Below are 243,793 nucleotides of genomic sequence, written 5' to 3' on the forward strand. Positions count from 1 at the left end.
ACCAAGGTTTTGAAGCAGGGTTCGCATTGTTACTTTAGGTCATAAAATACAAGGGACACAATTGAGCCCACCAGTGGCGAGGGGTGGAGCTAGGCTGTTAAGATTCGTCATACCTATATAATGCACACTAAAGTTTGTCAGTTACCTATACTTATTTGTTTTCATTGAACTAAGAATACAATTTGCAGATGTGAGGTAAGCTGCTGTGCTCTCTGATTATGCTATACAAACTAATGACGTTATTTAAGTAATTGTTTTATTTAAATTTAATCTTCGATGAATTCGATGACCTTTTTCTTAATTTAAATATTATTTTATTAATTACACTCGCTTGTCAGTAAAACATAATATCATACATTTTGATGGCTAGTTTTATATTAATTAACAATACGTCCTACAATGTTATCATATTATGATAAGATCTCCTTCATAATTTTTAATTGTACATGTGTAAATGCATTATATAGATATATAATTAATTAATCTAGATTCCGTTGATCTCCTGCAGCCTAAATTTCACTATTTTTTGGAAAAAATGATTAAAATAAATCCGACGTGACAGATATCATTATTATCGACATTGTGTTGCTATCATAATGGGTCTTATCGTGATCGACCTATGCATATTGTACATATTAATTATATTTATCACTACATACGGACAAAATATAATCAATTGTTTTAGGGAAGAATGTTTTGATTATGGAAATAGTTATCCAACGACTTTTATGTTTATATTTTTCATTAAAGTGGATCTCCAAATATTAAAAAAAAACAGTGGTGGGTAGAGTACCCTCCGCTTAACTTTGCAATAGTACACAGTGACAAGATTTGTGTGTAATACGCACTGCGTATTAGTGTATTAGTAAATGCCAGACGCCTATTTGGCTGATTTCATCAAATAATTCAAAAAAATCTCTTCCAAATTGCAAGGTTACGTGGAGGGTAGTATACTAGTGCGACTTATAATATATCAAGTCTTCTACGTCACCGCGGTCGTTTCTTGAACTAAAACCGTCCCCGGCATTTACTTTCACCGCTACCACATGCCACGTTTTTAATTCAGTGCCTGCTGCTATCGTGTGGAGTGTTATTAACATTAAAAATCCTAAACCGTTGAGGAAGCAGATGAAGAGCATTATTTAAAAAGTATTGCGAGAAGGAGAAACTCTCAATAATGCCAGAGTAAGAGTATCTGCTATAACAAGTCAACACGCAAAAGCCACGTGACGTAATGCGTCAATGACATTGAGCTACTTTACAAGCTGTTTGTTGGCAAATTTAAAAGCGGACGATTCAGCTACTGCGATTGTGATGATGACACACAAAACTTTAAATTCGCTGAGAAGCCAACAAGCTATCGACTATTTTGACAGAACGTAGTTCGTTTTTTTACCGGGAGGTCGCTACTACGCTCTACTGCGCAGACGCAGTAGGCCCACACGCCGGCGTGTAGCGTGTAAAGTTGACTGGCTTTCAACTTTTCTCGGTAGATTGTTTACAATCTGCTTGTTAGCTTGTTCGATGATGACACTGGGCGACTTTACAGGCAGATTGTAAATTCGCCAACAAGCAGCTCGTAAAGTAGATCAATGTCATTGACGCTTAACAGTGTTAGTGCATGTGGTGTGACGTGAGACTTGATAATATAGAAGTCAGTCTTTTGACAGGCAACCAGGCCGCGTCTTGCCAATCCCTACGACCTACGTCTTATCATAAAGCAAGGCAGAGGCAATTTTCGCGCCTACGTCAATGTAACTTTCGGCGACCGTGTGTGTGATGTAGTCGATATGTCAATATATTGGTTGTATTTATTTATTTTTAAATTCACCAAAACACGTATCTTCTAAGGATTATGCTAAAAATGTATTAAACGAATCTACATCAATATGTAGTCGCGAATAGGGTAGGGAGTAGGAAGTAGGGCTTGTCATGATTGTGACCTCGCGCTGAAAGAATGAATAGATTATTGAGAAAATTCACATCTTAACATGTCGGTATATAATAAAAAAATTCAGGATGACTACTTCAGAAATACCTTGGAAGATACGATATTTTTATGCAGAAAGAAGATAGATGTCCTTTACAGGTGTATTTTCCTGACACTTTTATTGTATATTAGGTAACAACCACTAGTAACAAATATCGGTATTAATGAACAAGAAATAGCACTGTAAAAACAGTATATGAAAAAAAATTCACTGTGTGCAGAAAGAAGAACTTTGAATATTGGGATTAAACATAAATAATATCTGGGATCAAGATTGTGATAAGGGGAGAGGAAATGATATAGATATTAAAGCTTTTACAAAACAACCTTAGTGCACATTACGTGTTTGCCAGACTGAATGTGTAGCGATATCAATGTATCAAGTTGATTCAATTCATAATTCTATGATAGGTTTTTAATTTTTAATCGGCACATTGGTGAGGAGCAGTTTGCAGCTAACGGTGGTTTATGTCGCTACCTTGCTGATGAAAACTATTTTGTCCATGCACTCCCTAGAGATATAGACATTTTTAGCGATGCAATATGTATTTTGTTTTTAAAATTCTGCTGTATTGTTAAATTTGTATTTTTCTTGAATTATTGTTGTTTTTTATTTTATTTCTTTTGCTATGAAATTATTTTTGGTTTGTTTTTTGCTCTACTAATTTGATTTACTTGTACTTTTTATTCTAAATGTCATGTCGTGAACATCTTGAATTAAAAAATAAAAACTGAAAGTGGCATCTATGTGATATCACTGTTTGTGTGGCCATCTCTATCAGAACAGTGAAAAAAATCAAACCTCTTTGGTTATATACCTACTATTTTGAAATCAAACTAAAATTAATACAAAAATAATTAGGGAAAATTTTGAGCGTGTTTGAGGGCGGTATCTTTCTTAGGGTCGCCACTGGATGGAGGGAATCTGAAAGAAGAACGCCGACATGACATGATGATTTGACTAAATGCTATGCGCACGATGGCGTTCTACGATAAATGGGGGGGCACACTTCGGAAAAGTTACCTTCAGCCGTGAGGAAACAGTAAAAAAGTGTAGATAAGTATTTTTTTAGGACGATAACCTTGATCATCTTCGGGTGGAGAATATGGGTAAATGCTTACGACGTTATCCATTAGGATTATTTAGTCTGTCCAGGTGGGTGGGAATAAGAACAGGGCGGTTGTTAACAACATGGCAGAAACGAGAAACGAGTGCCTTCTGAATTTTGCATGGTAAAACTAATAGGCATGGCCCCCACATCCTGAAGCGAGCCCCAGGCCACGATGTTTGGAGGGGCCCCAACATATCGCTAAGGTTAAGGGAAGTGTAATGTACTCCAGGGTTCCGTGTAAAATAAAAGGTATCCCGCGTAGTTTTAGCGATGTTTGGTATTTTTAAATAAATCCACCTGAATTGTCGGCTTTCGGCGTCATATTATTTTGAAGCACTGATCGCGATCCCCTCTAAAACACTCTAAAATATTTATAAATCAACATTCCACTCGTGAAATAGCGCCACATGTAAATTTTTTACTATTGGATTAAATGTGTGGTCTGTGTATATTATATTCTCACTTAACTAGTCGACCCACCACGCCGGGCCCCTAGGCTAGAGCCTTGTTAGCCTTCACTCCTTGTGGAGGCTATGCAAATAGGTAAGTATGTACTACGAAACTTTAGCTCAAAACTGGTTCATGTTACGTTATCTGAAAATGTCTGAACTCTACGTTATCTACTACAAATAGGTCAAACTTAATAATAGTTAATTACTAAATTACGCCAACGTATTTATAATACAAAGTTTGGGAAATATTAGACTACGGTTGTAAGGCGGTTAAACGTATTGATTATTTACGTGAAAGGCTGTCAGAAAGGGGCTGAGGAAGAGATCCGCTTTAGTTTGGATTAACACGCGTAGGATTAAAGTCGTCACACGGCCGTATTGTTGTTCCGACAAAATCGCCATAAATAATACGATCGATAGTGACGTGATGATAGCACTTTAATTTATTTTATGACGTCACAACGATATGCCTATTAATAATAACACGAATTGATTGGTCGCCTAATAACACAGCGGTGATGTCGTGAATTTATTGAAAGTGACAATAGAACAGAAATAAAAATATTTATGACGCGGAATGTATTATTTTTGTATCTATTCGATTTTTGAATTCGGCGGCAAAATTTAAGCGCCGATATCTATGGTAAAAATGAGAGAGATAAATCGACATAAACTTACATATTATTACCTAACTATATAAGAAAGCCATCTATTGTCTTAAGTTTGAATTTTTTCTTTTTAAATTGTCATATTAGTTTATTGATAAAATATAAATTAGTATCAGATATACTTACCATGTGTCAAAAAAAATCATTCATTTTTAATATGTTAATATTACCGTGAAGAATTAATAATTATTATTACTTATATTTTGTATATTATTTAAATTATTATTGAATACGTACATATTTATTTATTATATTAATATAACGAATAGGACAACTAATAGACGCCGGCCATTATTGGTTAGGTTGCTATAGTTATGTTTATTTTTCAAAAAACAGTAAAACAAACACTAATTGAAATGAGTTTTTTTTAATAAAACATTAAAAAATGAATTTTCATATAAACTACGCATATAACAATTAATTGTTTTGTAAAATTGTGTTTATTGTAATATTGTTTATTTATACCGACTCATTGTTCTGATTAAACCGTAATCTTTTATGCAATTAACTTAATTATTATTGTTAGTATTGCATTGTTTCTAAGAAATAACTGTAATTTAAAAGTCCTTATTCATTGCGTTTGCTTGTTGTTATGAAATACTGCAGATACTTTCGGATAGTTAGTCATCTGGAGATTTTTTCATTGTCTGAGAAACGTTTAGTAATCTAAACATGGGTGATATCGGAAGACCAGTAGTGGCGAAGATTGGAGAGAAGAGAAAGTGTCCAGCGAGTGAGGATTGTGGTCCAAGAGAAGAAGTCCAACCGAAGCGGAAACCGGCAGCTCTGGGCCTGATCCTCGAGGCTTGCTACAATGATACATCCAACGATAATACCGATTGTAAGTGTATATTATATTTTAAATTTATATTTGATGTTTTATCGACTTGAATGCACTTAACTATACCAATGTATGTTTAATAATGCTGTTGTCTTGACAACAATATACAACTCCCTAGTATATCTACTCAGTAGTATCCTAAAATGTATAAGTAAGTACATATTTCAAAAATACATACATTCGCTACTTTTGTCGTTTCTCCACTGGTGTTACAAGAATTATTCTGATATTGTATTGCAATCAGTGACGTCCCGTTGGGGTGGGCAGATCATGCGTTGCATAGGAGTGGCACATTATGAAGGTCGGGTAATGAAGGAACGGATGCAAATATGACAACTTTTGAGAGCAGTACCTAGCGGTTTTCCATGAAGTAGTAGCGGTTTCCAAACTGGGAGGCGCGGAGTGTTGCAAAGGGAGGCGCGAAAAGTTTACCACAATAATTAATGTAGCCACAGGTTTCAGTTTCCAAATTACATAGATTATAAAATGGCCGCTAGTTATAAACTACATACAGTTATATAAAAGGTTGTTTGCAAACCTGCCTGAAAATATGGAGACTAATTTTATAATACCTCACTTATATAATATTGTGAAGCGCACTGGCTATTTCGTGAAAAAATTAAATAAAAGGGTCAAATCATAATGTTCAAATTTGAGGCAAATTTGTTTATGAACGATAATTTTGTTGTTAAACTTGTCTATTTGGTTGAAATTTAAAAAAAAAATGAGTGAATAAATCAATGCAAGGAGCACTAATGCATTCAGTGATTTAAAAAGACAACGTGAAGGCATAAAAAATGGAGCTTTGTCAATCAAAATTACAAAAAATTCGCCATGTTTCCACTTTTAAATGATTTCTGCGGCAGATATATTGAAACAAACAAAAATCTATTTACTGAGTTCTTGGTTAGTTTGCACATTATTTTATTATTAGTAAAAAATGTCACCTGCGGCAATGCTTTCTTTCGGGGCTATTAAAAATTTTAAATATGTGGTTATGCGTTGCAATTTGATGTGATACCTAAATGATGATTTATATACTTAAGTGATAACTCCCATGTATAATTTAGGAAACCATTCCATGTATAATTAGAGCACCACACTGCCCTTAACCTCAGCGATAGGTAGGTAGGCCCGCCAAAGTTCCTGGCCTGGGGGCCCGCTTCAGGATGTGGTGCCCATGATAGAATCCATTAATTGCCAATGAACGATGATGAATTTGGATTGACTACTATTGAAATTGATTGTTCTAATAAACAAGCACATTCATCGCAAGAAAAACAAATTATTAATTTTAAAATGAATATAAGTAATAAAACCTTGTTTATTTAATGAATTAAAGGGGGTGAGGCGCCAGGATAAGATTTTGTAAAAGGGAGGCGTGGTAACATAAAGTTTGTAAACCACTGAAGTAGACGATGCTGTCACTTCATGGGTAAGTATCGGCATCTTAGTTAAAAAAATAGTCAATGCATAAAAAAATCTGACAACATAACTATTTTCGTAACGTAACATACTGTAGGTAATGGCGGTTCATCGCACAGGCAAAATTTTAACAAGGGTAGAATAATTTATTAATTATTGAATTATTCAACCTACGCTTTTCTCTATTACCTACCCAAAATGTTACAATCATTTGTATTTTTTTCGTAAGCTTTTGGGAATACTCGCGAACCCCTGACACGAATTACCGAACCCTGACTCAGAATCATTGAACAATCATTCACCACACTGGATCTCAGCAAGATTAGCGGGGTACATGGTAGTAAAGAACTAGGAACTTGGATCCAAAAAGAGTAGAAGGAGCTAGGGAAAGCTTTCATGGTGGATCGAACCCGGCATATCATTTAAGTCATAGTGACTGTGCTCGAAATGGAAAGATGTTACGAACCGGAGCGCTCAATATTTTTCCGAAAATATTTTAAGTTTTTGTTATATGGATAGTTATTTTTTGATTGATAGATAATTTTGGGTATTTCATGAACCGGAACGGTGCTCCGGTGCGCTCCGTTCTATTGTGAGCCCTGCACAGTGATAGCGAATAAATAATATATTAGTTAGCTCAAACAAGTTGGATTTTAACTGAGAGAAGCTGTTCTTCAATGGCTTTGGTGTATATACTAGTTAGTTCGGAGACAGTGTAATAATTCTACTAGTGACACTAGATTCGGTACAAATGAAAATACGTATGTGAACATTTATGTATTTTATATAAAACCATTATGATAATAAAAAAATACATTCAAACAAGGATTTATTCAAACTTATTTTCTACAGTTTTGAGAAAACTTAATAAACTACACTTTAATGATAAAACACAATGGTGCTACAGACTATTTAGGTCTATGGTGACTGTACAATCATCTCTCAGAAATCTGTACCCTTAATATATTATATTGTTGAAGCGCACAGTGTTTGTACAGATGCACCACCTTTGGTTATCTTTAACAGGTCTTCTTCGCAAAATATTATTTAAGAACTAGTGACAGCCCGCGACTTCGGCTGCGTGAAAAATAAAGAAAGATACTGATATATTTGTGAGAATAATGTATTCAGTTAGCTGTCCAAGCTTCAGCAATAGGGGACCCCACGTCAGGAATATCAGAAGAAGATAACTACTAAGCGGATACCAAAAACTTATTCTAAAAATTGTGCAATTTTCATAAATACTGACAGAGCAGTCTGTGTTATAACCATGGCCACCACAATGGGGGGGCTGACAGGGCTCTAGCCTGTGGGATCAGGCTTTGGGGGGGGGGGCCGGCGTGGCGGGTCGACCTGATAAGTGGGATAAACACACGTAACAAATTTGCCCTATTGATGAAAAAGTCGCCTGCGGCGCTATTTTGTTTATAGTCTTAACATTTGAAAATGTTTAGTTTTGTGATGCAATTTTTGATTACATACTGTATGTCGATATTCGACAACTCCATAATTTAAGTGGATGTATTCAACAATATAAAAAATCTCAAAAAATACACCCTATTACCTGAGACAACATTTAGAAAAGGATTCTGTAAAAAGTCCCACTGCCTTTAACCTTAGCGATGTGTAGGGGGGCCCGCTTCAAGATGTGGGGGGCCATGGTTATGAACGAATAATTGGAAACGGGCAGACAAACACTTTAATAAAATTGTATTAATTATTGTTATTAGTAGGTAGTATTAGGACGTACAGCGCATCTATTCTATACAGAAGACTGCTATCAGCAGCTATCGAGGGTAATTTTTCTAAACAGTCCAATCTTTCTAAAGTTTCGTCTAAACTAAACGGTCAAAACTGTTCTCGCTCTAAAATTTAGCACACCCAAGAGAGGTGCTCTTAAAACATACCTAGCACTTATTGTAACAATTACAACTAATTTATTGTAATTGTTAATACTTTGATACAAAATTACCCTCGATAGCTGCCGATAGCGGCCGTTGGCAGTCTTGTGTGAAGAATAGATGTGCAGATATAGAATACCAACCACTAATATTCGAGATAACTTACTGTAGAATAGAAAACAGCTCGATTTAAATATACTTATGTATATTTAAAGTACACATACGTATGTGCCAAAGAATCTAGCCTATATTCAAACCTTAAAATCAGTCAGAAGATTTCTGCTTCGGGTATTTAAAAAACTTAAATTTGATATTTAATTTCAATTATGCTAAAACGTACCTACAGCATAAAATAAAATAATTTATGTTCGCGTAACAAGTACGGTTTAAATGTTTGAACCCTGAAACCTATTACTGAAACGAAAAAAAAACTTTTTCTTCGAAAGTAGAAAATAGCTGTGTTATTATTATTTGGTTTCATTGTTCCTGATGTACCTACCTATGTATGGCTTGACGTTTTTTTATCGAGCGCCTATAGGTAGGCCAATGTAGTTGCATGTTCGTGACGGATGAGTCATCGTTAACCCGTAAATGACTGCTTCTCTATATTATTATAACATTAGTACTTTTTGTGTTGAATACAAAAATAACACTGATACGATTAAATAATTTTCATAAACAGTAATGAACAATAAATCCCTTTTTACTCCATTATATTAAAACTTATTAAGTAAGTAAGTACTAACAAATCGCTTTTCGACTCTGGACGAATACGGGAAGGAATCGCAGGAGAAAGTTGGAATATTTTTTATTTGTGGAGGGGGTGGCTTCAGGATGAACACTGCCTTAGTGAATTCATTTATTTATTTATTTACACAGTAGAAATTACAAAGATGGTATACAATATTGTGTTTGCATAACGCGTGTGCGCGGGTTTCGAAGTACATATTATGTAGAACGCGTCTAACTGATTATTATTATTTATCTTATTATACAGCGCGTGTACATGAGAGGAGTATAATCAAAAGTGCGTCTTGATCTGACGGATACTAAATACTAAAACACTCTCAAAGTTCAAATGAGTGTGAATAGACTCTATGAATCCGAGGTAAATTCAACCAAATGTTTAGCGAATGTGGTTTTACAGCGCGCACGCAGGGGGGGGGGGGTTAACAGATGGGAGCTGTCATAAAAAGGTGGTGTTAGTATGTATTATTACAAGTCACAATGAAGTTATAATATTAATTCGATTTACGTAAAATTAAACCTCGTATGGAAAAATGCTCTAAGTATTTCAATTTTGTACAGGATATTTGGGTTATTACCGTGAATTATTTTTTTCTGTTTCCTCGATGTTTCGGGTTTCGTTGAAGAGGGCATTCTTAAGAGAAGCATCGGATTCATACATGCTGAGGATATAAGGAGAACGAAAAAGACACACTGAGTGCCCAAAAACTAAATAATTAACCATGAATTTATATACCTACTATTTCTTCGTTAGTGCATTATTCATGCATAAAAATTATGTACCTACTTCGTTTAATTGGCTGTAAACTAGAAGTATGCATAGCTAATTCTAAATGATAGGTGACTGATAACTATTGATGCAGACATGATAGGTATATACCTACTTCACTTTACGAGAGATATACGTTCCTGGAAAGCTAACCATAAAAGAAAATGTCGTACCTAAATCATTTATTTACATATTAGAATAAGAATAAGAATTGAAAATTTCAAAATTTTTCCGTTGATTTTGTATCTTATTTATCGAAGAAACTATTTTTTTACGAATAATTCAAAATATTTAAGAATGTAACATTATTTTATTCAACATACGTTATTTGAAAATACTTCTGAGAAAAAAAATATAACTACTAGAAAACAATCTTTTTTTTTAATACGACACGCAGCTGGTTCGAACCTGCACCCGTCGGGAATCGCGCCCATGTGCACTGACCACTATGCTATAGGTATCTTATCAGATAATTGCGACGAATTTGAACCAATGGTTTTTACAATACTCGCTGAAGTGCTTTCTATATTGCGTTACTAATTGGCAATCGATTTTTGTATTTTAAATCAAAGTATTAAATTATCTTAATTACTAACATGTGCGTCAAGATTTCTTCAATTTTTGTTATAACGTACTTGCACTTGCCAATAATTGAATATACTTACTATTTTTTAAGATTTACGAATGTAACATTATTTTATTAAACATACATAATTTGAAAAGACAAGATTTCCTATGTGCGCAGGTTCGAATCCTGCTAGGTGACGTATTTTTTTTGAAAAAAGGTTTTTTCCAGTGGTTATAATATATTTATCAGAAGTATTTTCAAATTTTGTATGTTTTATTTATTTATTTCCATTTCAAAAATAAATGCGTTCTTAATCGAAATCATTTTAACTCGATAATTTTAACTGGCGGCCGGGTAGCGGACGAGATAAAAGATAAGATAAGAAATCGGCAAAATTATCGCTCCGTCTCGTGGAAAAAATAATTTGACCGTCTGAGCTAGATAGGCCATATAATAGAAAATCTAACACACTTGTTTTCATGAAATACACATAAAATTTGGTAACTATGTCTTCTAACTATGATAACTATGTATTGTTCTTCAGAAAACTGTCGAGCGCTCCGGTTCGTAAACTATTCCATTTCGAGCGCTGCTTTGGCCATATGTTCTGCAATGACAAATCTGATTTACTCAAAGTCACAATGCAGGGTAAGGTAGAGGGCAGCAGAAGCTAGAAAGAGATTCTCTTTGGCTACACAACCTCCGTAAGTGTTTCAATGTCCAAGGCGTTGGGGATCTGATCCGGCTAGACGATGATAGGCAGGTGAAGTTTAAGTTTGTCACCAACCTTCGATAGAAGACGGCATCAAAAGAGAAACAGAGAATTATATTGCGTGACCATTTTCCGATATGTACATATTTTCAGTTAAAAAATGAATGGTTTGACAACCACACATATCTATTTTTGTACATCATAGATTTCTAAATTCATTTAGCCTATCGCCTCATTCAGGTACAAAAAATATCTTATCAGGGGGATTTCCAGGGGGGGGGGAGCTGGAAATCTAATTTCCTTAAAGAAACACACAAAAAGATGCAATGACCAATTTAGTTTTTTATGCATCAATCTACCTATATTTCTATCTATAGTAAAGAAAAGTGTTGTGAATAAGATGCCCCGATGCTTAAATTATAAATTAATCTTATAAAACTAACCAGAAAATTAAGTCAGCGAAACATTAACTAATTATAAAAATTACGATATACATTACAATAATGTAATCTCCGGCGTTGCTATTTATTAGAGTTTGTGAATATTTGTTTTATCTAGAGGTCAAGATTGGTTTATGATTTCTCGAGATTTTCGAGAGATCATCATTAGGTAGGTATTATGAAATTGCCACTTATTGCCTTTTTTATTTTTTTATCTTTTTCGGTCTAATAATTTGATTTAGCTCTTCTACAAAAAAAATCCTCGACAAATTTAAGAGAGTCAAAGTAGAGAGCTTTGTGATTCTAGCTCTTACAGCCAAATTACAGTCGAGGGTTTTTTATTATGCCAAAATCTTTTCTACCTGAAATCAATTTCTCGATTTCTCAATAATCTAGTTGTTGATTTCTCGAGAAATGAGCCTTTCTGATTATTTCTCGAGCACAATATTTAACTACCACCAACCACTGTCAATTATGTCCTCCGCAAAGATTTCTTAACAAGTTACGTCAGGTGCTTTCTTTACTATAATATAATAGGATTGTTTTGTCCTCTTTAGGACTCTTTCTCAACTAGTATAACGATCTACATCCATTATAGATTATAGTTACATATTTTAAATATGTCGGATGAGATGTGTTTGTATTTGATCGTCGCATCGTCTCAAAGGGATTAATTACCATATGCAATCTAGACAGATGAAACCTGTAATTATTGGACAATGGTTCGAATTGGTTGGCAGGTGTTGTAGTCGATCGAGAAAACGGCGGCGGATTTTCCCGACGCAGTCTGACAACGACGCTCGCGCGGGCTGCGTCGATTACTGCGTTGCGTTTCTGTGCGCCTGCACATATGAAAAATTACTTACACGTGGTACTGCAACAGCTGACGTCAAATCTATCGCAGCGTCTTGTTCTGTTTGTGAAAATTGAAACTGATAAATATCTATGTATTTTATTAAATTAACTGTAGCAATATATTATATTGAATTTAATAGGAAGATTCGGATTATTTGCAATAAGCATATACACTAGCTAATTAACAATATAATTCTTGTTATTATGGTTCTATGTATTTGAATCGACGAATTAATTCTAAAAAGATACGAAGGAGGCTGAGATTTAAACTGTTTCGGCTGTGTAAATATTGGCTTCAATTAATTTTACTATAATTGAAGTTAATTTCTAAAGCCTTCTCCAGACCGACATTATATCTACATACCTGCCCGTAAACAAAATAAAAATAACGCTGATAAAAACATTTAAGCCACGGTACGAAAACATTTGTAAATACATTGACAAACAAGTGCGGCCATGTTTGGGGAAAAGTTTTACTGTTTTATCGGAAGTAACAATGCGTGGTTTCGTGGAATGGTATTTTGATTAAAGCGCATAATTTTGGACAATTTCGACAGCCCAAACTAGATATAATTTAAATTGACCATACCGAAGCTCAATTTGACATACGTACATAAAAAAAATCGGTGTGTGTACTTATGTACGCGCGTTAGAAGTTATACTTATTTGGCGTAACAAAACAAAACAACACTTGTGAAAACTAGATTCTTTGACTAGCTCTTAATTATCTTGTTAAATTACACATTCAAGAAAAAGGACCACTTATTGGAACGCCGTTGGCTTATTTCTATACACTTTAACTTATATTACTAAATTATATAATGGTTTCTCGTTGTTTTTATTTTTAAAGTACCTACCAAGTGTCACTCTGGCGTTTAATAGTTTGTTTACGTAAAGAATTGCAAATGGCCAACAATAATAAATTCGCTGCCTAGGCAGCGGAACAATTCTAAACTATAATATTATACTGTATAATCGTCACGATTGCAGTATCATACTGTGGCGTATAGTTAGTGCGTTCGGCTGATAACCGAACAATCGGTGGTTCGAATCCAATCGAGCGCATTTTTTTGTGTGACAAAATAAATTATGACTACATGTCACACGCCGAAAATACACTCTGCTCTGATTTCCCAAACGCGCCAAAAGAAGTATAACTTCAAAAAAGATTTCAAATTATAACCATTTTATGAATATTTTATGATTTTTTTTTATTAAATATAAAATCGAATTATTTTCTTGTATACTACATTTTAATATATTTTTTTATAAAATTATATATTCTCTTTATAGATACCGCTGGTAGCATTGTGCTACCCCTTAACTTAACGTTAGCAATGTGAGTTGTATTTTGAATAATTAAACACCTAATTTAAATTTTGTGAGTACAGTAAGTCAATAAATAAATATTCATGTATGATTCTTATTTTATTTTCAACGGTTTATAGAAAATAAAATATGCCTAATATAATTATTAACAAGTGTTTTTTTCCGTCTATCGAACACAACATGATAATATTATATTATTTAATGAATAAAAGCATTTCAATTGTAATACATATTATATTGATAGTAGCTAACATAGATAAGGAACATAGCACTGATAACAAAGATAATGTCATATTATTTTAGTAAGGTGAGATAATTAGTGAAAATGTGATACATATAAATTCCTAACATGTTGGACTCTATGCCTACGTAAAAATCAACGGAAAATGTCAATAAAAAGCGCTTATTTAGGCTTATTAAAAAAGAGTAAATCCGGCTTACATGATAAAGCGGGGAAATGTGTGTTGAACAATTATTATCTTTATATTGATTATTCCAACTTAGATTTGACTAGAAAAAAAAGTACTTACGCCTAAATAAACCGGAATATTGGTGATAGATTTATCAATATATTCACAATTAACTTCCAAAATGGATTAACTTCTTCAAAAATCCAGTTTCAAAATAAATGAATGCTGTATTTCGAAAACGTTACATGTCACATTTTAAAAAAGAGTGACAAAAGTTGCAAAAATCTTCATATTATCTAACTACTCAAATGTAAGGCAACTTTTTTTGTAGTTTTATGAAGACAACAGTTAACACTTACTATAAAATAATATATTTTACATAAAAAAACTATTTATTTTTATATAGATTAGGATAGAGATTATTTTGACTCGAACATAATTAATTGTGACTTGTAACGTTTTCGAAATACAGCATTCATTAATATTTTTTAATTTATAAAGGAAGAAAAATGATCAATAGACGCACTTCCCCAGCTGACAACCTTACTCCCACTTACTTAGAAGATGTTCTTTTTTTCTTCCATCACATTTAGCGTTTTAATCATCAACCTGTTAATATCATAGCCAGGGTCATGTGACGTTGAAGATGAGCAAAGTTTGTTTGTCACTGTAATCCTTGTCAATCTGTCTTTCTCAAACAAGAGTTGGTATTTTTATCTTTCTCTTCAGCAGCGACGAGTTGTATGCGAAACGGCAAGTCTACTATAAACGCCGGTGACGGCTGTTTCTCGGCTTACGTCACCGTTTTGTAAATAAACACACAACCGTGTTCCTATCTTTTCTTAATGTAATTATAGTACATTTTACAAAAATAATATATTATTTTAGTGAAAAGTATATTACCTATGCGTTGTTTGCGTTCCATTTCGATGTTTTCCAAAGACGGTTCCGGAAGTGGGATACCTAAAATAAATTTAGTACATATTGAAAATAATTTAGGATTACTGTGGTCCTTCCGGAATAGTGAATGTTTCATGCATATGCATACCTTGCTATAATACAACTACGGCAGAGCCTTAAGACAAACAGCGAAACGTCCTCCCGGAAGACTGATCAATACCTCGAATAGTCCGTCACGCGAATTAAATATTTCGGTACCTACTTAATATCAATTAATTAATAATTACGCAAAACATCGTGAAATATATAATTATATAGGTTATGTAAATAAAGCAACAGACCTCAAACCAGAATGCAAGCCGACATTTTATTTTTGGGGCTATCGATAGAGAAAAAAAATAAAGAACTTACTACCAACATGTACAATCGTTCGATTTGAAAATCAAACTGTCTTCAAAATTCCTAATACAGAATGTATATTATTATAAGACCCTTTATACCTATCTAGCGAGAGTCCAACTGCTTTGCATATTGTGCAAAATTCAAGGATTGATTGAAAAAAGGCATGTTTTAAAATTTAGCATTTCTGTTTACAAAAAAAAACACTTCATCTGAGTATTTACGTTCTATATATACGGCGAATTTTTTTATGTTCATGGCGTACTATATCAGTCGTTCATAATACGCGTGGTCAAAGTTATAGTACAAATACTATAATTATAATACGATCGACAACATTGCACTACACAAGCGTTGCTATACCTACAGGCCTGCAACGAGTATTATATTTTATAATAATAAATTACTCGCTGCCATATTGCAACGACTGGAAATCCTAACCTCAAAGTTTATATCAACAAAGTAAATAAAGGCGGTAAAAACTCAACCGTATTGTTAATATTAAAAGTGTTCTAATAATATTAATTGATTTTATTTAAATATAATAAAGTCAGAATCCTAACTCGAAAAGTGCAGTGCAGTCAACCTGTGATATATTTTTATTAAAGCAATAAATGATTTTACTATCGTTTATTTTAAATATTTTCTGCTTTTGTTGTTTGTGTTCATTGCAGTGGCGTTCTGTGTGAGAGAAGTAAGTGCTAATAATTATTAATGATACCTACTTAATATTGATTTAATTGGAAAGTAGGCACTCGAATAATATACCTATGGATTAATAATAAAATAACATATTAAAATAAATAGACGAAGATACAATAGCATTATAAAATAATATCAATTGAACGGGCTTTTGTATGAATTAGGTAGGTACTTAAATAATTGTGGAATGGTTAATTATTTTAAAATAGATTATTTTTTGTAAATAAAATCATTAACAATTTATTTAATAAATATACCTATTATGATGTATAACAAATCTAATATTTAATGGAGTCTTACGTGTGAACATAAATAATAATGATATACTTATATTATAATAAACATCTACTTTTAAATACAATTTGTAATAGTATTATCAACGTTTTATACTCTTCACTATTTTCAAAAAATACTATGTACCTATTCCGATTAGAATCTGGCACAAAATTTAAAACAGCATATTGGTGACGTATTAAAACAATAATTAAGCACAGGTCGAATGAGTGAGAAACGTCAATAGAATTGGCCATTACAATGATTTAAAAAAAATCTTAATTTTTTTATACTTAAGTACTTATTTATTAAAAAAAAATGCTTCTTTAGATTTTGACAGTATCACTTTCCTATTAGATTCAACTTGGTTATGTTAGGTTCATTCATTCCAAACTGCCTATACAGATATTAGAAATTTAAAACCATTATATTATAATATATTTTAAGATTATGTTTACGAGTTTAATTAGTATTATATAAAGTTCGACCAAATATCGGGTAGATTCCAGATTTATGAATTTATTCTGACTGAAAAATTATATATTTTCGCTAGCGAATTCCATCACTGCGAATGCTATAAATACATCGATGGTGAGCAACCAGTATGCACACATTGGATTGGTTCCTATTTACGTTTACCCATATGACGTGACAGCATTTTAGGTCTGTTTGGAAATCTTCCAAATCTTAAACAAACATTGGAAAAGATCAGCCGAAGTGCAGATACCAGCTTCTGGCAGATTGGTCATAACGTAACAGTTAATTATTAATATCCTGCATAATATTATTATATCTAATAATAGATACTATTTAATGTGAACATATTATTATGATTGTGTCAAAATTAAAATGACAGCAAAATTTCTTATCGAAACAATAAATGATATTTTTGGCAAGTATAATAATTATATCTTACGAGGAAATAATACTATGTTAAGAGATGATACCACGAGATATAATTATTTGAAAAACCCGTATAACGTAGTACCTATTAATCCATTTACGTCAAATCGAAGATAATTTTTAAACAGTGTATTATAATTATTTAAAATTTATTTGTAGGAATCAAGATAAATTATTGAAAGAGTCAGTTCAAATAGTGTTAAGTAAATTAAATAAGTCACAATATTTATGTAATGAAAGCCGTTAGATTGGATATAGTTAATCTTTAAAATTAAGTGAAGTCGAATGATTTATTATCCGTGTGTTCTGTGTTTTTAAAAGTGCTTCAATTGTGAATGGATAATAAAAAATCGCTAGATGATTGTGAACGAAGAACTTTTCAATCAATTTTCTCAGCCGTGGATATCCAGAAAACACTATTGGGTATGTATCAGACTAAAAATTCTTATGCATATAACAAAAAGATTACTAATTAAGATATAATATAGTAACCTAAATGCAGAGACCGTACATTGAAAATGTAAATAATTAATAAATAACCCACGATGTTTTCATGTAACTTTCATTTTATTGTCCGCCGTCGAGCGAGACAAAAATGATGTCTTCTTGAAAACAATGCAAAAAATATTTCGTGTCGTGTCGAATAATTTTCCTAATCTCGCTCCAATTTGGATTGTTGTTTACATTGTATGTATATTTAAAATGATGATTAAGAGGGCTAGGGAGTGTAGTGTATTCAGGATCGATTGCCAAAATATATTTGCCTGCCAAGAATTTACTACTAAAATAAATTGCATTGTTTAACTGTTAATCACCTCTGTAAAAGATTGTTCAGAAACAAAGACACATTTGTAATGCAAAGGAGTCAGTAAAGTCAATTAAGTGATTTTTTTTTAAATTTAGGAAACAAACAGTTACATTTTGATTACAAAAATATGTTTAAATAATTACAAGATAAAAAGATTTTTTTATATACTTACCACGTTTTGAAATTTTCTGTTGAATCATATAAACTTGACAATTCTATGTATTAATAAATATTTTTTTGTACTTGATAGAAATACTGAATAAATATATAATACTGAAATGTCATTTTGACATTTCATATTGATTTCCATAGTAACGCACGAATATATTAATAATTTAGTTGCTAGGACTGGACACACAAGAAAAAATATGTACTGGACAAACAAGAATACGAGCTAATAAAAACGTGGTAAAATACAATAGTGAAAAGTTATTGCAACCAACAAAGTTTCCATATAAATATAAATTATGATTTAGTTGAGCCTAACAAGATAGAAAGTAAGAAGAACATAAAAATAAAGAAATTACATAAGAAAAATAAGTAATGAATTATTATTATAGAAAAAAGGTACTTAACATTTCTTTTAATATATAAATAAGTATAGATATTATATTATATCTATATTATATGTGTGTTAAGAATTATTGAAATTTATTCATAATATGGGTGATCTAAGATAGAACAGAAAAAGAGAATAATAAAAAATGGAAAAGACACATAACATTTAAAAAATTCGATCAATGTCCATTATACAAAATTTTGGAGATAGCGCGTTTAAACGAAACAGGTGAATTATTGAAAGGATCAACAGTTGAAACCCGCCGTTTCGAGTAGGTTTGGAGAGTCAACAGAACCATTGATAATTTTGAAAAGAAAATATTGATCAGATAGAGAACGTTGACTTTCGTCGAAAGTTGCAGTGGTCGAAATAGAATTATTAGCTATGTCGTTTCTGTCACTATATAAACCATACCAGTAAGCTTTAAAATTGACGTGCTTACGAAATCGGTTTTATTTATCGGTATTATCACTCTTATTATCAAGTTGTCTTAATATTTTTCAGATACCTACCTACCATTAAAAAAACAATTTTTCAAAAAAAAAACTAATCTTGATTATAAGACTAAAGATTTTAACGTTTCTACTATTCTTTGTTTTAATTCGACAGCTACCATTGATTCCCCGTGGGGTGGAGGTAGGCCGTTAAGATCCGCCATAAATAGTGCACATTAATCTTTGTTAATCATTCGTATTTGTTTTTATTGAACTAAGACTACAATTATTTACAGATGGTATTGGTTAGTTTTTAAAAATCAACTAAACCCTGCCTAAACCAAACCATAATAGTTGTGGTATATTTTGGGCGATACGACAAAATTGTGCACACTTTTTCATTCATACTAATTATTTGTTTTCGTAGGATTAAGAATACATATTACACATATTGTTAGCTCATTTTTTTTTTAAATTCTAAGCCCTGCCTAAACCAAACAATAATAGATAAAAATATTGTAAAAACAAAGTTATGTATGATTTAATTGCATAATTTTAGATATTTTATACCTAGATAGATGAGTATTTTTCGACTATTTTCTATTGTGGCTTGGTTTCGCAGTCTTTAATTGAACCAACACCATCCGTAAATTCTAGTCTTATTTGAATGAAAACAAATACGTCTGACTGATAAAGTTTAGTGTGCACTCTTTATGGCGGATCTTAACAGCCTACCTCCAGTACCTCCACCCTTCGCCACTGCCCGTGAGGGTAGGCATAGCGTGCGTTGGCTCGGGAAGGCACATTATAAATGACGACAAATGAACGAACGAATACGAATATTACAGCTTTTGAGACCAATGACGGTTTTTTTATGAAATAGACGACGCGGTCGCTTCGTAAGAAAGTGCCAGCGTCCTACCTAAAAATTAACGGAAGCATAAAAAATTCTGACAAAAATATCCCATTCTTGTATTATATACCCTATGGTGGTTTATCGCACAGGGAACATTTTCACAAGGAGGCCTCCAAACCTGTCAGTGCCTTAGACCTCCGCGTACCTGAAAACGACGCTGTTTATGATCGATTCAATGGAATCAAAATTTAATATAAGTATTGACGTACCCACCTCATTTTATATTGGTTTTTAAAAAATTGCGGCGTCTTACTAATTGCGGACGTGAAGATCTCTCCACATAGTTTTTTTATGTCCATATTGTTTTAGCTTTGTGTTCTGTACTGTATATTTATTAATTATATACAATTATTTGTTTTTGTTAGTTCACTATGCTCATCTCTCTCGTGGGCACGTTTATTATGAAGCCTCTGTAAATTCAGTCAAAGCACACTTAAGTGCGTGGCGACCTTAGTCTTGGGCATCTACTCCTGAGACATTCCCAAGCGTAAAAAACTGCTGATGCTTCACATGAAACGTAGTGTCTAGTGATAAGCTCAATCAGTGACGCCCCGTGGGGGTAGGCAGATTGAGCGTCGCTTGGGGGCGGCAGTTACTCGAAGGGCGGCAAATCGAGGAGAATCATTTGTCATATTATATAGAAATAGCTAAGTACCTAAACTTAGTAATAACGAAAATATCTTTCTATTAAAAAAATCAGCTCACTGGTTGGAAACAAAATGTATTAATTAATATAAAAGATTTAACAGTACTTTAATTTTATTATTTTGTCGGGTTCGCGATGTCTAGTTTACTTCCGTTGCCCTTCGACGTCCTTGGTGACCAGAAATGACACGCTCACGGACGATAAAAAATCAGTATAAACAATGGGGCGGCATTTTGTCTGGGGACGTCACTGAGCTCGATTAAGACCGAGTGTGGTGCGGGGCTATTGGTTGTTTGGAGGCAGTAGGTACCTCTTTAGATAGGAAATTCAGGCATACATACATACATTCGTCGGCCCATCAAGTGCTACGAAGTATTAAAGTTGAAAATTGGTTTCAAACTGATTCAATTAACGGCTGTCAGGCATTAGTTAATCAAATATGTAGGTACCTACTACCCGATGTTATTGTTAGTAGAACTAGTTATAATTTTTCTATTTAATACAACGAGGTTTAAGATGATAATGATTAGTAATGTATTTTTGTTTTAACCTAAAACGAAACAATGTACCTAAATCATGTTCATAATAATATTATAATGTCTATAAATTTTATAATAATATTAAACAAATACTATGTCAGATTAGGTCATGCTGACACGTTGTGCTAAGTGACACGAAGATGTCATCTGTGCAAATAATTACTTCGCGCTTTCAAGGAGATACTAGTGTCAAAATGCGTATGAATTCACACATAAAAAATTCAAGACTCTGTTTCGAGAAAATTCTAATCCGTGCTCATTTATATTGTTTATTACAACGTTTTTATTAGGTCGTATTCTTATTTGTCCGGTGGTTGTTTGTCCGGTACAAATCTTGAAACTTTTAGAATATATCAGAACACGATGCCAATGCATTTTTTAATACTTTTAGCCATCTTTAGGTAGAATTAAATTCATTTTCAGTTAATTCTGTTTTGTATGAAAAGTTATTTCGGAAGAAATCCGTAATCCAATCCACTATTATTGGTTGTTAGGAAATTATTAATATATCTTTAGGAGAGAGCGAGACAGGTATAAGACGTACTAAAGGGGTAAGATGGTAGAAAACACGCAAACGCAAATTCTAAATTTTATAAATAAACTGTCACGCAAACAAAGTAATCGCTTATTTTAATCGGGTCGTGAGAGAAAACAAATATAGAATACTGTCATAATATTTTGACAGATGTTTACACTGCACTACCTACTGGAGTATGTCTATAATGCTGACAGGTGACACTACCACCTGTTTTTTCTAGTTTTCAATAAGTATTCAATGACGTCTTTGAGCAAAGTGCCGCACTTCATTCATAATTTCAGCCTCTATCATATTTTTAGTCTTAAAATTATATAAAAATTCATTAACAATCTTACCTACAATGTTTTATTAAAAATACAGTGTAAAATTAAAATTTTTCCAACGTGTAATTTATAAAATTTGCATTAATTACCAAGAAACGTACTATATACCGAAGTTTGTAATTAATACCTATCAACATATTTTTATAATTTTCCGCCCCTAAGTAGTGCATGGCCTGCACACCCCCACGAAATATCGCTGTGTATACAAAGTAAATATTAATATAAAAAGATGTCTGGCTGTCTCACCCGACGATGCAAGGTTCGATTTCACCATTCACGGGCCTTCACGCAGTACCAATTCGGTCCCCACAGAAAAGTACAAATTCAAAATGAATTTAGCGAAAACTCGCATAAGGGGGGACATGCTCGTCGTAGGTCAAAATTGAGTTTTTATTGTATTTTCAAACCATGATCCTGGACACTCCTTGTAAAATTATGTAAACGCGTGTGTTTGAACATGTACCTAACCGAATTTTTTTTAATTTTTTTTAAACGGTACATGTTCAAACATGCGCGTCAATATCATTTTACTCCTTACTTCAATTATAGTTTGTCGATTTATGGCTACGGCCGTATGATGTAGCTTAACCACTGGGGAATGACAAAAGAAATGGCGTATTTCAAAAAAACACTACCTTATTCTTAGGTCAATAATTATTATAAAGCAATCATTATTCATAAGATGTTTATCACACTTGAATGGTCAAAGACATAGCTTATAATAAGTATCTTTGGAATCATCTTCAAGTGTGTTAATCTTGCCGATTTTTTGAATAATAAAATGCCTAATTCTTGTCAAATTTGGGATCACAGAGATTATCAATATAATTTTTTATCGTAAATATTTTACTAAAATTATCTCGTCATAAATTATACTTATGGTTTTATAAATGCGATTAAAAATTAATACTAAATGTAAAAAAATCTTAACACCACTGCACATTCATGTACCGAAATATGACTATATTCTAAAACATTAGAGCAGCCTGTTTTCAGGGTCTAGGACGATTTGGCACCGGACAAATGGGGGTGGAGAATCCAATAATCAAACTTGGTTGAAGAACGGGTTATATTTTACAGATCAAGACAGACAGAGTACAGTTTACAATATTTTTCTTTAAATTATCATTGTTAATTTTCTACGAATCAATTGACTTTCCCCAGTAAGAGACGAGGTCTGAGTGTTGTTGTCTGCGCACAGCGTTTCTTGAGCCTAGGCTTCTCGGAATATGGGACTAGGTAAAATGTTTGTTACACCCATTATAGCTAATTTTGGATAGCATTATTTAAAAAAAAATACTTACTAGTATTCTTGTTGGTTCCGGCCAACTCCTTGTTATAAGACCGTCAGAAGCCAGTGTCGGTGCCGGGTCTAGGACGATTTGGCACCGGACAACTGGACGCCACGGAATTCGAAAATAAATAGACGTTAGGTACTTATAGGTACTTTAAAAAAAATATGTAATATTATTATTTATATTTAAATGATTATATTATTATGATGTAATAAGTTGGTGAGAATGTAAATATGCAGACGTAAATATTGATTTAATCGTGCATATTTTAGGGTTCCAACGAAAAAAGAGTTTTTTTATTTTATATAAAGCCTTAGGCATGGTAATTCTCAATCCGCAATAAAGAATTCATTATGTTAAGAGTAAAATGAGTTAAAACTACTAAGTAGTAGATAGAAACTGATTAAAATACCTCGTCTACGTTCTGTATAAGTGTCTACGACAGTGCGGCGTCCAATTGTCCGGAGTCCAGTCGTCCCATTCCCTGTTTTCATGTAATGCATAGATACATAGTAAAACTATGCGACTTCTGATTACAAGTTGGGAAATTTGTTGTATTATTATTTTTACCAACATCTGTAGCGACACAATAATAAATGTAGCCAAGAGCCAAGCATTACGTTTATTTAACATTTATAACAATTTATAACTACTAAATGATGATTGATCCAACAAGAAGCTAAAATATGTGAACAAAATATACTATTTTTTTTACAGCCAATAAATAAACACTTCTTGTACATTTGTTTGGAATAGTTATCAAAACACTATAACAGTAGGTACGTTTGTTCCATTTCAATGAAAAAGGTTAACTTAATGTGTTATATATTATTTCATCCTATTGTATTTTTGTATCTAACGTCTGAAGGTGAAATTTATTGGAAAAGTTCTTGCGAAGGTTGACTGCACAATCTAAAATAATTTAGTTAGAACCATTTTTAAAGCTCCAATTTTCAGTGGTTGTTCAAAGTTTTATTTAAATAATAAGTCAAATCACGATACTACCGACAATTTATAAAACTACAAACTTCATAAAAGATGTAAAAATACTTTACAATCGTAAACGTGTGTATATGTTATAATATTATAATGAATTGCAACTTTAATTGAACTACCTATTTAATTATAATTTTAAATAATATGATAATTCAAGATGCATGTAGAAACGATACTAGCGTATCTATTCTAAACACGAGATTGCTAACGGCAGCTATCGATGGTAGTTTTTCATATTTTTGTATCGAAGTATTAACACTTATTGTAATAATTACAATAAGTTAGTTGTAATTTTTACAATAAGCACCTCTGTTGGCTGTGCTAAATTTTAGGGCGAGATAGACAGTTTTGACTGTTAGTTCAGACGGCTAACTTATTGTAGCAATTATAATACTTAGATAAAACATATGAAAAACTACCCTCGATGGCTGCAGATAATAGTCTCGTGTATATAATAGATGCGCAGGTGTTACTTATCTTCTATCTGTTTACCTTTATTTAGAATATTACCTACTCATCTCCTTTTAATTTCGATCAATGAAAATTATCTTCGCCACTGTGTAGTCCATGCAACTGAATATCTGCAGCTCGGCCGTAAGGTATTGGTAAGAGTTACTGCATCTAATCATTGTCACAGTCATGATTGAGGATTGTGATGAATATGGAATATTTTCGAAATCTGGACCACCCTTCTCCATCTCTCCATATCCATTACCAGCGTTCTGACGGATGCTCAGTCATCAGTGAATTCATTCGCATGGTCAAATTTCCCTCTTTCCTTTTAACACACTGGTGAAAACAGTTAACTTTTAGAGGTTTTCTGAGCCTCGGCAAATTTTTTTAAGAATCATATAATATACTACGCAGGTAGACTAGTTTCTCACTGATGCTCATCTTCTACATTATTAAGGTGATGGTAATGTACTATATCTTAAATATCTTCAACAGGCAACGATGTTATTTCCATTGTCTCGTAATTTCCAGAATTCGACACACTACAGGAAAATATAAAACAATAGAGTCTGCGCTAGAAATATATTTGTATTACTTGATATATTACGATATCTATATAGGTGTGTGTACTCGTATGCCTTAGTTTGCGTCAGATATATTATAGCAACCATTTTTCATTGATGGAATACAGTTAACCGCTCAATGTATCAGTATGAAGTCGGTCCTCGACGCAGAGCCGATTTATATCTAGCAGCTGGATAAAATAATATGTAATCGTGACACCATGCTGGACCGCAAAAATGCATTCAGTTTACAGGAACTTTGTGATCGGTCCAAGGAATCGTTATGTTTGCTGGTTAGCGATTGCAAATTATTCATTTCCAAACAATACGATCCTGCATAGATATGGCATTGCAGCTGCTGTATGAACAGCCGCGTCATTCAGATGGTCACATTCTAGACATATGTATCAGATGGCATATTTTCTTAGAGATTTGTATTGTATAGAAATATCAGCCCATCAGCGGAAACAGAAAACGATCGCGGGAGGGACATTCAATTTGAAAAAATAATTCACAAAAATACTTTACTAAGTATATATATATATATATTATTGTTAGTACTACATAGTCCGTGGCAAGCATGACAGTGGTGTATTTAGTAATATAAGAGAAACAATCACAAACACCCAGGCTTTGATAAAATCACAAAAATATATTGTGACCTCACCGAGAATGAACTCGGGGCCCCCGGATGAAAGGCCAGCGTTTTACGAGATGGCGCAGCAGACGACTTTGTTTGTGTAAAATGTTAAGCTTGTGAAAAAGGTGAGCAAAAATATGACATGAATGATATGACCGTCTTCATAAAATTGTAAATAATTAAAAGAAAACGGTTTAAGTACTAAATTATTGCTTCAACATATTGACAAAACTTTACGGATGTTTAATTTCAAACTTAAAAATCGATTACCTAAAACCTACAAAGTAGATATGGGGTGACGAATTATGTAAACTGTCATAGATATGTAAAATATAATAATATATTATGTTAAGGTAATGTCGAATTATGTAAACTGTTATATATAAGTAAGATATGATAATATCTTATGTTTAGGTAATATTAGTCAATGATGAAATATTAATATGTTTGTATTAATTACATTCATTCAAGGATTCGCCTATAAATTAACCTGATGAGTATATACATTACGGTAATATTATTTGAGTCTTGATGATCTTCACTTTGATTTGATTGAGAACCATTAAATTGCCTTAAGAACAGCGCCAAAGAATCTTTGTTTTAATATTTATCGAAAGCTCCCGCGAGGAATCTGCCCCAAAAAATGGTCTGGCATGAACGGGGCTCGCGGTTCGCGAAACAAAACAAACTCAAAACGAGAATGTAAATAATGGACATAACGGTGAAATCTAAAAGTCAATGAATTTAAAAAGAAAAACTAAACGAAACCTTCTCACAATGGACCACAAACAACGCAGATACAAAAAATACGTAGAGGACTAGAATACTAATCAAGGGACGACCCAAAAATGCGCAAAGTAGAATCTCTTTAAACAAATCATTAGCAACTGTAAATACAGGGGCCCAAAAATTATTAATAATTCCTCTCACCTTTTGAAGTAATCGGAAGAAGTGTGATGTTTATTCATGAAATGTAAAAACATCGCGGTTTTAATGTATTTGCGTTGGCATTGAGGTATGTGTCATTTTATGTGTTTTTAAGCGCCTAAATCATTTGCTTATACATAGTAACACGACACCCCGTTTACACGTGCATGAATATACTGCGGACAGTACGTATTATGGCGACCATAACAACAAAATACACGTGTAAACACGTATTATTGTGCTAATTGCAAAATTGCATGCATGGATCAGAAAAGTTCGGAAGCTTCTGAATTTCACGCAATAATTGGTACTTAATTGCATGCGCATAATATGCAGTGGAACGATAGTGGCGAACCTGCCGGAAAAAATGGAAAATACACCGCACAGAACATTTTGACGTTTACCGATTATTTACGAACCTGTCGTAACCTATCTGGATCTGTCAAATAGCACCATAAAATGATAACATCGCGTCTCGCTTACGCTTGAAGAATGAGATTGGAGAGACAGTCAGCATTTTTACGTCTAAACAGTTATTATCGCGATAGTTTAAAATAAGTATGCAATATTGATGCAAGTAAATCTATGCACGTGTGCAAGCGATATATTAATAATTACACATTGAATTTAAATGTTTTTTCTCCAGTAGGTTCTCATGTATAAGAAGCTTGTATAAGAAGATAATCGCGTTGTAAATAGTTTTTATTTCAATGTATCATTTTGAATTTACGGTGATTGGCGCTGATTGTATAATACATTTTTTTAAAGTTTGTAAAGCTTTGGTCTACACGGAGAACTGTAAGTATACATAGATGATGCACTTAACTTAATAACAAGAATTAATGTTTTGATGGTGGTCTCGTCTGTCAACTATAGAATTAACGACTAAAGCCTAAACCTGTATACTTAATTGAGAAAAAAACCTTGTTTTTAACTTTTTTATATAAATCTACAAGTTCAGCTTTTTCTCTTGACATCATCGACTTTACATAATTCAAGTTATTTATTATGATGACGATATTGCAATTTTATAAAGTAGTTTGTTTTCACCTTATCAAAAAATAAATATGCGGTCGGATACCTACCTACCTACTAAATAAATAAATGTATTTAAGATATCCTTAGGACGAGTCCCGGGTCTGGCAAATATGGCCCAAAATATGGACACGATAGGTTTAGCAAGTGACTAACATCCATTTCTCGTAAAAACAAAAATCTGATTATACTCCTTTTAGGATCTAAAATGGTGATGTATTCTATAATATCTGGTGTTATATGATGATAAACAATATTAATTGATATCTAAATTTAAAACGTAGCGATAGACATATTCTTTTAAAACATAACTGAGCATATATTCTATAAACATGGCTGCTATCGGCAGCTATCGAGGGTAGTTTATCATTTTGATGTATTGAGGCGGTTAATTGTTACAATAAGCTAGCCGTCTGAGTTATAAAAAAGTGCTATGTTTTAACAGCACATCTATTGGCTTGTTAACTTTTAGAGCGAAATAGACAGTTTTGACAGTCTGGACGGCTAGCTTATTGTAACAATTGTAATACTCAATACATAAATATGATAAACTACCCTCAATAGCCGCCGATAGCGGCCTTGTGTATAGAATAGATGCACTGTATTTAAAAAAAATGCCGAGCGCCATGTCCAGCGCGTTGCCAATTATTCTTATATGTAGCAACCTATATAACATCACGTCTTCTTATTTGCACCCTTATCCTTTAGTTTCTTTTGCGGTTTATCTGCGTTATCCCTATGCACGTTAGGTACCATGCCACCAAATTTTGAATTTCTCTTTCATTAAAATGTGAGGTGTACGTGAGCACTGGTAGCACACAGTGGTTGAACACGTTAGGTTTAGGACATAATGGGAGGTCACTTTTGAAGAAACTATTAAGGTGCCCAAATGCGCTATATGCCAGTTTGGTTCTAAGAGTAATCTCGCAATTATTTAGATATCAATAATATTATAATAAGTACACCCAACATAGTGTTACACAATTTTTTTGATGTTAAATATTGTTTCTATCAAAAATATTTAAACATGCAAAGTACCTATATGTAAATCTGACAGTTTTAACCAGTTAACCGTTAACCGGTTAGTTAATCGTATAAAATCGCTAACCGTGTAATATTTTCCTCCGGTTAAAATTGGATGTCCTACTACCAAGGTTGTGTACATGCCCTGTTTTTAATTTGGGAATCCATTAATATTTTTGTATATTGGATACAGTATTGATAGGCCATAAAACATTGCAAATATTGAGAAAACCATTATTTTATTTGATATTTTTGACGATATGTAAAATTCTATATAACACATTGAAATTATATTATTTTATGATAATTATAGCAATGGGATTATGAACATTTTTTTAAGAATTCCCTTACTGGGTTTTGAAATTTGACAGCCGCATTTTAAAATTCGTTGCTGGTATCCAGAGATGTCAGCGGTATTGTGTTTATAAATTATAATTTATATTAAATTTATTTGAAATAAAATTCTCTCACTCCTAAAAGTAAAATGCTAACCATGATTTCTAACAAAAAAAATGCATTGTAACAGAAGACCATTCGTCAAATTTTATTATAAAATAATAACATGTGCTGTATAAAAATAATGTGCTTATTATTTGAAGCGAGCGCGAAATATATACTAAGACCAAAATGGAATGGATAACGGTAAGCAGATATTGAAACGAAACCGTGGCACCTCGGATGGACTCTATGTAGTGTCCCAAACCAATAACAAGTTCCAGAAAGCTAAAGAACCAAGTGCATAAATATAGATAAAATAAAATATTATGTTGAAACAATAGAGTAAACATAAAACTAAAGAATCAAGTAAAAAAAGAAAAGTTTATGACAAAGAAAGCTGTGAAGAAGAAAAATATTGTACATTTCTATCATTCTGCTCCACGTAGAGGGATGTGGGATTGAATTAAAACACTAATAATACAAATAAATATAATAATAAACTAGTTACACCGTTCTACTGCGGTCTGACTAACTTAATTACTTGTAGTTAAAGTATATGTATAATATTATAATGGTATCTACCTTAGACTTAGAGAAAACTTTCTTTCCACCATGTCCGATCCAAATAGGATAATATGGGCCTCCACAGAGTAGAGGTTTGTATTGACAGATTTTGTTTTTTACGAGAAATGGATGTCAGCCACTTGCTCAACCAATTAGGTCCATACCCTGACACACACAAATTGAAAAACAATATGTGTACTTGACAGACCCAGGATTCGAACTTGGGACCCACAGCGTTATAGTCTAACGCTTAAGCCGCGCGGCCACCGTGGGTGTACTTAATTAATACTACATTATAATATACTAGTATATATAATCTGAATGATCCGATTGTAGCTAAATATGTGAATATATTTTCATAATATTATTTTGTTAGTTACGTAGGATAAGCAGGTGATCAAAAGTAATCTTTAAAAAGAATTTATTTGGACCTAAAATAATATTGCATGACCTGGAATAAAACCTGGATGGCCGAAACTAATATACTGCAGCATGAGTAATTTGAAGATGCTAGGCAAAACCAATTGTATGAACAAATTGTAACAGTATGGGATAAAAAAAAATCTACAGGAAGCCAACACCCACCAAGTGTAATAGTACCAAATATTATAACTAAAAAAATATTAATTACAACACGGGTTCAATAATTACTAAGATAAGTAGATTAGTATAAAGAAACTTTGGTGAGATTTTCATGCATTATGAGATGTCAAAATTAAACATTTGGGGTGTCAAAATATTTTTCTATAAAGTCATTTTTTCTGTAAATATAGAGAATATAGTAATTAAAATAAAATTTAAGCATTGCAAGACTGAAAAATACTCACACTTATTTTCGGTCACACCACTTGATACAGAGTCATTCGTCAAATTTTATTGCAACTGGTTCATAACATAATATAACAAAAATAATTGACGAGATTATAAAAAAAACTTTGAAGAATAAAGAAAGCACGTGAAACAATGGTGAATAAAATATATATTTTGAAATATATAATATAATAATATGTAATTTGCTACAGAGTGGTGAATACCAAGTCACACATAAATATTTATAAAATATCATGATTTACTACCAAGGCATAAGCTCTGGATTCCATGAAAATAATGTTTTTAAGCGCCACGTTTTATGAAACAATCGACATACAACAAATGAATAAATACATTCTTCATTGTTCTTGTAGTACCTACCTAAGTATTTGTAAATTGCCATGTTACACGTAAAGTGGGACGACTTCGTTGGGCAGGCCATGTCTCAATGATAGATTTCTAGATTACAACTAACAGTCCAAGGAATAGGGGAAGACAAGGTTCGGAAAAAATAGACTGCGATTCATCTGGCAGTGGATGGAGATTGCCTTCCTGCCCACCCTTCTCTTTCTGGACCATTAAACGTATGGCGCTCTGTCGTGATTGTTCATTTATACATGTCACGAGGCCTATCCAACAATGATGTTGGATTTTAATTGTCTGACGACGTCAGGCTTCTCAGTGGAATGGAAGAGCAGATGATCCTCGCAGATTATGCCAAAGTTTTTGTGCTCAAACACCTGTGGCTTAAGGGAACCACCGAGTGTTAATGTCCATGTTATGATCTGCAACATAATACTGGTCTCAGCAGTGTATATGCAGACATTTGTGTTTCTAGTCTGGAGGATTTAACTCGCCTATAGATACAATTATAGCACCTGTTGGCGCTTACGATCTATCTCCCTTTTATGTCTAATATATTGACATACCTACAGTTTTAAACACACGTATATATTATATCAAATTACTGTTTTATAAATTGAACGCTATTAGGTGTTAAAAATATAGTAAATGTCTGGGATTCTTTTTTCTTTGATTATTTTTTCATTCATACTGAGAAAAATATGTACTTACATTATTTTCAAGAATTTTGTGCTTTCTAACGAACCCACTGCCTAAACACATTGACATTTCCGTTATTCGACAAAGAAAACCATCAATTTTCCTTCCATGCAAGTATTTTCGAATCTAATCTATTGTCCGTCTATAATTCTTAAACCACGTTTTAACTGCGGAAGTTTGGTGTAGTTTATAGGCGAAAGCACTCTTCAAGTCACCGGGTTCGAGTCCCACTTTTGCGATCCGACTTTTTTTTAGAATTTTTAAAAATATGTTTTAGAAGTTTTTTTTTTAAATTGATGTTATGTTTATTTATATTTAACAATAATTATCAGCACCTAAGTGGATTTATATAATATGTATGTACTATAATCATTTTCAATCGCTTGAATTCGGTTTGTATGTGACACAGACGCCCGAAATGGTGACATCCTTCGTTTAAATTGTGACTATAGTTTGTTTAATGATTGACGAAGTGGACGAATGTCACACCACGGTGATTGTCAAATGTTAGAATTCCATTTTATCGAAGAAAAAAAAATCTTATATATCGGGGCGATTTCGTCTTGGTAAACAAGCCAAAGTTCTTAATCCCTATCCAATGTTTTTTTTAGATACGTAGCTACTTGTTTTTTTTATATCTAAGGAGACCTGCTAATCTTATACTTGTGGACTTCCCCCGAGAAGGTGCGCCCCATAGTTTTAAAATCTGCTGCAGTATGCTATGTGCGCGAATCAGTGCAATGCAGTTAATGATTAGTTAAAGTGCAGCTCAATTATTATTAGTGCATCTACTCATATAATACTCGTATAATGGCTTACCGTCATTCTTAACAAGTGTGACGTAATACGAGAGGAAATCAAACCGTTTTTTCAATTCCCTTTCACCTCATTTCATTCACTCGTATGGTGGTAGGGTGTAGAAGACAACGCAGTTGCGAAGGGTGGCTTTTGGAAAGAGGTAGGCTATGGAGATCAGAGAAATAGAGCACACGTGTTAGGTATACAGGTATACGGGAAATAATCACATACTAAATCGATGACAATAATATGTCAATAGCTCACTGACGATATAAAATTTAGAGATGAGTTTAAATTATTATGTATTTCCTGAACATGTATACACATCAAAAATCGTTAGATAAAATTATTTTTAATTTTTAAAAACTATAGTTAGGTAGGTATTTGTGATTGAATGCCATAGATTTTTTTTTTTAATTATCTTATTTTTAATTATTTTGGACAAATCTACAGTCATAGATAATAATATTATGCGCTAAGGTTTGTCTCCGCCTTTCGAGCAGTGGCGGCCGGTGACAAGAATATGAGGGAGTGCAAAAAAGACTCACCTATTTATGCAAGATGTCCATCCTCCGATCCTTGGATTTTGAAAACACGTCAATAACACGAATATTAAAGTCCGGTATTGACGATATCAATTGTTTTTCTATACTTAGCATCGCAAGAGCATTTAGCCTGCCTTGAGACATGGTATTTCTCAAAAATGACTTAACTCTCTTTAAAGTTGAGAAACAACGCTCACTTTCCACTGAAGTCATCGGAATTGTACAAATTATTTTTAATAGGGTAACACTTTCACTAAATACTTCCAGTAAATTATTATTAGTGAAAAGTTGAAGTATCGACAATGCTCCATCAGTAACGTAGAAATCTTCTCTACTGTATAAGACTATTAGTTCATTTTTAAGTTTAAATTTGTCAATAATGTCGTATAATGATGTTACCGTATTAAAATCTGTAGTTGGAAAATTTGTATGATAATCCCGGAACTTTTCACTAAAAAACAATTTGGCTATTACTAAATGACCTTTATATTCGAAACGATCTTTCGCTTGGTTCACTATAATGTCGCATACTTCATTGCATATCACAGAATGAGGTAAATCATTGGGACGACGTTTTTTCGATGGTTGAATTTGTGACATATGATTATTTTGACGAATACATTGTATAGCACGCGTAAAGTGTTCAATGTCCATATTTATCTCCAACACGTCCTTTGACCTCGATTGAAGTTGTTTAAAAAGTATATCACAGTTTGGCATAATTTTGGCAAAGAAATCTAACCAATAGTTAAAATTGTCTTCGTTTAAATACCGTAACAACATTCCAGCTTGATTAATGGTATCGGCGTCTAAATTTTCAGATTCTAAAATGTGTTCCATGCACTCTTTTAACTGATCTCGATAAGTATGGACAACAGTAACTGTTCTTATATTAAAATTCCTCCTCGTTGTTGGTGCTGCTGGTATTTTTCTATGAACTATTTCTTTCAAGATATCAGTTCGCTTCGCAGACCTCGAAAAAAAAATTGGAAACGCTCGTAAATTAGCAAAAAAGTTTCGGACTATGGTGTTAGCTGAAACACTTCTTTCCATTATCAAATTCAATTGATGTGCATAACAATGTATGAAGTGTGCGTGTGGATACGAAGCTTTTATCAAAGCCTGTACACCACCTAATCGGCCACTCATCACGGATGCGCGTCATAACTCTGGCCAATTAGTTGTGCTTGTTTAATGTCGAGAAGTTCTAGTTCTTTCAAAATTTCAGATGCAATACCTGCCGCAGTGTGGTTTTTCGGCGTCATAAATTTCCAGAATCGTTCATGGATCTGTCCGCGTAGTTCATACCTTATGACCAAAACAAGTTGTTCTGTAGTAGATACGTCCGTTGTTTCATCTGCTTGTATAGCTACAAACTTGCTTTGTGATATTTCATTTTTAATTTCGTTACGGCACACCTCTAGAATCGAATCTAAAATGTCATTTTGAATCGTTTTTGATGTACCCTTAAAAACACTATTGCTCTCCAAATGCTGTTTCATGGCTATGTCAATTTCCGAGACAAAGTCAATAAGCCCTCGGTAAACACCTGGATTATTTGAATCTGCAGATTCATCATGTCTTCTAAGAGCTAATTCAAATGCACCACAGAACTTCACACAGTCAATCAATCTGGATAAAATATAACGATTTTTGTCGACACGTTCGTTAAATTGTTTCACAGATAAACGGTACCCTGCATCCAATTGTGAACGTATATCTATTTCTCCCAAGACTGCAAGTTGCATTTCATTTAAAATGTGTTTTTCTGAACCACTGTGTTTTTTGATTTTTACTGACAGGTGGACCAAGTCTTGAATCCCATGGACCGTCCAGTTAACATCTCCGCCGAACAACAGACACGGAAAACAAAATAGGGTATTAAGAATATTACATCCGCAAAGCCATTGTGTTTTTGAGTACATTTGCACATTAAATTTCCGATTAACAATCTTCGTTTTCACTGTACACTTTTGAATTAAATTTATAGATGGCAAAGGACGGCCTGCCACTTTAATATCAATTCGTTTGGAAAAATCGTGACGATTGTCTTTAATATATGCAACTGAATACACGGTACTCATTGTAAATACTATTAAATCTATATTATAAACCCAACTGTCGAACGATCAACCCATAGACTATATCAACCAAACTAACAGTCGTGAATATGATTATATTTTTGACACAATATGCATCGACATGAAGTTCGTCATTTCATTATAATAATTAGGCTTCCAACTGTACCTCGACGCGTCGCCTGAGTTATATGTAGGAATATTCATATTGGTTTGTGAGGTTTGTGTATAAAAGTCCACATGACTAGTTTATGTGTGTGTGCTTTCGACCGGTACACTGTACTTGAAATGAAAAAAAGATGAAAAACATCGTTTCCAACGAAGACTCATGTAGTCTTATATAACTTTGGTGATTTTGATTCTACAAGCTTCATTTCTTTTGTCGTTGTGGTTGTCCGCTATAAATGTGTGCGTGTAAAATGTGCGTAAATTCAAGGAACACTTCGAATAATGCTCCTGGCGTGTCACATCGATGGAATTATTACGTGTGTATTGGTCGCGTCTCATCGACATTGTTTTTTCGACATTTGTGTGTATGGGTGACTGAGGCGAAGTGTTGAAGCGCTTGCGTTACCATTGTTCGAAAACGCGCGGAATTTAAAATGAGTGATTTCGCATAAGTTTTCGATATCGCATTTTTCTGAATACATGGGGGTTTTATATTATATATTTGTATTTAATCTATGATGGGAGTGCACTGCACACTTTGCTCCTTTACTAGAGCCGTCCCTGCTTTCGAGCCTACCGTATTGTATACATTTCTATGAACTAGGACAGTGGTTAGCAACCTTTTTTTGATATATGGACCATATTCAAATTTTAATTTTAATAATAGAGCAGCAAGTATTTTAAGAGACGATAGGTAGGCTATCATTTCAATCTTGAAAAAATGCAGAAATGAAAGAAACTACTACAAGATATGATATATGATTTATTAAACCGAACAAGTGACGTCCCGTGGGGGTAGGCAAATCGAGCGTCGCTTAGGGGCGGCAGTTACTCGAAGGGCGGCAAATCGAGGAGAATAATTAGGTATACCTATCTAAAAATAGCTACCTAAACTTAGTACCTAATAACGGAAATATCTTTCCATTCAAAAATCAGCTCACTGATTGGAAACAAAATGTATTAATTAACATACAAGGTTTAACATGACTGTATTTATTTGGTTGGGTTCGCGATGTCTACTTGACTACCGTTGCTGTTGGAGGTCACGTTCTTGATGACCAGCAATGACACGTGTAGATTTTAGAATTATAGGTTGGTTCATACTTACCTAATTTTAAATTTATCGAAATATTTTTTCCAGTCACTCGCGACTTTTGGAAGTTGTCAAGTGTATTTTTAAATGTATCTGAAATCGTGGACTCACAATATTGTCTATTGAAGCAGAGATGACATTCAAATTAGATTTAGTGGTATATATTTTGTTAGTAATGTATATAAACTTACAACACATTTTTTAGATATTTTGGTCATGAAAGGATGATAAAAAATACTGTATAAAAAATAGGGCGGCGTTTGGCGCTGCCTAGAGGCGGCATTTTGTCTAGGAACGTCACTGAACCGAACCCTAATGAATTAAATGAAATTTTTTCAACAGTTCTTTAGATTTATAATTTGTGATATTTAATATTCTACTATGTACTATTAAACCTATATTATCATCTTTTAATAATAGTATTAATATATTTTAATTGTCTGACGGCCATGTCATTGTCCGCTTATTGGTTTCTATAAACCTTTAATGGAACAAGGGTAGTGCAACAAAATAATATATTATTTTACCAAATTTTAGAGGGAGGACGAGTCATTCAAATTATCACGTCCTGGTAACAGTCATATCAACAAAATATAAGCAAATTATTCTACAGTTGTAGGTACATTGATGTGGCAAAAGCGATTGGCAGTTATATTGGAAATGACACTAATACACTTGCGAATCGCCCATTGTGCCACTGTAGAATGATTTACCTATAACTATGTGGCTAAAAATATGATATCAATAATATTAAAAACAACGATATTATTATGTACCTACATACAGTATATCAGCGCTCGAAATGGAAAAGTGTGCGAACCGGAGCGCTCGAAAATTTTCTGAGGATATTAACAAGGTTATCAAATTTTATGTGTATTTTATAAACACAAGGGTGCTAGATTTTTTATTATATCTATGGCATATCTATCTCAGACGGTCAAATTATTTTATCCGTGAGACGGAGCGATAACTTTACAAATTTCACGAACAGGAACGGCGCTCCGGTGTGTTCCGGTCCATTTCGAGCCCTGCAGTATATACATACGTATTTACAATGATAACGTAATATTATGTAGGGACAGAAATACATGAATAATTATTATTTCGCTATCCAAAAGCAAGAATGTGATAAGTCAAAAATACTACTTGTGGGATAATATTATATTGAACGTAAATGTATGTGTCGTACAAATGAAATAGTTAAATGTATGTTTATTTTGTTTTTTCTGTGGTTTATAATATTATAATATATGATAGTATGATTTTATATGAACGATTATTGACAGTGGATTGTTTCAGTTGTACCTACCAATATTGCTTTGAAATTACAGGAAAATTTTAATAAATGCAATAGTTGCATTTTTTCATTTAAATTGAGTCATGGGCCCCACATCGTGAAGCGGGCCCCCAGGCTAGGATCTTTGGCAGCCCCCCCTACCTATCGCTAAGGATAAAGGCAGTGTGACGCTCTACAGTAGCGTTTTCCAAATGGTGTACGCTGTAAAATTAATGTGTATATTTAGTGTTTAGTTTATTGTATATTTTAATACATCCATTTGAATTATTAGATGTCGAGTGACACACAATTAAAAATTGTATCGTATAACCACATAACTTTAAATAATAATACTACTGAATGAAAATAGCGCGCGACTTTTTTTTTTACTATTAAAGCAGATTTTTGATGTGTGTTTATCTCACTTATCTGGTCGTCTCGCCTCGCCGGGCCCCTCCTGAGCCCAGGCCCCCAGGCTAGAGCCCTGTCAGCCCCCCCCCCCCATTGTGGGGACAATGAATTGAGTAAGTATTACATTTTTTTTAAAACTTCGTGATTATGCTGCTTTCAGCAATAGATTGGCATACTTACGAGTATCTCAAAATTTACCTTTTTCCCTTTATCTCAGTACTGCTTTCGGGCAGCAATTTGTATAACGGTCAAAAATGATGTGTGGAAAATCAGATAAATTACCTCTTATCTTATGTTATTTAACAAATACTACGGGTATTGTCAAATATATAAGATAAAGTTTTTTATAGTTTTGAAACAAAAATTACTTTTTTCAAAACCATTACATAATATTATACCAAGTAAACGCCGGTTCAGTTAATAGATTTTTAACGTGTCGATCAACATCCTTCTTTGTTTCTCGATTAATAGGTATGTCATCAATAGTATATAATATATTATATTATATAAATGATATTAAATTCCATACATTTTGTGTTTTAGTCGTTGGCTATTTTATGTCATTGGTTATACCATTAAACTATCGCTAATTTACATGTAATATAGGTAGGTAGATACAAGTAACTTGCTTGTAAGGATGCTGTCGAAAATCATACAATACGTCTTATATATTATACCACATAGTATAGGTAAATCATTCTACAGTGGCACCATGGGTACGGAAAAAGCGACTTGCAGTTGTAGTGGTATTTGTTAGCATTGAATCAGGCATTGGAGCGGACAATTCCAATACACAGGCGAAACGCCTATGGTGCCACTGTAGAATGATTTACCTATATCAGTTTAGAGTTTTGCAACTAATTGAATATTTACAGACAACAGATGAAGTATTTTAATATTGTGTGATATTGCCGTATGGTAACTTAGAAATATTCAAACAATATTTACGAAATATACGTACCTAGTGAAGGCCTCCGACTTCCTGACTAGCTCAGGCACTTGGAAGTGGAGGTTCATTAATGTGGAAGAACAGGCAGGAACCTCATGGACGTGGAGTAACCAAGAAGTCACGGGGCACAAAGTCAATTAAACACCAGATGAAATCTTCAGAACTCGTATTTTATTGTTATTAGAATATGTTTGGCCTTATGGCATTCCTTCATCAAGGATTATAGTCCAAAAGTATCATTCACATTGGTAACGAAAGTCCCAAAGTTTATAATAATTAAAAGAAACTCGATTTATTGTTATTATCCATACACCACAATTAGTAAGAAACAAGAAAAGTCAAATCAATTAATATTCGAAGTTCACAATTCGAAGTCTCAATAAACAAGAGTCAACTAATATCCGAAGTCACAAAAATAACCACATTTATTACTGATTAATTAAAAATTAATTCGAATATTATTATTTAATTATTTTAAAATCTAACTTAATTAACCCCTTTATCCAATATATATTTAATTCAAATTTAATCCTATAACCTTATTACCTTATTACCTATATTTACATGGTCTGCGACCGACTTATTCATCCACAGTTCACCCTGAGAAGTCGTGGGACCTGCCAGAGCAAACTGCGGGACTTGTACATATCTAACATATCGTTTGTTTTTGTTCGGCCTTGTCGAGGGTCATCATCATTCCACCGGTGGCACATTGACTACCAGGGTCAGACCGAGCGGCTGGGGGCACTACTCCTTATGGGAGCGCCCCCCACAGGGGCGGAAAAATCAGTGCGTGACACTAGGTATCTACATAAATAAAAAATGTACGCAATGTACGTACGTATGTACACAAACCACTGATAGCAGCTGCCTACCTACCTAGTTTTGTAGAATAGAATTTTACCACGTACATTTTACCATTTCTCAATTAGTAGATCGTTACATAGTAATATTTATGTTTTATTATTATTTTCTTCAAAAACAATATGGGGCCCGAATATAAAACTTTGCACATGGCCCATTTAAATCCAGTTACGGCCCTGAATGAAGGTATATCATTAAACAGTGACACTATGTAGGTATTGAGTACCTATCTACCGCAAACTGAAATAGAGTCCAATAATACAATTGCCATCTCAAATAACCACAAGTATCAAAGTTCGTCTGCTAGCAATAAGTATTTCGTATATCAAGGATTTATACCAGTGGTTCTTGAACTTTTCTTAGTTCGGTCCCCTAAATCTAAAAACACAATTAAAAGTTCTTCAAATTTATTTAGTTTTTAGTATTCGTCAGTAGTACATTTCATTCGGCATTAATAACATTATATGTGATTTTTTCCTTAAACAATAATGAACACTATCATACACATCATATTATTGCTTATGGCGAAATAGTGAATTTTTAAAATAAATGATACTTAATAGGTATACCAGAAAAACAGCACTATCGATAAACAATCGTCAAAAATATGTAGCGTACCTACGTAAAATTTTGAAAAATACAAAATTAAATTATGTCATAAGTGATTTTTTTACTATAATAGGTACAGCTATAGTAATAATAATATAGTAGTATAGCAATAATGTATAGTAGTGATATTGTTTACAATAATAGTACTTTTTTAAGTAGGAATAATAATTTACAAATGTTAAAAAAGAAAAATTAAATTAATGATCTTGATTTATTTTCCAATAATTTGGTCAGTTGAGGGTTAAATTTTCCATTTTCCACGATCTTAGTACACTGCACTGATGGTGGGTGAGAGGATAATAGACTAAAATGAATGGTAACCTGACGAATTATCATCCTTTATTTACGTTATTAAAAATGAAGGAATGTAACAATATTTTTCTGAAGAAAAAAACCTTAAACTATAACTAGTGCCAAGGCCATACAACAAGTTATAGTTTCCCCACTTTCTCCCTGGAAAAATATTGATACTCCCAGTTTGAGAAGCACTGTTGTATACTATACGTTTTGTATAGTTAGATAGTAAATAGTTCTTACCCTCACTATTATTGCGTATGACTCATGTAAGCAAACTGCGGCTTGCATCTTGAAGCACAGTGCTGCGAATTCTTTTTGTTCCCTGGCATGCTGCATTTTGGCTCGCACTACCAGCTGAACATCTGCAGTTTCACCAAAACAATTAACTGGTGCTGTACCTGATGCTTATTTTAATCAACGCACCATCACCTGCTGCGATGATTCAACCGCGAACTGAATACGTTCTCAATGTGTGATTCTCATTTATTCACCAAGTGTCTTAAGTATATACAAAATATGAAAACATGTCTTCAAAAACCAACTTCATATGGGGAACAGGAGAAGTCAGAGAGTTCATAGTTCCTAAGCTAATAAATTACTTTCCTACATAATTTAAAAATACTTCAGAAACATAAGTGTCTATTAGAAAAAAATGCATGCATTGAGTGATTAAATTTATTAAATTAATTTCAATTCCAGCATAATGGAAGATCGACACTGTAACAAATTTCCTCGAACTTCAAGTTAATATTGCAAACTGCAACCTGTAATGTATGACAGTGCTACATTCTTACATCGCGTCCGTGTGAGAGATGCGCCTAAACCTTTCCCAACCATGCTATGGCCACCGCGATGGCAACGTCATTGGCTTCAAACACATCATCGATGGTGCAGTTCATCGGAACAAGCGGACATAACATCACTGTTCAGCAGTTTCCTCTGCGCCACATTTGTAGTTTGAAGGATCATCGAAGTGATCATTATGAGTGGCATAATATTAGGTTCGTAAACCTTAGGCACTATGCCTTATGGATAAGGCGGCCCTAAACGTGAGTGTAAAAGTAAAACCATAGTAATTTTAATGTGAAACAACTTAGATAGGTACCTAATTAACAAAATAAAATGGCATAATGTAATTATATACCAAACATTGTCGTGTTATTTTAGAAACTCTATGTCTTCTTACTAAATGAAATTTTTAAACCCTAACATCTCCAAATTATGACATTGCTCTTACTATGGTTTTATACTCATGGCGAGTTATATTCAGTCACGTCCCGTGGGGTTAGGCAGATTGAGCGTCGCTTGGGGGCGGCAGTTACTCGAAGGGCGGCAAATCGAGATTTGGTATACTTATAGAAATAGCTAAAATATTTTGTTTACATGTTGTACCTACCTGTCAGAAATATCAACTAAATACATCAGACTTTGATGATTTGTGTAAGTGTCTAACTTAATTATATTTATTCGCTTTTTATATCTAAATTTAATTTTGTATGCTTTATTGGTGTATATTTTTTAGTAATGTATCAATACAACACATTTCTTAAATACTGAAAGGTCATGAAAGGGTGATAAAAATACTGTATAAAAAATGGGGCGGCTTTTTGACGCTGCCTAGGGGCGGCATTTTGCCTAGGGACGTCACTGGTTATATTCAACGTTAAATACATACCTACATATTACATTATTTTTTGAAAAACGACATTTTATTTATGTAATTATCTAATTAAATTTATACTGTATAGTGTATAAGAATATAATTGAAACTATAAGAATGTTTATAAAAGTAGTTCAGGCGTGTTTGAAGAGAGGTCGCCCTGTTCAACTTGTTGATATTTTGAAATTAACTCAGTCTGATTTTGGCACAGCGACATTAGCATGGACACATAATTTTATTTATGTTATTGTTATATTCAGTAGGTACATATTAATATTATTTTAATATAGTACATAAACATTAAATGTCATTGTTATATTGTGTGCGCAGCGTGTTGAGGACACAATACTCGGTACTCCCTTGCGGTCCTAGTAGAACTGAAGGAAGATGCCATGTTGTCATAAAGATCAATCTATTATATTTAGTGGCAAATTTAATATTCTATAATAATTGTCAGCCTTCGTTACTTACTCTACATTTCATTATTTACATTTATTTATTATATGATACGTTTATTTTCATGGCTATCGAATGTCTGGCATCGGCTTTGGCGTAACATGACATCGCATTGAGTCACATCTAAATGTAACACTAATGTCAGCGTATGTAAACAATGAAACCATTGCGTATCCATTTGATACGATTAATGAACAATACATATGGGACTAAATCGATCAAATACTCGTAAACACAAGAGAATGTGTTCAGTATTATATAGATAAATGCAGTGTTGCCATATTTTTGTCACCGAATTATAGTACGCAGGTAAAAAAAATATAGTATTTCGGCAAATGATCAATGATGACCAATAGTTTTCTGCATTTTCAAGAAAAATCCACCGAAAATGGAAGACGAGAGCTTTTTTTCTTTTTTTACGTCGTCCGACCAAAATTCTTGGCGGCCAAATAATTCCATTTAGGATGAGAGTCGAGAATTTTTTTAGGAGGTTTTCCAGTCAAAATGTGTGACTTTTAGCGAATTCGAAAAATTCTGTTTGAACTCAGGGGTCGAGGGCTTTGTTTTAGCTTTCCCAACCAGCTTTTCTCCGGTGCTTCTTCTATTGCCAACTTTTTTTCCGAAATTTCAAAATTATAGTGTCAGTTTTCACTCAGTGTTGCCGCCAATAAATTGTCATTCACAAAAATATGTCATATAGGGTAAGAAAATAAGCCAGATTGAAAAAGTGTCTACAAACTACAATTTCAAAAAAATGTGTCACAAATAAACATAGTTTTTAGAAAAACAAAAATTGATAAAGAATTTAGTATTTAACAAATAAAATAGGTCATAAAATTTTAAATTAATGCAGGTAAGAAATTCAGTCGTCAATTATTATTATATTTGTCGTGATTTATCTACTTCAACGCAGCGCAACACACACATAACCACACGTCATAAATAATTATTATTTATATATATCTACCTAATATCTGTCTGCGTATTGAACACACTGAACGAATAGCATATCATTTTTTAATATATGTGTGTTTCTGAGGTGTCTCCGTATTGCGTAAGTTCATTAAAAAAAGGTTAAATTCTTTATTCTTGTTAATTATTTGATGAATAAAAAAAATATTTAATTTATGCTGTTGTCATGAACGACATGAATATTATGTAATTTTTCATGTTCGTGTAAAATAAATTTGAATTTAAGTAATTTGGGGTTTGAATCCACAATCGATCGGTAAAATATTACATCAGCTGCTCCTCAACGCAGTGGAGTTAATGTTGTTAAAATGATTATATACATAATAGGTATATTATTATGATTTGATTTCTACTAATGAGAACGATTTTCCCAAGACTGCCCCCCGTTGCTTACAAACTTATGCTATTATAGAACTTGTGTCGGTTGGAGAAGCCAACGGGACATCACTGCTACTAATAGATTTTCTCGTGATGAATGGGTGTAGTCCAAACTAATACGATTAATTAGTTTTCGTCATTAAGCAGCTGATTACCAAAAAACATGGGCGTAATATATATTAAGTATATAACTTCCAATAATTATTATTCGATAGCATCTTGCAAATTAAAAATCAATAACAATATAAGTAACATACATAATGATTTAATGTACAACCAATTGTTGTTTATGACTGATCATTGATAATCCTAATCTCATGGGAAATAACCCCCTGTTTAAAAAACCCCCCGTGCAACAAGCCCTCGAAGATTAACCCCTCCCACCCGCATGGAATTTAAAAAAAACCATTGACAAAACAAACAATAATTGTAAAAAATAATTCTCAGTAGATTTAAATATTATAAATGAAAATTTTTCTATATGTCATTAGGTTTAAGTACAAACTAAATAATAATATTATTAAATTACATTTTCTGTTAGATTTCCATATTGTATCTTTCTCTGTCTCTATCTCTAAACTTGCTTTTACATTTGTATGTATATTTCGCTAAAAAAACATATTATTTTTTACTTATATCAGTGTTATATCCATTGTTGTGCCAAGAAAATGTATTTGAAGAGTATTTATTTCTATACGGTGGGATTAATCTCCGCGGGGTTTTTCAAATAGGAGATTTGACGTTGTCTAGAAAATTTTGATCCGAAAGGTAATTGTCCTAGAACCTAGATAATTTTAGTTATGTGAGATTAGCGACTCCTGCGGGGTGTGCGATAAACCGCATTTCTTTAAACGTTTCTTATTTATTTAACCTTGCGCAAATTTCGCTTATTGCATTTAAAAAAAAATGAATTTCAAAATTACACTGAATATATTATATTGTCATGTCGGTAGAGCATGCTCGACGTAATGCTTTCTCTGATCTCATCGTCAGGGTCGGGTCATTTCTTTACCGGTTAATTATTAGATATTTTTTTTAGACAATGATGATGACATTATTATATTCGTCATCGCTAAAGCCATTTACGTACGGTGTTTGCATTAAAAATAATTTTACAGTATGAAAATTACACAATTTTATTAAAATTATACTGACACACATCCATTTTCCGTGTCGTAATCCTTTAATACTTTTGCGAATTCATCATACAAAATAACACATAATGACGCAACTGATTTGCTTACGCGGTGTAATTTTTTCAATGGCCGATTTTTTACTTCAGTATCAGCTCCAACCCTACCCGACAGATATAGCATGTCGGTTTTGACGATGTCCATCGTCTCGCCGTTTCCATGGAAACTCAATACAAACTAATCTGTGGAATTCTGAAACTCTTTTTACGTTTCGTTCTGGAGGGAATCGTTACACTCACAGGTCTTTAAAGAACACTTAAAAGCGGTGGTTTCATTTTTATTGGTTCGTGTCGCTCGAATATTTTCACAAAACATTGCGTATTGTTTTACAAATTTGCATTTTTGCGGTGTAAAACTGGAATAACACACGGCGAAAGGTACACCAATCGACGTCTCAATCAGTAATTAGTGTTTACAATATAAAATAACTTCAAGTTATGCAACTCAAACATTATTGAACACGTCATAATCCAGTGAAAATCTCGACATAATCCACATTTTGTGTTATTGTTTTTATAACAGTGAATTAAAAATAAAATCAGTTAATTTGAACGAACATACTGAAAGCCGATAAAGGTGGTAAAGTTTGGTGGCGCCACTGTGGCTTTGAAAGCATTATTAATACTGGGTAAGTGATCCTTGATATACCTACCAAATAACTGAATTATTTTCCTGTTGGTTAATTTTATTATTATCAGATGTTGGGGGCGCCACCTTCTATGACGTAGCCTATCAAAAGTTTCATAAACATCACGTAGTTAAGAATTTTACCACCGATAGAATAATGTTATGTAGATAATTATAGCGTTTCCAAACATGTTGAACAACCTTTTTCTCTGTCAGATAGAATCTTCTGTCATTTCAATATCGAAATCGCTGAGGAAAATACCAGTTGAAGTGCCCATTCCCATGCAAGAAGAACTGCTTCACTGTCTCTTCACAGTAGATATGAAAATTAGTAGCCATACAGATCTTTTTTGCTTCATTTTCATATGTTGCATTTCTATATACGGTTTTATTCCATTTTCAAATAATTATAATATGTACAGACTATAGGCATACTTAGACAATCTTGGACTGGTATTTAATCGAAAGAATTGGGTATGTACCTAATAGGCAAATAATATCAAATAAATAGATAGCTACTTATATTAATTTAACTGGCGTTTACGTAGTAGGTAGGAAGAACTCCATTTGTATGATTTCGAAACTAAGTGTTCGTTAATTTCATAAAATTGTATCTATAAAAATATAAACCCAACTCCAGAAAGATATTGAAAAATTGTTTTGAAGGTGTCTTTGAAGCTGGAAAGAATGATCAAATAAATCTGCACCTACCTACTGTAGATTAATTTTGTGGTGTCTAGGAAAAAGGAAATTAATGTGAAATTGAGGTGTGCATGCTAACTACCACTTAATGTTTATTGATAAGTAACAGGTTAATTGGTCGGAACCCGTAGTACTCTTCTGTTTTCTTAATACATGTCGTGAAAAGGATTACTGTTAATATTTATCACCTTATTAATTGTATACATATTATATGGACATATCGATCGTCCAGTTCATTAGTCAGACATCTCCAAATAACTAGTTTTGAGATAATAGCAAAAGCAATATTCTAATAGTCACCAAAAAATCAAATATTATTGATTTTTGCCCGAATTTTATATATTTTATCAACAGGTGTTTAAAGATTATGTACCTACCTATGTATTTAATGTAGTTTGGGAATGTTCGTGTTGGTATTTTAATATTCTTAAGTTGTAAAAAAGTAGCCTATTTACCAAAAAGCAATGCAAATAATAGTAAATTACAATACAGATAAAACGTATTATTTGGAATTTATGATTTTTATTTTACTTTTTATTGTGGGGGTCTCAAAATCAGTCAGTCCGTCGCGTGTCCACCACCCTGTAACTCAGAATACACCAGAAACATACCTTACATTTAATTCATTAGGAAAAGCACAATAAATTAACCTAGGTAGTAGGTATATTAGTTAATTTTTTTATTATAAACTTTTTCAAAATATAATTTCGTCCTACGACATTATCACAGTTTTAGATATTTTATTTAAAAAAATATATTAGTAATGAAGGATACTATTATCTCAATATATTTTTCTCCCTTTTCCTTGAGACCACAAAATTAATTTTTATTTGTCTTCGTATGTAGGTACATAATTTGTGAAGATTTTTTACTTTTCATAATTAAATATAAGTAGGTACAATTTTATTTATTTAGTTTCACATAAACAGGTACATTTTACTTAATATATATTTTTGGTGTATCCAGGGAACGCAAACACTTTTTTTGGTTCTGAGAATTTAACACATAATCTAATAAAATTTGAATTAAATCGAAATTGTTCGGTATCTTATAAATAAACCATATTTTACTCACATATATATGTCATATATAAATGTCATATATATATGTAAAAATATAATATTATATATATAATAATATAATCTAAGAACAATGTATTCCCCTTTATGACGAAATATTTAATTATTGGTTTTTAATACACCAATGCCTTCAAATAAAGTGACGCTTTCAAAATAATATTATCATGGTCTGCGAAAATATTATTAAATATTACAAAATAGTTTCAACGTTTATTTTCTACTAGGTACTACGAATCGTATCGTCCCAAGCCCAAGCACTTGTGAAAATTAGTACACTTGGCCACTGCTGTGTAAATATAGACATTGTGACGTAGGTATACAAAACATGTGTTTATAACTACTTGCTTTATACAACTTGTAAAGAAACATTGTATTTATATTTTAAGTTTAACATTATTAGCGTAGAGGTTTTCAAACCGTGTGCCGCGATTAATAATTATTCCAAGCAATGTCAATGCAATGGGCTGATTGGTGAGCGGTCAAGATTGTAGGTTTTTATGGTTCGGTGGTTATTTTCTTTGATACAATTTTAATGCAGCACACTGCTCCTCTTTTAACGCAGAGATGTCGAACGGAGTCGAAATCGGTGGAGATTTTCAGCGGCAGCTGAGGTAAATCGCAGGTCCCAGTCACATCTTCTGGCGTGCCAAGGCAGTGGTTCTCACGTGAAATTTAACTGTGGCCGCACAATTGACATTGACAGTTCTATGTTCACTACTTATGTTATGATTGAAAAAATTAAAGCTAAACTTTATTTACTAAAAAAATAGATCAATTTTATTTATTTATGGACAAGTCCATTTAATAAAAGACATTTGAACATTTCAGTAGGTACCTACATATCTATTTATTATTAAAAATAATTCAAATGGAAATTTCTCAATACTCCTTTTTTCCAATGCGAGCCGCATGGTTGTTTCTAGGTTTACATTTCGATATTTGTTTTGTATGAAGTAAATGATCTTTCACATTATACAGTAGTAAGAAAAATCGACAATATTAATAAAGCAATTGTTGTCAATTCTTTGAATTTACTTGATTTTTGGTCAATGTATAACTTCGACCAAATTTTTTCAACCGTGGTATTATTAAAAGGTTTTTAAGTACTTGGTCATGACTCATTTCCAATAACGCATTTAAATATGCGTTAGACCAGTTAATTAAATTAAATTCTGAAAATGATGCTGGTAGCCGCTGCAAAATCATGGGAACCACTGCTCTAAGGCCTTATCCAGATGGCGCGATTTGACTCGTTACATCTACATACTATTCGGTACATGTGAACTTATTGAGCCGTCCACATGTAATCGCCGCGTGTCACTTCTAGCGCGCGGTCGAGGTACAGGTGACCTCATTGCGCTGTCCACATGTACTCGCAGCGAGACACGTGTCATCTAGATAAACTGTTGGTCAGACAGACGGGCGAGAGAGACAGTCTCCTCTCTACTAGATAATAGACATCAAAATAGGAACCATGCACACTCAAGAGGTTGGATCGTGCTTCGAAGGGTACTTCTCGTTCATTATGCCATAATATAATCCGAAATACTGTGAAGAAGTTACGCTTTATGAATAGAAAGCATGTGTAGCATGTAGGTATCTTTGATAATAAAAAAATATATTTCAGGATTTAATTTTTGCCGCGGGAAAATTTTAAAACTGTGTCTAGTTTCATTATAATATGATTCAAAGACTGTGTTGTAACTGTGAACAATAGGCTCACCTACCCTTTAATTGGTATTTTTAAGTGTGAAATAGTATTTATAAATTTATAGCCGATATGAAACAAAAAAGTTTGGAAACAACTCTATTAATGCATTATGTTGACATCATGACACGTGACGTAGTGATTCTTTGTTGTTAAAAAACCATAGTCTTAAGTCATAACTTAAGTAACGATTATCCTTAAGATATTATCAATCATTTGTTGTATTATTTGACATTTGGGTAATCATCGTGTGTGATTTTAGATTTAAAATTACAAGATAAAAATAACTTTTTATATACAACGTTTTTAAATTTTCTGTTGAATCATAATATAAACTTGACAATTCTAGGTATTTATAAATACTTTTTTGTACTTGATAGAAATACTGAATAAATATAGAATACTGAAATGTCATTTTGACATTTCATATTGATTTCCACTATATAGGTATATATTAATAATTTAGTTGCTAGGACTGAATATACAAGAAAAATGTGTACTGGATAAACAAGAATACGAGCTAATAAAAACGTGGTAAAATAGAATAGTGAAAAGTTATTGCAACCAACAAAGTTTCCATATAAATATAAATTATGATATAGTTGCACTTGATAGAAATACTACTGAAATGTTATATTGATTTCCATAGTAACGCACGTATATATTAATATTAATAATTTAGTTGCTAGGAATAATAGTAGTTTTACTTTTAACGGATTTCTTCCGAAATAACTTTTCATACAAAACAGAATTAACTGAAAATGAATTCAATTCTACTTAAAGATGGCTAAAAGTATTAAAAGAATGCATTGGCATCGTGTTCTGATATATTCTAAAAGTTTCAAATGTCTAGCTAGTCGGGAAGTTAGTTAAAAATCGATTGCAAGATTTGTACCGGACAAACAACCACCGGACAAATAAGAATACGAGCTAATAAAAGCGTTGTAAAAAATTACATACACCGGGTGTTAAGGTGCAAGTACGACAATATAAAAGTAATAAGAGTTCGGAGTCAACCGAATGGGTCATAAAACGACGTCCAACGTTTTCACCTCACGTAAGTGAAATATGTCGATATAATAAGCTATTTTTGTTGATTGACTACAGATATTACCCTTCGAATTATTCACCAAAGCCAGGGGTGGCCAATTTATTTGTTGTTGTGGTCTACTCACCAAACTCACATAATAAATTAGCAAAGAACGCGTTTTTATGGTTTTATATCAGTGAGAAAAAAGTGAATTACCATGTTCGATTCTAAGCAGAGCATAAATGGCCCTCCACATAGTGGAGGTGGTATTAACAGATTTTTGTGTTGTTTTATATTATACTTAATATCTATCTCTTAAAACATCTTCATCAATTTTCATATTTTTCGTCTTTCGTGATAACCAAGCCGCAAACATGCTAATTAACAAAGATTGTAGGCACCTACCTATATGTCATTTAATGTGTTTTGAGATTATATTGACGTAATACGTTTATTTAATTCGCCTATCTAATATAAATAATATTGCAATTACGGTCTGCAATCCAGGGATTTGGATATTCGTTTTTATTTTGTGAAAAATAGCCTATCTTCGTGAACTAATAACTACTATATTATGTCATTTAACGTGTTTTGAGATTAAATTGACGTAGGTATATTTACATAAGGAAATATCGCATTTATGTAGAGTTTCACTAATAGGTATGTGTTTTGATATGGGACATTTACGTGTTTTATATGTTTTTTTTTTCTTCAAAGTATCGCAAAAATTTAAACAAATACGCATAGCATTTACAATAAGGTTTTTCATCAGACTGTTGAATTTATGAAAAAAATATCACGTCTGACAGTTAACTTCCCGAGATAATTAACTGTCTGAATACTGTTATATCTAATAGACTATTTTTTGTTTTATATTGTTAATTTCTTTCCTTGTTCCAGGGGGCGGTGGCGGCGTTCCATCACCACCGCCGGCTCGATTAGGCCTTCACTTAAGGCTTTCACGGAGCTTAAGCGAACCGATGCCTCGTCAGCCGGACCTCTCCACCAAGGTTGCTCCCTTGCACCCTGACGCGCTGCGCCAGAAACTGGAAAGATACTCCTCCACAACAACCCCGTTCCTCCTGGTCGATTGCAGACCATTCCTAGCGTACAACGTCAACCATATAAAGGGGGCCATCAATGTGAATTGTTCCGATCGGTTCAACCGAAGAAGACTTCAGCAGGGAAAGGCTGGCTTGGCGGACCTGGCCACCAGCAGGGAAGGCAAAGAACTCTTGCAGGAGAAGGTGTATAAAGAAGTTGTGGTGTATGATGAATCATTTGAGGATATTGACAGACTTCCGGTGACGCATCCTCTGTTCCTTGTGCTAACGAGCCTCATTGATGATGACCGGGAGCCAGCGTTACTCTTGGGTAAGTTTAATTAATTACTTAATTTGCGTATGTATCTAATATAATAATATTGCAATTACTGTGCAGACAGGGATTTGGGGGATCGTTTTTATATTGTGAAAAATAGCGTATTTTCGTCAACTAAGAACTTCAAGAAAGCGATTCATGTATGTATATTGCGATTTAAGTTTTTCTTCAAACTTCAAACTATAATTATGTTCAAGTTTATATTGTTTATTTTTTGTTTGTGTGTAGCTTAAGATATTATTTGACAAAGATATGAAAATAAAAATAAATCGATTCTCGAGAATTGGTTTATTGATTTCTCGAGATTCCCGAGAAATTTTAATTGTAGTAATCTTACGTGAGGAAAATAATAAAATATTAAGTTTTTCAGTTGGGGTGGTTTTTTCCCAACATAATTTTATTCCGTCCAGAATCAAAGTCGAGAGCTTCTTATAGCTTTCCTTCAAACAAAATAAATCGAAATAGCACACATTTTTTTCTGTCCGCCTCTAGAATCCTAGTCGAGAACGTTTTTTTCTTGGACACCTGGATTGAATTTATTTATGGTAAGAAAATCTCAAATTGTAGAGAATCTTACTAGGTACCTACTTAACAATAATTGTCGTGATATGAGAATTTCGAAATTTCTAAAAAAGAATCTCGAGAAACGAAAATCAAATTTTCTCATTACTTATCCAAAATTCTCGATCAGAACCTTTAGAATTTTTGACTGATTGGCTGAATCTAAAATTGTGCTTAAAATAGCTTGCTATATTTAACAAATGCGGGCGAAAACATCGTAATGTTTGCTACACATGATAGTCCAATATAAAATGACCTGTTTCCGTCCACACTTTCATAATATTATAATTAATGCTCCCCTTTATATAGAGAAGGTATATTATAATGTTTACGTCAGCGTCTCTGAGTTCAACGTCGGTGTCTTTAGTTTTCGTTAACTTTTCTTGATAGTATTACAAAAACCGCATCATTTTAAATATTGTGAAGCACTTCATAAATGACAGCTGAATTTAAAATAGATACCGTTTTATGCTACCGAGTCCAAAATACATTTCAAACGATTAACCTACGCGAAAATCATTCAAACTCAATTTACCATTCAACATACATGTAAATAATACCTAGCTCTATTACATTGTGTATTGTTTTCAGGGGCAATTTACCTAATATTAGTCTGATTCATTCATTATAATGAATGGTTTTATTGCTCTCGGGTTTAATGCTCTTAGAATAATTAAGTCGCCAGTGCTCTATGCAGAATATAAATCAAACGTTTTATTACATTTGAATTGTATTACATAATAATGTTGGTTATCTTGTTATTCCCAAATGTTGTTAGAATTTCAAATGATCTTAGGTATAATGTATTCATTGTATACTAAAATATATAATGATTGAACTAATATTAGTAATCGGCCTACGTATAGAACATAGATTTATTGAGTAAGCTTCAACATCAAGGAAAAATGGTTAATTTAATTGTTAATATTATAAAATGGTTTGTCACAAGAGATTGGACATTAACCTAACCTAACCATCATTCTTTTTTCGTTCTGAATCTATGATATTATTATGACTCAAATGGCTAATTTTATTTTGTTGTTTTTATAGAATAATATATTGTACACTATACATTTTAATTATGTATTGATGTAAAAACATTTACCACTTTACTCTAAACAAAATTACTCTTGGCCACCTCACGGATGTTAGAAACTTGCGTAATTAATAACGAAGTCGTACAGGCTCTGAGTACAAACACACGTTGAAAAATAACATGGGAATTTTCCAGACATAGATTCGAACCCGAAACCCATTGCATCTACGACTACTACATAAAATTCTTCAGACAGAATTTAAAATTTTCATTTTAATAATTTTGTGTAAAATGTTTGTGTATTCATGTCAATTGAAAATCAGGCTCGGCTTAAAATGAAAACTTATAATAGTATAGTTATAATTATTAATAAAGGTTCATCTAACAATATATTATACATACTTAACAAAAACAGTTATTTAGCGGTGGAAAAGATAATCATTATCTACTCTTCAACAGATAGTGTGACAGTAAATAAACAAGAGACCGTGAGTACTCGTATGTAAAGTGTAAGCAGGCTCCAGAGTAGTGTTGTCAACCGTACTATAATAATATTGTAGTGAGATTTGTACTATAATTTTGGTCTGAGTACTATGTATAATATTAAAAAGACATGACACGCCCAAAAAACTATTACATATTTTGAATATAGGAAAACCGAATTAAATTTGTATCTTAACGATTTCTTAATTTCATTTCGACATTACAAAATATGCCAAAAGTACTAAAATGTCGATATTTCCTTACTACAAATTAATACAAAGTAATTATTATAATTTCGAAATAGAAGAAAATTTGACGAGCCGAGAAAAAAAGTTGCTCGAATGAGGTAAAAAAAGCCCTTAATTTTAATTTAAAATTGTTGAATTCAATTTATCGGGAGGACCTAAAAAGACGTCGGAACTTCCCAAATTCTCCGTTATTTTTTTTGTGAGAATCAAAAAACCTACTATACATCAGCCAATCAATGAAATACTATAATTTCTTGAACCGCGTACTATAAATTCGGTGACAAAAAGATGGCATTATCAACTATGGAACAGCGTGCAGTCCAGAGTAATGTTTGCTAATTTAAAAGAAAAAAGGAAATAGGTACTTATAGTGCGAAATGGTGTAATGTTTAGCAGTAAATCGGGCCAGTAATATTTGTCTTCAATCAAATTACTTCGTTTATTGATACTCTCATTCCACTTTCGTGAGAATGAGTTTGTATATTATATATTTTTTAAACAGAGTCTACTTAGCTGATTTAGTGTACTTCCATGTACTTGTATACTCTTCTTATAACCTTGTTTTCTGTTTAAATATGGTTAACAATTGTTTCCTTTGTTTTTATGTCATGTTGTGAACCATCTAAATTTATAATTTGCTGTGTACACCATATTTAAAATAAGTAAATTTGAATTTGACTAATTCCTAAATGCGCACATAATAAAAAATACGCTAGGAATCCATTAATGTCTTTATAAAAAAAACATTTATCGTCTATCAAAATATTTATCCAAATAATTTGTTTATGAAATATTATTTTACAAACAAATAACGGATATTTCCTATACTTACATACTTAATTTTCCATTATTTGCCTATATAGATTGATACCACTAAATTACGTCAGCATTATAAATCAGCGACACCTATATGTTTAGAGCAAAATAAAGAACGAAGATATAATTTAATATTCCGTAATTATTTTTATTTATCGGCTTACTTTTTGTAATAATTATGTACAGGTGAGTGTGTGTATTCCGTACAGTAGTGTTGAGTAAAGTTTATGTTGATTTGATTGTGTTGGTGCACGATTATTCTCAGAGGTGACTCAGAGTGACTTTCACAAATCCTCAGTCCTTCTCTAAATGGGGGTCAATATACATTTGTAATTACTCCATCATCATCAGTTGAGGTATATCCACTGCTTGGCGAAAACACTACACTCAGTCCGTAGCCTATTCGGATATTTACGACTTTTACACAATACAATTTTTTTGTCAGATTTAGCCATGTAATAAAGTGAGATTTCGTCTTTTTCTGTAAGTAGCATAATATAATAAAGGACACACCTTTATTCGTACAGTCTTGAAAACGGTGTTACAACTCAGAGCGCAGGAGCACATAGCAGTGGGGTTTTACCCGGAGTAGGAGCAGGCCAGACCACCGAAAATTTGTATATTCATGCAATTCTTCTCCGGATGTTTTTTTTTTAATTTTCGTTCTAAAATCCAATGAAAATATTATATTTGACAGTTTACAACACTGGAATTATTTGAAATACGGCAACACTGCCGAGTGATAAATAACCTCACTTTTGTTGATAAAAGAGGCAAATAATGAAAGACTATTTGCTGTCGTTTTGTTATTTAATAATGAAAATGACGATTATTTTAAAACTACTTACTAATTTTTTAATTTTTTTAATATTTGTATACATTAAAACTTTTAACCCGGAGCGGAGCAGACCGTGGAGCGGAGCTGGAACAAGTATTAGGTCCCGGAGTGGAGCTAATATAAATACATATCTATCATTCAATATTGGTTTATTTTTTTAAATACCGCCTCGGCCCCAAGATTGCTAATCGCTGGCCAATCGACCAGCTATAAAAAGAAACATAAATTCATATTGATTCACGATTATGCATCTTGTGCATAATACGCGAGACATCTAAATTCGCGTGCTTCGATCGTGCGCGATAAAATGATCATAAAATTTGACATTGGTGAAGGATTTTATTCCTTATTTATAGTTACGATAATGGGTGTTTTTCATTTTGTGTATCAAAGGCTGTTATCGTATTTTTTGCCTAAACTACGTCATGGAAGACTACCAGATGCAAGTCGAGAAACACACTTGCTGTGTTTATTTTGCATTAGAGAAGATAGGTTATAGGTATAGGTTGCAGGTTGCAGGTGTTGACATTGCGTTGTTGAAGCGACAAGAATTATGCACATAAACAATAATAATATAATAATGATAGCCCGCGATTACATTCGCGTGAAGTGTGAAAACAAAATATACAGAAATATGCTGATTCGATCGGATTTTCAAAAAATCAATCAATATGCTTAAATAATATTGTCATTAGCTCCAACAACGGTTGGATGTAAGCGCGCGTATCTCTACTCGCACCCCACCTCAACACTCTACTACTGATTATTTCTACCGATTCACGATTAATTGTTGCAAGTGCGTTATTTTCGAGATGTTTTATCACATAACATCAGAACCTTTCTGTTTAAAGTTATCGAGATGTTTTTGTGTGTCTATCTGGAAACCGATCATGAGAAATCTACCGGTGAATGTTTTGTATTGGTTAATAGAATCTATTAATAAAAAATTGTTTTTTTTTTTAAAGATTGTATGGGTAGTCCATGTGTTATTGCACCGGAAGAATATGAAACTCTATAATGTTGGTAATGTATTTTAATCAATATTGGTCTAGTACAGTGATGCACAAACCGCGCCCCAAAATAACAAGTACCTACTTCATCACCAATTTTTTCATTGAATACAATGGTCATTTATTGAATACGACTAAATTCTAATCTCCTATAAAATACAAGATTCTATCGTGCAAATACATAATATTATGCACGTCATGCAGATTGGAGAGTGATTGGAGTAGCTGATATTATGTGACAACTAAATTAAAATAATAAAATGTATGTCTCGTCTAGTATAATATTATATCATTATTTGTCAACACTTTTACCCACTGAAGCCCATGAAAAATTAGGAAATGGATAAATTGCCCCCTTTTTCAAATAGGTTGTTGACCGCTGGTCTAGTAGTTTTGGAGTAAATTTGGTTATAACTTATAACTAAATAAATGGACAGACAGACTTTCGAAAGAATATTTCGAAACCTCAAAAATAATCAATAATAAAATATCACAATACACTTCGATTATTATATAGATATTGATTTATATGCACTTTCAAATGGTTATGAGAATTGAAATCAGAAAGGAATACATATCTCAAAATTAAACGACTTCTTAGCAACAGAAAACTTCATTTTTTAATAATATTAATGACTTTTAGGTTATTTTACATAGCTACTACTACGTACTACATATTTGCTTTTTATAATTATTTACTAATGTGTTTGCAAAAAGAAAATTTGCTATTTGCAATAAATTATAAATGTGTTTACGGTATTTCAAAATATGGAGACACAGAACATATGTATGGAGACAACTAGCTTTGAAACTGATAGTATCATTTGTCGGCTTAAGATAGCCGAAAAGAAATAATAAAATTGGTACGTCATGTAGTAGATATATTTACATATATGTAGTTAAATTTGCATATGGTTAAACATAGAAGTGGCGGCATTCTGAGTCTGCCTTAGGGCGGCACTTTGCATAGGGACATCACCGCTAAAATCTTACCTTTGCAGGGTTCGAGATGTGGCTATTTAAATATATGTAAATTCAAATACCCTTGGACTGACAGGGTGATTCTTAAGCAAATGAAAAGGGCGAAGAAATCCTGCGAAATATTATTACTAGGGCCCGGATTTATATGCTAGTGCATGTTTTGTTAGGGTGTATGCACAGCTATGAGAGTTGCACAGAAATCCATTTTGAAACACACAGAATCTAAAAATAAAATTTTATTGTGCATATAGATGCATATTTCGGAGATTAGTGCATATTTTAGGGCTTTTGCATTTATATTTTTAGTTTTTAGTATTTAAGAATTAGTTAAGTGTGTCGTTTCTGTTTTTTTTTTTAAATTGTATTTAGTTTATATTGCATTTCTAATTCAATTGTAAGTAGGTACTTGTAAAAAAAACTAGTTTGAAAATAAAATTGTAAGTACGTAACTTTATATTGATTATTTGTGTTTTTTTTGTTATTGTATATTATTTATTAAAATGTTATTCAATTTTTAACTGCATATTTTTTAGTTTTTAGTACATATTTCAATGATTTTAAGCGCATATGTGCATGCATATATTCATGTTTTTTGGTGCATACAAATCCGGGCCCTAATTATTACAACTAGAAAACGGCAGTACCTCGGTCACATGCGCATTATCTAATAAGACAAGCGATATACGTTGCAGAGAAAGACGCTGCATTGTCTGGCTTTACAATCTCCGAGATTGCTATAAATGCAGTTCCACCGAACGATTTCAGACAACAGTCAATAAAGTAAAGATTGCAATAAGAGTGACTGATAGAAAAAGGGATGCCACAATACGAAGAGGTTGAATTGTTGTTAAAAACATCGAGGAACGGTCAGTTATCACACGATAGAATGTTTTATCCCATATCTTGCCGTAAGCCGGAAATATTTTGTTAAATTATCCGCGTGTAGTTTGGCGTATCTACAATGAAGCAGTGGCGAGTTAAGGGATTTGGAGGTCCAAGGCACTGACTTATTTTGTGGCCCTGCACAATAAAAAAAATAAATGAAAATCTGAAATTTCAACTACCATTGCACCTAGTAAAAACAGCAATGTACCTATTTCCTTCCTAGAATTACGACCTGTAACAAAAACAGTAAAGACACATGGTAGTGGTTTATTTCTTTGCACTAGTTTTATTTCTAGTAGTAGTAGTATTTCTAGTAGGTTTATTTCTTACTGCTAAAGTCTCCCTTTTAGGGGAATTATTTCCAGGTAAAACATATTACGATGGGACTATTATGCGAATTTGCCAAACGCGGCTTTAGAACGCGGGACTCTAAATTACAACACTGTTATAAATAATTACAAGATAAAAAGAACTTTTTATATACTTACAACGTTTTTAAATTTTCTGTTGAATCATATAAACTTGACTTGACTGGCTTAAACGATCAAAAAAAATTGTACTTGATAGAAACAATACTGAAATGTCATTTTGACATTCATATTGATTTCCATAGTAACACACGTATATATTAATAATTTAGTCGCTAGGACCCCTAGCAATCAATAATAGAGGATTGGAATACGGATTTCTTCCGAAATAACTTTTCATACAAAACAGAATTAACTGAAAATGAATTCAATTCTACTTAAAGATGGCTAAAAGTATTTAAAAATGCATTGGCATCGTGTTCTGATATATTCTAAAAGTTTCAAATGTCTAGCTAGTCTGGAAGTTAGTTAAAAATCGATTGCAAGATTTGTACCGGACAAATAAGAATACGACCTAATAAAAACGTTGTAATATACGATGATCTGTGATTTTTTTCCTCTCAAATATCCCATATGCGAATTCGAGTGGAAAATTAATTGTATAGATATATTTTGCCCTTGCTTCGTTACGCATTCATTGGTTCTGGCATTTCGCGCAGTGGGCCATCGAGTTCAAACCAACTCACATGACCGCCGACTTGGAATTATTTCCGTGCGTTGACTCACTCGTTCGGGTCTACTACGACTGAAAAAAATTGGGCAATCGCTCACAGTGGCGTGGTTGAATCTTTTTCGTAATTAATCAATCGAATCACCAAAATCCACCAAAACTTTGCTCATTATTGTAATAAATGGAGAGCAGTACTGGGTGAAAATTGATTTAGAATATTAACATCTATATAAAAATTATAGATGGTATTTTTCACCACACACCATGTCAAAATACTTCCCGGTTGTTTATTTCTCTATAAACCATGTCATTAATTCTTTCCTTGTCTTTCCACTGCTACGTACATTCACAATAATATAATAGATAGGGCCCTAGGGTATATATACGTAATACCGTTGGATTTTTAATAAAGAAATTGAATGTCTGACAGAAATACATTTCTTATATACTCTATAATCATGGCTTACCGTGTGTTTCATTGAAATAGTGTCAGGTCACAGGTGGCCTATGACCCATATGACGACTTGAATCCAAGATGGTGGCCGCTTTAAACACCGATAATAAAAATCGATCACAACAATCGGAATCGTTCTATGACAATTTTATACAAAAAAGGTAATATATATAATATATTCTAATACCGTCTGACATCAAGGGGTTGTAACAAGTCAAACCTTTGTTGAAAACGTATAATGGATTGTAAAACGTTGTTTACGCTCATGATTGACAATGAAAAATTTTAAGTATGTTTTGATGCTAAGTCTAAAACTCTGTATACTTTGTAGAACAAAAAAATATAGATGTAATTAGGATGTCCTGTCTTTTCTCAACCTTGCATGATCACAATAAAATGTTTTAATATAATATAACAGTATTATTGTAAACTTGAGAATAAAACTATATTTAGTAGATCACATGTCCGTAGTTATATTCCGGATACATTTGGTAAACTTTCATTTTGAGCTTGTAATTGAGTCGTATGTTTTAACGGCCCACATGCTTGTCGTAGGTCAAAATTGAGTTTTTATTGTATTTTCAAACAATGATCCTGGACACTCCTTAAACGTTGTAGATAATCTATTTATATAATTTTGAAGCCTTATTATTCTTTATAGTTATTTTAAACATTTTATGACTGCATAAAGTATTTTTGTTACGTAAAATAGTATTCTTTTAAACCTCTCGCTCTAATGTTTTAGAATATAGTCATATTTCGGTACATAACTGTGCAGTGGTGTTAAGATTTTTTACATTTATCAATTTTTAAACGCATTTATAAAACCATTAGTATAATTTATGATGAGATAATTTATGTAAAATATTCACGATAAAAAATTATATTGATAATCTCTGTGATCCCAAATTTGACAAGAATTAGGCATTTTATTATTCAAAAAATCGGCAAGATTAACACATTTGAAGATGATTCTAAAGATATTTATTATAAGCTATGTTTTTGACCATTCAAGTTTGATAAACATCCTACGAATATTAATTGCTTTATAATAATTATTGACCTAAGAATAAGGTAGTGTTTTTTTGAAATACGCCATTTCTTTTGTCATTCCCCAGTGGTTAAGCTACAACATACGGCCGTAGCCATAAATTGACAAACTATAATTGAAGTAGGGAGTAAAATTATGTTAACGCGCGTGTTTGAACATGTTTCTAACCTTTCGAAACACGCGCGTCAATATGCCTATTTCTTGTCAAATTTGGGATCACAGAGATTATCAATATAATTTTTTATCGTGAATATTTTACAAAAATTATCTCGTCATAAATTATATTAATAGTTTTGCGTTTAAAAATTAATAAATGTAAAAAATCTTAACACCACTGCACAGTTATGTACCGAAATATGACTATATTCTAAAATATTAGAGCGAGAGGTTTAAAAGAATACTATTTTATGTAACAAAAATACTTTATGCAGTCATCAAATGTTTATAATAAATATGAGGGATAATAAGGCTTTAAAATTATATAAATAGATTATCTACAACGTTTAAGGAGTGTCCAGGATCATGGTTTGAAAATACAATAAAAACTCAATTTTGACCTACGACGAGCATGTCCCCCCTTAAGGAATTGCAACATTTTATATTCTATATGTTCACGATAATAACAATAGATTTAGTTTAGATTGACAGTTCAAAATTATGATGACAGCAATACGGTGTTACACGACGGTACATGACCATTATTTTAGGAAAATACATAAATGTTAATAGTGACTACTTCCAATTGCATTGTATTGATGTGATTAAATTCATGATTCGAAGTTCAATATTCTGAAGAAAACAAAAGATATCTGACACATTAATTATTAGTCTTTGATCATTTTTTACAGCAAACTATGAAAGATACTACTGCAGTGTTATTATATAAATTCCTACCTAGTGATGAATCGGTAAATACCTACGCATTTTAAAGGTAAACTTTACTCGTGCCCTTCTATGGTCTTCACACATTTGATTATACAACCGGAATTGTATGAATATGTTTCTTACGTCTTGAAAGGTACAGTTTTATTTATTTGATGTTATTTATTTCGACAGGAAATTAGTAAAAAGTATGGATATGTATAGAAAAGGCGATATTTTTCAAGATGGGAATAGAGTAACAAAGAACACTTTACGCCAGGCGACGAATCACCACGTGTGTAGAGTGATATCATATAGGTCCTTACCTTAGACATTTTCTAATCAGTATTATGGAAGATAAACATAATACTATCACCCGACACCATGTCGCATCTGCTCCATAATACCATAATACACAATAGAAAATGGTAAGATAATAATAAATGATGTCACTCCACACGCATCCGTGTTCCCAATCTGTCACCACATTTTTACATGATATACCTATCTTGGAAAGATTTTAATAAGCTCTTGTTAAACGAAAAATCTTTTGGGACAGTATAAATCGAAGCGATCGTCTAAATTAATCCACACAAGCAACGTCTAGGGGAGAAGTTAATGGTTTTCAATCAATGACATTATTAATGAACAATGCACTCAATACAGTAGCTAGCAAGCAAATTCGCATAGCGACGTTCGCACATGTATAGGTAGACGTCACGCAATTTCCATTATGCGATATCACGCATCGGGAATTTATAGCAATATCACCTTTATTGTAATGGCGTTAGAACAGTGTTTCTAGTATCAATGTTCATTTGAGCGAACCCGTTCGAACCGAACCATTCGGCAGACCTGACAAAAAGCATCGGGAATTTATAGCAATATCACCTTTATTGTAATGGCGTTAGAAAAGATTATGCCATTCGGCTGACCCGACAAAAAAAGTGAGTGTCATTTTTTTTCTAGATGCTTCGTCCATATTAATGTCATTGTTTTCAATATCTATTACGATACTAATTCACTATATTATATTATATGTAGGTATATGATGCTACGCCACTGGCAACGTCCGTTCATAGTAGTATGCCTAACCAAGTTTAGATTGACGCCCGCACTGCGAGCCAAGGAAAAGTCACTGTCTCTAAATTTGGAAATGGGCTCTTTCTCCGTGAACCAAATAAGGCCGTGAGTTTTTAAAGGCACGCGATTGGTAGCTTCTGGCTTATGACAGATAGTAATATGAGTAATTTGACCGATATTGTGAGATAATATCGAGAGGTAAATCATGGCAACTCCAAAAGACTAACTCAACAGGTATTGAGCGATTGACATGTTTATAGTTAATAATAGTCATCAGGTGATCTACCGCTCTATAAAGGCATCACCATAGATTCTGTTAAACATCCTAGTCCTTAACATTGAGTATATTATTTATTATTAGGTATAGTATCTATACAAAATGGGTATCATTATTAATTATAGTGATTTTCGGTCACGTATATACCGGCTTGGCAGACAGATAAATTCTCCGGTGTAGGTAATCAATGCACCTAGTAATATTATTTACTACAGCCTTCCAAGTTCCAGCTTCGGATCATACGGAAAGCACAAGGGCACGTCATTTCCCTCGATATACCAATATCAATGTCCCGCGTTTCTGTAGTAAATGGTTTATGTAGCATCGCCACAAGGTGATGTAGGATCAGCCACGACGACAGAATTCGTACGGTTGTGCCACAACAATATTATCCTAATAAAACACTATTTATAATAAGTACCTACCTCTTTATTATTTACTTATTCCATATAATTTAAAAAATCCCAGTGGGTATATTCTATTCTATACACAAGGCCACTATCGGCGGCTATTGACGGTAGTTTGGCATATTTATGTATTGAGGGGGTGAATTGTTACAATAAGCTAACCGTATAAACTGTCAAAAGGTGCTATGTTGTAACAGCCCATCTCTTGGATGTGTTAACTTTTAGAGTAAGATAGACAGTTTAGACGGTTAACTTATTGTAACAATTATAATACCTCAATACATAAATATGATAAACTACCGTCGATAGCCGCCGATAGCTGCCTTGTGTATAGAATAGACCCACATGATCGGTTTCGTACGCTTACCAAGGATACCATTTTGCTATAATGAAAAACAAATACATACAATATTGCAAGATAACTCACTGTTAAAAAAATAATTTGATTACAGTTAGTTTCACGAATTTTAATTTACCTGTACCTCAGAGACAGTTTAAGTCCGATTTTGTCAAAAATTAAGTCAATATTTTGTATTTAAATTATTATAATACATTCCAAACCTAATTTACATTATATGTGTAATAAAGGCATCTGAAAAGTCTTCAGTCCAGTTACATTGAGAGTCAGATTTATTTAAGTCCGATAAAGTAATAAAGTTAAAAAAAAATACAGAAATGAGTTTACATATTATAGCTTGTGCAGGTATATTATCTTCTGTATAAGTCAAAAGTACATCTTTTAAAATTTTATTATGAATATTATACATATAGACTTTAAAAGTTTTTCTCTCAAGATTTTTATCACTGTATTAAGTTAATTTCTTTCCCCGGTGCACTCTTGCACTACCGGATGTTATCAATAATTGACCTTAACAAGGTTTAATTCCCTTTGTTTATTTTTTTATTAATTCCGTAATAATTTCAGGCGAAAGAGAATCAAACAATAGTATCTTGTCACTCCCTTAATTCAATTTATGCTCTGGTTGAATTTCAGGGGTTCAAATGGATACGAAATATGAAAACGCATCCACTAAAAATGGAACACTGTTTTAAAAGGCTACACAGAATTACGATAATCGAAGACCTGAAGATTAGAACGATCCTAGTTGAGTAATCGAATGATTGTAAATTGTATATAAATATTTTCAAAATTTCGTAAATGAAATCTTATCAAACAATTCATTATTTTATTATTACAGGAAAATATATTGATATTTCTTTAAGTTGATTAGTGTTTTAAATAGTTGAGCAGATACAAATCAGGTATAAATAGTGACGTCCCTAGATAAAATGCCGCTTCTAGGCTACTGTAGGCCTCCGAATCCTCGGCTAGCTCCGGGCCTGGAGTGGAGGTACATTCGAAATCGGAAGAACGGGTAGGCACTCTAATATAGTCGAAGTAAAACAATATTCACTATATTAACGTCAATTTATTAGGTTTCACAATCTCAAAAGTTATAAAGTTCACATTACGAAAGTTCGAAACCACAAAAAATATTATATAGTCTAATTTATTATATGATAGTTAATTATATAAACGCACACACTTATTATTTAATTATTCAAGAATTAATTATTTATTTTATTTGTAGCCGAGATTGCGCGACCACGGGGCACGGTGTTGAAAAGGTTGGGAACCCGGTCCAATAAAAAAAATAAAATTCGAGAGAAAACAGCTAAGTCGCTGTTTGACACTTCGCGTCTCGCGCTGTCAGTCTGACGGTAGGTATTTTTCGGGTAGGTATCAACCAGTAGGTATTTCGAACCACGGTGAGTACCTCCTCACAAGTTTCGACAAACTTGTATGGAAATTGCGAAGAAATCACGCCGCCGACCGTCGCAGGTTCGGGGTCGTGAGGGCGGAAAAAGACTGATCTCGAATTCAAAAATCACGGGTTTTTATACAAATCTGACCGATTTCATCCCCTTGTCCAACGTTTTAGGGGGTGCGAAAATCTGTAACGGTTTCACTATGAAGATTGGCGGAAATCGTACCGTGACCGATTATCCGCAACATCCACGTGAAAACTGGTTACGCCAAATTATAGGTCTTAGGCGGTACCTCCTGATGGGCGGAACCGCCCTCGCGTCACTTACGTTTTTCTGGTACTCGCTAGTACTGAGAGTACGTACCTTCAGAAGCAGTAGCGCCTTGTTTCCAGCCCAGCCAAGCGAAAAATGTACGTACGAAGGAGTGCTTGGTATCAACGGATTCTTCGTCGAATTGCCTATCGATACAGCACACCCCCCGCGTGGTGACATTCCTCATGGCTGAGGGAGGGCCGTCACAGAGGCGGCCGGCCCCGTGGGCTCTAGCGGTGTGACGGTGCCTCTCACTCAGAAACAAGGGTACTCCTGAGTCAGCCTGGATGGTAAGGCTTCATATCCCAGTGGTTAAATTGGTATATTCGTGGCACCAGGCCTACGATAGCGCATACCAATCCTTCGGCCAACTACCGTTGGAGGGCCAATCTTTGAGGCACTCCGACGGCCTGAATACCTCCTCGACGTTGGTCTCAGAATATGAAATCGGTGGGTCATTAATTTATTTATAATATGAAAGTTTAATAATAAATGATATCTAGAGCAGTGGTCTCCAACCTTTATGTTACTACGCCTCCCTTTAAAAAAAATCTAATCTTGGCGCCTCCCCCCCTTTATTTCATTAAATAATACAGACACTTTTTTAACACACAAGTTTTTACTACTTACTTATATTAAATTCATTTTTTAATTAATTTTTTTTTCATGCGACGAATGAGCTTGTTTATTACCACAATCAATTTTAATAGAAGTCAACCAAATTCATCATCGTTCATTGACAAAAATTAATGGATTCTATCATGGGCTCCACATACTGAATAGGGCCCACACGCCAGGATCTTTCACCCATATATTTAAAATATTTAATAGCCCTGAAACAAAGCAGCGCCGCAGGCGACTTTTTTACTATTAATAAAATAATATGAAAAATGCATTAGCAAACTAACCAAGAACTCAGGAAATAGATTTTTGTTTGCTTCAATATATCTGGCGTAGAAATCATTTAAAAGTGAAGACATGTATTATTGTTATATTATATTAAATAAATCACGTCAAAAACAATTTAAAAAAACAATATCACACCCTGCCTACACGCTTCAGTTGACACTTTAGCTACGAGTGACATTTAAATTTGAGGTTATTGTTTTCATGCAACCAGCTGTCGTTTTGTGCATTACCGAAACAGAGCGTTTGCAAAAGCGCCATTTTTAAATTTCTCCGCTCCAAATATTTTATTTGTAGATATTATGGTATAAAAATTAATTTATTAAAAAATTTTGGCGCCTCCCCTGGCAATAGATCGCGCCTCCCAGGTTGGAAACCGCTGATCTAGAGGGAACGTTACTTAAATTGAATCTATCTGCGTGCCTGTCGCGCAATCTTTCCTACCTTAACATCTAATACAGCTCGGTGTCGCCACAGGCACATACTTACGACTAGTTGACGGATGTTATTCCGTCAACCAAACATATAGGCAGTAATAATTGTTTAGTACATACTCATACTTCGCCGATCAAAGATTTCCCGCGCCTTATTCCAGTACGCGGTCTCCTTGATCGACCAAAATCATTGACCCGATTCTCCCGTCGCGCGTGAACGTGACGCCGTCATACACGCGAGCGAAAGGGGCTCTGTCACTGCAAAGCGGGCAAATCGGATCGCGAAATCGGTTTCAAACACGTACGACAGAGACGCCGTCGTACGTCAGAGCGGGAAAGCTGCCGGAATACCGATTCGGAAACGCCGCGCGCGGAACAGCCGTAGCTATTAGATATCGGATTTGTATGAAAATTAATTCCGCGGGGTCGTGATTAAAATCGGATCGATGGTTGCCCTATGTGTTGCTATACTTTGTGATTGCACATATGTACAAATGGAAGTTTTCGCAACAGGACCTATGAGCATATGTTAACAATTATTGCGCCGTGTACGCGCGATGCGTAGCGACATCGATCTATTACAATACAACTTAATTACCTTATTTACTATGTACTATAACGCCCATCCATAAGTCCCCCTTTATTATTCTCATTAATCCTTGCATGTTTTTACATTATTTTATCTATTATATCGCAATTTATATTACATATTTACACTTACAATTCAAATCATATTTTACATCCTATTTAATTTAATTATCCCCTTATCTAAACATATTTAATTCAAATTTTAATCCTATACTTTATTACCTATTACCTATACTCATGGTCCGTGACCGACTTATTCATCCGCAGTTCACCCTGAGAAGTCGTGGGACCTGTCAGAGCAAACTGCGGGACTTATACACATGAATTATATCGCATGTTTTTGTTCGGCCTTGCCGGGGTCGTCATCATTACGCCGGTGGCATATTGACTACCAGGGTCAGACCGAGCGGCTGGGGAGCACTACTCCTTATGGGAGCGCCCCCCACAGGGGCGGAAAAATCAGTGCGTGACACTACGCCAAAATGCCGCCTCATTTTTTATCATCCTTGCATCAGTCCAATATCTAAGAAATGTGTTGTAAGGACTAAGGATACATTACTAACAAAATATCAGAGTAATTATTCGCAAATCTGCACGTGTCGTTCCTGGTCACCAAGGACGTCGAAGGGCAACGGAAATAAACTAGATATCGCGAACCCGACAAAACCAGTGAGCTAATTTTTTTAATGGAAAGATATTTTCGTTATTACTAAGTTTAGGCAGCTATTTTTATATATTCCAAATGATTTTCTTCGATTTGCCGCCCTTCGAATAACTGCCGCCCCCAAGCTACGCTCAATCTGCCTACCCCCACGGGACGTCACTGGGTATAAACATTTCATTTAGAACATGCCTACATAATTTGGAACAGCATAAGAAAATATATATAGGTATAGGTACCAGTGGCGAAGGGTGGAGGTAGGCTGTTAAGATCCGCCATAAATAGTGCACACTAACATTCGTCAGTCATACGTATTTGTTTTCATTGAAAATAAGACAACAATTTACAGATGGTGTTGGTTAGTTTTTAAAATTCAATTAAACCCTGCGAAAACCAAGGCACAGTAGATAATAGTCAAAAAAACTCGTCTATCTATAAAATATCTAAAACTATGCAATTAAATCATACATAACTTTGGATATTTTAGAGATTGAATAATATTTTGTCTATTATAGTTTGGTTTAGATAGGGCTTAATTAATTTAAAAAATATATGAACCAACAATATGTGTAATATGTATTCTTAATCCAACGAAAACAAAATAAGTATGGATGAAAAAGTGTGCACAATTTTGTCGAATCGCTCAAAATATACCAAAACTATTACGGTTTGGTTTAGGCAGGGTTTAACTTGTTTTTAGAAACTAACCAACACCATCTGTAAATTGTAGTCTTAGTTCAATAAAAACAAATATGTGTGACTAACAAAATTTATGGCGGATCTTAAGAGCCTACCTCCACCCTTCGCTACTGATAGGTACTTACATAATATTATTATATAATAAAAAAAATGTGCACAGAATGAGACATCAATGCACATACGTCGCAATCCGGACGGCTAGTTTTATTGATTAAGCTATAGGTAGATGCAATTGTTAATCATACGATTTACTTCAAATTCTTCAAATCTTTTGTAAATTTTAAATCTACTACTAGTTATTACTACTATAACTATTTAACCATGAATATGTGCAGATGATATTGTCTAGTGAGTAGTAATTAGACAGGGCAGGGCTAATGCAATTATTGTGATGGTTTTAATTATCGACTTTACTTACATCAAACCCATTGCATCGCTTTCTTTAGCTCTATTGTTGATAGTTGACAAATTAATTCTACTTACATTGAATTAAATGTGCATCGGTAATGTAAATTCGCAGACATTTATTTGACCTTTTATCGAAGGCGCATACGGCTTTGGCTCTTATTCTATAATAAACATCATAGGTGGCCCAACAACTCAGAGCGGGTTCTAGCCTCTTCCAAAAACTTCCTGCAATCTTGGGCCAGTGCCCTCCAGGTGTCTTGCTACATGTCCCGTGCATCGGAGCCTGTCAATTTTAAAAAATCTGGAGATATATTCTACGTAGCACCTTCCTCTCGAGTATATCGAGTACACGTTCATCGGGCTTGGTAAAAATCCAACACTCCGACCCGTATGTCAGTATCGGTCAGATCAGCGTCTTGTATATCTGAATTTTTGTACGACAGGAGAGGATACAAGACTTTAGGTGATTGTGTACACCAAAGTGCCATCCGTTCGCTGCTATGACTCCATTTTATTTAATCCAGAGCGTTGGAGCGGAGCTCGGAGTAAGAGCACGGAGCAGTGGATTAATGGGGATTCGCCCGGAGTAGGAGCGATGCCTGAGCACCGAAAATTTGTAGTTCTCCACTGCTCCTGATGTTTTTATTTTTATTACATTTTATTACTAAAATTCAATGAAAATATTGTAAGTATTTGATACTTTGCAACACTGGAATTATTTAAAATACGGCAACACTGCCAGTGCTAGTGATAAATAACCTCATTTTTTTGTCAGAAGAGGCAAATAATGAAAGACGATTTGCTGTCGGTTTTATTTAACAGAATTAATAATGAAAATGACGATTATTTTTAAACTACTTATTTTTTAATATTTGTATACCTACTTACATAATATAATACGTCATATTAACACTTTTTACCTGGGGCGGAGCTGGAGCGGGGCAACTCAAAAAAAGGTACGCTGCAACCCTCTGATTTAATCTCTATAACAAGTCTACCTTAATAATGATATTTTCTGTGTAAGGCTGTATGATGTATGTATACTGTATAAGTATAACCCAATAAACAATGATATATACCTACCTAATCACTAATCAGTAATTAGGGAATTTATTACCATGATTATAATAGTTTAACGTACCTACATTAGTTTGTCCCTTTTAAAGCAATATTTTGTAAAAAGGTTGAATGCATTACATTTAGGTCGTTTTATACAAAACCATTTTCCTCACACCATTCGTTAATTTCTTTATTCTTCCAGCAATGAGAGTCAACAACAATCATTACAATCCCTACATCCATTTGAAGCCCTATACTCTGCTCGAAACAAAGAAGACCTTTACATTAACTAGTTTAAGGAGGAAGTTACAAATTATGACATTCATGATGATTCACGACGAAGGGTAAATAAACGGATCGAGAGAAAAAATGGATACCTACCTACATATTATAATAACACGTAAATGTTTCTTGCTTTTCTTAGAATTTCGTTGTTTTGTTAACTTTTAAATACGTTGCAATTTCTATGACGTTTGATTCTTAGGACGAATGATGAACACAATGAAAATATACCGTTGATACTAACATATAAATATTATTATACTCTAAAAATGAAAGACAGTCACATACTCACCTACTGACATCAATCTTATTCGATTTCGATATGCTATAAGTATGAAATATCTAAATGCATAATCAATCACACATTAAGTACTTACAATAATGTCTTATTATTTCATAAACAACAGTAAAATATGAACGACAATAGACAATAATGTATTCATCCCATTTCATATACACGCGTAAGATGGGTAGGTAGTCGGAAAACTTGTTCACAATTTTCCTTTGGTGAATGACAATCAGAGCCATCTAGTGGTGGTCCGCTAAATTACAAACATTACAGTGGCGATTATTTTTTTTGGCGGTCGCGAATCTACAATGCTGCCAGATGTGTTTAAATAAATCAGTATGAGGATTATTATGGGATAATGGTAGCTATTTAATTTATGATATTATTACTCCTCATTTCAACATGGTTATTATTTATTAATATTAAGTCATGATTAAAAGATAAAATTACTCTAAAGATTAAGACATAAGTACGTATACTCAAACTATTAGTAATTTTTCTGCGAATACATAATATTAAAATTAGTAGGTAGTTATGTAAGTCAACGATAGTTTAATTATTTATGTTGACAACTGCTTCGGGTTATAAACCCGTCTTCAAATCGACGTTTTAAGATAAGTAATTTTCAAAAGCTCAAACTGAACGTGTGCAACTTTTGAGCCACGACGGAGGAGAGAGTGTGTATTGTTATCATAGATGTACTAAATAATATAATTGTTACTTACAATAATCATCCTTTTTCGTTCGATATTTTTATTTATTTTTAAATCTAAGGGTGGGGAAATATCATTATACAATCACTGCTGAACTTTTAATTACCAAGTTTAAATAACACGTTAATTATATCTAACGGCCAAGTACGCCAAACGTGCCAGTCGCGGTGTTAACATTAAATGAGTTAATAATATCTCAAACGGTATTTTAAGATGTGTTGATTAGGTACTATATTTCTTGTTTTATTTTATGAATGTACCTATTCATAACACCTTTCCACCAAAAATTGCAATTGACACTATTAATGGACAGTGTTAAAGTAATAAATTCTACCGTATCTCATCCCAAATTCTTTAGGTACCCGTAGACATATGTATCATCCTTCTTATAGTGATTAAAAATTTATTATCCAGCAATTTAGCAAGTTTAAGCCCATTCAGTTTGTTTCTAAGAAAGTCGCAAGAGAAAATAATTGGGTAGGTTGCCAATATTATTTGTGTAATGATTATGCACTCGAATGATAGAGATTTATAGTTTAACGATTCTTCTTTTCTTTCTTTCGACCATGTTCGATCCTAATATGATCATATGGGCTTCCACAGAGTATAGATTTGTATTAACATATTCTGTCTTTACGAGAAATGGATGTGAGCCACTTGCATAACCTATTAGGTACATACTCTGACTCATACACAAATTGAAAAACAATATGTGTACTTGACAGACTCAAGTTTCAAACCTGGGACCCACGACGCTATAGGCCGACGCTTGCCGCTCAGCAGCAGTTTAACGATTAGGTATGTACTAATGATTCAATTACATATATTGTTATCCCATAACAATTATTTAAAATGCAAATAGTATTGTGAATGATGGCAACACTCACTCGCTCATTTGCATGCATGAGGTGGCGCCGTGAGGAAGTGCGCAAACATGTTTGAAAATTTGAAATTACGCTAAATAATATCCTCTGACACGATGACGTTTCGTACGTGTCCTGTTTTTTTTATATCAATCTGACTTCTGATTCTCTGTGTACAGACGATTGAGCAACGTAATTGTTTCGATTTGAATACATTCCTAACCAATGACTTTTATTATCGGCTACTGTTTGCTTCCTGTATCTGCTGCTACTTTATTTCAATGGCACAAAATGCTTTTGACACGACGTTGATGAGTGAGATTGTATGGCAAACATATTGATTGTATTTTGACAATAGAAAAAACCGAAATATTTAGATTTTTTTTAAATGATTTAATTCATATTTTCTTTCATTAGTAGATACAGGGCACTCTTATGTGCAATACGTGCATCTTATACGGGCGTCCGAATTAAGTAGTGGCCGATGGCTCAATAATCTCACATCTACATAGGTACATACCTACAATAATTATGTGTACACAAATTAAAAAAAAAAACTCTTTAATTAATGGTTTTATAATATGTATTATGATGTCAGTCAGAATATAAATAAAATTTGAATTACTTAATGATTGTTAGTACCATTAGTAATTTACTAATTATTTTTTTTATCGAATCAGCTAATGCAGGGTTTCCTTAACCTTTTCTGCAATGGAACACTTCGCGAACCCGGAAATTTTAGCCGAACGCTTAGCTTATTTTTTAGATTGATTCCTACTAGTTGAAATTTAAAAAAAAATGTTATTAAAACACAAAATTAACAAATGTTAATAGTCATGCAGTATAATAGTGCCACAGGTGACTTTTTTAAACTATTAAAGCAAATTTGTGATGTGTATTTATCATACTTATCTGATCAACCCGCCACGCCAGACCCACCCAGAGCCCGTGCCTCCAGGCTAAAGCCCTGTCAGCCCCCCCTTGTGGGGGCCATGAAAACAATAATAGCTTATTTTGGAAAATTGGGGTACTCTTCTGACAAACTCACCCAGACATCACTCAAAGGCTGATCTTCAAATCAGAGTCACTAATTAATCACTAAGATTTTCATAGTCATTTGCGCTTAAGCCGACTGGTTTAGCTGTCATGGAAAATGGATTCCGAACACAGGAATCGTCCTTACTAGGTTTCAGAAAATGTCGCAAATGTGTATAAAACCTTTCCAAATTGTCGCGGAACACCTATTCAGGTTCGGTGGAACACTGGTGTTCCGCGGAACATAGTTTGGGAAACCCTGAGCTAATGGATGATAAACTGCATATTATGTTAGGGTTACACTTCAAGTATTTTACTGATACTGAAGTTGCACATCTGGTCTGTATTAATGAATGTGTTCAATTATTAGCTATTAGCCGATTTGCTACGGCTTTTCATGCAATTTCAGTCTCCACTGACGTACCGAAGTAAAATGTCTGAGAAAATAAAGCTGGCTACACATATTGTGTTGATGATAAATGAATAAGTTTCTTATATTATAGTTATATTATAGTTAAATTAAAAAATTAAAAAGAGTGACGTTTGCCAATACATAACTGAATAATAATTACTAAATATCAGATACCGTATCACCACTGTCCCGTCAGCACGTTGCATATTATTTATCATAATAAATAATTATTATTCATAAGATTCGTGAGCTTATAAATTGTTTCCAACAACTTAATTAATGCAAATCTTCTTGTATCGCTGATTCATCACAGCTGAATACAATTTTTCAAGGACATTTTTAGCATCAGCATATTTTATAGTACACGTACCTACCTACGTTATGCTCAGGTGTTTACAATATTATAATAAGACGTACAAAATATATTGATTGTTTGAATTTGAAAATACTATGTACTTACCTAAATTAGCAGTCCCGCTCCTAGGAGCTCGACCACCCCTGTGCGAAATTCAAAAAGTTGGCCTCACTTCATCTCACCTATAAATAATATATACACGCACATTTTTAAGAGAAACAATTTTTTAAATGTCTGTCCGTCCAGGTAGTTATAGTGCAATTTCTATATCTTGGACCCAGATTGTTGTAAGTGCAATGTTACCGAAAATAATTTAAGTACAGATTCCCTATCTCAATTAACATATCTGTTAGATTAAGTCTATTGATAACAGAAGCCCGAAATTCTTAAAATAATAAAGCCTTAATTACTTAAGTTAAAATTAAGGGTATGAAAAAACCTAATTGCCTTTCCCCATTTTCGGAGATGGAGATAATATGGTTTTTGGTGACAGATGTTTGATTTTATTAGTTTAAATCATTATCTAGTAAGTAGTTAATTTATATTCTATAATAATTATCAGGGCCGGTCTCGATCGGAGAGAAAGATAGTGGCTACATTTAGGTACTTATAGGTTTTATAAATAAAAAAAATGGTTAACAGTATTTTAAACCATAATAAAATTTAATTTTTACAAAAATTCTATTCTAATGTTATTGCCAGGGAACTCAGAAATAATGGGAACTGAAATACACAACGGGTAAGGCGATAGCAGGTAACCGACTCGAGTATGGAAGAATCCGGGTTAAACTTACACACGTGTCTAGAATACGTTTTACGTCGAATACTGAAAACTGCTCTCGGTTTATGCATTTACGCTCATTTAATGTTGGTGTATTACACACACTATTGCACGTGCATAGTGCGTGCTTCATTTTCGTAGGACACTCACACATTCAAAAGCCTGCTTCACCATGCGGCGTATTGAATATAGCCTATCGGTATTATGTTTATTATCTGTTCTGTGGTTATTGCTATTCATTTTATGAGAGTAGAATAATTGGTTATTGATGAGACGAAGCCCCCCCCCCCCCGTCCAGCGTAGGCGCGTTTGGCGGAGCGTTGAGCGGTGCGCGCAACTCAAACGTATAACCGTGTGTGAAAATGTTCGTAGACAATGTCTTTTATTGGTTATACGTTTATACGAGGCCTTAGCTCATGAAATCTGTAATGTCGAGTGTTTTTTTTTTTTTTTTGATAAATTCGTAATCAAAATATATTAGGTAATTAATTATTATTTAGATAACGCGATACATGTATTAGTATTAAATTATTGTGCGATAGTATTTGACCTCCTCTGCGTTTGAGGCTAGTCCGGTTTGGTTCAGGTGTGACCGTCCAGATGACCTCACACTTCTTCGGAATTTTATGAGAACGCCTTTTTATCGAGAAAGGACGACTATTTTTTATGTGCTGAGAAATTTTGTTATGTCCATTTGGAAAATTTATACCAGTCACATACCTTTAATTAGTTACCTGCGGCTTAATGTTAAAAGTTAGTAAAGCCTGTATTTTTTTAAGAAAATTATTACCGAAGAATTTTTACAATACATTGACATTACGACCTTCCTATCGGTAGTATTACCGACATGAGAATGAATGTGTATTAATTACCAGAGATAATATTATGAAAGAAAGTTATGATGGTGAATTCTGTGCGCGAAAAGAAAAAAGGATAAGACGTCTAAAATCATGCGCACACACAGAAAATGGTATAAGGGAGTTCAATTCGAAAAATTACGTATAATATTTTATTTTATTTATTTTTAAGGCGGCGGGGTTAACAAAATATAGCATATGCCACTGAATCGCACTTTTCCGGATACATACCTCATAAACCCGGGTACTCCTCACATTGAGCTAGCGATTAACACCTGACCTACAGTTATTACTACTGGTGCTCACTTACGAGTTTCCGACACTGAAGTCCGTTTGTATCGTTCGTGCTGTCTTGTATTTTAAACATGCCGCTTCAGAATATTAAAGCACACATTATATACACCTGGTGATTGCACCAAGTCATGAGTACCACGGGTCTTCCACTGACAGGGGTTTTGCTTGGCGAAGAATGCCGTGAGGAGTGGAGCCAAACCTCCGGGCCACGATCCGTTAGTTTAACCATAGTTGCAAACGCTGAAAATAGTCCTTTCATTGGAACTAAGACGGTGTCATTTATTATCTGGATAACATGATTTGTTATTGTAATAATTGATCTATTATTTACCTACCTACACCCGCCATTTTTTGTGAGCACATAACTGCATTACATACATTTTCCTGTAATATTATCCTCTAAATAATATGTATCTTATATTCTAATAATGTCTTATAACGTTAAATGTAAATTGTATGTTTTTTAACTTTAAAAACCGTCTACGTGGAAGTTTTTGTTTTCAATAAATACATCAACCCCCTAAGTTGAAATCCTCGTCTGGTGGAACGTAACCAAACATTCCCAATTACATATCGATGCCAAAATAACGTAAGAATATTTTGGTAGTAATTACAAGATAAAAATAACTTTTTATATACGTTTTTAAATTTTCTGTTGAACCATATAAACTTGACTTGACTAGCTTAAACGATCAAAAAATTTGTACTTGACATGTCATATTGATTTCCATAGTAACGCACGTATATATTAATAATTTAGTTGCTAGGACCCCAGACCCCTAGCAACCAATAATGGTGTCGAAATAACTTTTCACTCAAAACAGAATTAACTGAAAATGAATTCAATTCTACTTAAAGATAGCTAAAAGTATTAAAAAATCGCATTGGCATCGTGTTCTGATATATTCTAAAAGTTTAAAATGTCTAGATAGTCGGGAAGTTAGTTAAAAATCGATTGCAAGATTTGTACCGGACAAAGAACCAAAAGTCAAATAAGAATACGAGCTAAGAAAAACGTTGTAATAAAAATGAGAATTGTCTTTACTTACCAATTATTTTTCACAATTTGGTAGGGAGGTAAGAAAGTGATGGATAATACAAATTTAAAGCTCTGGGATCAAAATATTCTATATTAATCAGCGGATTAACTTCGGGGTTTCCCAGTCAGCTGTAGGTATTCTAACCCGGATACATCAATCGAAAGCGCGCTGGCTAAGGACTGCTCAGCGGTGAGTAAAAAAATATATATTTTAAATGCAATTAAATATATTATGTAGTTCTAAATCACAGGTTAGTTAGAATGATTTATAATAATATTGTCTAAAATCATCATTGTTTCACTTCAACTCAAATCGTGCTCTACTGCAAGTCTTTGTTTAAATGGCAAGGTAGTTGAACTCTTGTTTTTTTACTATTGCGAAAACTATCAGTACCAACATAGCAATAATAATTTATTAATGCAGTGACGCCCCGTGGGGGTAGGCAGATTGAGCGTCGCTTGGGGGCGGCAGTTACTCGAAGGGCGGCAAATCGAGGAGAATCATTTGTCATATTATATAGAAATAGCTGAGTACCTAAACTTAGTAATAACGAAAATATCTTTCTATTAAAAAAATAAGCTCACTGGTTGGAAACAAAATGTATTAAATAATATAAAAGATTTAACAGTACTTTAATTTTATTATTTTGTCGGGTTCGCGATGTCTAGCTTACTTCCGTTGCCCTTCGACGTCCTTGGTGACCAGAAATGACACGCTCACGGACGATAAAAAATCAGTATAAACAATGGGGCGGCATTTTGTCTGGGGACGTCACTGAGCTCGATTAAGACCGAGTGTGGTGCGGGGCTATTGGTTGTTTGGAGGTAGTAGGTACCTCTTTAGATAGGAAATTCAGGCATACATACATACATTCGTCGTCCCCTCAAGTGCTACGAAGTATTAAAGTTGAAAATTGGTTTCAAACTGATTCAATTAACGGCTGTCAGGCATTAGTTAATCAAATATGTAGGTACCTACTACCCGATGTTATTGTTAGTAGAAATAGTTATAATTTTTCTATTTAATACAACGAGGTATAAGATGATAATGATTAGTAATGTATTTTTGTTTTAACCTAAAACGAAACAATGTACCTAAATCATGTTCATAATAATATTATAATGTCTATAAATTTTATAATAATATTAAACAAATACTATGTCAGATTAGGTCATGCTGACACGTTGTGCTAAGTGACACGAAGATGTCATCTGTGCAAATAATTACTTCGCGCTTTATTTATTTAACAAGGAGATACTAGTGTCAAAATGCGTATGAATTCACACATAAAAAATTCAAGACTCTGTTTCGAGAAAATTCTAATCCGTGCTCATTTATATTGTTTATTACAACGTTTTTATTAGGTCGTATTCTTATTTGTCCGGTGGTTGTCCGGTACAAATCTTGAAACTTTTGGAATATATCAGAACCCGATGCCAATGCATTTTTTAATACTTTTAGCCATCTTTAAGTAGAATTAAATTCATTTTCAGTTAATTCTGTTCTGTATGAAAAGTTATTTCGGAAGAAATCCGTAATCCAATCCACTATTATTGGTTGCTAGGAAATTATTAATATATCTTTAGGAGAGAGCGAGACAGGTATAAGACGTACTAAAGGGGTAAGATGGTAGAAAACACGCAAACGCAAATTCTAAATTTTATAAATAAACTGTCACGCAAACAAAGTAATCGCTTATTTTAATCGGGTCGTGAGAGAAAACAAATATAGAATACTGTCATAATAGTTTGACAGATGTTTACACTGCACTACCTACTGGAGTATGTCTATAATGCTGACAGGTGACACTACCACCTGTTTTTTCTAGTTTTCAATAAGTATTCAATGACGTCTTTGAGCAAAGTGCCGCACTTCATTCATAATTTCAGCCTCTATCATATTTTTAGTCTTAAAATTATATAAAAATTCATTAACAATCTTACCTACGATGTTTTATTAAAAATACAGTGTAAAATTAAAATTTTTCCAACGTGTAATTTATAAAATTTGAATTAATTACCAAGAAACGTACTATATACCGAAGTTTGTAATTAATACCTATCAACATATTTTTATAATTTTCCGCCCCTAAGTAGTGCATGGCTTGCACACCCCCACGAAATATCGCTGTGTGTACAAAGTAAAACAGAAGAATATTAATAATTATAGTTAGGTACGTTACAACCACATATTTGTCTCACCCGACGATGCAAGGTTCGATTTCACCATTCACGGGCCATCACGCAGTACCAATTCGGTCCCCACAGAAAAATACAAATTCAAAATGATTTTAGCGAAAACTCGCATAAGGGGGGACATGCTCGTCGTAGGTCAAAATTGAGTTTTTATTGTATTTTCAAACCATGATCCTGGACTCCAATAGAGAATCCAATAATCAAACTTGGTTGAAGAACGGTTTATATTTTACAGATCAAGACAGACAGAGTACAGTTTACAATATTTTTCTATACATTATCATTGTTAATTTTCTGCGAATCAAGTGACTTTCCCCAGTAAGAGACGAGGTCTGAGTGTTGTCGTCTGCGCACAGCGTTTCTTGAGCCTAGGCTTCTTGGAATATGGGACTAGGTAAAATGTTTGTTACACCCATTATAGCTAATTTTGGATAGCATTATTTAAAAAAAATACTTACTAGTATTCTTGTTGGTTCCGGCCAACAACTTGTTATAAGACCGTCAGAAGCCAGTGTCGGTGCCGGGTCTAGGACGATTTGGCACCGGACAACTGGACGCCACGGAATTCGAAAATAAATAGACGTTAGGTACTTATAGGTACTTTAAAAAAAATATGTAATATTATTATTTATATTTAAATGATTATATTATTATGATTTAATAAGTTGGTGAGAATGTAAATATGCAGACGTAAATATTGATTTAATCGTGCATATTTTAGGGTTCCAACGAAAAAAGAGTTTTTTATTTTATATAAAGCCTTAGGCATGTTAATTCTCAATCCGCAATAAAGAATTCATTATGTTAAGAGTAAAATGAGTTAAAACTACTAAGTAGGAGATAGAAACTGATTAAAATACCTCGTCTACGTTCTGTATAAGTGTCTACGACAGTGCGGCGTCCAATTGTCCGGAGTCCAGTCGTCCCATTCCCTGTTTTCATGTAATGCATAGGTACATAGTAAAACTATGCGACTTCTGATTACAAGTTGGGAAATTTGTTGTATTATTATTTTTACCAACTTCTGTAGCGACACAATAATAAATGTAGCCAAGAGCCAAGCATTACGTTTATTTAACATTTATAACAATTTATAACTACTAAATGATTGATTGATCCAACAAGAAGCTAAAATATGTGAACAAAATATACTATTTTTTTACAGCCAATAAATAAACACTTCTTGTACATTTGTTTGGAATAGTTATCAAAACACTATAACAGTAGGTACGTTTATTCCATTTCAATGAAAAAGGTTAACTTAATGTGTTATATATTATTTCATCCTATTGTATTTTGTATCTAACGTCTGAAGGTGAAATTTATTGGAAAAGTTCTTGCGAAGGTTGACTGCACAATCTAAAATAATTTAGTTAGAACCATTTTTAAAGCTCCAATTTTCAGTGGTTGTTCAAAGTTTTATTTAAATAATAAGTCAAATCACGATACTACCGACAATTTATAAAACTACAAACTTCATAAAAGATGTAAAAATACTTTACAATCGTAAACGTGTGTATGTGTTATAATATTATAATGAATTGCAACTTTAATTGAACTACATATTTAATTATAATTTGAAATAATATGATAATTCAAGATGCATGTAGAAACGATACTAGCGTATCTATTCTAAACACAAGATTGCAAGCGGCAGCTATCGATGGTAGTTTTTCATATTTTTGTATCGAAGTATTAAGGTGACACATCAGTGAAACGGCAAATAATTTTCAATTGTAGGCGCGACGAAATTTTGGACTCGCTCGCATTCAGTGAGAGAACGTCGAGCTAGAAACACGTCACTTTGCTTCGTGATGGCGACGGGCCAATTAATTCTTAAATCGTGTAAAGATGACTAAAAACGTTACCCATTTACTTTTAAAAGAAAACATATCAATGAATATATTATTATTGTTACTAATAGAACAATAAACAGAACATAAAATGGACGTATGTTGGATTTATATGACAAATAATATTTCGTTTGACAGGCGTCATTTGCACCCGCGACCCGCAATCCGCGCATCGCCTAGCAACGATCTTTTTAGACCGTGCCTCAACTGATGTACGGCCTTAACACTTATTGTAATAATTACAATAAGTTAGTTGTAATTTTTACAATAAGCACCTCTGTTGGCTGTGCTAAATTTTAGAGCGAGATAGACAGTTTTGACTGTTTAGTTCAGACTGCTAACTTATTGTAGCAATTATAATACTTAGATACAAACATATGAAAAACCACCCTCGATGGCTGCCGATAATAGTCTCGTGTATATAATAGATGCGCAGGTGTTACTTATCTTCTATCTGTTTACCTTTATTTAGAATATTACCTACTCATCTCCTTTTAATTTCGATCAATGAAAATTATCTTCGCCACTGTGTAGTCCATGCAACTGAATATCTGCAGCTCGGCCGTAAGGTATTGGTAAGAGTTACTGCATCTAATCATTGTCAGAGTCATGATTGAGGATTGTGATGAATATGGAATATTTTCGAAATCTGGACCACCCTTCTCCATCTCTCCATATCCATTACCAGCGTTCTGACGGATGCTCAGTCATCAGTGAATTCATTCGCATGGTCAAATTTCCCTCTTTCCTTTTAACACACTGGTGAAAACAGTTAACTTTTAGAGGTTTTCTGAGCCTCGGCAAATTTTTTGAAGAATCATATAATATACTACGCAGGTAGACTGGTTTCTCACTGATGCTCATCTTCTACATTATTAAGGTGATGGTAATGTATTATATCTTAAATATCTTCAACAGACAACGATGTTATTTCCATTGTCTCGTAATTTCCAGAATTCGACACACTACAGGAAAATATAAAACAATAGGGTCTGCGCTAGAAATATATTTGCATTACTTGATATATTACGATATCTATATAGGTGTGTGTACTCGTATGCCTTAGTTTGCGTCAGATATTATAGCAACCATTTTTCATTGATGGAATAAAGTTAACCGCTCAATGTATCAGTATGAAGTTGGTCCTCGACGCAGAGCCGATTTATATCTAGCAGCTGGATAAAATAATATGTAATCGTGAAACGACACTATGCTGGACCGCAAAAATGCATTCAGTTTACAGGAGCTTTGTGATCGGTCCATGGAATCATTATGTTTGCTGGTTAGCGATTGCAAATTATTCGTTTCCAAACAATACGATCCTGCATAGATATGGCATTGCAGCTGCTGTATGAACAGCCGCGTCATTCAGATGGTCACATTCTAGACATATGTATCAGATGGCATATTTTCTTAGAGATTTGTATTGTATAGAAATATCAGCCCATCAGCGGAAACAGAAAACGATCGCGGGAGGGACATTCAATTTGAAAAAATAATTCACAAAAAAACTGTACTAAGTATATATATATATATATATATATATATATATTATTGTTAGTACTACATAGTCCGTGGCAAGCATGACAGTGGTGTATTTAGTAATATAAGAGAAACAATCACAAACACCCAGGCTTTGATAAAATCACAAAAATATATTGTGACCTCACCGAGAATGAACTCGGGGCCCCCGGATGAAAGGCCAGCGTTTTACGAGATGGCGCAGCAGACGACTTTGTTTGTGTAAAATGTTAAGCTTGTGAAAAAGGTGAGCAAAAATATGACATGAATGATATGACCGTCTTCATAAAATTGTAAATAATTAAAAGAAAACGGTTTAAGTACTAAATTATTGCTTCAACATATTGACAAAACTTTACGGATGTTTAATTTCAAACTTAAAAATCGATTACCTAAAACCTACAAAGTAGATATGGGGTGACGAATTATGTAAACTGTCATAGATATGTAAAATATAATAATATATTATGTTAAGGTAATGTCGAATTATGTAAACTGTTATATATAAGTAAGATATGATAATATCTTATGTTTAGGTAATATTAGTCAATGATGAAATATTAATATGTTTGTATTAATTACATTCATTCAAGGATTCGCCTATAAATTAACCTGATGAGTATATACATTACGGTAATATTATTTGAGTCTTGATGATCTTCACTTTGATTTGATTGAGAACCATTAAATTGCCTTAAGAACAGCGCCAAAGAATCTTTGTTTTAATATTTATCGAAAGCTCCCGCGAGGAATCTGCCCCAAAAAATGGTCTGGCATGAACGGGGCTCGCGGTTCGCGAAACAAAACAAACTCAAAACGAGAATGTAAATAATGGACATAACGGTGAAATCTAAAAGTCAATGAATTTAAAAAGAAAAACTAAACGAAACCTTCTCACAATGGACCACAAACAACGCAGATACAAAAAATACGTAGAGGACTAGAATACTAATCAAGGGACGACCCAAAAATGCGCAAAGTAGAATCTCTTTAAACAAATCATTAGCAACTGTAAATACAGGGGCCCAAAAATTATTAATAATTCCTCTCACCTTTTGAAGTAATCGGAAGAAGTGTGATGTTTATTCATGAAATGTAAAAACATCGCGGTTTTAATGTATTTGCGTTGGCATTGAGGTATGTGTCATTTTATGTGTTTTTAAGCGCCTAAATCATTTGCTTATACATAGTAACACGACACCCCGTTTACACGTGCATGAATATACTGCGGACAGTACGTATTATGGCGACCATAACAACAAAATACACGTGTAAACACGTATTATTGTGCTAATTGCAAAATTGCATGCATGGATCAGAAAAGTTCGGAAGCTTCTGAATTTCACGCAATAATTGGTACTTAATTGCATGCGCATAATATGCAGTGGAACGATAGTGGCGAACCTGCCGGAAAAAATGGAAAATACACCGCACAGAACATTTTGACGTTTACCGATTATTTACGAACCTGTCGTAACCTATCTGGATCTGTCAAATAGCACCATAAAATGATAACATCGCGTCTCGCTTACGCTTGAAGAATGAGATTGGAGAGACAGTCAGCATTTTTACGTCTAAACAGTTATTATCGCGATAGTTTAAAATAAGTGTGCAATATTGATGCAAGTAAATCCATGCACGTGTGCAAGCGATATATTAATAATTACACATTGAATTTAAATGTTTTTTCTCCAGTAGGTTCTCATGTATAAGAAGCTTGTATAAGAAGATAATCGCGTTGTAAATAGTTTTTATTTCAATGTATCATTTTGAATTTACGGTGATTGGCGCTGATTGTATAATACATTTTTTTAAAGTTTGTAAAGCTTTGGTCTACACGGAGAACTGTAAGTATACATAGATGATGCACTTAACTTAATAACAAGAATTAATGTTTTGATGGTGGTCTCGTCTGTCAACTATAGAATTAACGACCAAAGCCTAAACCTGTATACTTAATTGAGAAAAAACCTTGTTTTTAACTTTTTTATATAAATCTACAAGTTCAGCTTTTTCTCTTGACATCATCGACTTTACATAATTCAAGTTATTTATTATGATGACGATATTCCAATTTTATAAAGTAGTTTGTTTTCACCTTATCAAAAAATAAATATGCGGTCGGATACCTACCTACCTACTAAATAAATAAATGTATTTAAGATATCCTTAGGACGAGTCCCGGGTCTGGCAAATATGGCCCAAAATATGGACACGATAGGTTTAGCAAGTGACTAACATCCATTTCTCGTAAAAACAAAAATCTGATTATACTCCTTTTAGGATCTAAAATGGTGATGTATTCTATAATATCTGGTGTTATATGATGATAAACAATATTAATTGATATCTAAATTTAAAACGTAGCGATAGACATATTCTTTTAAAACATAACTGAGCATATATTCTATAAACATGGCTGCTATCGGCAGCTATCGAGGGTAGTTTATCATTTTGATGTATTGAGGCGGTTAATTGTTACAATAAGCTAGCCGTCTGAGTTATAAAAAAGTGCTATGTTTTAACAGCACATCTATTGGCTTGTTAACTTTTAGAGCGAAATAGACAGTTTTGACAGTCTGGACGGCTAGCTTATTGTAACAATTGTAATACTCAATACATAAATATGATAAACTACCCTCAATAGCCGCCGATAGCGGCCTTGTGTATAGAATAGATGCACTGTATTTAAAAAAAATGCCGAGTGCCATGTCCAGCGCGTTGCCAATTATTCTTATATGTAGCAACCTATATAACATCACGTCTTCTTATATGCACCCTTATCCTTTAGTTTCTTTTGCGGTTTATCTGCGTTATCCCTATGCACGTTAGGTACCATGCCACCAAATTTTGAATTTCTCTTTCATTAAAATGTGAGGTGTACGTGAGCACTGGTAGCACACAGTGGTTGAACACGTTAGGTTTAGGACATAATGGGAGGTCACTTTTGAAGAAACTATTAAGGTGCCCAAATGCGCTATATGCCAGTTTGGTTCTAAGAGTAATCTCGCAATTATTTAGATATCAATAATATTATAATAAGTACATCCAACATAGTGTTACACAATTTTTTTGATGTTAAATATTGTTTCTATCAAAAATATTTAAACATGCAAAGTACCTATATGTAAATCTGACAGTTTTAACCAGTTAACCGTTAACCGGTTAGTTAATCGTATAAAATCGCTAACCGTGTAATATTTTCCTCCGGTTAAAATTGGATGTCCTACTACCAAGGTTGTGTACATGCCCTGTTTTTAATTTGGGAATCCATTAATATTCTTGTATATTGGATACAATATTGATAGACCATAAAACATTGCAAATATTGAGAAAACCATTATTTTATTTGATATTTTTGACGATATGTAAAATTCTATATAACACATTGAAATTATATTATTTTATGATAATTATAGCAATGGGATTATGAACATTTTTTTAAGAATTCCCTTACTGGGTTTTGAAATTTGACAGCCGCATTTTAAAATTCGTTGCTGGTATCCAGAGATGTCAGCGGTATTGTGTTTATAAATTATAATTTATATTAAATTTATTTGAAATAAAATTCTCTCACTCCTAAAAGTAAAATGCTAACCATGATTTCTAACAAAAAAAATGCATTGTAACAGAAGACCATTCGTCAAATTTTATTATAAAATAATAACATGTGCTGTATAAAAATAATGTGCTCATTATTTGAAGCGAGCGCGAAATATATACTAAGACCAAAATGGAATGGATAACGGTAAGCAGATATTGAAACGAAACCGTGGCACCTGGGATGGACTCTATGTAGTGTCCCAAACCAATAACAAGTTCCAGAAAGCTAAAGAACCAAGTGCATAAATATAGATAAAATAAAATATTATGTTGAAACAATAGAGTAAAAATAAAACTAAAGAATCAAGTAAAAAAGGAAAAGTTTATGACAAAGAAAGCTGTGAAGAAGAAAAATATTGTACATTTCTATCATTCTGCTCCACGTAGAGGGATGTGGGATTGAATTAAAACACTAATAATACAAATAAATATAATAATAAACTAGTTACACCGTTCTACTGCGGTCTGACTAACTTAATTACTTGTAGTTAAAGTATATGTATAATATTATAATGGTATCTACCTTAGACTTAGAGAAAACTTTCTTTCCACCATGTCCGATCCAAATAGGATAATATGGGCCTCCACAGAGTAGAGGTTTGTATTGACAGATTTTGTTTTTTACGAGAAATGGATGTCAGCCACTTGCTCAACCAATTAGGTCCATACCCTGACACACACAAATTGAAAAACAATATGTGTACTTGACAGACCCAGGATTCGAACTTGGGACCCACAGCGTTATAGTCTAACGCTTAAGCCGCGCGGCCACCGTGGGTGTACTTAATTAATACTACATTATAATATACTAGTATATATAATCTGAATGATCCGATTGTAGCTAAATATGTGAATATATTTTCATAATATTATTTTGTTAGTTACGTAGGATAAGCAGGTGATCAAAAGTAATCTTTAAAAAGAATTTATTTGGACCTAAAATAATATTGCATGACCTGGAATAAAACCTGGATGGCCGAAACTAATATACTGCAGCATGAGTAATTTGAAGATGCTAGGCAAAACCAATTGTATGAACAAATTGTAACAGTATGGGATAAAAAAAAATCTACAGGAAGCCAACACCCACCAAGTGTAATAGTACCAAAAATTATAACTAAAAAAATATTAATTACAACACGGGTTCAATAATTACTAAGATAAGTAGATTAGTATAAAGAAACTTTGGTGAGATTTTCATGCATTATGAGATGTCAAAATTAAACATTTGGGGTGTCAAAATATTTTTCTATAAAGTCATTTTTTCTGTAAATATAGAGAATATAGTAATTAAAATAAAATTTAAGCATTGCAAGACTGAAAAATACTCACACTTATTTTCGGTCACACCACTTGATACAGAGTCATTCGTCAAATTTTATTGCAACTGGTTCATAACATAATATAACAAAAATAATTGACGAGATTATAAAAAAAACTTTGAAGAATAAAGAAAGCACGTGAAACAATGGTGAATAAAATATATATTTTGAAATATATAATATAATAATATGTAATTTGCTACAGAGTGGTGAATACCAAGTCATACATAAATATTTATAAAATATCATGATTTACTACCAAGGCATAAGCTCTGGATTCCATGAAAATAATGTTTTTAAGCGCCACGTTTTATGAAACAATCGACATACAACAAATGAATAAATGCATTCTTCATTGTTCTTGTAGTACCTACCTAAGTATTTGTAAATTGCCATGTTACACGTAAAGTGGGACGACTTCGTTGGGCAGGCCATGTCTCAATGATAGATTTCTAGATTACAACTAACAGTCCAAGGAATAGGGGAAGACAAGGTTCGGAAAAATTAGACTGCGATTCATCTGGCAGTGGATGGAGATTGCCTTCCTGCCCACCCTTCTCTTTCTGGACCATTAAACGTATGGCGCTCTGTCGTGATTGTTCATTTATACATGTCACGAGGCCTATCCAACAATGATGTTGGATTTTAATTGTCTGACGACGTCAGGCTTCTCAGTGGAATGGAAGAGCAGATGATCCTCGCAGATTATGCCAAAGTTTTTGTGCTCAAACACCTGTGGCTTAAGGGAACCACCGAGTGTTAATGTCCATGTTATGATCTGCAACATAATACTGGTCTCAGCAGTGTATATGCAGACATTTGTGTTTCTAGTCTGGAGGATTTAACTCGCCCATAGATACAATTATAGCACCTGTTGGCGCTTATGATCTATCTCCCTTTTATGTCTAATATATTGACATACCTACAGTTTTAAACACACGTATATATTATATCAAATTACTGTTTTATAAATTGAACGCTATTAGGTGTTAAAAATATAGTAAATGTCTGGGATTCTTTTTTCTTTGATTATTTTTTCATTCATACTGAGAAAAATATGTACTTACATTATTTTCAAGAATTTTGTGCTTTCTAACGAACCCACTGCCTAAACACATTGACATTTCCGTTATTCGACAAAGAAAACCATCAATGTTCCTTCCATGCAAGTATTTTCGAATCTAATCTATTGTCCGTCTATAATTCTTAAACCACGTTTTAACTGCGGAAGTTTGGTGTAGTTTATAGGCGAAAGCACTCTTCAAGTCACCGGGTTCGAGTCCCACTTTTGCGATCCGACTTTTTTTTAGAATTTTTAAAAATATGTTTTAGAAGTTTTTTTTTTAAATTGATGTTATGTTTATTTATATTTAACAATAATTATCAGCACCTAAGTGGATTTATATAATATGTATGTACTATAATCATTTTCAATCGCTTGAATTCGGTTTGTATGTGACACAGACGCCCGAAATGGTGACATCCTTCGTTTAAATTGTGACTATAGTTTGTTTAATGATTGACGAAGTGGACGAATGTCACACCACGGTGATTGTCAAATGTTAGAATTCCATTTTATCGAAGAAAAAAAAATCTTATATATCGGGGCGATTTCGTCTTGGTAAACAAGCCAAAGTTCTTAATCCCTATCCAATGTTTTTTTTAGATACGTAGCTACTTGTTTTTTTTATATCTAAGGAGACCTGCTAATCTTATACTTGTGGACTTCCCCCGAGAAGGTGCGCCCCATAGTTTTAAAATATGCTGCAGTATGCTATGTGCGCGAATCAGTGCAATGCAGTTAATGATTAGTTAAAGTGCAGCTCAATTATTATTAGTGCATCTACTCATATAATACTCGTATAATGGCTTACCGTCATTCTTAACAAGTGTGACGTAATACGAGAGGAAATCAAACCGTTTTTTCAATTCCCTTTCACCTCATTTCATTCACTCGTATGGTGGTAGGGCGTAGAAGACAACGCAGTTGCGAAGGGTGGCTTTTGGAAAGAGGTAGGCTATGGAGATCAGAGAAATAGAGCACACGTGTCAGGTATACAGGTATACGGGAAATAATCACATACTAAATCGATGACAATAATATGTCAATAGCTCACTGACGATATAAAATTTAGAGATGAGTTTAAATTATTATGTATTTACTGAACATGTATACACATCAAAAATCGTTAGATAAAATTATTTTTAATTTTTAAAAACTATAGTTAGGTAGGTATATGTGATTGAATGCCATAGATTTTTTTTTTTAATTATCTTATTTTTAATTATTTTGGACAAATCTACAGTCATAGATAATAATATTATGCGCTAAGGTTTGTCTCCGCCTTTCGAGCCTACCGTATTGTATACATTTCTATGAACTAGGACAGTGGTTAGCAACCTTTTTTTGATATATGGACCATATTCAAATTTTAATTTTAATAATAGAGCAGCAAGTATTTTAAGAGACGATAGGTAGGCTATCATTTCAATCTTGAAAAAATGCAGAAATGAAAGAAACTACTACAAGATATGATATATGATTTATTAAACCGAACCAGTGACGTCCCGTGGGGGTAGGCAAATCGAGCGTCGCTTAGGGGCGGCAGTTACTCGAAGGGCGGCAAATCGAGGAGAATAATTAGGTATACCTATCTAAAAATAGCTACCTAAACTTAGTACCTAATAACGGAAATATCTTTCCATTCAAAAATCAGCTCACTGATTGGAAACAAAATGTATTAATTAACATACAAGGTTTAACATGACTGTATTTATTTGGTTGGGTTCGCGATGTCTACTTGACTACCGTTGCTGTTGGAGGTCACGTTCTTGATGACCAGCAATGACACGTGTAGATTTTAGAATTATAGGTAGGTTCATACTTACCTAATTTTAAATTTATCGAAATATTTTTTCCAGTCACTCGCGACTTTTGGAAGTTGTCAAGTGTATTTTTAAATGTATCTGAAATCGTGGACTCACAATATTGTCTATTGAAGCAGAGATGACATTCAAATTAGATTTAGTGGTATATATTTTGTTAGTAATGTATATAAACTTACAACACATTTTTTAGATATTTTGGTCATGAAAGGATGATAAAAAATACTGTATAAAAAATAGGGCGGCGTTTGGCGCTGCCTAGAGGCGGCATTTTGTCTAGGAACGTCACTGAACCGAACCCTAATGAATTAAATGAAATTTTTTCAACAGTTCTTTAGATTTATAATTTGTGATATTTAATATTCTACTATGTACTATTAAACCTATATTATCATCTTTTAATAATAGTATTAATATATTTTAATTGTCTGACGGCCATGTCATTGTCCGCTTATTGGTTTCTATAAACCTTTAATGGAACAAGGGTAGTGCAACAAAATAATATATTATTTTACCAAATTTTAGAGGGAGGACGAGTCATTCAAATTATCACGTCCTGGTAACAGTCATATCAACAAAATATAAGCAAATTATTCTACAGTGGTAGGTACATTGATGTGGCAAAAGCGATTGGCAGTTATATTGGAAATGACACTAATACACTTGCGAATCGCCCAGTGTGCCACTGTAGAATGATTTACCTATAACTATGTGGCTAAAAATATGATATCAATAATATTAAAAACAACGATATTATTATGTACCTACATACAGTATATCAGCGCTCGAAATGGAAAAGTGTGCGAACCGGAGCGCTCGAAAATTTTCTGAGGATATTAACAAGGTTATCAAATTTTATGTGTATTTTATAAACACAAGGGTGCTAGATTTTTTATTATATCTATGGCATATCTATCTCAGACGGTCAAATTATTTTATCCGTGAGACGGAGCGATAACTTTACAAATTTCACGAACAGGAACGGCGCTCCGGTGTGTTCCGGTCCATTTCGAGCCCTGCAGTATATACATACGTATTTACAATGATAACGTAATATTATGTAGGGACAGAAATACATGAATAATTATTATTTCGCTATCCAAAAGCAAGAATGTGATAAGTCAAAAATACTACTTGTGGGATAATATTATATTGAACGTAAATGTATGTGTCGTACAAATGAAATAGTTAAATGTATGTTTATTTTGTTTTTTCTGTGGTTTATAATATTATAATATATGATAGTATGATTTTATATGAACGATTATTGACAGTGGATTGTTTCAGTTGTACCTACCAATATTGCTTTGAAATTACAGGAAAATTTTAATAAATGCAATAGTTGCATTTTTTCATTTAAATTGAGTCATGGGCCCCACATCGTGAAGCGGGCCCCCAGGCTAGGATCTTTGGCAGCCCCCCCATACCTATCGCTAAGGATAAAGGCAGTGTGACGCTCTACAGTAGCGTTTTCCAAATGGTGTACGCTGTAAAATTAATGTGTATATTTAGTGTTTAGTTTATTGTATATTTTAATACATCCATTTGAATTATTAGATGTCGAGTGACACACAATTAAAAATTGTATCGTATAACCACATAACTTTAAATAATAATTCTACTGAATGAAAATAGCGCGCGACTTTTTTTTTTACTATTAAAGCAAATTTTTGATGTGTGTTTATCTCACTTATCTGGTCGTCTCGCCTCGCCGGGCCCCTCCTGAGCCCAGGCCCCCAGGCTAGAGCCCTGTCAGCCCCCCCCCCATTGTGGGGACAATGAATTGAGTAAGTATTACATTTTTTTTAAAACTTCGTGATTATGCTGCTTTCAGCAATAGATTGGGATACTTATCTCAAAATTTACCTTTTTCCCTTTATCTCAGTACTGCTTTCGGGCAGCAATTTGTATAACGGTCAAAAATGATGTGTGGAAAATCAGATAAATTACCTCTTATCTTATGTTATTTAACAAATACTACGGGTATTGTCAAAAATATAAGATAAAGTTTTTTATAGTTTTGAAACAAAAATTACTTTTTTCAAAACCATTACATAATATTATAATATTATACCAAGTAAACGCCGGTTCAGTTAATAGATTTTTAACGTGTCGATCAACATCCTTCTTTGTTTCTCGATTAATAGGTATGTCATCAATAGTATATAATATATTATATTATATAAATGATATTAAATTCCATACATTTTGTGTTTTAGTCGTTGGCTATTTTATGTCATTGGTTATACCATTAAACTATCGCTAATTTACATGTAATATAGGTAGGTAGATACAAGTAACTTGCTTGTAAGGATGCTGTCGAAAATCATACAATACGTCTTATATATTATACCACATAGTATAGGTAAATCATTCTACAGTGGCACCATGGGTACGGAAAAAGCGACTTGCAGTTGTAGTGGTATTTGTTAGCATTGAATCAGGCATTGCAGCGGACAATTCTAATACACAGGCGAAACGCCTATGGTGCCACTGTAGAATGATTTACCTATATCAGTTTAGAGTTTTGCAACTAATTGAATATTTACAGACAACAGATGAAGTATTTTAATATTGTGTGATATTGCCGTATGGTAACTTAGAAATATTCAAACAATATTTACGAAATATACGTACCTAGTGAAGGCCTCCGACTTCCTGACTAGCTCAGGCACTTGGAAGTGGAGGTTCATTAATGTGGAAGAACAGGCAGGAACCTCATGGACGTGGAGTAACCAAGAAGTCACGGGGCACAAAGTCAATTAAACACCAGATGAAATCTTCAGAACTCGTATTTTATTGTTATTAGAATATGTTTGGCCTTATGGCATTCCTTCATCAAGGATTATAGTCCAAAAGTATCATTCACATTGGTATCGAAAGTCCCAAAGTTTATAATAATTAAAAGAAACTCGATTTATTGTTATTATCCATACACCACAATTAGTAGGAAACAAGAAAAGTCAAATCAATTAATATTCGAAGTTCACAGTTCGAAGTCTCAATAAACAAGAGTCAACTAATATCCGAAGTCACAAAAATAACCACATTTATTACTGATTAATTAAAAATTAATTCGAATATTATTATTTAATTATTTTAAAATCTAACTTAATTAACCCCTTTATCCAATATATATTTAATTCAAATTTAATCCTATAACCTTATTACCTTATTACCTATATTTACATGGTCTGCGACCGACTTATTCATCCACAGTTCACCCTGAGAAGTCGTGGGACCTGCCAGAGCAAACTGCGGGACTTGTACATATCTAACATATCGTTTGTTTTTGTTCGGCCTTGTCGAGGGTCATCATCATTCCACCGGTGGCACATTGACTACCAGGGTCAGACCGAGCGGCTGGGGGCACTACTCCTTATGGGAGCGCCCCCCACAGGGGCGGAAAAATCAGTGCGTGACACTAGGTATCTACATAAATAAAAAATGTACGCAATGTACGTACGTATGTACACAAACCACTGATAGCAGCTGCTTACCTACCTAGTTTTGTAGAATAGAATTTTACCACGTACATTTTACCATTTCTCAATTAGTAGATCGTTACATAGTAATATTTATGTTTTATTATTATTTTCTTCAAAAACAATATGGGGCCCGAATATAAAACTTTGCACATGGCCCATTTAAATCCAGTTACGGCCCTGAATGAAGGTATATCATTGAATCACTGAATGAAGGTATTGAGTACCTATCTACCGCAAACTGAAATAGAGTCCAATAATACAATTGCCATCTCAAATAACCACAAGTATCAAAGTTCGTCTGCTAGCAATAAGTATTTCGTATATCAAGGATTTATACCAGTGGTTCTTGAACTTTTCTTAGTTCGGTCCCCTAAATCTAAAAACACAATTAAAAGTTCTTCAAATTTATTTAGTTTTTAGTATTCGTCAGTAGTACATTTCATTCGGCATTAATAACATTATATGTGATTTTTTCCTTAAACAATAATGAACACTATCATACACATCATATTATTGCTTATGGCGAAATAGTGAATTTTTAAAATAAATGATACTTAATAGGTATACCAGAAAAACAGCACTATCGATAAACAATCGTCAAAAATATGTAGCGTACCTACGTAAAATTTTGAAAAAATACAAAATTAAATTATGTCATAAGTGATTTTTTTACTATAATAGGTACAGCTATAGTAATAATAATATAGTAGTATAGCAATAATGTATAGTAGTGATATTGTTTACAATAATAGTACTTTTTTAAGTAGGAATAATAATTTACAAATGTTAAAAAAGAAAAATTAAATTAATGATCTTGATTTATTTTCCAATAATTTGGTCAGTTGAGGGTTAAATTTTCCATTTTCCACGATCTTAGTACACTGCACTTATGGTGGGTGAGAGGATAATAGACTAAAATGAATGGTAACCTGACGAATTATCATCCTTTATTTACGTTATTAAAAATGAAGGAATGTAACAATATTTTTCTGAAGAAAAAAACCTTAAACTATAACTAGTGCCAAGGCCATACAACAAGTTATAGTTTCCCCACTTTCTCCCTGGAAAAATATTGATACTCCCAGTTTGAGAAGCACTGTTGTATACTATACGTTTTGTATAGTTAGATAGTAAATAGTTCTTACCCTCACTATTATTGCGTATGACTCATGTAAGCAAACTGCGGCTTGCATCTTGAAGCACAGTGCTGCGAATTCTTTTTGTTCCCTGGCATGCTGCATTTTGGCTCGCACTAGCAGCTGAACATCTGCAGTTTCACCAAAACAATTAACTGGTGCTGTACCTGATGCTTATTTTAATCAACGCACCATCACCTGCTGCGATGATTCAACCGCGAACTGAATACGTTCTCAATGTGTGATTCTCATTTATTCACCAAGTGTCTTAAGTATATACAAAATATGAAAACATGTCTTCAAAAACCAACTTCATATGGGGAACAGGAGAAGTCAGAGAGTTCATAGTTCCTAAGCTAATAAATTACTTTCCTACATAATTTAAAAATACTTCAGAAACATAAGTGTCTATTAGAAAAAAATGCCTGCATTGAGTGATTAAATTTATTAAATTAATTTCAATTCCAGCATAATGGAAGATCGACACTGTAACAAATTTCCTCGAACTTCAAGTTAATATTGCAAACTGCAACCTGTAATGTATGACAGTGCTACATTCTTACATCGCGTCCGTGTGAGAGATGCGCCTAAACCTTTCCCAACCATGCCATGGCCACCGCGATGGCAACGTCATTGGCTTCAAACACATCATCGATGGTGCAGTTCATCGGAACAAGCGTACATAACATCACTGTTCAGCAGTTTCCTCTGCGCCACATTTGTAGTTTGAAGGATCATCGAAGTGATCATTATGAGTGGCATAATATTAGGTTCGTAAACTTTAGGCACTATGCCTTATGGATAAGGCGGCCCTAAACGTGAGAGTAAAAGTAAAACCATAGTAATTTTAATGTGAAACAACTTAGATAGGTACCTAATTAACAAAATAAAATGGCATAATGTAATTATATACCAAACATTGTCGTGTTATTTTAGAAACTCTATGTCTTCTTACTAAATGAAATTTTTAAACCCTAACATCTCCAAATTATGACATTGCTCTTACTATGGTTTTATACTCTTGGCGAGTTATATTCAGTCACGTCCCGTGGGGTTAGGCAGATTGAGCGTCGCTTGGGGGCGGCAGTTACTCGAAGGGCGGCAAATCGAGATTTGGTATACTTATAGAAATAGCTAAAAATATTTTGTTTACATGTTGTACCTACCTGTCAGAAATATCAACTAAATACATCAGACTTTGATGATTTGTGTAAGTGTCTAACTTAATTATATTTATTCGCTTTTTATATCTAAATTTAATTTTGTATGCTTTATTGGTGTATATTTTTTAGTAATGTATCAATACAACACATTTCTTAAATACTGAAAGGTCATGAAAGGGTGATAAAAATACTGTATAAAAAATGGGGCGGCTTTTTGACGCTGCCTAGGGGCGGCATTTTGCCTAGGGACGTCACTGTATTAATGTATAGTATTTTGTGGTATTGCTCAGTGTTTTTAATCATCCCACACAAAGGATACAGTTACCAATTCACCCACGACTGATATTCATTTCAGAAGTCAAAATATAGGTAGGTATTTGGCAAAAAATAATTGTTGATACAACCAAAGGTCAAGATACAGAGATACCTACCCAATGTTATACTATTTAAATCTTTTACGTAACTAGGTACTCTTTTATAATAATTTTTAAAGTCTGTCAAAAAATAAAAATACACCTTTTCAAATAAGTATAGTGACTTTATTTTTTATGAAACGTTCAAAACTCGTATTTTTCATTAAAACGGTTTGAATTAAATATATTGATTTTTCCAAAGTGATCCTTCTGTTGTTTATTATATAAAAATCGCTAAAGACAGATTCAGTTTAACATAGGTGCCATTTTTGTATGTAAAACTTGACCTAATTGTGTCATCAGTCATCACTTTCATTCATTTACCCGCCCACCTCTATACCAGAAGCTTTTCTTCAACATCGTTAATATGAATCTTAAATTTGTTCGAAGAGACTTTAATGATATTTTTTTTAATCAGGTAACCAATTGTTTGAAATTATTTACAATGTATCAAAAACCGCAGATATTGTATTATTAAATACTAAAAAAATCCATATTATCTAGGTATGCATATTGTAACTCAGCGTTTGAATAATATTTATTGGTTATCCAGGTACCTATGTTCAATCCTATGTTGCATATTATTTTATCAGTAAAGAGGGTAGAGATCGACATGAGTGTTTTAAGTTTTCAAGATACCTACGTGTTTGCATAATACATATATCTTTTGATCAAAGTACATACGAGGGTGGGTCAATAATTCCTTAGAAAAAAGCATTAAAACAGTTTTTATTTTTGTATTTTTTTTTTTATTTCTCAACATAATCTCCTTGGAGCTCAATACACTTGGTTAGACGTTTCTCAATTTTTTTTAAACCGTCAGAAAAATAAGTTTTCGGAAGGTCCTCAAAATAAGCATTTGTCCGATCGATGACTTCTTCATTTGAAAAAAAAAACGTTGTCCACTTAGCCATTTTTTTATGTTTGGGAAAAGGAAAAAGTCACTGGGGGGCTAAATCTGGCGAATACGGTGGGTGGTCGACCAATTCGAACTTCAATTCTTCAATTTTAGCCATTGATCGTAAACATGTGTGAACACGGGCATTGTCCTGATGAAAGAGGATTTTTTTCCTGTTTAAATGAGGCCGCTTTTCTTCAATTTCGTTTTTTAGCTGGTCCAATAAAAATGCATAATAATCCCCTGTTATTGTTTTGCCTTTTTCCAAATAGTCAACGAAAATAATTCCACGTGCATCCCAAAATACAGTAGCCATAACCTTACCAGCTGATTTTACGGTTTTCGCCTGCTTTGGACATGGTTCGCCTTTCGCAATCCACTGCTTTGACTGTTCTTTCGTCTCGGGAGTATAGTGGTGTATCCATGTTTTATCTACAGTCACAAAGCGACGAAAAAATTCATCCGGATTGCGTTGCATGAGCGACAACAGGGCTTTAGAGGCCACCACCCTATTGCGTTTATTGTCGACTGTAAGCAAACGCGGCACCCATCTTGCAGAAACTTTTTTCATGCCCAATTTGTCATGTAAAATAGAAATGATGCTACCTTTTGAGATCCCTGTAACCTCAATTATCTCACTCAACTTTAATCTTCGGTCACTTAACACCATATCGTGGATTTTATTGATCATTTCTGGTGTAGTCACCTCTACAGGACGTCCTGAGCGTGGTTCATCCTTTGTTGATGTACGACCACGTTTAAATTCATTTAACCAGTTATAAATAGTTGCAAGTGAAGGAGCAGATATGCCGTGAACTAAATCCAACTCATTTTTTATTTCCTTTGCTGTTAACCCTTTTATATTAAAATGTTTAATAACAGCTCTAAACTCAATTTTCTCCATTTTTGTAAACAAGCAAATTTTTTTTTAAATGTACGAAAATAAAAAACAACAACCCGACCAATCTGATTGAAACTTCGCAGCATACTGAATCGGTGGTGCCGCTGCATGAAAACAAACCGCTTACAGTACTAGTCGCGCCACCTGTCGGCTTTTCTAAGGACTTATTGACCCATCCTCGTATTATGATTCTTACGATGTACCTACCTATAAATAGTATTATATTTAAGTATATGAATATTAGTATTTGTATTATAATACATATTAATGTATTTATTTATTATCCAATTATCAGATGTTATTTTATAAAATAAAACGGTAATCGACTGATATTTATGTCTACTATATTTTTGATTCATTTCGAAATTAGTTCGATAAAACTTAAATTATTGCAAATGTAGGGGCGGTTTCGATAACTTATGATGATTATCAAAATAATTCTCCGCGAGACGTCTGCCCAATCGTGTGTCGTCATGTGATGTGGTGTTGGTTATTTATTTTACATAATATATTAACATCATATTGTGTTAATATAATTTTAAACACAATATTACTAAATTATTAACTCTATTCTTGCCCTTGGTAAATAAATCATTCCAATGAAATGTCGCCTATTTTTACTGTCAATACGTTTTCATCACTGGAGCTGATCATCAGTTTTAATGCTCCCCTGTAAAGTGATCAAAAATGTTAATTAGTAGTTAGTTCTAACTCAAAACTGGATTGCGAGTTGTCGACTAATTGAATTACATATTTTCTTCGTGTGAGTTTGACGTTCCGACGTCGCCAGGCCTACAGCATTTTTCAATGTTAATTATTTAAATCGCATCTAGAAACCTCGATAATGTCAATAGATAATTCAACATGGTAGATGAACTCACTCAATATTGTAGGAACCATTAATTTATTATTCGCAGACCAGCAATAAAATAATGGCGATGTATCTCTTGACTATTATGGCCCTGGTGATCTCAACTTTTAGATATTTTATGCACTCGTGTTTTATTATTTTCTTCAGACTGAAAGCCTTAAATGGATTAGTCGTTCAGCCATATATTATTTTATGAAAAATAAAATAACATACAACAAACAATAATAATATTATGATATCGATTCACAAATTGCCATGCAATGTCAACTATTGAGTATTGACACTAATTAGAAGTTAACACACCGTTATAATATTTAGTTTTTCTCTTCTTCAAGTAATAGTATTTGGCAGAGATAATTTTTAAAGTAGATAGGTACCTACCTAATCTGAATTTCTATATATAATTTTAATCAATATTGTGATATTAAAAAAATTGTAAAATAATCTATATATATAAAACAAAGTCGGGTTAGTTACACCATTTATAACTCAAGAACGGCTGAACCGATTTTTATGATCTTTGATTTGTTGGATTTGTCTCCGCCCCGAATAGCAGAATAACTATTAAAACATTGGATAAATCACGGAAAAAATTAATTATGAAGAAAATTAATTTTCTCATACATTTTGTATGGAAAAGCTTTTGACTGACATCGATGAATTTGAACGTTGAAAACCTCGCGCATTCGAAAATAAAAGAAAATCACAAAAAATTAAAATCCATATACAACGCCATCTCTGATACATGACAGAAACAATAAAGAAGAAACAAACAAACAAAAGAAAGAATGATAGTCGAAATGTCTAACTGTCAATGGTGTAGTGTGCCCAACATTTCGTGCTTCATGTCAACAGCTCAATTTGCTTGAAAACGATACTCATTGAGATATGACAATCGCTGAAGCAATTGTTTCTGCATCTCCAAGTCAGATACGCACATTATTTGATATCATTATTTCGACATGCTTCCCATCGAATCCACCTGAACTATGGAACAAGTGAAAGGATGACATGTCAGAAGACATTTTACATCGAATTTGTGTCAGTTCAGGGAATCCCGATCTCTAGGTGAATGAGGAGATACATAACCAGGCTTTGCTTTTGATCGAATACATGTGTTACCTCATGTGCGGCAGTTTTTTAGTCAAGTTAGGAATGCCAACGCCATATCGTGGAATGAACGACGCTTTCAATCGAGAATTGGAACGTGATCGTGAATATGATCGAGATGCATTGAACCAATCAGTTCGAACGAATGTACCACTGTTGAACCCTCAACAGTAGGAAGTGTACGATATGTTAATGAAGGCAATTGATGATGGAAATAGTGGCTTATTTTTCCTCGACGCGCCCAATGGAACTGGGAAGACATTCCTCATGTCATTGATTTTGGCTACTGTTCATGCGAGATCCGAAAATGCTGTAGCAGTTGCTTCTTCTGGGATAGCGGCCACGTTGTTAGAAGGATGCCGAACGCCTCATTCAACGTTGAAATTGCCGACTGAAAAACCGACATGCAACATTGCAAAATACTCAGCAATGGCAAAAGTTTTGTTAGCAAGTAAAATCATCACCTGGGATGGATGCACAATGGCGCACAAACGCGCATTGAAAGCACTCAATCGAACTATGAAAGATCTGCGCAATGACTCAAGAAGTTTTGGAGGCGCAATGATTCTACTGTCTGGCGATTTTCGCCAAACACTACCAGTCATTCAAAGATCGACCGCTGCTGATAAAATAAATGCTTGCCTCAAATCATCGACTCTGTGGTACTATGTGAAGACACTTCAGCTGACGACAAACATGCGAGTTGCATTGCTAAACGATCCATCTGCCGAAGATTTCTCCAAGCAATTGCTGACTATCGGTAACGGCCGTATTCCTGTCGATGAATCGAGCGGATTGATTTCGTTTCCGCTGAATTTTTCCAATTTCGTCTCAACTAAGGACGAACTCATCAACAAAGTGTTACCGAACATCATTGCTAATCACAAACATGACAGTTGGTTGAGTGAACGAGCATTCTTGCGGTAAAGAACAAAGATGTGGATCACTTAAACTTCACAATTCAAAATCAAATTGTTGGTCCACTGCATTCCTTCAAATCTATCGACTGTGTAACAAACGAAGACGAAGCAACCAACTATCCAACTGAATTTTTAAACTCATTGGATCTGCCTGGCTTGCCACCGCACAATTTATGACTGAAGGTTGGCTCGGTAGTCATCATTGAATTGAAATTGAATTACAATATGTGAACTTACCAGACCCAGGATTCGAACATGGGACCCTCGACACTAGATATAGACCGGCGTTTAATCCACGCGGTCATCGTGTGTGTACAGTGTGTACAGTTCAATATAATTAAAATACTTTTCATTTTGATTTGATTTTTGCACATTTATTGAACTTATTCATTTTAACTTGATAAAAAACTGAATTTAATTCAGCTAATAAATTAACACAAGATTATTGATTCTGAGGCGGTACGAAGTTTGCCGGGTCAGCTAGTCTATATATATAAAAGAAAGTCGGGTTAGTTACACCATTTATAACTCGAGAAGGGCTGGACCGATTTTTACGATCTTTGCATTGTTGGATTTGTCTCAGCCTCGAATAGCAGAATAAGTATTAAAACTTTGGAAAAATTCACGGAAAAAAAAAAGAAAATTAATTTTCTCATACATTTTGACATTTTGAACAATGAACGCGCAATCGAAAATAAAAGAAAATCACAAAAAAATTAAATCCATATACAACGATACATGACAGAAAGAATAAATTAGAAACAAACAAACAAATGAAAGGCGTTGTGTGCATTATCTATCCTTTGACAGTTGATTCAGTTCAGCCTCAGATAATCCCGAAAGACTTTGTTGTATACACCGGCGAATTTTGGAGGAAGTTGTCCTGCCTGAATCTTTTTTACATTTACCTACCAATTTCAAAAACCATCATTCGAACTTCATTTGACAATCGATCTACGTGAATAATCGAGCCGATTACCAGCTAGGTGCGCAAATAGCTATTTCGATCGTGATTTTCAAACGGTAAGTTGCCTTCGAAGATGTTCACTTTGTGAGGTTATCAAATTTGTGATTGTGTGTGCATCGATAACTGCTTCATTATGTAATTTTGAATTATGTGATTAATTTTCCAGTGTTTATCATTTGATGATTCGTCAAAATGCTGACAACTATTCGCTGCGATTTCGTCGATTGCTTAAAATCAAGACGGAGCGCCTCACTTTCATTCGGTTGAACCAAGCCAAACTGCGATCGGAGGAGTATATTCATTTACGCGATGCAATCAGCACCGTAGGAGATTCAGCTAATGTTGGTCGATTGACTATTCTATCGGCGATGTACATTGGCAGCCCACGTCATATGCATGAATATACGCAAGATGCAATGACACATGTTCGTCATTACGGTCGTCCAGATTTATTCATCATCTTTACATGAAATCCGAATGAATAGAAATTGTTCAACTGCTACTCCCCGGACAAACATCAAGTGATCGGCACGACATCACCGCACGTGTGTTTAAACAAAAAATCCTGTCGCTGATGAACTACATTGTTAATCATCGCGTCTTTGGGGATACTCGATGCTGGATGTATTCGATTGAATGACAAAAACGAAGCTTGCCGCATGCACACATTCTTATTTGGTGGGTCGAAAGAATTCGACCAGACCAAAAAGATGACATCATATGTGCCGAGATTCCTGATCCCGAAACCGATCCAGACCTGCATGATGTTGTAATTACTTACATGATTCATGGACAGTGTGGCGCCATCAACCCCCAATCACCGTGCATGGCGACGACAAGTGTTCCAAGCGTTGTCCATGAAGTTTAACGGCGGAGACTATCACTGCCAATGATGGTTATCCACTGTATCGGCGTCAATCACCCAATGATAACGGTAGAACTATCACAACGAAAATAAAGTGAAACGATATCGTGGTCGACAACACTTGGATTGTTCCGTATTCGCCACTTTTTTCCAAAACATTCAAGGCGCATTGCAACGTGGAGTTTTGCAATTCAGTGAAGTCCGTCAAATACATCTGCAAATATGTCACCAAAGGCAGCGAGCGATATTGTAGTTTTTGGCGTTCAAACTCCCAATACCAACGATGAAATCACGCACTATCAAGTTGGTCGATATGTGAACTGCAATGAAGCAATTGGGCGTATTCTCTCATTCCCCATTCATGAACGTCATCCCACTGCTGTACATTTGGCGGTCCATCTGGAGAATGGTCAACAAGTTTATTTCAACGCATCAAATGTTGCTCAACGTGCTAAAATATCTCCAGCGCTAACATTGACCAGTTTCTTTTCGATTTGCCAAAGCAATCCGTTTGCACGAACGTTGTTCTACTCTAAGATGCCACGTTATTACACTTGGAACGCTTCATCGAAGAAATTTCAACGTCGGAAGCAAGGCGATGCGGTTCCTGATCATCCGGATGTGCATTCTACTGATGCTCTTGGTCGCATTTACACAGTTCATCCGAAGAATGGCGAATGATTCTATTTGCGGTTGTTGTTGGTAAATGTTCGTGGGCCGACATCATTTGAATCACTTTGAACTGTCAATGGTGTAGTGTGCCCAACATTTCGTGCTGCATGTCAAAAGCTCAATTTGCTTGAAAATGATACTCATTGGGACATGACAATCGATAAAGCATTTGTTTCTGCATCTCAAAGTCAGATACGCACATTATTTGCTATCATTATTTCGACATGCTTCCCATCAAATCCACCTGAACTGTGGAACAAGTACAAGGATGACATGTCAGAAGACATTTTACATCGAATTTGTGTCAGTTCAGAGAATCCCGATCTCGAAGTGAATGAGGAAATACATAACCAGGCTTTGCTTTTGATCGAAGACATGTGTTATCTCATGTGCGGCAGTTTGTTAGTCAAGTTAGGAATGCCAACGCCTGATCGTGGAATGAATGACGCTTTTAATCGAGAATCGGAACGTGAACCTGAATATGATCAAGATGCATTGAACCTATCGGTTCGATCGAATGTACTAATGTTGAACCCCAAAAGAAGGAAGTGTACGATACGTCAATGAAGGCAATTGATGATGGAAATGGTGGTTTATTTTTCCTCGATGCGCCTGGTGGAACTGGGAAGACATTTCTCATGACATTGATTTTGGCCACTGTTCGTGCGAGATCCGAAATTTCTGTAGCAGTTGCTTCTTCTGGGATAGCGGCCACGTTGTTAGAAGGATGCTGAACGGCTCATTCAGCGTTGAAATTGCCGTTAAACCTTCAAATGACTGAAACACCGACAAGCAGTATTGCGAAACACTCAGCAATGGCCAAAGTTTTGGTAGCAAGTAAAATCATCACCTGGGATGAATGCACAATGGCGCACAAATGCGCATTGGCAGCACTCAATCGAACTATGAAAGATCTGCGCAATTACTCAAGATATTTTGGTGGCGCAATGATTCTACTATCTGGCAATTTCTGCCAAACACTACCAGTCATTCCAAGATCGACCGCTGCCGATGAAATGAACGCTTGCCTCAAATCATAGACTCTGTGGCGCTATGTGAAGAAACTTCGGCTGACGACGAACATGCGAGTTGCATTGCTAAACGATCCATCTGCCGACAATTTCTCTAAGCGATTGCAGACTATCGGTAACTGCCGTGTTCCTGTCGACGAATCGAACAGATTGATTTCGTTTCCGCCGAATTTTTGAAATTTCGTCTCAGCAAAGGACGACCTCATCAACAAAGTGTTCCCGAACGTCATTGCTAACCACAAAAATCACAATTGGTTGAGTGAACGAGCAATTTTTGCGGCAAAGAACAAAGATGTGGATCACTTAAACTCCACAATTCAAAATCAAATCGTTGGTCCAATGCATTCCTTCAAATCTATCGACTGTATAATAAACGAAGAAGAAGCAACCAACTATCCAACTGAATTCTTAAACTTATTGGATCTGCCTGGCTTGCCACCGCACAATTTACAACTGAAGATTAACTTGGCAGTTATCATGCTTCGAAATGTGAACCAACCAAAACTATGTAATCTATTTCATTTTGATTTTATTTTTGCACATTTATTGAATTTAATTCATTTTGAGTATTTTAATTCAGCTAATAAGTTAACACAAGATTATTGATTCTGAGGCGGTACGAAGTTTGCCGGGTCAGCTAGTATTAGATAAAAACATAAATACGACACAATAACCGAATAAGTCAAAGTTTTTTAAGATTCCCCTTTTGAAATAGTTTAACATTTATTTATACTTTTGGATTTTTTTTGTCCACCTCGGTTGTAGTGTTTATTATTTATTATATTTACAAGTATTATTTTAGCTAGGTACTAACCTATTTTGATAAATTTAATTATATTTGCAATATATTACATTTATTACAATATAGTACATAATGTTTTTTTATTTCTTTTGCTATGAAATATTTTTTGCTTTGTTTGCTTTGTTTGGTTGATTTATCTGTACTTTTTATTCTAAATGGCATGTTGTCAACATCTTGAATTAATAGTTTGTTATGTCCTCAATATGTCTTTTTTAAATATAAATAAATAAAAAATAATGAATATTTTATAATTTATTTTAGAACCATATACTTACCTACTTAATGAGATTCAGGAAATATTTTTGTTTCTATTATTTATTTTGGAAATGATTTTTTAATTCTTGAATACTCAGGGGTCGTCCTCCGTGTAGATTGTATCATATAGTTGCTTAAAATTACCACAGTGAATAAAATACTGCTTCAAATATGTGTGTAATTTTATAAAAAGCTGTGAACCATAAATTTAATGTGAAGTTTGTTTTTCTAATATAAAGATTTCGTAAAAAATACACTATTTTTAATATAATTTTCTTAACTTGCTTCATGTTTTAATACATTTATATCAAATAAACTAAACTCTGGATTTATCAGGAGTATTGTGTAATAATACCTCTTTTATTAGTGACTAACAATTTTAAATGGTCATAAGGATCAGACCTTTTAATACGACAGTGATTTCAAAGAATGGTCAATCAATCGGCATGATTCAGTCGATGTGTTTATTTGTAATACGGATCATTGGAAGTCGATTAAATATAATTTATAATAATTATTGACCCAACGAATTCCGACAACTCTATGAATAAGCATTTAAATATTTAAAAAACCTAAAAATTTTCAGACTTTTGATTGCGGTCTTATGTTCTTTTGGCTATATTGACAATTATAAGTTTAAAAAAAATTACAATTATTAATCCTATAATGTATCTAATCAAAATTAACTATTTTGATCGCCACCCGGAAATTTAAAATCTATATATAGGCACGTGCGTAGAGCGCTACGGGTTCGATCCCGGTGAGGTTACAATATATTTAAGTGATTTTCTCAAACCCTGGGGGTCTGTGATTGTTTCACTTCTACTACTATAAAAAATGTTTTATTATCATTACATTACAGCTGTCATTTGGGCCCCATGGCCTGTTGTAGTGCTAAAAAGAATATTATAGGTGCATAAACTTCAAACCGTTGGTATATGGAGACTGGATAGAATATTATAAAACTTATAAGTAAGTAATTTTATTCTCAAGAAAAATACGTGTTAAGGGACCTGATAGAAAATACAGAAGATGAAGGCTTTATTTATTTATACCTATATAATTTTAATTTAATTTATTAATTGAGTTAGCATTTACTTGGTAGAATTCCATTTTACAAGAAATGAAAATACAATTAATATTAAATTCTACAGGTTTTTAAAAAAGGTTTGTTGATAGCTATTTCGGTTGTAACACCATTATCAAGACTATGTCTTGTAATCTATTGACTAGTCTTGATAATGGTGTTACAACCGAAATAGCTATCGACAAACCTTTTTTAAAAACCTGTAGAATTTAATATTAATTATATTTTCATTTCTTGTTTAATTTAATTGTGATGGTTTCTCAGTTAATTAAACTATGAATGAGATTAAAAAAACGGAATTCCTACCAACCTTGTACGTCACCGTTTTTCAATTATTTTGGACGAGTATTAAATGGTTTAAGATCATTATTCTATGTCTAACCCTCCGTGCCAGGTTTCTATTACACGGACTTGGATACCTCGTAGAGGCGTAGAACGTAGAACTTACCGTTGTTGCTATGAAACTAATAACACAATTGTTTGCACTTTATACACATGAGTGCATAGAGTCCAATTGTAGGAAAAACACGATTAACACGTTCCATACAAAACAATTACAATATGTTTGATTCCATTTTCACGCTCGCGTAAATACTGTGATATTAAAAGTCGTATTTTACTATATAGATTATGTCATCACCTGTACTCCTTTAACAATCAGTCAGTCAATTGTGTGCAAAATAATAGGGAAAATGTCTCAAATCACTACTTCAGATGAAAACACATAGGGCATTGAAGGTTGCATGTCAATGTCTGTTTCTGTGTTATATATACTAATTTTCCAATTTTGTGGCGATGATTTGACATACCCCTTTCCCGTTTCGCATACTATATTCGTTAAAATTAATTTAACTCTTTTAAAAAAAAAAAACTATTCCCCTATTTCTGAACACAGTATTTTATAATATTATAATATAAGTATATCATTTTATTCTATAATAATGCGTGCTATATAAATTAATATAATACTCGTGCATAATATAAGTAAGTATGTATTTAAATAATTAAAGTATGATATCTCAATATCTCATGCTTCTTGAATTGTGTTTGTTCAAGTTTCCTTTCCACAAAAAAATCTGACTCATTCATGTTTACATTTTTTTCAACACCGGTCATTAAAATTGAACATTCTGTGCGAATTGTTTGTCCGAATGCTTACGCGGTAATCGGCCAAAATCAGAGGTGGTACACCTGTGTTTAAAAATTATCTTTAAAAAATCGTATACCTACGATAGAAGATTGTCATTAGTGATGAAAAAACTATTTGTTCTACACAGATTAGGTACCTTTCGTTTAATAATATTAATTATGTGCCAAGTTGTCACAAAATTATGGATGTCCCGAAGCCGTTCCTCCACATATTTATTTATCTCTTCCCGCATTACTAAAAGTAAAAGACTACTGTTAAGCTCTGCTCTACAGGAACGTTTACAAGCTTGTCTATGAAATTGCTCCGAGTGCTATCCATTTTATTTAGGAGCAATAAAAATAACGAAAACGTGTTACCATAGTTAAATTGTGGTAGCAGATGGGTTCAATTTACTAGTTTAGGCCAGTGTTTCCCAAAATTTCGACACCTGTGTACCCCTTCTATAATTTTCGTAACACTGAGTACCCCTCGTCAAAAAATGCATTATTTAATAACAATCAAAATATATTTATTTTTTCATTTTTAAATAAGTACTTACATAAATAAAATAATAAACGAAAAATAAAATTCATTCATAATAAAATTAAAAAAAGTTATATTATAAAAAACATTCATTATAATCAATGAGAAAGAAGAATTTGTTTGTGTTGAGACAGATCATTATAATTTGGTTCCCTGATTGTTAATTTTAACGTGAGATGCGGTTCCACATCCAAAAGCCTGTTCCTTTTTTTTGATTTAATGACTACTACAAATGCTGAAAAAGCAACTTCATATATATTATATGAAGTTGGAAAATGCAAGATGTATTTCAGGACGTTCTTTGTTAAAACTGGATGAATTTGCAACCAAAATGATGCTAAAGTACACCCCTTATATTTATTTTTCAAGAATCCGTCTGAAGCTGCTTGTTGGACCAGGCGCAACCAAAGCCCGGTGCAGCGCGTACACCCACCAAACCCTTCCCGTACCCCAGAGGGTACGCGTACCACACTTGGGAAACACTGGTTTAGGCAATAGATAGATCAAGGGATAAAAAGTGTGCTGACAGGAACCAAATATTGAATGCGCGTTGTTTACTTGATAAATAATGCTTGATAAAATAAATCCATAAACTCCAGCTTTTTTATTTGTAAACATTTAATCTTATTTGGATTGGCTTTTTAGTAAATAGGCTACTTTTTTACAAATTTAAAATATTTAAATACCAACTACGCACATTGCCAAACTACATAACTACATAGGTACCTTACCTACTCTTTTTATAAAATAACTAGCTGACCCGGCAAACGTTGTTCTGCCATCTAAATTATTTCTAGTAAATATTTTGGTTGTTAAATAAAAAATAACGAATGTATTGTAAGTGTGTGGGGATGATATCTATGACAGAAAGAGGAATGGAGCACTGTAGACGATGACCGCCGATAACATATTCATTGTTTGATCTCTTAAAAGTTAAATGTAAAGTGAAAAAAAAATATAATTTTTTTATCCTAAAGTAGGAAAATGAAATAAAGAAAATCAATATTAATTTTGAAGAGCAATTGAGTGTACAATATTTTTTGTCAGTCCGTCTTTAGCTAACACGAATAAGCTCGATGGTTTGCCCACGCGAGAACATGCCACGTACAATTGTCCGTGTGAAAAACATGGTGTGCCCAGATCTAAGCCGCAAACAGACATAGTTTGGCCTTGCGACTTATTGATTGTCATTGTGAATGCCAATCTAATAGGAAATTGAACGCGTTTGAATTCAATTGGCACGTCTGTAAGAATCATTGGAATTCGTGGCAGCAAAACATTTTCGGCTTGGAATTTGCCATTCAAAATGGTGGCTTCGATAATGTTTTTCATCAATTTTTTAATGACCAATCGCGTGCCATTGCACAGCCGTGGTGGGTTCAAATTCCGAAGTAAAATAACCGGAGATCCAACTTTTTCAGTCGTAGAAGGTGTGTTGACATGCCTGGTAAATCCAGTGAGTTCAAAAACTCTGTTGGATAATTTACAGCTTCGTTGACATCGCAAACTGTATCGATCGATTTGTATGATACCAAATCGCCTGGCAATGACTGCTGTATCTTGAAGTTTAAATCGTCAACGTCCACATTTTTTGCTGCCAAAATGGCTCTTTCTGCTAGCCACGCATGATTTATGTATTGTGTGCGTACATCGGGAAATATGCGGTCAATGAGAGCATTTTGCGAATCAACGATTCTGCAGAAATTAGTGGGCAATTTTATGCATCCAGTATTTTCATAGACAGCAACTTTTCCATCGCCGATATCTAACAATTGGTTCGAGAATGTGTCAGCAGATGGATCTTGTAACATTTGCACGCGCATGTTTATTTTTAGCTGGACCTTTTCAACATTACGCCACAGTGGCGATGATTTCAAGCAAGCGTTGATCTCATCAGCGTACGTTGAACGTGGAATGATGGGAAGTGTTTGTCTGAAATCACCTGAAAGGAATAATAGAGTGCCGCCGAATAGTTTGTCGTTGTTTTTTATATCTTTAAGTGTTCTGTTCAACGCCTCAAGAGAATGTTTGTGTGCCATAGTGCATTCATTCCAGATGATAATTTTGCATTGTTTCAGCACTGTGGCCATGGACGATTGTTTTTTTATATTGCACATTGCGTCTGGGTTATTATGAATATTCAGTGGCAGCTTAAATGCTGAATGAGCTGTTCTGCCTCCATCCAATAAAGTTGCTGCAATGCCAGATGATGCAACAGCCAATGCAATGCCATTATTTGATCGTATTTTGGCGAGAATTAGCGAAATGAGAAATGTTTTGCCAGTTCCACCTGGTGCATCCAAAAAAAAGAATCCACCTTGTCCCGCCAAAACTGCCAGCATAATGCGGTCGTAAATGATTTTTTGTTCATGAGTCAGTAGTGGGACATTGCGAGTAACAATCGCTGCGAGTAACAAACACTATAGCGAATAGTAGACGAATTTGTGTTGCTGTACAGCCCAATGCTGCTTCAGCAAGCATATCGTCCCAGTGATTGTCGTCTTCGAGCAAGCCGAGTGCAAGGCATGCATCTTTATATGTTGGATACTGTTGCCCATTCACTTTGCGTATATCTTGAAATGATAATGAGCCGGTGACATTAACCAACAACAGTCGCAGATAGAAACACTCAATCTGCCTTGGATTGACTGTATATACTCGGCCCAAAGTGTTTGATTTGAATAGGCCGGGGCACGCAACAATTGGTGTGCCTTGCTTGCGGGGCATCCATTTTTTTGTTTGATTCCATGTGAAATAGCGAGGTACTTCGGAATAGAGTAATGTTCGTGCAAAGGCACCGAAAGTATCCGCACGATTACACAATTCGAAAAATTCGGTGAGTGTAGTTTTTGGTGGATTTATGGCACGCTCAATTGCTGTCTCGTTGGTGAAAAATATGCGCTGGCCGTTTTCAAGATGGACGGCTAAATGTATAACTGCTGGGTCCCGTTCATGAATTGGGAAACCAAAGATACGCCAGACAGCTTCATTGGAGCTGATGTACCGGCCAATTTGGTAGCGCATTATTTCGTCGTTGTCATTCAATCGAGGAGCATTCACATCGGTATTTTGAATTTGAAATACAGCCATATCGCTGCCTTTATTCACATACTTGCAAATGTATTTGATGCTCTTCACCGAACTGCAGAACTCAACATTGATATGAGCATTGAATGTTTTGCTCAGCAGAGGCGAATATGGTACCACCCAACGATTGTCAATGTCAATGTCTGCGTTGTTGATATTTAGTGTAAATGATTGTCCGCCATTATCAGTATTTCTTCGACGATACATTGGATATCCGTCGACATTTGTGATCGTGTCGTTGGTGAAATGTTTAGGAAAACGCTTTGTACATTTTCCATCTGCCATGCAAGGCGATAAACGATTCAGATCACCGCATGGGCCATGAATCATGTTTGTGGTAACAATATCGAACAGTAGTTGATCAGTAGACGGATCTATAATTTCCGCGGAAATTACACTATCGATTTCTTCAGGGCGTATTTTGTCGACTAACCAAATCAAAATGTGTGCATGAGGTAATCCTCGCTTTTGCCATTCTACCGAATACATCCAGCAACGTGTGGGACCGAATACGTGTAATTTTGTAATGAAGCTCATTAAAGACTTCAATTTTTGTTTGAACACACGTGCTGTAATATCATGACGATGTATTGCATTTTGGCCTGGCAATAGCAAAGATGTAATCTCCTGCCACTTTGGATTACATGTAAACGTTATAAATAAACACGGTCGTCCGTACTCGCGCACGAAAGTCATAGCATCCTGTATGTATTCTTGGATATGACGTGGACTGCCTACGTAGGATGATGGTAGAATGATAGAGTTACCAATTTCGGCGGTGTCGGCGTCGCTCATGATAGCGTCTCGCAAGTGAATGTATTCTTCCGCACGCAGCTTCTGTTGATTGTGTCGTAGGAATCGCAGTCGTTCGCTCTCTACCTTCGCGTACATGTCAACCATGAATTGTTGGCACAGCTCACGACATCGCAGAATGACGTTGTCCTGACCGCGTCGAATCATCATACGATACGCATAAAAATCCATCGAGCTCACTTTCTTGTTTGTTTCGGCTCCTGTAACAACATATTCAAAAATATTAATTCATTCATAAATATTAATTCAAAATGAATAATGATGTTTATAATGAATGAATTACCTGTGGCGGGATCTCGTTGTTTAATGTTTATGCAATATCCGTCTTGTCCCTTCCAGAAAATTAGCGGATATTGGAGAGCGTCGTATGAACGGTGTGTGTCAGCGATGAACTCCAGATTATTGTTTCTTCTTCGAATCACGATTTCTCGCGGCGATGTGCGGTCGCCAACCATGATTCCAGCAACGTCGTCAACAACAGGCGCATTGAATCGACGCACGTGCTCTCCAGCTGGTGTTTTATCAGGATTGATGACAATAGCGTGGTTGTCACTTTGCAATTCGTGCATGTATGATTTGAAGAATTTCAATAATTCGTTGTGCTCATTCAATAGGGTGTCCAGTTCGCCGACGATGCGCCTAGCATTAGGCGAATTGAGGTTATTGTAGCCGCAACGTGCATCTACGCGATTGATGTCCTCACCGCCCATGAAGTAAATTTGTAAAAATTTATGTGGTTCGTTTGGCATTGGCAGCAATGAGCCTACTTTGTGGTACACTTGGCCTTTGATTTTGAACGTTGAATGGAATTGTTGACCATTTGCCGCAGTATTGTGAACTATTTCTGTAGCTCCGAACGAAGTCATTTGGAAGCATGAATTGAATGTGCGAATGGATTTCAGGAACAGGTTTGAATTTGGATCCGTGCCGATGAGCAAGCCGTTCAATGGTTCTGGTGGTGTCTCAATTTCTGGTAGTTGCACTTTTCCTGATGCGCAACACATACCGGCTGACTCATGTTTGAATTTTAGCGCATGACAATGGGGACATTCTTTGTCCATAGCACCAATCAGCACTTTCGGATGAGCGGAATATTCAATATCTGGCTCGTATTCGAATGCAAGACGAAGGAACGAAGCGGATAATGCTCGATGTACTTGTTGGCGTTGTCGGTCATTTGCTCTGCGCGTGTTAACTGCAAACCGGCGCGCTTGTCTCCGTTCCAATTGTTGTTGTTGATTTCGTTCAGCTTGTGCCTCTTGTGATTGAGATTCACGCAATCGCGACATGCTCACACGCACATTTTCGTTATCTTGTTGGATTTGTTCGTCTGTGATTTCTGCTCTAATGTTTCGCATGTTTGTTGCTTTATTCGTTTGACGGCTCAAATAGGCCCCCTTACGTCTTGCTGGCATTGTACACTGTAACACAACACACACACACACACACACAAATAGATAAATTAAAATAAATCGTACAACATTTTGCACACACTGCCTTGTGATATGCCGAATGAATTGTCAAAATAACGTGACGCTTCTCGTGAATTCTTCTCGGACGTACCGCCATCTGTCATTCAACAACATAAATAATTTCGTTCTGTTTGAAATACGAACGACGGTTCATTTGTTCATACAAAAATACTAAAATCGCGATTAAAAAATGGGAGAGTGGAGGTAGCAAGGTGAAAATTTTGGTTTATAGGTATTTTTTGATGCCAAATAAAAAAAAAATACAAAAAAAAAATTGTCAAAAAAATAAAAGAAATTTTTTTCTGGATAGAGATACCCGAATCACCTAGCGGTATGAAATATACTTGTTGACCTATTCTCATACCTAACAAATATACATAAAAAAAATCATAAAAATCGGTCGAGCCTTAAAGAATTTTTTTTCTGGATAGAGATACCCGAATCACCTAGCGGTATGAAATATACTTGTTGACCTATTCTCATACCTAACAATTATACATAAAAAAATTCATAAAAATCGGTCGAGCCGTTTCGGAGGAGTTCGACCACAAACATCGTGACACGAGATTTTTATATATATAGAGATATTCTCTTCATTCCTTCACGTTTGTATGCGCAGAATAAATAAATAAAAAAATCACTCTTCATAATTATTCAATGTTTAATATTTACTACTTAAACTTACTAAAAATTTACTACTTATCTAGTTGACATATTTGTATTTGACTAAATAAGGTAAGTAGATACATTTAAGATTTTGGTATACATTAATAATTTATTCTAAGCTAGAGGCCCCCTTTTAGATCTTATGACGAAATTATTGCGTTATATAAAACCCGCCACTGATTATTTATTTATTAGTTTTATCACATTATTAATTTATGACATGTATTAAAAATGTTATTGGTTTGATGATGGATAGTTCAATTTATATTGACGTATTTAAATTATTACTCGTCGGCTGAATTTTAATGAAACCAATCATGATATTAATTTGTGTCGTGATCTGTACCTATTTATTATTTTTCTGCTTCTTGTGATAAATCAATTCATATGCATATATTATGTAATTACTTTTAAATAATCTTTTTATCAAGGATGATCATGTCGTTGATTAGTTATGCCTATTAACTATTCAATACAATCCCAGATAATAATTGTTAGGATGCAATACAACTAATTTCCATAATACAACAAAAGGGAAAATGCGTATCTTCTATAAATTATTATTCTTCTTCTATTGTTGCCGTCAGATCCTTAACCCATTAGAACATTAAATATTGAGACACTTACAGTAAACAGAGGTAGCGTACAGTAGAGAATGTCTTTCTTCTACTGCATCTACTGTTCTCTACTTTCCTCTGAATTATGACGAAATCGTACTATTATCATTACGGAAAATGTGTTCGAATTATGCAGCTATTTTGCCCTTGATAGTACCTAGCTATAAGTTATCTTGTATTATTGCGTCGTATAAAAACCTCCCCGCTGTTAATATTATGATCAACCCAGAATATATTCATTGTACGCCCGGTATGGCCACATCTCGAAAGCGTTCAGTTTTCTTATCCTCTGTTCCTTTTACGTCGATTTCGTAGACCAGTATGGGTATAATATAACGCCCAATCACCCTGTATCGAGTGTCTACAGCCCTACACGAAGGGATTCTTGCCATCTCAATCATGGGCTCCAGAGTCCAGTCGTCATGTAGACAGCAATCGAGGTATTAAGTATTGTTCTAAGCAGACAAATTAAACTTTGTATAGATAAATGAAGTACACAATTCTATTTTTATTATTACAAAGTTTTTCTTAGCTCGTATTCTTATTTGTCCGGTGGTTCTTAGTCCGGTACAAATCTTGCAATCGATTTTTAACTAACTTCCCGACTAGCTAGACATTTGAAACTTTTAGAATATATCAGAACACGATGCCAATGCATTTTTGTAATACTTTTAGCCATCTTTAAGTAGAATTGAACTCATTTTTAGTTAATTCTGTTTTGTATGAAAAGTTATTTCGATACCATTATTGGTTGCTAGGGGGGTCCTAGCAACTAATTTATTAATATATACGTGCGTTACTATGGAAATCAATATGACATGTCAAAATAACATTTCAGTATTATTTCTATCAAGCACAAAATTTTTTGATCGTTTAAGCTAGTCAAGTCAAGTTTATATGATTCAACAGAAAATTTAAAAACGTTGTATATAAAAAGTTCTTTTTATCTTGTAATTATTTGTTATCCGTATCACTATTTATTATTCATAAGAACAGTGCCTATTTCTAATGTATATCTATCAAAACCACGCCATATTCAATATTTATAATTAACTAGATAATACAATAATATGCTTGTTTTATTAGAATGTTGATTACACATGTCATTATCGATGAATAACCTTACACCTCCTTAAAGGGCATTTGTTAATATTATTTCATATATTAATTATTATTAACTTAAAAACAAAACCTACTGTCAGATCTGTATCTACGGTTAGACCATTTTTTTGTATTATTTGTTAGTGTGGTCGGGAATCCCCTTTATTCTGACTCAGAAAAGTTATTTTATTTCATATTATAATTTTCTTAGAAATATCAAATTATTAATACATGACACGAGTCTAAACTAGACAATAAATAGGTATGTGTTGATATTATAGTGTGAGTCCGAATAATTTATGTACCCGCGTCAAGAGTAGCAATAGACAGTAATAAATTGATAAAGTATTCTTTATTACATTTTCAAAGTATTAAAATCATATTCTTGTTGCTATCAGCTATTCACTGTAGAACGATGGTATCTCCAGGCAAAATTAGTATCGTCGATGAGCTGTTAAAACCTCTGATGTGACAACTTCGAAATTTTACGATAGGCAAAGCAATGAATGCTTTATATGCACGAATATAATGGTAGACTTTTAATTATTTTTGGTAAGACTCTGAATCATGCCCCCCACAAAGGGGCTGACAGGGCTTTGGCCTGGGGGGCCGGGCTCAGGGGGGGCGGCTTGACGGGTCGATCAGAAAAGTGAGATAAACACACATCACAAATTTGCACAAATAATAAAAAAGCCGCCTGCGCGCTATTTTATTTCGAGAGTATTGACATTTTAACATAATATATGTAATTGTCAGATGCTTTTATTATATTTGTGTGTCAATACTTGATAACTCCACAATTATTCTAGTAGATGTATTAAAAAATACAAAAATCGCTAAAAATGCAGTGAATACCTTTAATGTTACGTCGAACACCATTTTGAACACGCTATTCTTGAGTGTCACATAACCTTAAACCTTAAGTAATCATAATGATCCTAACCTGGGGGCCCATGGCTACCACATACGGTCGTAGCCATAAATTGACAAACTAAAACTGAAGTAGGGAGTAAGATCATGCTAACGCGCGTGTTTGAACATGTACCTAACCGATTTTTTTTAAAACGGTACATGTTCAAACACGCGCGTTAACATGATCTTACTCCCTACTTCAGTTTTAGTTTGTCAATTTATGGCTACGGCCGTTTATGGTAGCTTAACCACTGGGGAATGCCAAAAGAAATGGCGTATTTCAAAAAAACACTACCTTATTCTAAGATCAATAATTATTATAAAGCAATCATTATTCATAGGATGTTTATCACACTTGAATGGTCAAAGACATAGCTTATAATTAATATCTTTAGAATTATCTTCAAATGTGTTAATCTTTCCCATTTTTTGAATAATATAATGCCTAATTCTTGTCAAATTTGGGATCACAGAGATAATCAATATAATTTTTTATCGTAAATATTTCACTATAATAATGTCGACATAAATTATACTAATGGTTTTATAAATGCGTTTAAAAATTAATAAATGTAAAAAATCTTGACACCACTGCACATGTATGTACTGAAATATGACTATATTCTAAAATATTAGAACGAGAGGTTTAAAACAATACTATTTTATGTAATAAAAATACTCTATACAGTCATCAAATGTTTAAAATAAATATAAAGGATAATACGGCTTCAAAATTATATAAATAGATTATCTACAACATTTAAGGAATGTCCAGGATCATACTTTGAATATACAATAAAAGCTCCATTTTGACCAACGCTGAGCACGTCCGCCCTTAAGGTTTTCTTAAGAAGGTAGGTTTAAAATAATCCTCTTGTACGGAGTCTTTGCCGCTACCTTCTATGGTTAGTCGTGCTTGGCGGCATAATGTAATAAGTGAGACAGAGTTTTCAACGTATTTTGTCTTGCCACTAAGTATACTTATTATAATATAGTATTATTTATTGCATACCTACTACCCCAATTATATGACATCAGTGTGTTAATCCCCGCTGATATTAGTGTCGCGTTCCTTCTTTGGCAAATTAATGACGTTTGGGGGGCATGTTCGACTCATGAAGCGCCTCTAAACCGGATTTTGACGTCAGACATCACCAAAGTAATATTTTACTAATGCCAAAAGAATGGCGTCACTATTTTAATTTGACTCACTCCTCGATAGTACTGTTTTTATCAGGAAAAATGTTTGAAAAGGATCCCACATCGTGTACCTATTTGATTTTGCGGTTTTATTGAGATCATGCTACTGCACTTTAGGTTTCAAGCCAGTGATATATGATTACGCAATCGTTTAGTGCGCGTAACAGAACACCATTTAATTTAAACTAAATAATATTATGTTGTAGATATAGGACATAGGTAAATCATTCTATAGTGGTACCATTGGCGAAGATTGATTACGTGAGGATTATTATTGTTTGCTATATATACTACCTGTTTCCGTGTTATAAACAGTATAAACATACCGCATAAGCATGAAGTTCGATATTTTTCATAGAAAATATGACGTAGTTAGAGCGACGCCGAGCGAGAGATTTCATGTACGTACGCGCAGTCGGAAATAATAATGGTAGCATACATAATTTTGAAAAACACTTTCTGAGAGAATATATTAAAACCAATAGAAAAAATCTTTTTTGAAAAAAGTAAGCCACGTTGTTTTTCAAAATTAGTTAAATTGTTCAATAATCAGAATGGTACATTCTTAAATCTTGTGAATTATTTGTTGAATAAAAGAAATAGTTAATTATAAATAATGGTAGCAATCATTAAAGTTACTCTATGTAATTCGTGCGCAGTAGAAGAAATCGTAATCTGCGCAATTTCAACATTAAATTGTTTGTTCCACTATTTATAGCTGCTAGCAAACATTACCAATTCAACTGCCAATCGCTTTTACTGTACCCCCCTGGAGCCACTGTAGAATGATTTATCTATAACCTCCTCGATTAGATTGAGCCTAAATACCTATATGAAAGTTGTGCTCTAAAAAGGACTCATGATATTAGTCGTATTTTTCGCCACATCTGTAAAAAAAAATTAATAATATGCGTATTTCTCTCAATCTGAGTATACAATATTATCCAAATCACAACAAAATGCCCACAACCATAACCACTCAAACAGATTACGTACTTAAACACAAAATGATAAAACACTATTATAAGGCATTTTAAATTATTTGGCTAGGTACGGAAGAGATGCGTTATTATTTTTACTAGATACGTTGGTAGACATTTGAAATTTAAGGTTTTTATTTTATTTATTAAGAATTCCCAAAAGAAACGATAGGCATATAAATGAAGTAGGTATATGTTGCAAACCAAACACATACCTAGTGTCATAAAAATATTGATATTTTGTTATTGAATATTGTGTAATTAATAATCGTTTTTTATATATTTTATGCTATTTTATCTCTCACTATGTATCTGCTTTCTTAAATAATATAGGTAGTTTTCATGATATTCTGATCATTCTTTTCTGTATTCACGATAACCCATAGAATCATCCCTTGATAAATGTTTGTGCAATGTTTAATCATTGTAGATACAATTAAATTTCCTTGTCTATTCTTAATGGTTATGCTTATAAATAAAGGACATATTGTAGATTGTCAGAGTTTAGTGTTCCACTTGTAACGTGGTAACTATTATTCACTATGCACTTATTTACTTACTTTATTTACCAACTATTCATTCTTGACGCATGCATACAGTGACCACACGTCTTTTATTTAAAAGTATTACCCTTAACATTCATTTATTTAAAACACATTTAAACACACACTTTTATTATTTATTATTTGTTTTATCCTTCAAAGCAGACACGTCCATTGCATCGATCACATGATGAATTTTGGTTCAGTGGTCGGCAAACTCAATAGTCAACAGAGCCAAATATCAACGGTACAACGATTGAGATTTCTTTTGGGAGCCAAATTTCTTAAACTTAAATATTATGTAGGCACATATACTGTTTATTAACTTAATAAACTTTAGTTAAAGTTATAAGTCTTAATTAAATTATAGATACACTGAATAAAACTTGATATCATACGTAATAATGAGCTTATTTATTGATAAGAATTAAATTTAACAATCTGAATAATGGCCTTGCATCTCCTTGGAAAGTTTGTATAAGTCAGGTTTGTATGTTTTTTTTTTAAATTTTAAGCACGATTCCAGGTTCTCATCAATAAGACGACGTCTCAATTTACCCTTGATATCCTCTCTTATAAATCTCTTTACTAACCACACAACTTGTAATATTAACATTGTTGGAAGATTGTATTCAGTAATTAAATACAGAACTTGATTTTTCTTAACCCTTCTAAAGTTCCTAAACTGCTTTCTTCTTGGATCACCGACAGGATATTTAGTACTAAATGACGTGATAGGGCGTGTTTAGTTGTAAAGTGTCTCCAAATTTGACTTCTTGTTATGCGCTAATTTTCCCCGACAAATAATACAGGACGGTAGGCCATTTAAGTTTTGAATAAACGCGAAAATCTCGGTAAATTCAACTTTAAATTCACGGTTTTCATGTTCCCTTTTTCATTGCTTCTTCTTTGTAGCTATGTCAAATAGGGCAGAGAGCATTTGTGGCAGAGCCGAACTCAAGGGGGCAAAGAGCCGCATGTGGCTCGCGAGCCGCGGTTTGCTGACCGCTGCACTAGCCCATAACAATTAAAACATGAAGATGTAAAAGGCGTGGACATTCAGTATTAACTATTAATATTTTAATTTACTTAACAAAAATTTTCGAACGAAAAAGTTTTCAATTTAACCATGAGATTACGAATGTGAAATTAAGTATTTATTTGTGATAGTCAAAGACAGGGGTCTATGTTTAAAAGTTTCATCGAATTAATATACCTAATACGTTTGTTTATGATGGAGAATAATTCTGAGTTTATTCTGCCAGTTTTGATATTAGATAATAAATGAACATGTATGTGCGTACTTTAAAACATGGGAATTCAATTTTAAAACCGTTCGGCAGTTCCTAATTTCTTGAACTATATTTTTTAAAAACTGTTATTATGAACAATGCATCTCTAAATTAATTAATTGTCTGAATTTAATTGAGTTTATACTTGAAGTGAATGGTTACAAAAAAGATGTGTTTTTAACAAGGAATCTCAGATATCAATAATGAAAAGAAATTTATGTTCGTATGATGTTAATATCCCAAAGAACCGTAAATGCACATTTACAAACTTAGAAATACTAAAATCCTGATGTTACTGGTTAAAACATTTCCCTATTTTAATCATGCATGCCTGTTTTATGTCAATAATAAAAGATATCAGATGAGTTCAATTTCATGTTCAATTGATTTGTACTTTTTGCAATTTTGTTACGTTCCCCCGTTTTCAGATTAATCCTTTATTTTCTTCAAGAACGTTATAAAATGGTCACTGTATGCATGCATGACAATAATAATTGACATACTCAATTTTATTGTGAAGACAATTCATGAATCATGATTCATGAATTATCTTCATTTATGAGAAATGGTTTGCCTCCTTATCCTGATGAAAAACGAAACATACAGAGGATGCTGTCATTTTAATATTAATATCAGTATATATATCAGTATATATGTCAGCATTATTAGTATTTTGTTAAATGGAATAATTTGCTGATAAATAAGATGAAAACCGACTCATTTTTGTTATCATGGTTAGGACAGAATGACACATAAAAATACATCTATCATAAACAAGACTGGCTGGAATCATTTGATTTATATTTTCTCTTGCAGTTTTAGATGAATCTACTAAGGCTACCGCAAGTAGGTACTTGTTTGTTTATATTAAAACTTACTTATTTATATTAAATCGTATCATAATTTGTTGCAATGGTTCAGAAATCAATAATAAATAAACACGAGACATGGTTCATGGTCATGAGGTCGTGTCATAAAATATAAACATAAATAGATTATGACAGCAATATAGTCATCGAAGGGTGACTTTGAGAAAGAGGTAGGCTATGGAGATCAGAGAAAAAGAGCATACTTGTCAGGTATACTTACGGGAAATGAGAAGATAATGCGATATTACTACTGATGAACAAGTACACACTAATGACAATGCCACTAAATCGATGAAATTTCAATTACTCACTGACGATATAAAATTGAGCGATGAGTTTAAATTATGGATTTCCCTAAACATACACATCAAAAATCATTAGATAAAATTAATTTTTGTATTTAATTGAATGCCATAGTTTTTTTTTTTTTAATTATCTTATTATTAATTACTTTGGACAAAGCTACAGTCGTAGACAACAACATTATGCGCAAAGGTTTTAGGCTTCGCCTTTCGAGCCTACTGTATTGCATACATTACGGTCGACGGGGCTGTGGTCCATGAGGTAAAGTCCATACAAAAAAATCTGATTGCACTCATTTTAGTGTGTCGTACTCATTAACTAGACTAATAATTAGAGTGTACCTATTCCTCAGTAATAATATCGTATTATCTTCTTATTTCCCGTAAGTATACCTGACAAGTGTCTCTTTCCAAAAGTAACCCTTTTTCTTTTAGCTTTTTCCTTAACCTTTACCTTTTTTGTTCAATAAATACCGGATGGGATATGGGGACATCGGGAGGCCTATATTATATGTCCGGTAGTGGACGTCTCCATGCTGAAGGAGCAAAAAAATATACCAAATTAATTACCGTAGGATACGTAATCCGAATACTGCCAAGATGAAGTGAACACGTTTTTATTTGTACAGGTATTTGGTATTGGCTCCATTGCCGGTGTATTTGTCTTTTCTGTGTCGAATAATAAATTATGCTGTTGAGTAGTGTTAATGTGCTTTGTTTTTTTCTATTTTGATATAATTCGGACTCTGATATTGTTACTAAGATATAAATTAGATCCGGCAAAAAGTCAAACACCTTTTGAAAAGTTACCCCCACAATCGTAATAATGAGCAATGATTTACTAGTATCCTTATTTACGTTGTAATTCATAGCGACGTGTGTGGCATTACGAAGCACGGAGGTCTCATTTTATTCCATCATAAGTAATACATTTTTCTTGAAATAGGACATGGCGGAAATGAATTCCAGAAAATATCATCACCACTGTCATATTAATGACTCGTCAAAAGCCACGTATTGACCGCAAAGTTATTAATAAATTAATCATAGTCGGAAAATTGGAAAGTATGATTGGCGTAGGACTATTGTTTATTTAATCACATCTATTTGACGTGAACATAATAGGTATATATTTTTTTGAGAAAACACTTTTCACGTCAATACGATTATTGGTTTTATGAAATATTCATTATGGTCCAAAAATGTACTGACAGTTGGAAACAAACGATTTAAGCTGATATTTTCGATACCACGCAATACTAATAACATAACGCATACTATTATGGAGATATTGGCGTGAAGAGCAGTGGCGGCTGTTCTAAAACCACGGAAATGCACTACACTCCTAATTTAAAAAAAAACATTACTCAATGTTTGCCATTGTTTTTCGTAAATTATCTCAATGTTTCTGCTATTTTCTTACAATATACATTTTATACAGATATTTCCAGGCTTCAATGAGAAATTTATAGAGAATTTCGCCAAGCAGAAACACGCCGAATAGGTTATTCTTTTTAAATAAGGAACAAAGGAAAGTTCTTAGTGCACTTCCAATCAAAGCAATTTTGAAAAAGCAGAGTTTCTCAAACTATACATGCGGAGTTTAGTACTACTTAAAATACGTAATAAAGCACATGCACTATAAAAACCGTTTATATATGTATCCAAATACAAGCGGATGTTTGGATCACTTAAAGCACATAATGACGTATACCGGCAAATTGTTTAAATGTGCTGTATTTTCTTTGACGTGCGTCTTATGACATCAAAATAAATAAAATGATTCTTACATATGAACAACGTGTAGTATCGATTTGTATTCTTTGCCCCTTTTGTGTAGCCAATGCTCCGTACCACTCCCATGCCTTTCAGAACCTTCCTCGAGTTTTCTAGTGCCCCCCAGGATTGCAATTGATCTATTTTGAGAATCACTGGTGTATTATATAAGTTAAAAGAAGAATCATAATAATATAGGTAACTAGTATCTTGTAATCAACTTTATTTGACATGTGGGATTTTTTCTAGTAATGGTTGATCGACAATCATAATATTATAACAACATTATCTACATAAACAAAATAATTATGAATGATATTCAAAAACAAACCAGCAATAATTCCTTAGCTCACAAAAATAATATCACTATGCATATGTACCTACTTACTATACGAAGGTGGCTTACGAGCACTGGGTAGCTCGAGAAGATAATATTTTTAAGCATATTATATTGTGACAAAATTGCATGAATGAAAACTTATAGTAACATTGTAATAAAGTACTACTTGGAAAAAATACTACATACATAATTATGAGTAAAAAGAAGCTTCTCAAAATTCAATTGTATTTGTACCCGAAATATAGTTAGTGGTCATAATATCAGATTACTATCGACACCAAAATGTTGCTCCCAATATGCAGCAATTTTTAGCTATTGAATGTTTGCCTATTTTTTGGGAGTTTCCTTATTTTGTAGTTGGTAATAATAATTGATGAATAGCGGTTTTCAAAGTTATGGTTTCTGAATCATTTTATTTCACACGATGATATAGGTATATTTAAAAATGTTGTTTTTAACTGACATGACTAAAAATTAAAGTAACGTCGTTATTAGTCGCTTTACTATTCGCAGCTGTGAAAAAATATTAGTGAATGTGTTTCTAATGATTTTAGGTGTGGCAAACCTTTACCCACATGAGTTAATTACCTATATAAATAAATTGGAAATAAAATTTACCCAATTACATAAACATCTTTTCAGTCTTCGTGTATCATATTATTGAACAGTGTTACCAAAATGTTTCCAGTTCAGTGTTGCTAGTTTTTATAAGATATGATTTTGACAAAATAATCGATGAAGTCTAGCTAAACATGTTTCAATCATGCAAAACTGAGCTAAATGAAATGGTCTTCACATAGAATGTTCGTCAGTTTTTTATTAGCCTTAATTTGTTACTTATTATAATTTTAAATATTGCCTCTACGTGCTCATCTCTCCCATGGGTACCTTAACTTAAAGTCATGTAAATTCATTGAAAGCACATTTGAGTGCATGGCGACCCTAGTCTTGGGCAACTGCTCCTGAGACATTCGCAGTCATAAAAAAAATGATGCTTTACATCCAAGCGTTGGGTTTCGTGGTACGCCCGATTAAGACCGGGTGTGGTACGGGGCGGTGGCGGTTTGGTGAGGCCATTAACTTCATTACGCATAACTTCTCGACCCTTCCCCATTAGATTGAGAACGTCAACATTAATTGTCACCCGGTCAGTCCAAGGATTTTTTAGGATGCATCTATACAGTTCATACATCTAGTAAGCCTCAACTCTCCTAATTCAGCATCCATATTTATATACCAAATAAAGGATTGTGAGAACATAACAACGAACCATACGCAAACTCAGATCAAGGTTAATGTCTTAATTATTGCTAATAAGACGTCCCTTTTTGACAACTTGACAACAACGACCGACGCGCTTGTCTCTCGGCCTGCACATCCAAGTGAGGGTATCGATCACTCTCCTTCTGAAAGGGATCAGCACAGTTCTCGAGGGCGCCCCCGCAAATTACGCAAATTAGTTTTATTAAAAGTCAATCATTGTAGTCACGAGTCACGATAATTAAAACACATATTTAAAGATATTAAATCACCTCTCGGACCTACTTTTGCAGTAAAAAGTGTTTATTGAAATGTTTTGAAGCAAAAGTAGTGACATATTTTCTGAATAAAATGCATTGTCATAAATTAAATGAAGTGTCACGTGTGTAATAAATGTTACGTTAACATTTATAATTTTGGATCCTCGTTGTGGAGAAAAATAAGACTATTTTCAGAAGAATCTGAACGATCGAACATAAACTTGAAAGTCAATTTCTTTTGCTTCAAGTCGAAGTTCGGATACTTGAAGAAATCTTGTGCTATTTTTCTCCACAGCTTAGATTCAAAATTGCAGTTACAATTAGGGATAGCAATACTTAATGAAAATGCCAATACCGGTTTTCGTAAAATCATTGGAAAATACAGAAGTATCTACCAATAAATATAATATATGTAAAAATCTCTAAAATATTAATATTTTATAGCACGTGTCATTGCTAGTCACCAAGAACGATTTAGGGCCACGGAAGTAAACCAAACATCGCGTAACACGTAAATTACTGTCCTGTTTGTGTGTTAATTAATACATTCTATTTAATTGTCAATACCTAATATAACGGTATTGTTTTATTTTTAAAACCGGTATTTCGGTATCAAAACTACTGGGAGACCGGTTTTGAAATACCGGTATTGCAATCCTTAGTTACGATACATTAAAAAATGTGTCGTTATCTCCGCCGCATTTTACGTTTATTATTTGTAGTGATTGATATTCCCGGAAATATAACAAAATTTATATTCATGAAATGTTTATCAATGGTACTCCATAAAATATACCAAACACTCTAACGATGATGCCATATTATGATTTCGTATTATTGCAAAAGCAGTGCCAAGTAGTAATTCCCATATTATATTCACAATAATTTTAATTATGTTCGACTTTTAATATTATTAACGATCTAGTCTTCGTCATCTAGTACGTACAGTATCGCCAGAAAACCCTAGCGTGGAAGCTGTTTATAAAAAAGGCTTCAAATTATTGGGTAAGTATATATATGCATTAACAGCAAGTATTTTAATAAAAAATCTAGCAAGTATTTTACTAAAAAGGTGGGAACTATTTAATATGAACAGCAAGTAAAAAATGATTATTGGTAAGTATTATAATATAATAATGGAAGTATTTATATTATGATAGGGAATTATTTAAATAATTAATGGTAAGTATAAATATCAATTTGTCAGTATAAAATCTATTTTGGGCAGATTTTTTCTTTTACAGAAATAACTTATTTAGTAGCTTCCTTAATATGTTAAATTTAGTAGGATAGTATTGTTCTTTCTATCTGGCTCTCCAGAACAGATTGTACTATTAGAATGGTATTTCTCTATTATTTCATCCCTTACGCCCATTTAGTGTAGCAGCATTTGTATATCTATAAAATGGCTCAATGATGCAATGCGAGTCTCCTGAGCAAGCTTCTAGTGCCTTTAAGATACTATTTCATTTTAACTATCAGCTGTAACTTAACTTAACTGCACCTTCCGAACCATCAGTTGTAGGTAGCTGTTAGGCATACACTCTTGATCTAAGCGCACTTCAAAGATATATGTTACCTTACCTTATGAGATTCAAACCCTTAATCTCTACTTCATTGCGGAGTTAAATAAATTGTAGTGTCTATTATATACATTTTCAACTTTGCAATAATAACAAGACATACTTCAGACTTGTATAGTGCTTATTACATATTATTTTCAGTATCAGAATTAAATAATAAGACAGACTTCAGTTGTTTACAATAAATGTATTTCTTGTGTTCAAAAATTCACAATAATAATCAATGGTAACAAACATATGACAGGATAAGATGTTTCCTTCAATGATATATCAATTACATACAACCTATTACTAAAGACGACCGATGTCGATCAATGTGAATGATTGAAAATGATAATCTAGAATACACACCCAGTCAAACGATAACATAAAAATCTTTTCCATCAATTACGTACAACCTATTACTAAAAACGTTTATGAAATTCATAAAAGAAAACATACAATTTGTCTTGTTTTTACTGTTATATTATTTATGCAAGTCTACATATAAATAACACAACATTTTAGGATTATCGGAAAACATTCCGATAATCGCAACTTTTGACAGCTCGATTTTTTTATTCGTTCGTTGATCAGTATCAGAGCATAGACAAATCGGACGACTTATTAATTGTCCTCGGACTTTTGGCTCGCCAATGGCAACACGTTTCACGGTCTTGTTTACATTACACACTGTAATAAATTAACAATATTAAATTATTATCTGATTCGGCATTTACACTAATAGTAAAAATAATAATATACATATTATATAAATAATTAGATACTTACTTAAATTAGTAATTTTAAAAGACGTTGAAAAAAACCTTTTTTGTAGTGATGAGTAAAAAACATGTAAAATATAAAAAATCCACGAAGCCTAACTAATTAATTTAGCATACAATTTTAATTGAGATAAATTTAATATCATACTATTAATTATTGTGGTACCCAAACTGAGATTCATTTTTTTTTATAAAATTAGACAATAATAGGTACTTAGTTTAAAAAAATGATTTCTGTAATATTTGTAGTACCTACCTAGAGAACCTATATTTTTGATCAATTATTAATTTAATCTTTGAGGTTATTCGCATTTATTTTGTGAAATGTCCATCTAGCTCTTTTTTCTGCACCTCTGCGACTTCTTATTTGATCTTCTTTTAATAATAATATAATCATAAATAGTTTGTTCTTACCGATATTCATGAATGCATAGACTAATATACTTTATATGCGATAATGGTAACCCTAAAATGCCGTGCGCCCCATTGATTGTTTTTTACTTTTCATACTATCAAAATAATAATGGATATTGATTTTATCTATTGGCCCATGTCATTTAAATAATGATTATTTATTTTTACTACTGATTTTTGAATATTATTTCTTGCTGTACCAATATTTTACATTCAACATTAAAACTGGCGGGCTTATACCGATACTTTGAAATAAATACTTACCATTCATTTAAAATTCTGACTGTTGTTATTTAAAAACTTTCCAAAATTGTCTATTAATACTTGCTTCAAAAATGCACGCCTATAAAAAATGCTACATAAGTCAATACGCTTGGGATCACCGTGTGCAAAATGTTGTCGAGCAATATTTTAATGCGAGCACGATATAGTATCATGGTAGTAATTTTGATGAATAAATCAGTGAGTCATATTGTAATATGTAATGATATCGATAATAAATCTGCATATCAAGGCGGAAAATTACTGAATTACAATAATACTACAACCAGAGACAAATTTATTAAACTAGTATTGCAATGACCTTATAAAGGTCATCTAGTAGGATTAGTTATGAGAGCAGTGTTGCTATCCGTACTATAATTTATAAAATTGTGATATATTTTGGTTACATTTAAATGTGTGTGATCGTACAAAACCTATTATTGCTGTCTTCTTCTTAGCTACCAGTTGCCGATGGACCTCAACTGTCTCAAGCCCACCCCTTCACTCAATTCTTTCTTATTTTCCAGTTTATCACTTCCAGCATTTCCAAAATCAAGCCTTTTTTACATCCATAAATGTAAAGTTGCTGTTGGAGGACGTCAGGCTCATCAAATAGCTTTTAATTAGGTTTATGATTGTAGCGATGTCGAAGGATCCTCGATCACTTGCAAGATTCTACGCTAAAACATCTGTATCTTTTGGAAACAGTGACAGTTAATGTCCACGTCTCTGAATCGTACCATAATATAGGTCTCAACAATGTTTTTCGATATCCTTTTAGTCTATTAAAAAACTTCCACTTCAACACATAATATCCAAAGAGTGTCATAAGATATACCTAAGGTAAATTACAATTTTACAGACGTATCCACATGTCGGAGATATGTATACAATGTCGTGGGTCCGTAGTTCAAATCCTATTTAAATCCTAATCAAAACCCATTTCTAGTAAAAACTAAAATCTGTTAATACAAACCTCCACTCTGTGAAGGACATAAATATATGATTTCGACATGGTCCAAAAAAATCCACTAGTAATGTTTGTTAGCCATTCTCTCATCTCGAATCTGTGCCAACCTTGGATTCGAATATGCGAGCTACATTGGAGGTAGGTGTTATGCCATTAATCCACAGCGAGCGTATACTAGTTTGTATTACTTACACCTAAGTAAATAGGTAATTAATGAAAAAAAACCATATAATATGTTGTTGATAAATAAATAAATAAATTCTGTGATAGAATGTATAAAACCAGGGCTCGAAATGACCGGAGCGAATCGGAACGCCGTTCAGGTTCATAAAATCCACAAAATTATCGCTCCGTCTCGTGGAAAAATTAATTTGACCATTTGAGCTAGATAGGCCATATAACAAAAAATCAAACACACTTTTTTGGAAAATACACACAAAGTTAAATAACTATGTTAATAATATGTATTTTCGTAAAATTATCAAACGCTCCGGTTCGTAAAATTTTCCATTTTGAGCGCTGTATAAAATGGCGTATGTCGTTAAAACTGACGTTTTTCAATATTACCGCAAAATAATAAAGTTAGAATATTATAGAAAATGTGCTTAAAAATCAACGTGCTGATCTTTTTGTACCTTATATTTTATAAATAAAAGAAGCACTACATTCAAAATTGTGACTAAATTTCTTACCTGACATATTTTTAGTTGAAATTCGTCTTCGATCTTTGTTATTGTGAAAGCAATGTTAATAATTATCAAATATTTTTTTAAATGTTAGTTTCTAGATCTAGACACTTCTCAGACCCAATTTAGAGAAAATCTGACATTTTTTCTGCCATCTAGCTTGTTTTCTTAGCCTAGCAGGGATATTTTTGTGGACAGTTGGCAACACTTGCGTCTAATATTCACTTTCTCTGAAATACATGGTAGATTGTTAGTTCCCCGTCTTCTTCCTGGAATATGGCATTACGGTCTAACCTAACTGTTGTGTTTTGAGAGTGAAAACTCAATTCCGGGAAATCTATTTATGCTTTCCATTTTGACGGAGGCACATCTACTATGTATCTACCTATAACAAAAACAATTCGGAAAATCTATCCTACGTCAAATGATGACTGTATTAGTTAGAATACTAATTCTAGCTTACAACACAAACTATGGATATCATTATCATATAAATATTAGATTGGTAATAATTAAAAAATGCTTCGTGTACCTGTGTTCATAAATCAGAATGTCCGTGTATCTTTCTACGTCCAGGACTATAATTATTAATTAATTAGTTCGTCTGTCGACATGCTTCTGTTTAAACCTTAGGCCTTAGGCAAACAAGATGTTAGTTCATGAATTTGTTTTTCCGAATAACATATTATTTCTTGGTAAAAATATATGACTTTTTTATGTTATAGATCAGTCACGCGAAAATTTTCCCTTTAGAACACAATATGGTCTGGTCCGATACGTACATTATTTTTTTATATAATATTATGTGCATGTTTTTTTTCGACATCACTTTTATGATTTTCAAATGTTTAGTAGTTGAAGGACAGATTTTTCTAGATTACGGCTACGACGAAATCACTTTGGAACGATGTTAGTGTCATTTTTGAAAGTAATGTAAGTAAATAAATCCCATACACTGCTAGAATAATCTGACACGATTCTACCAGGGAACACAAAATGATTGGTAACTGACTTACTCTACTAGGTGTAGTATTTATAACAGGCTACAGATCTTGAGCGTGGTTAAATATGAGATAAACTTAAACACGTTTTAAAGAATATGATATTTTCAATAGTTACGTCTGTAACGTGCAATCAATATTTGAGGAAAATCGGCGTAGGTAGATACTTTGTTTTCCTTGGCCTTATGGCCTGATCGTCATAAAGTACGCTGTTTCAAAACCTTGGACTATTCCGATGGTTTTTACATTTATATCTTGTTAATTTGTTATGTTAATGACATAAGTACTTAATAGGTACTTTAAAAAATATATACTTTCGAAAGAAAAATATTTTAAGGAATTTACATCAGGAAATTATCATTCAATATGTTTAAATTAAGGGGGGACATGCTCAGCGTAGGTCAAAATGGAGCTTTTATTGCATTTTCGAAGCATGATCCTGGACATTCCTTAAACGTTGTAGATAATCTATTTATATAATTTTGAAGCCTTATTATCCTTTATATTTATTTTAAACATTTGATGACTGCATAAAGTATTTTTATTACATAAAATAGTATTCTTTTAAACCTCTCGCTCTAATGTTTTAGAATATAGTCATATTTCAATACGTCCATGTGAAGTGGTGTTAATATTTTTTACATTTATTAATTTTTAAACGCATTTATAAAACCGTTAGTATAATTTATGTCGACATTATTATAGTGAAATATTTACGATAAAAAATTATATTCATAATCTCTGTGATCCCAAATTTCACAAGAATTAGGCATTTTATTATTCAAAAATTGGGCAAGATTAACACATTTGAAGATAATTCTAAAGATACTAATTATAAGCCATGTCTTTGACCATTCAAGTGTGATAAACATCATACGAATAATGATTGCTTTATAATAATTATTGACCGCGTGTTTGAACATGTACCTAACCGAAAGGAAAAGTTTTATTTTGGGGACAATATTTTTTACACTTTTGCGTGCAAAATGTTGGTAATGTATATACCTACATACATGTAAACTTAAATGTTTCGTCATTATTGTAATAACTAATAAGACATAATTACTTACATAATTTAAATGTGTACCTAATGCTAACGACGCACATCTGTTGATTAACAAATAATATGTCACGATTAATATAGATAGTTTGCATACATTATAAAATAATCTTTTTGTTATTTTTTTTTCAAATATAACTGAACTAATAAAGGACAGCGAGGTAACGTGAAGATATTCTGACTATTCTATATTTAAATGGATTACAAAGCTTTCGGAAATCCGTTGTCGGATAAAAGTATACGATATTAACTACCTTCCAAGAAAGGGAGAGGTGTCATTGAAGCAGTCGTGTGTAAAAATATCTGCACCGCTTTTCCCGTTAGGTACCTACTACTCCTGAGGACTCATCTTTGCAGACGAATTGCGTTGTTCACATTCAAATAAAGCGAATTCCTCAGAGATGACTTTCTTCCTGTCTGGTGTGCATTCTGGGTCGACATATTCAAACTTGGCTCACTGATAAAAAATATATTTTCGTTGTGATAATTTAAACTGGTATGTCATCTAATTCAGAATAGTCAAGCCTCGTCCACTCTCGGCTAGTTATAACGTTCCAAAAATTCCGGAAAATTTGTGGTTCTGTCCATCCATTTTGGAAGTAGTCATCGGGGAACGTCCTTCTAGTAGCTACTAGCAAAGTTAACCGTAAAATTTGTAAAAACACCGCACGCAGAAATTTTATGGAAATTTGTAAGCGGTACCAGATTTTTATTTCCCCAAATGGATTGAGATACATATTATAAACTAAAGGACCCAACTGAAAATTTGCTAAATGATGATATTGAGATTCAAAGTGTGTATATGTTTTTTGATACTTTATGTAAATATTGTGAACGTTAAAATTATAAATTACTGTGACTATTATTAATACACCTCGCAGTAATATATTTAAGGATATTAATCAATAATACAGCTGGTTCCTTTTCACTTTATAAAAAATTCCATATAAACTATCACTAGACACTATTTTACATAAAGCAATGAACAGGTGATTCCCTTTTTTATTATTCCATATTACTTGAAAAGTCGTAAACTGTTTATTTATCATAAATATTTGTATATCTTTAATAACATAATCACTCCATATCATCAAAGAAACTTTGAAGAAAGATACTTTGATACTGACTATGACAGATACTTTGCAGTTGGTTCCTTTTTCATAACAGTAACTTAAACGTTTAAAATATCTGTCCGTTAAACAAAAGGAAAATAATGCTAAAACGTTTGGTGGGTCCTTTATGCGTAAGTATCTCAATCTAAATATACAAAACAATAACCAACATTACATCCACCAAATTAAAATAATTACTTCGTTGTTAAGTAGGCATAATAATTATCGAGTTCATTCCACGAAATCCACGAAATAAATGAAATTCTGAATATTATGTAGGTACGGATATTTTTTTTTTGACAAAATTTATTGGTCAGATGAGTTTATAATCACCACCCAAATAAATAATTACAAGATAAAAAGAACTTTTTATTTACCACGTTTTTAAATTTTCTGATGAATGATATAAACTTAACAATTCTATGTATTAATAAATACTTTTTTTTGTACTTGATAGAAATACTGAATGAATACTAAAATGTTATTTTGACATTTCATATTGATTTCCATAGTAACGCACGTATATATTAATAATTTAGTTGCTAGGACTGGACACATAAGAAAAAATGTGTACTGGACAAATAAGAATACGAGCTAATAAAAACGTGGTAAAAAATAGAGAAAACGTTGCTTACTAGTATCAACGTAACACACGTTTTGTCCATATTTTGTATGTCATTGTCTATGTCTAATAATTCAATAAACAAATACTCACAGTGGTACATATAGGTACGCCAAGCACCATATTTCCCTGCGTAGGTTTTGAAAAAAAAAATTAAAAAAATATTCCGAATTGTAGAATTAACCAGTGAATAGTGATATGGTAATAATATCAAAATTATGTAATAACTTATATACATATATTATCAGAGCTTGAATTTAGGCAAACATTTTTTATATGTGGATACATTCCTTGGATTTAACAGTGCCTATGTTTAGGTAAACATACTTGATTAAATTTCCACTGTAATAAATGATTTTGAATACTTAATTAAAACAATAAAATTCATATGACCTCAAGTAAAGACGTCTCAATTCGTCATCTAAATCCTCCCCACTAAAATAAATACGTGACACAAACACTCGACCCAATCGTGGTCCCGATTTAAAGTAATAAACTTAATCTTACGCGGGGCGGGTTTCATGCAACTATGTAAAGTGGATCTGTTGTATTTCATTTAAAAATATTTAATCTATTTATACAGCGACAAAAAACGATATAAAATTCTACTTATGACCATTTTTTAATCTTAATGCCATGCATTAGCAAGAGACTACGAGTCTACTAACACAGTGTGACATCTTTGATCTTGGTTACATCGAGACACAAAGAAAAGCGAGTCTTACTCATTGCAGCCTCCAACTGCCATGAAAGATTAATTTTATTATACACAGACCATCCACTTTCGAGAAACGAAGTAACCTTGGTGCCTTCTAGAACGGAAGCCCTTGAACCTCAGTCCCTTAGTTCATTGTAATTTTACATCTAGTGAGTACTTCATTCACTTCTATTTTATAGAATGCGTAATGCAGTTCCAAGTTTGGATATGCCTAACTATAGGTACTTACTGCACCGTCATTAATTTACATGATGCAGATTTATCATATTGAATACTAAGAGGATATGTATTTTAATACCAAACATGTAAATGTGAAATATAATGTAGGTATTTACATTACTTACATTACATTAATAAATGTTAAGGTATGTAATAGATTTAGTCAGTGGCGGGTTACCGAAGCTCCCCACGATATAAACTTAAATAAAAACCATACATTTCAACTGTCAACGTACCGAGTAAAAATATCTCTTTCCTGTAATCACATCCTGTAACTATAAATATGTATTATTGACAGCGCTCGAAATGAAAAATTTTACGAACCGGAGCGCTCGTCGATTTTCTGAAAATATTGACATATTTATTTAATTTTATGCGTGTTTTAGAAAAATAAGTGTGTTAGATTTTTATATATATTCTAGCTGAAATGGTAAAATTATTTTTTCCACGAGAAGGAGCGACAATGTTGCCGATTTTACGACCCGGAACAGCGCTCCGGTGCGCTCCAATCCATTTCGAGCCGTGAGTATTGAAGATAACAGTGATGGTTCTGGACCGTTAATTAAAACAATCAAAATAAGCTCATTGCCTACATAGAAGATTCCGGACAACACAATATTGATAGATGGATAAAACGGGCAGTAAGTACTTTGGTGTTTTGCAGTTTCATCTGTTAATTAATTATTAACGAAGAAGCTATGTATAAATTAAAGTTTTTGATTAATTTGTCTATAAAAAATCATCTTTACTATGTACCTACCTACTTAGTAAATGGTTTTATTAACAGTCCCGTTACTGTAATGTCTCCTTATGTTACCTAGCCGCCCATTGAACTGCAAATATTTTAACTAATATACACTTCTTCATTTTCATGTTTCGGCTATTCCTAGAATCATCAATAATGCATCTAATTAAAATGTTATTATTTGACACACATAATTGATAGATATCAGTCAGATTTCATTTGCAGGTTATAAATTATAAATTCACATTGCAAACAGAGCGTCGCATTGCATTACAAACAAAAGAGATATATTTTAAAGTATATGCGACAAAGAAAGACATACCTACCCAATTGTGAGAAAGGGATAGTTAATATGAAAGTAAGGATGAGATCAATATAGTATGTTGACTTGTAGGTTATAAATTCAAATTTATTTATTGTTTTACATAAAGTAATCATTAATAATTCTAAATTTTAAGACGTACGCTCACAACATGACATTAAAAAAAACAAAGAAATTGTATTAAAGCAGTGTAAAGAAGAAAGAAATATATGCAGTATCACAACAACAGTATAAAGAGTAAATAGGTACAAAAATTATTATACCTAAAGCATGGAAACACACCGAATGAGCTAAGTGGACCCTATTTTAACATATTTATAAACACGTTCTGCACATTGCGAGACCAAACAACTGTATAGAAATCGTATGAAATAATAAAATTTGTATGCCTTATTGGTCACTTTATAGATAAAACAAATGGCAAATAATGATGATGAAACCTTATTAGACCTATCTATGTTACCAAATAGGCATTTTCTTTTTACTCACTGTAATATTATCAATCCCGTACGGTAACCCAAGGTGGCATCACCGGAACGGACAGAATTTATTAACATCGTAAAGGGAAGGTTAATAATGTATCCGGTATAAAGATTTTAAAAAATTCAAGCAAAATATTCACAGTGGTAACAACCCATTCCACACACGTTTTTTGAGGAGGGGTTTTGTACTTTACTTAGGGGCCTCGCTTGGTTGAACCAATCGGTCTCGCACTTGTTATAGTACTTATATATAACCAGCCCTGATAAGGTACCTTTTAAACTTAATCAATGTAGTATAATATAGGACTATAGGTGATGACTTCTTGTTGTAGGTATTACAATAGCTCTTGGAAAAAAAATGGTGACTAAATGTCTCCAACGAAAAACAGCCCAATGCATGTGGAAACAATTTAAAACCATCCTTTGTTCTGATTTCAAATAGGTATAACGGAAAACTGCTTCTTAGAAATTCATTCTAGTTTAGCTGTTCTAGAAATAATATTAGTACTACGTTACTTATATGATTTGTCATTCTGTCACAAGGCCTGTGTCCGTATTGGGGTCGTTTTCTCGTCATGTTTGCGGTTTGACGTGCCAACAACAAATTGAGAAATAATAAGAACCATTTCTGAAAAGCAGATCTAAAAAATAATTAAGAATATTATCACTTAAATATTAAATTTGTCTTGGATTACATGTGACGCATGAGAGAAAACTTATTAAACATACACGTGTACACGCAAATTCCAAATTTTAAAAATTGGAGTAGTCTTTTATTTTAATAGAGTAGTGAAAGAAAACAAATGATACTCTCATAATAGTTTGAAATTGGATAGATAGATAGGATCCACCACGGGTAGGATTGACGATCTCTAGATACTTCTCTAAATACTTAAAGATTCAATAATTACATTTTGCATAGATCACAAGGTTTATTTTTTAAGGTAAAACATGTAGATAAAGGTATGTCCGTTCTTATATAAGGCGTTATTGCGCCATCGGAAAAAAAGTTCTTAGTATTTGTGTTCGTCAAGACGAAGCTTTACGTATAGCTGGGGATGACAAATTTTCTTGGGAAAATAATTATGCATCGACAGCAAAGATATGTCGGTATGTTAGTACCTGCAGAATACAGCATACCTAAATTATTGACTACATTATAAATGTATAAAGAAAATTTCCCTATTGAAAATTCAGTCATACAGGAAACTACGTAAATACTTTGTATGTAGATCGTTTCAATTATTGATACTAAAGTCCAGGGTGGACCCTCCATTTGTTGCCTTGGATGATTAAGGAGACACGTCATAAGTCTGGATGTCCTTTTCAACTCCGTCCAGTAAGTAACAGTCATGATTTCCCGACGCGTAGTTTTGCCTTCAGCTTTGCCGATGGGAATGGGACAACTGGACGCCAGGACAATTGGACGCCGCACTGTCGTAGACACGTAAACAGAACGTAACGATAAATTTTAATCAGTTTCTAGCTACTACTACTTGGTAGTTTTAATTCATTTTACTCTTAACGTAATGCTTTTTATTGCGGATTGAGAATATAAATAAGCGGATAATAAAAAAGCGGCTTTATATAAAAATAAAAAACTCTTTTTTCGTTGGAACTTAAACATATGCACGATTAAATCATCATTTACGTGTGCATATTTAAATTCTAACCAACTAATCATAATATAATAATTTAAATATAAATAATAATATTAAATATATTTTTCAAAAGTACTTAGTTAGTACGTATAAGTACCTAACGTCTATTTATTTTCGAATTGCATGGCGTCCAGTTGTCCGGCGCCAAATCGTCCTAGACCCTTTGCCGATAGCGCTTCAACGACGATGGATCTTTAGGAGCCCAGCGGAGTCTTTGGGTCATTATAAATTTTACGATTTCCCGCTAATTATAATATACATTATACCCATAGCTCATGATTAAACTGAAGCCGTCATACTGAATAGGAGGAGATAGAAACTGTAAAATTCACCCGTCAGCTAGAAAACCGTAGAGTGGAGCATCGTCTTTGAAGTGGTTATGCGTTATGACCACTAGATATTATTAATATCCGTAATTGGTGTAATATGCCGGCCAAAGCGTTGGAATGAAAATAGTTTTCCCAGAAGAATGGGCCAGATTCTATATCGGGTTATGCGTAACGCGCATTCTTTCAGATCACTAATTCGGTTGCACACGGATTTGTGTCTTCTTCAAACGATCTGCAGACACGACGACTGCGCACTGTCAGACTGGTCTGCTGCGAAGTGACGTATCAATTGAACGTATGCCAAGGAAATTACAGACATATTATTAATTATATCATGTAATTATTTGCTATATATTTATTGAAATATTGCCAAATTACATCACATTATCAGATATTTTAAACTCATCTAGCATTAGCATAACCTAAACAAAATGTGGGATGATTCTTGCCCGTATGAATGTTGGTGAAAAAACATTGTATTGTCTATGGCTATGCTATGACTTGTTACAAAATTGGCAACACTCCTCTGAATTATAACACGATTTTTTGTTCTGTTTTTGAATCCTGCTTTCTTTTGTTTTCGCATATCCTTTGTTTTTCTTCTGCTGTTACTGTTTTGATATAATACACATATTCAAAAATGTCATCTTTAAACATCTCGTCTTAGTAAAACGCATTTTTCAATTATTATAAATCCTCAATAAATGTAATGCTAAGTAGCAGTGGCGCACCCAAGGGGGGCCAAGGGGCCCGGGCACCCCCCAAACATAAAAATTATCAGAATGATTTTAAACATTGAAATTCAAATCCAATAAACTACTTATACCTTGGGCTTAGACAAATAAAAACACGGCAAAAAATGATTTATAATTCCCAGCATCCTTTTTAGAAAAAATCTTAGATTTAGACACAAAAATTTCGAAACACTGATGTCCAGTTTTTTTAGAAACCCAATCTCTAATGGAACTGTCAAAAGATTCTCAGTGTCCACCCGAATTCCGGAGTGGTGTGGGTCATGGCTGGGAAGGGCTGACAGGGCTCTAGCCTGGGGGCCCGGCGTGTCGGGTTGACCAGATAAGTGAGATAAACACACATCATAAATTAGCTTTAATAGTAAAAAAATGTCGCCTGCGGCGCTATTATATTTCATGCATATGAAAATTTTTAATTATATAATTATTGTGCAATATATTTTCTGATTCGACAGTTCCATTATTAAAGTAGATGTATTAAAAATCGCTAATAATTCACTGTATAAGTAGGTACCCTTAATTCGAACTAAAACACAATTTGAAAAACGTTAATGTAGTGTTTCACACTGCCTTTAATCTTAGTGGTAGGTAGGGGGGCCGCCAAATAGCCTAGCCTGAGGGCCCGTTTCAGGATATGGGGACCATGGTATAGGTACACCGAGTGCAATAGACAAAAGACAGATAAACGATAAATTAGGCTGTGAAGAAGAAAAGGTGCCTATGGGACTAATTTACATTCTCCTACTTGGGCCCCCCCAATATTAAATCCTGGGTGCGCCACTGCTAAGTAGGCTTGCCATAATTTGCCTAATGTGGAGACATGGCTGGCTGTCTGAGACTAAGGCCAGATTGGTATGTTTTATTTAACATTAAAAATAATAATATTTCAGGCCAAAGAGAAGAGTTAGAAGCTCTGCGTAGTATTAAAACGAGAAAACTACAGTACTTCAGCCACATTATCAGAGGACGAAAGTGCAACATTCTCCAACGAAGGATCAACGGCAAACGTATTAAAGAGAACGATGCCGCATCGCGTGGATTAACCTTTCCGGGAGTATGGACGTACATGTACGTCGGCGCGATTTTTGGATGCAGGAGTATGGACGTACATGTACGTTTTCTAGTAGTATGGGTTTATTGGTGTGTCTATGCTTCAACTATGAATTGCAACACCATCTATGGACACTTGGGTGTATTTTTATACCATTTCAAAACAGATTTCAACTTAACAAACTGCAGAATTCTACTTTTTCGTATGTCACGTGACATCAATATGACGTCATACCTACCAGTTCGGACAAGTACATAAATCGCAAACATTCGATTTCCGCGCGCGCGATTTATCATACTTTTCATGCGATTTTTAGAAGTTTTACTGTGTTTTACGGTATTTTAATGCGTTTGGAAGTTTTTGTATTGTGTTTTAATACTTTTATCGCGATTTTTCGAAGTTTTTAACCGTATTCTATTGTGATTTGAAGTTTTTATATTGTGTTTTCTCATACTATTCCCGCGATTTTTAGAAGTTTTACTGTGTTTTACGATATTTTAATGCGATCTCAAGTTTTTATATTGTGTTTTTATACTTTTCTCGCGATTTTTCGAAGTTTTTAACCGTATTTCATTGTGATTTGAAGTTTTTATATTGTGTTTTCTCATACTATTCCCGCGATTTTTAGAAGTTTTTAATCGTATTCTATTGTGATTTGAAGTTTTTATATTGTGTTTTTATACTTTTCTCGCAATTTTTCGAAGTTTATAACCATATTTTATTGTGAATTGAAGTTTTTATATTGTGTTTTCTCATACTTTTTCCGCGGTTTTTAGATGTTTTATTGTGTTTTACGGTATTTTAATGCGTTTGGAAGTTTTTATATTGTGTTTTCTCATACTTTTCCCGCGATTTTTAGATGTTTTACTGTGTTTTACGGTATTTTAATGCGTTTGGAAGTTTTTATATTTAGTTTTCTCATACTTATTCCGTGATTTTTAGATGTTTTTCTGTGTTGACATTTGATATAGGAACTTAGTGGTGTTTTTATTGCCGTGATTTATTTGTGTCATATATATGTCATATATTGTGTGATATATCGATGGAATTTTATGAATCTTCTTCTTCTGATGACGAGGATCCAGACATCCAACCAAGTGCTAAATACAGGCGGGAAGAACCAAGGACCTGGAATAACTCAACCTTCACTCCAACACCTAACGATTTTGGTGATTTTCAGTCCGGTATAAAAGGGAATATAAATGTAGAAGGGGATTACCTTGAGCTGGACCTTTTTCAGCTCTTTTTTACGGAATATATTGTCAACACAATAGTTTCTGAAACAAATATTTATGCCACGGCTGCGTCTCAGAAATCATTTGCGATGTCGAAAATGAAAAAGTGGGTGAAGACGGCGGAAGAAGAAATGTATGTTTTTCTGGCCACCGTTATTTTAATGAGCTTGGTTTAAAAAAAATCCGTAAAAATATACTAGACAAATAATGCCATTATCGAAACACCATTTTATTTGAAGTTTGATAATAGTGTTAAGTTATAAACAGTTATTGTGAAAAAAATTCGAATGTTTTGGTGTCAATCTATGGTTGGTTACACCTGGAATACGCAACCGGTTTTTTTACGATAAAACCTTTAAAACGTGAGTTTTTTTTTTTACTATTTTTAAAACATTTCTATCTTCATATTACACTGATTTGATTTAAAAAAAAAAAAAATATTCATGCAAAAAAAAACTCACTCCCCATAGCATGACCAGTACTAATAAAGGTACTCCCTGAAAGGTTAAGAACATCCGTGGTGCAGCTCCACCGAACTGCTCGGGATGGTAGATATTAAAGCAAAGATTGCCCGGATAGCAGTGGTGAAGGGTGACTTTTGGAAAGAGGTAAGCTGTGGAGATCAGAGAAAAAGAGTACACTTGTCAGGTAACTTACGGGAAATAAGAATATAATACTTACGATATTACTACTGATGAATAGGTGCACACTAATAACAACGACACACTGGTCATAGGTTTCACCGCCGAATTTGTCAAATTATTTAAATCACTTATGGCAGTAGAATTCCACGCATACTTTTCTTTACCAAACAATACGCATCGCCAATAAAAAAGTTTGTTTAATGTATAACTGCCAGTTAAAAACAAATATTTATCATATAAATTGTTGTGAAAATGTCTAATATAAGTTTTTTTGCTGTATTCAAATCTAAATGAACCCTTGGAAGGTCAAGCTTTGATAATTTTTAATTTTTGAAGAAACTTCAATCTCGGGAATGATTTTTTTAAAATACAATCGTTCGCACATTTTCTATCGGGACACTATACAATTTAATAAATACTTATATATTTAAAGCACTGGTGAATGATTTCGGTACAATATGAGATAATTTATCCACATTCAAAACACAGTAACACAGTAACACACTGAATTTTGTATTATAAAATAAACCTTTATCACCGCTTTGAAATGTCAAAATGACATGAACTGTGAATAGCATGTTATGTTTGTCTATGACTGAAGTAACCTAAATAATAATAGCGAATTAATACAATATTTATTTTTAATAACAATTTATAAATTATATGTGATCGAACACAATAGTTATTATTTTTTTTAATCATCCTTATTATTTATTATTTGCTTTAAAAGATAAGCATAGACAATAAACAAATCAACATAGCGCATAAGCTTGTCTTGTTTACGCTTCCGAGTCGGGAACAAAAACGCAGACATGCATGACGTTGGCAACTGAATTGCGGTAGAAAATTCGGCTTGGATTATCGTTGAAATAATTCTAAAAATAGCACTCACGTTGTGACGTTCCGTCATTTATTTTTGATTCGAAACTTGACTAAATTAAACGCTCTACTTATAAATAACGAAGATAGATGACAATAAATATTTTTATTATAACCTACAATATAGATATTTATTTATTTAAATTAAATACTTGAAAATAGAAGGTAAGCTTTAAATAATCGCTTAGTATGGAGCCTTCGCCACTGCCGGCTAGGGAATGGTACGATAGGACGAAGATAACACAAATTGTGCAACATAAAAATATAATACCAAATAAATTTATATTACTTATGGAAATCAGTAATAAGATCAAAAGAAAATTTAAATTTTAAACATAACCTTATTTTTATTTACTTAGATAAAAATAAATTGTTCATTATATAATAAAAGTAAAGTTGTTTTCTTTCAGACTACCTACTTTAGAATTTTGTTAAGACTCTTTATACTATTTGTAATTTATAGCATTTTAAGTCATATTTTTTTTATAATTCATTTCATAAATCGTACAGGTACGAGAAATATAATATTAATCAAAAATCGCCTTGTCTAGCCTAGACAAAATCAAGCTTATAATATAGACGTAGGTATTCGATCAAATGGTTTTCATACGGTTATGCGAGGAATTTCTGAAATAAATTTCTCAGACGACGGTTTGGAAAATTTGTCATACCGGACCTAAGTCTTTGTATGGGAGTGTACTTGTGTACGGACCCATCACATTCCATTTGAAATATTTGCGAGTGATATCCACTTCATATGCGAATTCCGTAAATTCCAATTTGGTTCACAGAAAAGTTGTCACGCATTTTACCGATCAACGTGTGTAAATATTTTTTTGTTCGTATTTTTAATATTATTTGTATACCTGGCGAAACTGATTAGTATTCCAATAATATGCATATCGCCATCCAAAATTATGCTCACCTGTTAATAATAGCTTTATGAGTAGGTAGTCATCAGTGGCGAATACTTCAGAGTCCAGACTACATACGATTATTTAAAACCTATATTCTTAAGAAAATTATTTTTTAATTGCTTATTAACGTATTTAAAATAATATCTTGATTGTTTTAATATTTTACAAAATTAATATAATTATCCAACGACATCTGTCGTATATGTAGGAATGTATTATAAATTGACTACCGGCTACTATTATTTATCTACTCCTACTATATTGACACAGAACAAAACATTCCGTTTGGAAAATGTTGCTGAGGACGATGTCGCATTTCGAGAATCCATGATCGTACGGGATCGAACTGTTCTGAAGAGTATAGGATGAAGCGAAGATCTAGATAGTGGCTGACCTCCAAAAAGGGATTTCACGAGAAGAAGAATCAGGGAAAATTTCGATTAGTAGCTCTGAAAATCTAAAAATTACCCTCACGAATCTTTTTGAAAGGTAAATTTTCAATTGACTGCTCTGAAAATAAAACAAATTTTAATCTACTCGTTCTCACTTCACGAGTCATGATTTTTTAATGACCATTAAATTATTACACATCAAAATCAACCATCCATGGTTGAAGTTCAATGAATGAATATAATAATATGCAGTCACTCATATACAGAAGAATAACATACAAATTCCATTAGATTCTTATAAAATACCTTTTTATGCCTAGTAGGTACAGTGATTAATGGCCACAGTAGCCAAGAGGTAACGTGTCGCCCTATCCATATCCATAGATTATGTTATTTTTTTCAATGTGTAATTTTACCCACTGTAGTGTAATTTTATTGAATACCGGTATTCGTCAAGACATATTATAAAAAATATAAGTAGCGATCAATAATTGCTATTAAAAACTATTTGAAACACTATTTTATAGCAACCTAGAGTGCCTACCTATATTTATTATATTGATCTTCATATGTAGGTATATAGATCATAATATTTTAGAACTGCTAATTTTTATCAATACTATAAAGCCGGGTAGGTACAGAAAAATTTCTCTCAAATTCAACATTTTGTGTATGTACTATCAACGTTGGATTAATAGTTATAGTATGATTGGAAATATTTGCCATGAACGTTTTCTTTTTGAAAATATTTTAATTCATGGTGACAATTCTATAAATATATTTGAGGGATTTTGTTTTATTATTATTTAACTTGTGTTGGTTACAGTCAATATATTATTTGCGTTTTGGCAGCATTAATCTTACACACTAAATTGAATATATAATATAGTAGTATTAATGAAAAAATAACATTAAATTAATTTTCGAAAAACATAAACGTGTATGCTTTTTTAATACCGAAAATACCGGTATTTGAGATTTTTGAAACCGGTATTTCGGTATCGATAAATAATTGAATACCGGTATTGCAATCCCTAGTTGAGCAAGTGTCTATCATCCATTTCTCGTAAAAATAAATATCTGCGGAGTATTATCAGAGATTATAGTGTGATCTTAGGATCGATCTTAGTAAAAAGAAATAATAATTAGGTACATACTACATGTGCATAATATATATTTTTAATTTGACGCAGATGTTGTTATATCAATATGAAAATACCCCGATCTGTGTCTGACTGTATAAACTCACTTTCTGGAAGCCTGGAACGCTCATTAGGGTCAAGTTAAAATTCCTGAAAAAAATACCAAGTAGTAATAACATTTCAGTCAGTTTTCGCACTTCCCACGTAATATCCTCAATGACTAAAGTGATCTTCCGATGACTAAAGGCGACAGCAATAATTCTATGGTATTCACGCTAAATTCTCACTAAACAGACCATTCTCGTTTCCCCCCGACATATTTTTATAGTTTGTAATATTAATATTATACGCGGGTTGATTATTTCAACACATGTTCCGCAGTGATTTTATCAATGACTGTTTCATGAATCAACTCACTGCAGATGGCGCCCTACCGACCGATTATATCTCGGAAATTATAGTGTGTAAGTAATAAAAAAGGATACTCCTTAGCATATTAATTATTGTGAGAAATCATATACGAATACTTGAAAAAAATGTGAATAATAAGTAAAGTTGTATTTATCATTCATGTTTTTTTTTGTTGCTATTTGGGAAGTCCTGGTGTATGGGAGATTTCTGACAGTAATTTGTTGAGTCATAATAAAATTGTATTATTAATATTACTGGTTATATAAAATCGTATTACCTACGTGAGTTAATTTTATTCTGACAGTGTTATTACCTACATTCCTCGTTATTTCGAAATATTTTAGCAACATCATTCTGCAATGTGTTTGAATCAATAAATAAACTTCAACAATATTAGGCTTACAGACCATAGGTACTTCACTTTTAGTTGTAATAATCCACAAGTGTGTAATAACAATAACCAATGGCGAGGGGTGGAGGTAGACTGGATTCGACATAAATAGTACACACTAAACTTTGTCAGTCATACTTATTTGTTTTCATTGGACTAAGCATACATACCTACACTTTGCTGATTGTGCTGGTTAGTTTTTAAAATTCAATTAAACCATACCCTATCCAAACCATAATAGTTTAGGTATGCTATGGGCGATCAGTAATACTTAATTAAGAATACATAAATGGTATTAGTTTTTTTTAAATTCATTAGGCCCTGCTTATGCCAATTCATAAACGATAAAAAATATTGTTTTAGGAACCTATCTATAAAATATATAAAATTATGTGTGGTTTAATGGCATTATTTTAGATATTTTATAGATAAATAAATATAATTTTTGACTATTATCTAGTATGTCTTGGATTAGGCAGGTTTAATTGAATTTTAAAATCTAATAAACACTATCTACGTCTATTGTAGTATTGGTTCAACGAAAACAAATATGTTTGACTAACAAAGTTTAGTATGCACTATTTATGTCGGATCTTAACAGCCTACCTCCACATTTCGCCACAGGTGATAAGTTATAATAAGAAGATGGGTGTGTAAAAAAAATCCCTCATTTTTTATTATTTAAATCATTAAAAATATAGAGCTAATTAAATTATAAGATATGAAACAATAAATACAAAACAGAATGAAATATATTATTGCATATAAACATAAATAATAGATGAACATCAGAATACGGTTTATATTATGTATAAGTATTTACTGTCGGTAAAATGTTACTGTTTTTCTTTTGACACATTATTTATTTCCACCTTAAAGTGGGACCACACCGAAAACAAGTCGCGCGACAACTCGTTAAATTTTACGATAAGCATGATAATTATCGTTAAATTTCTTAAGCAATTATGATAATTATCGTTAAATTTAACGAGTTGTCGCGCGACTTGTTGCCGGTGTGGCCCCACTTTAAGAACCAAGTTCAGATTCAGATTGAAGCAATCATATTATATTCTACATTCAGTTATGAAGAAGATTTATACTTTCTAAAACCCGTGGCTTATACATGGGCCATGATTGATACAGAGTAGGTTATAATTTTTATAATAAAATTAAAATGTTATAACACAGGAGATAAAAAGCAGTTTTTCCGAGATAATCGTTTAACGAAAAAACAGATGTCTTTTTACAAACCTTTGTTTGCGAGCAAATGTATGTAGGTCTATAAAATTATTAAAATATACATTTATTAAGCTCCTTTTAGACGGTCAGTGTCCGTTTTGTCTTTGTTTCAGTTAAGTTGTCTAGTTATGCAGTTCCGAAACGACGGTGTACTTATGTCAGTTGAGCTAGGTCTCGTGCACACTGCTATATTAATTGTTATTATATATATTGCATTAAATATGTCACGTTATACCCTGAACGCAAGTTATTAATTTTTGCTTTAACTATTTTCTTTTTCACCTCTTAATTATACTCTTTAAATTTCTCTAACAAAAATACAGGAAGCTTCTCTTTTATTGGTGTTATGTTACTGGGGATCACTCTTTTTCTATGAATAATTCCGATAAATATCTATAAAACTTGTTATAAAGTTGTAGTCTGACATTGCGAAATGTATGCTATTATTAACTGATACAATACATTTTGGCAAATCTATCTAAACACATTTCTGCATCGGTTTCGGTTAGCCTCTTCGTGTTATAATTTTAGACAAAAGTTTAAATACCAACTGAACTGTCACTGAAACTGAATGGACAACTGCACTGATCGTCTGAAAATATCTTTAGATACGTTTACCTGCTCAAAATTCAGTGATAAATAATTCAATTTACTCGCAAGGAAAGGAATGACTCACTGAAGTCAGTAACACTAGCATGTTATGAGAATTTGTGACCTCAGTTTTTTTTTCGCCTGTTAATTGCCTAAGGCCGTCGGTAATCTGATCATAGGTATGTATATGGCGTCATCATCCTTTCTCGCAGAGATATCAAACATTTAAAAAAAATAACGGCATCTGAAATTTTGTCAGCTGACGGCGATTTTTACGTAAATTTAATGTTAAAAAAATACGAAATAATAATATGCTCAATCGTGATACAATAGAAATGCATAAAGATTTAGATTATGAAAATACACCAATAGAGACCTATTAATACTAATATCAATATGTATCTACTGTTACTGAATAAATAAATATTAAATAAGAAAGAAACGAATGAATACAAATTCCGCACTTTTCGCTATTTTTTAAGACGGCACTTCAGTGAAACGGCAAATAATTTTCAACTATAGGTGCTGCGAAACTTCGGACTGGCTGGCAATCGGAGAGCGAAAGTCGAGCTGTGAACACGCCAATTTGCTTTGTGATGACGAAGGGGGATTTAATTCTTAAATCGTGTAAAGATGACTAAAAACGTTACCCATTTACTTGAAAAAGAAAACATGTGAATTATTATTATTATTATTAGTAATTGAACAATAAACATAACGTTAAATGGATGCATGTTAACTTTTTATGAAAACTTATGTTTTGTTCTGCACGCGTTATTTGCACAATCTTCGCGTGGCGTAGTCACGATCGTTGCCCCAGCTGAAGTATATAATATAGCCTTAAGAGCGATATTGAGCTTCGTGGCCAATAAAATTGTCAACCAGAATATAATTCATTATATACAATTTGATTATCATAATAATTATGTTCGTTAGTTTAATAAAATCAATGGCAGACATTTAACAACTTTTACAACAACAGTTACAGATATCATTAATATTACAATAAGACACGTTTGTAATTTAAACTACATTTATATTAAAATTCATGTAATATCATTTTTTAAATTCTTGGTGTTTTCCCTCAATGCTATATGCTCATATACTGTATAGTATATAGCGCCTAAATTTATATATATTTTTTTCAAAAGACTCAGTGCTTATTTCTACGACACGTGTCTTGAAACTTGACAAAGCTCGAAAAGCCTCACCAGGTGTCGTAGAAACGATATCAGGTAAATACTAAGAAGTGACCCATTTTATAAATTAAAATATAATCAATATTGTAGAAAAATTCGATGTAACCTGTCTGATTTTAATTAATATAAATGTACCTAATACTTGCAATGTAGGTATATATTTATCACATTGGACGTTTTACAAACATTCGATGATGACGACGCCCTAATAGGTAGGTTTCTGTTATTTATATAAATCGAATTATTTAAACACCTGAAAGTGTACTTTCATTAATTATTGTACCTATACATAAGTAAAGCAGTTTTGGTCTCTCTTGAAAATTTTAAATTTTGTCACATCTGCGGTCTTAACAGGTGATAATAGATAAGTAAGTATATTATAATACTCAAGAAATAATAGATTACGACATATATTTTTTTTCATTTTCAGTTTTATTCGTGATAATTTAGAGTATTTAGACTGATGTTTTTGGTGGCTATGCTATTTATTTATTAAAAATATCTCGCCAAAGACAATTTTATTGTGATTTCTTCTAGTCTGTAAGTTAGTGGTCTGTAGACAATCGTGATTCGTTCAATAGCTGCGCCTGCGCAGTAGAACGATAGTGGCGAACCTGCCGGAAAAAAACGAACTACGTGTAAACAGTTAGTTATTGTCGCGATAGTTTAAAATACTTACTATTGATGCAAGTAAATCAATGCACGAATCAAGTTGCACCTAATTTCATTGTGGATACATCGGTTTTTGTTATTAGACGTCTTAATTCATAATAATAATAATATATTGCCATTATTTTTTGATTCAAGAGAATGTTTACCACCCCCGATCGAAGATTAAAGTTTAATCGATACAATTTTACGTACATTCCAATCAATGCCGACGACTATTGAAGTATTAGTCATTAACTTTATTCTTGTACTCTAATACTATGTATAAAATTTTGTATAAGTGCCTAATATTGACGATAGAACCATTAGTCATTTTGATGATGCAGACTAGTACCAGTAACCTCTTAAATAATTATCTCTGCATTAAGGACGTATATTAAATCAAAATTTTATAACATCATTCAAATTAAATAATGTGATATCATTTTGCTTTCTAAGGACAATACTCAAGTACCTACCTATTCATTACGCTCACCTGAAATTATTCACTGTAATGAATTATTGATGTATGTATCTATCGTGCCCGTTTAAAGATCATTGTGCGAAGGTAAATTGAATCATCAAAATGAACAAGGCTGATCCGCAGATGTAAAATGAGTCTTCGAAACACAAAACCAGCTCTGGAAATTTTGCAAAACTCGATCAAAATATTTTTTATATCCTTCTTTTTATAAATTACATGACATTTCCTTGCGATGGGGTATTTATCATCTTCGTTTTTATGTCAACAAATAAGACGAGAAAATAAAATGATGTACATATCGTAACTAGAGTAGGTATACCAGTGGCAAAGACTCCATACTAGGCGATTATTTGAAGCCTACCTTCTTAAAGGTTCAAATATACTATATGACGATCGGGCACATATATGCTAAGAGCGGTTTAGTGTCTATGATCATATCTATGTCATTCCGAAATATTATACATACATATTGTATGTCAGCTATGACATCGTATTTATACTCTGTGACACAGGACGCCAACATAAAAGTGGGGCCACACCGGCAACAAGTCGCGCGACAACTCGTTAAATTTTACGATAATTATCATAATTGCTTAAGAAATTTTACAATAATTATCATGCTTATCGTAAAATTTAACGAGTTGTCGCGCGACTTGTTTTCGGTGTGGCCACACTTTAAGAAACGGGGTTTTCGGCATTTATATGACCGATCGTCATAGAGTCTATTTGAGCCATAAGAAATATATTTTTTAATTGCATATTGACTTATTTATATAATCACTTGATTATATATTCTATAAAATAATTTATTTTGCCGACGAAAGATGCCGTATGTGTAGGATCACAGATAGTTACAAAACAATCTGCAAAGGTTTTATAAAATATACCACAGCGCGCCATCTGTCTTGACGTAAATAAAGGTCGGATTATGTTTCAAATAATTATTCTCAGTTTTTTTCATATGGTTAATTTAAACTGATCGCTTAATTTTATGTCGTCAGTGAGTTTTTGAAGTTTCATTAAATTAGTGTGTCGTTGTCACTAGTGTGTACATATTCATTAGTCTTCTATCTTCTATATCATCTTCTTATTTCTCGTAAGTATACCTGACAAGTGTGTTCTTTTTATCAGATCTCCACAGCCTACCTCTTTACAAAAGTCACCCTTCGCCACTAGAGTATACGCTTCATAACTTTGCACTACCGCTCTAGAAGTCCAAGGAATTTTGGTGATACGTTTACTTCTGTACAGCCGCTCATGATATCTCAGTAACCGGAGAAAACAGAACCTGATACCTGTAACATAATAGAACATGAAGAAACAGAACGGTGACAAAACAGAACAGCCTGAACAGCGATAGACAGCACTATGACAATTCGGCCAAATAAATAAATATTATTATGATGTTACGAGATAGATTACAATACTCATATTCAAATAGCTGAATTTCCGTTTTTCATCTTCACAGCATTATTAAACTCATTATTTATTGTACTCACACATATGATTGATTAACACGAGATGCCTATTGCTTGCCGGCAACACCGAGTTGAGTCCAGTTTAATTGAGGCTTTCCAGCGAGGAATGCGCAAACTATATAATTTGTTTTTTTTACGGCTATTGAAAACCTATGTTATTAAAAATCTATACCTACAACATATTATTATAAAAATAAGACAATTTCAATATTAATTGTTATATTTTTCCTCTGTTTTGTCCATGATTCTGTTTATCGCTGTTCTGTTTCTTCGTTGTTCTGTTTCTTCGTGTTCTGTTATATCATGCCCTGTTTATTCATGGAACCAATATATCCTTGGTTTGCGTCTACAGATCGACGCCATATAAAATGATTGAGAAAATAAATCAATTTCATAATGAATATTCAAAGCAAATTTAGATTTAATTATTGTGAGACAGATCTATTTAGAGACTATATTGCTTTATCTCTATAGTCATGAAAAGTCCAAACAATTTTGTAACCAGTCATTCATTACTCACCCTATTGCATTGCACATGGGTATGTGTCACAAGTCACAATGTCAATGTTGTGTCAGTGGTTCCTGTGAAATATTTGCTAAATCAAATGTAAAATGTACATTTGTTTTTAAAATTGATAAGATATCGAAGGAGGAGAGTCCGGCGCCAACATATTACATGAATGAATCATGGCACTAAACATATTTACAATATATTAAAAGATTACTAGCTAACTGTATTTACATAGAATAATATAAATACTTATATTTAATATAGACATAGGACAGCATGCATATGAAGGGGTGGACAAGTTCACGTATCTCGGATCCAGCCTAAATACCCAAAATAAGACAGCAGAGGAGATAAAAATCCGCCTTATCTCCGGGAATAAAATGCTGGCATGCCTGCAAGCGACTGGTGGGATCGAAAATTCTAGGCCGAAGAAGTAAACTTCTAATATATAAAACAATTATAAGGCCAGTGGTCACTTGTGGCTGTGAGACTTGGTGCTTAACTCAAAACGAGGAAAACAAATTAGCTGTCTTCGAGCGCAAAATACTCCGAAAAATCTTTGGACCCACGTTGGAAAATGGGAACTACAGAATAAAAATGAACCACGAGTTGGAAGAGCTGATTGAACAGCAAACAATCATAAGATACTGTAAGTCCCAAAGACTACGATGGGCGGGACATGTGGAGAGAATGCCTGAAGTTAGAGCGCCAAGGATCATGACGAAGTGGCTACCCCAACGGAAGAGATCCAGAGGCCGTCCAAGAAGGAGATGGGCTGACGCCGTAGACGTGGACTGGCTTCATATAGGAAGACCCGGTAACTGGAGAAGTGTGGCGAGAGACCGGAGTGAGTGGAGAGCGGTTGTGGAGGAGGCGTTGTGTATAATTTCAAAGCAGGTAAGGGTGTGCAATGCCGGCATGCCCAATCCCAATCATTTCATGATCCTGAAATACCATGATTTAAAATCTTGCAATCCTAGAATTTTGGCATTCATTTTATGTTTTCTTTTTTACAATGTTGTATCTAGTAATAAAATAGAAAAACTTAGCCTGTAAGTACGTATCTTGGCATACCTTCTTAAAACCTGACATTATGGTGACGCGGTTGATGCTTTCAGTTTGCCGATTATGGATTATATTGTATATTTGTTTTTAATTTAGTGAGTAGGTATCTACATTTAAACTTTTCATTTTCCAATTTTATTAAATTCGCAACATGTTTCCTAGTTCCATTGTTTACGAGTAATATAATTTTAATGTGCTAACCCCTTGAATGTATTAGTATTATCTAAGGTATTTAATACGGGGTTTTACAAATACTTCAGATATTTAAAATTTGTTTTTATATTATTTATTTCATCCTTTACTTAGTAGGCAATAAGGTAACCTTATTGTATTGTATTAAATTACTATAAAAACAAGCATTAATTGTATAATTTGCCATTGGTGAGTGCTGATAGTACCTGAAGATATCGAAAGGCGAAACTCTGGTCTAGGGTTCAGGGTCTAACTAAAGGCTAGATATAATACATTGTTATGCTAACTTTGGTGGTGTTTTTCATTGATATTGGACTGTTTATTTCATTATAATTATGAAACGGGTAATTCTTTCATGACAACGCTTACCTATCTTTGCGCATTGGCTAATCTTTTACAAAAAAGTTAAGGGGGGACATGCTCGTCGAAGGTCAAAATTGAGTTTTTATTGTTTTTTCAAACCATGATCCTGGACACGCGCGTTAACATAATTTTACTCCCTACTTCAATTATAGTATGGCAATTTATGGCTACGGCCGTATGTTGTAGCTTAACTACTGGGGAATGACAAAAGAAATGGCGTATTTCAAAAAAACACTACCTTATTCTTAGGTCAATAATTATTATAAAGCAATCATTATTCATAAGATGTTTATCACACTTGAATGGTCAAAGACATAGCTTATAATAAGTATCTTTAGAATCATCTTCAAATGTGTTAATCTTGCCGATTTTTTGAGTAATAAAATGCCTAATTCTTGTCAAATTTGGGATCACAGAGATTATCAATATAATTTTTTATCGTGAATATTTTACAAAAATTATCTCGTAATAAATTATACTAATGGTTTCATAAATGCGTTTAAAAATTAATAAACGTAAAAAATCTGAACACCACTGCACAGTTATGTACCGAAATATGACTTTATTCTAAAACATTAGAGCGAGAGGTTTAAAAGAATACTATTTTATGTAACAAAAATACTTTATGCAGTCATCAAATGTTTATAATAACTATAAAGGATAATAAGGCTTTAAAATTATATAAATAGATTATCTACAACGTTTAAGGAGTGTCCAGGATCATGGTTTGAAAAAACAATAAAAACTCAATTTTGACCTTCGACGAGCATGTCCCCCCTTAAATATAATATAATATGTTTAGTAAGTTGTAACCGTAAAATACTGAAGATGAAACAAAATTCAAATTCAAGTCCCGTAAATACGGCTATCCTATGGCATGTTTTACCACAGCCTACCTTCTTCCAAGAGGCACCCTTCGCCACTGGTACCTAGGTATATAATTCATAATGATTTGAATGCGTTGTTTGTTCTTTGAATGACGATGCGAGACATCAATTTGTATTATTTGCCCATTTTCAACAGCCTGTCGCCCTCTACGGCCTTTCATCGCTTCTTACTGCATCCTTGTAGACTTGTAGAGTGTAGCTGTAGACCATCTACGCCGTAGAGTTCTGCTCGATAACAATAAAACGTCCTATATAATATTATGTCCCAGATCGATATTTTAATTGACAATGTAGCCCTCCCACCCTTGCTGGCAATGTGGAAACATTTATGTAAATCTATCTGAGATAGATACTTGACTCTGATAGAACAATATAAATCGTCCGATCTTTGGACCTACGCTCTCGCTCAGCGGACGACTAGTATACTGGTAGGAGTGGTAGGAGTGGTAGGTCTATAGTATTATGAAAATACGTATTACAAATTGATTCAATGTGTCACAGAATAGGTAAGCATAATAATATGATAATGTTAACCAACGAGTAATGGGAATACCTACATATTCTGATATAGTGGTGGGTGAAAGTTTACTTATACATACGATTTAGGTACTTATTTCGATCTATATATCGCTGCCTCAGTACAAGGGTACCTATCTACAGCTATTTGACAAAAACCTGTTGGGAGAATATTTCAATTTAGCAATTGGAATTGATTTTATTATTTACTTGCATTTTTTTCCATTGTGGAAAATTTTAATCTTGAACATGCGCAGATGCGATTTCTTCTAGTGCACACGAATTACGCGTCATGTTAAATTTGATTATTGTCACAGTTTCTATTCCCGACTTCACATACATCAAGCCTATTACATCGGTTTCTCTCGCTCGCGGCTCAGACTATCACTTATTTTCTGTCAAAAATATCAAACTTCACGTTAATGTGGTATCTTTATAATCGCCATACTTGCATTTTATGCAGTGAGATTGTTTTTTGACTATACTTCATACAATTTTTTTGGTATAAGTTTGTTAACTGGAAGCCAAGCGAGAACAGCTGCAATTTTCATGGCCGATTTAGGCAAAATTCATGAATTCAAGAATGATAACCCTAACCTAACCTAAACTAGTAAATAATCCAGGATATCGGCTATTTTCAAAAATTTGTTTGCCGCTGGCATCCACTAGACAAGAACCTATTTTTTATTACATACCTATTCATCTTCAAATGTGATACTGCTTTTGTAGGAGGTGCGAATAATAATTAAACAGTTCCTACTGGAGCTGGACATAAAAAAAGTTGAGAGTACTCCGAGATTGAGAGCCCTGATATTATATTAGACGCGCATCTAGCAGCTGATGATTCTGTATGTCGATGATTGAGTCAATCAATTTATCGCCCAATTGAATGACTGCAGAATTGTTTGATTAATTGACTGTACACGCGTATCTCCTTTGTCTTTCACCGCCATTGCGTGGCGCTGTTGTACTTTAGTCCCAATAAAAGAAGTTAGTAATTATTTAACATTCTGAGTAACTTAAATAACTTAGGAAGTGTACTCACAAGAGTACCGAGTACCTACTTGCGACATAACGGTGACTCACTTCTCCTTCTCCAATCTTTAATAATATTTCTAGCAATGCGAAGAAATAAGATAATTAGTAATGAATTAGTATTAGGGGACCGCATCTTTGTATACAGTGTGTGCAGCACACATGGGCGGCCTCTGGTCACCTATTGATGCATCCGTCTATACCAGCCGCTTCTTGGTTAACCGATCCTCATAATAATGATTCATTTGTAATCAATAATTATTATTCACCGAATTGAAGGATGTATATTTGTAGGAAAATATAGATATGGATGGTATTTGATGCAGAGCGTTGGAGCGGAGCTCGGAGCAGGCGCACGGAGCTGTAGAGCCATGGGGTTTTACCCGGAGCACCAAAAATGTGTAGTGTCCACTGCTCCGGATATCATTTTTATTATTATTAAATTTTCGTCCTAAAATCCAATGAAAATATTATATTAGCAACACTGGAATTATTTGAAATACGCCAATATCGCAGAGTGATAGATATAACCTCACTTTCTTTGACAGAAGAGGCAGATAATTGTTTAATAGAATTAATAATGAAAATAACGAATAATAAACATTATTTTAAAACTACTCATTTTTTTTAAATTATAATATTGATATACATAATATAATACCGGTCAAAATTTTTTACCCGGAGCAGAGCAGACCCTGGAGCGGAGCAACTCAAAAAAAGAGTCCGTTCCAACGTTGAAGTTAGTTTAATTTGTCTCGTTTGGATTGCGATGAATGTGGATTGATGTCCTATTCGTTTCCAAATTATGTAGACTTACACTAAAACGTTTTGGAATTATTAACAACAAGTGTTTTAATACAAAACGTCTTTAAACGAGTCTCTCTGGATGTATGTAGTTAAAACTCTCTTGAATAAAAATTATAAATGCTAAAATGTATCGAAATGAATGACTCAAATATTAAAAAATATATATATACATTTATTTCACGAATAAATCAATAATGATTGTTTGGTTGGTGAATCATTTGAATTTTATCCAAACCAAATGATAACAATGTTGTTCAAAGTTGTAATAAGTACCAATTCAAAACACGATGCACAAATAAATATTTACTTGAACGTAAATTGTATCAATAAGGTTATGTACTTGTTGTGAATGCATTCGGTACTACGCGTTCATATTATTATCGATTTTTATATACCAGTGGCTCCCAATCTTGTTTGACTGGAGGAATTCTTAAAATCTTTTGTGAAATCTCCGATAAGTATCTAGGTACCCACCTCATACTAATATTGATAGGGGTAAAAAATGACAAAATTTTTCTACTTACTGCTGTTTTACTAGTTACGATCTAGCACAATGCGAACCTATACTATAAATAATTACAATATAAAAAGAACTTTTTATATACAACGTTTTTAAATTTTTCTGTTGAATCATATAAACTTGACTTGACTAGCTTAAACGATCAAAAAAAAAATGTACTTGATAGAAATACTGAATAATGAAATGTCATTTCATATTGATTTCCATAGTAACGCACATATATATTATTTAATAATTTAGTTGCTAGGACCCCCTAACAACCAATAATGGTATCGAAATAACTTTTCATACAAAACAGAATTAAGTGAAAATGATTTCAATTCTACTTAAAGATGGCTAAAAGTATTAAAAAATGCATTGGCATCGTGTTCTGATATATTCTAAAAGTTTCAAATGTCTAGCTAGTCGGGAAGTTAGTTACAAATAGATTGCAAGATTTGTACCGGACAAACAACCACCGGACAAATAAGAATACGACCTAGGAAAAACGTTGTAATATAATATAATATGAAGGGATACACTGCAAAAACAGACCATCACATTTATTTTTTATTTTTGAAATTTAAATGCCAGTTTGTCCAACATAGGAAGTGCTCAACAATGGTATCATTAAAACTACCAAAATCGATTTCATTGCTTCATAAATGACGGGAGAAGAAAGTGTAGTCAAAGCAAAAATTAGCTCATTGTCTGTGAACCTGCACAAAATGTAGGATATGTTTTTATTACCTTTTTCACTTTTATTATATTTCAAAATAAATGAGAAATCAATATATAAATTATTTTACTTAATATTAAACTAAACCCATTTTCCAACCAATAATGATTTCATTCTTCTTTTTGCACTCCTGCACAATTATCATTTTGTCGTTAAGCCTGTTTTTGCCGTGTTAGTACCCTTCATATACAATTGCACAATATGGAAACTAGACATGGTTTTGTGTTATTTTATAATATTTATAGTTTTAATCATGGATCCATCGAAATAGTGGCAGTAGCTAATGATATTTGTTTTTCCGATTGCTCTAAAATCCGACGTGGCTTACGACGAATAGGTTTCTGAACAAATTTCTTTTGGACATGAATTTATCAACTTTTAGTTTCCTCTGTGATGTGATTTTGCCAGACCGTCGCTATAGGATTTGTTTCCCGAATATCCATTTTGTCGAAATCGACATTTTAATGCAGTTCAATTTCTTTTATCGAACTCTACCGAAATCATTTATAAAAACAATATATTTTTATCTAGGAACAGAGATATTTTTTTGAAAAAACCCGAATACGCCATGTTAAGTTACAATTAATCCGTGTTGTTCTCCCGAATGTCCAACTATTCGTACCTGAATATCCAAGTTAATTTCGGTCGAAATAAATCTCTGGCTGAGTTTTTATTTCCCGAATATGACTTTTAGCCAATCAAACCGCGCTGACGCCGTGCATCTCGCTCCCACATTCACGCTGTCTAGCTCTAAAACAATCACGCCCACTTTCATATTTTTCGGCCGTCCGGAGTGCTCTTTCAAATTTCGTCTTATTGATATTGTTTTTAAAGTTACTATTGTTTTAATAGTGAATTCATCAAATTTGAAGAAATCATTTATAGCTGATACATCACCAGTTCGCCCTGAACTTATAGTAAAGTTATGGAAGTGAGTATTTTAACCTAAATAACTGCATTTTGTTTTGATAAATGACACAAAATCCCAACGGTTATATGAATTCTACAGTATGACCCGGCAACTACTATGACGTAAAAAATAATTATTATTTCAAATTATTTTTAATCAAACATTGTTTGTCTTTATTTTACTTTTAATCTAGGTATTTCTATGAAAATAAAGGCGATGCTATTATTTATTTTTGAATGCGCTGATAGTTAATTTAATTTAATATGTATGTTAGTAATTATTTATTTGGTGAATATTATATACTTAGGATATTGGTATCTACCTAATATTAGCAGCCAATGGTAATTAATTTATAGATGCTATTATTTTGTGTTGTCATTCCAATAGTAAATATATAATATTTATTTGGTGGTTTGTAATAAGTTTAATTGTTAATTATAGAAATATATAGATATAATAATATACAGATATATTATATACATAGTTTTTTTTTTTTTTTTGGAAAAGTATTAATATAAAATTGTTAGCAAGTACGAGTAAGTACCATCATAAAATATTGGAGAAATCCGTGACGTCGGTTAGTAATTGAAGTAGTAGATACGAGGGTGGGTCAATAATTCCTTAGAAAAAAGCATTTAAAACAGTTTTTATTTTTGTATTTTTTTTTTATTTCTCAACATAATCTCCTTGGAGCTCAATACACTTGGTTAGACGTTTCTCAATTTTTTTTAAACCGTCAGAAAAATAAGTTTTCGGAAGGTCCTCAAAATAAGCATTTGTCCGATCGATGACTTCTTCATTTGAAAAAAAACGTTGTCCACTTAGCCATTTTTTTAAGTTTGGGAAAAGGAAAAAGTCACTGGGGGCTAAATCTGGCGAATACGGTGGGTGGTCGACCAATTCGAACTTCAATTCTTCAATTTTAGCCATTGATCGTAAACATGTGTGAACACGGGCATTGTCCTGATGAAAGAGGATTTTTTTCCTGTTTAAATGAGGCCGTTTTTCTTCAATTTCGTTTTTTAGCTGGTCCAATAAAGATGCATAATAATCCCCTGTTATTGTTTTTCCTTTTTCCAAATAGTCAACGAAAATAATTGAGTACCTTGGTATCAAAGTGGGACATGAGCCATCTGCAATAATTTGCAGGAGAGGCGATTTTTCATTTCATATAAATATTGAAACATAATATATATAAAAAAAATACTTGAGTAATGCTTAGAGGTATAGAATCACATTTATTAAGTTAAATCTAAGATATTCATTTTGTAAATATCAAATATAATCGTTCAAAATTGCTTACGTCCGTTTTTGACACATACTTTTGCGTTTGTCCGTGTTTGATACGCAAACGGCCGTACGTGTCCGCTTTTGACAGAAAGTTTAATTTTTTTAAATAAAATTGCAAGGTAGTTCAGATTTCTTTTATTGACAGAATTTAACAATAAATGAAAAGCCTTAAAATTAATAATCATTTATTTTCTGGAGATAGGTAACAATTCGCAGAAAATTTAAATTTTTTTAAAATAAAATTTCAAGGTAGTTCAGATTTCTTTTATTGAAAAGATTTAACAATAAATGGAAAGCCTTAAAACTAATAATCATTCATTTTCTGGAGATAACAATTCGCAGAAAGCTTAATTTTTTTAAATAAAATTTCAAGGTAGTTCAGATTTCTTTTATTGAAAAGATTTAACAATAAATGGAAAGCCTTAAAACTAATAATCATTCATTTTCTGGAGATAACAATTCGCAGAAAGCTTAATTTTTTTAAATAAAATTTCAAGGTAGTTCAGATTTCTTTCATTGAGAAGATTTAACAATAAATGGAATGCCTTAAAATTAATAATTATTCATTTTCTGGAGATAACAATTCGCAGAAAGTTTAATTTTTTTTAAATAAAATTTCAAGATAGTTGAAATTTCTTTTATTGACAGGATTTAACAATAAATGAAAAGCCTTAAAATTAATAATCATTCATTTTCTGGAGATAATAATTCGACTCCCGCAAGTTCCACGTCATCTCCATCAAGTGTATCAATAGCTTCTAAATTATTCACTTCTTCAAAGCATTCACATGCATGAATATCTTCAGTATATTGTTGGCCATCGATTGGCAAATTATTATTTGTTTCAATTATGTTCTTATACCAATGCAGGGTTTCTATATTCTTCCATTCGAGTCCAAAATGTTTCGAAAGTAGAGAATTTACATCGTTTATCTTGTTTTCATTCAGTTTAACGCCTATAGGAATCGGTGCTGGATTTACTGCATCGTATGTTTTATTCTTTTTTAGAATTTGCTTCTCTCTCGCGATGTCACAATTGTAAGGTATTTCACCTCTTACCACAATATTATTCTTTTTCGTTTTGCGGAATAAAATTCTCTTGCATTGAGATATTTTGAAATGTAATTGTGCTGTAGATTTTATGTTTATTTTAGCTTCGTCTTTCCAATTATGAGGACTCCAATCTGTACCAATTATTTTCAATGTTCCGTGTGCTTTAAATACATCATGATATTCTTCAATATGTATTATTGTTTTCTTTTTCTTTAAGTCTCTTTCGATAAGACCAAATACCCGATCTGCTGGAAGGAAAGAATGTCCAGTGACTGGAAAAATTATCTCTAGCTTAGTGATTGATGGAGGAGCATTGTTATGAAGCCATTTGGCACACATCGTTACTATTGTTAAATTTTTATTTTGGCCAGCACACCCATCTGCTACCAACCGAACATTTGTGTATCCGTTCAATACTTTTGATTGTAGTTCATTGAAAATGATTGATGCTACTTCATTTGAAGATTTCCTCCCTTGGTTTTCATTCCATGTATAAATTGACACATTTTGTGGTGACAAATTATTTTTTGACGTTCCTGATACGACTGCTAAATTGAAGCAGTAAAATTGTCTCGAGTAATAGGCGGACTGGTCACTAACTTTTGGCAACACAAGGTTTTTCTGGCAATCGAAGGACATAAGAAAACAATCATCGTTTTTCTTCTTCAAATATTCGAAAAAACAGTTTGCTTTTTTTTTGTGTAGAGTAAGTTTAAATATCAAATCTTTTTTCTCATTTTCATCCTTTTCTAATTTCACTTTTTCTTTTAATTCCAAACATGTGCTACATTCATCAGTGCTTGGAGTTGCAAAACTCATATTAAACCGGGTATTAAACAACATCCGAAAGTATGACATTTTTACTTTGAAGTCATCAGTGACGCTATTATTATACATTGACCATATTTTGGTAATGCTTAGATCTGAATCTAAGTAAATTCTTGTACTTCGGTCTCGTTTATAATGTGACTCGATTCCCTTGAGACATTTGGTGAAATCGATGACAGAATTCATCTTGTTTTCAAAAAGTTTATCCTTTCTTGATCCACCCCTTGTTTCAATGGGTACTAACATGTTATTTTTTTTAAACCGTTGGAAGACTCCGATAACTCTATGTTTTGTTATATTTAATGTTGATAAAAACGTGGCCCTGCATACGGGAAGACAATTCCCAGCAGTGTTTATAATGCTGTAATGAAATGTAGCCATTTTTTGTTTTATAAAAACTTTTTGACGGCGTCTTTTTGGTACGAGAGTCCTACAGTATTTCAAAATAAAAAAATCCTGCTTGTCTTTAGCTGGTGCAGAATAAAACGATTCGTGAAACTTCCTTATGTCTTCCATTGTCAATAATCTGCATTGAAGACCACGACGATGGCCGCATTTAGGAAAGGAAGGCACGCCTTTTGCAGAATATCTGGAAAAAATAATATATTTTAGTGTTTTATTCAACTTAGAAACCACGGTTTGAAAAAACATTTTGTTCTTGAACCACCCTTTCCGTGACCATAGTAATGACATGGAGGTAATAGCGTATGTGTAAATGCGTTAACAATCAAAAATACTCGTAAATAATGAGTGAAAATGCGCAAAGGTTAATATTTAAATATTATTATTCTTATAAAAACATAAAATTATGCTTGAGCACATCATATTTTAACAATAAATCGCATTTAAAAAAGATGCATTGTGATCGAAAAAGTTTTGTAGTAGTATTCTGATAGTACTTACTTTAAAGTCTTTTCTTTGGCCCTTTTCCACTCATTGGGCTTAGCTACACGTTTTCTAGCATTTCTTGAGTCCATTTCAGTTCATTAAATATTATACTTTTTCTTGAAAACTATTATAAATGCACTTATTTTGAAAAAAACTGACAGAGAACCTCTATTTTAGAATAATGTTATCAGAGTGCCGAAATCCCGGCAGCCATGACAGTCTGAGAAGATTCCTGCTCAGTGATTGGCTGGCCCTTACCTGCGCGCGCATATAAGTCAAGTGTCCGTTTTTGATATTATACACGAACTTTAAACACAAAAATCTCCATGAAAACGACCGTTTTTGATACTGTCGAAGGCATTGTTGGAAAGAGCATCACTAACACTACCAGAATCAACAAAAACATGAATTTAGTGGAGTGTGGCTTATGTCCCACTTTGATACCAAGGTACTCAATTCCACGTGCATCCCAAAATACAGTAGCCATAACCTTACCAGCTGATTTTACGGTTTTCGCCTTCTTTGGACATGGTTCGCCTTTCGCAATCCACTGCTTTGACTGTTCTTTCGTCTCGGGAGTATAGTGGTGTATCCATGTTTCATCTACAGTCACAAAGCGATGAAAAAATTCATCCGGATTGCGTTGCATGAGCGACAACACGGCTTTAGAGGCCACCACCCTATTGCGTTTATTGTCGACTGTGAGCAAACGCGGCACCCATCTTGCAGAAACTTTTTTCATGCCCAATTTGTCATGTAAAATAGAAATGACGCTACCTTTTGAGATCCCTGTAACCTCAATTATCTCACTCAACTTTAATCTTCGGTCACTTAACACCATATCGTGGATTTTATTGATCATTTCTGGTGTAGTCACCTCTACAGGACGTCCTGAGCGTGGTTCATCCTTTGTTGATGTACGACCACGTTTAAATTCATTTAACCAGTTATAAATAGTTGCAAGTGAAGGAGCAGATATGCCGTGAACTAAATCCAACTCATTTTTTATTTCCTTTGCTGTTAACCCTTTTATATTAAAATGTTTAATAACAGCTCTAAACTCAATTTTCTCCATTTTTGTAAACAAGCAAATTTTTTTTTTAAATGTACGAAAATAAAAAACAACAACCCGACCAATCTGATTGAAACTTCGCAGCATACTGAATCGGTAGTGCCGCTGCATGAAAACAAACCGCTTACAGTACTAGTCGCGCCACCTGTCGGCTTTTCTAAGGACTTATTGACCCACCCTCGTACCTACTTTTATTTAATAAACAAAAACCGATCGCCGATAGTCGCTTGATTTTGAAGAATACTGATGAGCAGGTATTAAAAGGCCAATAGTTAAAGTTTGTCGTCATAAGTATGTCACCTCGTAGCATAGTGGATAATTCGTGGACTGGGTCTTAAGCCCAGGAGATGCAGGGACGATTCCTGCCGGTTGTCTTACTTTTTTCAAAAAGATTTTTTCTATTGGTTATAATATATTTTCTCAGAAGTGTTTTTCAAAATTATGTATGTTCAATAATTAGAATGGTACATTCTTAAATCTTGTGAATTATTCGTTGAATAATAAAAAAAGATTATTAAAAACTATTGTATTACTTATTACGAAAAAAACCGAAAAAAACGAATGCCGCATGTTATTATTACCTATGAACTTGGGTTATTACGATCATTAGGTATTTAAATAGTAAAAGTAATCATTAACAATTATCGTGTAAATAAAAATAACATTTGAGGTGCGTACTTTTTGACCACTCAGTAATCCGTGGGCCGTGCAGCAATACGCTACGGTCTTAAGTCCCGAACGTCCTTGTTTTGTCCCGAATATCCATTATTCTGAGAGAGCGGTAAAAAATTCCCGAATATCCACAACGAGTACTTGTAAATAAAACGCATTTTCTGTGCATTTACTGATTTATACCAGTATATTATTCTTGGAATCTATTCTTAGATAATGTTGCAATCATACAGTGTAGAATGAATGATTGATACATCTACGGATATTTCAATATACGACAATGAAATTTGTTTTTCGTCTCCTGAAAAATTGACATTTGGTCTATTCGGGAAACAAATCCTAAAGCGACGAGACTTAGGCTACAGACACACGGCATTGCAGTTGACGTGCATCGACGCAGGTCTTATTTGATTCCAATTACATCCGATTAGAATCACCAATTAGATTAAACAAATCTAACTGGTAATTCTAATCGGATGCAATTGGAATCAAATAAGACCTGCGTCGACGCACGTCTACTGCAATGTCGTGTGTCTGCAGGCTTTTACCAGGTATCCATTGCGCTACATGCCAATATCAAACAACTAGACTACCACACATTTAGGAAGGTGGGTGGCGGTGGAGCTAGTGTTGTTATTTGACTGCCTATGAATTACCTGCGAATTTTAGTTCGCACTTCTTCTTATATGTGCCTTAGTATATTCTTATAAAACAAACAATATTCTGTTGATATTCACTATCGCTGTCAGCCTCGATATATGCATTGCTCCAAACTGAATCCATTCCTCTCGGACACGTACCTACCTATGTTTCGCACTAGGTCTTCTTTTCAGACATTTTCTATTTATTAATTCTGTACCATTGAATGACAAGATTTGTCCAGCGACTGTCCTTTATTCGAGCGACTTATATTGTGTAGTTTCAAATCTAGGTAGTTAGGTATAACGAAAAATATTGAAGAAACTTTTCTATAGAGATAGGGCCTAAACAACATACCATTATGAAAGTGTCCTAGCCTAGAAACTAATCTGTTTGATCTGTTTGGAAGGTTGTCACAGAAAAAAATGTAAATATGACAATCTGGAACATGATTCAGCGGCTCAATCTTAACATTATTTGGGTATATGTAGTAGGTATAACACACAAAAAATAATGTGACCGCTTTGACTACGACAGTACTTGGTCAGAACAACGTTTCAAACGTCATGTCATCATCCCCGTAGACATCGTTTAAACTTTCTTCCAATACTCGCAATGGCTACCGCGCTACCTACATAATAAAATTATTATTCTTATTAATATATTTTCCTTGTTTTTTAAATATTTTTTTACGCTAGAATCATAAACGTCAAATGTAAATGAATCAATGCTTGTTATACAGTCAATTATTATTAATTTCGTTCATTTACGAACATTAGTGTCTTGTCTACTCATATATTGCTTGTGGTTAATTTTGAAATCAGAACAAAATCTTAATAAATAACTACCTACGATCATTTAGGTATATACTTGCATGGTTGAGGATTAGGTATTTAAATTATCAGAGGCGTGCTAAAAATTACTTCAACGTATTGCATTGGATGTCGGAAAAATTGCGCAACAGGAAAACGGAAAGCATGCATGGTTACTTAACAGATGAATTCAGAAGCGAATATGCAACTTAAATTATTACATTACCAATTTGTTATAATGTTATAAACATCTAATGCATGAGCAATAAAAAGTTCGCGCGAATTTTCGAATTGCGAAGTTTGCGTTCAAACCGCGCGAGTCAACAGCTACGTCCATCACGGACAACGACTGTGACATGGAGTGCATTTGAGTATCTTGAAAAGTGATCTCCCATTGTGTCTTATGCAAACAGTGTTTTATAAATACTCATGAATTAGATTGAACATTCAACTCTATCTACGTTGCAATAAGGCTCATTATAACAAATATCTGTTCATATTATCTTTATAGCATTATTGTCCTTTTCCGTTAATGTATCTACTGGTATCCGTATATTTCATTGTACAAAACATAATATTGGCATTATCTATAATATGCATCTGAGAAATACCTATGTGGTAAGAGTGATTAATGGCAATTTTCGTATTGACTTATTCTACTAACGTGTCTATTTTAATAGATTCGCGAAAGTGCCCTGGTATACGAAAATGTAAACATGCAATCATCACCGTGATGGCGTTCTTCAAATCTCTGACAAATCAACCTATTATATTGTATTATTATCAGTCACATAGATGTCAAAAAGGATAAGTTTTACCTTTTACCTGTTTACAGTTATTGAGATATTTTAGGAATGATTTTGACGTAGGTACTTTCTTACAAGGCGATGGGGGCGCCATATTATGCAACTAATGAAATTTTATTTCGTTATTGTGCAGCTAACTTCACATAGGTAATAAAAAATAGTGGACATCTCCATGATTATGACTGTAGCGTCTACGGTAGCGGCAAAATAAAATATCATGTCAAGCAGTTTACATTCATAGCATATTTTTGGATAATAATATGTCCTTAGATTATAGAAAAAAGATTATAGAATATGTCGCTTGATCTGATAATGAATTACGCGGTCGAAATAATTTTCGATAAGCCTTACAATAAAAAATGGTATATATTTATGTTGTTTAATTTTTCCTGCATTTTGGTCGTATTATGTTATTTTCTACATACGTTGAGAATAATGTGTAATGTTATGTTATTGATATTGTGGTTATATTATTTATCCTGTTTACTACAAAGTTGTATTAGGTAAAACAATCGTATAATAGTCAAACTCTGTTATAATAATTATTGCTGTCACAATCTAAAAACAAACTAAATAATAACATAAACACCGTTTGGTCAATCATTCTATAAATTTAATTAATAACCGGCGGCCAACGGGCCACATGCATTTTTGCAAATAACTGGCCATACTAATATTATAACACGTGACTTATATTATTATTATATCTTCCCTGTTTACACGTGTATGGATTAACTGTTGACAGTACGCATTATCGCGGCCATAACAAGACAATTCAACTGTAAACATGTATAATCCTGCAAGTTGCAAGATAGCATGCATTAATCAAAAAAGCTCGAAAGCCACTGAATTTTCACGCAACAGTTGGGATTTGTTCGATATCTGCGCCTGCGCGGTAGAACGATAGTGGCGAATCTGCCGGAAAAACAACGAACTACACCGCGCAGAGACTCATTTTGAAGTTAACCGATTTTTACGACTGTCAAATAGTATCATAAAATGACAACATCGCGCCTCGCTTACTCTTGAAGATTGCGATTGGCGAGACAGTCAGCACTTTTACGTGTAAACAGTTATCGCGATAGTTTAAAATACATACTATTGGTACAAGTAAATCCATGCACGTGTACAGGCGCTATTATGTTGAATACCAACTTACAATTTAAAAAAATACTTACGTAAGTACCTACTTAAAAATGCATCTTGCAACAATTAATGCTCCAGAGAAAAGGGTATATTGGTACCTAATTAACCAACTTTTTTTTTGACAAAAGCTTTTGAAGTCGAAGTATGGCCATTGAAACAAACTAATATTATTATTGAAAAAAATACTTGATCATGCTAATTTATATTTATGCAGTTGCATGATAAACATAGAAAAAGCCACTTTCATTGTTATTATTGAAGATTTACAACTAAATTTAGGACAAGATAATATCTATTGATTTTCTTAAAAAAAAAAACACAGCGAAACACGAACACTTTCAATGTATAGGTACATCAATGAAGTAGGTACCGAGTGAACTATGGATGTAAATTTTGGAAATACAATACTATATTATTGAAACATTGAAGAAAACGATTTCGCTTTTCGATTATCCAACAATTGCCAATGAGGCCAACAATTGTATACATTTTTTATACTCTATCTATATTATCTACTCCTAGATAGGTTCGACCGTGTATTTAACTTTAATGCGCCCCATAACCCTAAACAGGTTGCAAACATATTTCAAATAGTATTTCCACAAGGCCGCTAATCATGTGAAGGAAATGTGACATATCGTTGTAATTTTTACACCACTGACATTAAATGGCGATTGAAGTGCTATTCCGTTACAATGAATTAGGGGTGTTACAAAATAATACTATCGACTGAGTAACTTAAAATAAAATAATTTTTACAAACGATAGAAGTGTGCTCGATTTATGTATTGTATGTAGATACAAGTGCTTACAATCGATTTATCGATGCTCAAAGGTGCTGCGCGCGGCTGCCTCGCGTGACGTTAATTTTGTTGTGAGCTGGCCCGCGAGCTGCCTCGTGCAGCGATGTTTGCGAAGCAAATGCCCGAGGCTGCTCGCTCAGTCAGTACTCAGTACGCACCTATTAAACTTTTAACATGCACATCTACTAAATATTTGGGGAGGAAAAGCATGTCAGCGCCGCAGGTGAATACAATTTCATTTTTACGCTGCTTTTATGCTGTCAAATGTTGTATTATTCTCTTTTCTCTCCTTATCTACCGCGCACGCGCAGTGCGTGACCTGTCCACCCCCACGAGACGTCACTGCTTAATACTTATAAATAATAATGTACTTATTATGTGTGATAGTTTTATTAGTTACTTTAGTAATAACAGTAAAACATTATATTTAGTCCAGTACCTACCTACTTAATAACAATATATCCACAGTTACCTAAATCCTATGGAATATAAATACAAATATATGGGAATGTAATATAATATAAATTATTAAAAAATTAAAATAAAGGGGGGGGATATGTATATCAGTATGTCTAAGGCATAAAGCCCACCAACGCGCTCACTACTGAGTAGGCCCCCTCACACCCGCACATTACCCTTCACCTATGTAATAAGGGGCTCAAGCAGCACAAAATAATTATTATTATCAGCGTCTCTCATAACAGTCATAACAAAGCAATAAAAATATTGTTAAATTTCTCGGGGCTTATAATTAAAATTGGACACGCAATAAAATTAAACAATGAGTTCTCTGTTATTAAATAATGGCTTCTCGCCCGTCGATCGACGACGCTTCCAGAGCGTGATTTTGCTCGCCGCGTTCAATGAATGGACTGCATTGTATTTTCGTTCATTCGTATCGCCGAGAAGCCAAAAAACGATGACTCATGGGGCGGGCGCGCACAATGCGTCGTCAAATCCAGTGGGCGCTGGCGTATTTGATTACGTTGTATTTTCGTTGATTTACGCGCCACTTGTGAAATTTTGCGCGAGAGCCACACTTGTTGCGTTAAGTGGGTTTTACGCCTAAGAGCATGGACCCCACAAGGGGGGGGACTGACAGGGCTTTAGCCTAGAGGCCCGGGCTCAGGAAGGGCCCGGCGTGACGAGTCGACCGATAAGTGAGATAAACACAGACCACAAATTTGGTCTAATAGTAAAAAAAGTCGCATGCGGCGCTATTTTAGTTCAGTAATTATAAATAATTAAAACATTTGATTGTACGATGCAATTTTTAACTGTGTGCCGATACTCGACAACTCCGTAATTCAAATGGATGTAGGTACATATTAAAAATACAAAAAATCGCTAAAATACACCTTAATTTTACCGCGTACACCATGGAAAACGCTACTATAGCGCGTCACACTGCCTTTACATTTAGCGATAGGTAGGGGGGCCCGCCAAACATCCTAACGTGGGGGCCCGCTTCAGGATGTGGGAGCCATGTAGAATCTAATTTTGTTTTTCTCTTTGCAATAGGGAGGTAGCTGTGTAATGTCATTTTTATCTAAGTAAGTAGGTACTAATTTATTAATTTGCCCATGTTTAAAAAAAATGGCAATACCTAGGTATCTACACGTTTACAAAAAATATTTTTTTATTCAATTATTCTTCTTCAATCAAAATTTGGAAAATATGCGTCGCAGGGTCTTTTTAAACGTAAGGAAAACCTTTCAAATTAGTTGTCATATGTTTCGGCTACGGTTTAGTTTAGTTACTGTTGAAAATTTACGTACGAAAAGTTATATGAAAACACCATAGAAAAAAAAATACACGCTGCATAGCTTTACATCGCACTTACGCACACAAAAATCGCATCTGCCTCTCTCATTCAGCGTTGTTATTGTATCTCACTTTTGAGCGTAGAATGTTGGAGGGATTTCGTAGCGTTGTTTCGTTCACACACCGGCATATGCAAGCTACGTCACAAATTTTTCGACCAATCGGCAAGCTCGGTGATGACACATGCTTCAAGCTGGCAGCGACTCTGCGTCTGTCCTCAACAAACGATTGTCGAAAAACGATCAGTTATTTACAACTGTTGTAGGCATATAGACGCAAGTGAATATTTAGACGGAAAAACATGAGTGGTCGCCAGATCATTCTCAACTGTTGACAATTAATATACTGTATCGCGACGTGTTTACTTTTATCTCAGTGAAAGTTATAGTGATTCGAGTTAAGCGAACAACGTTTCGTGCTTGAATTTTATATTTTGTGTACGTTTTTATTTCCTGGTGTATCTTCTTTTACATAACGTTCGTTTTGAACGTTGTTGGATTTGTGTAACTGAAGTGTTGTGATAAATTTCGAAGATTCCGTCGATCAAGGGATCACGTGCGGGACGATCAGTGGCCAGTGATTGCTCGGTTGGTGTTAATATGAGGCTGAAAAGGCAATCTCCATGTCTTGTGTTGAGGTTTATGCCTCTGCAATCAGTGGGTATGTAATATTACATTCGTAAACATAACCAGACAATCCGTTTTAGATACCTAGCTTAAAAGTGTGTCACATTAACTAAAGGCAGTTTTATTAGTATTTCCTTACAATCTTTCCGTTATTATGTCATGTCAATTAGGTACCTACGTGAACCATGTTCGATAAATTCCTATGATTTGTAATCCAATTAGATTCGTTTTAGCGGGTCTTGTTTTGAAAATGGTGTTTGACGTTTCGATTCAATATTGATAGAAAGACGTTAGCATGTCTTTAACTTTTATGATCTGCTGGACCTGTTATGTTTTGCTGTCGCGATATAATTTATTTGTGTACGTCAGTCGTCTTTTAATTTACGGTAGCGATATTGTCACTGTTGTCAGCAACACGGCGCACGGGTGCAAGGTTATAAAATAAATGTAAATATCTGGTGAGTCACTCGTCGATGTCGGAATATTTTTCCACGGTATTGAGGCCTCGCCGAGTAGTGCTAAGAAACATTTCCTGTCATACAATAGTGTCCCGTAACTTAATCAATTCATAAATGAATAGTATTAGGTACGAAGCGTTTGATACCCTGCCAACAGATTATTACAACATAAACATATTGTATCTAAACGTCAAACAGAGGCCATTACTTCGGAACATAATTATATCGTAGATATATACTTCAATTAGTTTCAATACTAATAATACGTCTTCATAATGGTTCATATTATACTAATTATACTATTTATGTAGGTACGCAAAGGTTTCACTATTAGACTGTAAAGCAGGTAGATACCTAATATCTCTGAACAACGCAGCTAGGTACAAAACGTCAAATTGACATTTGAATAATGATGTCACTGTTAGGGAATTCATTGTCGAAAAACGAACATTGTTACCAGCCTACCAAATAATAATTATGTCAAGCTTATAAATTAAGTTTCCGTCCGTTACTCCAGTAACCGTGCATCTCAAATATTATTAAATTATTGAATTAAGTACTGATCAAAACGTTATTTTTTAATTTAAATAATGTAAGTAAGTCAACCCAAAGGATCAACAATAGAAGAATACACATGTACAATAGGTATATAATATGACATATAAAATAAATTAATAAGTGATAGTCCCAATACAGGTGGATACAGAAAACATAATTACTTACTTAAATCAAACTAAATTAAATATTTAATACAGTTAATGAAAACTGCATTGGATAAGCTATTAAAATGATAAAAAAACATACCGAAAAACGTAAAATATGTATAGATATTTATTTATAGGTACCTATAGAAGATGGGTAATATAAGAAAAAGTACAGTCGTCCAGTTGCAATGAGAGGTAAATTTTGAAGCAACTTAATTTGAAAGAGGCAAGGGAACAAAACAGTTCGTATTTGTAGGTAGGTAGGTACCTTTGTAAAATACTATGACCAGGTACTTATCTATTTAATTTTGGGACTTTTTAAATATCCTAAATTAATATAGTAAGTATTTAGGTATGTACTTCTATGAGTTAGTTTTATCAACGATGAAATTATTTTATTACAAGACTGGTGGGACCACCCCAAAAAGCCGAAGTCCTACTTACAGAATGAAATTAAGCCATTATGACAATTTTAAGAATGTTGTGTTCACTATAATAGCACGAATACTGTTAGTAGGTGCCTACTAATTCAAATATATAATTATTACCTGCGGTAAGGTAATAATTATTATTGTGTATGTTTACTAATTTCACGTAGACTCATAATACCGACAAATACTGGCCATAATAAAAAAAATGTTATTATGAAAAAAATGTATGTACCTATACAATACCTATTACAATGTGCATTATTGAACGTCTAATCAGGATGTTGAAGGTTGTTTATTATTAAATAAAAATGTAAATTGTAAACAATGCAGATAGGTATGTAAGTCATTATTATGTATGGTACCTATTCCAAATAAACATTCAATTATTGCCGATAAGACTGCAAATTTAATGATAACAATGTAACTCCTATAATTAATAGCAGATATGTTATTGTTATTAGAGAGGTAGTTAGAAAGGTTTATGTAAATTAACGCATATTATCTAGTTGGGATCAGTTATATTTTAAAGTTCATAGATCGGCTTGATGGTGGGGGGGGGGGGGGGTGGTAATTTCATAAAATTGGCATCACATTTCTTACTCACGACACATCCGTAGTAGGTAAGATGGTGTTTTGTATTGTGGTGAATACACACTTCCTTGGTAAAATGGGGAGCTGTTATCTTTCAATATTTTTAATATCTTGGTTTGCTCAAGGTTGGCCCACGATATAATCTTTGCAACAATGCGTAAGAAGTAAATACCAACTAGCTGAAGTTTGAATATTTAGTTATTTAGTAGGTAATAGTCTATGTAGGTACTAAACTGCTTGTTACTTTAAATTTGTATAGATCTTTTACTTTACAAGGCGTACCGTACCCCCCCCCCCCCCCCCCACACCCCACTTATCAAAGCATGCTCAACGAATTATTGCTTCTCTATCTGCGCAGTTTGTATGTAAATTGGTAGACTAGACTCTAGAGTAGAGATCCTATTTCGCTTCACATTAATATCATAAATATTTATTCAACATCTTTGTTATGTTGGTAAAACTTGATTAGGTAATATATACTTAATCAAATCATTTTTTTGTTTCATACCTATACTAGTTTGGATGAATCAGTGCAGTTAAATTTTATTAATTTTTATTGTTATTGGAATTTATTTACATGCCTGTTGAAAAATAGGGCGATTTTGTGGCTTGAGATCGTCCTGCGAAATTATCTAGTCAATGGGGTTAAAATTTAATTATACCTATTATGTCCGTGTATAAGTGAAGTAATAAAAAGTATTGGTATGCAACTGAATGAATCCTATGATCGAATATTCAACGGCTCAGGGGGCGATAAAAATGTAATGAATAGATATAACTAACAGACGGTAATTATTGATAATGTTAATCATTGCTACTACTATATACAAACTTGCAATATGTATTTTTTTTAACAAAAAAAATGCATTTAGGGTCGGCCTACCGGAATTTTTGCATTCCGTTTGGTTAATCCGCCCCATCATAGCATTATTTAATTTAATACTTAAATCAGTTTTATGCTCAGATTAAATTAAATAAGTTTTATGAGATAAAGACGCAACTACACCATCGTAAACTAGTTGCTAGAGACGGAAACAATGCAATACGTTGTAAGTGAGTAGGTAAACAATGAATTTTTACTCTCGCATCGTAAAGTAGTCCACACGAAGGTATCAAGCGTGCAGACAATACGCGGTGGCGGCCAAGCAAAACGGGGTATCAAAACCGAACCGTGATGGTGACTCACTGAGGGAGCTGGTTTGCGGAGTAGGTACCTACCAAGTTGTTCTCCTCCCGCGAAGGCCGAGCGCGCTTCCTGCTGGCCAGGTCTTTCGAAACACTTCGTGCAGCCTCTCTCCGTCTCCCTTCGCTTCGTGATTTACCAATATGGATTGTTGATCTATGCGATTTAATACCTTTGCTGCGTATATGCTATTTAAAGATTTATAAAACAACACCTTGCTTAATTTGCTTTGCATTTGAATCAGTGTCATAATGTATGAAGAAACATAATTTTATGACAATGTATAGGCTTCGATGACAGCAAGAGAATATAGCTAATGAATTTACACCCATGTTATACTTGCCTAACAAATCTAGAACAGACACACGAAGTACAAAAATCTGGGATAAATTTATTCCATGGATTATTTTTTTTTCTTTTTAGAAGAGAATAGATACATTAATATTTTGATTGTAACGAATCACCACTAACTTATCTGATGTCGAACGAATCTCATTTGTATTCGTATGTTTTGTTTCAGGTGGTCACAAGGAGTTTCACAGACGGCACAAGGAACTATGCGAGGATACGCTCCTGCCAGGAGCTGCTCCTCGTGTTCCTCCAGCGGGGGGCTGCCCGCCCTCTCCCGATCTGGGAGGGTCGCAACTCCCCGCCACCCCACTGGAAGCTGCAGGTAACTAACTGAAGATCTTCATGATCGTTAACACCACATTACATATTACCAATTAAAACTTAGGTATAATTTACAAATTGTGCAATCAATTATTTATTTATAAAGCTACAGTATAATATTATAGAGTATATAGGTAGATACATCAGTGGCGAAGGGTGACTTTTGGAAAGAGGTAGGCTGTGGAGATATGATAAAAAGAGCACACTTGTCAGGTATACTTACGAGAATAGTACGATATTTACTACTAATGAATAGGCACACACTAATAAATTATAACGACACACTAATTCAATGAAACTTCAAAAACTCATTGACGACATAAAAATGAGCGATGTGTTTAAATTACGTATTTTTCAAAACATGTATACCCATCAAAAATCATTAGATAAAATTTATTTTTATTTTTAAAAACAATCTATACTTACTTATTTATTAATATTCGATTAAACGCCGTTGAAATTATTTTTTTAATTATCTAATTATTAATGATTTTGGACAAAGTGCGCAGTCGTGACAACAATATTATGCGTGAATGTTTTAGGCTCTGCGAAAGGAGCTTGCCTCATTTCGTACAAATCAGCAGACTTGCTGAGGTTACGAGACGTAAAGTCCATACAAAAAAAATTCAGAATTATTCCAAACATAATCGGAAATTTATTTACGTCGAGAAGTCGCGGCATTTATTATTTAATTTACGGCGCGGCGCGCTGTGGTTTTTTTAATACCTTTGCAGTTGTTTTGTAAACTGTGTAATACTGTAATACATTCCTACATATGCGATCTCGTTGGCAAAATAAATTATTTTTATATAACATAAAATAATGAAGTGATTAAGTATATAAATATGTCAATATGCAATTAAAAAATATTTTTTAGGTAGGCTTTAAATAATCGCCTAGTATGGAGTCTTCGCCACTGAGATACATAATATTATTACGAAATAAATGATTGTCGCGTTATAATTATACTAATAATTGTAATAGTTATAATAGGTTAGTAATACTATTGAAAAAAATCTAAAATCTCCAATGTGTAGTAACAAAATCGGGGAACGTTCTTCTACTCAGTATTGAAAATGATAGTTCTTCATTCAAGATTAACCTCGTACACGTTTAAGTACCTACCTAATTAGTAAACTTTTGTTTGATTATGTTTGTCTACTTGCATAATAATATATAAAATAACCGGTGTAAACTGTCTTGCAAATAATGACGTAAGACTCTGCTTTTTATACTTTATAAAATCATTGCATGTAACATTCAAGTGGTCGGACAAGTTAATTGATTTATGGCACCGGTCAAATTAGATTTAGTTTGTAGACAGCGCAGTTGACAAAATATATCATGCACTCCACTCGCGTGCTTATACATAATAAGAATATTCAGCGTGAAAACGAATTCGGAGGCAATAATGTAATGGCCATTTCGCCAGCTTTATTGACCTGTGCCAGCCACCACTTGTTGGATCCGTGCGAAAGTTGACCCTCAGACCTAGTAGGTAGTGATTTTGCGATGAAATTCAAAATGTCACACACGCTTTGTTGGATGGGGGGAAGCCTTTGAGTTTTGATATTATTCTTTGCATAAATTTTATATTGGATACCTACCACACATAAACGCTCGGACTCTATATTATTATGCATAACGGGGTTTTTATCATCGTTTGTGTACTCTAATTTACCTAATGTTTTTCACCTTTGTTTTACACTAATTTTAATGACGGGCAATCTATCCGAGACAGTACCACTTTTCCTACAACAACAAAAAACCCTGAATCCATTTTCATTTTCTCCCTAAGGTACCAATCTATAAGGTGACAGATGTTTTTTCGGGTTCGGCAAAGTACAACTTTCATAATAATGGACAAACTGGTGTTTTCAGAGAAAAAAAATGTAAATAGCACCATACACAATTACTTGTACAAAAAAGACAATAATTAAACAAAAACACACAATCTTTTTGTGTTTATGTATCATGGAAGTTGTCAGAACACTCAGAACGCTGACAAAAATTGAAATATCCTCTATTGACCTATTATAATATAATAGTGGAGTTAATGCCAGAATGTGAATCTATGCATTATTTGTCGTAAGGAAACTGGATGTAGTATGGGTGTATTGTACTGTATGTATTTTCTATGCAAAGTAAAAATATCAGTCCTCACAGTTAATGATTAATAATTAAGTACTTAGGTACTATAATTTAGCATAATAAAAAAAAATATTGTAAAGATAAGTATGTATTATTAATTGTTTTATCTGAAGGATGAATAATACTGCAAGTGGGAGGTACCCTTTATCGACTGTCATTTTTAAGTTTAATAATGCATTGTATTATTCATCACAAATGATAAGAGTTTGTATGTATGTACAATTCAAAATAATGATTTGTTTTATAATAAAATATAATATCATGTTTATCAATACTTAATTAGAATGTTTCACATTGAATCATATTTTTTTTATCAAGCACATAAATAGATAGATACCCACTGAATTGTACTATGTATAATAAATACCTACTAAATAATCGCTATTTTTTATCACTTACATGACATGACAATCGGTCTTCTCTATTATGGTTAGTGAATAAATATTGGATTCGCATCAATATTTTCCATTTTTTTAATCAATATTTCGTTGGCAGGGCCGCAGTGGCGAATGCTTAATACTAAGCGATCATTTAACGTTTAGCTCGAGTTGTAAAATAATCAAAAAAACAATTGCGACGATCAGTTAGAATCAATTTATTAGATTTCGTACCCGGAAGTAATGAAATCACAATGAGATAAACCAGCGGCACCTTTCAATACTACGTTACTATGAAATTATTCGGTGTTTAACCGTGAATATGTTTATAATACATAATATGTGATTAACACTACACGTTGAGAAAATAAGGATAAGTGTCTATAGAATTTTTTTTTTCTGAAATTTTTGAATTAACCCAAACATGATGGAACTGGTTGTCGCTGGTTAAGTATATATTTGTATTATTTTGGTTTGTTATAATCATTTAACAATCCCAACAGGCAGTATTCGCCACTGGGTTTGACAAAATCTTGCGTAATAATTATTTAAGTACCTACCCACATAATAGATTATATAGTATATGTACTTAATCATTTATTAATAATGTTGCAAGTTTTACTGTGTAGTCACATTTTTTGAGATTATTGTGAATCGTCTGATAGTGGCAGTTAGCCTGTGTTACTTTGGTAGACGTGACAATGGTTGTTTCGCAAATGGTACATCATTCAAATTCGTGCAATAATGACAGATAATTTTAAATTAGATTTCGTTTATTCATCGGATTGGCCTTTTAATGTGGACGGTTATATCGGAAGTTGTAGGCAAAAATATTTTCCTCTTGCGGTCAACATTTTCAGAGAAACGCTAACGTGGCGTCATGGTCTGTTTACTTTTGCGACATGTGTAATGTAGATTGTAGTGAATTAATCGGGACTATTATAATTATTTGTAATATTTTAAGTATGATAACCGTGTGTGTCATGTTCTAACACAATCTAGAATAAAATCTTGCTTGTTTTTTCCGTGTGATATCTGGAATCCATCACTCGATATTATTCTGTTGTTTTTGGTCGTTCGTTATGTCAAGAGGTCAGTAATCATTAATTTAATCAAAATGTGTACATACATTAAATATAATAAGTACGTTGTACACATTTTATGGCCACGACCAGGGGTTGCAAACCTGGGATCCCGTTAGAGGGATTATTATTTTTTTGTTTAAAAAATACACTGTAAAAAAGTGTAATGATTGAAATTCTCTGATTAAAAATAATTTAATTAAATTTATATAATGTTCTTAATAGTAGTTAGGTACTCAAAGCCGGGTACTCATTATGTACTCGTTCCAGATACTGTAACCAACTTTAGATGCGAACTAATTATTTGGTGTCCATACTAGTTACATACTGTATCCGAAACGATCATAGAGTATCAATCATTAAAACAATTTATAAGTATGTGAAACTTGATTCATGTCCCTTTTCCACCAAGAATTGACTCTGAAAACCGTTATGTAAAGTGATTGATTTGCTTGTTAAATATCTGACGGACCCAATTTTTTTCAGACATAGACAACCACCCCGCGAGTCGAGTCCTGCCATTCCTGTATCTAGGCAACGGGCGGGACGCGTCAGACGCTGCCTGCCTCCGCGAATTGGGGGCTACCTGCGTCCTAAACGTGACGCGGACCCTCCCCTGCCCTCCCACCGCCGCCGGAGTCACCCACAAAAGAATACCGGCAAGCGACTGTGGACAGCAGAACCTCAAGCAGTACTTCGAAGAGGCCTTTGAGTTCATCGGTGAGTCCATCATCAAATATTATCGTCTTTATAATTGAAGACCCGTTTACACCATTGTTTCAGTTGTCCGTTCAGTCTCCGATTCGGGTTAGTTGTCAGTTAAAAGAATATATTGAGAAAAATAAACATTCAAAACCCGTCTCCTAATTTCTTAATACGTATTCTTGAGTATTGAAAAAACTACATTTTGATTAAAGTTCCATAAAGTTTAGTGGTGAAAGACAAAACGAAACAGATTTTAATTCGGTTGGGCAAGATCAGTGTTGCCCAGTAGTAAAATACGTATTTGGTATAAATATGTCGTTGAATGTTCATTTTCAGACACCGCAAACATCTTAAAATTTCTCATAAAAACATCAGGCTGCTGTCTTTTTGTACCTTATATTTTGATGTAGCTCTAATTATAACGTTACGATGTTAATTTTTATATATTATACATACATTTTTAGTTATATTTTTGTAGTGAAAACGGTGTTTAAAATTATGCCATTATCTAGGCATTTTTTTGTAATTTTGGGATTTTTTTGTTGCGAATTCGCTTATTTTCTTACCGCATGTTTTCAACGGTAGTTGGCAACACCGAGCGAGACTGATCGGACAACCTAACCGATCATTTAAATGTGCCTTTCAGGATATTATTAACCGAATTATTACTACAGATATTAATTATTAATAGGCTGCGGCGTGAGTCAGTGAGAGCGGGCGCTCGTGACTATCGCAGCGGCTTATTTCGCTTCCTGGCTGCAGCCCAAAGAACCGGCGTCGACGCCCGCGACGCCCTCTCCCTACACGAGTATGGCGTCGACGTCGAATTGGGCCAAGCGCCGAATTTTTTCAATAGCTTTTCTTTTACCCGCCTGACTCACGCCGTAATAATAATGTACCGTAGTGTTTTGAAATGTTTTGACGGTCGCGTTCTATTTTCAAACGTAGACAGGCGGTCGTTCGGTCGAAGGTGTGTCAGACAATTTGCATGTGTAAGTAAGTCTTTACTAGTATTATCGTAAATTTATCGTTACAATAATGTCGGGAATATATTTTTAAAGTGCAGACGGCATTCCCATTACTTTCGTTTTTTTTTATACCGCGTTTATAAGACACTCAGATGATTCACTTCTAAAAAGAAAACATGTTTTCAGCGTTTCTTTCTACTACTTAGCGCGTTTTATGTTTTATGTCAACACGACGTTCCTGTTTTGTAAATAAGACATTCCGCATATAGTTTTACCTGTTAATTATTTATTCTGAGATTTAACGGGACAGCTGAATTGAACGTGTCGGTGGGCCCTTATTAACGTATTTGACAACTGTATTTATAATTAATTTTTATTCGAAATTTATTCGTACATTGAGAAAATTGAATTCATCTTCTTATTCCTTCCCTATCAAGACGATTTTAACATTATCGCCTGTTATTCTAAACAGTTGTGTACCCGTTGATCTAGTTAATGCTTTTTTTATTCCTCTTACACGAAATTTTCGGTCCTTTATAATTCAATTCGTTCAATATTGGCCAGTCTATCAAGTTAAGAGTAATTTTGAGGATATCTCTTATACAACCACATTGAAACGCTATCTCAATTATTAACAATATTTAAAAATATATATATATATATATACCTATATGTACTTATATAGATCCAGCATTATAAGTTGTCTGTTGAAGGAGGGCGCCACATGCTAACATTTGAAATATAATTTAATACTTTTTATACTGTGATGAGTTTAGTTCTAAATTCGAACACCTGCCGATGTATGGTGATATATCTATAGTAATCGAAAATAATCATTACGCGTCCTACTTCAAACTATTGTATATTGTGAAGAATGACATTTTACATAAATATCTAAAACCGAAATAATGAAAATTACTAATCCGTCAACCCCGGTTTTGGTTTTGACATGTAAGCCGGTAGACACTCCCGTTGCAGTATTTTAAAACTATCGACTGCCTTACTCATGTCTAATACCGTCCGTTTTAAATTGGAGACAGTCGATACAGTTATCCAATAATATCTCTCACTTTTCAAATATTAACAAGCCGTCTTCTGGTTTTGGCATACTTCCCATTTTCTGCACAGCTTTTTGATTGTCAGTCATAAATTATTATGATCTGACTGTACGCGTGTTGAAATGTCTCGTATAATTTTATATTAATGAGATTTTTTTGGTATTAGTCAAACTCTGTCGGTGTAATAGTTACTTTATACCTTTCGCAAACCTATAATAAAGCCGAGAATGTAAGAGCTTACATATTATGTTATTAATATCCAATCTATGCTGCCGATTCTTTATAATATTATTATGTAGTCTTTGGTCAACGTATGATTAGTGAAATTTTAATTTCTCCATGTAAACTGAGAAAAGAAACTGAAATGCTATTTGTTTAATCAAATGACACAGTTCATAAAGCTATATGAATACTTATCCCCAAGTTACCAATACATATTACTCTAATCATTCATTAATTGACCAAAGACTATTATATAATATGTAGAGAAAACTTCATTAATGGTGTTACTATAAGTAGTATAAGTAGTCACTCAAATAGTTTTTCTTTATTGTAGTTTAAAAGGTCATTAATTTAAGTTAATGTCTCGACAATTTCCAGCTGGCTTTTAAATGCTTTAATTATTATTATAAGAATACCACTCATATATTATTATATTAAAAATCCCGAAGGGTCTACGTCATGCGTATGTTTGAGGAAAGACACCCTTTTTACTCTGGCACTACTTAATGATATAATATAGACAGCGCCTTTCCTTATTGTGCTGTATTGACCACGCACGACGTTATGAGCTATCGAAATAATCGTTATCCTCAAAATTCTGTCACCATTATTGACAAATAAAAATATAACATATTATATCTCGTCGCAAAATACCTCGAGATATGTATATATCACAACACACCAGTGATGCCAACCGTACTATAATTATAGTACAATACTATAATTTAAATTTCGCGAAAAATGTAAAATATTATAGTTTTACGCCAAATATGCCAAAATACCATAATTTTAAAGGATTCAAGACCTAAAATGTTCCTGTACTATTTATTTTTCAGAAATACTATAATTTTTACACCTTTGTACCTACTATAATCAGCATAGAAAAAGATGGCAACACTGCAACACACACAAGCGATGTTTACACATAATCGTGAAAGTACCAATTTGACTCAAGAATAATTAATTGTTTTTTTATATGCTAAGAGGAAAGAATGTCTTTCATCGTGTAAGTATGTTTATTTTCTTAAAAAAAGAGTAATCGGAATGGCTGTATTTTTTCATTTTCAAAATAATTTTCTCAAAAATAGATCCGCTTCTCGTCCCACAAAGAGGGACGAGTCAGTTGGCCATAGTTTCCGACATCATCAACATCGGCTCACTGACCGGTGACCATTCGCACGGTTTTGTCATCCTTTTTATTTTCCCAGATCGCTCTCAAAACAGGGTCAAAGTGGCCAGACTTAGACGCAGTGATTCACTCCTCTGAATTCCGATGTTTATTTTTTGCTTTTCGAATAAGAAACGCAAATATATCAAAAGTTGCAATACGGACACATTCACAGAGATCCCATACATTACTTTGGCCTTTACGTTCTGGTTTTGACATTGTGACATTTACTGGAAGTAGATTGTCTGGCTTTTCCTTGATCTTATAATATGACGTGTATTGGAATATTTTAAAGCGTTGTTAAGATGTAAAACACCAAGTAATTTGATTACTTACGTACTGTTACATATTGTAAACACGTAAATTAAATTCGGGCATTTTACAATGTAATTATTATTACAATGTTTTCGTAGGTAATTAATAAAACCACGTTTTCAGTTTAAACTAAAATATTTATTCTATTTGTTCATATCCAAATAAGTTGCCCAAAAAGTAGTTTATACATAATATGTGTAAATAAATTAATTGCATTTCGAATCGATAATAATCAAAATCACAAAAGAGTCAATTTAAATTCTTGGACGATTTATTTTGACATTTTAAAATAATACCAAATGACTCATCGAATGGTCGACGCCGTAAGTTAGTGCAGTGTCTTCGAAGGGAGGGGGAGCGACGTCCTTGAGGTGCAGGGCGTCGACCGCTGCGTCGTCGGCTGCCGCTTGCGCCGCTCGGCAAGGTGAGCGACTGGCGAAGGCCGTCAAAGCCTTATTCCACCCCTCCGGCGCTAGCATGTCCCCTATAAGCGCTAGGCAAGTAATTCTACCGGAAATATTTTCCTTTCTTTTGAATGTTTTTTTCTTCATCATAGTAACTTTTGCTTTAAAGGAAGTCATGATTCCTTATTAATAAACAATTAATTTTAGTGAGTAAGATAAGGAAGTACAAATAATTTATAATGACGTATGAATAACTGGATGGTCTTTATTGAATCTAATTTTGTAAATTTGTAATAATTTCCAATACCGATCGTTTATCGTTAATTTTATTCCACTTCTTTATTAAAAGCTGGACATCATTTTTTGGCGAAGTAAAACAAAAAAAAATAATTTTAATACTAACAGTCAATTTTATAATTAAATTATTACAGTGTTGTCATCACACAAACTTTCTCTCAGTTGTTTCTGGTGCCAGCAAACGGGTTGTTTATCGTTTTATGAGTCGACAACATTAATTTGATTTGTGTTTACAAACAACCTGACTGTTTGTTACCTTGCATTCTTTTTACTAGTATTAGATTCGTGATTGCATAATAAATACTACACTTGGTTATCAACGCATAAGTGAATGCTGCTGCCTTATGCAACGCAACGATTGGATTAGTTTTAATACAGTCGCTGTTGCATATTATGTAGGTACCAGTTTGCTTTCATGTAATAATGTGCCTGAAGGGTTTTAATGCAACTACATTCTGACCAGTCTACTGACAACTTTACTTATACCAGTTAGAATATACTGGGTTTATTTATATTGCATACCGTGGGAAATTAATGCTAGTATCAGTATAATATGGTCATTAAATACAGTACGGTGCTTAATATTATTAATTAAAACATTTATTTCACGACTTTTAAAGTTTCACTTTAATTTCTTATCACGGATTCATTTTTAGTACTCGGATAATATATGTATAATAACTGTAACTATTGTAGAGATCAATATAATGCTTAAAGCTGTTTTTTTATACTCAATCTTTGAACCAACGCATGGCGAGCCAGAAATATTATGTGTGTGTATCTTGAATTTCCTCAACGGAGTCGCTGACTAATATTCTAATCTCGTCCTGTCGCTCGAAATAGCCGGAAAGTGTGTATTTGAGAAATCTGTGTATTTTTAAAACACCTTGAGTAAACTGCGATATTCAGAATAATAATTATAGATTTCGGTATTTGTGGAAATAACTTCTCAATTTATCGAGCTTACAAACGGATGAGTGTTCAAAAGAAATCTTTTTACGTGTCCAGAATACGGACATGCATGTTTGTTGTTTTACTTAATCTAAACTATTTAATACTTATATAATTTTGAGTCAATTCAAATATTATTTTGTAGAGGCATGGAGCTCAAATGCCTAACGAAAATCATTTTCATGACTGCCAATATCCAGTTTTAATCTTATGCCGGTCTACACTGGCAACATGTCGCGCGACAACCTCGTTAAATTTTACGATAATTATCATACTTATCGTAAAATTTAAAGAAGTTGACGCGCGACATGTTGCCAGTGTGGACCCGGCATTACATTCTTTCCTTTACGTCATGATTATAGATATACACTCGTTTCACTAAGATTACGATTAATAAAATGCATTGTGCGTACCTAGATAAACTTCATTCGATAACAATATTATCATACTATCATAATATGCTCATATGTTTAATTGCTTCGTTTACCTTGTTGTTATAATAACCATTCATCATATTATTGCGGAAATTCACTATACGTTAATTATTTACAAACTGTAATAAATGACCGAAATCGCTCTTTTGTCACAGTTGATCGCCAGAATAATGTCTTTTGGTGCGGTGCCCAGCATCGTTCCGTCTGGCCTATGTATGTTTCCCCCCATCAGAGCACTCTCGTATGTCATGTTATGCGTATTGGTAAAATCGTTTACTTCTTGCACCGATACAAAAATACGACGCTCGCGGACCGAATTAGACGCGAAATGTTCTTGGTGAGGCTGGTGTGTTGGATGAGTCAGCGGGTCTCGGGGCCACGTGGCGAGTGCACCCGTTCGCACACGTGGTCGGGTATGCTGCACACGGCGAACGCTGTAATTCCATGCACACGTGTCTCGGCAGAGTGATGCGAGTTTGATTGATTGCTGTCTCGGGGATGTTTCAAAATAATGCTCAGTTTTCCTAATTTATCAATGAAATCGTTACGGCATATACTTAATACAACTAAGCATATTTAGAAAATATATACATATATCTACCAAACGATTTTCCTGTTGGCGATTTGAAGGAAACTTTTCCGGTTGTCTTATTAATTTATTCAGGAAGTCGCATGCGTACTATATTAATTTATAGATTTCCTTCCTTGATTCTTATCGTGTGTCAAAGCTGAACAGAAATTAAACGATAGTAGATATTTGCTATTGCTACGGTTTAATAAATTGACACTTAGATACCTAAAACTATAGTGTATGTCTACCAAATCATTTCCCATCGTTTTATATTATCAAATCTCAACAATAATGTTTCAAACAAATCCTCTGTTGTGTGTTATGTCTGGTGATATATTCATAATGCAAATTACATTCTTCTCGTATTTGGCATTTTGAGAGTTCTGGGCTCTATCTATAGAGGCTACGTGCTTAGCCTCTTCTCTCGGGAGCTTTGCTGCTTACGTGCTCGCAGTCATTCAACAGCTGCGCTTCGGCTGACTCATCCGGACGAGGAGGTACTTACTACTCTACGCTTACTACAACTGCGTTTGCATTCGCGAAGCATTTTATCGAGAGCTTTCGTGAATAGGGATGCAGCTTTCTATGGAGTGCAATTTTATCATTGAAGATTTATGAATATTTTCTTACTACTTAAGCGATTTACTTAGTAGTAATCGTCAATAATAAATGAATATTTTTAAACATAATCTGTAATTATTTAAGTACATAATTATATATAGGTATCTAGAAAAATCAGCATGTGGGCTTCAATATGTCAATAGAGTGTTTCATATAGGTAGGTGTTTTGCAAATACAATATCTCGAAATTGGTATAAAACTATCAACATCGGTTTCAAACTAAAGTTGGTATCGCTGAGCATTCCTACTAGTGCTGGAATAGGAAGAGTTGCTCAGGTCAGCCCAACTAGTTCATTGGGCCGTTCGACCTGGTCGTCACCTCTCTTGCGTTTCAAGAAATGCGATGCGAACATTTCTTCACTTCGATTGTTGGGCATTTTTATTAGCTTTTTATTTTATGTTTTGTGTCTATATGCTATTATGGTCCACTTGCGTACGTGGTCGACTCAGTCCTGGGTAACTGGTCCTGAGACATTCCCAGGCATAACAACAGTTAGATGCTTCACATTCAAACGCACATAAGATAAGTTGTGGCGTGTGGCAGGTTCGTTTAAGGAAGGTCTATGTTTCTGTTGTTTCTACTAGTTAAATATCCAAACCAGTTTAGTCACGATACCGGATATATGCATAAAAATACGCCTTACTAGACCTAGGATACCTGAGTTACTAATGTCATGCACGATTGCTTATCTAAATACCTACGTAGTTTTAGTAAAAATAGTATCGTTAAGTACGCTAATCAACAGGTTAATAATAATAATTATTACAAACGTATGCTATGGGCTTATGGCAGGTACCTACCCGTCTGCGGTAACTTGTCGAGGGTCCTCCATTGCGCAGGAGGGAACTCGATGCGGTTTCAACTTCGCACGTCACGTTTGGAATTTTTCGATTCATATTTTTTGCACAATCACGCATAGCAACACCGCTTGATTTTCAACGCTGTCGGTAGGTAATTTGGTTTATCTGTGGGATTTTTTTTTGCGTGGGGAATTAATGGATTTTTTTGGAAATCCAGCAGTTTATACAGGTTGCGTTGTTTTTGAAAATAGAGAACCAGGGATAAGTAATGTAGTGTAACTATTACGTTAAATAAAGTAGTCATGTCAATTATTGTTCTAGGACTTTGAATCAATTCTGAAGTCATTTATATAATGCATTTATGACTGACAATAACTGTTGAAACTTTCTTATATTCTTATGTTTTTGCGTGCGCATCGTAAAATGTGAAAAAATTAAGTTAATAGATAAGTACTCGTAAAATATTCTATTATTTAACAATGCTGGCAGAAATTACTTACGTTTAGATTGTCTACTATTTTTTCATTAACTCTACAATGAATTTTTAGATCTTAATTAATAGATTATAATGAAGTTGGTATTGTAATATTCTTGTGTCTGTGCGGAATGGCGTCCCTGTGATTTTCAAATAGAGGAGTCTTCAATGCAAAATTTAATAGTTTTGGGGAGGGTGCAAATTGCCAGCCGGCAGTATGGCAGCGAATGTTTAAGCACCATTTAGGATAATAGAATTTATGAATAGGGGGATCTCTGATTCACTCGGCACTCGCACTGAATGCATTTGATATTATTCTTATGAATGGGACACTTTTTGGTTACATTTCTCATACGGCTTCGGGGGGAGTTGTGATTATGTGATGTGTGATGTGTGATGTGCGATGCATACGGGAATGGTTGTTATTGCATCAGCTTTTGTAAAAAGCATCCGGAGATTTCACCATCGCAACTTAATGGTGACGAATTTCCTTCGTGGAATTTCAATTCTGCTTACAGCTGTTGCAGTGAAGCGTGTTCGGCAAATATAAAAGTCAGTCAGCGAATCGACATTTCCTGTCTTGGTCCTTTCTCAACCTGATATCCTTCCTATCTCCTCATGTTTTTACGACTGTCGTTTCCGGCACAAACATGCCATGTGCATTTCTTAAATTATTATTAAACTAGCTGACCCGGCGAACTTCATACCGCCTCAGAATCAATAATCTTGTGTTAACTTATTTGCTGAATTAAAATACTCAAAATGAATTAAGTTCAATAAATGTGCAAAAATCAGATCAACATGAAATAGATTAGATAGTTTTGGTTGGTTCAGATTTCGAAGCATGATAACTACCAAGTCAATCTTCAGTTGTAAATTGTGCGGTGGCAAGCCAGGCAGATCCAATAAGTTTAAAAATTCAGTTGGATAGTTGTTTGCTTCTTCTTCGTTTATTATACAGTCAATAGATTTGAAGGAATGCATTGGACCAACGATTTGATTTTGAATTTGGGAGTTTAAGTGATCCACATCTTTGTTCTTTGCCGCAAAAATTGCTCGTTCACTCAACCAATTGTGATTTTTGTGGTTAGCAATGATGTTTGGGAACACTTTGTTGATGAGGTCGTCCTTCGCTGAGACGAAATTAAAAAATTCGGCGGATACGAAATCAATCCGTTCGATTCGTCGACAGGAACACGGCAGTTACCGATAGTCAGCAATTGCTTAGAGAAATCGTCGGCAGATGGATCGTTTAGCAATGCAACTCGCATGTTCGTCGTCAGCCGAAGTTTCTTCACATAGCGCCACAGAGTCTATGATTTGAGGCAAGCGTTCATTTCATCGGGAGCGGTCGATTTTGGAATGACTGCCATGAAATTGCCAGATAGTAGAATCATTGCGCCACCAAAACATCTTGAGTAATTGCGCAGATCTTTCATAGTTCGATTGAGTGCTGCCAATGCGCATTTGTGCGCCATTATGCATTCATCCCAGGTGATGATTTTACTTGCTACCAAAACTTTGGCCATTGCTGAGTGTTTCGCAATACTGCTTGTCGGTGTTTCAGTTATTTGAAGGTTTAACGGCAATTTCAAGGCTGAATGAGCCGTTCGGCAACGTGGCCGCTATCCCAGAAGAAGCAACTGCTACAGAAATTTCGGATCTCGCACGAACAGTGGCCAAAATCAATGTCATGAGAAATGTCTTCCCAGTTCCACCAGGCGCATCGAGGAAAAATAAACCACCATTTTCATTTTCAATTGCCTTCATTAACGTATCGTACACTTCCTTCTGTTTGGGGTTCAACATTAGTACATTCGATCAAACCGATATGTTCAATGCATCTTGATCATATTCACGTTCACGTTCCAATTCTCGATTAAAAGCGTCATTCATTCCACGATCATTTGTTGGCATTCCTAACTTGACTAACAAACTGCCGCACATGAGATAACACATGTCTTTGATCAAAAGCAAAGCCTGGTTATGTATTTCCTCATTCACTTCGAGATCGGAATTCTCTGAACTGACACGAATTCGATGTAAAATGTCTTCTGACATGTCATCCTTGTACTTGTTCCACAGCTCAGGTGGATTTGATGGGAAGCATGTGGAAATAATGATAGCAAATAATGTGCGTATCTGACTTGGAGATGCAGAAACAAATGCTTTAGCGATTGTCATGTCCCAATGAGTATCGTTTTCAAGCGAATTGAGCTTTTGACATGCAGCACGAAATGTTGGGCACACTACACCATTGGCAGTTCGAAGTGATTCAAATGATGTCGGCCCACGAACATTTACCAGCAACAACCGCAAGTAGAATCATTCGCCATTCTTCAGATGAACTGTGCAAATGCGACCAAGAGCATCAGTAGAATGCACATCCGGCTGATCAGGAACCGCATCGCCTTGCTTCCGACGTTAAAATTTCTTCGATGAAGCGTTCCAAGTGTAATAACGTGGCATCTTAGAGTAGAACAACGTTCGTGCAAACGGATCGCTTTGGCAAATCGAAAAAAAACTGGTCAATGTTGGCGCTGGAGATATTTCAGCACGTTGAGCAACATTCGATGCGTTGAAATAAACTTGTTGACCATTCTCCAGATGCACCGCCAAATGTACAGCAGTGGGATGACGTTCATGAATGGGGAATGAGAGAGTACGCCAAATTGCTTCATTGCAGCTCACATATCGACCAACTTTATAGTGCGTGATTTCATCGTTGGTATTGGGAGTTTGAACGCCAAAAACTACAATATCGCTGCCTTTGGTGACATATTTGCAGATGTATTTGATGGACTTCACTGAATTGCAAAACTCCACGTTGCAATGCGCCTTGAATGTTTTGGAAAAAAGTGGCGAATACGGAACAATCCAAGTGTTGTCGACCACGATATCGTTTTACTTCATTTTCGTTGTGATAGTTTTACCGTTATCATTGGGTGATCGACGCCGATACAGTGGATAACCATCATTGGCAGTGATAGTCTCCGCCGTTAAACTTCATGGATAACGCTTGGAACACTTGCCGTCGACCATACACGGTGATTGGGGGTTGATGGCGCCACACTGTTCAATGAATCATGTAAGAAATTACAACATCATGCAGGTCTGGATCGGTTTCGGGATCAGGAATCTCGGCACATATGATGTCATCTTTTTGGTCTGGTCGAATTCTTTCGACTCACCAAATAAGAATGTATGCATGCGGCAAGCTTTGTTTTTGTCATTCAATTGAATACATCCAGCATCGAGTATCCCCAAAGACGCGATGATTAACAATGTAGTTCATCAGCGACAGGATTTTTTGTTTAAACACACGTGCGGTGATGTCGTGCCGATCACTTGATGTTTGTCCGGGGAGTAGCAGTTGAACAATTTCTATTCATTTCGGATTTCATGTAAAGGTGATGAATAGATCTGGACGACCGTAATGACGACCGTAATGATGAACATATGTCATTGCATCTTGCGCATATTCATGCATATGACGATTTTAAGCAATCGACGAAATCGCAGCAAATAGTTGTCAGCATTTTGACGAATCATCAAATGATAAACACTGGAAAATTAATCACATAATTCAAAATTACATAATGAAGCACTTATCGATGCACACACAATCACAAATTTGATAACCTCACAAAGTGAACATCTTCGAAGGCAACTTACCGTTTGAAAATTACGATCGAAATAGCTATTCTAGCACCTAGCTGGTAATCGGCTCGATTATTCACGTAGATCGATTGTCGAATGAAGTTCGAATGATGGTTTTTGAAATTGGTAGGTAAATAATGAGCAATACCAGCAATGAGATCATGTAATTTTATCCTTGGCTTTATTTTTGGATGCTGTCGACGAAGTAAAAAAGATTCAGGCAGGACAACTTCCTCCAAAATTCACCGGAGTATACAACAAAGTCTTTCGGGATTATCTGACGATGAACTGAATCAACTGTCAAAGGATAGATAATGCACACAACGCCTTTCATTTGTTTGTTTGTTTCTTGTTTATTCTTTCTGTCATGTATCGTTGTATATGGATTTAAATTTTTTGTGATTTTCTTTTATTTTCGATTGCTCGTTCATTGTTCAAAATGTCAAAATGTATGAGAAAATTAATTTTCTTCATAATTTTTTTTCCCGTAATTTTTTCCAAAGTTTTAATAGTTATTCTGCTATTCGGGGCTAAGACAAATCCAACAATCTAAAGATCGTAAAAATCGGTCCAGCCGTTCTCGAGTTATAAATGGTGTAACTAACCCGACTTTCTTTTATATATATAGATACACGTGACAATCGTTTAGAATTTAGATGGCATTTGTATTAATCCAGTAAATTGTCAAGCAATATTTTTCTATAATCTAAGCAAGCAACACTAACTTACCAAATGCGGTTTAGCCCTGACAAATAAATATTTATTATTTTCCCCAGTAACAGTGTCTTGTGTTATCGCGGTTACAAGAGTTTTATAGGTACATATATCTATTAATAATAAACAATATTAATTATTATGCAAACTTCTGTAAGTAATCTATGTCATGTCAAAGACTAACGGGTTTCCGTAATGTGTCATACTCATATCATGCGATTACAATTAATATAATACAAAAATCATTCACGCCGTTTACTGTGTAGTTTTTAAAGACGAAATTACTAATGGGTATTTAATTGTTGTGGGAGTGTTTAATTTTTGAACTATAAATTATCAGACACCTGGATTTCATAGTTTAACAAGACGTATCAATGTATTTTTCAGGTGTCAGCTCTGTACAGTTGCAACGTATTCAATTACAAACCTACTATTCTACTATATATACGAGTATGGCCCCAGTATGTCTCTAATGTTGCGTTTCATTGGCGAGATTCTTGTTTCATACATTACTAAAAAGAGTATTGAGTAGAGTGAGTAGACGATTACTGATAAAAAGACACGCAATGTTCGAGGTATGCGGCAGTAAACACAGGCATAATTATTTAGTGAGTGTCACCAATTACTAATTATTGTGTGGAGACTAGTCAGCAATATAGCTACTGTTTTGTCATTTATATTATTATTGAATTTGTACCGTACCGATGTGTGTCATGGGAGCACTTGTCTCGTCATTATTGTCTTATAGCTTGATATTTATGGGGGAATTCCCAGCACATACACCTTTTTGTATGTTAACTTATACGAAAACATAATGCTCTACTAGAGTCTTTAGGTATTCGTTTACGATTACAAGACGTATGCAAGGTACTGTAAAGGTTAACGTAGTCTAGAGTCTAGATATTCACATGAAAAGTATGCGATTATTGAATCTTGAAATCATCAAATGAAGGTTGGATAATTCGAGCTTTTAATTGATATTTTATCGAGTAGTACTATGTACTATTACAGTTTCATTTGGAATTAGGTATGAATGAACCGTGTTCTTATTCATATTTTTAATTATTTATGTCGACAGCTCCCATGTCTGTTGATGATGAATGATTATTTGAATGAATAATGTGCGCTGAATAATTAATATGCCTCGCTGGTTTTTTTTTTTTTTTTGCTTTTTTCGTAGTAGACTTTCTGGGAATTGCGAATTTTCTATGCTGATTGTTTAATGGGTGTATTTTTTTGAATGGTTGCATTTTTTATTATTTAATTGATGCATATTCATTATATGAATGCAGCGTGCGAAAAAAAGTATTTCGTGCATCAAAAGACTTCTGAATCATTTCACAATGATAAGCAAAAAATCATCGCTGTATTTAATTAGTCATCTATCTGTCTTACATTAAAAAAAATCTCAATATCATATAAATTAAAAAAAAACATAAAATTCTATGCAACTATTTAGCCATTTTACGTTAATCTGAATGCGGTTTTAATTAATGCTAGGCGCCACTTGGGAAACTCCTGCAGCTAGAGGGAGGTCAACAATCAACATTACTCAATAGTGTACAATAATATTCCTCAGTTGACTAAGGTGCAAACGTCTATGAAGTGATTAACTATGTATCACACGTGTGTGTCATATGGGCAGGTGATTGTTGCGAGTAGCAGCAGTGTTGCACCAGTCTGTCACATCCATTGCAAGTCATTGTTTTCCATCACTTTCCAGTCATGCCGGTGACTAATTGTTGTTATCGCGATGTTTGTCCGATGTTTCACCTGTTCAGTATGTCGGCCCATCGAGCTGGCCCCCTGTTATTAATAATTAACCAACGATAGGTAAAACACTCAATTTAACGTACCCATTATGACGTCAGTTTTGATTTAGGGCGGTATCCTTATTTATTTGGAATAGTCATATAATTATTAACAACATCAAAAGTGACTCCTTCTGAATTAGTTAAATATGAAAGGGGTGGATTTGTAAATTTGCCAAAGAAAGATTCAGTAACAACCAGCTGTCTTTGAAATATTGAATGAGTAGCCTGTGATGTGAACTAAGATTAGTTACTATCAGACAATTTTCGGGGCTAATATCAATCACTACAACAACTTAATACTATTTCATTCATGCTTATATTATAATATACACCATTAACCATTTTTATTTACCTTTTTATATTTTCGATATCTTCGGTGTATTTTTACGTTTTATCTACTTATATTTTTTTCATACTGATAAACAGTATGTATATAATATTATTTTTATCTATCATTATCGACATAAGTATATCCATGTACTTATCCTTTATCTATGCTATGATTCATGAAAAAATACACAAATCCCCCCTTTAAACCATTTGATTGCTTCGTAAAGCATACATTATGTGCTGAGAATTTGCCAAGCGTTTGTAGATATAAAAACAAATTTAAATTATGTAATAAAATAGAACATTTTCTTGTTTCTTATTGGTAAACTAATGTATAAATCACGTTGTGCATTGGTTATGTGAGGTACCTATGTCGTTTATTTACACGTTGCATTCGTTTGTTCATAGGTACCTACGAGTTAAAACTAAGTCATCAACATACCTGGTCAATCAGACGGTCCCACCTTTGACGGAATGATTCATGAAATAACCGTCATGTTTGTATTGAATTTGGTAAAGGGCTATAGAAAAAAACGTTACAGAGATATGCCTTTAATAAACAGGAAACGTCGCTTGTGGTAATTCATTGGGCCCCCCTCGACAAAATCGGGTGGGGCAAAAGTGGCCCTTTCAATCTTCGCCCTTTTATTGCCTTATGTCTGAATTGAATATTGGCTTTAGAAATTTACAGGAAATCCGATGACAAACTTTTAAAAGATACCATTGATTACCAATAGCAAACCGTTAAAATGCGTGAAAGTTATAGGATATTAATCATTGCTGACTTTTAATGTGTACCTACACTGTTTTAAATATAACTTATATCGATAGGAATATTAAATGCTTGTATTGCTTGTATACAGTTATAATGTATTTGCTAAAAATGTTCGTTTTCCGATTCACTGAGGGAAACGTTTTTCCCGCGCTTACGCGATGGTAAATAACATACCTAATTCATTAAATATTATTCATGCTAAAACCAATACTAGCCACTAGCTTTGTCATTTATTGCTATAATGAATGCATAATATATAAATTCGCAACAGGTATTCCTCTACCTACATATAACATATATTGAAAAAGAAAGATGAAAATACGTTATACGGACTTTTCACTATATACTAAACATTATACTTACATGTGTATTTAAATCTAAACTCTCAGATTCCCAACGCCTCAATTTCTAATGGTATCTACTTATATTTTTTTATTCCGTGAAAGTCAGTCCATAGTTATAATGAATACCCTGTATTTTAAATTAAAGCAGACTGGGGCTCCATGAATGGGTGATTGTAAAACTTGTTCACCCGATACTGACGCATTTCGGGATTCTAATTGTTATGGTAATGCGGGGTGCAACGGGATCCACCCCAATCGACTCTCCCCAGTCCTGTGATCCGAGGGATGCCGTTGGTGACTCATTCATTGTTTGGATTGGACTCATTTGAATGACTAACCGCTTTTCAATATGGGAACCCTCCCGTGCTGAAAAAGCTTAGGGAAAACTAATACTTTTGCCTTTTGTCAATTTTTAAAAGCTTTGGGAGTGTATTCATAATAATATATAGATCCTATAAAATGGCAGCTTGGGTATATTTTTTTAGTATTCATAAGATCAGACTTGGGTCCCCCTAAAATATAATCCTTGTTTTTGCGTTTCTTTTGTGTATGCAATGGGTAGGTACGGAATATGCAGAGTTGTCGACGTTAAGCAGCCGTTATAACAAGAAAAATACGTAACGTGTTTTTTCTCTCACCCACTTCAGCGTTCTAATAAGAATAATATATATATATTCCTCACCAAACTTGGGTTGTCGAAATAATTGATCTCTTAAAGTTAGGCGCGTAGGGATTTACGCGCCTAAGTATGGTTGTGCATCGCGCTTTTACACTTTCAGGATACAAAGAAACCCGGTTGTCTAAGAACGTAAACTTTCGTGTATTGTTTACTGCTGATGCAAATTCAATGTCAACGGGACGGAACACAATTTTATCATTTCGTGACTAGACGAATGCAGCCTGACCACAGGGTCGCTCTTAAACTAAAAGTAATTAGGGACCTAGAAGGGTTGAAATAACCAGGATAGAGAGGCATATCCAGCAGAGCATCGAGCCCACTTGATGAGTTAAAGAGATAACGATTTGCGAATTGCAACAAAGTTTTACGTTAAAGTTTGGAATTATTAGATAACCAATTAATGCATTTTTATTACTCGTTGAATCTATTGCGTGCATTATGCTTAATTGCCGATGACGCATGCTCGCAACGGTGTTACTGCGTGGCATATGGAGCAGCGCGGCATGACCTCATAACGGATAGACCTCGATCAAGAGACCCTTTTCAATTCAACTTCGTCACATCTGTTGCTTTTGCTATATGCTCCACGCTGGATTGCTTATTCGACGGACACGTGGTGTTTGATAATGTAACGATTTAATCGTTTGGGGGAGACACGATTGACTAAGCTCTCTGGAAACTTTCATGAATGTTCTTACTTGTTAGGGTAGTTTTGAGTCACTAGACACGCTTTTTAAATCAATTTTATTATATATATATATATATATGCTTATATATATATACTGCTTCACTCAGTAGCTTTATTTAATTTTATTGTAATCTTTAATCATTCATCTTCTACCCTAGGTATTTAGTAACTTAATAAATACTCGGTAATTCGATGTATTTACAAGGTAAGTATCCTTTTTTTTTAAATGGACAACATACTATATTACAGTATTTAGACGTTCCGTTTAGGCTGCAGTCGACGCAGTGTCTTATTTAATTCCAATTGCATCCGATTGGAATGAATAATGCCGTGTGTCTGCGCCCTAAGCCAATTCCCATTAATTTTGATTGGACCTAAAATCAGCGTATGAATAATAAATTGTGGAATTCATATTTTGCATTTGTGTCTGTGATCCACGATTTTCATAGGCTTCATTTTATTCTTCATTGCATACATTGGCTAGACCTGGGCTAATTCTTAACAATAAATTTGACAATTTATGGCTATTAATACTTATAAGTAATAATATTATAGCAAAACGGGACATAGGTATTGTTCCGATGTTGATCAGCGGTAGATCAATATTTTTTCGTAGATACAGCAGTAGGTACTTACGCACCTGCACATTTTGCAAAAGACTCCTAAATTTATACACAAAACGTTAGAATAATAACAATATCCATTAATAATTAAATTTTATTGTGTAACTTCTTCGGGGCATGACTAGAATAAAGAAACTTCCGACCTTCTTTTGTCTTTTTTTTGTATGATTCACTTTCAGTAGTAGTATTGCATTATTGTCCTGCTTCCACGATACGCAATTTATCCGACCAAAACACTGGCTTGGCCATTCGCGTGATCCAAATAAAAACTGCGAAAGACTGCATTCTAAATTCCGGAGACGTTTCGAATTTCAGCGAGTGAAAGGCGAAACCGAGTCAATGTTGCTATCGTTCGTTATTTTCGCGATTGTCTCACGGGTGATAGGTAGGTACTAGGTAGTATAGTTTTTTTTCACACACTGAACAAAATTCACAAAAATGCATGGATACTAACTACACTATTGTCTAATCTGATATATTATATGAGTATTTCACAAGCATAGTGAACTAAGTCCATTCTGGTTATTTTTGAGTAAGCTAGGTTCAAACATAATATTTGAGTATTTATTCTGTAAGGGAGGGTACCTACCTATGTACAAATGTGATTCGGTAATGAAAATAGGTACAATGGAGCGTCGAAAAGCGACATATATGCATATATAAGGTTATGAATGCAATAGCATTCATTTCTCTTAAAAATATGCCATCGTGGTGTAAATGGCATAAGAAGGGGTCATCACGCCCTAAGGCTGCAGACACACGGCATTGCAGTAGACGTGCGTCGACGCAAGTCTTGTTTGATTCCAATTGCATCCGATTAGAATCACCAGTTTGATTTGTTTTATCTAATTGGTGATTCTAATCGGATGTAAATGGAATCAAATAAGACCTGCGTCGACGCACGTCACCTGCAATGCGGTGTGTCTGCAGCCTAAGGGGGATGGGTCCGGTCCGATATAATGTCATGATTTGTGACGAAGTTTGTAGGAAAATGTCATAAAACCATCAAAACGTAAACTGAGAAAATATATTCTGTAAGAATACTCAACGAATTTGTTTTTTAACTGGTTTGTTTCAAAAATTGGATGTAACTTAGTTAGTCGACGGGGAAAAGATCAAGAATAGGTACCGAAAATCGTGTGATCCATTAGCAAATACGAAATTCATGCGAAGAGGTGTCGTCAGATTAATATGCCAGAAGACTGACAGTTAATATTGTGTGTAGAACTGGGATTGCGAAGGAAGAGAATTAATCAAAAAAGATTATGTTTTTCTTTTTGGGATAAGATTACAAATAAAGAAGACTAAATCTCACTGGCAATTTATTGATAATATGCCGTTATCTGTGACAGCGTTCGCTCATATTCTTCGTGGAAATTCTGCCCCAGTTCTAGTGATAATTTTATTAATTTCAACACGATGAATGGTCTCGTTTTTTGTGCTTATCGTGTGTGAATGGAGAGTTTGCTTCACAACATATGGACATGGTCGAATTACTCGCTGACTGGTCGCAATTCATTCAAGCGGCGGATGTTGCCGGTCGTCCTCATTGAGAATTTTATTCTATTTCTGCTTTGAACGATTATAATATTTTATTGTCGTAAACCGTTTACCAGTCCTTCCGCACTGCGCATCTGGCTATGGTGATGTATTTTTTCAAAATATTACACACAGTGGCGGGCTTAGAGACATGGGACCTGGGGCCAAGGCCAGAGGTGTTAACTAATTTTGAGCCCCCCCCCGCGATTAAAAACAAAATAACAAACCATAAATTTCAATTAATTATCAATGTACATACTTATCTCTTAGTATAACATTCTGTAATTTAAAAAAAAATTGTTATGTTGACACTAATAATTTTAGTGATTACGTTATATCTCTTTGACGTTAGTTGCAAACATTTTTCAAGTTAGCGCATCTTTTTTTGGTACACTTAATTTATTCATTATTGTATAATTGCTCTGAACTGTTTCGAGGCCCTCTTTTATATAGTATAACGAATCGTTTCCATCATATGCGTCAAAGAAGACTGACTACACACGACTTCTCTGCTTTTTGAAAACGATTACCTGTCTCAAAGTATATTTTAAGTCCTAGTCAGTCTAGTCTATGAGATAACTGAGTATATACTTATAGTTTACAGTTAATTTCTTTGCACACATCCACATCTTAGTAATATTAATATATTTCAACGGCCTTTTTGGCATAAAGTCCACTAAAGCGGGCTTGCGGGGCACTCGCGCATATTCTATGTGAATCATCGAAAATACAACGTAATCAAATACGCCAGCGCACACTGGATTTGACGACGCATTGTGCCCGCCCGCCCCATGAGTCATCGTTGTGTGGCTTCTCAGCGGCACGAATTAACGAAAATACAACGTAGTCCATTCATTGAACAAGGCAAACAAAATCACGCTCCTAGAAGCGTCGTCGATAGACGGGCGAGATGGCATTATTTAATAACAGTGAACTCTTTGTTTAGTTATTGCGTGTCCGATATTTCGCTGGTAGAATGATGTCATCGTGAATATTAATTACAAGCCCCGAGAAATTTTAAAATATTTTTATTGCTTTGTTATGAGAGACGCTGATAATAATAATTATTTTGTGCTCCTTGAGCCCCTTATTACATAGGTGAAGGGTAATGCGCGGGTGGGAGGGGGCCTACTTCGTAGAGAGCGCACCGAGCGCCGCTTTGGTGGGCTTTATGCCTTTGTAAACTATAATGGTAGTAGTGTATGTGCGACTCGTTTTCATATTAAAATACAAAGTTAAATAATCTATGTATAAGAAGATACTATACCTACTGCGTGATTTTTTTCTAACACAATATTTAGGTGATTTAGCTCGGTAGTTTTGTTGTGTAGTCATAAATGAGCCCTGTGTGGGTTTTCGAACATCCGTCGGAAGTATTGTTACAATAAATAGGATGTGGTATTTGGTATTACAATAGTTAGATAAGAGAGATTTATCTCAACGATTATTGTAAACAATTATTTCTTATCAAAACAATACACTTACATATTTTTAAGTGAGTAACCGTTGTCCAAAATTAACGTCATGATCAACGTTGATTCTCGAATGTTTCACTCCATTATGTATTATAAATTTATAATTATTTATTGTGAGTCAGATTTCTTTCTTGTGTTCTCATCTTGTTATTTATTTTCGTTCTATTTGTCAGTGTTGCAACTGTGTAGTGTACATCATGCAATAAAAATCGTGTATCACAATAATAATATTATTGTGTTATTAAATCTATGGCATGGATAATATTATTTATTGTATTTTGGTAAGCGACATAATTATAGAAAGGCGGAGAACGTTCTTTGGTTTGTTTACTACGACGTGTCGTATAGGCATTATTTGCGTAAAGGCCGTTCGTTGCACGTTGCGAAAACATTCCGGACAGGGCAAGAAAACTCGCTTGTCGTTGAAATATTTTTTTCTGATCCTGTTAATTTTAAGCCTATAGTGATCGGATCAAATGACTAAGATAGAACTGTCAATTATCGAACAAATCAACAGCTTTTTGGTGCCGCAGGAGAAAAAAAATAGTAACACGGTTATCTTAACAATAGTAGTTGAATTGAATTAATATCTTGCCGCGGCGAAGTTTGTCGGTTGAAGTAAGGTAGGCTGTAATGGGTAATTGGAAAAAAAAATTGTAGGACATTCATATTTACGGGAAAAAGGTAATTTTTTTTTTTTTAGAATTATTAATAACCATGTCCTTGCTTTTTCGTACAAGGTGGTTGTTAGTAATTTTGAACAATCACAAACACCCAGGCTTTGAGAAAAACACATAAATGTTTTTGTCATGACCGGGAATCGAACCCAGGAACTCTCGGGTGGAAGGCGAGCGCCTTACCAACTGCACCACGAGAGCCGCCGGGGAAAAAGGTAATTAAAAAAAATTCTTCGGTTTCGATAGTTGGACTTCTTGTCCGGTGAGCCATCCGGAGTTTGCCTAATCCATCCAAAATTACATTGCTAGTGCGCATAGGTAGATAGGAATAATTATTGTAATAAAGCAGTAGCCGTTTCATATAGTAAAGTAGACAGTCGTCCGATCTCAAAAACAAAATTTAAAAAAATGTATTATACCAAGCCTTTGTATATGTTTGTAGAAGAATCGATAGACATGCATACAATGTATCTATGCCTATGTGAATCTTTAATTACAGACAGATGACTGATGAGTTGCTTAGAGAATAGATACAATATCTGTTGGTATTTTAACTTTTTTTTTAAGAAGGTACGCTTCAAATAATCGTCCATATTGGAGTCTGCCACTGATATCTTGCATCCTAAGCTAAGAAGGTAGATTAGTTAATAAGTAATATCATGCTCCTTATTATTTATATCCGTGTCATTCTATAAGACTTTTTTTCAAAAATTTGTTTATTGAGTATTATTATTTTTGATGCACAATAGAGTAGGTAATTAATATTTTTATGTACTTCGTCATAATTAGTTTTGCATTTGTACTGATGAGATGATAATAGTATGTTCTGTTGGTATAATATCAATAAAATCATTACTTATCACACGTCATGTGTATCGTATTTGCTGCTTTTATGTAGGTAATATATTTTTTGAGTCACCGTGGAGTGATGGAGTGACGACGAATCAGAATAATATTATGCCACTACTGTTCTAATTTAGTTAATATTAAATCGTATCTAATTTAATAAGTAATAACGGTCAAGTGGTCACCCTCTGATAGTTCGGGATCAAATAGTTATAATGTCAAAAATCAAGGTGAATCTAATTAAACAAAATGATAATAGGTATAAGACATTTATCTATGTATGATTTTGTCTCAGTTTCCATATTATGTTATCTGTATAACTTCTTACTAAGTAGATTAATACGTAGCTTATCAAGTCTTCTTCAATTCAATATTACAATACTAATGAATGAATGACAATTACATAAACTCGATTCAACTTATAAAAGATACATATCCCGTAGAGTTTTCGTGAATTTTCTTTGTCAGTGTTTTCACCAATGAAAATAATATTGTTTATTATGCGGAAATATATAAATAAATTATATTTACTTCCGAATCATTTATGATGGTGAAATACGATAATCCACTTCTCCGCGAAGGACCCTCCTTATACGGGGTTGCGGAAACTGTTTCTCGTCTTGTTCCTCTGCGAGCTTCGTCTCCTCTCACCTTGGCTCCGAATTGGCGCCGTATATGGGATCCAGGAGTCTGATTCTGCGGCCCTGACGGCGGGGCTTTGGACCTCACCGACCAGCAACATTGGTGACTCAGCGCGTTCGCGAACGACCGGTTCCCGAGCCGACCGCTCGCTGCCTTGCCCGCGGCGCATGCCGAGAAAGCTAGACGCGGCCTATCTGACGGCCTTTACGCCACACTTCTTGCGAGATATCAAAGTTATTAAGTCTGTGTATATCAATATTATTATAATAGCTGGTGTGTTGGACAATCTGTAAGCAACACCACGAAATACCGACGGTGCACATTATGTCAACATTTTTAGTGAATGCAACACAACACCTATAATATCAGGGATACCACAGAAAATTGTGGTACAGTGTACAACCCTGTTGTTAGAAATACGAATTTATTCGGTGAATGTATGTTAATAGATTTTGTTTTAGTATTAACCAAGACTGGATTGTTTTTTTTTCCATTGAGATTAAGTAATTATTGAGACAAATTCAAGATTAATGAAAAAAATAATTTCTTATGACTTCCATTTCAATTCAATTCAAACTCAGTTCATCTTAGTAAGACAAGATAAGAAACGACACGGTATTACAGAGAAAACAAAAACGGGATGGCAAATGCCATCTCTATAACTTATAGCTTCTCATACAGGCAGTCCAGCAGTGCTGCGGTCTAAATGGTGTAGATCGTTTTGGTTGTCAACCTACATTATTTATTATAGTCAGTGTTGCCAACCGTACTATAATTATAGTACAATACTATAATTTTGATTCTGCAAAAAATGTTAAATACTATAATTTTACGCCAAATATGCCAAAATACTATAATTTTAAAGGATTTAAGCCGAAAAATGTTCCTGTACTATATTTTTTACAGAAATACTATAATTTTTACAACCTTTGTACTATAATCAGCATAGAAAAAGATGGCAACACTGATTATAGTAGACAACATTTAGAATATTACAATTAATAATTCCTGCACGTCATTCCTGGAGTTTTGTCATTTATAATAAATAATAACAACAACAACGAATATGTTTACCTTTGTATTTTAGTGTGTAAATTTTATTTAAGTAGTCTACTCTATACTAATGACGTGAGCGTGTAAGGTAACCATTTTGTTGTTGATTTATTGTAGACTTGTTTAGTTAAGAAATTATGCTTTTCTTATCAATTGTGTAACTATATTTTATTATCACTAACGTGATTATTAAACAGCATCTCGTAAGATACGGTTTATGACTTTGTAAATAATGTGGATCATTTTATCAGCAGATATTTGTAAAATAATAATAAAAATGCGAAAACCACTTACTAGAATTAGTGCCCCATTTTTTGGACTAGGCTACTTAATTGATATTTGCATACAATATCTGTATGCCACCAGAGTTTCCCGAACCTTTTCTGGCTACCGCCCCCATTTTAGACCATATTATTATATATTTCATCAACACAAATTCGACCAACAATTAACAATTAATTGTACATGATATTATGTTTCTTATTAGAAAAGCAAATGTAACACCACTTATAAAACAGATAAAATGACACAATGTGTCATATTATTGATCAAAACGTATATAAATGCGATGTTTGTGCATTTAAATAATAAGCATCGCACCTCTTCTGATGCCTCCAATACACGATTGATTCATGCTGGTGCAGGCGAGAAGTAACGACTTGTATTGTTTGCACTTTTGAGTAGGTAGGTAGGTACATATCCTAATCCTACTGTCTCCCAACCTAGCCCATGCCCCATACGGACAATTGCCATCACTTTTGGAATCACTGTTCTATAAGAATCACGGAAATTAATAGGGATAGTCTCATCATTGTATGCATTATTAACAATATAAAAATTGATGAATCAAATTCGTTTTAACTATGGATACTTGCTTAAACAATGGAATACCTACCAATTATGATAGTGTTTTTGATATGTCGTCACTCGTGTCAAATGCATCGCTGATCTCAGACTCTTTGTCGCATTTTAAAACCCGCATCATTATACAAGTATTATTATTAAATTTGCGGTTTTTCTTGGATTACTGTTTCATTTATAAAAAAAAAATGATGTTATCTACTTTCGGACCGGGTGGCTCGGCGCGAAGTGAACCTACATACCTAGTTGGTGAGCTGTGGCTTTATTACACGGTGATGTCACGCATAGTAATCTCTCGCAAACTGATACACCCATGACAAAACTAGAGAACGATTTCGAAGGCATATCTACCTACCTCTCCGAATATGTGAAATTCATACACGGTCGAATCAAAAAATCCAATGATAAATTCATTTTGGATCAAGCAGTCTAATCTATCCGACATTCTATTATGTATCCACTAAATTAGAACGCTAACCTTAAAATAGTATTTTACATCGAAATAACGTGGCTATCAATGTAGGCCATTATAAATGAAGAACATTACATATATATAAGCCAGCGACGTGTATAATTCAAATCCCTTGCGCTAAGCACCTATGCATTTCGACGAATGATCAATGATCATTTCGTTATAGAATAAAACTCTAAATTCGTGTTTTAAGAGAAGTTCCAAAGCCTCTATTACACGTGAAAGGCATATACTTATTATAAATGAGTTAAGAAGAAGCGTAGGCTTAAGGTTTTGTTTCATGATACGGTGAGTATTTGGTATTATTTTGCCCTTTTATAGGTATAGGCTGCCTAAATCGCCGCAATATTGGACTACCAGTTATTTACATTTAGGTACCTTAATTGGGAAAACATCTGGAATTATAATTCAGTTGTCATAGTACCTACCTACCTTCTTATCGGTTAATTTATTTTTCGTTGGAAATGAATAACGATTACGGAGCGGTATCATGCCAATCTGTATTTGGACCCAACCTCAGGTTGAGTAAGTGGCTAACATCCATTTCTCGTAAAAACCTGTTAATACATCCTCCAATCTGTGAAGGCCCATTATAATCTTCTTATGATTGAAAATGGTAAAAAAGATAACATAATCGGTAAGTATACAATTTTGCCGTCAATAAAACGCTTTTATTACAATTGTATCTAATTATGTCCGGCTCGGACAGTTATGAAATATAGGTACATCAAGAATTCCACCTGTGTATGATCCATTATTGTATTGCAAGACAGTGGGCGAAGTGGTTGGATAAACCAGTCAACCATCTAACTCCAAGAGAGATTCTTTTGCTTTCTAGATATCGGAATTTCCTACATTTTTTTTATAGTCGATTCGCCAGTCCAACTAAACAATGATCCAATCAATATTAACCTGCTTATGATAATTATATGGACATAATATTAATGTTGTGTGGCTATGGCTATGCCCTCAGGAGCTAGTCGATGACGTAGTCGTATTGTTATTGCCCGTGTTGCTTGGAGAGTCGGAACCCCAAAAGATGATGTCAGATTTTATACGCCGAATTTGTTGCGAGTGGAATATTTTGTTTTAGTTACTATGGCGACTCCTTAAATTCCTGTTGGTCGCTCGTGTTAGTAACGTTTTTAGAAAAAAAATTACACCGTGTGATGAGAGCACCAGACTTGATACATTACGTTATATAGGCGTCATGTCCATGTCAATCGTCGACTGGAAGGGGGAGCCACCTGAAATTTACCGTGTTTCCTAAATTGCCAGCCAAAAAAATAATTATTTTAATATTTTTACAAGTTAGGTATGTAATTACATATATGTTTCTGGGGATGCTGAATTAAAAATAATAATAATAATATATTAATAAAATAGGAAGTCCATAAAGTCCATAACAGGACGAGATTTCCAACATACCGACCATGTTCATTATTATAGTACCATATCTACTATAATGCTTACACCTTCGTACTATATAGTCAGCACAGAGAATTAATATGTCAACACTGAGACGTATGTACATTACACAATGTAAAAATTTGGATTAATAACATACTTACAAAAACGATTTTTTAACAACTCGAATAATTTTCGCTGCAGCACTGATATGTTTAGAACAAACCTTTGGTAGGTATAAGTAATTCTTTCGTAGATCATATTTACTATGCCTTAATAAGACAGTATTGCATTATATTGATTGAATATTATCTTGCGAAGTTATTACGCACTGTCATTAATAGGATATCAGTCTGTCCAATTTCCTCTCGTTGGATGATAATTATTGATAATGATTGCTAGTAGTTTGCTTGGAAACCTTCGAAACAAGGCGTTATACTAATTAATGATACAACTTAATACTTACTATTATCGATATGATATCAATTCACGTCGTCGGAATTCGCCTCGGGCAAGTATTTTATATTATTTCATAAACTCGAGTGGATTATTATTGCAAAACGTTTGTCCATTCTACACCGATACAGTTTACATTTAAATCTCAAAACAACCGTATTGGAATGTTACCAACGTATTTTGCAATCGAATTAATTATATTGCCTTTACGGAAAATAACATACCTACCTACATAATATTTATTTTAACTGCCTATACGACCTACGTTATTAAGACGTGTGTGCCCACTTAACATAGAGAAGAATGTATTACAAATTATTTGTGGAAGTACCTACATATTATTAAATGTATTATATCGAAGCATCTGACTGAATATTATAATATTAAACTTGAAGGCTCTATCTTAATTCATATTATTTTAGTTTTCATAAAAATGAAATTGCTCTCATTTACGCGAACAATGTCCACCCACATAGGTATTCATATTTCTTGAAAACACATGTATATATTTTGAAAATCTGTTGCTAAGAAATCATAGATTTTTTAAATGAATCTGAAGGGATGAGAAGATGAGATTAAATCCGGCAAGAAATGGTTACCAGCTTTGTATTTATTTAAGAATTTAAGTGATGCCGTCTGGAGTAATCCATTATTATCATAAATTACTAAGTTCTTGATGGAAACTATTCGTTATGAATATAACACCTTATTTTCTTGTTGACTTTTTTCATTATTATTTTTATTGCTGCATCCATCCACCTGCAACACCATCACGCCAATCAACTATAAAATTATCACATATCTTGCGATTTTTAAATTAGTTTTTTCGTCATTTAAGTTGGCAGCCTTTTTAACATTGAGAAAAATATCCTCTTTTAGATTTCACATTGTTTTGCGAAAAAGCTGAATGGCGACAGAATACTTACCTAGTCATGTTAATATTTTAATAATAATTTCCAATGGTATACAATGTTTAATTGTCTTCACGCATGTAGAATGATCGCAAGTATCTCATTGAACCGGTGATGTTATTTTATTTTTATTTACAGTATAAGATAAAACGACACGGCACTCCGAATGGAGGTACACACCATACAAATACACCTGGTTCATTTCGGCTTATAAGGAATAAATTGAGTGTGCAAATACCTGTATTATCAATATATTATACATTTTTTGCCCAATCGAAAACCCGTTTGCGTCCGTCCGGCAGTAGGTACACTGTCCGTGTTTTTTGTCTCTGGAATGTCGTCGAAAAAAATTGTACATCGACGGCCGAAGGTATTAATTTTATTGTTTGATTAACGCACATTGAATATATTTGTTGTCAAGTAGGTAAGTATGTGGAATATTAAAATTTCGGTCTTGATATTACGTCGGGAACATGCCACGGAGATTACCTAACTCTAGAATTGATTTCTCAATTTATGATCGTCATGACGAAATTTAAAAAAATCCCTTACTTTGATCAAATTTACTTCACCATTTATTATAATATATAGATTATGTCGTCAGTAGACATATTAATGATTCAATACATTTTATATTACATACTTTCACTAAAAAACTATTTAAAGTATGTACCTTACCTTCAAAGAAACTTATAAATACTTTCCTCTTTAATTCGCTTGCTATATTTTCTCTCGACCCTTACGGCGGCGTCTTACGTGGGCGAAGTCAATGCGAATGCGACGCGACGCGGAGCGGCACGAAAATATCAAACAGTCCTCGCCACCTGTAGTGGCCTACGTGCAGATAATACACGGTGAGCGGTGCGATGCGGTGCGGGGCTTCGGCGACGCGATCAAACGGTTTGATATTTTTGCCCGAAGTGGAGTCGCCATGGTAACAATTTTATAATAAATATAGGAGGTAAATAATTATTTACATACATCTAAATATTTCTAGGCGTTACCATGGTAATAAACAAATTGTATAAATGTGCGATGGTGACAGCTGGTTACTCAGCTACACGTAGGGCAACGATGCCGCTTCGCATCGTTTTGGGTCGTATCGCTTCAAACCGCATCGCGATCGCGTTCGCATCGACTTTGCCCACGTAAGAAGCCCAGTTACAAAGATAGACATTTAATTAACGTCTTGATAAATAACTGCCGATCGCAACGTGAAAATGATGGGTGATTCTGCCAATTTATTATATTATAGGATACTAAAGATCTTTCTAAAATAAAGTATTTAAACTCTAATAATATTAGTCAATAGTTTTAAGTTAATAACAGAACAAAGAACAAAAGCTTTCTAAAGAGCAAATTCGACTATAGAACAATATTTGTTGTCTTTCAAGTGCACTTGTCTGAACGGCTGTCGTATGATCGCAACCAAGGAAGTGTCAGCCACGGAGAGGCATTATAATATTGTGCGGTGCACTGCCGTAGTTAACGACCATTAAAGGTGCGCCCCGAGAAATTTCCAAGACGTATATAATTTAAATTTCCTCAGTCTGGGTTCAATCCGAGTGCAGGCAGCCGCGCGGCCTCCGAAGGCTGTTGAGAACCGGAAACCGAGAAGTCTTATCGCCGGGCTTGAATCGCCGCGCTTATGCCGACCGGCTGGTGCGAAGATAGAACCAGTTTTCGCGATGAATACAACACGAGACTCGTTCCAATTCAACCAAGTCTCAGTTTAATACACAAGAGTTTTTATACATTATTTATGACTTCGTGAGTTTGGCGATTGACACAGCTCAATATAAAGTATAAAAAATATGTATGTACATATTTTTTCAAAGTAATATAAAACATATCTATTAATTAGTAAGATTAAATACAATAGTGTGTAGTACTTATTCCAATTATTTTATTTCAGTTAAAAATGTCCTATTGACCGGTCATTATAGTTATTACATTATACATGAAATAATTACTCTGCAACGTGCGATGATTTTTGATTTTAGGTAATGTGTTGAAAAAATACATACCTGTGTACGTACCAACGATTTATTACATACTATTGAGGGGTTTGTAACAATTAATGTCGTGTGTTAATTTTTAATGAATTACTTACACGATAAGTGCATCGCTTATTTATGATGTATCTACAGCATCTATGGACCGCACTGATAACTACATTTATTTTAATTACTAATACCAAACTTAGGTACTACTTAACTGTGTAGAGCTGTTTTCGGTCGTAGTTTATCACAATATAGACGGCATGATCCAGGTACTTACTCCATAAATGCGCCCGTCACGAATGGCATTATGGAAAATTACTTTATGTAAGAAGTCATGGAAAAGAAAGTCTCTTGGCGACACGTTTCCATTGTTGATAAGCTTTCCGTCCACACTTTGCCTAGCGCAAGTTTTCATTGAAAACTGTTCTGTCTCGAACTGGTATTTTCCGCGATGTTCGTCCATTTTTCACAGCTGTTTTCTACTTGTGGCGATGATTCATCGCATGGCAGTCAAACGTGCTATAAAGTTGTACCCACGACAACTGAGCTATTGATTGCAAGGCTAAAAAATATTACAATTTATAAATACGTACACACATGTTTTTTTGCATCGGTCTATTTTCTGTTTGGATTGGCCAGAACTTATATATTTATTAATTGGGCACTGTATTTAATTGATTATTTGTAAGTAACATAATTGAAATAATGTTATATCCACTATATATTGCTAAGCTTAATTCATATTTTCCTGTAAGTATAAATCTATGTTACCATGTTACGATTTACTAAATACCTACTTAATTATTTGAAACTTAAACGTGACTTATTACAAAAGCTACTTTCGTTTTAATTTTCCCGTTTTAAAATAATCGGGTCAACGGCTCATACAAAATTTCGTGACATTAAGCATCACGTTTTACCTCAACCATGTTCCGGGTCAGGATCGTTTTTTGCGGAACAATGCATATACCTAAGTACCAATGTCTTGGAGCTATGAGCAGTTTTCACCATATAAGAATGCAAAAAAGGTTCAAATATATTCTAAATGATTTTTATGTAAAGTTATAAGTATTGTATTCCTAACATTGGATTACATTCCAGGAACTCATGTGCATGAAATGTTGTTAATATTAACATAGCAAAGTATATTTTGTGAATGTCTTTACATGTGCTTCTTCAAACATCAACAGCATTAATAATAAATATAAAGATATATCAATACCTACTTGAAATAGTAATAATGGATCATTTTAAAACAATTAAGTATGTACAATTTATACTCGCATATTTAGCTATGAAGTCAATTTACTCTACTTTTTTTATTTACTTGTGAATGCTTTTAATTTAATCTTTAGTTCCTAAATTATTCATCTTCTAACATCACCGTTTTGAACTTAAGTCGATCATAATATTATTATTTACTTCACCATTGTAATACTTTGTAATGTCCGGTGGTAAAATTTAATTACGTCATTATATTTATGATAATAATAAAAGCTCACTTATCGCCGATAAGACTTTAGTTAAGTAGGCAGCGCTTGTATCGGGTATCCCATTGTGGGAGGGCAGGTGAGAGACGCGAGAGGAAAATATAATATACATTAAATACAGCCTTGCGCTCCTCTTACTACCTTCGTGTATGTATTTCGTTGGAGTATTAGTGTTCATACCTATGTATTTACAGAGCTGTATTTTCTATGATAGACAAGTTAATTTTCTTTCGATATTATTAAGTTACCAGCCGTCATGGAGAGATTATTTGTGAAAATTGAAACAGTTGGCTATAGGTACAATAATTATTTATGAAAGAAATTCAACTAGTTATATACACTTAAAAATACCGCCCCATCATACCTATTTGTGTGATAAAGGGAAATATGAGTAGGTATGATCTCAAAATAATCACAATACATTATATTTGTAAATGAGAGGTGAATCAATGAATATTCATTAATAAATTTCATTCAGGAACTTATAAGTTTACATTTTAAAGCCATCGAAATTTCAACCTTTTTTTGGATGTCCTGAAACGTACTGATTGTAGACATTATTATTTCCCCTTTCTTTTGGCACACAAATATAAGAAATTCAACACCAATAATTTTCATAAATTAATCGCAAAGTAAATCAGTATTTTGTATATCGTTTGCTATTTATTACTGATCGTCACTGGAAGCAGCAATATACTGTTCACGTATCGTACTGTCGTTGAGACAAAATAATAAAGATATACCTAGGTACTTGTGCAATATATAACGGGGTTGCTAATCAGTGAAGAAATCGTAAAACACTTTTCTATACTGAAAACCAAAATTTTCATAACAACCTAGGTATAAGTAGTTTGTTTATTCTATCACTGTTTCATATTATTATTATTATTATTATTATTACCACTTGTATAATACGCATTCAATTATCTTATAAAAAAAAACAACAACGGGTAAAATGTATAATTAATTCTCTAACTGCTGCGGTAAAATTAATGAATGACTAAACTAAGCCATTGTACTGACTTATTCATTCCTTTTTAGTGATAAATATTTACTGCTATATGTGTAGTGGTGTGCAATAACGACTTGGTTACTTATTGTGTTCTTTTATTTTAAGAAATTTGAGTTTGGAGGATTCCGTTGTCTGTTCACTCATTCAAGTGACTCACGTAAGTTGCTTTAAATTCATATTATCAAAACATGATCAGAGTAGGTTTCTGTTTTCCAAATGCCAAGTCTCTGTGTGGCATTCGCATTATCCCGTGTTGTTTGTTGACACTGCAGGACCGTCAACAAGATGTCGCCATTTTTTATTTCCCGGATGCGTCATGCCATCTCGCGTTGCAGAACGAAAAGAGATCCCGCCAGAATAAAATTAAAAGGCTGATGCGTGTTGCACTATTTGACCGTGAATAAAAATGAAATCCGCGTGCTTTATTGTCGATGATTTTTTTTATGGTAGGATTGTATTATTGTGGTTCTGCATGCAGTGCGTCATACTAATAGTACGCCCGCGACGAATAGGCTTTGTACAGTGGTCGCAAGACCTTTTATTTTTTATGTGTGGAAATTAACATAGTATAAAGAGTTTATTGCTCTAAAATATTGCACAAACGTGCATGAGTAACCCATATTAATTCTGTATTTTTAATTCAAACAATAATAAATTAGATTAAGTAGGGACAATATGCGAGTGTTATTCACACAAACAGTTGAATACAACGTTAAAAAATGCAATAAATTCTATATAAGTACCTAGTATAAGTTGATCAAATATTCTAAGGTGTACGGCAAAAATAATACCAGGCAGTTGTCTGTTCTTGATTCATCTCCGTGCTTCGAATGAAATTGGTGAAAAACATAAACATTACTTAGGTATATCAAGTATTATTATTGAAATCAATCTATATTACTGAATATTACCTATACTACTGACATTGCATTTATCATGAGTTCTCTGTAAATGAACCTGCATTGGGAAGTAATTTGTAACTAACTTAATCAGTAGACCAGAGGTCCATTTTTTGCTTCAATGTCATATTTTTAGGCTTATATCTATATAGAAGGAAGTTTTTTTTTTTTACACGAAATGCATTTTGTGCCATCTGACGATATAAAGCCGACAGCGGTACGTTGAATTCTAAAATGCTTCCAGAAAACAACGATTTTTTTAAAACAATCAATTAAGATTTTGGCCTCTCAAATGAAGTTATTTAAACTGTACTTGCTTTATTCAATTTATATCAGGTATTTATAATATTATTAACTGGTGTATTTTCTTTTCTTTTCCGCGTGTGATATATTACTTACCTATAATAAACCTTTTCGTAACTTAATATTTTGTTTAAATGAATGCTGAAAAGAATATTATTATACCAAGGAATATGTCTTAATTATTGATTGTCAGTAGCAGGTCGCTGTAAACTTGTAAAGTATATAAAATGCATTCAAATCCTTAAATTAGTACTAATTGGACCTGGACTTGGATTATTAAAAGCTACATATTACATTAGAAAGTCTCTTTCACTAGTAAATATTATATGATTTAATGAACTTAAATAAGTAATTATTGTTAGAGTTTCTAAACTGAGTGTTTGTTATTCCGCGCGATTAGAAGAGGCTTTATTTACTGCAGAAAACTCGTGACGTATTCGGAAAATCTCGTACGCAAATATACCCGCTTATACTAAAAACGTCATTATTTGTTTTCACGTTTGCGTAGTAATCGTTTGTAATGATTCAGCTAATTATGTACCTACGTGGATGGGAATTATTATTTTCATAGCGAAATAATATTATTTTAGTCCAACAAAAAACTTCATACTGCGTGAGAGTACATACACCTACTTGCCTTACTCGGCGATATCTCATTATGATTGCAGTGAAGAATATAAAAAAGCTTTGACGTAAATACTAAACCTACGTAATATTGGCGTATCGACGTCACAATTTTCGATACATGTTATTGTCAATATAATTATTGATCGGCTGTTTCTGCTTGTGAACATTATTATTCGTCTAGAAATAAAATAACGTTGCCATATGCAAAACTCGAATATAAAAAATCCTGAAATCTGGACGAATCTGTTATAGTAGTGTGAGCATTATTTTATTATGTAACGAGTTCGGCTCGTTATTTATTATTATAAACAATCGTAAGATAGTATTGAATTTTCTCGATGGAAGTGAGTCAGAATGAATCTCATAAAAGGATATTGATATTATTAAAATTCTATGAATTTGTTTTATAGATCCTTTTTGGCAAATATTACGTAAGATGAATGATTAAAATCAGTGTTTAAATGGAATTGAGGACATTGCGTTACTCATTGATTTATTCAAAGAAATATTGTTTATACTATGTACCTACCTATCAATAAGACTGGTTATATATTTGGAGCATTAGGTTACGAACTATTAAGACATTTTTTTTGCTTACAAAATATGTTTGTATACGTAGGTAAATTTAATAATATAATTATTTTAGGATCCTTAGTATCTTTAATTTCAATTAATCTAAAAACAATTCGGTCGTATATATATATATGTATATTATATGTATATTGAAGCATGTTTTATGCGATCGAATTATAATTACATCCTAATTGTTTCCCTGTTTGATGTATGAATAACGTTTTTATTTTCTTTTATTTCCAGAAAATGCGCGAAAATCTGGAACCCGCGTCTTAGTCCACTGCCAAGCTGGAGTCTCCCGCAGCGCGACGATAGCCATCGCGTACCTGATGCGGTACCAGCACCTCTCCATGGTGGACGCGTACAAGGTCGTGAAGGTCGCCCGCCCCATCATCTCCCCCAACCTCAACTTCATGGGCCAGCTGGTGGAGTTAGAACAGACCTTGAGGGCGTCAACCGCCACCCCCGTCACGACGGCCGGGCCTTCGTGAGGAATGCCCAAGGCGTCGGGACGCCGGAGGAGAAACTCAGCGTCGCCGGAAGCTAAGCCAAGCGCCGCGGACGAAACAATTGGGGCCTCGACGCCGGCCAAACGGACGCGCCACCAAGATGCGTGAGCCCACTGGACAGGCGGAGACGAGGATTATTATTTATGGTACTTGTTTAGCATATTGACACAAATGGAAGTCAGTGCCTTTTGCGGAATGTGGGGTAGTGAGATTGAAACTTTAAAAAGGCTCTAAGCCTTTATCTTATATGTCGAGTTTGTTAAGTTAAAATGGCATAAATGACAATTAGCAAGTATATAGGAGAGCAATTTGAAATATTTTACTTGCAATAATTCTTCTTGGTGCACCTTTTGAGATGCTGAAGACAAACTACATTAAAAACAATCCTTTACACCCTTTTGGTATAGCAACCTCTATGTGTTTCTGAAGGTGAGTCTTTCATTATGATGTCATATATCATAGGAACTCTGCACCAGGTGTATACATTCATACAATCAAACTATCTTCTTTTGTATGGCATATTCAGTGAAATGATTACATTTTATGGGCTCGTCTATATAATACGGTGGAATTATGCTTCATAGCTATTGTACCCTCGCATACTTCTGTTTGTGTCTGTATACTAAACAAGGACTTTATTTATTTATATTAACTGTTAATTTGCGTGCATGTAAAAAGATTATACTTACATTAAATGAGTAGAGAGAAAAACCCACCCGAACTGATACTATAATTATAATTGTAGGATGTAGCTTTATTTTATAAAATTAATAAGTTTAAGTCAAAACATATTATGGATATAATGATAGATTATATTTGGTCACTCAGAGTCGGTGTGTCTGATGTTCGATTTTGCCGAAAATGAATATCATATCGTTCATAGCCAATTCCTTTTGAAGTCTAATCAGACCCGAAATTCTTAAAACCAAAAAGTCAAATTAACAAAAATCGTCTGTAATTTTTAATAACCGTTTTTTGATGTATAAAATATTATATTCCTTTTTGACTTATGAAATATGTACTGGCTTTCATGTACAGATTTTAATTTTTTATATTATTTTTTGTTTTTACGGATAACAACTTGAATACTGGTTATGGTTTAACATATTTCTGAACTTGCAAAACCAAGGAACAGCAAAATGGCTGGCCTTTATATAACTTAAATTTCTACTATTAAAATTATCCTATCAATATATCCTGAATCGAGTAGGTACCATATCCACCGCTTGAAAGAAAGTTTCTTTCAATTTTATACACTGATATAACTGAAAAGTTTAAGGTGACGCATCAGTGAAACGCCAAATAATGTTCAACTGTACGCGCGACGAAAATTTGTACTTGCTTCGCATTCATTGAGAGAACGTGGAGTCGGACGCACGTCACTTTGCTGCGTGATGGCGACGGGCCAATTAATTCTAAAATCGTGTAAAGATGACTAAAAACTTTACCCATTTACTTTAAAAAGAAAACATGTCAATGAATATATTATTATTGATACTAATAGAATAATAAACAGAACATAAAATGGACGTATGTTGGATTTATATGAGAAATAATATTTCGTTTGACAGGCGTCATTTTCACCCGCGACCCGCAATCCGCACATCGCCTAGCAACGATCTTTTTAGACCGTGCCTCAACTAATGCATGGCCTTAACGTGAGAAACCATACATTAATAATTATTTTTAAAAGCCACTGTACTTCATGAGTTATTATTAGTATATTTTACAAGTGTATCTATATGAGAGTACGATTCTGTAACAAATAAAACAACTATATCAAATTAATATACGTAAACGAATTTATTATTGGAGATAGACCCTTTTATTGTGTAGCTATGGTATTTTGCACCTTTCATTGGTACAGTTGTAAAATTTACTTTTAATCTAAAGACAATTTATTGGTGTGTGCGCGCCGATGTGCAACTGGATATAAAATGTAATTATGAATTAATTAGTTGTTTATTATAAGCCATTGATGATAATAATTGGTATTTAGTAGTTAGTGTTGCCCCAACCTTTTACCTAGCTTTGAGGTCCGCACGGGCCATGGGTGAAGCGAAATCTAGTCTGTCGGGATAAAGGCTGTGTTTAATATTTGTTTGTGTAATAAAAAAATAATTCATGTAACCTATAATATACACGAGATTCGTACTTTTAGCATTAGTTATATTATAAGATTAGTTATGTAAGCGTGGTGTGCAGACCATGATAATTTTTTTTTTAATTTTCAATGTTGGCAAAAATGTTTTTTTTTTTGTTTTTACTCAAATAGGTAGCTTGTGATTCACTGCTATATTGGGAGGTTAAATCTTTTTAACTATTGCTGACAAAACATTATTAAAGTACGTAAGTTGTAAAAAGCTTGCATCACTTTCTACAATATGTATATTGTTATCCATGCCATATTATTTCACTGCACGCCACTGACAAACAAATGTTTTTTTTAATATAATAAAATATTCGATGATATTGATTCAGTAGCATAAATTAATATCTGGCTTCTTTCTAAAAAATGTGCTTACTCCCAATTTTTTTGAGATTATAAATTTATAATCGTCTGTATTATCTATTTTTTAATCTGATCCATATCACACATTGCCTTCCTATAAATTATTCCACTGTAAATTATTTAACCTATCTCAATGAATCGAATTTAATATATTTTATATTATTTAGATTTGAACTTTCTTATAATATGTGTAATTTACCTACGTGTCAGATTGTATAATATATCAAAATTAATATTTTGACTAAATATTTTTAAATTATTACATTTAGTAGATTGTTAATATTGTATTCGTATATTTTCTACTGATACTGGAAAACTGGCATGAATTCTGATGATTATGTAAATTCCTACAAATTTAGTTACAATTAATTGAGTAATTTATAATATTAAACTTAATGTGTTAAACTACACTCACATATCAATGTTGATTAAATAAGTCATTCATTATCTAAAAAAATATGCTATAAAGATTTAAGTAATTCACTTCAATTGTTACCTGAAAACATTAATAGCGATTACAATATATTTTTCTTTATCTATTACATTTTCTTCAATTTAATCTCCAAGATAGAAAAAAAATGATTCATTTTATTTATCTGACTACAAATTTATTGATTGATGACTTTGTAAAAATAGACAGGTTTATGAAACAATATTATCATTAATTACTATCTTGCATTTTATATTTATATCATTTATGTGTGGTGTTAAAGTCATGCACTTATTTAAATTTAATTGAGATGCCAAATATAAAAATATCATTAAATTCAATTTTAATATACTTACTTATTTATATCTGCCAGATTATTGCCTTATGCGTCGTAAAACTGTATTATATAAGACTTAATAATATAATTAGTTTGGCATTTTGTACATATTATAATATAAAATATTATTACAGTAACATCTACAGTTTGTGAAGAATTAATGTCAGTAATTTTTAACAAAATAGAAGTCATCTGTGTCAGTCATATAATATGGAAAATATTCCATAATATGTAAATTTACAATATATTGTTGTTTGAACATAACAAATTATTTGATAATAATTCACGTTATAGTTTAGGTATATTTTACTGCATTTTATTTGGCATGGTAATTGAAGGTTTTTTACAATTTACGACCAAGTGACATTGTCTTGTAACTGAAATAATCAGCCTTTAAAGTTATCTGTACAATACAGTATAATTAAAATCTCTCTGGAAGTATCATGGATCAGTTTAATTAAAAAATATATATTATGTTAATATCGCTGACGGATTCATTAATAATGTCACTTGATTGGGTTAATGCCTAACATGTTTCAATTGATTATTAGTATAAGTATTAGTCAATATTATGAATGATGGTTTCATTTTTTAATTAGCGGGTAGCCAGTCTTCTTAGCTCGATGTAGAGTTAGTTAATATTAATGACATTATTATGTAAATGATTTTGTAGATACAAATTATAGGTTAGGAATGTAAGATAATCAGTTAGCTTGTAGCGGGTGGTTAAACAGAATGGCTGCTAAATATTCATTGCCATCGATATGGAGATCGCAACGTTTTCGTTTGTGAGCTTTCATCATTTGTAATATGTTTCACTTCTTATTGTATGATGTATGAGTAAAAATATAATGTAAGGCGAACGAAAAATAAAGCCACAATGACTTTCACATGTGCCTCCTTACTTGTATTATTTGTAAAATAAATAATGTTTACAAAATATTGAATTTCCTTGTTTTTACTGACAAAAATACACCTCCCTTGTTATTTTCAGTAAACGACGACTATGTATATAAATTTACCGTTAAGGTTGACTTCTAAAGGCAGCTAGAAATTATGCAAATCAGCATTTATTTGTCATAATTATATTCAAATTACACACAGTCACACTAGTAACGTCCCTAGGCAAAGTGCCAAATGCCGTCCCCTTTCATTTTTAGTGTCAAATAGTCTGATTCGTTAGGCAGTAGGTATCTACTTATTTAATTATTTTATTTTTGGCCATCTTAAACTGACAAATGCCTACACTACACCAAACACATTTAAATTGACTTACACACCAATTATTAGAGCATTTACACTAATACCTAAACTAAACATAAACACTAGGTACGTAGAGGTCTGTAGCGGTGACAGGTTTGGAGGCACCCTTCAATATGTATAACAAATGGGTATGTAGTTATGTTGTCAGGATTTTTTATGACACAACATGTAGAGTTATTAGAAAGTTCTAACGAAGCAAAGATCGTCTGTTTCATTGAAAACCGCCACTGCTCTCAAAAATTGTAATAATAATTTTATTCGTACCTTCATTCGCCGCCCTTTATAATGTGCTGCTCCTACGCAGCGAATGACCTGCCTGCCCCCACGGGATGTCACTGAGTTACATCTATATCCTATATAATCACAATGGAATCTGGATTATTACAAGGATAATTGAGTTATAAGTGTGAGAAAGACTGATGCTTTCTGAAAAAAAAAACAAACATCTTGCAGTATAACCAGAAAACGAAACCATATTTTTGTAAAAAGAGAATTATTGTAAGAAACCTTGTTCTGCTATACATTTTTGGTTTGAAACTTGGCTGTTATATGAGCCTTTTTTAAAGAGGCACCTAGCGGAAAAATAGGAAGCTTGCAATTTGAGACATTTTTTTGATAATTTACAATTTCAACTGTATTAATGAATAAAATATGTATCTGAAAACATTAAGGGGGGACATGCTCGGCGTAGGTCAAAATCGAGCTTTTATTGCATTTTCAAACCATGATCCTGGACATTCCTTAAACGTTGTAGATAATCTATTTATATAATTTTGAAGCTTTATTATCCTTTATATTTATTTTAAACATTTGATGACTGCATAAAGTATTTTTATTACATAAAATAGTATTCTTTTAAACCTCTCGCTTTAGAATATAGTCATATTTCGGTACATGAATGTGCAGTGGTGTTAAGATTTTTTACATTTATTAATTTTTAAACGCATAACGCAAACGAGATAATTTTTGTAAAATATTCACAATAAAAAATTATATTGATAAACTCTGTGATCCCAAATTTGACAAGAATTAGGCATTTTATTATTCAAAAAATCGGCAAGATTAACACATTTGAAGATAATTCTAAAGATACTAATTATAAGCTATGTCTTTGACCATTCAAGTTTGATAAACATCCTACGAATATTGATTGCTTTATAATAATTATTGACCTAAGAATAAGGTAGTGTTTTTTTGAAATACGCCACTTCTTTTGTCATTCTCCAGTGGTCAAGCTACAACATACGGCCGTAGCCATAAATTGACAAAGTATAATTAAAGTAGGGAGTAAAATTATGTTAACGCGCGTGTTTGAACAACTGCGTTTCTGTGTTTGTTCAACTGTGTTGCGCGTGTTTACTCCCTACTTCAATTATAATTTTTCAATTTATGGCTACGGTCGTATGTTGTAGCTTAACCACTGGGGAATGACAAAAGAAGTGGCGTATTTCAAAAAAACATTACCTTATTCTTAGGTTAATAATTATTATAAAGCAATCATTATTCATAAGATGTTTATCACACTTGAATGGTCAAAGACATAGCTTATAATAAGTATATTTAGGATCATCTTTAAATGTGTTAATCTTGCCGATTTTTTGAATAATAAAATGCCTAATTCTTGTCAAATTTGGGATCACAGAGATTATCAATATAATTTTTTATCGTGAAAATTTTACAAAAATTATCTCGTCATAAATTATACTAATGGTTTTATAAATGCGTTTAAAAATTAATAAATGTAAAAAATCTTAACACCACTGCACAGTTATGTACCGAAATATGACTATATTCTAAAACATTAGAGCGAGAGGTTTAAAAGAATACTATTTTATGTAACAAAAATACTTTATGCAGTCATCAAATGTTTAAAATAACTATAAAGGACAATAAGGCTTCAAAATTATTTAAATAGATTATCTACAACGTTTAAGGAGTGTCCAGGATCATGGTTTGAAAATACAATAAAAACTCAATTTTGACCTACGACGAGCATGTGGGCCGTTAATTGAATAACAATATATGATATTTTTAAAACTTGTACTTTGTATGAAGTAAAAAACAAAAAAACAAGAAAGCGAGTTAATTATTCTTTTTTCAAAATTGTCGAACGCTGTTACGCAAAAGTGCAAGCATTGAATTCGATCGAAGCGCCACCTTGCGGATTTTTTCCGAACTAACTTTCCATACAAAACAGAATTACCTGAAAATGAATTTAATTCTGCTTAAAGATGGCTAAAAATATTAAAGAATGCGTTGTCATCGTGTTCTGATAGTTATTATAAAAGTTTAAAATGTCTAGCTAGTCGGGAAGTTAGTTAAAAATCGATTGCAAGATTTGTACTGGACAAACAAGAAAAGGAGCTAATAAAAACGTGGTAAAAATGAAAAGAGGACTAGTGATATTCATCAATTAAGTCCCGTATGTATGTATGACTATCGATCGTGTAGTTTTTTTTTTTTTTTTTTCCAACCATGTCCGATCCTGATAGGATCATATGGGCCTCCACAGAGTGGAATTGTATTGACAGATTTTGTTTTTTACGAGAAATGGATGTCAGCCACCTGCTCAACCTATTAGGTCCATACCCTGCCACATACAAATTGAAAAACAATATGTGTACTTGCCAGACCCGGGATTCGAACCTGGGACCCACAGCTTTATAGTCCAACGCTTATGCCGCGCGGCCACCGTGGGCATTTTTACCTGAGTAAAATTATTGATGGTAGGGTATAGTTTAGTGCTTGTGACTTCTCGAGAAATTTTTAATTCTAGGTCGGTTTATCACTCAGTCATAATAGGTCAAAATAACTTATTACCTCGAAATTATTCTCCTCTCCGAAAAATGACTGATGATTTTCATTTCCTTTTTAGGAGAATTATTTCCAAGTAAAACCCTGATATGATTAGTTTTATGATTTGTTTTGAAATTCCAGAATCAAAGTCAAGAGCTTTTTTTAGCTTTCACTTGAAAAACCATTTTATGTATGCACGTAAGTTCATAAAGTGAAATCTCTAATGTTAGAAATAGAATTTCATGCAGCAATATGTATCTATGTACAGTGGCGCACCCAGGGTGGGGGGGGGGGGCAAGGGGCCTTGCCCCCCCCCAAAAACATTGAAATTGAAAGTTAATAGATTAGACAAATAAAAACACGGCAAAAAAATGATTTGAAATTCTCCAGCACCCTCTAGAAAAATTTCTTAGATTTTAATTTCTAACGCAAAAATTTCGAAACACTATTGTCGGGTTTTTTTAGAAACTCAATCTCTAATGGAAATGTCAAAAAATTCTCGGTGTCCACCCGAATTCCGGAGTGGTGTACACCGAGTGCAATAGACAAAAGTCCGATAAACGAGAAATTAGGCTGTGTTCTGTTGGGTGGGTTTGTGTACATATAAGTTAAATGCAATAATACTTTTTTTTCCATTTTCAATTAATATTTAGGAACTTCACTATTAAAAAACCCAAAATCGACGATAAAAATTCGGCGAAAAAAACGACTACACCCACCACCATGGGCTGACAGGGCTACAGCCTGGGGGCCCGGGCTTAAGAGGGCCCGGCGTGGCGGCTCGTCTAATTGTGAGATAAACACACACCAGAAATTTGTTATATTATAAAAAAAATCGCATGTGGCGCTATAGATACTACTTCATCAAAATTAACATAAAAAATATGAAGTATGATGAAAATATGATATACGTAACTACATGATAATAATTCACGTGTATCATTTTATATTTCAATTATTTTTAGTGTTTCTAGAAAAATAAAAATGGTTATTTATCCAATATCGAAGGGTCGAATGCTACTTGGCTACCACAAAAGGGGGTCGCGACCAGTGGTTCATAATATGATAACGATCGATAATATGATATGAGGTCCGACAAATCAAGAATTCAAGGGAATTATTTAACAATATAGATAAATCCACGGAATACCATTTGGGAACACTACTGTAGAACATCACATTCCCCTGTGATAGGTAAGGTGGCCCGCCAAGCATTCATGATGTGGGGGCCATGCCCACCACAGTCGTTGGTGGTGTAAATTTAAAAAAAAACATTTTTTCGGTGGAATTCAGCATAAATATTGTGGCTCTAGACCAGTGGTTCTTAACCGGTGCACCGCTGGCTTGTTGCAGGTGCACCGCGAAAATAATGATAAAAGCAGAAAAATTCGCGAAATAGCGAAAACCGAAAAAGTCCTTCGTGAAATTATGAAAGCCGATGAAAGATCTAATGTAATTCGATGTTGCCGAATCGATCGCACGCGTCTACCGTTGGCCTCACAGGTATTCGTTTCATAAATGAAAACAAAATAGTGGATCAATATCTATGCTACAAAGAACTGACCGAGCGTACTACATGACAAAATGTTTTTGATTCTATTTCTTCATACTTAGAAAAAATTAAAATATCATGGAGGAATTTGTATGGATAGTGCTCCGTCAATGTTAAGCTCATTTAAAGGATTTGTTACCCTCGCAAAGACAAGAAATTCTAACATTATATCTACGCACTGTTTTATTTACACAGGGAATTCGAAAACATTACCGCAGTGCTAAAACCTGTACTAGACCAATATTATGGTAAATTTCATCAAATCCAGACCTTTAAAAACAGGCATTTTTAAAAAAAACTTTGCATTTCTATGGAAGCTAAGTACGAATGTTTGCTTTTTCACACTGAAGTGAGGTGGTTACAGTAACGCACCCAGGGGGGGGGGGCAAGGGGCCCTGACACCCCCAAACATGAAAATTATCAGAATGATTTTAACCATTGAAATTGAAAGCCAATAAACCTTTGGGCTTAGACAAATAAAAACACTGGCAAAAAAATGATTTGTAATTCTCCAGCACCCTTTTTAGAACAATTTCTTAGATTTTAATTTCTAACAAAAAAAATTCTAAACACTAATGTCAGGTTTTTTTAGAAACCCAATCCCTAATGGAACTACGTTAAAGTGCCCACCACCACCCGTCATATATGCACAACCGTGGATATGCACGGCCGCTTTCTATGACGCTTTAAACGTGTCTGAAAGAAGTGGTTTTAAGTGCTCATTCCGTCCCGAGACGGAGCCGCACGGGACTGATGCTGCAACCATGCACCGTAGTGCTTAAAGAAGAAAGTTAAGAAAGAAAATGTTTGTTTTTGGACTGGCTCTGCTGTCCGCTGACGTTAAGCGCTTTGTGTACCCGCATACTGAGTGTCACGAATTGAAATGGATGAGTCTACAGAAGAGTCGGGACTATCCCGCTCCCCATACGACGCTGCAAATTTCTCAAATGCCGCAAAGTTGGCCTCGGTTGCTACCAGATCTCCATGACCAATTGGGCCCGTGTGAGGACGGACCCTGGCAAACAGCTCCGCTCGTTCGAATTCCATAAGCGGGCAATCCAGAGGATGTGTTCAACATCTTGGTGGTCATGCCCGCAGGTACAACCCGGCCCATCTACTATCAAGCCAAACTCGTGGAGTCTGGGCGGCGAAGTTGCCATGGCCGGTGAGGAACTGGCTAATCCAGTGCGAAGGTTGGAGTCTTCTAGTTTGGTGCCTGCAGAATACGTCTGGAAAAAAACGGTAAGTGTGCCGCCCCTTGGGGGAGGCGGTCCACCTCGCCTGCCATGCCGCAAATGCGGTCTTGTACACAATGTCACTTACAGTCTTCCTGTAAGGAACATCCACGGATCTCTGCGGTGGTGTCAGATGGACACCGGCGAGTATTGTGCTGATCCCCCTCAAGAGGAGGGTGATCGATCCTCTGACTTGGACGTGCAGATCGAGGGGTAGCACCCCCGCGAGTACGGCAAGCGCGTCAGTAGAAGTTGTGCGGTAGGCTTTGGTAAGCGAGATTAGCGCAAATCGCTGCCCGCTTAATAGTGCGCGTCTCACGAGAGTTAAGGAGTTTACTCGGGAATGCCAAATGCTGGAGGCGTAACCGGCAATTCCCATGAAAAATTGCGCCGTGTGCAACCTTAAGGGCTCTAGGCTTATGTCCCCAATTGCTGCCGCCATTCGGGCCATTCTCTGATAGGCCGAATTGGCCTTAGAGACGGCCGTCTTGGCGTGGTGAACGAAAGACAGCTTGTCATCAAGAATTACTCCCAGATACGTAACCCTTTCGGAGAAACGCACTGAGGTCTGGCCAAAACGAACCGTGGGCGGCCGTCGAGTTATGTTGACCCGAGAACTACCCCTGAGGAGGACAGCTTCCGTCTTGCTCGGGGCAAAGGTCAGCTTGTTCAGCAACCCCCAATTAAGGATTCTGCCCAAGGCGTCCGTGGCTGCACGCTCAAGTGCCGGTCGGCTCGTCGCCCCAACAAGCAGGAGCAAGTCGTCGGCGTACGCAACGAGCGTGCAGCCCGAAGGCAGTGGCAGGGACAGAACGTCGTCAAACAGAATGTTCCACAGAAGGGGTCCCAGGACGGAGCCCTGGGGACACCCCATGGTGGTCCTCCTGTGAATCAGGCTGGGGCCGGAGTCGTAGGTTATCTCCCTATTGCTGAAGTAGCTTTGAACTAAGGCAAAGAGGTCCCCGGGGATCTGTTTCAGCCTAAGCTTTGCCAGAACCAAGGGCCACCACGCAGTATCAAACGTGCCCGCGATGTCGAGAAAAATCCCGGCAACGAGGTCTTTGCCAGAGCTCTCCACAGAATCGATCACAAAGCGATCCCTAATGGAACTGTCAAAAAATTCTTGGTGTCCACCCGAATTCCGGAGTGGTGTAGGTCATGGCTGGGGAGGGCTGACAGGGCTCTAGCCTGGGGGCGCGGACTGTAGGGGGCCCGGCGTGTCGGGTTGACCAGATAAGTGAGATAAACACACATCATAAATTAGCTTTAATAGTAAAAAAAGTCGCCTGCGGCGCTATTATACTTCATGGCCATAAACATTTTCAATTATATAATTGTGCAATATATTTTTTGATTATTATGTGTCGATACTCAACAGCTCCATTATTAAAGTGGATGTATTGAAAATCGCCAATAATTCTTATGTATAAGTACCCTTAATTTGAACTAAAACACAATTTGAAAAACGTTAATGTAGTGTTTCACACTGCCTTTAATCTTAGCGGTAGGTAGGGGGCCGCCAAATATCCTAGCATGAGGGCCCGTTTCAGGATGTGGGGACCATGGTGTAGGTACACCGAGTGCAATAGACAGCGAGAAATTAGGCTGTGAAGAAGAAAAAGAGCCTATGGGACTAATTTACGTTCTCCTCTTTGGGCCCCCCCCAATGATAAATCCTGGGTGCGCCACTGTCTATGTATATCAGCGATTTCCAAACTGGGAGGCGCGGAGTGTTGCTAAGGGAGGCGCGAAAAGTTTAACACAATTTACTTAATACCAGAATCCATATTTTCATACAGTGAAAGTGACGTGACAAATGTTTATTTGAATATGTAGATGTTGAATTTATTTAAAATTGAAGGAAAAATAAATGTAGCCACAGCAGTGGCGCACCCAGGATTTAATATTGGGGGGGGGGGCAAGGAGGAGAATGTAATTTAGTCCCATAGGCTTTTTTCTTCTTCACAGCCTAATTTCTCGTTGTCTATTGCACTCCGTGTACCTACACCATGGTCCCCACATCCTGAAACGGGCCCTCAGGCTAGGATATTTGGCGGCCCCCCTACCCACCGCTAAGATTAAAGGTAGTGTGAAACACTACATAAACGTTTTTCAAATTGTGTGTTAGTTCAAATTAAGGGTACTTATACATAAGAATTATTGGCGATTTTCAATACATCCACTTTAATAATGGAGCTGTCGAGTATCGACACATAATAATCAAAAAATATATTGCACAATTATATAATTGAAAATGTTTATGGCCATGAAGTATAATAGCGCCGCAGGCGACTTTTTTTACTATTAAAGCTAATTTATGATGTGTGTTTATCTCACTTATCTGGTCAACCCGACACGCCGGGCCCCCACAGCCCGGGCCCCCAGGCTAGAGCCCTGTCAGCTCTCCCCCAGCCATGACCTACACCACTCCGGAATTCGGGTGGACACCGAGAATTTTTTGACAGATCCATTAGGGATTGGGTTTCTAAATAAACCTGACATTAGTGTTTCGAAATTTTTGTGTGAGAAATTAAAATCTAAGAAATTGTTCTAAAAAGGGTGCTGGAGAATTACAAATCATTTTTTTGCCAGTGTTTTTATTTGTCTAAGCCCAAAGGTTTATTGGCTTTCAATTTCAATGGTTAAAATCATTCTGATAATTTTCATGTTTGGGGGGTGTCAGGGGCCCTTGTCCCCCCTGGGTACGCCACTGTAACCACCTCACTTCAGTGTGAAAAAGCAAACATTCGTACTTGGCTTCCATAGAAATGCAAAGTTTTTTTTAAAAATGCCTGTTTTTAAAGGTCTGGATTTGATGAAATTTACCATAATATTGGTCTAGTACAGGTTTTAGCACTGCGGTAATGTTTTCGAATTCCCTGTGTAAATAAAACAGTGCGTAGATATAATGTTAGGATTTCTTGTCTTTGCGAGGGTAACAAATCCTTTAAATGAGCCTAACATTGACGGAGCACCATCCATACAAATTCCTCCATGATATTTTAGATTTTAGACGCGTGCGATCGATTCGGCAACATCGAAATCACATTAGATCTTTCATCGGCTTTCATAATTTCACGAAGGACTTTTTCGGTTTTCGCTATTTCGCGGATTTTTCTGCTTTTATCATTATTTTCGCGGTGCACATGAAACAACCCAGCGGTGCACCGGTTAAGAACCACTGGTCTAGAGCCACAATATTTATGCTGAATTCCACCGAAAAAATGTTTTTTTTTTTAAATTTACACCACCACCGACTGTGGTGGGCATGGCCCCCACATCATGAATGTTTGGCGGGCCCCCTTACTTATCACCAGGGTTAAGGGGAATGTGATGTTCTACAGTAGTGTTCCCAAATGGTATTCCGTGGATTTATCTATATTGTTAAATCATTCCCTTGAATTCTTGATTTGTCGGACCTCATATCATATTATCGATCGTTATCATACTATGAACCACTGGTCGCGACCCCCTCTTGTGGTAGCCAAGTTGCATTCGACCCTTCGATATTGGATAAATAACCATTTTTATTTTTCTAGAAACACTAAAAATAATTGAAATATAAAATGATACACGTGAATTATTATCATGTAGTTACGTATATCATATTTTCATCATACTTCATATTTTTTATGTTAATTTTGATGAAGTAGTATCTATAGCGCCACATGCGATTTTTTTTATAATATAACAAATTTCTGGTGTGTGTTTATCTCACAATTAGACGAGCCGCCACGCCGGGCCCTCTTAAGCCCGGGCCCCCAGGCTGTAGCCCTGTCAGCCCATGGTGGTGGGTGTAGTCGTACTTTTCGCCGAATTTTTAACGTCGATTTTGGGTTTTTTAATAGTGAAGTTCCAAAATATTAATTGAAAATGGAAAAAAAAGTATTATTGCATTTAACTTATAGGTACACAAACCTACCCAACAGAACACAGCCAAATTTCTCGTTTATCGGACTTTTGTCTATTGCACTCGGTGTATACCACTCCGGAATTCGGGTGGACACCAAGAATTTTTTGACATTTCCATTAGAGATTGAGTTTCTAAAACAACCCGACATTAGTGTTTCGAAATTTTTGTGTTAGAAATTAAAATCTAAAATTTTTTTCTAGAGGGTGCTGTAGAATTTCAAATCATTTTTTTGCCGTGTTTTTATTTGTCTAATCTATTGGCTTTCAATTTCAATGTTTTTGGAGGGGGCCAAGGCCCCTTGCTCCCCCCCCTGGGTGCGCCACTGAGCCACAGGTTTGCAGTTTGTAAATGCATAGTTTATAAAACGGCCGCTAGTTATAAACTATACAAAAAACAGTCCTATAACAAGTTGTTTGCAAACCTGTCTGAAAATATGGAGACAAATTTTATAATACCTCACTTCTTCACTATTGTGAAGCGCGCTGGGTATCTCGTGAAAAAATTAAGTCTGAATAAAAGGGTCAAATCATAATGTTGAAATTTGACGCAAGTTTGTTTAGGAACGATAACTTTGTTGTTAAACTTGTCTATTTGGTTGAAATGAGTGAATAAATCAGACAAAGTGAAGGCATTCATAAAAATTTGGAGCTTTGGAAATCAAAATTACAAAAAAAATTTCGCCGTTTATCCACATTTAAAGTATTTCTACGCCAGATACATATTGAAGCAAACAAAAATCTATTTACTGAGTTCTTGGTTAGTTTGATAATGCACTTTTAACATCTGGCGCTGTTCTGTTTCAGGGTTATTAAATATTTTAAATATGTGGTTGAAAAATCCTGATATCGTGGCCCGATTCAGGATGTGGAGCCCATGATAGAATCAGTTTGTCAATGAACAATGATAAATTTGTATTGACTACTATTGAAATTGATTATGCTAATAAACAAGCACATTCATCGCATGAAAAACAAATTAATTTAAAAATGAATATATAAGTACTTAGTAAAACCTTGTTTTTTTTTTCATTTTTGTATTAGTACATTGTTGACTATTTAAAAAGGTGTCTGTATTATTTAATAAAATAAAGGGGGGATGGGAGGCGCCAAGATTAGTTTTTTTAAAGTAACATAAAGTTTGGAAACCATTGATGTATAGTGTGGTAAAAACTGCTTGTATAGTGGAACAACTGAACCTTGAAATTGCGCAGATTGCGATTTCTTCTACTGCGCACGAATCACATTTATTGTTACCGTTATTATGTCCGACTGCTCTTACATGAAGCATTTTGCATCGTATGATTTCACGCTTGTGTGGTATGTTTATAATAAAATTATGGAAAAACTTTTGATTTTAAAACAACTTTGATACTTTTTGAGATAAAAGCAGTCTACCTAAAAATAATGCAAACGATAATTATTTATTCACGTTGTTTTTTCTAAAAATACTTATCATTTCAATGGTAAAAATAATGCCCTTTCCATTGTGTCTCACACGATAAGCTATTGATAAAACATACATATCGAAGGAAGTGAGACAAAAACTTTTCATGAATCTTTGTCGAAACGTGAATTTTTGATTAATCTCATTGAAATTTTAGTCTATTGATTTACTTTACATACAATATTATTGTTATCAATTATTTATAGATTCTCAAAGTATAGATTAAAAATTCAATTTCGATTATGAAATTTATGTCAAGTGTGTCTCAAGATATCAAATTATTTATGCTCCCAACCGAATACAATCAGAACCATATTAAAAATACTTTGTAAACTTTCATATTGCATGACTATTATGCTCTGCATCTTGGAACCAACATCCCCACGAGAGGGATCTGTGGCATGCTTGGGTATAAATTAATATAAGTACTTATATAAGTTTAAATCCAGGAGAAGATTTATGACAACGCCCGTACCATTAACAACTGTCTCATCCGAATGGGACCGACTGTCAGTATATCAAGCGAATTTAACCTCCGAGGGTCTCACATAATGAATAAAGCCAGCAGGTCAACTCCCGCCTGGATCCACTCCTAAGTACCGAACATAGAACACCCTTAAATAGACTGATGTGATTACCCATAATAATAATATGGTGTAATTTAAACGAGACCCTACAAGTTGAAGAAAAATGTGTTGCCTTTGCTAAATTTTGTAGCTATTGTAGACCCGAGTCTATCTTCATATCAGTCTGATTGGTAAAAATGGATAAAAAAGATTTTCCACATAAAGAAAGGAAATAACATCATAATGTACTGTTTACCAAAAAGCTTCGTTGAGGATTGGAAATATCCACAGTTTATGTTAGTCGCCAATAAATTATATTGTGTTTGACCAAGCTTTGACTGTATTCTACAAACGTTTGTGAAGCTAAAAAAAGTGTTGAAAATACACGATTTTTTGTTTTTAAAATTACAGTATAGCTGGAATACCTTCCGTTTTGTATACAATCGGAAAAAAGCGGTTTTTTTTAAATATGTAAATACTTACTTTCAAAATATCTTCATACAATATGACAACCTACCTATTTAGATTTTTAATGTGTATGAAAATCATTTCTCATAGTTAGTAATAAATGCCTCACGTCGTGTGGATGCGGTTTTTCCTCTATTTTGTATATCCAATAAAATAACATTAACCGGCTGTCTCAGAACAGAATCTTATTACCTGTCAGACGTACTTACCACAATTTGTATTTTTAAGATAAATTTAATATAATGAATGATACAATACATCTACATATTATAATACTTATTGTAATATTGAATAATATATGGGACTAAGGCAAAATAGTGTACATACAAATATTATCTACATTCTACAAGAAAATAAATGCACCGAATTAATTGAAGATGCGCAAATGATTACAGATTAGAGAAAAATAATGGGAAAAACTTATGCAACATTTGAGCTAAATTCATAGGCGGATTCAAAAGGGGGCTAATTAGGAAACTTGAAAGATTTTTTTTCTATGTAGGTGTATAATAATAATAATATGTTACAAAATTAATGTTTCATATTTCTTGTCATTATTACTAAGCCCGATATGCATAAAATGCCGAGTTACGTTAAATCGAAATAACGGGAATATAACATGCGTAGACCAAAATACTATGACAAGCTCACTATGAAACATAGCGTTCCGCCATCGTTTGAAGCTGTCCGCCGACACAAAGCGCCAGACGTGGCGTTTGATTCGTCGCACGCCTCGAAATGTGTGCTGCGTCCATATAACGCGTTTCATTTGGCTGTGAACAAGTTAGGTGGTTTGTGAATGGGCATAAAAAACAAGCGCGGGTGCGAGAATAAAGACTGAACACTCAAAAGGGACACGGCTCCGTTGAAATTTAATTTCTCGCAATATGCTTTCAAGATATTATAATATATTCTCGGCATTGCACAACCTAGATGACGTAATTTATTTTTAAATGGCCATAAAACTATCGTTTCGACTTCGAAGCGGTTGTAATTCTTTTTGGAATGGCTATAAAAACGTTGCGTTGTCGAGAGTTTGGCGAAGGCTTGCGCTTGTCGCGTGACAGTTGACACGTCGCGAGTGCATGTTGACGGCTTAATGAGGTCACATGTACCTAGAATGCGCGGGAGTAAAACCGCGCCATCTGGACAAGGCCTTTTTCATTGTGATATGGGAGGTAGCTGGCGAGTTACGCCTGCGCGGGACATAGAGGGAAATCTAGCGGCTTGTGGTTATGTTGGCGGACAGCTTTAATGCCATTTTTTAAAGTTCTGATTTCCTGGTAATTCTTAAAATATTTTATAATTGTCATACAATGGTATAAGTGTGCGAACGGCACAATAGCAACGGAATACATAATACTAATTAATATAAATTAATAATTAGGTGATATTATAAATTTTAAATAATTTAATCGTTGATTTATCAGTGGTTAATTATCAGTATTCGAGCTCAAAACCCACGACAAGTGGACACGTCATTGCGGTTACAGATATAATTAATTAGGTATAGTATTTATATGGGGGGGGGGGGAAATAATTTGTTGAAATCATTTTTTGTACAATAATATGTATACCTACTTAATATTATATGGATTGGATTTTGCACAGGGGCGGCCGAATTTTTTGGGGTGTGCCCTATGTAAAAATAAGCAGTTGATTTTTTAGTAAGTATCGCTTCAATTATACAATTATGTAGTTATTAGAATTATCAGATCAATTAATCATAATGTTGTAAATGATTAAAAATATTTCAAACGTTATTCATCATAAATAATTATCATTTAAGTACCTGTCTAAGATATTGAAGTGAGTCATTAGGGACTCATTAAAAAGTAAACAAATGATTACATTTATTGAGTTTGAGATTACTACCATTAGTTTAGATTAGATTAGCACAACAAACGCTACTTCAGTATTGTGGGTCTATTCTATGCTTATCGACCGCTAAAGTGATAAAATGATAAATATTATCAAACTTAGGGTAGGTTTGTATCAAAATATTAGCACTTATTGTAACAATTACACGAAGTTGGTTTTTGTTGTTGCAATAAGTGCTATATTTTAACAGCACCTATCTTGCTGCTGTTAAAATATCGCACTTATTGCAACAATAAAAACCAGCTTCGTGTAATTGTTACAATAAGTGCTAATATTTTGATACAAACCTACCCTAAGTTTGATACTATTTATCAATTTAGTGTTCGATAAGTATAGAATAGACCCATTGGTTTGCGTTATAGACCATTGTTGTCATCATTTGTCACATGAATACCGATGGCAAAACTAAAAGCCCGCATATGTCACAATCAAGGCCTCCACATCCTGAAGTGGGCCCCCAGACCAGGATCTTTGAATGCCCCCCCCCCTCCCTATCTATTGCAGGGTTAAAGGCGGTGTGATGCTCTTCAGAAGCGTTTTCCAAGATATGTTCCAGGTAAAATTAAGGGTATTCAGTGTATTTTTATCGATTTTTTGTATTCTTGAATACACCCAAATAAATTATTATAGAGTTATCGAATATCGACAAACAATATTTTTTTTAAATATTAATATTTTTTAAGTAAAATAGCGCCGAATGCGACTTTTTTACCATAAGAGCAAATTTGTGATATGTGTTTATCTAGAGGTGGACGCGCCACACAGGGTCCCCAGGCTAGAGCCATGTTATGGTGAAATTACACACAATGGCGATCTGGCACATACCTATATGCTAAGAGCGTTTTAGTGTTTATGATCATATCTATGTCCCGACATATTATATGATAGCTATGACATCGTATTTACACTCTTTGACACAGGACGCCAACATTAGAAACGGATTTTTCGTCACTGTATGTAATTTCACCATTAGCCCCCCTTGTGGGTGCCATGGTCACAATACACATACGTGAATTGTTCCCACCAATGTAGGAATTTGCGAAATATCCGTGCTCTGGTCGTGAAATTATTCACCGTCCTTTGACTCGTCAACATATTCTACCGACAACCAGCGGGACAATGACAAGTAGTCAATATGTAGATACGAGTACCGTCCCAGAATATGTTAAGTATTTAATACTCACATCTACTCCTTGATTGTCATTTTTTTAGGAAGGAGCGGTACAACCTGAACTATTACAGATGGCAGACGCGCACATCGGACGCGGACAGAAGGCTAGGTACCATGGCAAATTAGGCCGGAAGAGATGTCCTTTTTAATGTAATATTCTGTATTGATGTACCTAATAAAAATATTCAAAATAATAAACAGTGAGATGTAACAATGATTCATGCCTCCCTCCAGTGACGTCCCTAGACAAAATGCCGCCCCATTTTTTATTCAGTATTTTTTATCATCCGTGCACGTGTCACCCAGGACGTCGAAGGGCAACGGAAATAAACTAGACATCGCGAACCCGACAAAAATGTACAGTCCTGTTAAATCGTGTATGTTAATTATTACATTTTGTTTCCAGTCAGTGAGCTAATTTTTTTAATGAAAAGATATTTTCGTTATTACTAAGTTAAGGTAGCTATTTCTATATAGGTATATACTATATACACAATGATTGTCCTCGATTTGTCGCCCTTCGAGTAACTGTCGCCCCCAAGCGACGCTCAATCTGCCTACCCCCATGGGACGTCACTGCATGCCTTTCAGATCTAGTGATTGCAGTCATTATAAATTAGGATAATTATATGCTCAGAAGACCAGTCCTATGCGACATTTCTTTTTCCACGGGAAAAACGCGGATATAAATCGCAGTTCTCAGTTCCCAATGAATACGACGAAATATTCATCAGAACTACCACTGCCTTGCACTACAAAGAATTTTCCAGGGCTTTTGCAAGGTGGTTTCATATGCCAATGCGGGTAGACGAATTGTTTTCAATAAGGCATTTTCTCAGCCGATAATTTACTTTGACTTAGACATCGAGTAGAGTAGTTTGCGTGCAAAAGTCCTTAAAGAAACCTCGTTAGTAAATGCGAGGTATCCATAATGGCATCTAGAAAATAAAGTACACACACCAATCTTGGAATTATAAGAGTAAATAGAGTTAATCCATTACCGGTTAATGGAATAAAGTGAATAAGGGGTTCATCTGATCTGCCAGACAAATTTATTTAAGTAGATAATATAGTCTTTCAGAAAATATTAAGTCGTATAGATCAGTGTTTTTCAACCGGTGGTCCGCAAGAATTTATTGCAGGACCGCGAAAGGTTTCACCATGCTTTCAATCGACCATACTGCTACACGATTCAGGGAATTCTCATTAGATGAAATGCTGGCCGCTGAATCAGCGTTGCCATGTCTACTGAAAATTCAGTAGATCTACTGATATTTTTGCCAATAAACTGAAATCTACCGATAGGTACATGAAATGGATGCGTTCAAAAAGAAGCTGTCTCTTTGTGATAGTCGCGCACACGACGCAGATATAGAAATATTTGCACTTTTGGAAGAATTTTCGAATGCTGCTAATATCCACCAGAAAGTCAAATTATTCAACATCATAAACCAACATTTAAAAGCGTCAGCTGAAAACTTTAATAATAAATATATCCCTAAAAATGAAGATCCACATAATAAGTGTAACCTCTGGTTTAATCACTTTTTGGAAGATACTAAATCATGCGCACTTGATCCTCGTGAGAAAGAAAAGGTGATCGAGCTATCTTCTGATGTTACTCTGGTGTCCCAGACTCCAGACATAAAATGCAATCATAACATCCATCGATAAAGAATATCCATCTCTGAGCTATAAAGATATCAGATTATTGGTGGTTTTTTCGACTTCCTATTTGTGTGAAAAGACTTTTTCATATAAATGTCAGTAATAAAAACCAAACATAGAAATCTTTCGTCTCTCAGAAACAATGCTGCAACCACATAAATATCGAATTTGCATACAAAGAAGCAGCAGCAAATGTCGCACTAACCAAAATTTGTAATTTTATAATATAAGCTTTAATAAATAAAATTTTATATTGATTTTTATTTCTGGCTGATCCGGTCCGCGAAATATTTATCTTATGTTCGCCGGGTCGCGGGTGTTAAAAGGTTGGAGAACACTGATACAGATCAGTTTGCAAAGGTATTGTGATTAAACAAAATAGCGGTGAATATTTGAATTAGATATTGCTGTAATTACTACAAGTAACAAATATTTACTAAGCGCGACAATGTTAATCGCATTCGAAATGTTTTATATTTTAATAGGTACCCAATGACTTTTTAAACTAATATTCAAGTGGCATATTATAATAATATTAATTTATCACAAAAATTAAGACTACGGAAAATTAGTTGTTCGGCAGAATTTGAAGTGCCGTTACCGTTGACCACTGACGAAGGTTCGAATCCTACTTTTTTCTAGGATGTTTTGAATAAGTATGCATTTTTTTGAGGATTTTCAAAATTATTTATTTTTAACATAGGGGGAGGATAAAGTAATAATAAATGTGTAATCATGCGAAAAAGCATCAAGATAATCGTTATTGTTTTCGATGTTGGGCACGAGCCAAGACAAACTGACAGATAAATCGACGACACGACACCCCAAATAAAGGGGTGCGCGATAAAGGAAAGGAAATGGCGTCGTGTGCAACCACTGCGACACAGATTAGTTTGAATGGACACGTGTTAAAGGACTTCACGTGTGATTCACTTATCGCCCGCTCGTGAAATATTGTGGTGCGGGTGGTCTACAGCGATTCCAACCCCAATAAATTATTGTTGCTACTTCTATCCAACTACCCCTATTCCAGTGATGTTACTAATAGGCGCAGACGATACAAAATCTAAATATAATTAAAGTGACACGTTTTGTAGAATAGGTCAAAGACATCTGACGAAATAACTACAATCACCGTTATTGCAATCTAGATTGAGGTAATTTTTTGCTACAGCCCTGTATGTTTACACTCGTAGAAACGCGTTAGCATCAGCGCTCGAAATGTAAAAGTTTACGAACCGGAGCGTTCGACAGTTTTCTAAAGATATTTACATAGTTATCAAATTTTATGTGTATTTCATAAAAATATGAGTGTTAGATTTTCTATTATATGGCATATCTAGCTTAGACGGTCAAATTATTTTTTCCACGAGACGGAGCGATAACTTTACGAATTTCACGAACAGGAACGGCGCTCCGGTCCATTTCGAGCCCTGGTTAGCATAATAAAATAAGAATGCTACTTATAAAAACTTCATCGCAGATTTACGATAATTATTTCAATGCAGATAGACTTAATTTTTCAAGCACATTTATCAGTAGGTATGTATCAGATTAAAAACGAAGGAAATTTGAGAAATATAGGAAAGGCTCGATCCAAAACACACCCACTTTACAGGTGCTTTTGAAGCAGGTTTCTGCGCCTGTGAGACAAGCTGTCTGCTTACTTACACCAATATTCATAGGTCGTCGGCTGTTTAATTATTCGATACAATTGCTTTTAAATTCAACGTTTTTAAAGTAATTTTTGTCATAGCTGCATTTTTAAGACCGAGACACACGGCAATTAAAATCGATGCAGACGACGACGCGTCAACGTAGGTCTTACTTGATTCCAAATGTATTCCAATTGGTTATACTGGCGTTCAGCGCTGTACGTCTTGGTCTTTATAATAAGGTATCATTAGAAAATATTTATTTTTAAGAAAAACAAACCGGCCTTATATAATATTATCTACTTATTGGTCTAAAAAAATATATTATATATTGTTAATGTAATTTAGTCATAATTATAATATTATAATTCTTCGCATCAAGATTTGACCATAATAATGGCTTGTACAGACTGACAAAGCAGTTGCCAACTTCAACAACAATCAGCTTAATTTTAATCGTTTCGTAGATAGCTAAGCGGGCGACCCATGTTGCCGATTCTTGTGTCAGGCCACTTCTTTCAGTTTAAAAACGGTAATAATATTTAATATTATATTATCAATATTATTAATATTATCAGTGTCACTAGTTACGCCATTGCAGTCCCGCTGCATATTATGTAGGGGGGCAACCGATGACTCAATAGTATAATGATACATCACAAGTATCATTTATCTTCGGAATCCGTGGAAGTGAGAGTTGAAACTAGAAAAGGGGAGTAAACTAGGTACATATTATTATTATGAAAAAAAAACACTGACTCAACGATTATAAAAAGAGACTAAATACTCATTTTAATGCTCAAGTATGTAGTGCTTATTACTAATCGGAAATCTTAACAATTTATTGTATGACTGTCACTGTACGTAAAGGGTAGTTAATATTAATTAAAAAATGTTGATTCAACAAGTAATTAAAATTGTTTAAGGTTCGATGTTTGGCTTTAGGTGAGATGGCTGAGCGATGGAGGGGTGAAGAACTGAAGTCTGAGGATGATGCAGATCATGGCCCCCACAAGGGGGGGGGGGCTGATAGGGCTCTAGCCTAGGGGCCCGGGCTCAGGAAGGGCCAGGCGTGACGACTCGACCAGATAAGTGAGATAAACATAGATCACGAATTTGATATAAGTATCTAATAGTAAAAAAAGTCTAAAAGCTATTTTACTTCAATAATATTAATAATTAAAAATATTTAGTTGAACGATGCAATTTTTAACTGTGTGTCGATACTCGACAACTCCATAACTAATTCAAATGGTTGTTGGTACATACTTACATATTAAAAATACAAAAAATCGTTAAAAATACACCTTAATTTTACCGCGTACACCATTTGGAAAACGCTACTGCAGTGCGTCACATTGCCTTTGCCCTTAGTGATAGGTAGGGAGGCCCGCTTCAGGATGTGGGGGCCATGCTGCAGATTGCGTATTTCTTTGCGCGTTTCACAGAAGTACAGTGATACAATGGTGCAATATAACAGAAAGGTAGGTATTATTGTCCGAGGCACTAAGTTCTCTAGCAAGATATAATGTGGAAGTGAGTTTACGAAAGATCGAGTGAGTTATTTGGAGTGAGTGTTACGAGTGAGACAATTGTTCGATCGTTCTAACCTTTTTATTTCACGCAACGCGGTTAAAATAAATGCTTACACAAGTATTCCAGGCTTTTGGTGAGAAAGACGTAATAATAATATTTATTATGATAAACAATGATATATAATGTTACTGAGGTGAAAAAGTGCTTACTTGCAAGAAGTAATTTGACTGTCTGCATTTTGTATGCAAACGAATAATAATGTTATGAACTACGTATTTTTTGCCTTTCTCACCGATCCAGCGTCATTAAAAACTGCTGACAGCCTGTGATTCATTAACAATTAAATAAATGATATTAACTAAGGGACTTGGATCACACGGATCACAGGTATTTTTTGGATCCTCAATAATTTTGCAATGCGTTCGCAACGAACACAGTACAAATTGATAAAGCAGAAATGCGCAAGCCAGTCGCCATGGACCAAGGCTCTGAAGCCAGATTCGGATTATTATTTAATGACGGTCAGATCATGAAACGCAAGAAACACAAAACGCGCCGAGTTTCCTCAAATATTATCAACATTGAATGCGCGTTCCGTTTACGTGACAAACTTTCATGCATACTATGCATACAAATATAAAGATTCGCCCAGAAGGCAACCCACTTCCCTTATTTTTGTGTTTCTTGACATAATACTATGAGAAAAGACACTATCTCATTTAAAATATTATGCCAATCACGACACACTCATAACGGATATTATAGGAAACATGGTTCAACGACTCCATCTTGTCAAACAAGGGAGCGTGCATCTTGATAATTGACCAAACCCACCCAGTAGGTACTAACAACATACCTGTCTTTCTACTTTCTAGAGGTGGTAAGTTTTTTTAATATCTGGGATGTCTGTGATCTCGTATCGACTATGATGGAACATACGAAGGATGAGGAAGAAGAAGACGAATGCAATGTATCAGCTGGAAAACCAACGGAATTTTGACTGAAATCCATCTCTAAAAAAATATTCCAGCCGTAGTGGGACCTCATACACTAAAATAAATACAATTACTCATAATTAGGGCCCGGATTTGTATGCACAAAAAAACATGAATATATGCATGCACATAATATGCGCTTAACATCATTAAAATATGCACTTAAAAATTGTCAGTTTTTTATGGAAAAAATTCTAGATATCCTCTATACCCAATATTACTGATAAAATCGAATACTTAACAAATTAATAATTTTATAAATAATATATAATAACAAAAAAAAACACAAATAATCAATATAAAGTTACATACAATTTTATTTTCAAAATAGTTTTTTTTTACAAGTCAAATTTAAAGGAAATGCAATATAAACTAAATACAATTTAAAAAAACAGAAACGACACACTTCACTAATTGTTAAATACTATTTATTGCTGTTTTTGTCCAAAACAATAAGTTATAATAATTTTTTCAATGTGTTCTGGTGTAAAACTTTTCCCCATATCTGTCAGTATTTGTTTATATGCAGAAAATGACCTCTCAACATCCACAGAGGTGATTGGGCAAAACTTAAATAAAGGTGCGTGTGTTGACTTGACGTTTTCTGGTAAATCCAGGCTTTTTCCATTAATATAAGCATCAATTTTGTATAGATTCTCTAAATCAGGATTTTTCGATAAAATATTTGCGAATATTTCGTTTATGTCTCCCATCTCACTTGGGATAAAAGACAATCGTCTTTTAACATCTTCCACCATTTCCAGTGACTCTGTTAAACAAAGTCCTCGTGTCTCCAGGTTTGTGATTGCTTCAGGTAA

The 243,793-nt window shown here is 33.9% G+C and overlaps 2 protein-coding genes across 7 annotated transcripts; one reads left to right on the forward strand and one right to left on the reverse strand.

Moving 5' to 3' along the window:
- The first annotated feature begins 12,409 nt into the window (after positions 1-12,409).
- puc (dual specificity phosphatase puckered) lies at positions 12,410-218,815 on the forward strand. Of its 5 annotated transcripts, none has more exons than XM_085956348.1 (5): positions 12,410-12,540; positions 17,556-17,819; positions 51,759-52,232; positions 177,421-177,573; positions 181,669-183,498. In XM_085956348.1, exons 2-5 carry the CDS (start codon positions 17,732-17,734, stop codon positions 181,938-181,940), a joined length of 987 nt encoding a protein of 328 aa, XP_085812474.1. In that variant the 5' UTR covers positions 12,410-12,540; positions 17,556-17,731; the 3' UTR covers positions 181,941-183,498. The 5 variants fall into 5 exon arrangements, with proteins under 5 accessions (XP_085812474.1, XP_085812475.1, XP_085812472.1 ...); XM_085956349.1 differs by lacking the exon at positions 12,410-12,540 and adding an exon at positions 15,924-16,212; XM_085956346.1 differs by lacking the exons at positions 12,410-12,540; positions 17,556-17,819 and adding exons at positions 16,086-16,212; positions 217,289-217,665 and having other exon boundaries at positions 181,669-181,902.
- Positions 112,146-115,528, reverse strand: LOC147065377 (uncharacterized). 2 transcript variants are annotated; one of them, XM_085956588.1, is made up of 3 exons: positions 115,193-115,275; positions 113,704-114,960; positions 112,146-113,648 (listed from the first exon to the last, which is right to left on the reverse strand). In XM_085956588.1, the coding sequence occupies exon 2, from the start codon at positions 114,912-114,914 to the stop codon at positions 113,733-113,735; it is 1,182 nt and encodes a 393-aa protein (XP_085812714.1). In that variant the 5' UTR covers positions 114,915-114,960; positions 115,193-115,275; the 3' UTR covers positions 112,146-113,648; positions 113,704-113,732. The 2 variants fall into 2 exon arrangements, with proteins under 2 accessions (XP_085812714.1, XP_085812713.1); XM_085956587.1 differs by adding an exon at positions 115,475-115,528 and having other exon boundaries at positions 112,155-115,353.
- Positions 218,816-243,793: the final 24,978 nt, after the last annotated feature.

The sequence above is a fragment of the Rhyacophila brunnea genome, unplaced genomic scaffold (genome assembly GCF_057557595.1).
Source record: "Rhyacophila brunnea isolate RB1 unplaced genomic scaffold, BYU_Rbru_1.0 scaffold_6, whole genome shotgun sequence".
Taxonomy (NCBI): domain Eukaryota; kingdom Metazoa; phylum Arthropoda; class Insecta; order Trichoptera; family Rhyacophilidae; genus Rhyacophila; species Rhyacophila brunnea.

Bases quoted from the DNA above. Each gene is read 5' to 3' on its own strand.
- puc (XM_085956345.1), top strand. From the start codon at position 17,732: ATGGATAATAAAAAATCGCTAGATGATTGTGAACGAAGAACTTTTCAA. The intron at 52,233-177,420 runs GTAAGTTTAATT...GTTTTGTTTCAG, and splicing joins GGAGCCAGCGTTACTCTTGG to GTGGTCACAAGGAGTTTCAC. The intron at 181,903-217,288 runs GTGAGTCCATCA...TTTTATTTCCAG, and splicing joins AGAGGCCTTTGAGTTCATCG to AAAATGCGCGAAAATCTGGA.
- LOC147065377 (XM_085956587.1), bottom strand. From the start codon at position 114,971: ATGCCAGCAAGACGTAAGGGGGCCTATTTGAGCCGTCAAACGAATAAA.